This window comes from Syngnathus leptorhynchus, chromosome 5 (genome assembly GCF_054491065.1).
Source record: "Syngnathus leptorhynchus isolate UIUO chromosome 5, UIUO_Slep, whole genome shotgun sequence".
NCBI lineage: Eukaryota > Metazoa > Chordata > Actinopteri > Syngnathiformes > Syngnathidae > Syngnathus > Syngnathus leptorhynchus.
Window position 1 is genome coordinate 10,488,101 of NC_141199.1, and position 243,301 is coordinate 10,731,401.

Here is a 243,301-nt window from a genome sequence, read left to right on the forward strand (position 1 = left end):
GTGAGCGCCCGGCGCGCAGCGGTTGCCGATCGGACGAAATTAAGCTCCCTGCACAATGCGGTCCACTTGAATTTTGGAAAGTCCATTCGAACTTTAAAAAATATTTTCTTAATTATAGCGACCGCTCTGTCACAACAATGCGACCAGTGCGGTGCAGTTGCGCGGTCGGCGGCGCTCTACCGTTGCGCGTTCGGTTGTGCGCTGCAGTTGCGCGATCGGACAAAATGAAGCTCCCTGCGCACTGAGGTCCACCTAAATTATGGAAAGTACATCAGGACTTTTAAAATATCTTCTAAAGTTCAACGATGGCTCTGTCCCAATAATGCGACCAGCGCAGTTGCGCGGTCGGTGACGCGCTACGGTTGCGCGTTCGGACAAAATTAAACTTCTTGCGCACAGAGGTCCACTTGAATTTTGGAATGTACATCAGGACTTTAAAAATATTTTCAAAATTTCAGAAGCCGCTCTGTCACAATAATGCGACCAACGCGGTGCAGTTGCGCGGTCGGCGACGCGCCACGGTTGCGCGGTCGGCGATGCGCTACCGTTGCGCGTTCGGCGGTGCGCTGCAGTTGCGCGATCGGACAAAAATGCGCAAATGAAAAAAAAAATGTTTTTGCTTGGAACGGATTGAATTTTTTTTTCCATTATTTGTATTGGGAAAACATTTCGGAATTCGAATGATTCACTTCTCGAACAGCCTTCTGAAACGGATTGTGTTCGAAAACCGAGGCTCCACTGTATTTTCTAATAGAATCAAAGTTTAAATCTTGTATAAATCTCTATACAAAACCAAGGCAAGAAATTACAAAAATGTGTAGTTGTCTAAAGATTTAGAACACAGTTACTGCGCTCAAGTTTCAGTAGTTGTTCAGTCGTTCAGTCGTCATGATCTCGCAAGCTGTCAGGAAACATTATTCCAATGACTGGAGAACAATACTTAAACACAACAGTGACAGCATGAGACATGCACAAAAGGCAGATGGGATTACTCGCCCAAAAGCCGGTTAGGAGCGTCAGAGTGATGCATATCGGCTAACAGTAGAACGTCAAGTTAGAAAACTTTCTGGTTCGGTTCATATCCGTTACAAACTTGATGATGTGGACAATTTCAAGAGCCTCTTTTCAGTCGCCTTTCTCCTCATTTAGTTCTTTAATATGCAGTGTTGTGTTTTTGTCCTGTGGCACACGTGATAGTTCCTCTCTCTTTGGGGAATTGACTTTATTGGCACGCATTTAAAACTGCAAAGCTGTCTTATCAAAACCCCCAAATTATTTATTTTGGTCAATTTCTGTAAGTTTGAATTGAATTTACATTACAAGCCGTCAAATGGAAATTCAAATTATTTTACTTGTTATCCAGATGTATTCAACAATGGAGGAGGCTCCTCAGTGACTCGTCACTCAATGAGTCAGACTAAGCATTCACCTGTTGCCTGGGTTGCCAGATTGGTGCTATACATAATACAAAATTGATACCTTTGGTAAGTTTTATTTCATAAACAAAATGTGTAACCCTGCCTTTTGCGTGAAGCCAGCTCGGATAGCTGATGAGGATAATCACGATAGAAAGTGGATGGATGTGGAGAACACAAATTTTCATTCATCACCTTGAACATTTTCGTGTTGACAGTGAGAAAGGCCTCGACATAGCTTTCAAAACATCCAAAACTTCCTCCTGTATGATTCCATGATTGCGGTGCTCATTAAACTAATTTGTTCTTTGTAAGAATAAAAGGCGCGCACGCACGCACGCACGCACGCACGCACGCACGCACGCACGCACGCACGCACGCACGCACGCACGCACGCACGCACGCACGCACGCACGCACATAAAATAACATCCTAATTGTGGAATTAAACACGTTGCCTAGCAGGCACGCAGGTATAATTACATGCGACCGACGCCTAGTTAAAACCTCAGTAAAAAACGGAGGAGGAAGGAAAGCTTTGACCGATAGTAGCCTCGGAGATGCAAGTCAAAGCGGAGGAGGGGCGCTTTGACCGATAGTAACCTCGGCAGGCAGTGTAAAACTGAGCGAATTAGGTTGATGAGAAGAAGAGTCGGCTCCTATTGTCATAACTATGTTGCAAAATGTATTTAAAATATTACTCCTTGTTATTTTACACAAAAGAGACACATAGTGTTTTACCGAGCTGTTTTGCACAACCATTTAAACGGCATGTCATTTTTTTCCCCCAAGGGAGTCAAAATTCAAAGTGGCATTTAACAGTGAATTGTTGATAAGAAACATCGCTACGCGAGGATAAAAAACAACCTGGTTAACCAATTGGTAGTCCATCGGTCTATATTCAGAGGCAGCGCATGTGCGACATTTACCTACTGTCGGAATTATTTAATCTGCGTGATTGAAATCATTCCGTTGAATGACTGGGTCTTAAAATATTGTCTTGTCCCTACGGATTTTTTCCAAGCGTAATATGCAACAAGCATCTTTAAAAATTACGGCATTGTGCACCGTCTATTAAGGAGCGCACTTTTTGTTGTTGTTGTTGTTTTCCTTTTAATCATTCTCACAAAAAGAAACAAAACAACCGACGCTCCGAAATGCTTTTTGTACGAGTCCGCTATTTTCGAATTACATTGGAACGGACAATCCGACAATGAGATCTTGGAGATGTGGGAGGGCTCATGCGTCTCGTTTTGACCGCAAGTTACCTCGCACTGCAGCCGAGAGAGAAGTGGGTGAAAGGGGAATGATGTCACTGGCTTCTTGAGAACAACGAATGACTGAAAATGGCTAATGGGCAAACGTGTGAAAGGAGAATTATGATTTTTGTGCATTTATTATATTAAATGCAGTGCTTCTCATTCATGAACAAAGGCATTTTACATGACAGAAATATCTTAGCACACTCTAAAATTGTCACACGAAGTATGATTTCTGAATCAGAGGCGACCTCTCCTCAATTTACTCACAAAGTGACTCACTAAAGTGTATAATTTGGACTTGAATTGAACACAAGTCTAACGTAAGGAGCCATTGTGTGTTCTGTTGTATGAATGGCATCAGTTTATTGTACCACCTGCTATCTAAGGAGGAATATTAAATTGTTCTGCCTGTCATTATACTCTGCTGGCATAGATAGGTGGATAAATATGTTTTTAGTGAATGGTGATTTCTCATACAAATAATGCAATGATGACCTGTGCCGTCTTTAGAAATGGACTATTTATGGAGGGTGGATAAATGAGGCCATTGTTGTGCCAATGAAGTTCATGTTTCTATGTATTGCATGATTTTCTCATAAGATCACAAAGTAACAATTGTTCTGCTGTAGGACACGTTGCACAATAATGTTGACATGTTTATATAAAATGAACAAAGGTTTCTAGTTTCTAGGAGAGAATGGGCACAGCATGAACAGTTCCTATGCTCATTGCTCACATTTTAGTTTTTGTCAAATCTGTGAATAAAAATTTGTAGAATACTGAGTCTACTCATCATCCTGTGATGACATAAGTGAAGAAAATTGTAATCGACTTCTTTTGAAACAGTGCTGTCCTTTCATAGGTTCAAAAATAACTACTTTTTCATTTCCTTTTGACCTGATGACATAATCCAACTAAGGTTAAGGAAAAGTTGCATAAAGGTTAGAATATTGGATTTAGAATCTCTAGGTCCTGGGAATCAATATCTTTTAAAAAGCAAAGGGTATGTAATATGGAAGCAGAATTACCCTCCTGTTAGCCTTCATTGCCATACATCGATTAATATTTCATTTCTTTTTTTTTTAATGCAGTTTTGCACCCTAGTCTCCCCAAAAACAGATGGCCACATTTTTAGTCATAAAACAAATATGCCTGAATTTTATGCCCCCAAAAAATGCAGCGACAGTGGTAAAGTTAGCGCATATATTTGGAATAGAAAACAGAAAATGCAAATGTAAACCTTTTTTGTCAGGGTGTTTATTTATTTAAAAGCGCCAGCGAGGTATGCAGCATGTGTTGCATATGAGGCAGTATTTGGAGTAGGTGTTAAGTTGTTTGTTGCATAATATGTTCATTCAGTGTTGGCGGTGGGCACTGGCTTGGAACTCAGTGCTGACCTCGCCATTATTATTTGTGAGGGTGACACAATGCAACCGTTGCTCTTATGTTCTTTCTGCATTCAAGTATGTACATCTTTTTAAAGGTTGTCAATGTAGCTTCAGTTCAAACAGTGTACGTTATCTTTGTCAATTAGCATCTAATGGCGTTGGTTTCGTGAAGCGTAAAGATGCTTATACGGTATTAATGGATAATCTGAAGTACAGCACAGATTTCTTTTTAACTGCCATCAAACATGTACACACTTAAAATATTGTTCTTTTTCTCAATCCCAACAATGACACATGACATTGCTTCTACACTGTCAGGAAAAAAAAAAAAGTGCTAGATTTGTGTCTCGAGGGGTCGAACAGATTGTCACAGGGGCTACTTGGATTGATCAGAACTTGTGCTAATGATCTGAACTTGTATTTTCTACTGAGCATCCTGTTTATTATTACCAGTCTATCATAGCTGACTGGGACCACATTCACTCATTTTGGGCAATTTAGAATCTTCAGTTAAAATAGCGCATGATTTTTATTATGAGGTAGGCAGCCCAAATACCTATAATAAAATATTCCTAAAAGCACAAGAACAACATTCCACAGTATTTGACCCAAAATTCATACACAGAACACCTGACTCGAGATTATTCATTTATTAATCTTTCGACCCGCTTATCCTGAGGGGTGCTATAGCCTATCCCACCTGAACTGGTCGCCGGCCAATCGCAGGATTCTAAATTACTGCCCTATAAATTGTTCCTCATTAGTTTATTCAAAATGTCTATGATTTCTGTTTGGCCTGTGTATAAACATGAGAATATACCATAGGAATTAATTTCCGAAACATTTGGCTGCTTAAGTGGAAGTGTGTAGAGGACACAGTATATTGTTGAACTGTATTGCAGGAAGATGTCACAATTCTTCTCTTTTTTACCCATGACATCATCACCAACTGTCTGTTGCCTCTCATCTATGAAGTTGCTGACTTTGTGATTATTTTATCTATATAAACATTGTACTATCCTTTTATTGACCTAAACCCACAATTGTAGCACAATTATTAAATCTCCAACCAGGTCTTGGAGCAGATCCCGCAAAAAAAGCAGTCCCTCCAATGTCCAATGCTGTCCACAAATGACCTTGTGTGCGATGGTTTCAAATTACACACACACACGCATGCACACACGGTATTACAGCACAGCTCTGTTGCCATTCCCAAAGGAGAGCTTGTTCCTATTTTAAGCAGTAGGGAGGGTCTAACACTGGAAGAGCGCATCAGGGAGAGAATCACTATTGTAAAATAGAGAGTCAATTGCATAGCCATGCTGACGACGATACTATTGAGCGTGAGGGGAAATGCCAGTAAGAATTATAAATCAATGAACTTTGGAATGTGACACATCCTAAATTTGAAATGAATAAATACATGTTTTCTTGGGAAGGTTAGATCTATTGGTCAACAAATTGAGAGGACACAGCTCAAAGTAAACATACAAAAAAACAAAACATTTACCTGCACTTAAGCTCACACAAAGTATAAACTTAGCATTCGTGTTGACCTATGTGACCTATAATTTTTATGTGTACTAAAAAAATATATAAAAAAATAAAAAATAAAACTGACACACACACCTGTGTGGACATGACCAAAAAAACAACATCTTGAATTGCAGGCAAAAGTGAAAGAATAATTATGGAAACAAACAGAGGATTAAAAGACAAATCTTGATTTGCTCAAACGAAGATACAACAACTTTGTTTCCCAGCATGTTTGCTTTCCTTTGTTTGTGGATTTAATTGCTGAATTATTTCCGAAGGGTGGCCTTCAGGTCTTTGTTGGTGCAAACTCGACGACAATTATCTTGTATAAAATCTGCCTTCATCTGTGCTGTGTGGTAGATGTTTATGATGCTAAGGGCAGTTTAACATTCCTGTGACCTGGTGCATGGGTTTTTATTAACTTAAGCTTTGAAAAAACATGGAGTATATTTTGAGGAAAAATAGAATTTAACTACAACTAATGTCTGTGTTGTCTGTTGAGCTTTTTGCTACGATAAGATATGATATATTATATAGAATAAATGGTGGGAAACAAAGGAAAGACAGAATGAAAGAAAAAGCCAACAAATGAGGTCAATGAAGCACAGAAAAAAACAATAGATGAAGACTCAAAAGGCGAGTTACAGGAGTGCTGCAGTTCTAGTGTTAGCGACCCCCCTCCCCTCTTTTTTGTTCCCCCTCATGCTGCTGGTGCTGCATCCACGTGAGGGAACATGCAAATGCAGAGGGAGAAAGGGAGGAAGCGAAGATGTTGGGGTGAAAAAGAGGATGGCCATCAGCAGAGGATATTTGACAAAAAGATTACTTCTTCAACTCTGTCATAGCTTTGATTATTTAAACATGGATTATAACGGTAATTAGGGTTATATATTATACTAAATTTCAATGTACATGACACAGCTCATGGAGGGTTTTATTCAGAACCAGGATAAGCTGGTTTGATGATCTTCGATTTTATTGAGGTGGGGATAGAACAGTGACAGTTTTGGTAAGAGATAATGGGGAGTCAGTCTAGAATTCCATCATCTCAGTAAAAATGAGGTCTCATAACTCTTTCATGCTCGGAATAATTCAGCTACTACATCAGTATCATTTTAAAAAGGACCTAGAGTGCCCTGAAAAATATTTGCCCTCTTCATAAATACTTAATTTCGTGCATAGTTTCCCTACTAATGATCATCAACAAATGTAAATATCAACTGTAGCTACAGTAATGGCAAACAATTACATATTCAATGATTTCTATGCAAACTATTTCAGAACTTGCCGTAAATATGACAAGTTGTCAAATCTAGGCAGGTAAAAAAAAAAATCTTGTAAAACAGAATAAGACACTTTTTGTAAAGGGAATAAAAAAGTTGCACCTTTTTCTGGTTCCCATCACCCTTAACATCTCTGTAGTTTTTCTCTCTCACATTATATTACTGGAAGTGCTACACAGGCGCTTAAAAATGACTAGAGGATCAGGAATAGAAATATTATACTGCAACGACATCCAGCGGACATTTTGTAGAACTACACGCAGCTGTGACAAAAAGAGATGGTCAATTTGAACATCATTGTATTCTCAAACCGCATATTTTATTGCCTAGGTTATAATTGACGTCATGAAAATCTAGAATTATCATAAAGATGAAATTTAATAAATAGCTGCAGATGTAATGATGCTTGACTAGTTAACTAAAGTGCAAATGCTTTTAAATGCAGGATAAAACTATGCCATCGTTATGATAAAGGTCTTTGAAAGCATTTACTTTTTTTTTAAAATAAAACCTTGTTTTTGCACTGCACTTTTAATAATTCTAGTAAGATACTTCTTATTCCTTTATGTTGGGTTTAAGTGTATTTGACTCCTTTGTTTGTAAAGGCTTTTAAACGTATGTATACGGAGCACATTGTGTAAATTGAATTGAGTAGATGGAAAATCAATTCATTTCAATTTGTTTCAAAAAGTGAAACGTTAGAAGTGAAATGCTATTATATTACTTCACCATTCACCGCACACAAAGTGAAATATTTCAAGCCTTTGTTAAAGTTGGATGATTACGGCAGAAATAAAAATAATAATAATAATAATATTCAACAAAACTAGAACATCATGACAAAGTTCAACATTGAAGGCTCCCTGTGTTCCAATGTTGTCAGCTAATTTAGACCAAATGCCTGCAGAGGTTTTTCTCAGCCTTACATGCTCTTTAAATGGAATTTCCCTCGAGAATTCTAGTTTCTTGGCACCCACCTGCACGTAGATGAAAGTGCCTTGCCTTGTCCAAATAATGTGCATAAGCAGTGACCTCCAATGAGTAAAGGGAGTAATAAAATGCAATGGTTCATGAATGGTGCATGAGACGCTCAAGTGACAGCACAAGCCCTGACTTTGCAACGCTGCACTACTTACTGCATGGTTATATTAAAGTCCTTCGTAAACATAAAAATTATGGTGTTTAAGCTGCTTAAGGTGTTAAATGTTTCCTTTAATTAACAGTTGATAGTGACAACAAATAAAAATAAATTCTATATGACTGAAATCAATAAATATTGAAGAAAAATAACCTAATATTTTCAAAAATAACTTCTTTCCATGGCATCCTATAACTACTGCACACATGTGGACCCCAACTGAGAGAAGAGCAAACAGACTTTGGTGAATTCTCAATAATTCCAAGTTTTTACCAAGTTAATATCAGTGACAAACTATGTAGAAAATAGCAGCTGTTGAAGAAGTAATTAAAGTCCCAGACAACCGAGTTCCTTGGACCACTTGCACACACAAACCACAACATCACAATAAGGTGACGTCTTACCCCATTCACTACATCCTCTCTAATGATGCCAACTGGTTTTGACCCATAGATCATTCGTCACTTATTATGCACACTCAACTCAGAGTGGGAAACCTTTTCTGGCAGTTTGACAGCTGCCAGTCAACAATGTTTGCAGTAAAATGCAACATGAAAATGAAACTTGTGCCTCAAAAAGCAAAGTGCTCAACCATATTCATACTCACTATGGAGCAATGTTACTCACATTTTACTGAGCCAAGGCCTCATTTTACACAAGCAGAATCTCATGGCACGGTTCCATCGATCACAACAAGTCATCCAGGTCCTGAAGTAGAAAAGCATCCCCAGACCATCACACTACCATGGCCATGTTGCACTTTTGGTATGAGGCTCTTTTTAGGAAATGTTTTGTTACATGCACGCCAGATGGTCTGGAGCAAAACCTGAGTTTTTATTTACACGCCCAGCTAACATACACTAATATTCACTTAAATTCTGATCAGGGGATTAAGCACCCATGCCAGGCACAGTATAATTCCGAAGGCTGCTGCTGAGCGCATTTATAGTTCTTGCAACCCACCGAAAACTCCCTGAACAATAAACTAATGTTAGCAAAGCCTGCAATGGATTCTGTTGGACTAAAAAGGAAGCTACTGTGACACCACACACAGACACATGTAAACAAAGAAAAAAGAAAGAAGCTGTGACTATTCAGAGCCTCTCCCGCTGCTTTGTCCTTAATTGGTCGGCCTCTCTTGTTCTTCCCACATATCTCAGTATTTTTCCTGCTGTGTGTCCTGTTTTCATCCATATTTGAACTCCTAGAAGAAACAATTTTCTGGTATGCCGACAGAGACATTTGAGCAAGAGAAAGAAGCTGCGTCTTTTAATTATTTTCATTTTGACAATTTAATTATGGCAAATAAGTATCTTGTCCTTGGAAATACTTAAACTCAAAACTTCTTAATCCTAACTCAGGCTTGTGCTATAATACTGCACTAATGCATACCCTAACAGTCTCTTCTCATTTGCTCATTTTCAATTTTCTAATCAACATTGAAATCCAATTTACTTTCTAACTCAATGTGCTTTTATATCCCTACACCACTTGTGGAAATTTCCAAAATGTAGTTGAGCAATTGGTTTTGTTATCAGTCCTCAAGGTCAGAGGTGATTAAAGATGTCTGGGCCACAAAATGACTGAAAAGCAGAAAATCATGTTCGTTAATTTAACGATAAAGAGTGACTCATTGTTCATTATGCTGAAAAAGTTGGATAATGCTGGGGGAAAAAGTTAGATAATAACAATCAACATTCTGGAAACGTTCTAATTATACAATAAGTCATTTTGAAATACACCAAATCTTTTATTCAGTCAAACGAGAGAGATGAGTGCACATGAAATGAGAACACGTGGAATTTATGATCTGAGGACCATATGATACGCATACTATCCCTAATACCTTCACTATCCTTCTTTCAATTATCCTTTCTAACATCATTAACTTTCAGGCTTGATTTGGAGCGATCTAAAATATTCATAGCATTCCAGGAGGTAATCCCAGTCAAGCAAGTGTACACAGGCGGGTATGGACACACACACACACACACACACACACACACACACACACACACACACACACACACACACACACACACACACACACACACACACAAACGCATATGCATGCGCACACACACAAATACAGGTTAACATCTGCTGTATATTGGGATGTTCAATATTTCAGCAGTACACACATCTCTCCACCAACAGACCTCTGCTGTCAGCAATCAGGGGATGTGTCAAGGCCAAAAAGCACATTCTTGACTTATTAATGCAACAGCATAAGATGCTGCATGATGGATGACAGAAGAAAATAAGATTTTGGTCTTATGATGAAGGTGAAAATGGATGAGGGGTATATTATTCATGTTTGTTCCAATGTGCTAATTATGATAGTTGGTTTAAACTTTTTAGGGAGGATGAACTTTATCTTTTTCACTTTCTTCCAAAGACTCTTGTTGCCCCAGAATGTTCCACTTATGAATGATTTGGAGGAAGCCATCTTGCCACCATAAAAGCAAAATTGTAACATGAGCAGGCAATACATTTTCAATATATTCTCTTCATGCTTTACGAGCAAGAGTCAGACAAGCATTTGTGTTAGATAACGGAAATGGTTTCCAATTTTTTGTTACTATTTAAAAAACAAAGAAATCCAGGATGAGTAAACAACACTTTTCAGATCATATACGTAGAATATGGTACACAGACAGCTGAAATGATGATTCATGTACTAACAATAAAAATAAACAGTACAAAAATGACAAACTAAGTGGGTAAGATAAGATGATGCGGAGGGAATGATAGGTGGGGTTTGAAAGTCGTCAAAACTTTATAATAGCTGATGAGCCCCTGTGAACGTGCAGCCCTGGCACACCATAATTTTTCTTGTTTACTTTTTTACACCACTTTAACACCATTGGCAGCAGGATTTGAAGAATATGCTGAAATGGGAACATTGCTATTCCTGGGTAAGTAAGTAAGGCAAGGTAAGAATATGTTCATTGAGTTTGTGTGAATGTGGGTTGTCCTTTTTCTAGCAATACTCTTTGATGGAACCAATTGACTGGACTGAAGTAAGCATTGAATTGTCAAACTGATATGATGTGCCATTACATTCACTGTGAAGCTGAGGCATGAGCAGATCTTTAATCTTTTTATTGTCTTGACAGAACATCGTTATTTGTTAGACTCAAACAAAGGATTACTGTACAGCTTGCGACAAAAAGAAAAAAACAACTAAAGTCGGTCAGGATAATTACCTTTCAAAGTGTTTTTTTTTTTTAAACACATATATTTACACACAAAATTGTGTGCAACATCAACCAGAAGTAGTTCAGGCATATATTGTTTAAAAAAAGCATCTCAACCCATCCATTTGCTGTAAATAGAACTAATTAGAGGACCGGGTCTCAAGGGAGGGTTTGGTGTGTGAGAAGTTCTTTTTCTTTTTTTTTTTGTTAACAAGATAATTGAATGCTGTTCAATGGTGCAGGAAATATACAAGACTCACATGGGTGTTATCACATGGGAATCTCACTCACTCACTCACTCACTCACTCACTCACTCACTCACTCACTCACTCACTCACTCACTCACTCACTCACTCACTCACTCACTCACTCACTCACTCACTCACTCACTCACTCACTCACTCACTCACTCACTCACTCACTCACTCACATTTCATAACCAAGTCACCAGATGACCCTTGACAATGATTATATTTGTTTGGTGTATGACGTTGCTCAACGCAAATGCAATCTGTGCTTGCACTGCAGCTCTGCTTACCATTTGGCTTTGGCAGCTTTGGCAGTTTATCTGCTCATTCAAACTTCCTGATTACTGACTGATGAACTTGGTAGGGCTTGGCGGTGTGTGGGTGGGTGATTTTCTATTCATTAGTCTCCCTGTTTCATAACAGTGGGGCAAAAGTGCAGAACATCTCGCTCACAAACACATTTTCAAAAATGTTGTTCAATTGCACGCTTGGTGGGCACAACTCACAATTATATGGGTGCAAGCAATACATTAAGTTTCTTTTGAGTTCATCATTATTTACAGTCATGTCTGTGGATGCTATGAGTCTCAAATAGGATTTCAGCCTGTTCTACAAGTCCGAAAAGAATCCAAAGTCGCTTTCCTGATCTAATATTGCCTCTCTCTTGATCTATTCATACACTACAGTGAGTCCATCAATCCCATCACAATATATCATCATCATCATCATGCATCACTGAAAGGAGATGTGAGGCTTGCATATACACCCTCAAAAGGTAGGTAAAGAATAGTGGTAAAACAATTTCAGCTGCTTTTAAAACTTGAGAAACTTTGTGATGAAAAGCGATGAATCAGTCAGGCATTGAAAGGAGATACATTCATTTTAGTGTGTCACTTCAAACGCTGCCAGGAATGCCAAAGGACTGTGGGAAAATAAACAACTGCGTCAAGATAAAATGACTTTCTCAGCAGGAAGAACAAACATGAAAAACAGGGAGGGGAGTGAGGATGGGAGGAAAAGGTAACGCGGAGGAAAATGTGACTCATTCAAAGTGGCAGTGTCACATTTTAATTTGAGGAATAATTTCAACTCAATTTACTTTCCCATTAAAAAAGTATTTGCACTACAAGAAGTGATAGTATTTTAAATCAAAACTTTGAACTCAAAATCAGAAATAATCGGAAATAATGTAACGTGTACCCTAACAGTAAAGTATTAGGGCGTTTATTCCTATTCCTAGGGGTTTATTTTTTGCAGATCATTTCCAGGACTGCTGTTGTACTGACAGATACATTGTCGAAAAGACAAACAAAAGACAAACAAATGTAAAGCACGGCTTGTTAGTAGCATCATTCCTTTTGCTGAACTTGTTAAAAGTTACCGAATTGAACTTTATTTCAAAACTTCAACACAGCTCAGTACAGTAACAAAGATACATATCTTCAATATACAAACCTACCTCAACAAACAAACAAAATGATTTCAGTGCAGGCATTGTGTGTTCAGTTCTCACAGTCACTGTGTAAACGTGAGTGTGAATGGTCGAATGTCTCTACTGTATATGTGCCCTGTGGTTGATGGATGACCAATCCAAGGTCTAGTCTACCTTTCGCCCAAAGTGATCTGTGGTAGACACCAGCTACCCTGACCCTAAGCGCTGTAAGCGGTATATGAAATGGATGGATGGATTGATGGTTTAAATAAAGAGTTTTAAGAAAAAACAGTCAGCATGCTCTCCAAGGTTGGACAGAAAGTGCCATCTAGAAGAGTAATAAAAAATCCACAACTGGTTCATGAAGCTAATGTGAAACTTTATTTTCCCATGACCATTCTGTACTAATGTGCTTGTCCTCATTTGGGTCACAGTAAGCTGTCACAGTAAATATATGCATCTATAAATAAAAATTTATAAATTGAACATTATTTTCATTGATTAGTAGAATTAATTGATGATCAAACTTTTGTGCAAAGCCCCCACCCATCTCCAGCCAGTTGACTATTTTGATAGTTAACACTGCAATATACAAGTTCAGCAAAATGCATCTTAAACGTATAAGATTCTATTATAAAACATGTTAGGACTTAGGGCTATTGTTTCTATTTATTATGGCCATCATTAATACCTACAGCCACCTAAAACCACTTTATGATCTTTACAACACAAGCTGACTTTTCCAATCTGCAGACCATAAACTATGCAGTGTGGCCCACACTGCAATCCACAGGAGCTACAATTCGAATATAGATACTACAAACCAATTGATTTTAAAAACACGAGACAGCTCCTGGTGGAGGAAGGTAACGTAATGTATGCTGATTTACTTCGGAGCAGAGGCTATTAGTTTGAGGAGTGTGCTCATATAAACATTCCGGCGCATCTCGTTCAGAGCAGAAATTGGTATCCAGAAAGCAAGAAGGGATGTTGACGTGCAGTAAACATCCAATCAAGTCAAACCACAAAACATCCCCTTTTGTGTTAATTGAACCACAACGGTCAAGCTCAATTACCATTCTGAAATGAACCTGTTTATTCACGGACATAATTGGCATCCCTTCAAATTTACAACTAGCCCTGAATGTTCAAAGTTAAAAGTATCGTTCAGGTGCATGGATGCATTGTCCTTTGAAATATATCATTCAGAGGAGGTGTGAATGTTTTGTTAAACATCTGTGGTTTCTCATCCCGACCCCCCGTGGCAGGTACATTCCTGTGTGGACCTTATGTGACTAACGATCTGCCTGTAATTGGCGTTCAAACTTTTGACGAGGCCCCGTCTCCTTCATGTCATTCTCTTTTCTCCTTTTTTAAAATCATCTTCATCCTCACATTTTTAAAGCCTTTATTTTTAGATTGGCATTTTATTTGCATTTATGCTGCGTGCTCATTTTTATCTCAAAGGTTGTTCGATTGGAAAGAGTATAAAAGGGATATTCTTGGTGGAGCCAAGAACAACTTTACATTTTGGTCTGGCTGCTATTCCAATTGTTTAGAAATAGTTCACAGTGGCTGTGGAGAAATGGAACCTGCGTTTTTGTACAAGACCTAGAAGTAAATTCGATTAGAAGATCTGAGCGTGACAGAGTGAGAAAAAGAAAGTATGGAAGACAGAGTGAGTTTACCTCTGGAATGAGCTGTCAAAATGACACACCGTGAACAACATTTTGAATACTTTGTTTCAACATAATTTGCTCGTTTTTCTCTGAGAACTTGTAGAAAGAGTAGCTTGAATCCATCCATCTGTATTATATCTTGAGTTTGTGGAAATGAATGGCTGTGATGAAGAGATAAAATATGCCTGTGCTTAATCTATTTGTGCAATTTCTTGCAAAATTCATTTATTTACATGTAGCTTGGAAAACAATTCTCCATACTTTGTAAAGAAAGTGCAGCATCCAATTCACCATTACCCTTAAATCAAATTAAAACGGAGAAATAATCTGAAGGGATAAAACTCTGAAGGGATAAAAAAGCATTTTAAGTTAGACTTTTCAGGCTACTTCTTTTAAGAAGAGAGACACAGGAGAAGGGGCACAGACACACGAACGCGTCCACGGACGTCACGTATTAGGGAGACTCGTTTGACATCAGAATGTGAACAGAATAAAAATATTTGTCTCATCAAAATAGCGGAGTCAGAGAAGTTCTTATCCATCACCATCCAGTCTTGCCCGATAACCACTCTGATGAATAACTCAAAGGTTAGACTAATGTTTGTATGTATAATGTTTGAATTTTTAAGTCGATTAAATTAATGCATTCATACAGGATATTCCATATTGAGTTTTATTCATGTGCTGAAGATAAAGTAGCTTGTTTATGATTGACTTTTGGCTCTATTGTGCAAATTGATGACCTCTAACTTGTCTTAGTCTTTCATATTTGAATGAGTCTGTGGCTAGAGATTCTATTCCATCATTACCTTTAAAAATCAAGATAAATGGGATACTGGGCATTGCTCCAGAAACTGAAAGAGCTACAAGCATCGGCCTACATCAATGAGTAATATCATGGGCAAAGAGTGGGGGGTGAAGATGTCAATGCCATGCCAGGGTCTTTTGGTAAATTAATTTCACTTTTCATCTTTTGTCAGAGTGCAATACGTCATGGGAATCAGAATTTAAATTCGAAGACAAAACCTCCTTTAAAAAATCTTTTTTTTTTTGGTCTGTATTTTCTTCTAACAGAGATGACTGCACTGTGGGCTCCGCTAAATAAACCCTGGACAAGCTGATTTGTTTGCTTTCATGAACTTCATAAGCATGCAGAGGAAACGCCGCTCACAGTCACTGTGAAGCAACACGACGGTAAATCTAACGCAGTCACATTCACTCCATGACAGTGGCTTACTTGGGTATGCAAAGGTGCAGGCTGAATGATCTTGGGGCCAATAAATAAAATAAAGGAGACAGCAACATCATTATTAACGCCATATCTCATATTCAAAACGAATTCATAATGCATCACTCCTTTGTTTTCTTGTCAAGTGGCTCTTCTCATCTGCACTGCCCCAAGTGCTTGTATGTGTTTTATGGTTTGTTCTTTTTTACTTTCCACGGGTGATGTTATCTGAGCTTCTGCTTACTTGTTTGGATGGATATGATAAGAAATATAGTTTTCTCCATGGTGACAGTTTGACCCTACAACAGATTTATTCAAGTTGTCATTCTTTATTTAGAACAATTCTGCAATGACAATGATGAAAAAAATGATGATAAAATGTTTTTCTTTGAAACTACAAGATGCTTTAGGGTGTTGTCTGCCTTTCATCAGATGGTATAAACTCAAGCAAACTTGGCCACCCTGCACGGGATGTTGAAAATGGATGGATGGATGGATGGATGAAAGTACAAAATGAAAAATACAACAGTACCGGTAGGACTTATGGTCAAGACCCACAAAATGGATACACAGTAATTCATTGGTGACTCACCAAATAGACTAAATAGACAACAATCAATAAAATAAAAATGAATTATAGAACAAAGAGGCAAAACTAATCTGCGCTAATCCATCTTAGTCTCGTTATTGTTTTTCCTCCTCCAGCACCACGTCTCCTTGAGACAATTAGAGGACTGCAGCAATGAGGAAACTAGTCAAGCGTGAAGATATGCATGGACACACACACACGCAGGCACACACACACACACACGCACCCACAAACACACAGTGGACATCAGTGCAGTCTGGTGGGGAGGACAATGGGAGAACAAGAACATTAGCTATCTACCAAAGGGCCCACAAGGCACTCTGAACTGTATTACTATTTCAAGATAATCACTGCACAGTATTCACATCTATTGTCCTTTGTCATGACCCCTGCAACCCACTTTCCCTTTCTTCCCAACCTTCTCATAAATCTTTTTACCCTTTCTCTTCCACGTCATCCTTTTGGTCCATCTCTACTCTTAATATTTGGGCACTAATTTCCTTTCATCTCTTCTACCTGGATATTGAAACACGATCCAAGACTGGAATTGTACCCTGAAAATAGTTTGCAGTAATGTATTTTGATGACTTTAGTTAACTCCTTTTTAGAACTTTTCACAGTATGTCGCAGTAGAGTCATACAACATAAAGCAACAATAGGGGGGAAAAAAAAGCCTCTAACAATCAATACAGGACCGTGCAAATATTCAGGTTAAGTGTACAACAGTTGAGGGGGTTATTGACCTCGTAGCGAAGGAAAAATAGCATCACACTATTACTCACTCTGTCTTATGTCTTATTAAGTCCACAACCCAGCAATTCTACAAGAATCAATAATATACAGTACAGTATATAGTGTCTACAAATGAGGTCCCTCATTTCCTTTATTAATAGCATCACATGTCCTCAAAAGTCCCCACTGTATAATAAAGTTGATTGAACATCACCGTTTTCATCAAGGTGACATTTTCAAGATGAGTTGTACGTGGCCCAGGGCCAGTGTTGGAATGGGGCCCCGTGTCCTGGATGTGACGATCTGTGTGAAGACTTAGCACAAGAGCATTTATCTCAATAAAGACACGATGCCTGAGAGGAGAGCCAGGCATATTTTTTATCGAGGGAAATTACAATAAATGATAGATTGGGTAAGTAATTAGCTCTTTTTTAATGGCTCCAGTGATACAAAAGGCGGCACAGTAGAAGAGGACAAGTTTGACACGGGTAAATGGGGGATTTCATCAACATTTTGTGCACTTCTAGACATGTTCTAGGGATCAAAGAATGAAATATGCTAATATCCTAAATACCAACTCTCTCCAACTTTGAAGGACCTGCTTCAACTTTTCACCTGTGCATAGTAAAATGAATACAAGTCACATTGTATAAAGAAGTGACTGAGCATTCACTCCTTGCGGTAAAGCAAGACATACCAAGTGGGAAATTATACAATAGTAAAATATATATTTTTTAATTTCCTGCTTATAAATTAAGGAGTAAGATTTTTCAGTTTTTGAACCTCATGTTTTTTTATGGGGCGGGCGTCTTTTAAGAAATCGCATCAGCATTCACGGATTGGTCTTTTGATGTGAAGTACGTGACGGAACTTCCTTGGTGTAAGAATTAGTAATACGACTTATTTCTCACTTTACCCATAGGCTTTAGACAGTGTTGAAATGTTGCCGTGGGATTGAAGTGTCAGAAGTAACGCCTGAGATAACCTCATGCTGATTTCAGACATCTGAATATAATGTTCAGAAAAAAAAGGCGTCCCCAGCCAACCTTTTCCTCTCATCACAATCAAGCAGAAGAGAAAGTGACTCTCTCTTGGTTTGCTGTTATCTCTGACGGGATGTCTTTGGTGCACACAGAGAACATCTATAAAACGCAGCAGCAGTTACAGAGACATAAAGTTGAGGAGAGCAGGATGGGGAAAAGCATAACTTTAAGGCACTTGAACCAGTTTGGGGAAACTGATACAGTACATGTCGAGCAAAACACATTACAAAAGTATGACATGCAATCCCAGGTCCTTCATCAAACAAGAGTAAAGGCCTTTGCAAAGTCCTAAAGACTTAAAAATCTAAGAGATGTTATACTTTTATAACACTTGAGGTTTAGTAAGCATCTCCAGATGAGTCTCAAAGATAAAGTGGAATATATTATTTTTACATTTTAGAGTGGTTAACATGTTTTTGTAGTTGTGTGGCAATTAACACATGAACACTTGAATATTGAAACATGAGTGACAAATCATGCATTTGTCATTTATCATTAATGTCAAGGCCACATGTATGAATTTTACTTGTGGCGAGACTTGATTAGTAAAATATAAACAAAGATCTTGTGGTTAATTTAATACAATGACAATTTTGTAGTGGTTGTCAGATTTCAATACCATCGATTTTGCTCAACAGATACATCCAACCCCAAAGTTTTATTTTCATTCAAAGTTTGATTTAGGGAATATCATTTTAAAATGCTTTTTGAGCTGTTAGTAACCTCTAACTCATGAAATCGAGTTGAATTCAAGAGTTTAAAGACCATTTTGTAACTTTCAAGTACACTCAAAAGCAGGGGAAACCTTCAAATATACCTGCACTTGGTCAACAATAGTTAATAATCCAAAGTTGCATTTCTAACATCTGAAAGGGCCCAGCAACATAAAAAGAAACACTCCCCTGACTGACCTAAATCCCTCCCTTCATTCTGCCAGAACCCCGAGCAATAATTGCTGTTGCAAAATAGGCCATAACAGTTTGATAAACACCTTAGTGTGATTTAATAACAACAAACCCACTGGTTTCACAGTACCTCTGTTTATCTCTTTCCGACAGTTACTGGGACAAAGTAGCAATGTTCACACTAGAGCGGTTGGTTTTAACTTGAGCTTCAGTGTTGTCCTTGTTTGCTGACACAAACGTTGGACTAATTGTGCTTTTGCATGAGAAGCTGTGTTTGTTGCATACGTGCTCTTTCTTTCTTTCTTTCTTTCTTGCTTTCTTGCTTTCTGTGCTGCAGCTCTTGCATTGAATATCAACCAGCTCTTACACAAGAACAGGTAGATGATTTTAGTTTTTTTTTTTTTTTTTTTTTGTGCTTGTTTCTTCACTGAGCTCTTTTCCTGAGCTAGACTGTCTCCCTAAGCTTTACCTCTGTATGTACTGAGCCCATTATTTCTTCTCCTCATTTCCAAAACAAATGAGCGACAGTTATCTGGATAAGTTGCTACCCATTGCGGCCATCAGGTGGCAACACAAATCCAGATATGAAATCAAACCAGACCCCCCCAACCCAATCTTAAATATGACACCTTCTCCCTGTATTTGGCTCAGTCACTGAATTCCAATTAATTTCTTTTCTCCAGCAAAACTGCTTTTCCACCTATGATAACATCAGTGCAAATAAACAAACAATGTTTCAGTGAGCGATTCAAATGAGATAAAACTAATTCAAAATGAATTTTTTTCCGTGTTGTTTTCATCTATAAATATGTTATCGTCTCTAATACATTTTGCATACAGTGCTGTTGATTTTAAGAGATGTACACTATATGAATAAAGATGTTTCACAAAAAATGCTTTAATAAACATCTTTGACATGACCTTTAGTAGAGGATGCGATAGATTTTGTTTGGCGCTAGTAACTCGTAAATTTTGTACACACGCACACTCTTAGATATTTGTTAGTTTGTGTGTCCGTGCATGTGCTTATGCAATGTCCAATATGGTGAGGTGGCAAAAAATCTCCCACTAAATACAAGGATCATTAGTTATTATATGATACAGTAGATCAAACAATATGAGTCCTTTTAAGGTAATGGAATGTGGTGATGAGGCAGTAGTGTGTATTAAACCATAAAAAGAGCAAAACTATTTACAACATTGAAGTGCTTTTAAAAGGAAGAATTTAATTGTAAAAAGTTAGAGAAATATCAAGTACTACTGTTAGAAAAGGAATGTCATTTTAAAGTTTTTTTTTGGGGTTATGCGGTCATAAAACGAAAACAATGAAAGGGATGGTCTTGAATGGCACATTCAACAGACCAAATTCCACTAGAATTATATACAGGATAAAAAAGTGTGATGACCATCTGGGTACTAATTATGGCTTATTTGTTTAATACTTGAGGATTTCTTCGGTAGACTAACACAGGAACCAACATTCTAGTTCACAATTCATTTTCTCCCTTCATCCTTTCCTTTTTTTTTAATAAACAATTCTTGTCCTCATGAAGCTCTAGGATGAAGTAAAGCCTTTCCCATCTGACTTTGCTCAAGATGTCAATTGCACTGCTCATATAGACAAACAACCATTCACTATGGACAATTTAAAGTCTTCAATACACTTAATCCATGTTGTTCAAATGTAGGAATAATTAAACATAATTGGAGGAACAAGCATGGGGGAAAATATGAAAACTCTACCCAGAAATGCCTGAACCAAAATTTAAATCAAACATTAAATTAAAATTTAAATAAATTAATTGTGATGTAATAACTCTATGTGGCCCAATTCATTTGTTTCTTTGTCTTTTTTCCCACCATAGATTACAGACAATTTCTGAAATAATTTTCAGTAGACTTGATTTGGTACTAATGAACATATCCACAAAGGTGTCTTTTTTTGTGCCACAGGTCCACTTGTGCTTCTCCATTTCCAGCGAGATTTTATTGAGCCTTCTTGTTGAAGCGAGCCTTGCGCTGAATACTGAACATTACTTCTGAGGCTGTCAAATACAATAACAATCTGATGTTAAAAGCAGAAATATGTGCTTTTATTGGACTTTAAACGACGCAAGTGATTGCCCTATGGAATTACTTTGCCGCCATTCTATGGTTGTCATTCTCCTTCCTTACCGGAAAAAACACAATCCGCCCTAGAAACCATACAAAAGGAAAAAAAGGAACCATCCTTCCAAGTCACCACACTTGGATAGTAATTGGCTATATTAAGTCACTACTGTCCCCCCCCCAAAAAAAAAAAAATCACTAGAAGGAGCCAGAAAGAAATTCATTAAATACAAAGTTCTCAGTCTAAGATGCAAAGGATTTGTGCATAATGGTGAAGAGATTGCTATGCTAGCAAATCCGTTAATTTCCCACGAACAGTTAAAGCCTTTGATATTAAAAATCCAGACTTCCAGACGAGAGAAAAATAAGATCATCTCAGCAATGAAAGGGGAGCTAACATGGTATTAGCACCATTATTTAAAAAAAAAAAATCAAGGTCAGGTTGATGAATAGTTCTATCAAACTGGGCCGGACGCTCAGGTTCTGCATGACAATTGGATGAAGTGTATGAGGCCGAGTCCCTCTTTGATCGACAGTGAAGTAAGTAAATCAACAACCTTGTGGAATAATGCTTTACTCATTTTGAAAGTTTATTCTGTGATTTGGAATTTATCCAGAGACTTTACCAAGCGATGTTGGATGTGGGAGGAAACCAGAGTGCCCAGAGAAAACCCACGCGAACACGGGGAGAACATGCAAACGCCACACAGGGAGGGCCGGAGGTGGAATCGAACCCGTACCCTCCTAACTGTGAGGCGAACGAGCTACCCGAGCCGCTATAGTTATCTATATTTAGTTTAATAGAAATAATATCTCTATTTTCCATTGAGGACCACATTAATCTAATCATCACAATAAGAAGTCATAATATTTGATAACAGTGGGCTTCTGTCCTTTACCTGTATAATAAATAAATGTTGTAATCTTATTTTTGTTTGTTGATCAGCACACAGCACATAAGCGGATAAAAGCAAACTGAGAAGGCAAAGCAATTGCATTTTACAAGATACACCCACTCATAACCAATCGGTGTACGTATTTGCAGGCTGACAGAAACCCTAAACATGCATCTAAGCAATAAGGCAATTAACAAGTATTTTTGGTTTCAAAACAGAAACACCACATTTTTTAGACAAACAGGGCAAACATAGATACATTTTAATGAGGAGCAGTAATAATGCTGGCTAAAAGTCTGACATGTTTGGAAACAGTTGCCACTATGGTTTGCAGTGGAATACTGATAATAAAAAATCTTGGTTTATGTAGAATGTTCTTGTTAGTGGGTCACGATCTCCTGGCCAAACACCCGTTCGCGACATAATTAATTGGGAATATGATTTCAACGGTGACCTAAAAAGTGTTAGAAGGAAGGGATATTGTAGCAAGCAGGAAAAGGTGCTCCTGTTAATTTCCCACAACTTTCAGGCGCTGAATGTATAACACACCATCCATCGTGATATGTGCACTGGCAAGCAAAAGAAAATTGATGCACGGTGGGAGTGCAGCCTTATTAAAGCTGGGCCCATCTCGCAGGTTTGAGGCCACTTTATAGCAAGAGGTGGCCAAGTGTCGCTTATGCTGACAGCTAGCCCACCCAATCAAATATTCTGTCAGCACGACATAGTCACCACTGGGAAGACAGGAGAAGAAAAAAAAAAAAAAAAAAAAAGTGTTCATCCAGACACCTACAGCGCATTAGAAGATCAGGGGGCACTGCAGCTCAAGTCACAAGTTGACCACCTTTACATTTTGAACTTGGATCGTTTCAGAATCTGAACAATCATGAAAACTGTTTGTTTTCCTTTGAGAGTAAAACTTATGACAAATTTCCTTTTTGTATGTATGCATGTATGCTATTTGTTTTATTTAAGTGAAAGATGAATGAAATATTTTTAATTTGGATAGTTCACTCCTTACTTTTTCAAAAGCAATGTTTCAGCGTTAACATAAAACTAAGCACCTTATAAAGACTATTGAATCAAAGCCTCCTTTTCTCCATAATTAGGCTCAATGTTGGCCTGCACCATTATGAAAGCTTTTTATGCAGACATGGCATATTAATTTTTTGCTGAGCCTTTCCAACATTAATTTTAATTGGAAGGGAGGATGCCAGTTGTCAGCTTGAGTGCTAATTTGTCTTCTTGTCCACCTCTTGTGTCTCAATATCAGCGGTACAAAGGTCTCGAATGCTCATGTTCTAACACACCTGAATACAAATACATGTAGAAATGGACTTAATCAAAAGAGGATAAGAAATGGTACCGTCAGTACGTGTGCATTTTCTAAATTGAGAATGGAGGTATCATTTTGTTTCATCTCACACGACTCCCCGTCTGTGTGCAATTTCAAGGGCTCAGCTGGATGTATGCGTCCTTGCTTTTGAGGAAGGCACCCTACCTGTTGGGGGAATTTGTCGAAACGCGGACACCATATGGTATAGACCATGATTAATTCTTATCTGTCATGGGCCAAAACATCACACATGCATGTACACACACACGCACTTAGATATAGGCTTGCTGTTTTGCACATGGAATACAATAGTCTTATTCATCTTCAAAATAAAGATACTTGTAGTTAGGTAAGGTATATAAAGTATTATTTTTATTTACAAATATTAAAAAAATATATCTTAACCTTAACTTGTCTGAAACAAGTCAAAATTATTAAAAAATTATGGCTGGGCGATAAGAGCAATCACAAGTATGTATATTGGCTGAACAAAATTCCGTGAAGCAAAAAATTTATTTCACAAACGACATTAAGAATCTCGACTGTATAGTTGTCATAAAAAGATAGAAAAATATACATGTGATAGCTGGATGTGAGTAGAGTGTGAACCAATGGAAAGAGAATAACTATAATTGTTTCCTCTCTAGTAAGTGACTGAACTTTGTTGTCAACTCTAAAATAAAAATAACTAAGTACTGAACAGCCTTATTTTTCTGTCGTGAGTAATGATGACAACTTTCCTGATCCAAAAATTCAGTTTACCACAAGGGCACATTTAAATTATTCATATATAAAATAGATTTTCAAAAATACAAAGTTCCCCTAAATGATATCTTTTACATCCGTTAAACAAATGTGTGTGTGCATGACCTGTCCTCTGTCATACACAAAAAACTACAAGAGCGATGATGCTTGCTTGGAAAGCAGTAGGGGATTTAATTCTCAAGTATTTTTTTAACAAAAGAGCTGTGTGATTGAGTGTGTCTGCCTACTGAAGTCAGTATTTAATTTCCTTGCAGTCCCAAGAGCCATGTCTCTGTTTCCAATTTGTCTTCCTCGTGAGATCAGGATCAGGTACATGATGAAGGATTTTGGCTCCATCTTTGCCCTTTTAAGTCCCTCATTTTATTTCTTTATAAATTTATAGGTGAATTAGGCATAAGTTAAATCAAATACTTTCTTAATGGGTCAGTATAATGATGTATTGTCTTACCTTGATCTGTTGACACATTTCCCTCTTAGCTGTCAAAGTAAAGTAATGGCTGCAAATACGTTAGCAATTAAGTCACTTTTCCATTGCGTTTCTGTTGTCATCCTCTTGAAAGTCACACGTATCGAGTACGATGATTGCTCTACAGTGCATTGTGGCATAAACAACGGTGACCAAATGATAATCTCTTGGTATTTTCAAAAACAAGAAACATTGGAAGTGGTTTTTGTCAAACGCCTGCACCACCTGCCTCCCAACCGGTAACTTTACCTGATGCAAATCATTCTCAGCCCCGCCCCTGCAATCAGCGGCACTACTTTAACCCTGTACTTCCAGCATACTGCCAGTTTGGGGTTTCTTGAGGGTGGCAGGGTTATATGAGAGAATATAGATTTAGGTGTCCCCCCCCACACACACTTTGACTTTATTTTGTGTCCCCTCTCTTAAAATATGTGTGTAATAGCTAGTGGGAGGTAGATTTTTAGATTGTGAGTTTATGCTCTGACCCAGTATCTGGAACAGTAGGTGGCGGTAATGCCCCGTTAGGTAGCCAACAATCTGGACAATCCAAAAGAAGAAGAATCTCTGTCAGTTTGTCCATGATGCCACCCCTGTGCTCACTGTTCTCTGCCCGGCTGACTCCTGTTGCCAACCTTGACCTTATACTGACCTGATTGGCTCGAAACGCCACCCATCCTGACCACTTGATCACGATTCTGCACTGCAACCAGCTACCCCAGCAATCCAGCCTCCCATTTCCCCTTTCCCCGATAATAATCAATAAAATCTGCATTGTGTTGCACATGGTTGTTCAGCAAGTTTGTCAATTTTGGCATTTCATTCTGGACATACAAGATTTGCTAATGGGATTTGAAATTATTGAAGTATTAAGGAAATTTATATATCAAAAACACTTTTACAAACAATCCAGACAGATGCCAATAGTGGAGATACCTAACATGACCCATTTACCATTACATGCACAAGTAATTGGTTCTAAATTTCAAAAGGAGAGTTACAAGCAATTGGGAAAATTATATCTGCATTAAAAAAACATGCAGAGGGCCATAAATCCTGTAGAAAGTGAGTAATTAAATAAGAACAGACTGTTTCACTATCACCTTTATGTCCGTGCTACTTTGATACCCCTGACAACGGGATTAACTCCCACTATAACAGGCCTCCTGAGGGTCGTTTGCTTAAAGAAAATCCCCCCTTTTTCTTTTATAACACCTCCTGTGGAGAAAAATGATAAAAGGAGGTGTGGGTGTTAGTACTGCAATCTATTCTATAGTCCCATTGTGAGAAGCCTAGATTGCGTAGTTATCATGAATGGATGACAGAGTGCTCACCAAATTAATTATCACAATAATATTACATGGTCAACAGTTTTACTGGGATTACTTAGTATAATGTAAAAGAACTATATGACTTTGTCTTTCCAAAAATGTTGTACTGGGATAATTCAATGAATAAATGATCACCCGATGGAATTTACCAAACCTCAAAGAACACGCCAGATGGGACTTGAACCGAGAATCCCTGTCTTGGGAGGCCAGTGTCCTATCTATTAAGTACGGCCATTGGGGCACATAAAACTTGGAAAACGTTATAGGAATTCAATACAAACACCCAAAGGACTACCAATCAAGGAAGAGATGGCACCGAAGGGCCTCATCTGGTCACTAAACAGAGAAAGGATAAAACTCCATACAGGACTTGACCCCAGAGACCCTAGTTTAGGCCACTGAGCAGATTGTACCATTTTAACACCCAACAGAATTAACCAATGAAGAACACCCCAGATGGGACTTGAACCCACAATCCCTGGCTTAGGAGGCCAGTGCCTTGTCCATTAGGCCACTGGGGCACACAAATCACAAAAATGAATATCAATTCAGTAGAAACACCTGATGGAATTAAGAAAATGTTACCTTCAAGTAATACCTTATGTTTTAAGGCAAATCAAAACCTGTACACATTTGAAATAATTATGTTGGATTCATCACATAATATAAAAGAATCTTTTTGAAAACCCCCACTTTTTTATGTAGTAAAGGGAAAAGAAAGCCTCATATTTGCTTCAAGAACCAGTTGGGGTATTTTTCTGACTCCCCTAGATGGCACTGATGGTTTAAAAGGGGTTTGAGAAATGGCGAGTCAGTGTGCTTTCAGTACAATGTTGAAGTGAAGAAAAACAATTGGTCCATGAATCACGTTTGAAATTTCATCTTCCCATCACTACCTTTATGTAAATAGAACAATTAAAATTAAATCTGAATTTGTTTCTAAAATTTAAAATTGCCATTTGAATTTTTCAGAATTGTTACAAATGCATCGGAATGATAGGCAAAGCAATGTTATTCAAACAGCACATAATTGCAAGTAACAAATTAATACTTTGAACTATTTGAAGTAAAAACAAAACATTAAACAGCTGTTATATACTTTTTTCAGTGTAGGGCCCATGAAATCACCACGCATATTGGTTAGTGCTTGATTTGCCAGCAACATGGTCCTGAAAAAGGGACCCTCCCATCTCTTCTCAAGGTTTCTCATTTCCCCTAGTAGGAGTTTTGAATTTTTCCTTGCCCTCCTGGAAGTTTAAGATCAGGGGATGCTTGAGAATATTTGTCATTTTTCATGTCCTGAGTGTTGTTAGTCACATAAATGTTGAACAGAGGCTGTGATGTGCCGAAGTAAAATTCCTTGTTTGGCACGCTCAAACATGGCGAATAAAAACTCTTGAATCTTGAATGACCATCACCTTACCTATTTATTTCATACTAGCAGGATATTTTAAATTGCCTGACAGTTTCCACGAAAACCGGCACTTTGGGCTCCTCGAGCATCTATTATGTGTTATCTTGCTCCACTTGTCATGGTGATTGCCACTTAGAGCTGGAGGGACCCACATTTGGCTTTTGATTGAAAAGTGAAGTATTTCAAACGTTTCAGAATATTGTACTGTATGTGGTACAGTGAGAGATGTCTAATTGCAAAAAAATAAAATAAAAATAAATCTACCATCCAAAAAAGAGACCCCAGCCCACTCACTGTCTTAACATTTGAGAACGTTTGTTAGACTTACTGGACCTTAATGCTAGTTTATGTCGACTGTGTTCCATATATGGCAGTCATGCAGTGAGGAAACAAGAAAATTAAACTCACATGCACAAGACTATTTTTAAAAAGAATATCTTTATTTATTGTGTTATTTTATTGGTATTCTTACGTATATACATGGCATCATTTGTGCTTTTTTTATCAAGAGTAAAATCAAGTCAGAAAACAAACAACTTAAAACCAGGATTGGATAGTTCTCTTTTTTCATTGGATATACTGCAACGACAAACCCGAGTAGGAAAGTTGGTTGGGTGGTGTGTGTTTTCAGGGGGTGGGGGTAAAATAGGAAGTAGGTACGTAGGTAGGTAGGTCGAAAAATAGGTTGACACTTGCAGATGTCCACTAAGCGGAGTGTGAACGTCCAGACTGGGATGTGCTTTTACCAACAGCAGCAAAGGCACCTGTGTATCGCTTTGTAAAAAAACAGAATCAGTCAGCCTTGGGGCCTTAGTCCTACCGAGCACATACTTATTCAGCTCATTGCCCTTCAGGGGTTGGGGGATGACACCTAGATTACTCATCAGTCACATCACACATTTTCATTAAAAATCATTAAATCATTAAAAACAAACCAAAAAAAAAAATCACAAAATATTATTGTGGAATCTTTTTTGTTGTTTTCTTTTAGTTTGCAGAGCTGTTCAAAGGTCAGCGAAGATGAATGTAACATGTTCCAAAAGCCACAATGAAGACATAAATATTGGGACATCTAGCCAACACAACCAAGATGGCAAAAAACATGGAGTTGAAGCTAAAAAAAACTGTCACTCTCTTGGAAAGACTCGAAGGAGCCTCTACACAATTTATCCAAAAGGGGTTTGATGTGTTGAATTCTTCCACATGAAGGTTGCTTGACCACGACGTGCCGCTACAGAAAAGGGTTTTTCTCAAATAGTCCCACAACGTCGGCATAGAACTGCCTAAAATGTGTTGGTAAGATGAAGAATTAAGATTCGGGTATCAAGTCCTACCACCAAGTAAAAGAGTTTTGGAGGAGTCCCAAGACTTTTGTTAATTTAGCGTTGAAGAATATCAGATGAGCAACTGATGAAAATGAAAAAAATGTAACTGAAAAGTGCCGAGTGATGGCAATATAATGATTTCTCACTGGTTGAAGTAGTAAAACACTAAAATGAAGAAAGCTTAGAAATATAACTGAGAATAACTGAACATTGTTAAAAAAAATAAGAGGAAATTAAATTGGTGGAAAAAGGGAATACAGGATGACTCTTAGGTTGTGTTCACACTGTACTTAAGGTTGCTTGGTAACAAGCTGTATTTTTTGTTAAGACACTCAAATTTCCAAAACATTTACATCTTTGTCTTTTATAATTCACAAACATGACTTGATAACTATATTGGGTCAGTATAGTCATCGTCATTTTTTAGGTTTATTCTTGCTGGTGTGAACGTTAAATCAATCAGTATCTTATTATATGTCTTTTTCCACGTTTGTCCAGACCAGAAATCCAAATTACAAGTGTAAACACAACCATTCCATTATGAGACCTGAACTAGTTGTACTGTTGCCCCAGTGTGGCGGTCAAACCAACACCATAACACTATTTGTCTGCTGCTGGTAACCTGAGCCTGGCCATTTAAAAAAAGAAAGATTTGTTTTTTTGAAGACATTTTAGATACAAACCAAAATAATAGATAAGGTATGAAAAGGGTCTAGTTTTGTTGTGACATTATTTTGCGACTGAAAGGGGCGAGTGTGAGGGGGGGGGGGGTGTGGGCTTCAGTCGTACTATAACAATTGGGTGAAAATACCAGCAGGGTAGGAAAGGGAAGGCCTTTCTGGTATAACTTGGTCCAGTCGCTAGCCTCAGCTTCCCACTAGATGAAACCAAAAGTGGGAGTTACCTACAGCTTAAACACATGATCCTCAGCTGAGGTTGACCCACGGTCCTTGTCTGTGTTCCTGCTGGTGAGGTTGCAGTCAATACCGTTAGCTTTTTGATCATTTGATGAGCACTATACTTTCTTTCAACATTTGTTTTTGTCCGATGACCATTTTTGTCAGCCACACGAACATTGTATCACATAGTCCGACATAGTACGGTTTTGACATCCGTGTCCTTAGTGTGACATCTTTAACACACTTTGTCAGTTCCACCAAATACCTTTGTCAGTTCCTCCAAATTCTTCCATTCTTCTGACTAACATGTTGTACTGGCACACTCCAATTTGGTGGGTAACTGAGCTGATAGTCGATTCTCTCTCTCATCCCTGATGCAGTTCTTTAGTTGGGACTGTCTTGACAGAAATCCACAGGCCATGGTGGTTGGTGCTGCCAAGATCTTTTCCATTTTATATGACTTGCCAGAATACAGTCTAAGACAACTGGTCTTTTGGCTTGCAATAGCTTGACCACCACTTATGATCCGTGTTGATTCAGTTTGTTGGCTAGCATTAGCTTCTCTCCTGTGGTCCATTGTTTTTCACTTTCATGTCCGCCTTCTGCTTTCAGCTCCAGAGGCAAAAGTTACTTGTTGTTTGGCAGGTCGAGCCTTTCTCAGCAGGTGATAGGTAGAGTTTGCCGTTGGCGCAGGCACACAGTTCGTACACACCTGTCTGTTTGGTGTAGGTGGTACCTGCTGCAGCACCTTCCAGTGGGTCCACCGCACTGCCAAGGGGAATGTTGCCCAGCCGGATGGTGTTTGCGTCTAGAAAGATCTGGGAACACAAAGGATTTAAGAAGATGGTTTGAGCTCGTAACATTAATTGTCTGGGGGAGCCAACAAAAGAAATAAATTACAAATTAGAACAGATTGACAGTAAGAATGATGAAAAGACCAAAAGTGATCACTAAAACCCATATCCCCCTGAGGAGCAAAGATTTGCGAGTGTTTGTGAACGTAGTGAAGGTTGACAATCGCAAAGATGTTCATCAGATGTTCGTTTTAATGGTTCGCAAACTGTTTTTCTTGTCAGCAAACATTTTTGACATGTCAAAATGTCTTTGTGACAATACATTTTCTTTTGCTAACCTCGAGCTAAATAAATCAGAGTCTATATTTATTAATTACCTACTGGTCAAATTGAAGAGATGAAAAGATTTTAAGTTTGTAAAGTGATTCTCCTGAATTTGAAGCATATTAGAGTCATCGGGTCGACATAAATTAAACAAATTCCCTGGACTATCTTGATATCATATTCAGCCAATGAAAACAAATGCATTTTTTGAAAACAATAATTCATACATTTCAATCATATACTTACAAACCTGCTAGTTCATCTTTTTGAGTGTATGCAGTAGGAGGTGGGAAATACAAAGAGAGGCCGACAACTTGATGGAGAGAGATTGGACAAGTGAGGAATCACATTTGAGAAGCAATTAGTTTAACTAATGATTTCACTCTGGCTGACGGGGCACATCTTGATCTGTTTAAAAAACACACACATCTACGTACATCCGCACTGTCTCACTGTTTCTGCAAGATGAAGTGAAGCAAAATTGCAATTCCAATCGCATTTGAAATATCAGTGTAGTTAAAAGCAGAACATCCATCAGCTATTAACCAGGATCAAGATACGTGGGTAACCAGAACATTTCAAATGGTCTCAAAGGTTTTAAATTATTAACATCATCTTTGAAACAATCCCTGTATGATTACACGGGATTCCGCAAACTGCATACTCCTTAATGTCCAAGGAAAGGCTTGGGCCACAACTAATTATTATTATTATTATTTTTTTTTTTTTGTCAACCGTCCGTCCGTCCGTCCGTCCGTCCGTCCATCCATCCATCCATCCATCCATCCATATGAAATAGGCGACTCTAGGAAAAATGATTCAATCCGTTTAACATTTGTGAAGACTCCACACTAAACAATAGCATTTGCAAGTGTTCACCAGAAATAATTCTGCACACAATGTTCAAACTTTGCCTTTGCAGACCGTCAGGTCAAGTTGCCACAAATTGTCATACCCACAAGCACAAAGCCAACAACACTAACATGTGCGAGGTGGTGACACCATCTGAGTCTATTACACAGACCATTTGGCGAACTGAATGTACAGACAGTGAATTGAAGCTGACAACAAACTAAATGATTGGCACACTAAAGGACAGAAAGAATGACCAGTCTGCTTGACCACATGTGCACACACACTTCACATACACAAAGAACAATGCTATACTGTACGCACGCACGCACGCACGCACGCACGCACGCACGCACGCACGCACGCACGCACGCACGCACGCACGCACGCACGCACGCACGCACACACACACACACACACACACACACACACACACACACACACACACACACACACACACACACACATATATATATATATACATCTATAGTCTATTTGCGCTTTTAATTTGTGTGAGCCAGTTCAGTTTGAACGAGTCATTGCCATTGTGAGCCCCAGTGACTGTGTACAAATCCTTCCAGCATTTTTATTCATTCAACATTCTGCTGCTTTGCTCACAGGTTAATGGACAAACAGAAGCGGAGCAGCCAAAACACAACACCTCAGTCGAGCAAACACCTCCAAGCTAGTCTTGATGAGCCTTGACATTGTTTCACCAAGCCCTACAGTAACATGAATAAAATATTTCCATTATTAACCTCTCAAACAGCACAAGGAGGAAAACACGTCATCATAATGTAGTAATGATATGATGTACCGGTAAAGAATGTCTAATTTCTCTTCTATGATTGTTATGAAATGTTACTTAAATTCCCATACCGTTAAGAAAATATTTTATGATATTAGTTTGAGCCTTGAACAAATTAATTATATTTACAATTTTTCAATGTCAAGACTGTTTTGAAATTAAAACAACCCACATCTCAGAATGGACTATATATTTTTAATACATTGAAACATTGAATAATAATAATAATAATAATAATTATTATTATTATTATTATTATTATTACCACTGTATGATAGAATGGTAATGAATTTATCAAGGAGACAATTGGAATTGGTGAGAGTAAGACATATTAAGCACAAAAAAACAAAAGTGAAGGAAAATAATGAGAGGACCCGCCAACTCTAATTTTAATGGAACCCATTGGCCTCTACCTTTAGCCCATTTGGCCCTAATTCCAGTACTGCGTTTCCAAACTTTCTAAACTTTAATGGCCCCTTCTTAAATGCCAGCTGCTGACAACATTGATTTGGCTTTAAGCCTTGCTGTCCCACACACTTTTATTTTGTCCCACAAAATCGACAGAAACATCTATTTGCTGCCATAGTCCTCCACCTCCCACTCATTCCATCCGCCCCTTACATTCTTTCATCATCAGCTTGCCACTGTTCATTTGACAGGGTTTGCAGTCAGTCCAAATTAATATTGGAACATGTAAAAAGGAATTGTAGATCATGGATAAGATACCCTTTACGGGATCTGTGTGCTGTACGCTTATATGAAAAATGGCTTCGATTAACACACAGTAGTGATTCCATTTTGGGTGAGCTGATTTGAGGATGAGGCAACACATGTAATGGTGTGCTGGTGCCGCTTCCCTTAAACTGTAGCTTGAGATTCGAAGTCATTCAGGTTTCATTAAGCCAAGAAAATAGAACCATTACATTGAAGCTGACTTGATTTTCACCACACTCAATGTCATCATCACAAAGAAACTGTCCGTTTGCCCTTGTTTCTACTTTCTTAGATTACTATTTACGGCCCATTCTCATCACATCATCAGCCACTGACTCACCCCACCACGTTAATTGTTGGTTTCAATGGCTAAAATTAGCCAAATAGTCAAAAGAGAGACTCGGAAGAATTTCCCCCTGGATGTAAAACACTCTTTCAAATCCAATTTTACATGTTTTCAATTGGCAAATGGACATAGAAGTTTTATATGCTCTAATCAGACCTCAATGCGTAAAATCTTTGGAAGTCTCAGCACATCGCTCATGTCATTTTGAGATCCGGAATTATTGCATCAAACTGTGCTCCCATTTTGGCATGTGGTGGTGTTCTAAAAAAATAAAAAATAAATAAATAATCACGTGCCAACGCTTCTTGACTGATTTATATGGCCAACCCCATACACATAACTTGTGTAAAGATTGACAAGTTCAAGAGGCATCATAGAATATGTCCTTCATGCTAGCATTCATCCATTCATTCATTTGTAGAGCCTTGGTGTCAAACTTTGCTCCAATCCTTGCGTAAGCCAGCTTTATCATTCATGTTATTGTTCACTTCCTGGGAGACATCCATTAATGCATGCACGACAGGGAGACGGAAAGAAAGAGAATGAGAGACAGAGATAATGGATGAGAAGGGAACAGAGGACAAAAGAATGCATGAAATGCAAAGACAGAGAGAACTGACACAAAAGAGGCAAAAAAAGTCCCCTCCTTCTTCCTATAAAGTGACAGTCATGCTGATGTACAACCCTGGCAGAGGAAAGTTAATTAGATAGGCTGGGTTACTCAGATATGACAGACTGAGAGGATGGAGGAGGAGAACACGTAAAAGAGGTTTTTCCAAACTGTGGGCTGAGCATCTCCAGCAGTGCATTGTTTCTCCCGCCGCCTAAAAATACATCATCAGTCTGAATTTGTTCAAGTCAGCTGGGATTGGCTCCACTACCGTGACACCCCTCGGGTCAACGATATAAAAAAAGAAAAACCCAATAAATCAATGGGTGCTCTCACCGCATGCTAAATTTAAGTCCAACACTTTTCTGTAGATACAGGGATGAGTTGGTGTATTCGTCCTGATTAAAGGTCAGAGGGTAGAGACAAGAGGTGTGAGAAGCGCATGTGAGGGGATCTGAAAGGATTCCAAGAGGCTGGTGGGAAGGAGGAAACGAAAAATGCGCTTTGAAGAGGATCATCATGCTTGTTCTCTAAGACTTTTGATATTATGCGCATGTGTGCACAGGCGTGTGCTTGTAGGAGAGAGCAAGAAACAAGGAGAAAGTGTATTCCATGTATGATGGAACCTGACAGTGTGTCCAATGGATGAGGCATTCTTCTGTTAATTACAGACCTAATGACACACTGTGCTCTAGTGGACACATGCACACGCTCGCACGCACACACATACACTGACAATGGCGGAGCATGAGCTCTTGCTCCCATGTGGCAGGCTGTTATTCAAAGAGACAGACAGTAAGATAGCAGGCTAATAGAACACACACACACATGACGGCAGCAGATGACAGCCAAGCTCATCAGAGTAGCTTTAATGAAGTCACTTTCCCAAATACAAGAGAGGAGGGGAGAAGAAAAGGACAAGGTCACTAGATTGATGATGCTCATTAGCCCAGCAAGGTACTTTAATGAAGGCGGGTCCTATACTGTCTCGTATATAAAAGCACACAAACCAGACGAGATAAACACAGACATCACACATAAATTTCATGACATAGTAGAAAGGCTGATCGATTGCAGACTGGGTCATGCAAATCCTCTGTATTCCTCTGTGTGGATCAATAAAGGATTATCTCATTTTAAATACTGTATACTACTACTCACCTCTCCTTCTGAGGACTGCAGCAGGAGGTCTTTCCTGCATGATGCCGTTAAGTCTCCAACTCCAGCATTGATCTCCACACCTCGAGGTGCCTCCAGGGTTAGCGTCCGAGTTGGAGACTCAAGCCTGAGAAAAAAAAGAACAAAAAACACTCTTACAAATGGTGGATTTCACCATGGCTGAGTTCACAATGTGAAGGTGCATTAAGCAATGTCAGCCAACTATTACGGTCATTGGTGAGGTCATTCATAGTATACGAAACCCACTGAGAGAGGGAGAGAGAGAGAGAGAGAGAGAGAGAGAGAGAGAGAGAGAGAGAGAGAGAGAGAGAGAGAGAGAGAGAGAGAGAGAGAGAGAGAGAGAGAGAGAGAGAGAGAGAGAGAGAGAGAGAGAGAGAGAGAGAGAGAGAGAGAGAGAGAGAGAGAGAGAGAGAGAGAGAGAGAGAGAGAGAGGCAAATTGATCTTACACTGAAAGCAAAAATAATTAGCAGAACTGAATGATGATCAAAACGAAAAATAGAATTGGCTGATCAAAAATTCACAGGCTTAAAACATGTTGAACTTTAATTAAACTTTTTTTCTGTATTGGTAAAACCTGATGAATTTCCTCAAATACTTTCTCGCAAAAATCATGTGCCACATATTTGCAGAACTTCCCAAAAATGAGCTACATGTCTTACATTTTTGTAAATATTTCTTTTCATTGGACAACTCTGACAGAGAGAGAGCGAGAGAGCGAGAGAGCGAGAGAGCGAGAGAGCGAGAGAGCGAGAAAGAGAGAGAGAGAGAGAGAGAGGCTACCAGAAACCTATGAAATTGTTTGCCCTTCTAATATTTAGAGCAGCAATGGGTAAACAATCCCACATGTATAGATGATTTTAAGTGTGCTTCAAGTAGATCATTTTGATGAACAGCATATCCCCAGTAATTATAGTGCTAAAAAGGCTTTCAAAGGATAACTTCATACAATGAATGCAAAAATAGAAACACAGCATCCTTGTATTGCCCGTGTTTCAAAATACTGTCTGTAACTCGATGTGAACGCAGAATACGAAAAAAAAATTTAACATTCGGAAATGCTCGAAAGAGCAAAGAATGCAGTTGGTGTTGCGCTCCTTGAAGCGTGCAAGGTCAGTAGCGCTTGCCACAAAGTTGAAAACAATATGAGAAGATTAAACAGAGTAGTGGCATTAGATAAGTGCTACTGTTTCGCTCAAGGGTAAGCTGGCAAATGAAATTGAATAAAAGGTCTTTTTGGCAAAGCAGAGGGAATTACAATTGATGACGGGGGAGTATAATAAATTAAACAGTACATTCACAATAAAATCAAATCGGAAAAACGCTTTGCTACCGGGACACTTGTCGAGATACATTTTGCTCTGAGACGCTTTCTCTGGTTCCTTAAACTCTACTCGGTGAGTGAGGCGGGAAATAAAACAAGGCAACAAGCAGATTAACCTAATGCATTGTGTCCAATCCGTGGCCATAAGGGGGATTGCTGGCATTATCATCCTAATGTTCATCAATAGTTAAGGTCCCCGGAGTCGACAAATTGTTTATCCTCAGGCTCAGTCGGAAAGATGGGGTTTCCACTTTATCTGGACAATTTGCACCATAAGCAGAGAAGCAAGAAGATTCCCTAGGAGATGTTTTCATTTTGTTTTCCAACGCAAGTACAAAACAAAAATTGGAAATGGGTCTTTCTTGGTCATCAGGTTTGAGAGGTTATTATTATGAAAGCATTCTTCTTTTGATTAGCTGGTGGAAAAAAACACTTGTCTTAGTGTTTCGTTCCTCTCTCCAACATCAATAATCTGACATAACTATGAGTTGTATAATCATAATCATGTGATGAACAACTTCTGACACAGTGGGCGGTTAAAAAGACAGCAGCGGCAAGTGTAGGCAAGAATAAAAAATGCACAGTAAAAATGAAACAAGCATACAAACTATGACAACTGTAGACACATATACTCAAGTTAATAAGCCTGGTGAGATGACCGGCAAAACACAAGGGAAGGCTCAAAAGCAATTGCCTGGCACATGAAGAGAAACGCAGAAGAGGCCCGTAGCTCACGAGACAAGGAGAAATCCCCGAAGTCAAACAAAAAGGAGCATAATGCAGTCAATAGAAAACTGTTCATTGAAAGGACCTAAAAATAACTTTAAAGAGGGACAAAGGAGGTAAATGTTCCACACATCAAAACAGATGTCTTATTAAAATGTCTGTGACCCGTGCTTTGTTAAAAATCCCAGAAGAATACAAAATTATATCGTGCGGTGTCTGAAAGAGCATTGGGTTCTTGTAGGCATTTCTGTCTCATGCAAATGAGCCGGTGCTCACCATGCGCTGTTCTGCGGCAAAGTGTGTGCACAGTATGTCTACCGGGTAACATGATGACTACCTGGTGCGAATCAGAAGAAAAACATCACAGATATGTTTGAACCGGTGTTGAACCCAGAGCAAGACGAACGAGACTTCTGAGCAAGTTCGATAGTTACAGTACAACACAATGGAGGCTGTATTTGACATAATAGTGGTTCCAGAGCTGGCAAAAAAAAACCTCTAACAAATCAAATACATTGACCGCAAAAGTTTGTCGAGATGAAGTTTTTGCCCTGAGGCTTCACCGGCACCATGTAAGCCATCCGCACAGCGTTTCTACATAAAACTCCATTCCACTAGTCTATCAGCACATTGTGTTGGTGGAATGTTGCCATGACGACTCTTCTTCAGCTTTCATTTGTTCTTATACTGTCTTTTGGCAGGTGGCAAGTACATTTGGTGCAATGCTGCCACTTTTTTTTTTTTTTTAAAGCATGCTGTAAAGAGGTTGCCACCGGCAGTAATGCATAACTACTTCTACTGCCTTTAGGCGGATAGATAAAATAATTAAAATACAGGACTGGCTAAACTATGAAAAAAAAAAAAAAAAACCTGGGACTTACAGTCCAAAAAAAAGGTAAATGTATTATAATTAAATGAATACAGCCTTTATTCCGACTTCTATGTCAACACAAATATGAAGTAAAATTCAATTTATTTAGTTTGGAAGCAGGTGAGAGCAGTGGAGGCGTAGATGAGTCATGAAAAGGTTTATTGGCGGGACATGGTTCAACTGCTTTGCAGCGAGGTGCTTCAGAGTGTTATAAAAAGTTTTGGAAGTAAGCACTCCACATTGAGTTTGACTTATTGATCGGTGAAAGATAATGGGGGAAAAAGCAGTCAGGTTATGAAGAAGAGAAACAAAAATACATACAGATCGAATATGTTAACAGAGAAGAGAGAGCCTGTAGACTAACAATTAAAGCTAGGTAACCACTCTATTTTTCACACTGGCATGACTTTTAAAACATTGTCATGGCAACAGTTTGACCTAGAACAATTGGTTTCTATTTCTATAGTTCTTGGTAGGAAAATGGTTGTGTCATCAAACTAATTACAGATCGAGCAGATTTTAGGAAAGTGTATCTACTGTGATGTATTGAGAAGGGGTTATAACCCCAACTTAATTTATTTCTTCGACAGCTATAGGCTCAGAGATAAAAAACGTGCCAGCAGGCACACTCAGGGAAGAGAATTTTTGAGTATCAAACAATTGCATTCGGTTTTCATCCTGTACTCATGCATTGATGGACAAAGAAGGTGTAGATCATAGCTGATTTGATAACTAAGCCGAGTACAGAGAGGCTCTGATGAGCGTATGCATTTTTACGGATGAACTTTCAAGTGTCACATGCCTCGGGTGTCACTTTGACACCCTCACCTCCCGTTCTTAAATACCAATACATTATCATGCTCGGTGTTATATTGGGCATGTTGTGAAAATTGACAAATCTCTATTTTTTTAGCACTTCAATCCCACGAGTAAAGTATTCAGACTACTTTGATGCATAGGTCTTTTGATCAACGAAGAAAAAAGTATTGGTTTGGAGTTTGCAGTATGACGAACAGGTTTAAATATATCCTTGAGCTACTTTTGCATTAAAAAAAAAAAACTCGCGGAATAACACAAGAGCACTGAAAACCCCCCCCCCAAAAAAAACCTTAAATATAAGCACATGCGAGTCTGATTGTGCTCACTGTGGACGTTGACCAGAAGAGAGACGAGTTGTTTCAATAAACCGCTTAATTTTGATTGTCGTTATCAGAGAATATAACATTAGTATGGTGTTTGTTAATGTACTTGCTGTTTCTAGTAGTGCACCATTTTGAGAAAAACTAATGGCACCATTTGGAATACAACTAATGCAGGTGTCCATTACGTTGTGACTGGTGAGTGTATAAAAGAGGTTCCTCCTAATGCCATTTTATTGCTTTTTAATGGCTTTCAGTGATCAAGGTCTCAGTTCATTAATGTACACTACTAAGGCAGCATGTGAACTTATAGTGTGGATGTTCTACTTTTAAATGCAAGTAACAAAAAAGATTAGTTTGCTCTTTCGATTCATGACTCACCATGAATTGAAATGAGATATTCATGTAAATGAAAACGGTTCCTCTCCATGACTCATGATCTTCACCATTTAAAATATGTCTGAACAATACTAGCCAAGGCAGCGGTTGTTTATATTGGGTCTTGGTACAGTCTGTCGTCATACTGTACATACTCTTATGGATAACTGCTTATCCTAAAGGCTTTTCAGATGTAAAGGGTTCCCAGAAAAGAAAACTTAAAGCACCCTTATACTTGGCAATGATTACTGTGCTTGACACCCAAAAGCTGCATTATCGTTCTTGAATATAAGATGAATTTCTTTTGTCTTCATTGTGGTTTGTTTCTATGTAACGTTTAAGAGGATGGAGCAGTACAGGGCACAAAGTAATCAAACCCGGCATATGCACTGCAAAGTCTGCAGCAGCACATCCACAAGGTCTCCTGGAGGGGCAGTCATAGGAGAAGAAGAGCAACAGAAAGAATTCCAGCAGGTTTTAGACTGACTACTGTGCGTATGTGAAACATTTTATCGTTGCTTATATTCAGCAGAGGAAATATAAACAAAAGGACACTACACTTATTAGGTTTAAATTTAATAGGACAAGACCTACCAGAGTGTAGGATACACAAACAATTCATATTTTATTGATAAACCCAAGCAAAACAGGACATTTGTCCAGTCTGCAGTCTCTGCACCCTGAGCTCTGCCTACTTCTTTGTGTGTTTGTGTGTGTTTTGACACAAGTGTGCTGGAGCCACTTGGCAGCTTTCAAAGCTGGCTTTCGTCTCCACCATGCCGTCAGAACATCTTCACTCGATATAGAGTAAGTTTTGTTCAGCGATTCTTGAGAAACTTTTGGAGCTCTTGATTGTAACACTTCCTGTCTGTTTCCAGCTCCAGATAACTGCCAGCCTTTGTTTGATGCACAGTAGACTTTAGCACTAAATATGAACCTCTAAACCCAGGGATCATTTCATCCTGCTAAGGAACCTGCTACGTGTTCCAAGGGCTGTGACTACAGTGTGACTGCAAAACAGAGGGCCACCAACACATTTGGGTCAAAGAACCATTTTGGAACTTAATGTAAAATATTCAGGTGATAATTGTGGTGTGAAGGCATAAACGTAAGCATAGTCATGAACCTTATGGGGCTAAGTGCTGTAAAAAAAATGGACAAAGCAATAGACGGACGGATGGACTTTATGTTCAGCTCATTAAATCAAGAGAGGCTTTGTTTTTTAGCGCATTTTTTAAAGGAACTAAATTATTGCTACTTTCATTATGTTCAAATCTAAAAATATCCAAGATTCATGTGTCCCTGACACTCTTATACACAGCTTTTCTTTTTCTTTTTTTCTTTTTTTTTTAAATTGTAGCCATCGGTTGTGAGTGGATCTAACAGCAGTGGAATGTTGTGTATTGTTCAAAAATGTTCCATAAAAGACTTTTGTGATTTATATTTCCCACGAGACTTGGGTAACATCCTTTTTGCCCTTTCGTCTTCAGATCCATTGAAGGCCTCACCACCTTGCCATTTGGGACACAAACCTTATAACCTTTTCATGCTAAATGCACTGTCATCTGCCTCAGTGCCTCTGCCACATCCAATCGCATCCACAAAGGCTGTAAAACATATTCAATTTTTTCAAAAAGCTCTGAATGAGAGCGAGAAAGGCCTGGAATGTGAAGGAGATAGACATTGAGATAGCTTGAGATAGATCAAAACCAAATGAAGAAATATGGCATTCCAAAAGCCTCATGATTTGCTCTTGTCACCTGCAAAAAGGAAAGGTTGATGTGCTGCCCCATGAATCTTTCAAGTATACAAAAAAAAGAGAGAAGAGAAAGCCTCCAGTTGTTTTAAAAGGTTATACAATCCCTTTCTTGCTTAGTGAAGTGACTCGCGAATGAGTCAAGCCACATTAGGGAGAAAACGTGTATTTGTGTTTGCATGTCTGCCTTGAAAGAGGCAGAGGTGATAATGAAAGTGAGAGCCATCCACTTGAATCATTTCATCAACTGTTGGCAATTACATTTATTGTAATTGGTAATGTGTTAAGCGGATGTCTTAATCCGCGGCCACAAATTCTTTTTATATTATGCTGAATCCGTCGCTGAAAGAGTGGTGTTTTCTCTGCTTTTACACAACAAACCTCAACTTTGAAAATGTTTTCTAAATGTAAAATGAATAACAGTAAAGTCTGCAAGAAAACAAAAAAAAAAAGGCAATTTCATGCTTTTGCCTCTGATGGGGCACCAAGCTGATAATTTAATCAGTAGTGAAAGACTAGCCACACTCCTCTGCAGGTTCAAGCAATCTAACCGTGGTTCATTTAGTTCACATATTCATTTATTGGTAAAACAGTTTGCAGCTGAACTCTTGTTAATCAACTGCAACAAAAGTGAAAGGAAGTAGAAAGACAATAAATTAGATCCTGTGATGCATCCATGAAAATAGGAGCAATGAGTACGCCTTGGAGTGGAGTGAAGACATGAATACGTTTTTTTCGTTTTCACAAAATGATCAACTTACATTGCATATCACTGAAGGACCTGTACAATATGTGAGTTATGTGATGTAGGGGGACGTTCGGACTGAGGTAATAATTACCAATCCATGTATATGCTTAAAATTGAGTTTTTATGTCATTTGTAATTTTCCATGATTAGATGTCCACATGCTGGAGATGAAATGAAATGAAAACTCCACCCATGAGCACATTACACTGCCATGACCCGCTGGGAACAAAAAAAGGCCCCTTTAACGTAGTTTCAAATAATACCAAATAATAATACCACTGAAGTTGGGAGTTGTGTAAAATATATATAAATATATATATAAATATATATAAACATTATTGACCTACACTACTACTTTTATTTTCATATAACAGCATATTGCCTTAGACAAAACTCTTGAGAATATTTCCCCAAGGACAGAGTTCAAAGGGAAAGTGGCGTATTGTAAAATTTAATGATATCTAATTACTTTGACATGAACCCCACTTTTTAATAATAAAAAAAAAATAATACAGCCAGTGGCAGCCTTATTCACTGAGTTTTTAAGAGCTAATTAGGTGATGCTCTTTGCCATCCTACACTACATTCCTTCATCAAGTTCTTCATTGAAAAACCTGCTTAAATTAACGCTTCAACAATCGTGTGGAAAATACTTTCCCTCAGATCCTACTATTTAAATAAAAGAAAGGCGAGGGCTCAGACACATTTTAGACACATAATTTGTTAGACCTATGAGTTTGGCCCATTTGAATGTTCCAAGTCACTTGCCGAGAATCTCATTATACGCTACTCATCTCACGAGTTCCCACTGTTCGAAGCTATAAAATGTTTATTAATTGAATATATCTTCCAACCTTGAAATAAGCTTTTGTTGTTTTTCAATCCAGAGGTTGAGAGAGTGGAGGTAGACTGAGTTTCAGTGATGACTCATCTCCCTCCTTCCTCTTTTGAAATGATACATTTCTTAATTGGGCTGATTTGGAAGTAGGCCGCCAGGATGCAGGGCCATTAAGTCAAATCGCTTCTGTCCTTAAGAGACCTACCGCAGAAAAACAACTTAAAACATCAAAGAAGAATATTCATTTGGTAATGCGGAGGTCCCGCCGTCCAAGGGACCTACTACCTACCATATGTGGGATGGAGAGATAGATGGAGGGCAAAAATGAGGTCAATGCTAGGTGTCTCCAATTTGGTTTTAACAGTATCTCTTGCCATTTGCTAAGGACGTGGAGCCTTACTGAAGGCTCAACACTTAATAAGTTAATGCAGCACAAGTGGGACACTCGGTGACAGCAATTAGCAGTAATTATGCATCTACCAGCACCACTCCAGGACTGTGAATGAAAAGGCTGAGGGATAAAACAAGATCACTTGCTAGTTTAGCCCTTTCAAGAGACATATCAAAAAGACAGTAACTCAGAATATAGAAAAAAGGCCCCAAGGGTTTTGTCTACCCATGCAAATGCGCTTCACCAAGGACTGTATGCTTATTCTGGATAAATCACATAAAAAATAAAAAAAATCTATTCAATCTATGAACTAAGAATATGTAGTCAATGTCTTATGTTTCCATGTGGGAAAATTGCATACTTTTTGTACCAAGTCTCTCCTGGTTCATGTTAGCACAGATCATTTAATTCAAATGAAAACAATATATATTGTGCAGTCATCTAAGATTTCCCATGAGCATAGGCTGAATGGCTTTAGAAATTAAAAAAAAGAGGGAGTGAGCATGACAATTTACATGGCATTATATCATGCTATACATTGGAACCTCAAAAAGGGAATGAAGTCTAGAAGCTTATGCAATATCGTTTTCTTTTTTTCAATTCAGCCTTTTGCATCAAATACCTCAAAGGATAAATTTGTTGATAAACTTACAGATGCTTTGCTGATCTTAAAAGGAGCTCTCTCACTTGAGATTTCTATCAAGATGAAGCACTGCATTATAAACTTGCCCAAGACTGGATTAATCAACTAAATGTGTTTTTTCACTACCATCACATTTTTAATGAACGGCCTCAACTAGTAGGGAATCTGCTACTACAGTATAGGGCGATCAATATGTTTCACTGTGATGTTGGAAAATGTGAGCTGCGTCAAATCATAACTAAATCATGTTCAAACTGACTGTAAATAATCCCGAACGACAAAGAAAGAACACATGGATAATATTTTATGTCATCCGAAAGCCTCGATTTGAAAGCGAGCACGGAATGTTTTTAGTCAACAAACATGAAGCTGCACTTAGTTTTAAACTTTTAGTTTTTTCTTTTGAAAGTATGTTAACTCTGTTGAATTTGAGTCGCACTACAGTATTTTTTTTGTGTTGACAGACTGAATTCTCTCCGATGCCCTTGAGAAACACGAGAGATTTAAAATAGAAGAACTGCAAATGGAAGGTTACAGTCTTGGGGATAAGGGCAAAATGGCAAAGAGCTCACTCAAATCAGCGCCTTTGCTTACATAAGAGTTAAATCTCCCTCAAGGGCCTTCTCAGATGCCATCAAGGGTTTAAATGAGAGGAGGAGGAGAAGAAGCAGGACAAGAATGAGGATGGAAGTGTGGATCGCGCTGGGGAGAGACTGACTCAGCAACAGCTTGCTTCTCTCTGATGTGGATCCAAGCATTAGACAGTCACAGACCTGTCTCGCATGTCTCCGAGCATGGCGATGCAGCGGCGTGAGAGTTCTCAGCTATTGATTTCACTCTCCCCGCTCGGGCAAAGTATTGCTTTCCCCATGCAGTTGCTTATTTAATGTCCGTACCCTCGAGACCCAGGGCTTTTCCTTTCCAATGAAAACTCTGGTGTCACTTAATGATTTTAATATGATCATTGCTTTAGCAAAATGATGACTGCTTTATTTATGCTTGTTTGTGCTCCTCTGAGATACCGGCCTTCAAAATCAACAAGCTGGAAGAAAATGATCCTTTAGTCCGTGGTGCAAACCACAGTTGATGAATTCGGCAGACGATCGAGTCAGAGGTTTTCAATCAATGAGACATCTAAGAGTAATGCTTCATGGGTTAGTTGAATAACAATTTTACTGTCTGTGTTATGTGGAAATGAGAAGATTCATATTTCATTGCTGCTCAGTGAATACCGTACAGTGCATCCTTGCTTCAGAATAGATCTTATTTGTAACTAACTTGTTTATCTGGGGGAAATCGTGCTGTAGTGTGGAAATTTGTTGTGGCTTTTCACAGCATACTTGTTGACTATAATGATGAGCCACAGTTGCTGAGGCCCTTTATATAAAACACAAGCATTTTTTTCCTCCATCTATAAAGAGGAGATTGATTCAGCACAGACTAGCAACAAAACAATTTCTCATTAGTTTTTTTTTTTAGTTTTTTTTATTTTCAATACTTTATCAATCCATATCAAGATTATTTCTTTTGAAGATCTTAAACCATCACACATAATGCACTTTAGTCTCCCTCCCCATATACTTTTGAGCGAGCGGAATATTATGACCACAACTTACAGTGGTTATTATCACAACAGAAACTGTGACAATCTTGTAATAGTGTGCTATTTGGAAAAGAGCATTTGGTTGCCACGAGCAGCAACTAAGCTCAAGCACTCTGTGCTTCACTTTTAAGTGTCTGAAATGTCCATCACAGCTGCTATCCTTGGGAGAACTCGTTTAACGTTTCAAGTGACAAAGTGATCAGAGCTGCCTCCAGCTCCCTGGTCACTGTGATGGGCAGTCAACACAGTGGAAAGCAGCTAAAAGTCACACGGAGGAAGCATGGAAATAAAAAAACTCCTTTTACTTGAGTTTGTGTCCAATAATAGCTTAAATACAGGAGTGGTGGTAGAATTTTGTTTGTATTTTTTGAATATCAATTGACATAATAGTAATAAAGTGATAAATGTAATAGAACAATAAGTCCTCCTCCCAATGTTTAACATAGTTGAGCAATGTTCATAATAGCTTCCCTTTCCCATTCTTTGCGTTCACCTTTTCAGCTTGTTTAAAAAAAAAAGAACATTAGTCCTGATACACCTCTTTTTCTCCCTACATATTTTTTGAATATGCACAAGGTCATATTTCCTCTGAAATGCATTTGTTTGCTCATTGTCAGTGGAGGAACATGAACATTTTTAAATGGGATTGTGCAAGTTAAAAATCAATGACAGAAGATGAGGTATACATTGGAGAGCTGCAGGATAGTGACCCACGTATTATCTATATTCCTTATTTATAGCAGAGCACTTACTTTAAATCCTGGAATGGCTCTGCCCTCACGTGTGATGTCTGTACGGAATGGCTAAACACAACTCCTTCTGACCCTATGAAACAATACAAGAGACATATTTAGGTTGAAAGAAAAGAACAATAATTTCCTTCTATCTGCATAAGACACACTGACTCCGTTTTCAAGGATTACAATATGGATGAAAATATAATTTGTATATGAATGGATTGATATGTATGCATGTTGAGTATTTTTGACCCAATAATAAAAAGAACAATGCCAAGAAGAACAATTCCAGCTTGAATGGATAAAATCACCTGTCACTCTGAGTTTCTCAGTGCCGATACTGATCTCCTCTTCATCTGCAGAGAACAGAACTCTCTCTCCATCAGGACTCTTCACCTCAAACCTCTGACACTGGACCTCCACCATCTCTGAGCCTGATCAGGCGGAAAAGAAAATGGGATCTGAGTCAAAGATTTGGAGCACAGGAACATTCAAAGCATAAATAATGTACCATGCGGATGATTCCAGGTAAAGTGTCCAAGAGAACCACAAAGGGTTAGCTTAAATGACCCTAGAAGAATGTGAACTCTGAACTGCAAAGTGCTAAAAAATGTTAAGATGCTCATGCCTTGCGTGCTATTGGTGGGTGTATAGTACATCTGCTAAGATTGTAATATTTTACTAATATCTTACGGAAAGGGTGCTAAATGGTGTGTTCATACATCATAACAGATTGCACGTGCTTTTGGCACTCACTCACCCATCCCCATGAGCCAAGTTACTTCTACTCCCACACTTAAGGCACACATCTCTAAAAGCTAACCATCATTAAAAATGTAGAAAGAAAAAAAAATACTCAAGATCTTATCTCATTTCATCCTAGTGCCTATTTTTCTGGTTAGAAAGTTGTGTTGAGTTCTTTATCACTTAGATATGAAAGTTTTAAAGAAGAAAAATGGTCTGATTTTGTTTGATTGATGCTAGAATATTATTTTCCACCACTTCGGTTTTTGTACATTGAGCAACATTTTAAATTGTGAGAGGTCTCTGAAGCCAGACATAATTGATAAGATGGTGTTTCGCTCAAATAATCTGTAAATGTTGGAGAATTGCATTTGAGCTATGGTCGAGAGTGTGCTATGGATATCACACCCACCCACCACCACGACGCACAAATACACTTGCTTTTTGTTGTTGTTGCAAGACTATACTTGCGCTGGCACGCTCATTTTTTCACGCTTGGGTACCATCCTACCGAAATAGGGCCCCAAGAGTGTCTCAGTCAAACATTATTGGCCACATCAAAGGGAGAGTATCCCCCCTCACCCCTTGCTATCCTTTTTAAATCATCGACCAAAAACAAGCAGACAAGGTTTTGAAAACCTGACTCATCCTAAAGTGAAGTGTGCCAGTGTTACAAATGTATGCAAAGATTTGGAGGGGCATTGGCAGACACCATGACAGAGGAATGAAAGCAAGGGAAGAAAGGACTTTCAAGTTAGATGGAGAAAGAGAGGCTGCTTCAAATTGGAGATGTGCTGTCTCAGACATCCAGCCAGTAGTGTTTCACTGCTCAGCTCTGTCACATAATATAGCTTCCAGAGCAGCTTTCCTTGCATTGGAATGGGTCAGCACATTTTGAAGGATGTGTTTTATTCACATCACTTATTTCTTGAGGGTGGATAAAAGATTTTAAGAAAAGCTAGGAAATCCATGAGAGTGGAAAATGGATAAATATATTATGGTTGGAGATGAATGGGGTGAAAGTTTGCAAACAATACACAATGGGGACACATTCTCTCCAGCCTCATTACCAAACCATTTTTTTCTGCGGCCTCTAATTTGCTGATGTTTAAAAGGAAACAAAAACAGAGGAAATAATCGGAATAGAAATAATATTTTTCAAGCCAATCCCAGCTGACTTTGGACGAGAGGCAGGACACACATTGAACTGGTTACCAGCCAATCGCAGGGCACAGATAGACGGATAAACGGCCATTCACACTCATGCCAGTGCCCGGATTTCAACATACAAACTCTGAGCAGTGAAGGGGATTTGTCTTCGTGCCACCACTGCGACACATCTATGTGGAGGAAAAATGATGCTGCTGGTTTGTGGTGATAAGTTGATAATTGTTTACACTTATGATGAGAGCATAGAGTAGACATAAACAAAAAGGTGTGTGTGTGTTGACTGAAACACAATTGATGTTTGCTCATTTTGGAGTCACCTAATGTTAACTCTGAATTATAATCAAATCAAAGTGTGACTCGTCATTTTTTTTTTTACTTCCCCTCAGCTCCACTAATAGATGTACTAAAGAATGTAATCACTGAAAGAATAGTCCAATTTCAATTTATGATGCACAGTATCTGAATAATTCTGTTGACCAATTTCGATTTTGTAATTAAATCAAAGGGGGCATTAAAATGGTCGCCAAGTAACTTTTCTTTTACTACTGTACATTAAAGCATTAAGACCATAATAAAGTTATACAGCTTGGCTATGCTCGATTTTTAATTCCAGGCGTTAAATTAGTGTTTGTAGCCATAAAGGCATATTATGTGAGAAAAACTTCAGAAGATTCAAAAATTCAAAACACAAATAAATGCCTGAAGTATTAATCATACAAATAAACACAAATGTTATCGTACCAAACAGGCACTAATCAACTCTAATTAAAATTGTCTTTACAGTGCTTCATTATGGAATCATCTTACATTTTCCTTGATTTCTTAATAATTGCCTCTGTCATTGCGTGCCACTCAAGTAAATAAAGAGCCAAATAGCTCTCACCATGTCGAACGCAACACTAAGCGTGTTTATTAAACTTCAGCTGCCTGTCACCGGCTTATAGCATCTTCTATTCAGATCTATGGCTGCTGGATTCCTGCTACAAGTTTGAAGAGTTGGCAGCAAACAAAACTCGATGAAATTACTCTCAATTAGTGAGTCAATGTTTGAGAAATTTACAAATTGACTCGTAAAGTGGCTTGTTCTGGAGTGTTTTTAAAAATATATACTATATTAAACACAACTTGACAGATTTTGTATAAAAAAAATAAAATAAATAACCCGCCACTATTTTTAATTATTTTAGATTTATTTTTTTTCAAAACTGCATTGAAAATATTGTAAATTGTGAGAGGTCCTGTCTTGAAATCAGATATGATTAATAAACTAGTCATTCCCTCAAATAATCTGCAGACGCTGCGCTGAGCCAAAAACTGTTATTTTGAAGGTAATAATAATAATTGGCCTTCTTTCCATGCATTACAAATGCCACCCTAAAGGCTGAGTTCTGGGGACGGATCTGTTGTGAATATTTACACTATATTAAGTCATAAATAGCAGTGAAAACACCTTGAAGAGTCAAACAGATGAGACTCAGTAGCTTGTCAAAATGCTTTAAGCTACGAGTGGATTTGAAAACTAACCATCCTGATGACTTATTCAAATGTGTCTGATCTTATCTGTGGATTCATTTAATCATTTATAGAGTAAGTCGAGATGATATGCTTGCCATTTTCTTTGCTGTCAAAATGTATTACATTTCATGAATATTCAATGACCCTGTTGGCTGTGTTTGCAAGGTAAAATGTTAAGAATTAGTGGTGTGATGAGCATGGCGGTTTGCATATGACGCGCAGCGATGATTTGTGTTTTGTACTGACAATGGCAGATTGCATTTATGCGAGTTGTTCACACTAGGCAGCAATGCTGCATGTATTGGACAGTTTAAAATCTTTTGGAATCATCTGCTTATGACAATCTTAAAAGAATTATTTTATCCATTCTGTGAGAGAGCTTTATATATTCAGATATTCTGCATTTGGTGAAAAGTCAGACCTGGTATTTTCTTTGTGGCTGTATTCAAACACTGCACATAAACCTATATAAAATGGTTTATGTGCAGTGTTTGAAAACATTACTGCTTGAATTCCAGTAAAACTACACTTGAATCAAAAGTTTTTGTTTTTTAACTGTCAGTAAAAATGATATCAATGCCTAGCAGGACTTTTGAAGCATAAAAGAAATCATATTTCATAAGGCGAAAAGTATAACAATTTAATGGTTTAACATAGAGATGCTGAGTTAGTTTTTTCTTCACCTCCTTTTAATTTGTATATGCATATTATGTGCAATCCAATATGCAACACAACCTCCATTTTCAACCACTATTCATGGTTATATGGAAGTTGTTTGGGCAAAATGCAAACTTTCATATAAAAAACAAATAATGCCAGTGTGGGCTACTACGCAATCAGTGACCCCAAAAACACAGTATCAACAACTACAGAAAATGTTCGCTAGTGGTGTGAGCAAACACAACTCCTAACTATTCAAGTTAAGTGAGACCAGCCACTGAGTGGATATCTGAAATTGGAGTGATGAAAGGCAAAACCAATTGCATTATTTTGCCACATCTATGAGGCAACAACATGAAACCATAGGGTCACCACCAGCACCAGCGCTTTAATGGAACATTTTTTACTTGTCAAAAAAGCAGGGCCAGACCTTTAATCTTTCTGAGTGTTTCTTCAACAAGCCTTAGGACAGAAACATTCAGATTTTGACCAATTGCAGAGTGTGTGTGGTGGTGGTGGTGGTGGTGGTGGTGGGGGGGGGTGTCATTTAAAATGATCATAATGTTCAATAAAATATCAAAACACATAAAAGGGGAAGACAAATTAGTGTTGTTACTGGCTTCATTTGTCAAACTGAACTTGAGTCTGCAATGATACAATATGATTTGTTTTTTTTAACAACCTAGGGGCTCACAGCATAATCAATGTACTTAATACGTATACAACACATAACATTTGACTTTCTTTTGCTATTGTTATTTGTGTTGTTAAACCAACAGCCAACAATGAGTTGTAGTTTTACTGCACTAATCATGCTGGGTTTTTTTTGGGAGTCTTGTTTTAGAATCTTTAATTTCTGCATTTGCAAAAAACAGTCAATATCAGTGAGCTTCTTTTGTCTGTAAAGAATATAAAAAAATATCATATGGAAAGTTAGGGTGCTGTGCAGTATGGTGTTTCCTGGATTTGACATAGAGTAAGTTCAGTTGTAAACTAATTAAGCCTCCTATCTGTCAAGAGGTTGCTTTGTTTTGCAGGAGGTTTGTACAGCAAAAACATTGCATAACCTACACATTTATTCAAACTACCTACCACATGTGGGCAGTTTTTTCAACAGAGCCAGCACAAGTGTAATGAAGGGGAATTGCAATAAACAGCAGGATTCATTTGGTATTTGCACACGACTTACTGAAGTCTTGTAATAATAGGTAATGACAGCTTACATGTACTTCATTAATTCTGATAGATCATTTTAATATCTGACGTATTGCCTCCATGGAGGTTGTTTGCACTTTCACATTTTTATTTTTTTTGCAGTTTGCTCTGTGCAATATTATTCCAAGGTTCATAACAGCATACGAAATGTGAAACTAAAATATTTTATTTACCATCAAACAGACAATGCACACACATTAGAATAATACTCTGAATGTGACCACTAAAGAGGTCTGATCATTTGGAAATTGAACACCTTTTTCCAACAACCTCCTTTGACTGTCATACGGATTAAGTGTAAAGTTGAATCTTGAAAAAAACAGTGTCAGTACAATATGCTGTAACTTTATGGCAGTCAATAAAATATTCATTTTCAGACACATTCCAAGCTCATAAAAAAAAAAAAAAAGATGTCTCCTTTTCCCCTTTGTCCTTTAGCTTGATTGATATTGAACAAAGGGAAGCCTTAATATCGAGCTATCTTTAAAATGATGAGGTGGCTCTCGACTTTTTCACATAACTATAAAATATGGTATATTTCCATAGGCAGGTCTGGCGGTATAAGTCAGTGGCATTTCATCAATGGTGTATGTGGAGAGAGTGGGCATGTTGTTCCTCAAAAAAAAAAAAAAAAAAAAAAGAATAGTTTAGTGTTTTTTTACAGAAAGGACATTCTATGAAAAACACTCAAGAATTCAATATTCAATATTATCTATAAACAAATAGTTAGGAATGTTTAGGTAAACACCATAACCATTTGTCTTTATTTATTTAAAATAATAATAATTATTTAATGGTTTCTGTTGAAGGACATATCAAACTAAAAATAAAAACAAGCTTACTGCACAGTGTATAACAACTGATGTAAGGATAAGCAAGGTCACGCCTCGAGGGTTATACAGTCGATCGTCCAAACGAGGTTGCAATGTCAGGTCTGCAACTCACTATCAAGCTGAAGGATGTCTCCATATAGCTGTAGCAGTTACATCCTTTCCCACACTTATGGACAACTAATGAAAATATAGTATGACGTACAGCAAGGTAGTGTTAGTCAATTGACCTTTGGATAATATAAACAGAATTAAAGCTATAGGATCAACAACAGCAGTACATCCACGTCTTTATCGAGTCCTTGGCAGCCTCTTAAAATGTATTTCAGTTCATTAATGCTCCAAGCTATGTATTATTAAATGGCTCATTAAAATTATTGACTTGATCAAGGGCCGGCTTAATAAAATGGGCAAGTTGGGCTGTTTGATCTATTGATTAGATGAGGCAGTGACACAGTATCATACTAATTTCAGCATTATCTTTTTTTCTGCCACCAATTAAAGGCAGAAAGACCTCACTCTTGCTGAAAATGAGATCGCTGTGAAACATGATTGTTATGTACACCATTTGTTTCTCAGAGGGGGATTTGCAAAGATGCAGATTCATAATTAGAATGTGTGTAATGGAACAATTGAATTTTATGCAAGGCTTTGCAAGTGTTCACTCTCCGCACACTAATCAGAAACCAATTTTCGCCGACATTCAGCTGCTTAACTGCGACGGCAACCTCATGTTTCAAAAACACGATTGCATTCATTAGGTTCGCCGAATTCTTTATTTTGCACTTACAAATCTACAAATCTTAACTACAATGGTACATTAAAGCTTTTGCCTTGGGGTCATCAACATACTTTTACCACATAGTAGCGCCCATTAACCTTTTGCCTTTCAGTCCCTTAATTTCAACAATTTTATAATCCTAATTTCCAAGTAACAGCATCGGAGAAATGATCTGAGTAATTCCACCCTGATAAAAGAGAATGTAATTAGTGTGGGAAGTTAAAGATGATGATAGCGATAAAATGGAGTTTAGAAGGCAGTAACAAAGTCGATGGGGAATTAATGCATTGCATGAAGAGATGAGATCCACACGTGATTAAAAACCTTGCGTGAACGATACAAATGACAATCAAGGGAGGGAGCGCTTAGACCTTAAAAAGATGGAAATCAAAAACCTGCGCTCATTATCAAGAATTATACTTCTTTTTCATACACACAATTTGAAATGGGGGAAAAAAAGTACAGAATGATATATGCACCTTGAATCATAGTATAGACCTCCACCAAGGTCGATTTCTTTTTCTGCAGTCAGCAGAACGGACTCAGAAAAGAACAAGGCAGTAGATGGCAATGAATGGCCTTTGTTGCAAACTCTCATACAAACACAAAATGGTCAATTTCCACCCTGGTAATAGCAGGCTGACTTCTGGTGGAACACAAACATCATTATGAATGATAATGTGAGATGAGAAAATGAACACTCCTTCACAAAACTGCAGGAAAATCACGTGTAGCTTCTTGCAGTCGTGCTAAGTGTCAAACAAAAAAACAGCATTTGATTGCTTCTTCATGGCGCTCAGATGTAATCAAGTCCGTTCATGGACATGGTAGTGGGGACATTACATTAATGTGTATGCTCTTCAGAGTCGACAGCAAAAGAAAAGAAAAGCAGGCCAGCGGTACTTGTTTTATGAGTCACCAGGTGGGGATGGCATGATGGTAGCGGCTGTTATTTTGTTTTTTCTAGTGTGCAACAGGACAACACAGAGCTGGGGTGGCCAGACGTGTTCTGCCTCTTCTGACTGCAAGTTACACGTGTTTCTTTCTTCCATGCTTCATGTAAAAGTATCATTTTGAAAACTGTGGATGGATCTCAGGTCTCTTGATTGCACCGCTTCACGATAATCTCATGCTGTCATATTAAGGAGCTCTCATCTGTTTTGAATGTACATCAAAGTGCAGGCATTGAAGACTGAAGAGCTTTCTTTGAAGAGAATAAATCAGAGGATCACTTATGTTTTCTTTGACAGCAGTGTATTCAAAGTAGCCATGTACGCCTTATCAATTTTACTTCATGTATGTATATTTGTAAATTGTGTTTTATGTTGAACAGTATTTAATGCTTGAATATTTTAATTACACTGGCTATAGTTTCTGTGCAAAAAAAGTCTCTAGAATGTCTTTATGTCAAATGTACATACTGTAATAAATAAGCAACATATATAATAGATCAATAAAAATAATTTATTGATGGTCAACAAGTCATCATTGCCAGTATGACATTCTGGTAGAACTTCCTCACTAGCAAACGGAAAACAAAAACTATCACACATCACAGAGCAAGCCGGCAAAATAATTGGTTCACCACAATCGACACTGTCCCATCTGTATGAGCGCCCTGTTATCAGGAAAACCACCTTGATCGCAGAGGTGCCCACTCATCCCCTCCATCATCCACTCAGCCCCCCCTGCCATAAAAATACCAAGTTCCACTGACCAGAAAAATATTCCCTGGAAAAAAAGAGAATCTGCAAATTTAAAAAGAAATAACTATCACGTCACATCTCAACCATATGAGAGGTTTTGGTCCTGCTGTGAGTGGGCACTGGCAAGTTTGCATTCAGTTGAAGGGTCACTTGTTTGGAGCAAAAAAAAAAAAAAAAAAAATACTCTCTACTTCTCCTTACTTTCCCAGATATTGACGTTGCACAGTTCACTCTCATGAGTGGACTATAATGAAGTATGGATGGTGTGCTCACTAAGGTGGCGTTCACTGAATGCCTTAAGTCTGTTTGCTTAAACAAGTCTGTAAGTCTTCATGACACAAAGCATTTTATGTAACTTGTTTTGATGTATTTTATTAAACCTAATTCACACACTTTGTATACATGCACTATAGGAGACATTGCATAACGTCCATTTAAACGAAACAAATCCAACAGTGTTGGACCCTAATGAGTTTAGGGGCTTTGCTCCAGGGCACGTCAATAGTGCTACCCCATTACTGCTTACAACTTGCACTTTTTTTCAGATGCAAAGTAAAATTGCATAATTTGTGGAGGAAACGTGGAGATGCACGGCCTTGTCCCAACTAAACTCATGTGGCCTGTCTAGCCAAAGAAAAATTTGCCACTCTACATGTTTAAGCCCTTCCAGTATTTCTCCTACTTCAAGAACGTGGGCATTCATTAGCGGTGCATGCACTTAAGCAAATGAAAATTCAATAAGACCGGCATGGCATAACACTTAGACACTCACATACATTTTGCTGTTATGATTAACAACCTTGGCAAGATAACAGCACACAAAAAGCAGAATAAACCTGAGGAATAACTGCTCCAGTCAAATAAAAAAATACTAATGCGGTTTCACTTTACAGGTGAACAACTTTACACATGCTAAGAATATTAATAAGCAACAGACTAATCAATCAGTGTCCCCCGAAATTAATCATAACAAGACATTTTGGACAACTCTTTGCTTTTCCATTGCAAAATGACTTTTTTTTTTTTTCCAAGAACTTGAGAATCCAAACCTGGAGGCCATCAAAAAGTTTGGGATGACCTTGAACAGAGATGGTGTGCATGTCCATCAGTGATATTAATAGAAACTTAAAGACAATGTACTACAACTGCAAAGCTGTTTTAAATTGAGACATCATGGGGAAGGGTCACAGAATAAGCGGAACTTAAACTTGTAATGCTTAGTGGTCCACGGTAGTTCATGTCAGTGTTTTAAAGTCTCCAACTGTACTCAACTCAATGGGATCTGACCAGGAATACATTTGTCTATTCCTTTTTGATGGCCAGGATTCAACTGCTCATGCTGTAACATCACTACCTCGGTGGGTGAAAGGGTAGGGCTTCAAAAACTCAAAAGTCCACACATCATCTTTATGGTTGCCTATTAAGAACACAAAAATGAAAGGTTCTCACTCACATAAATGAGCTGACAGAGAGGACGGAGGGAAAGATGAGAAAGGGGGATGAAAGGAAGTGAGTGAGTGAGTGCAATAAAAAATGAGATAAAGTGCCCAAGGCCAACAAGCGTACTCAGAATCTCTTCTGCAGCAGATGCATGCTCAAGGGAGCTCACTTGTTAAGTGTGTTTGACTTAAGTTAAGGCACTTACAAAGTAAACAGTTTCTTTCATCACAAGGACAACACATCAAATCCATAAAAGGTTCAACAAGACAGCTTCAGTTGTGTTGACAGTACATACTGGATGTACTCTGTGCATACATGAATTGGTTTGCTGGCATAGTTTGCAACATTTTACATGACTTATGTTTGATATTTGAAAAAATAAGGTATGGCCCCACACACCAGGTGACCGATGTTGCCGGGAGGTTAGAAGTGAAAACATTTTACATGTTGTATGTGCGCTAAACGTTGCTTTGATCACTATAGGTCAAAGGTTAAGGAAAAAAAAACAAATATCACAAATTCCTCTGTAATTTCCCCGTGTGGGACATAAGGAAAGGAATGTCTAATGTAATCTACATGTTTAAAATAATTTGCCCATTTTGGCAGCAGATGTCATTTTGTAATTGTTATTTTATGTAGAATTAGTCAAAGTAAAGAAAAAAGTTTGATTAAAAAAGGAAATTCACAGGCCTTTTTTTTTTTGTGTGAAGATTTACTACTGTTATGGTACAGTTCATCATTTTCCATTTGTGTTCGACTTAATCCATCCATATAGTGATGGACTTCACATTTATTTAATCTTTTCTTTCTAGTGAAATACGATTTTGTACAAACAGTAGTTCTTCTTCTTGTGATGGAATACAGATCGGGGTTTTACCAAGGTGAAACATTTCTACTTCAAATGTGGTAAGCGTTTTTGTGAAGAGGGAAAAATGCTGTTTTTGGCTGGGTAATTCCTAAGAGGAAGCACTCTCAATATGTTTTTGTTTTTCCGTGTGTGAGGGACAGAAACATAAACGTGTTGGCGAGTCAGCACAAAGGAAACGAGAAGCAGTGGCAGGCCAAGACCAAGGGGTTTTCAGATAATCCTCCGAAGAATTCATTCTTTTTCATTCTGTCTTATCAAGGAGCCACTTAGACATTTAAAGTAATCATGTGCGTGTGTTTGTGTCTGAACTCAGAGTATCTGTGTGAAGACAGTTGTCACGAGGCATGTGCAATGCATTTTAATATGTATCCAGTCATTGGTATTCAGGAGAAATTCCGAGCCTGTGCTTGGCTTTGTTCAAAGTGTGTGTGTGTGTGTGTGTGTGTGTGTGTGTGTGTGTGTGTGTGTGTGTGTGTGCACGTGTGTACGTGTATGTGTGTACGTGTATGTGTGTGTGTGTGTGTAAGGTAGGTCATGCAACACAGTTCATGTCATCCTCTGGCGACCTGACTAAATTGACTGCAGACTGTCGCGCCAACCAATTTTACAGAGTGATTCTGCCTACTCCAAGATAGGCATGCAGACACACTCACATACATCAGCATTAAAGTGGGTTTCTTGGTGAGGAAAGCTGCTTTGGGGAGCTTTAACAGTAGGAAGGGAGCTGTCAGGGATTTCCTACCTTCAAAGTCTAAGAGAAGGAAAGGCTGTACATGTGTGGATGTGGGAGTGCGTGGTCAGCGTATGAAAAGAGCTGACTTATAAATATACCCCAGTAGCTTTGCACAAGATAAGGGGAATGAAAAAAACCCCCAGAAAAACACCTGAATTGGACTTTAAATATGATGTGATTTGGTTTGCAAAACTCATCACCAAAATACCACATGTGATAGGGATGGCATCATTCTTCGTGTTATTAAAAAACAACAATAAAACTTGTCTTCGAACATGAAGAATGCGCCTAGTTCATTATCAATTGTACACATTGCTGACAAATAGACTGATGGATGGACCGATCGATGGACCGATCGATGGACGGACCGATGGACGGACCGATGGGCGGGCGCGCGGTCGGACGGACAGACAGACAGATAGATTGATAGATAGATAAAAGTGACATCATTTTTCATCTTTGCCAATATTATTGGCACAAGATCTATAGATTATTCCTGACAATTGAGTACTTGCAAATTTATTTTGAATGTTTCAATTTCTCACAGGTGTCAAATCCAGGTCCAGAAAGTAAAAACCCAGCCACAGTTTGTGTCCCGGAGCTCCAGCCGGTAGAGAAGAAGCACCTGTAGACTTAGTCAAACTCTTTCCAGGGCTTTTACTTTCTTGGCTGGGATTTGACACTTCTGTCATTGTTTCATCTTCATTTCAGTCTCAAGCAGAATAAACTCAATGCCTTGTTAAGGCACTACAAACAAAATCGTTGGTCTGTATCTTAACTAGCATTGTGAACAAATTATTTTTAGTTATTTTTCGTGAAGCTTCAAATTTGCTTGATGAATCAGTTGCATTTTTTTTACTGCTCTAGATGGATGGCACTGTTGGTATAAGTAAAGGAGTTTAAGAAATGGTACGTTATTGTGCTTTAAACTCAACGTTGAACAGAGAGTACAATCTGAGAAGGTCTTGCTTGAAATTGAAAGGTTAAGACTTGAAACTGAGAGATATCACTGTACAAATGTGACTTACTGCACTCTGGCATGTTGGTGTGAAATAAAACAAAATAGCAAATAGTCATCTTTGGAGATCCATACTCAAGGGCTGGCCCCCAAGGTGCAAATTCAAGTGTCAAGAGTACAAAAGCAACAGCTCTGAGGCTACTAACACACTGACAACTCATTCTAACCCTTCAGACTTTCTTTAATGTTTTTTGTGTGTTAGACAGACCTCATATTGCTCTGACTTGTAACCTGTTCTCACTGTGTAACTGAAACTGAACGATAAGCGCAGCAGGGAAGGTGTGGGAGGCAAAATCCACAGCTGCTCGTCAGTAGCTAAGAATCCAAAGACACTATAAGACGTTCTTAAAATAACTGTACACTGCACACTATATCTATTTAATGTCCCATAATGTTAAAACTAATCTACATTATAAAAGTTAACCTTAGTTTCAGCCTCAATAAAACAAATCCTATGATTCAATATTTAAATTGATATGTTAAAACTAATCTATACATTATAAAAGTTATCCTTTTCTTCAAGCCTCCAAAAAACAAATACTGAGATTCAAATATTTATGTGCCAAATGATCGATGAACTGAATAGTTATTTTCTCATTGCGCATTTTCACTCACACAAACATGCACTCACGCACTCACACACACGGCTTGATAGTCATAAACAACACAAATGGCGGCACATCAATCATAACTCTACTGTTGTTGCAGTCTCATAATTAGCTCATCTCTGTGTACCTTGTTCGCACGACATTAGGAGGCTAACCTTTCCAAGTCATTAAATTCTAATACTACTGGTTACTTTAATTTACTTCTTACCAATCTATCAACCAGAAAAATGTGCAGACATTAGCTGGCAAATTCCCATCGAGAAGTGAGACATTTGAACATATCACACTGATCTCTCCCTACAGCTGGATGAATGAAAATGAGTCATACATTAGGCAGACACATTTGTCATTCAACGCATTACAGCATACAACTTTCATAACTGATTTGTTCAAAGTCTTTGCATGCTTGCCTAAGTTATTAAATTCTATAGGAAGACGTCATACACGCCACACAAGCGCAGAATTATATCTTCTGAAGAACAATAGGCTTTCACTAATCCAATTAGAGCTGATAAAAATGATTCGGTCAGAGAAAAAAAATTGCTTTCAAGGCTCAGTGAGAAAGCCTAATGGAAACAGATAGTATTTAGTTTAGTAAACAGAGGGGGGTAAATGCATTTAGGAAGTCAAGCAAAAACAAAGCAATATAACTTAATGTCCTTTGAGAAATGATCTATTTTCTTTTATGTGTTTTTGTTCACTCTTCGCAGTGTGTGTGTGTGTGTGTGTGTGTGTGTGTGTGTGTGTGTTTGCGCGCCTTACCCACTGTGAGTTGACCAGTCAGTTGTCCGTCATCAGTCCTAGCATTGATAGTCACATTTCTATCCGACTGCATGATCAATGGACTGTCCTGCAAAAAGACACAGAGGGGTGTCATTAAAATAATTGCTCCACTAATGTTAATTATCGACCTGGATACACATACCACAACACAGATGACCAAATGTATCAGCTCCACCATTTCTTATGCTTCCATCAAGAGCATGAGTGACAAGAACTGCTTTTGTTTGTACTGTGAGGCCCAGGTGGAAGCGGTGACCCGCGTGACCTTTTTTTCGATCCCACAGCTGGATTGAGACACTCAAATTCACACTTCATCACTCTCTCACTTTTCTTCCATTTGCTCCCTAAAGTTACACGATTTCCTGTGCCATCTCTTTCGTTTGTTTTCTTTTTATGCCTTGAAATGGCATTCTTGTTTGGCACCATTAGTTGAATGGCTCACAGGTGGCTGAATTTCTGTGAGGGTTTCCCCAAATGAATCATTTATTGCATGGTTCTAATTGGATGTTTTGGCTTAGTGATATAGATCTTCCATAAATGATCCCTTCAGGTTTAAGAAATAAAATACTGGGTACCAGCTATTAGATTACATGTCAGTCACATGTCACATCAATTAAATACACTTTGTATGTTATTTTCTATATACCAGTGAATTAAACATCACGGAAAATGATTTTGGTGAATGCAGATGTTTATTCAAAGCATTTTTACATTGGGTGGCAAATTAAATGTGGTAATCTCTGAACATCATCTTTCTCTGTATTCAATGTATGTACTGTATTTACCTTTTTACTTTATTTCTAATGATACTCAGATGGCTCCTGAAACTCAATTACAGCACATACTTACATCTAAATGGATGAGCCTGTTTGTGCTCCTGACACCACATGAAGCAAAGACACACAAGCATGCAAAGAAAGGATGCCACATATGACTCACACACACACACACACACACACACACACGCGTGGGCACCCACGCACGCACTAATTAGAGAGGTTTTAATTAAGGTCATGTACATGGTCAAACTGATCATTGTAAACGCACACAACAGCCACTCAGGTAGACAATAAAATGGTTTGATGCACATGGCACTTATATGCTCCCAAAAAAGCATGCATACTGGATTAATTATTTTCAGGAAGGCTTGGGATAAGCTTCACTATATTATCTTTCCACTCTGTTTAAAGCGTATGGCTGCTTTGTGCAGCTTGACAGATGTAATGTTCTCAACATCATTCCAGCTCAACGGGCAGTGCATATGAGCGGCCCTGATGCCATTCACTAAGTGCATTGCTCAGTCATCTAAAAACATGACTGTATATGGAAAGTCTTATTTCATTAAGCAACCATATGCAAATGAATGGAAATTGTAGTTGTAAATAATGAATATTAAGCAGACGATAATTGCTATTTGTGCAACACCTGGTTGACACCGAACAATGTGACTAGTACGAGGATATAGTCACCATAATTAAATCTACTGTATTGGAAAATGAGGTAGCTCTAATTAATGCCTTTAAAATGTCAGGTATCAGATAGGATTTCTATAGTCCTATAGTCTATCATTACAGGAACATGTTTAACAATATATCATCACTACAAATCAGGGACGCAATGACCATGGCCTGTGCTTGTTTTGTTTACTTCCACTGGGTTAAGGTTAAGGTTAAGGTTAGTTTGGAGTCAATCAGACCTTCATCAAGTATCATCAGTTGGTCCAAAGTGCTGCAGCACACCTCATGGCACTCGCAAGAGGAGGTTCATAACGACTACGCTGATGTCCCTTTCATTGGCTCCATGTACATTTTAGAGTTCTCTCAGCACGAGACTTGTTTTTTTTTCAACTTGTTCTTATTGTTTTACCTGTGTTTGTTGTTGTATGACTTAATTTTGTTATACATACAGCGCTTTGCTTTAAAGTGCTCTAGATATACAGACAGTTGAGTTGAGTGTGAGCTCCTCACTTCCTCTTCTTTTCTTAGTTTTGCCCCAGGAACAGTAATTTTTTTATGTAACCCCAAGTAAGTAAGCATAACATTGGATTACGGTCTAGGCATTGGTCTGGGCATTCCATCTTAATCATAATGAAGCTGATCTGATTGCTTTTTATTTATTTATTTGGAATCCTTGTTGGGGCATCCATTCCAAGGGCGTTTTCTCTTTGACATAAGTCAACATGACTTTCTGATCCATGGTCCCTGCAATGTAACAAAAAGTCCTGACACCATAATATGGGAAGCGTCACTTGTATCATGTTTGTGCCATCATGCGTCACTATCTTTAGGGGGGGGGTGTAAAAAAGACCCGAAAAGAGCAATCATGCTTTCATCAGTCCATAAAATGTAGCCTCATTTCTCTTCAGGCTGATGTTTTTGACAAATTGTCACCTCTTCAGCACATTTCATTCTTTTTCCAGCAATGGAACTCGGGGTGGTTTTACATACACGTCTTGAAGGAATGCAAAGGAATTGTCCAATCCTGTCTTTTTGCTTTAATCAGTTCTTTTCACACTGCTATTATCGTGAACACAAATGTAAGACCATACCAACCTTTGAAACGAGGAAAAAAAAAAATCTAAAAAAATAAAAAATAAATCCCACATTTTCTTGTCATTGACAGTAGAAGCAATGCAAGGAATCACAAACACTATTCTAATCTGACTGTCAACAGATCTGGGGCACTTTTAGCTGAGCTTCACAATGAATATAGATGAGTCTACCTCAGATAAACCTCGACACAATCCAATGCCACGTTCACAAACAATCCTTTCGAGTAAAAGAGCACTGATTAAAAAACACAAGTATAAACTACTAGACCAGCCTGCAGCATTTCTTCATAAAACATGTAGTGATAGGAGGTTAGGTTTTACATTATGATTCAAGACAGAAATATCCTAATATAAAACCAAACGCACGCATGTACGCACATGCACAAATTCACGCACAAACTCTCCCATTGCGTTTTTTGGCAAACATTTTTGAAAATATATTGCAAACCCTTAAATCTGTATAACTGAATTTTGCAATTCTATCAGATCTCCATCCAATATTTCACCTCCAGTGTTATCACTAGTAGTACATATTTTTTTTGAAACATTTTTTAATGCCGGTACTATTAAGCAAAAGTACTCACCAGATATACAGTACAATAAAATACAACTTTATTTATAGAGCGCATTTGACAACAACTGGAGCTCGTTTTACATACAACAATGGACCAACCAAAAAGATGTCAATGAAATATTTGATTTTGAGACATGCAGTAAAATATGGCAGAAGCAAGTACTATAATATAAACATAAGCACATTACCTGACATGCAGTAACTAACACATATGGAGTGGAATATAAAACTAACATGTTAAACACCTGAAGTTAATGGCGTTTTCAAAGTCATTATTTTGGAATTGGTCCACCTCTTTGCAGCCATAATTGCTTTCACTCTTCTGGGAAGACTTTCTACCAAATGTTGTTGGCATGTGTTTCTGTGGGAATTTCATAGCACATTTGTGAGGTCAGAGGTCATTGATATTGTTGGTCCTGAGAGAGGACCTGGATCACAATCTGTACTCTGGTTTGTCCCAAAGGTGTTTGATGAGGTTGTTCAGTCAAGTTCTTCCAAATGAAAGTCATCCAAGCATGCTTTTATAGCTCTTGCTTTGTGCACTGGGGCACATGCTGTCTTGCTGGAACATAAAAGGCCATCGCTAAACTGTTCCTACAAAGTTGGAAGCATTCCATTATAAAATTGACCAGCCCCTTTCCTGACCCCCGCTTGCCTGCGCATTGTTCAGGTGTGTGTCATTACTGTATTTAGCCTACTGCAAGTTTTCCTCATTTTATGAATTGTTACTCGTCGTATTGAATTTTTAGTAGTCGTACTACTCTATTATACAATCGTCATGAATAATTGTGAAGAAACGATAACATCACAGTACCAATCTATATTGCACTTACATGCATCGTTGTGTTTTTGCAAGATTTCCATTCATAACTTGCATAATTTAACATTATTTAAATGTATTTTATTCAAACTGCTAAATGGTGCTGTAATTCATGCATTTTGCATGTTTAGAGGTTTTGCTCCAATACACCTGACGCAAATGATCAGAATCATGATCAGAGCTTTGTTGTTTGTGGAGGACAGTTGAAAATATTTGCCTGTTTGGATAGTGAATACTTCACAAATATACAATCATTGGTGAATACAATATCATTTAACAAAAATATTTTTGCATGGGAATAATTTACTGCTATGAAAGATTTATTATCAGCTCTCTTTGCATAATCATTGTGGCTTCTCGTCAGTTGTCCATTTTGTTTGAGCTCAGAACTCGCACCGTATGTTCCGAATTGGATACGTTCTTCCACCGTCATTCTTGAATACAGCATTGTGGAAAATGTCAGGAAGAAGCAATTTCACAGACTCGCTTCCAAGGTGGCATTCTCACACTTACACATTATAACCCATTCTTTCACGTGTTTATAAATACATTGCCAAGTGTGGAAATGGGAGAGAATGAATTACAATAAAAATATATTTCTTTCCATGCTTACTTCACTTTTGATTGTATTCTTTTCACTCACCTCTCCCTCATTATCCTTCCTTGTTGTTTACACAAAAGAAGAAAAGCAGTATTAACATAAAAATGTTACAAGCACTTGTGAGCTACCATAACATCAGCTCAGTTAATAATTTGATTTGACATTGATTATAGTTGCAGGCACAAGGCTAGGGGCCTCAGGCACTTAGTGTAATTAGCGCATGAACAGTGAGATGTGGAGTGTTGGTTCATCATCATAGCCTCAGGGCACGAGTACAGATGGGCCTAATAACAGCATTCAGCTTGTCCGTCACACTCACTGCTAGAGTGCTTCTCGGTTCGAAGCAGACATACTTGGTTGTGTTGTGTGTAAGCCACGTGTTTATCCACATGCTTATTTGTAGTCAAGCCTTGACTAGTTTTGCCATTGTGGTGAATGATTGTTGTGATTATTGGGAAAACTGAGACTGTTTTTCTTCAATGTCCCATCTTGGGGTCGTGACAGACAAGGACATCTTTGTGTTATAATATCTGTCCAGTCTACTCTGTACTTTAGTTCACGAAGAGATTGGATATGGAAGCAAGGTATTATGTGTTTTTTTTGGGGGGAAATTTGGAAGGCTTCATTGTCTCATTTCCCAAACGTTGGCACCACATATTACAATAGGATGTCATGGAAAAAAAAGGGGGGGATTCTTATTTCCATAAGCATGAAAAAAAAAAAACTCCACAAAGGAACTAAGATTCCTGCTTACTCCTTGTCCACTGTGCTTCTCTAGAAAACGTGCTTGACAAGTATTGCAATTAATGCCATTCTAAGTTGAGATTCTACCACAACTTGCAGTGATCCCTTTAATTGCATAATTTATCTTTAAAATAATCGTTGTACCCAATGTTTTTCAAAGCCCATCTCTCCCTCTCCAATCGCATCTGCTTGTGTTCTAAATAATGTAACAACAAGTAATAAATGAGTTGGGTGAATCGAGACAGGCAGGGAGCCTGGTTTGAATTGATCTGTTTGGACTTGTAGCTACATAGTTCTCGCTAGAGTCAGACTTAAAAAACAGAACACCAATCAAACGGTGAGTGATTAAACAGCCTGCGGTGTCCCTCAATTCCTCTTTTATTTATTCTGCTAAATTTGCAAGCACTATTAAATAAGTAATGGGCTTGTTGTCTGGTAGCACTAATGTCTTATTTTGCTACCCAATGGCCATATAACTGCAGAAGTAGAGAAACATTCCCACATGCTTAATACCCAATGGAAAAAAAAGTATTTACAATTCTGAAGTTCAGATGCCCTGTCAAATTAATTTCCCAATCTCTGTCTGTCACGTCATAAAAATATTTTAAACTGTACAAAGTTTTCAAAACAATTTTAACGTTGCTTATCATCATACATGTGCAGATTTGTATTCTTGTCAGCTAGTTTGTCTCACTTGAATAACAATGTGACATTTTTAAGAACATTTAAACAGTGTATTCTCAGGATTTATTTGATAATTAAGGTCCTAATTTGGGAAAGTTTAAATTGACGACAATGGTTAACAGTTCATCTGTTCTCATAAGATCTACACAGAGGTGAAAGACACCAGTTGGTAGAGGGAGGGGATGAGGTTCAAAGAGACTTTACTGTAGATTGCAGTAAACGGAAAGTCGAGGGAGGAAGAAGCAACGAGAAGCAGGGACCATTTGAACTACAGATAAAGATGCATAAGGATAAAAGACCAACAAGTCCACAATGCAGGTAAAAACAGGAGATAAACAACAGGGTGTTTGTCTCAGAAAGGAAAAAAAAAAGTGGAAATTTCTATGGAAAAAGAAGCATCACCACAGTGCATCTCACGGAATATGAATTGAAATAGATAGACAATGTATATGGAATGCTCATCAGAAATTTGGAGGATGAATTAAAATAAATCAAGGGGCTAGCTAGGGAGTCAAACCAAATACTTTTGGTCTGCAGCAAAAATATTCCTATATATATATATATATATATATATATATATATATGATGTGGACTGTACATCTTTATGTCGCTATTCCTTTAAGATTTTTCCATGTGAAAAGTTGAACCTCGGCAATAGTATTAGCAGAGACAGTGATATAAAATAGGGCTGACAGCCATCTGATGAATCACTGACAAAATCAACTCTTAGGTTGTGTTATGACAGCAGGCGTGTGTTAAATGGTCTGTATCTATACTTAAAAATCAATGCTCATGGAGAAAATTTGAGCTTACATTTAAGCTGTCAAAGCTCAAAGCGCTTGCTCCACTGAAAGCATTATGCCTTTCTTTGTGTCATTGTGTTGGATCTCACATTACCTTTTTAATATCAGGCAATCCAGGACATAATACCTCCTTATAATAAATACTATAAAATAATAATATAATAAAAAAATGTGAAACTCTTGGAGACGAGTTTCAGTTTCTCAGATTCTTTGTTTTGAATTCATATATTAATTGCTGAAGTCTAAACAATTTAGTGACAAACCTATGGGACAAAGTCAGCAAAAGGTTAGGTGCATGTGGAGTCCTGTTCACACAGTGAATACAAAAGAGGATCGACAATATGTAAGAAGTGCTGTGGGCAATTATCAGAACATTCCATCAGGGTCATCTCTTCCCTCAAAACATCACAGATCAACCAACTAGCATTACTATTTCAGTACAGCATGTATTTCTTCAAACAGTGCCGGGGGGAAGAGAGTACTAGGTGTTAATTTGAAGGTGATGCTTGGGTACGGGTGCTGGCTGACACACACACACACACACACACACACACACACACACACACACACACACACACACACACACACACACACACACACACACACACACACACACACACGCACTACTGCTCATTGATTGGTTGATATTTCATTGCTATACATGTTCAATATTGTTATTCCATTGGCATGGCTGTGATTTCTTTGCTTCAGCGATATAAGCCAGAATGGATAGAAATGTATACCCACCCAAAGTGGCTTTGCTTTTATTTACAATATATATATTTCATATACCTGCACCTAAGCTGAATAGAGTATCAGTAATATGTACAATTGTGTACTTGGTATAGAAGTCATGAATGAAACAACTCAGTGGCAATGTACCATCATGTAAATAAGTTATTATCGATGTGGAAAAAAAACAAAAAACCTTTTGACCTAAATTTGTATCCTGCTGCTGGTCCTGTAATAAATATCTATCCAACAACCAGTAAAAACTCATTTTATATTGCTTATCTCCATGTGCTATTCGTGCTGTCATTCAACAGTATTTCTACGTTAGGCGATTCCTCCATTTAGTTTGTTTTGGACCAGTAAACATAATAGGCACATAAAGCCAGCCACATTGGATTATGAAAAATATGCTAGGAGCAGATCATTTACAATAAAGGCAATCACGTTATTTAATTTGCTTGCAAGTCATAATCATGTTGTTAAATTAATAATTGAACTACGTATATGTTGAATGTATCTTTGTGGAAACAGCTCACATCAAATCTAGGCAGGAAGCAGATACTATCTTTCTGCTGGTCTTCAAAAGAGAACCAGCCTAAGAACCTGGTCTACAGTATGGCATTGACTAGAATGTGCAGTTTATGAGATTTATTTTAATCTCACATTCTTTTCATCAGAATCTTTAAGTAGTTAATTCTAAAACAAGTCACATTTAGTAGGTACACCAGTTGGTTCAACTAGTATTGCATTGCACACAACTAATCAATGAGACACTTTTTAACTTGTTTTGTTTTTAAAATTGTATCCCAACAACATTTGGTGCAGCAGTTGCTTCATTTGTATTTAATCACCCATCTCAGGTTGTCAATAAACATCAGCCTGGGCATTTTACATCTCCACATCTTCAATATTCTTAGGCTGATTCATGTGCTCAGTTAGATTTCTTGACATTGGCATCCCTGCAGATAAAATCCCAGAGTCGTTACCACCGTAATTGTTGGAGGATGGTTTACAAGTATGAGACAACAACAAAAGTGAATCTGTGATGGCCACCGTTTGCATGAAAACAGACATGAGCAAATTTCAATGCATTAATCCGTATGAACATGCTAGAAATGAAAATTTACATTTGGTTTATACAAAAATATAGGATTTAGCTGCAGTTCTGTAAATAAAGTATACAGATTGAACATTCGGTCAAAGTATAAAAGTATTAGGCTACAGTAGTTAACAAATCACTATGGATAATGAGAGATGGTGTAAAAATAATATAATCATAAAGAAATGAATAAAATCTGCATCAACATAAGGGAAGGTCATAAAAATAATTTAATTTAAATTAATTTAATTTAAAAAAATAATAATTTTATGGTGGATCTGTCCAGAGTTGAATATTATGTTAGTAGTATTACAGCTACTGTACATTACTGCTTTTTTCCCGCAGTAGAACAGCAGGCCACAAAGCCATTATAGTTTGGTTAGGAGTTTAATACTTAGTTTGCAATACAAGAAATCAAGGGTATTAGAAACTGCACAGAAGTCAACAGAGGACAGAGTACAACCTTTTAAACTGGGGACAGACAGCATCCTTAGAGTGAGCCATTCTTTTCAATCAACTTCTCTCAAGCCTCAGTGAACATTTTTTTTTACATAATTAAACACAACAATTAGCTAAATACAAGTTGATGAAATGAATGTAACCTTGAAAGATACATATTCCACAGAAGACTGCACAGATAAATATAAATTAAAAGGAATGGACCAGTGAGGATGGCCCATTTTTTCACTCATTATCTCTTTATGCCTATTCTTTGATCAGAAACATTTTATTAGCTTGCATTTTTAATTATATCAATTTGTTTGGAGAAATCAGTAAATAACTACTCTTGTAATGCCTCTTTCTGGGTAGTAATATGACCCCGTCCCCTTCACAATTCATCAAAGAAGGTACCTTTGAGTGGTTTTAGTTTTGTTTTCACTTTAATTTGTAATTTCCACCTTCTTTGTCATTTAATGTTTTCTGTATGTCATGTGGATCCATTGTTGCGTGTTTTTAGCATACTTGGCCATGACATTCATTAAAGGATAATAACGGTGCTTGATGGTTCTACCATTTCGGCAGCACATGCTTGCATTATTACCATTTTCATTGAGAGAAATGTCGGCACTATTCGGCCGTTACCACGGGGATCTTGTTTTTTGCACCTAAATGCGCAGCGTTTTTGTAAGAGACCCATGTGTTTCAACTGACATGATTGTGCTCTTGGACTGTCTGCGATGGTACGGCTGGATGGATGACTGGAGGAGGTGAGGATGCGAAGTGAAGAGCGTCATCAACATAGGGGCCCGGAGGAGATGTGGAGTTTGAAAACTAAAGTAAAGAGAATCAAATTGGAACAGGATACCTGAACCATTCTTTCCGTATGTGTCTACGGTATGTTACTCACCAACAGATACTACAGTTTCTTGTTTACAGTGTTTTCCAATCGATCACCATGTCAAATAAAGCGTATATAGAAATGGAGAAAATTGCGTGTTTGTTATAGTTGTAGTATTGTTCATGTTTTATCTCACATGTTCTATAAATTATTTTGTTATAACTTCAGCATATAAATTCCAGACACATACCTGGTAAATTAATTGAACACTCTAATTTCCAATGGCTAATGTAATTGTGAAGCAAGACTTAAAAGCCCAGACATCGCTACTTCAGGTACAATAGGATTGAAGAAAGGAGAAAAGACAAGTACAATTTTTATATTTTGTCAATTCATTGATATAATTTGTATCCCTTTTTATGATAAATATCCTTTTGCCTTTCCACAATCTGATTTCCCAGAATCTTTCATGTGGAAGATTTCTGGAAAGCCACTTATTTCACGAACAACCTCATATTAATCACAATTCTTGGAATTAACAAGGTCAAAGCATTTTCTCCGGACAAGATTTAAGATTACAGTATTTTTTTTATGGTGATTGAAGGATGTGAGTGACCTCTAAGACTGTGGCTGGCAGGAGCACACCATAAATATTCTTCTTCACTTGATCTCTTCCTCTCCTCTCTGAAAGGCTAATATTAGTTCCATTCTGGTGACATTCCCAAAAATCTTGTCAAAAGCTAATGAAGGTCATTTTATTTATGTATTTACGTATTTATTTAAAACTATATTTAATATATTTTATACAAGGCGTATTTAATCAAACCTGGAGTCGGAATAAAAATTTTATAACTATATTTAATTGATCAAGAGTGGAAGAGTCACCGTCTTGTTTGATAAATTCTTAATGTTGTGGGGGATGTGGAAACCCTAGGACATTTGTCAAGCTATCCACAGATATCTGCGTGGAGTAGCCCTCTTGACGTTTGACAACACGTCACTTATTATCACAGTGTATTGTAGTACCGTATTTTCCAGACTATAAGATGCACCTGATTAAAAGTGGCACCAGATAAAATTGGGAGAAAAGTGTGTGTGTGTGTGTGTGTGTGTGTGTGTGTGTGTGTGTGTGTGTGTGTGTGTGTGTGTGTGTCAAACAGGCAGGTAAATAAATCAAGCATGAGATTTTCCACGGGACAAATTGTATTGATTTGAAATTAAGAAATAATATTCTGAGAGAACGCTTATTGGCAGCGCACACTACACAGGGAGGAATAGGTTTTAAAATTTTGCCATAACAAATTACACACCCCATGTAATGTGAAAGTCAGAGCTGCTTGACTTGTGGTCTTTGAAATTCTTGTTCCTCTCCTGTATCAAAAAAAGACAACTAAAATAACTTTAAAACAAATAGTCAGCCTGCTGCAATTCCTCTGAGAGAAAGTTAGTGCGCATAATGGACAATTAAAGCCAAACAAACTCACAATAACAGCCACACGGTCACAGTGTAACAACTTTAACAGCTCTAAAATTTCCTTCTAAACTGAGGTCTGCATCTGTCGGCTCACATCTACCTAAAATTGTTGACAATATTTCTTAGTCAAAATCAATAGAGACTGCCAAGATGGGAGCCACCTAATTTTTCTATTAGAAACCTCCAGCATTCAATTACAGCGCCAGAGTTGGAGAAGTTTCAGCAAGTTCATGTCCCTAGGGAAGAACACTGAAAAGTATACAGTGGAAAAAGAGTGAATAATAAATCCATTCTTGACAAGGAGAAATGAAGTCACCTCGCCACTATCATCCAACAGCAATCTGTTCCAGGACACTGCATGGGATGAGATTCTTTTAATTACAGTTTGAAACATTTTCAAATCTTACCTATCTTTTGTATGTTTGCCATATTGTGTTACACCCCTAGAGAGACGCACACTTTTATAAATTACCTCCTTCCATAGCATACTAACATCTATTCTATCGGATCTGTCTGTGACAGCGATTTCCCCCAAGGAAGCAAAGCTCTTATCCAGGCAGTCGACTCCACGTAAATAGGACAACCTCTCGGGAGGCTGTATGACTACACGAGTGAGAAAGGACCCTGAAACTCAAACCAAAAGACATAAAACAGGTGGAGTTTGTGTAGGGGGAAAAAATAGTCGTAGATCATTGATAGAAGAAAAGTCTAATAAAAAGCAACAAACAAAGAAAAGCATTGAAGTTGTGTCTTGTGGCAGTTAAGGTTGTTATGTGGTCCCTTTGGGGACAATTACAGACCTGGCGACATGAGTCTGTGTTAGTGAATGTATAGTGATAGTCACTGAGGATGAGTTTGGGTAGAGCAATTACTACAGGATCGCTCTACACGTCCACGTCAAGTATTGGGAGAGTCAAGGATTTCGGGACGTCTTATGGTGCTTCGTGCTAGAGCACTAAAGTCTTATTTAACCTGTAAGGGATCATTTTTGATTTTGTACTTAGATTTAGAACACTTTCTTAGTACTTTCCATCAATCAGTTTTCAATCACTCAATTATATTTTTATCAAATCTCTACATTTGTCCCTCCACCAAGATCTTTGTCTCGGTTGAGGGATGTCTTTTTTGTAAGATCTAATGAGGGCAAAGACAAGGTAATAGAGTTACTACAGGACTCAAATCTAGATAGAGAATGCATACAAATTTAAAATTGGTGTTATTATCTGACTGAATCGCCCAGTTTAGCAATTTCTCCTTTTCTTACCTTGAAAGTGGTCAAGGACTGTAGCTTTAAACATCCTGCCAGCTGTTTCCCTCCTCCCGAACCCTTATTGTCACCGAGCACATGCCTTGTGTGAGAGGCTCCAAGAGCTGGTTCGAGATGAGTTTCCCAGAGATGGCAGACATTTTGGCAACTGAACAGCTTCATCCTCTGTCCACCTCATCCTTGCTTCAGGACTTACAAAGCTTCACCAGTGCTTTTAAAACCCTATCCAACAGTCTGCTGATTCGAGTTTCCGGCCAAAGCACCATTGTTCTTGGTTCAAAGTTCTGCCTACCTCTCCATTCATGCAACATAAATACACAGTTCAGTGCCAAAGGTATCACTGCATTTGTCACAGGAGCAGGTATATAATGACAGAATATAACAAGTATGTCATTCAGAAGAGCGCAGACCTCTGCCAAGGCTCATTTCTTAAAAAAATGTGGTGTTGTACGTCTTCCCTGTGTTTGTTGATCTGTTCATTGACAGAAGTTGATGAACATATGGGCATTGCCACTACTATAATGGAGGATAGACAGTCCCATTGGTGCCTTCCTCAAATAATGGTAAATGGGCTATTATAGCGCTTTTCCACCTGGTACTCTGACCACTTCACACCCCATTCACCTACTGATGACATGCCATCAGGAACAACTGGGGGTTCTGTGTCTTTGGCATGGTTACAGTGGTTGGGGGTTTAATCCTCAACCACTGTAACCATCTTGACATCTAACACATCTTGATTGTGAGGCAGCTGCTCTACCACTGAGCCACATCCCCCAAATAATAATATAAAAAAGAATACTCACACTCAAATATAATTATTCGTGGAAAAAGACCAATTTCAGTCCTTTTAACAGTCTTGATTAGAAAAAAAATCATTTAGGCTATATCAACATTATTTTCCAACTTGCAATAGAATGAAATTGAAATCAATTAAAATGGATCTTCTTCACTACTGGACTCATTCGAGCCATCTCGCCCAACTCCAGCGCTCTGCACAAGAGGTATGGCAGGCTCCTGCCTGTGCCAGTGTTACAATGATTGATAGAATTATATAAAAACATATATTCTACTCTATAACCTTATACGTAGTTTTTATAGCCTGTTTTTATTTTGATATGTGGGTTTGGTATTGATGTAAGGATGGTGACCCCTGTGCAGTCTGAGCTACACTAACCAAATCAGTGCCCAGCACTCTCTTGGGAAGGTTCGGAGGACGGAGTTTTTACGAACATATACTCTTCATAGTCACTGACGGAGAAGTGGTACTCTAAATTCACCTTTGGTGCAGGCAGCATGGATTCAGTTCCCACTCAGTGAAGGTGTGAATGAATGTGTATCTCTGTGCTGGACAGTATATGTGCCCTGCAACTGATTGGCAACCAGTTGAGGTTGCCGTCCGCCTTTCGCCTGAAGTCAGCTGGGATAGATAAAAAGTCAATTAAATCTACATGGACAGTGGTGGCGTAGAACATTTGCACAGTATTGTAAATTCAGTATATCATCTCTTCTTTTACAGAAGCCATCTGTTCCAATTCCACTCATGCTGATGTGTTTCACCTTACATATATCTGTCGTCATCTCCCTGCATACTGGGTGGCTAAAGATAATCTAATTGAAAAATGTCCCTCCTAGCAGAATTGGAAATTAGGTGCACTGTGTAGAACACAAGCAAGACATAATAATATACAGACATGGATGAAATGGTTGCTACCCTTCTGTTAATAATAATAAAAATAAACAATAGTAATAAAAATAAATAGAGTTTTAATGAACATTAGCCAGTAAAAATCAGATATTGCTTTTGAGTTGCAGTTCAGCACAATTACTTTAAAAAAACAAAACAATTAAAAAGGCATGGACAAACATGATGGTACCTTTAATATTTTGTTATTATCGATTTGTCATCATTTTTCCTCCTGTGGCCAGATCCATGGATCCTGTGGATCTCACCTTTTGGAATTATATGTGCAATTGTGTAACAGGCAATAAACATGATTCCTATTGGCACCACCATTTACCGGTATTCATTCATTTCATTCTTCCCATTTGGAATGGTTGCTTCACTCTGAGTATTTTACTGCAAAAAGACCATCTTCTTTATGTTTTTATATTCAAGCCTCTTTTATTATCCTGTCTTTCATCACCACTCAGGAATCACATTCCTCCATGTGTCGCTCTGAGAAATATGCCGTTCTCTGAGTTGAGTTGTTACTCGTAGCCATTGTGTGATTGTGTGCACGCGTACTCATGTGTGAATGACTGTGTAAGTATTTGAACAGTATGTCGAGTTTCAACTTATTATGGGTTATGAAAAGATTTCCTTCCTTTTAAGGCACCATTATTAATGTATGGTCGTTAGTAAAAGGGATGCATGAATGCTCAATGAAAGTGAATCCCATTTGACATCTCTGGGTTGTTAAGTTGACATGTACAAGACAAGTATAGCATATCAACACGAGGCTTTCCCTAAGTGTTCATTGTTATATAACTTTGCATTATAAAGGACGATAAAAATAATTTACCAGATGATTCTTATTTACACATTAATGGATCTGTTAAAGGGCCTTTTATCATTTTAGGCTGAGGCATAGTTAGGGTACGTGTACAGGAAATTTCAGGAATGAGTAGTTATTGGTTTGATTGAAAAAATTAATTTGAAAGCTGAAGAAAGGAAGAGAAAAAAACTTGCTGATGCTGAAAAAGGTGCATACAGGTTTTGGACCAATATACAGTACAATATGTTGCTCTCGTTGCAATGTCGTTTACAGGGTTGTCTGCATTGTGTTAAAATAGTGTGACTTTGTAGTAAAAAGTGCTAGTACAAGACTGGCCTACCTGTCTCCCATTGAAGATGAAAGCAGAAAATACCACTACAGAGGCTGTGGACTGTTGAGAAATTTAAGTTATGCAGATATTGGAAATAATTCCACTAACAAAGTTTCAACAATAATTAACCTCAGTTTCCAAATAATTGTTGAGTTTTGTTAAAAGGAGAGGTCATGTATACTACAAAAGGTCAACATGAAACTGTCCCAGCTTTTTTAGAATGTGTTGAATGCATTAAGTTCAAATAGAGTGAACATTTGCAAAAAGAAAATCTATTTCAGATAGATTTGTGGCATAAACCCATTGTACAGTCATTGATTTGTGGTCACTCATTTGTCTGCAGCTATCTCTTCCCAGCTTGTCATCTTCATTTCACCCCTTCTTTTTGCCTTTTAAGTGCCTATCTCTCAGTATATCTTCTCGTAAAGAAGATTATTGGGCCCTCCAGGAGTTTCATATACTTCCGATTCAGCAAGTTTCCCCTTACCCAGTGCAACCACTGCATCCTTTATGGTCAATTGTGATAGTTGTTAATGTCGAAATAGAAGACAGTCCATCTACTGAAAATAAGATCACTATCATACTGCAGGTCAATTCTGGTTTCTTTTTTACCTACATATGACATGTATCTGATTATTTTTTTTATGCCAATGTGAACATATAATTCAGATTTTGTCAAAACTGACCTCGGCCTCTTTTGTGTAAGAAAATTGCACAAACATCTGATGAGACTGGATGTCATGCTAACAATCTAAAAGTTTAATATTAATGATCCATCAGTTTATCTACTGTACTGTACATCACGATTCCTCTTCTGATAAATCCCAAGAATGATATACACACCAATTTTTTTTAGGCATGTCAAGCAAGTAGCAAAACATTGAATTCACATTGTCGTACCGAGTGCAGTAGTCGGCCAAGTTTTGCCACGTCTTTTACTCCCAATGTCTGGGTTCTTTGAAAGGACATCGAATTCAATTACATTCTCCAAACCCTCCAATTGATGTTTCGCAGCTCCATCTTTTTCTGAAGCCACTCGCACTGATAAACGGCGCAATGGATAAATGGTGTAATGATATCCTAGAGCTGCAATGATCTCATGGCTAGAGCAATGGGAAGAAGTTTGGATTGAAAGACTTTTTTTTTTTCCTCTTTACTTTTCCCTCTATTTTCCCCTCCCATCGCACTATAAATGTACAAAACCTGTCATTCGTGTAGTTGCCCTAATAACACAAACACACACTTTTACACACACATAGCCATTTCAAGCATGCTCCAAGTGTGCAACCATTGTCTATGTAGCCTTCACGAACAGAATCAATGACAATTCTGGGTGGGTTTGATGGATGAAGGTATTTGAATCAAATGTCAGAACATGTAGTGAGATACAAAAACTCGCAGACACATGCACGCTTGCATCCACAGATGCACACTTTTGATAGATACCTTCTTGGGTAAGTCTGAATATTTCGTTAAGAGTGTATGGACGTGTAGTATGGACGTCAGCTTCAGAACACAGTCTGAATTCCGTTGTAGACAAACAAAGTTGTAACTTCTTGTAATTACTAGGATTGTACAATTAGGAAACCCCACATAAAGAAAACTATTAAAACCATGCCACAGATGCACTTTACACTTCTAGGCAAAACCTTACATTTACACACTTACCCTTCGGGACTGGATCTCTTTGACGTATAAAGGCAAAAGGAATTCAGACACCCCCTCCAGTCTCACCCCTTCTTTGGTCACTCGTAGATTGCCCATTCCTTCCTACAACCAGAAAGAGGGTGATGGTGGTCAGTGCTTGCTTGAGAGAACAGCCACAGCATATTAATAATAACAGAAAAAGAGTATGTTTTTCAAGGACATGAAGGGTCACATTTGAGTCAAACGTTTACATGAGGATATGACAATGCATGCAGTCACATCAAGTCAAAATACGACTTAAAATTTTTAGGATTGTACGACAGTTTGACTTTGTAACAAACTCAATGGAATAAATTTCTGGGATATTTGAGTGTAACAGTGATGAGTCTAATTTTCTTTCGGTCAAGGGAAAGCACCTGGTACAAAAACAGTCTTGTTTACTCTCATTTGACATTAGAAAAATCTCTAAAAATGTCTTCAACAAGGACAAAAGCATTGACATCAGTACAGAGAATGACTTTGCTGTCAATATTTGAGCTCACTCTTGTCTCAATTACACGATGAGGCGATAAATGGCAGACCTGCCACTGTGGCTACAATGAATACAAATGAGTTTGACTTGCTGGGCACTTGACTTTTTTTCCCCTTCATAATCACATTTATTGATGGAAATGACTGATCTTTTTTAAAGGAACTGAATGTTGAAAGGTGCTATTGTTAATTATCCTTAATTGCCGGTGCAACAGACCAAAACATCTTTTCATATTGGAAACTTTAGGCATGAGAAATATTGAATGGGAGAATTAAGGGTGAGGGGCTACAGAAAGTTTTAAAGAGAGACTGGCTCAAGAGATGCTTCTATCAAAACAAAATCCTAAGAAAAAAGTTATTGATAGATGGGTTGCATAGTGGAAAAACCTCTCATACATGAGGGCAAAAATTATATTCTTGTGCTCTTTTCTTCAATGCATATTACGTATTTAAGTTCCGTTTTAGAAAAAAAAAGTTAAGCATTATTAAAGTCCCTACCAGAAATGGTAGCGCATGAGTGATGCATTGAATTTTAGTAATAGTGCAATTTAATGCACACCTAGATCTAGAACAAATCCCAGAATATCAGGCTTGGCAGTCTGTTAAGATTTAAAAGAAAAAAATCAATAGCAAAAACCAGCCAGATGTTTCCTGTGATCTGCGGCCATTAAATTAAATGAACAGTGGCGCATGACGCTTATTCAATAAAAAATAACACAACAGTGAAAAGTCCAAAACACAGGCATAATGAAAAACACACATCCGCATTAGAACACAGGAGAAGCATCTACAGAATCAAATATTGAACAAAAAGTACAAGCAGCACATGCATGTACACACTCCGGTTAAGTAAAAGGGAACTGTTTCTTATGAATATTACAGCAACATGCAAAGTTAAAAAAAAAAAACAACAACATTGCGACATACATGACTTGCAGATATTTTGGCTCCTTTCAGAAAGTCATCCTAAATGTACCAAATTGAACTGACCTGTACAACCCGGTGCAAATTGGTCTAAACTGTTTCATTATACATATTAACGGTGTCAAAATATTTTCTCCCCCAAAATGTGGCATTTTGTCACCTTGAAGGGCATTTGTGCGTTGATGAAGAGGACAAAACAACAGAGGTGAGCTGTCACGGCCAATAATAGACTTGCCTGATGGCCTAAACATTATCAGAAGCACTGACCTACATTTACACTCCAAATTGTAATACTTGACCCATGAAATTATATTAATATACACATTTCTCAACAGTCTATTCTTATTATCATTTACAATATCCCTAGGCTGTTGGTTCCAGTACTGTATGTGGATACATGATATTATTTGTCCAGTAAGATTTCCGCCATATTATGTTGCCATTACATGGCGACTGGGGCTTAATGTCACACATTTTACACTTTAGTGTATCTCTTAGAATAAAAAAATAATATATAAACAATGTGCCAGATGAAAGACCAAAGTCTTGGCTGTATATTTTGTATTCATGTCATGTTCATATTCTTTTGTCTGTGCAGAGTTATAAGCAATCAAATAGAGAGTGTGAATATTTGGCATGTTGCTCCATCCTCAAGTAAGTTATATACATGGGGTGAGATGTCACATTGGATTTTCAAGCTAATGAAAAAAGGGCAAAATTATGTTTTTCTCCTTTTTTTTTTTTTTTTTTTACTCGAAGGTGAACATTGAGTCGAGAAAAGAAAACGAAAAATATTTTGACATAGGCTTAGAAGTAATTTTCAAAAGAAAATCCAACAGTCAATAGATTACAGTATGACACTACATTACTTTGAAGTTGGTATTCTGAAAAATGTGGTATCAAACATCCTTATTTCATATGAATACCAGCGGTCAGACATAAACAAACAATAAAATATCACTGCCATCATTTTAACACCACACTGGCTACAGTATTGATTTCAAACTTTTACAGGTTGCTCTAACTATCTTCATGACCTTGCTCTTAGATTTGGAATGAGCAGCTGCTTCAGTGGTCAAATACCCTCCAAATCTTCCAGCACACATCTTTATCTGAAAGAAAATGGCTTGGTAAACCGCTGGTTAAAGTTATGTTTCTTTCTAGACTGTGTCTGTCTACAGTGGTTGTGTTGACGACTTTAATTTGCATCAATTAGTTGTTCCAAGAGATGATATGTAACTAGATCCAGTTTCATGCAAAGCTATATTTTTGGAATCTCAAAACACTTGAGAGGTAACAGTAAACCATATTCAATCACTTTCATTTTATTATTTACCACAGTGGTGTGGTATAATAGTGCTTGAATGCAACTCCACACAATGCAAGCTGCTTCTGAAAGTCTTGTGAATCGATAGTGTGAGTTCAGGGTGTACCTCAATTTCCTCTCCCCAAGTCCACTAGAATAGTCTCCATCTTATCCACAACTTTAATAATGGATGATTGGATTACTTTATTGTAGATTGAGTAATATGAAATATTTTCACCAATATCTTTGAAAAGGTTAAATACATTCATCAAACATGACAAAATGAAAAATATTGGACCTGAGAAGTTCAATGTATGATTTACACATGTACAGAGTGCTATATAATGCATTATACAATACACCCATGAGCTTCCATGTCCCACATAAATTTAAGGGTTAAGTTAAGAATAAACCTGCTTCGTTACAGTGAATGCTAAACAGCCAAAATAAAATATGACAAGGAAATTATTGGGTGACAGAAGATACCTTATGGGGTTTAAATTCCATGCACAGCAAGAACCCGGTCACTTCTCTGACTAGGACTGGTATGACCGGAATACCAAGCACTGTATAAAATATATGACTGGCTATGTTGTTGATGGATGTGGTGGAGCTAATGTTAGGTGATGTGTGCTGGTCCGTGTTAATATGAAGCTGCACAGTGTGTCTGTGCAGGATGCACTCTGTGTTCTTGACTAGAGTGCATAAGACTAACCACGCTGGCTTTGTGGAAATGAAGTCATAACCAGCACAGCAGACACAGTAGACAGTAGTCAGTGCCTGCCTGTGGAAGGCATTAAATTAGATGTTTGACCTGCTGTACCTTGTGGATTGTGTCACGATGTGGCATGACATGAGTATCATTTTGGAATGGGCAATTTTCAACAAATGGGCTCCAAAACAAATAAACTTCTGTGGCCTTATAGGTCAGGCTAGATAACTCAATTAGACATGAAATGTGAAACAAGTTTTGTTCATAGAGGGACGGCAGGTAAAATAAAACATTTTGGGAGTTTGTGTGTTCTTAGATTGTGTGTGTGTGTGTGTGTGTGTGTGTGCGTGCGTGTGTGTGTGCGTGTGCGTGCGTGTGCGTGTGCGTGTCCTTGAACTTAACATTACTGAACAGATAGCATTACTCTAGTAAATGACAAAAATGCAAATGTCAATGCAATATGGCTACATTGAAACTAACTAACTCAGCATTGCCCCCCTCCCCATAGCAAATTAAACAATGGGAGGTAAATGATTCCCAATGGGAAATGAATCACCAATTTTATGACAGTGATTCCAATCCTATTAGAATATATTCTTTTTTTTTTTTTTTTTTTTTTTTTAAACTGTAAAACCAAAGAAATCATTGCATTCCAGAATAAACTGTGGTTCCATTTTACTTAGGATCAAACTAGCAGAGGAGTTTACAAAACCAAGAGTCAAGACTGTGCTGCGTTGAAAGAGGAACGCAATACGTCAAAGAAGTGCCTCCACTGTTAGAGTAACAGTAACAGTGTGAATATATGCGAGTTAGTAAACATAGTCATCCTCAAAAAAATATGTTCAAGAGACCTTTCGACACACCGCGAGGTAGCACTATGTGCAAATAGGAATAGCGTGGGTTTGTGTTTCAGCTTGTCTGCACACAAAACTGCATGTGATTTATGCATGGAACCCTTTCAGTTTGTGGGTGTGTTTGTTTATGTGACAGTGTGTGTATGCCTCTAGCCAATCCATCAGTGCAGTGTACACATGGCAGCATGTAGACAGATGGTGAAGTGTGTGTGTGCTGAGAGTTTTTGTTTGTGTAAAGAGCTGACAAGGCTGTGGTATTGACATGCATATTTGAAAGTGATTGCCTGCATGTGCTCAAGTTTCCTATATGATTTTTTTTTATCTTCACCCACGAGATTAAATGAGTTGATATCAGCCAAGGGTCTTTCATGTGCTGTCAGTCACTGCAGACATATTGGCTAAACATACTGGCTGGGAGAGATGGAGAGTGAAATGTTGAAGTGAAGGGATGAAAGAAAGTGGTGAAATGAACATTTGAGGGGAGCAAACAAACACAACAGTGAGAGATCTAAGACACAATAGGAGAGGCACTGACAGATTGAAAATATGAAGGATAGGGCATGATTACCAAAACAAAATGACTTACAGTACAAACCTTTCCCAAAGGAAGTGAGCTTCACTGTAATAAGGTCAAGGTAGCTTTTACATCTCAATATAGCAACCTGTTATTCTAAAACGATTTCAGTGACTTCAGTTTGGCTTTTTGGCCTTACATTACTCCTTTTGATTTAAAAGAAGTTACAAATGCACGCCCAGCTTGGTGGAAAACTGTCGGGTAAATTGCTATTTCCGCTGGCCAAAAAAAAAAAAAAGAATATGCCTGGCATTTGGCAAAGTTGAGACCTATAGTATGAAGTACGATATGCGTTTCAGCTTTGCCACAACAATGACAGAAATGTTTTTCCCATCAAAACTAGCTCAATGTCAAACAATACATTATTTAACGTTTAAGTAAAAAGGTCATGCCCTCCTCAAAGAGTGCAATTGGTTTATAATGTTTATGGTCCAATGCTCTTGTATTTAAATAGATAATGGCAAATGAGAGATTTTCCCATCCGTATAATCTAGTATTCTAAGGGCTTTCTTGTGGGTCTTCAAAACTGTTCATTCCCTTTTTTTCAAACTTGAATGACGTTGGGTTTGTCTAACTGATATTGGGAGGTATCAAGGGCATCTCAATTCCTTTCACTGCATCTTGAAAGACATTTGATGGAATATGTTGCTCCCTGTTGGGAGTCAAGGAAGGTATCTACTTCATCATCCATAAAATGAAAATAACTGTTCCCTATGGTTAGAAGGAAGATAAACATTCCGTTACCCTGTTGAGTATTTTTGTTTTGAATCATTTTCAAAGAATCATTTTCAAATCCCAGTTCAGGGTGTACACAACTGGGATAGGCTCCAGCACCCCCGCAACCCTCACGAAAATGAGCAGTTCAGAAAACAGAATGATGGATATTTTCAATCAAGTTTTTTTTAGATTATTAAGAACTGGTCAGGTAAACACTTCACTAAAAAGTTAACCCAAATAAATTGTCTTTCCATTACAGGCCGTGAGTAGCATACAATGGCTGCAAGTAACAGATGAACATAATCATTTCTCATTGGCCATCTGGCCTTCATTATATTGATTGGGACTGGCCATTTAAGTGTCTATTTTTTTTCCCCAACATTGTTTGGAACAACAACAGAATTGGTTTTGAAATTTAACAGCCAAGCTCTATATGTCAATAAAAAATAAAGATAAATTACTGCAGTGAATGAACACTGTCAATGTATTCTTCTAAATTGAACCAATTGCACCTTTGCGGTCTAATGTGGAACGATGATAAACCAAAAATGAGGACGAGACAAACAAGAGTGACTATTTTGCAATACAAAACTCTGCACGAACATAATTTAATTTGGAAGAATGAACTTACAAATACAGTATCTATTTAGTAACCCAATGATTCGAATGTCACCACAAACTAATTCATGACGTCAACCTAGACAACTATGGAGACCTCATCAATCGTAAAAACTTTAGTTCTGTGAATATCGATGTCAACGTTAATTCAGCAATAATAACGTAAGAACTAAATCCATGTCAATATGACTTTAAGAGAACACTTGCAAGATTGCAATTGATATATCATCACAATTTGATTAGAAGTCTTTTTTCTTACTTGAAGAAATGGCAGAGTTGTTATGTAAATTTAAAACGAGTAGCCGAAGAAGCCAATGATTTGCAATTGCATTACTGTATGCGTCACACAAAATTTGGTGCTGTATAAAAGAAATAGTTGAGGGGAATCTGCCACAGAATGGAAGCGTGTCACAGATGCAGGAGTTTTGCACCTCAGATGATAATTTACATCAATTCCCTTTTGTGTTTTTAAAGTAAAACATCACATACTGCATGCTTCTAGCTTCACCAACGGTCATTATCACACTGATGGGCGCAGCTTCCATTGCAGCAGTGTCTAAGCAGTCATCTATTTGCACAGTTAAATTGTGTACTGTATATGCTGTGTTAGACAAATACATCAATTCAATTCCTTGTTTCTAATCATGTGATGTCAACAAAGATGCATTTGTTGTTTTCCTAAGTGTGACTCTGAAACATACAAGTCTAGAGCCTTGATTGGGTGAGTGCATTGCTGAAATAAGGCGGCGTCATTAGATATTCATGGTGTAGACGTTTGAGGAACACAAATAAATTCACAGCCAAAATCCTCCGGTCATAATCCAGACGCGCATCTGCGGAATGTGTTGGATAAACAAGTTTGATCCACGGTGCCATCACCATCATATAGTATACAGGACGAAAAATGATTTGCCAGATATTACAACGCACCATCTGAGGGCTTGTGCGGTCCACGTCTTGATGGGTCAACAACAGGTGGTCTTACACCATACGAGGCAGGTGGCTAAGTGTTATGATGTTGTTTTGACAGTGTGGCAAATCCCTGAAGTTGCTGTCCAAAGTGACTGATCCCTCCCAGAACGCTCAGAGCTATCATCTGTGGATGACGGAGATCAATGTGGCGCACATGCCAGTAGGCTGTCAACACTTTAGCTGACACGCCAGGTAGCACAACCCGGATGGTGGGCCTCGTATGTATGTATATAGAAAAGAACGCAGTCAGATTTTCTATACCAGAAAACTTTTCTTGTAACAAGGATCTAATTAATTAATTAATTGAACTGTGAATTATTGATGAATAAACAATAGGGTCACAGTTCCAGTCCTGTTGCGTATAAACGTAAATATGGAAACTAAAATAATCAAATACGCATGCTATTCTATAATAATATCTTCTAATGAAGAATGGCTGTATCCATCCTTGTTCTTGTTGTATTAGTTTGTAACAGTGAATACTAAGATAAGTGACACATTCAACAAAGGTCATGGCATCAAATCATTGCAGTGACATTTCCCATTGAAATCTGTTTAATTCATTATTTTGGTCAACAGAATTTGACCTTTACAGCAAATTATCTTACTTCAAAATGTTCATTATTGAACAAAAAGTAATAAGTGAAATGAGTTGACAGTGGAGGTGCATGTTAAATGGACACTTCTGGAATCACTCAATTAAAAAAGGCCATACATGGTTTTTCCTGGTGTTAATGGAGGACAATCACTTAATATGAAAATGTTCAATATATCACATGCTCTCATGGACAAGATACAGAGTGTGCTCACCAAGACACAAATTAGTGCCTTGTGCTCACACACAAATATCCCAGAGCAGTAGTGTGTGAAGAAACACAACTTCAGATCATCAGGCCTGAGATTGGACTGGACTCGCAGATGGACAGGTCATCAGTCAAGAGACTACTGCTGTGTGTGAAACCATGGTTTTCTCGGGTAGTACATTAGTTAACTCTATTAGCAGGCAGAGTTTCTTTTGTAGGCTATGTTTTTTTTCCTTATCTTACAATTCAGTGTTAAAGACATACATACTGTATGACATTGCTTCCAAGTTGCTCCGAGATCATCACTTTTCAGGCGACCCCAAAACAGAATGTTTGTTCCTCAATAATTTGTAAGAATGGCACATTGCGTGTCCAAACACATTTACATGTGTACAAACTTGTGGACAGATAGAAACTGTGACTAGCATTTACCCAATTTTGACTAAGGATGGTGGAATAATTACTTTACTTATGTTTTGAATTGCTGAATATTTTACGTTATACAAGAGTAGGTTACTGCTTCTCTTTGAAAGCAACATGAATTGATAAGAAACATTTTTAGGTTGCTTATAGTTTTCCTATGCATAACATTTGGATTAGCATTAAAAGTACATTCTCAGTATGATTTGTGAAGTAAAACGCTCATACCTGCATCCCATTTGGATTACCATATAGAGGGTATGGTCTTCTCCTCAGCCTGCAGTTGGACAATTTCAGATTTGACATCACCAATTACTTCCATAAGTTACATTTAGGATTGAAAGAATTACATTCCTCTTGGATAATAGACCAAGCATCAGCATTTCTGTGGTAATAACATTTATTACAGTACTACAGGCATGGTTACTTGAGCAAGTGGAGGATGTCCCATAACATCTAAATTGGGCTGTACAACCAAGCTTATGCTGAGGTTTTTTTTTTTCCTACAGCTATGCAAGCCATATTACGAATTACGGTGCACTCCTACCAGAATATTTACTTAAATGTGCATTTACTCATAATTTCTTCTGGATGCCAATAACCCATGGTCCAGGAAAAGCCATTAGATAGTGTAGAGAGGGGAAATGATCTCCGAGCAGATGTACATTCAGCACATCAGCCAGACAGCAGCCATCCTCTTCGGTAACATGAGAACATCCCTTAAGTCCACAAATTCACTTGTATCCATCTAAAATTTCTCCAGCTACTGAAGCGGAGCTTGGCCATGACAGGACCAAAGCCGATCTGCAGCTGATCCCCTCTGCGTCACTGCTCTGTACTTGGTGTAGATGGGATTCTCCTCCAGTGACTACATGGCCAACTAAGCTGTAATAGCACACCGTGCGTGGAAGCCATCTATCCAAGCGGTGAAACGGTAATTATGGAGCTAAAAAGCTTTACTAGCAGACAGTTCAAGCTTGGTTACGCTTTCTACGTTTCATAGTGCCTGGACCGCTTTTTACAATCTTTCTTCTAGAAATAAGATGATTTAAAAATGTATATTGTTTGTGGTCATATGTATTACATGTGGGATGTGACCATGATGACATGAGCAGAAAACGCCACTGGCGATCAAATTCTCTGAAGCCTCTGATGAGCCAAACAGGAGGGACATTGCTGAGAAGCAGAGTGTGGCTAGGCCGAAGACACCCCAAGCCACAAATATAGTCGCCTAACCTGTGATAGCTTTGAATTGTTCAAATACAAAGCACGTGAGAACGTGCATGTCACCTGTTGAGTGCGATGAACCAGCTCTGAACCAAAACGGCCCCTAGAAGAACTAAAAATCTAACCAACAACAGAAATCAGAATTAGACCTCACTGGGTCCAGACTGATGAGATCTAGGTAGGTCCCAATAAGTACAGAACAGGGATGTAGAGGGGATCAGCTGCGGATTGGCTTTGGTCCTGTCATGCATGCCTTGGGGTGCAAGACGAACTCACTATGTTGACCATGATACAATTAAGTCACAGGTCAGTAGCACTAAGGGAACAGAACGTGATGTGGACTAAAGCAGTAAATTTGACAAGACATAACCACTCTTTCCTAAAGTGCAATTAGAAAAATGGGACCAGTGACACGTGCTTGTATATGCCGAGGGGCTGCTTTGGATTTTGGTCATCTCTATTTGAGACAAAGATGGGCCCTTACGGAAACATGGCTGTTCACGTTGTTTTATCTTTAGCCACTGCAGTGACTACATATAGGATTTTGGACATTGGATTCTGCTTTTTAAAAAAAGATTTTCTTGGGTTTGTGTGGTTTAACGATTAAACAGCATAAAATACATCTTCCAAAAAAACTTTTCAATCCAGATTATTTTTATTTCCAAACTGAGCTTCTGAATCGCTTATAATTTATAAAAATATGATGTTTAACCTGAAATAATAAAATCCATCCATCCATTTTCTGAACCGCTTAGTCCCCACGGGGGTCGCGGGCGTGCTGGAGCCTATCCCAGCCGTCATCGGGCAGTAGGCGGGGGACATAAAATAATAAAATATAAAAATAATAAAAATAATAAAATATTGAACTAAATTCACGAATACATAAGATGTCTTCATCTCTTTCAAAATCATGTGTATCCTTGTTTTTTTTTTTTTTTTTTGCTCCGTCATTGTGCCACCTCCAGTGGTGTGACAAAGAGTTTGCTAAATAAAAGCCTCAGCCACACAGTGAGAGATGATACTATTAAAGAAAAATTGTTTAAATTGAACCACACTGTGACATAAGCAGTTAGCCAAATTGCATTGAGTCATGAGCTTGGCTGAGACAGTCTCATTTCTTTATTGTCACACCCCATATACAGTTTACTTGATAAAGAGGTAGGCAGCCTTTCAAATTAGAACAGTGACTTGCTCTGTCGCCTGATTCCTACTTAATAACAAGCACCATTAAATGATTCAGTTTAAGACATCTGAGTATCTCTTGAAATGCTATAAAACACCATCACTGAAAGTTTTCATTCTGGAATATCCCATTAGAAAATCAGTGAGGGAAATTAGGCAGGACAATGGTTTTAATGAGATGATATGCGGATGAATGCTTGCTCACCACAGTACATCCTTCCTAGTGATTTAACATTGTTTAAAACCTCGGGATAACAACATTTAAATGGCCCTGTTATGCCACTAATTTGACTTAGCACTCTATACTTGGGTCAGGAGCTCTGAGAGCGCCCTGCCACCTTGGTATCATGTCGCATGAAACAAACACACAGGAAATAACATGCAAACAAGAATGTCAGCGTAAAAGTAAGTAAAATCAACTTGATCCCTTAAGACACGGCGAGACAAACACTTAAAGTAGCATACTTGTTCCTATTAGTACACAAACGCACACACTCACTCTGGGGCCCTGAAAAATGAGTGTGTGTTCATTATTTATCATTGTTAATATCTATGATCGAGTGCCAGCTGAGATAACAAGTAGAAAACTGCTGACTGATGGCTATTTCACATCCCCACACATACATTAAAGACACACTAAATGTAAAATCCTCTTCTTAACACACACACACATGCACACACACACACACACACATACATGCGTTAGATCTTATAGATCTGTACACACTGCAGGGAACCGTGTGTGTTTTTTGTGTCATTTTTTGACATATTGCGACTGAAGATAATAAGACTATAGTGCTGACTAAATCAAATTTAGCTGTCACGGGCGGTTGCGTTTATGCATAAAAGCACAAATCAGGTTTTTATGTTCTTTTCTAACATCAAACTGAAAATGTTGCTGACACTATAAAAATATCTTTGCTTTTACAGAGGTGGTTATCTCTAGCTTTGTTTTTTTTTTGTTTTTTTCCTCTGTGGACTCAAAGACATTTATAACCTCTTTGTTTTGTAACTCATTTCAAGAATGTAAATATAAAGAGACAATAAAGTCCTATTCTATTAATTGTGACATACTGTATGTACTAGAGACTTAACGTTAATATGACAAATACACTAACCTGTCCCGACAAGCAGGTCATACGAGGCATTCACCAAGTTGCTTCTGCCCCCTAAAAATTAACAATGTTTTTTTTGCTCTTTAACTTATCTAGACAGATGCATTCAAGATATTAATATATCAAATTCAATGATATAGATTTTCCCTATTGTGTGTGTGTGTGTGTGTGTATGTACTTGTGCACCAAGCATCATATGAATTGACTATCCAAACAATTGAAGTGTGTCAGCACTCAATTGTTCTATAGCATTAACCTCTCTTTGTGTATTTGTGAGTGTGTGCATGAGTGTATATGCATGTTTGTTTGCATGGTAAACGTGTGCGTGTCAAAGGAGGACAGTACATTTTACGCCGGACTCTCCCATTACCTGAGGTCAGCATCGCTACTGACAAAATGAGATAAATGTGTGCCCGCGTGTGTATGTATGCAATAAACTCCAGTGTGCAGGTGTGAGCAGCCATAATGATGCTGAGAAGCAGAGGAGCTGAGTGAAGCAGCTTTCAGTGCTAATACTGCCTTCAACAGCACACACGGAGCACAGCAAAGTGCAGAGAAAATGACCCAAAACTTTTAACATTTTCAGGAAAAAATATACAGTAACAAACACGTGACAAGCAAATCTTGTGTGATGCAAAAAATCAAAATATGGTATGTGGTGGGTTTCAGTCATGGAACACATCTTTGTACAGGGTTGCTATTCTTTTACAGGACACTGATAAGGATTAAGATGCTGATCTTCTCCTGTACTGAAGTGTTAGCGTTACCTGATCTGCAACAATAACAAAAAGCAATCAGCAAATTGTGTGGCCCACATCCACCGCAGAACATTGTTTTTTTATGTTCTTCTCGAGGAAGTGAGCAAACCATGGGTGCGACCACTGACACTCAGTCACTTTTAAAATGCTGCTTTCCTGTCTTTACAGATCACCCACTCATTTCCACTTCATCAGGGAGCAAAACAGATCAGCTCATCATGTCCCTGAGGTGCCTGAAGGCAGAGGGCGAATGGGAGAAGCTGAGCCTACACAATGGGACATTCTTTTTTTCTTAACAAGCACTAATAAACACATGCAAATCAACACACGTACACACTTACTCTGCACATATTATGGATACACTTTCTCCCTTTTCTACAGAGAGCTCATCTTATATTCGCTTAAGGACTTAAGATACTCTCGGCAAGTGTGAAAATGTACACAATTCTGGTAAGCATGAATGACTATGGCAGCCATGACAGCAAAGTGCAGCCTGGTCACTAATTGAGATCGTGTACCTATTGCCCTTTTCAACTGAAGAAAATGATAAATTCAAATGATCCGGCTAAAAATCTTTGAGACAATGCTCCGCATATGATTCGGAAAGCTTTGGCCTTTCTATCCTGCAGTAATCTGCCTTCATATGCCATTTATATTTACAGTTTGTTTAATGTGAGAAAATCTAATTAATTTCTCCAGTGACAGTGTAAGATGGTGACATCTTATTAATTTGTCAGGAACTTGTTAACCATTGCATCCTTGTGCATTAATATCATATACAGCGAAATGTAAATGCATGCACAATTATCAAGTACCAATTATAGATCTCTAGTCTATTGCTTCCGGTACATCGTTAGGGCTGCAAAGAACGGTGCTGATGAGACAAGTAAGCCAAATTGGAAATGGTCCCGTTTCTATTGCAGATAAAAATGAAGATGTATATACACAGTTTTATAGCTCTTGAAAGAAAGATATAAATTGCTATGCAAAGTACATTGAAGGATTTGAGTGGCATGACATTTTTTATGTAAAAAACAAGAAGTCCACCAATGCTATAATAATAATAATAATAATAATAATAGTTTTTTGTATGCTGTGGCTCTAACCTTATCATCTCTCGCCATGTTGTTTTGCAAACAACCACATTTAAAAATAATGAAAAAATACTTCACAGACTGATCGTAAAAGTCATACCTCCTTCATACTCTGAGACAATTTACCCGCTCACACACACTTTTCTACGCTATCTGTTTGGTGACGAGGGATTAAAACTGCAAAGTTGTGGCACAACCTTGAGGAGGAAAGCAGGATAAATGGAATGTCAGCTGAAAATTAATATTTCTGCAGCAAATGCTCAGATATTTGAAAGAGGAAGGCACACATGAATGCATGAATAGGCAGGCTTCCACTGACACACATCAGCAGGAGCAGGTGCTGAATAAATGCTGGCACAATGTGCATACATGAATATCCTTGCTGACTCACTCAGCCTTTCAAACACAGGTTGAGCCAATGCCTTCCACCATCATTTACTGCCAAAACTGTCTCTTCAAAAACAAATCTCTTTCTGGTCTACCTTTGCAGTCAGAACTAAATACGGCAAAGTCTCAACTCTCTCCTCAACTTTATTTATGGAGCAATTTAAAAATAACCATGGGTGCATGCAGTGTTGTACAAAAAGTTAAAATCAAACTAAAAATCCATCCATTTTTTTGAACCGCTTTATCGTCAAAGACAGTTAAAGCAATTAATTCATAAAATAAAATCAGTAAATGCAATAAAATACTGCCGATTCTCATGCTGAGTCAAAAGCCAAAGAATAAAAATGTGTTTTAGGACGAGTTCTAAAGACTGACAATAAGGGGGCTTGCCAAATATTTAACGAGATATCATTCCAAAGGGAGGGACTGGCAACGGAAAAAGCTTGGTCCCCTCTGAATCTCCTCCACTTCCTCAGTACCTCCAGTAGCCTCCGGTCTACTGGTCTGAGGCCCCGGGCGTTCTGCATTAGTGGAGGAGCTCAGAGAGTAAAGGTTGGAATTCAGAGAAAGAATCTTAAAATAAATTCAAAAATGTACAGTAAAACAAATGAACCAACACGATATTGTGGTTCACCAAATCAAATGCTGCAGTCAGGTCCAACCAAATAAGACACACAGTCTCCAGTGTCATTACCAGGAGGGTGTCATTAAAAAATCATAACAGGGCTAACTCTAATCTATGCAGCATCTTAAAACCTCCATGACGTTATGTTTATCCAAAAACTATCTCAACTGAATGTGCACCCGTTTTCCCCAGAATTTTTAAAATTAAAGGCAGCTTGGGATGGCTCTAGAATTCAACGCAGCTTGATCAAGGTCAAGTTTTTTTTAATTTTTGAGTAGTGCTGTTGACAACAGCCCAAAACTGACTGACCACTCGAGAGGCTCTCCTCTAAGAAATGAAGAGGAACAGCATCATAAGGGAAACTGGACAGTTTAAATATGGCAAACCACATTCTCTAAAAGCCTCAGGGAAACAGCTTCAAAAGAATTCAGCACCACCTAAAAATGGGACATGGACAGAGGGGTCAAATGTGGACTTTGAAATGAGAGCCTTTGCTGTCGCAAACTTGTCAATAAAAAAGTGCAAGATTGTATTAAACATTTCAGCGGAACATTGTCTACATAGGCTGAGGGGCTTAAGAACAGAGTCAATAGTGAATATTGCATGTGGATTGTGATGCTTAGCCTTAATAAAGGTAGACAAATGTTCTCTTTTGGCCTCGTTAATGGTGCTCTGGTAGCAGTGTCAGCAGTCTTAGAATTCCATAAGGTCCCTGCAGCTATTTCTTCCACCTATGTTTAATTTTGTAGCATTCCTTTTTAGCTGCACGAGTTGTTTCATTAAACCAGGGCTCTCGACACACAATTTATAAAGGCGCTACCGAATCCAGTATAGTTTCTGTAATTGAAGAAGAGCTCAATGAAAGCCTTGGCGAAGCAACCAGCAGTCGGAGGGTTAACGGCTCAGGTGAGGCAGATTTAACTGCAGCACAGGAAAAGAGCACGGCTGTATTATCAGAAATCACATTGTCCAAGACTTTCTAATTTGACCCCAGTCAACCGTAAGAGTAAGGTCAAAAGCAGGGGTCACCAAATGCCGTCTTCCAAGACAGTCTTTTAAATGTGAAATAATCAAGATAGTTTTGCTTGTACAAGGATTGCTGGTGAGCTGATCATTTTGAATCAGGTGTGGTGAACATCGAAAACAATGTGTTTAGTAGCCCTTGAGGAGCGGAGTTGGTGACCCTTGCTCAATAGTATGTATTTGTCACCACAAACAAAACAAAGACATTCATCAAATCCCTGCAGCCAGTTACAAATCAGATGATTTGGGAAAAATTCCATCTGTGATTCCATTTAGTTGTGCAGTACTATGAGTCCAACTGAAAGGTGTTCTGATGTTCCAACACCTGCCTGCCAACTCATCATCCATTTACTTTTACTTGGCAAGCAATCAAATCGATCAGTGGGTCTCTATGAAGCAAGAAAGCAGATGCTTGAAGGGAGATGCTGAGCATGCATGCCATACTGTACAGCCTTAATTAATTTTGAAACATTTTATATACCCCATTTCCACCCCAAAACAGTTCTCTTTAGCATAATGGGCTCGGCTTTTCAATTTTAAAACATCTAAATCACGATAAGGGTCCTTAAATTGTAAGCTTTGGCTATATTGTCATAAATCTGCTAATGATGATGAAAACTGTTTATTATATGGCTAGCACTTTAATGTATTCATATCATACTTTATTTATTTCACTTTGACTTGTTTTTATTGATGTTGCTTCCCCTTTTCTCGCCTCTTGCCTTTATGACTCCAGTCTTGTGGTTTTCCATATTGTTTTTCACACCGTTAGCCAATGAAATATCCTCTGCTCTTTTTTATACCTTGCGCTGGCTGCCATCCTGCAGGCATACATATTTTTTTAACTGCATCCCTCCTTCCTTTGATTTTTTTTTTTTACTGCTGCTCTTATATTCTCGTATATATTGAAACACAAGCTATGTGAAATGCTGCACCATTTGCATACCCTCTATCAGAGTTTTAGCTTTTGGTTCCTTGAGGGGATATGGGATATTGGTTGCTTGGGAGCTGTGACCCTTGGATGAGTCTAGCTTGAAAGGAGATGAACCCAGACTGATTGGTGATCAGAGTTTTATGTGTTAAAGAAATGTTGCTCTACGTAGAATGGGATTCTTTTGATAGAGCACTGGAATATGCCACAGCAAATCCAGATGATATACATATATAGTTGGATCCAGAATGACTTTAGTCTTTTTCAATTGATGTCCGTGTGGAAATGTGATCTAGAACTAAACAAGTGGGCAACTGGGACTGAAAGTGATCCATACCACTGGACAAATACAGAAGCTGAGTAAGGTACCATTTTTTAGTTTCTTGACCCTCATTTTCTTAAACATTTTAGAGTAATTCACAAATAGTACAACCTTTCTTTTTCCTGACAGCAAACCTTTTAAACCACCCCTAAAAGCGTTCCTCACATAAACTCCCTCATGAGCACTGACCCATATAACATTTTGTCATTTTAATGACACACAGACAGCTCGCCTCTTACCGGAGTGAAATTCATGACTTTGAGGATCCAGATGGTCAGCGCCAGGTTGACAATCATAGTGACGACAAGGAGGAGAATGAAGAAGTACAAGCATCTTTTCCTCCAGCCGTAGATTCCCACCGCAGGGTACATTTGGGCTCCGCACACTGATGACCCCCTCTGGTGCAGGGAGTTTGGCTGCGCTGCCAGAATGTACTGCTCTTGAGTCATCTGAAAGAACAAATGTGTCATAATTATTGAATAGGGTTGTGAAATATTACACACATACACTGCATTGAACACTTTTGTTGCAATAGCCTAGGACATTGCATAGAGCAGATGAACAGAATGCAACCGACAAGGTCTTCTGGAAGTTGCTGTCAAACTTGCTAAACATGACCGACCTTGCGACCAGTAACAATGAGGTCATAAGGTTTACAGATTCTTGGAACACAGCGTAGAAAAATAATCTTGGACAGTACCCATGTGCTGCTTTACCAAGTCTAAAGACAAAGACAATATTTTATGATCACATGCAGAAGCCCCCTTTGCTAAATTCTTATTTCACATTTCTATTGCATCCTTTTATTTCACAGTGATAACCTTGTCAGATTGTGAAATGGGTTTCGAAAAACCATTTTACCAACACATTTAGATAATGAAGATTGATTTTAGATGAAGAGGTATCATTGGACAATTATTTTGACAATTGCCATTTTACTAGGTGTCTTATTTATAAGTGAGACTGCGGGTAAGCAAAGAAAAATGAAAATTCAATAGGAGTAGTAGAAACAGAGACAGGAAGGGTGAATATGATGGATAGAGGGAGAACAGTATTACTGTATTTCCACAAACAGTGGCATTGTCCATATATGTAAATAAATGGCCATGGTGGAGGCGTCTAGTCAGGGGAGCCCTGTCTAAAACGGTATTTCACAACGAAATAGAAATGACTGAACACACACATGGACATGCAGAACATTGCAGAGCGAACATCTGCTACTCAATAGGGATTTCTAACTGCTGGAAATAATCTACAAATAACATAAGATTGATTGTTCATTGTGCAATGTATAACATTTAGCAAGACTCCACACTTTAATTCTGTCGATAGACTGATTAGGTGCCTCAGGGCTGTTGCTTTGGTTAGCAATATGATCCAAATGGGATCAGCAGTTAACTCTTTAATATCCATGTGTGAGCAATATCAAGGATCGACTGAAGTAATCAAAGTTACAAGCCATTCCCTGTTCTGGGAGGAGAAAATAAGGCGTCTTTTAGAGACATTTATTTGTCTTGAGAGGATGACCAATTGCTGAACTGAATTACCAGTACAATAGAGGCAAAGTTTACATGTGACACCTACAAATATAAATGTTCTGTTCTAGACTCAAGTTTGAGTTTTACTAGATGCATAGTAGTGATGTGCTGTCTTCACCGCTCACATTCTTTCTCTCCCGGAACTGCAGCTTCCTCCCACAAAAGGAAAATTGCATTTTAATTGAATTGAAGACTATAAATTGCCAATGGGTGTAAATGCGAGTGTAATTAGTTGTCTGTTTTTATTTGTCAGCCCGTTGATTGACGGATGATCAGACCCAGGCCTTGCTTCTCTTCTTATGCCAACTGGGATAGACTCCAACAGTTGAGTTTCCTACACGAGATAAGCGCATTCTGTTATTTACATTGCCTGCCAAAAGACCCTGGACACGGTAAGTGTGAGATGGAAGTTTTGACATGCTGCCTTGACTTTCTGTTCTATTTATTGTTCATCTTCTTTGTGTGGAGTGCAGAGCCTAAGCAGAGAACCAAGGACACTTAAGAGGAGTGGACCTTTTCTAATTATTTACCTTGATGAACACAGGGCAATTTGGTGACACAATGTGTAGTCTAGACTTAAGATCAAGTACTGGTAAGAGTAGGTCTAAGTTGTGGTACAGATGGCACAATGGCATTTCAGATTCTGCACTTCGCTGATATGTATGGTACATATATTTGACCTCATTTTACATCATATGACAAATATTTATGTTTGCATGAGGGTGGGTGATGGTAAAAAAATGGCCTTGATCCATAATTGACCTCAACTCTATTTTAATATTGATCTGCATGCTTTTCTGACAGCTCTGTTATTCTTGGATTGGACATGTTAAATTGTTTGAAGGCCATTGAACTCCTTATCCAATTTTATTTTGAGGGTCTTCACAGGTTCCCTTTGTCTTAAGTATTTGTTTTACTAAGACTGTGGAAGCGAGGAAGCAGGGGTGAGTGTTGAGCCGAGGGCTGGATAAGAATGAGTAAAAAGTAGAAAGAGGGAGGCGGAGGATAAAGCAGATACAGAGGCGAGTGCAAAAAGGCAGACAGAAGTGGATGGCGAGTGTGGAAGAGAGCGAATGAGAGAGTGGGAAGATAAGACACCAGAGGAGGGTTGAGTCCATTAGTTGTCGTGCAGCAGGATTCATCGGTGGCAGGAGATATGGACACTGGCTACAAGGCACCACTATCAGCCTATCTGTGTCCGTCTCCACAACTCTCTTTACCGTGTACTTTTGAGAGACACTTTCTCTATCTTCCTATTCACCACTTAATTTCTTGAGCACCTCTTCAACACTGTCTGTCACACACATACGTATTTGCTTAGTCTGCATGACTGTAATAAATTTGTAGTTTTGCTCTCCCGGTGAAAGGCTGTTTTTGCGATGATTATAACAATAGTTGGGAATCCAAAAATGCTGACGCTTGACTAGTCTCCTGTAAAAACAAAAGAAAAAGCACTGACTTTCCGATTTGTTTTATTGGTCTCAAACACATTATTAAACCTGTTATCTTCCTCTCTACAGGGGCCCTGTTTGTCTTAAAAGGCAGGCCCAAGGTCTTATGTCCCGGCTATGACCCCCTTCTCAAAATAGGGTAAAGATAAACTTTTGTAAGGTCGTTGAAGATTAACAGGAGAGTCTGGATTTGTGACAGCAGACACCTGCTGTTCTTATGATCCTCATTATCTCCCCAGATGCTTCCGACTCCTCTCAGGGAAGCAAGTTAGGTTAATTGGTTAACTAAACTGAATTTCAACGGTACTCTGGGGCTATATTGTATTGGCAAAGTTTCCATCCTTGCACTTTTCTGTTTATCAAAGCAGTTAACACAAAGAAACACTTGGCCTGAATAAACATGCAAGTTTCATGTAGAAGTAATCACACTGTGTATGTGTGCACACATGCATGTGTTGTCAATACAGTAAATCCATACTTTATAAATGTATTACCTCCATTTAGACAAATCTAATAGAGTACAGTATAATCCGACAGTTGTGAAGTAAATCATCTTTATAATGATCCAGTTTATTGAAGGAGAGAGTTGACGATTTATTCTAATGGTCCTCTTAGCAGGAGCAATTTGTGTTGGTGCATACAAGTGCATCATCTAACCATAGTAAAAGATTTGCATCACCACCAGTCTGACCACTTCTGTCACAAGATGCTTTGCTTTCTAGTGTGTCTGTCTTGACACCGCAGGGGCTTTATTCCACTTCACTGAACACATATACACGGTGACTGAACTATCATAAGATATCAAGGAATGGACCCGTGATACCATGTGGCAATAAACCAAAACACGTCCAATGGTGCATTGTCATCCTGTATGTTCCACAACATCATGTGTAAATGTCTCTGTGCATCGTGATGGGAATATTACAAGACAAGAGACACATACTGCAGTTTCAAAACCTCACTGGATGAAACTTAAATCTCTATTGAACTAATAAACAATAAGTGGGACTAAATCTATATGCACTTTTGTGAACTAATGTAATTATTAAGACAGAACAGAACAAAATAAAAATGTCGTTGATGAAATGAAAACTGGGCTAAAGTCTAAGGACATTTTAATTCACAGCAAAGAGGAGACAAAAATTACTGTACGTTTTGCTCCCTCAAACATGTTCTTGCGGAATTCACAGCAGAATGATGGTGAGTTCATTTGTCAAAATAACACCAGGTCAGTAGGTGGCAAGTTGCCAGTCACAGCAAAATGATCACTGCATAATATATTCCATCTGTTGCCCATTGTCAAACAAACCAAAACGATTTGGCTGTCTGTTGATTCAGAGTGTACGTAGTACCAGAAAAGTGTGTGTGTGCCAGATTTGTGTCGTGATCTGTGCTGAAAAATCAAAAGAAAGCGATTTTGGCACATCACTTAACATATTTCACGTTTGTTTCACCATGTGCGGAAATGTCTCACTTTGGAAAATTTAAATGTAACTACTTAAATTGTGTGAGATATTTGTCCCAACTAACCGCTTCATGTCTGCCTGAACCACTGCACAATCAACAACGTCAGACAAAGAAATGAAACTGGCCGGGATTAAAAAATGAATCTGACAAGTCATATTTGGCTTAATGTGCACAGTGTATGCCTGGTTTTTGGCAACAGATGTTGTAATGAAGAATATTATAAATTAATGAATGAATAATAAGCAATGTAGAGGCTTGGGAGAGGCTTTAAATATGTTCAGACATAATCGCAGCCTTGCTCTTGTGACTACGTACTCTGCAATATATGACATTGAATTGTATTTTATAATTATTTATGGTATGATGCACTATTATGAACAAAAATTTTGCTTTCCATCAGATATGAAGAATAAAACCAACAGCATTCACTTAACAAAAACAAATACAGACAAGAGATAAGAATACAGGGAAACTACTATTTTCTTAAGTCATCTTTGTTTCAGATGCATTAACTGTAAAAAAACATTTCAAAATCCATTAAGAGAAACGTCAAATCACACTAGCAGCAACCGACGAGGGGTTCTTCACCGCATTTGTCACATCACACCATCTCATCCCTACTAGCAATGAGGCTCAGGACATCACCATGTTGAAAAGTTTCATTTTTATGCAAAAGGCTACAGTCTGGCCTGAATTGGACACCGGTGCATAGTCATGCTGTCTCATTATGTAACCACAAGAATATTAATGCATTTGGGGTGTGAGGTAAATGTCAAGTCAGACACTGCTGTGCTGAATTCTGCAAAATAGTGGGTAAAAATATATATACAGTGCACAGTCTAGCACTGTATGTAAATTTCGTATACAGTCAGACAGTGGGATAGAGGTGGAGTTGATGGATGAAGAAGAACAAGGCATGCATGAGCAGCCCCCCCCCCCACACACACACACACACACACACACACACGCGCGCGCGCGCGCGCACACACACATAAATCACCCGATTTAAGATTCCTCGCTGAAATGTGTGTAAAGGTGTAATTAGTATGCATGTCTGTTCTTCCTGGCATATGTGAAGTGCTTGAGGAAATCCAATGTGCCTGACAATCAGCATAAAACAGCGATAGTCTCCTCTCATCTTCTTATATCCAATCAATTGTTGGCCTTCAAATGTCTGACATTCTGTTTATCTTCTATTAGCCTCTTCAGTGTCAGGAACAGCAAATACAGCATTAGTAGTGGAGATGGCCACTCAAAAAAAAAAGTCCCTCTTCCCTTGGATTACATTGACAGGGTAAAGTTGTAATTTGTAAATTTGTATTTGACAAAATATCTTCTTGGACACACCTTGTACGTAAGACCTAAACTCCTTCACATTCAAATGGATAAGCTGAACTGAAGGAACACAAGCCCAATATCGTATATATACATATATATATTTTTCATCCTAGGTTTGCATGTTCTCTCCATGTCTGTATGGGTGATCTGGGGTCACAACTAAAACCATCTAGGGTCAGTTTCTTGCCACACTTTGAATAGACAGAGCAAGATGAATAAGTACACTTTGATTACCTATGAATAAAGGTAATATTGTCTAAAATTCTTTAGAATTTCTTTCAAGTTAAAGCACTGTACCAATCACAGCACATTCTGTCAACTGATGAGTGGAAGTACAAGATGTGAGCATGTGCACTAGCTCTTCCAAAATTGTGTCGATGAGGACTCAGGTGTTTAGTAAGCTGTCATTCTCAAACATGCTGACACCTACATAGCACAACTAAAGATGCACACAAGTAAGTAACACAGCACAACTGTCTAAAAATACGGACAATTACAATATGAGACTGTCTCTCCGGGCGCCATCAAAAACAGGAAAACACAAACAGTGTGTGGAAATCAGAACACATGCAAACAAGCCTCCTGTGCGGTGAGGCGTTAACTATTTGAGCTGATTTACAAGATTGCTCTGTAGGCATATTGTGAAGAGAACTTAAAAGCATAATATTTTGCTGCCCAAAACAAAACAGCTGTTCCCATTTAAACAAACAATGCCAAATATAAAAAAAGCACTGAGGTATAGGAGGAATAAATCACACAAAGAATGTTTTTTCAAATTATGATGATGAATCCATCCATTTTCTAAAACTTTTTCTCTCCACTCTGCTTCTCCAAAAAATCAAAAGGCAATTTTAGAAAGTCTCAGCCCTTATTCGTTGACAGTCAAGCAAGACAAGGGCAATAACATAGCCAATCATTAGCTTCAATAAAGACACAATAACAATGCACAATTGTTAGTGAGCCGTTTAATATAAAATGCCTTGAAAATGGCCTTTAGAAAAAAAAAAAAGGAATCGGTTCCCACAGATCAAAAATAAAGAAGAAAGGCTGTTGCAGAGAAGGCTTTTTTTCCCTTGTTTTTAATTACACACGTGTTTCGCTTCATCATTTCAATTCCTTTATCAGTGAAATTTTATGCTGGTCCAACACTGATACGACGATACTATCCTATTTATAGAAGCTCCTGAGTGAAGAGTTGTTCTCATTTGTCTCTGTCTAGATTTATCTGTGTCTATTGATGTCTTTTTTTTCCCCCAGGACCCATGAGACTAATTAGCAGATGGTGTGAATGGACAGGAAATTTGGGAGCCATGACCAGAGAAAACTAGCATTCATTTTAAACTGCTTTTTCTTTTCAAACTGCTTAGATGCATAACATTAGCTGTAGATTGATGACTCAAAAATGTCATTTTGCCCAGTTATTCTTGGCAGCTTAAATTCTCGGAAGGGAGAAGTTTAGAAGATTATTTTACAAGTGATATCATTAGGTTATAAAACAATAGCTCAGTCTGGATTTGTTTGGGTATTCGGTCATTTTTCTCCCTCTAGAATCAGGGGGTTAAAAACTCATTTTTGTCGCAGGCCGCATCGTAGTCATAGTTTCCTTCGGAGGGCCATTATGACCCATATAAATGTGTGAATGTCTCATTATATACAGTATAGGCTACACAACAAACGGATGACTAACTAGTTTTGAAATAAGAGACCAGTAAAAACTGTTCTAATATTTAAAAAGATGATAATAATGTTAATAAAAAAACTAGCAATATCTGTTTTTAAAAGTGAAGACAATTTGCATTTGTAGGAATGACACAAAGTCGATGCACAATTTGTCTTCATGGGCCAAATATAATTACACTGTGGGCCAAATTAGGCCCGCGGGGCTAATGTTTGACACCATTGCTCTAGATCCAAAAACCTATATTAATAAGAGTATAAGAGTTATAAGAGTTGAAGCAATTAGATTAAATGTCGGACAGACAGGGGACTCTGTTATCATGAAGCACTTGGCTATTTTCCATCATTTCTGTGTGCTCTTTGAATTATGTATCATTCCAAAAGTTAAGGCAACCTCTGAGTCCCTTAAGAAAAATCACTAAAATGTGAGCACCAGCATAAAGTTTATGGAAACCTCAGTCGTGTCACCAACTGTGAATGCAGAGACAGTTGATGAACCGGATGTGCTTCACAGGCCTTACTTTGCCCAGGACAGAATCATAAGGGTCCATTTTGTCGATTTAATCACTCAAATTATCATGCATTAGAAAGGGCTATGAAGGCTTGTTATCACTTCAGTCATGGCTTATTGTGAAACAAACAAACCCAGTGGGACCCGCTCAATAATAACGATTCTCATGAAAATAGTTTGCTCGTCAACATTTTTTTCGTATAAAAATAGCAGGGCAATTTGTGCTTTTCTTAAGTATGTTCTAAGTGTCTCTGAGTGATTGCAGCCATTATTTTGCAATTCCTGTGCCAGGCAGAAGAGACGCCAAGAGGTTTCCTCGAGAAGTCCTCAAAATACAGTGACTTATGCAACTGTCTTTCCACTACAAACGTGACACCAGTAGTGACACTTCAGCTGCCACTCACAGTCAGCCAGTATCCTGACAGCATATTAAAAACATTTGGCAAATTGGAGCCTTCACTGCTAAATTGCTTGGATTAAAAATTGCGTGTAAATTGTGATTCAAACAAAGAAGCTGTGACTTTGAAGGAAGGGCAAAGAAAAACATTCTTTTCTGCTCTTATCTAAAACAACAATAAATGTGGTCTTCTCGAAAGTGTGTGAGTACAAGATACAGACACAAAGGGGAATACACCAAGAGATTGCATGAAGATGGCAAGAACAAGATTCTCCAAGGGCACGCTGTGAGAAGTGTAATGGACGCCTGCTGAAAGTGTATGTCACTGTGTGTGAGCATGTGAGTGTATGCGTGAGTGTGTGAGTGTGCGAGCGTGTGTGTGTGTGTGTGAGTGTGTGTTTAAATCTTTGCCAGTGACAGAATCAGCACATAGGCTTTATGACCCTGCTCTGAGCTGGCCTACTCCATCATTGTGCTGTCTCCATGCTTCCTCTTTTTTGTACAGCATTTTTTTCACCTCATACAAATACACAACAAATTCTGTTGTATGAGACAGCTCATGGGCTATATAATAATAAAATGACCATGTTTGTCTTTGGGAAATTTCAATAATTATGGTTGCTAAGAGATATAAGAGAGTCATTTTAAATCAATCAATCAGTCAATCAATCAACCAACCAACCAATCAAACATCAAACCCAGAGGCTCTTAACTATGACCACTTTCTACCATGCTACTCAGCTTCATACAGCGTAAAATGGAACAACAACAATAACCCCAAAAAAAAAGAAAAAAAAAAAGAGTCCAAATTAAGATTATGAAGGCATCCTTTGCTCTTACTGGCAGCTCAACACAGCAGTCCCTAAACACCAGTCCGCCATTTTGGTAACAGGCCATATAGAGAGCCAGAATTTGTATTTTTTTCTTTTACAGACCAACACAGCCGCTGCACAGCAAGACTGAGATTCCAGCGAAGCCTTTGATATCAGAAGAAACACCGGTCCCTTTTTTTTTTTTTTTAATTAGAAAAATAGCAATTAATAATATCGTACTCCATTTAAAACCTGTGATGCCATAATTAAATATTTTCAACACTTTGTGTCACACTTTGCAATTCAATGGTCTTTGTGCTGCTTTTCTGTGTACTGCCACCTGGCGGGCCACCCTAAGACAGACAGATGGATATACGGTGGAGTGAGTCTCAGGAGAGGTTACCTCTATTTTATAAAGCGACCTCCTGTTTTCAGCACCCTACAGTATCTAGGTTAATAGACTTGATTTCAAATTCAATCATAATTTATATTACCTGGACGTTAAAGGCAACCTGAATTCGAGAACAAATCACTTCTTTCACTCGCCTTGCCCATAACCTTGTACAAGTTTTTAGGTCATCACAGAATTGTTTCTTCCCTCCATTAAATCACTCAAATGTCTAAAATGATACTGTGAAATAAAATGTGTTTGCATAAACATGACAATTTAGAAGCAACTCTAAATGGATCACTTGTTCATTCTTTACAATGGATCAGTCATTCTACTGCATTATTAAGTGTGTTATTACGCAAAAGCACAAACCACCAATGGCTCCGCTATCTCTTTCTATCAGAGTGTTTGGCATCGCCCACACCTCCTCAGTGTAGTTTATTATTACCCCTGCACCATTCACATTTTTACTTCTGCGGCCATCATTCACTCCACTTGCATTTCTTTCTGACATCCTAATTGAGTCTTATGTTGTCAGCCCCGCAGCTCTGCTCAAAGCTCCCTTTCACAGCCTGGACCAAAGAGTGTGAGTGAGTATGTGGTGCGAATGATGTGTGTGATGTATGTCCGGCAGTCACTCATGTCCAAATTTCTCTGTGGACTGCTCGTATGTCAACCGGTGAGCACTGCACAATAAATGAATGGAATGAGTGGAATAAACAGGCTGGCAAAGTTGGCATGTAATAGAAAAGTAGTTTGAGATAAGAAAATGAATATATTCATCCTAGACTCATGCTAGTATTTTATTCTCTTCAAAATGTTTTTTTTAATTACATCCCTTTATCAATCCAATTATTTTGCCCCTTTGAGAAATGAACTCATTGGGAAATGTGTGCCGTTTGATTACTTTTTGTTAACCTTGGCCCTCATCTGTAGATACAAATACTGCACCCTCTCAGTTGTGCTGTACTGCACTAAATTGGTTTCTTCGTATTTGACAAACTTGAGCATTTACTCTCAAAACAGTAGAAAATAAAATAATATAACAAGGGTAACAATGTTTAATATTGTCACTATGGTAACTCTTTGTCATGCTAAAGACACCACAGAAGAAAATGAAGTGAGTGAATGATACAGGCAACACCAAACTTGGAGATATACGTAACAATCAACGTGAACCCGTGCCAACATAAGGCACCACAAAAGAAATATAAAGTTCATGAAAATACATAACTCATGATAACAACTTTATGAGTGGTCTGTTCTTTACTCTTTTTTTTAGCCTATGGGTTTGATATTAAAGTAACCTTGCATCTTCACATGCATCAAGAGTCCATCACCGATGGCTGTAACAGAAAGGATCCTGTTACTTTACAAAAAAAAAAAAAATGTCTTCGTGATAAATAGACTGAAATTACTGTAAGGTTTTTTATTTTTCCACCTGCATGGCCCGGTCCAAAGTGTAAGTTATTGTAAAATTGAGCCCTGTGGATCGTTGTGGAGATGGATTTATTGAATGCATTATTATCATCTTTATTATATTTTTTGTACGCCTCTCATGCATTGGTTTTAAAGCCGCTTGGATTGGCGGTGAATCAAGTCGGTTGCATTCATGCCCACAATGGCACAAACGCCCCTTTTAAACTGTGCCAAGTGTGCGTGTCTGTGAAAATATCAAAAGCCAGTTTAGCCTCCCAGTCAGCAGATTGGACTGAAGTTTAAAGAAACATGACATATTGGCAATACAACTATTTATTCAGTAATCAGGAGCCTATGCAGCATATGGAAGAACTATAGAGAGATACAACAGGCTGGCATCTCCTCAGTTACAAATTGAATGTACCAGAAGCTCAATAAAGACACTTTGTGCTCTTAAAATAACACACTATGTACACACTATTGTTCCAACAGTTTTGGTTCCGCCTTTCTTATTGTCAAGAGTCTAGGTCAAGTGTTCTTGAGATCACTTTTATGACCAAGACCACCATTAATTCATATCCACAAATAATATATGTCCAAACTGTCATATCAAAACCTTCTCGGAGTAAAATAAATGTTTTTTTAAATAGCTATGCACAGATTTAACCACGTATATGAGCCGCACCTTTGGTGAGCACTTCATTGTCTAACTCAAGGACAATGTAGACTTTGTGATCTTGACTTCTTGACAGTTTGACTCAAGGCATTCATCTGGATCTCACTCAATGACAATAAATAAGAAGAAAAGTCTGAGGTAGAAGTGCAAACACATTGTTTCAAGCAGCCATGCTGATGAATGGCACTTCTGAAGTTTTTTTTTTTCTTCTCTCAGTTGGGTGTATAATGTGAATCTGCATTGCGCACAAACTGGCAGAAGGTTGGTCTACATTATTTTGAACACCAGCGAGGATTGATTGATCAATTGATTGATTTTATTTGAGTATCATGTTTCAAACAGAATACACAAATTACAAAATAAGGCTATTTGACGATTGATCGATTGATTGACTGATATGTCTTTATTTCAAACATATTTAAAACATGAAAAGAGGAAACTTGTTGCTATATTTAGTTAAATCTGTTCAGTTTAGTATCTTAAAACGCTCACTAATTCTGTTCCCGCACGCACATATATTCGGGTTCTCAGCAACAACAAACAGATGCCTTATTCCCAGCATGCAGCATTGACCTGTGCCTGCTGTTACTGCACAGCAATGACGCATTAATTAGTCTGCTGTTTCAATGGCTTGTTAAGGGACAAATTAGATGAGATACTCGAATAAGGTTGAGGCTGAGGCTGATTTATCACATTATTACACATTGGGAGTGTCCTCAGACATGCACACAAAAATTCAAAGTTCACATAAGCCACGCTGATTAAACATATCCAGTCCAGCGCAGTTGACGTTCAACATAGCTGATGTGTACTTTTTTTCAGTCCCAGAGCAGGCGCCCCAGGTGTGTATGTAATAATCTGACCCAGATAGGTAGATAGTGATATGTTAGCAGTTAGTGTCAACAATACGCTGAACTGCGCCAAGGCATCCACAGTGGAAGACCCCCCCCCCCCACAAAGTACTTATTTTGTTACAAGAATTAAAAAAATCATGTTTATGGCAACAATGATAAGTTTTGTGGTTGTCATTGATTTGAAAGTCAAAGTTTGGAACGTAAACATGACTTTGAAGTCAATCATAATTTTCACATTTGCAACCAATGAGACAAAACTTAAAATACAACTTAATTGCCTTTTGCTAATGGAGCCATGCAATGTAATTTAACGTCACAGCTGAGTATTAAAAATTAAGATTCGTAATAAAAAACTAAATTGAAAACACACTGAACAACAAATGACATCACTACAAATGCCAAAATAGAAAAGAAGGTGGATTTGAGTTTTTTTTTTTTTTTTGTCAGGCAGATGTTGGTTGTTGAATTGCTCCAAAAAATATTGCAAATATTATAAACAAATAATAATTGTATCCATCCCAATTATGCAGAATGCCCTGCTTACCCTGTAATGCTAATGCATACTTATATTGCGTTTTGTGTGTATTATTTCAGAAAATTTTGACATTACCATCAATGTATTAAGGGTGGATGAAGTCACTGAGGTCCCCAATATATACATTATTGACATTCTCAGCGTGGTAGTATCAAAGCGAGGAAGCATATTTGTGTAAAATGTGAATAAGTCATATCTGAATGGGTTTAATTAAAACGGGGACCAAATGTGAGAGAACTGGAAAAGTCAAGAAGGCCAGAAGAAAAGAATTGATACAAGGACAGGAAGTGGAGAAAAATAGATGCAGGAAATTAAAAGGAAAATCATAAAAAACCAAAAAGGTGTCAGTTGAACTACAAGGACAAAGAGGATAGAACGTCAACATGACAGGGGATGGTACAAGAGAATTAGAAGGGGAAAACAAAAGGGAGACATTTGGGATAGATAGGATCCATTCCAGTACTGTCACAACAGAGAACATGAGTATGTGTATGTGACAGCCATGTGATCTAAGGTCTTATGTGTCACTGTCCTGCCTCTGCTGCCAGAGTGAACCATTCATCACCTCAACATCTGGTGCCCTTACAGCTCTCTCATGCGCGCACACACACACACACTCACACACATTCACATACACACTTGCATCTTTGTGCCATGTCCTCTATCATCTAGCATTCTCTTGTTTATCTTGATCGTTTCTCACCCACTTGCGAATCATCCTGAATTCCTCTTAACTTTGTTTGTATTGCCATCCATTCGTCCATCCATCCATTGTACCGACATCTCATGACACCACAAGACAAATACACAGAAGCAATTCCAAGATACTACAACTTCAAATCAGATTGAAAATATTTACTCTGCATGAAGCCGATGTATTTTTTTTTTTTTTGAATTTGAGATGCTTGTGTTTTGTCACACCTCTATATGTTGGTAATGCCAAGGAAGAGCGGAAGATGTACTGACAATCATTCAACCAGAAATTGGAATTACTGAAACAAAGGAGGACACAGTTCGGCGGTTTAGTATGATATTAGGAAAAAAATGAAGGTATTACAATGCTGGAGTCAGCCTGAAATCTCATGTCCAAATTTGTCGAATTTTCTTTCTTTCCCACTTTTTTTTTTTTTTTGCACAAATCTGTACTGTTGGTCAGTCCCCATGTGGTATTTTAAAAAAAATCGCTGACCAATCTCAAGTGTTGTCAAACGTGACATTTTTCTTGAAAAGTGATGATTTTGGAAAAGTTGCCACACGCGCTGGAAAAAGCAAAAATCAACCAAGGGCTCTTGTGGAAAGTTACATGCAGCGAAACTAAAACTGAACCCTAACATTAAGCACACAGTGTGATTCCCCAAGGAGAATGTAAAAAAGAATGATAATCTTTAGCTGTTGTGTACTGGGAAGAACTGTTGGAATCCCAGAGTCAATGGTAATTGAGCTAATTAAAGAGGGCATGCTGCAGAGAGCGGTTTACCTCTTATAGCTTAACCAAAGAAAAGAGAGGAAAACAAAGAATAGAAATGATGTTAAATGCAGTATATTATTCATATTTGGTATTTTTTGTAGAGGGAATATATATTAACAGGATCATGTGAGACACCTCTGTTTTATTTTGCACTAAATAATGGTTAGTATAATGCTTAACATTATAATAGTCGTTTGTTCATAACAATCATAGTTTTTACACTGAGAATGGAGTTTTGACAAGACTCGTTTATAGAAGCAGCCATACTAATGGCTTTCTTTGGAGTGGACATTGTGTGGAGTCACTTTTTGCTTTTGTCACACAAAAACCTTGCCGTTAGCGGATGCCTTTATCAACATTTTTTCGTCAATCACTGAAAGCATACAAATTTGAGGCAAAACATTGTTTTTTCCATTTAGGAGATTACATGGCTGGATTCGCCGAAGCCCAACTGCCCCACAAGGTTATCATCTGCCAAAGCGGGATTAAAAACAGAGGTTTGCACTGAAACAACATTTTCTCTATATTTAAATCACCACAGCACAGACTACAGTCATATCAAATTTGAAACACAATTATTCTAGAATTATATATTCTGATCCTTGTTTTTTGTATTTTTCCTGGCTTAACTATTTGACTCAGTGCTTACTATTTAGTTTTTTCAATTTATTTCCTGGTATCACAGTCATTATCATCCAAGGTGGATTTTTAATTGCAAAGCTGTCATCTGTAATTATTTAGTCATTTTGAAGTACATGTTATTTTTGGAATGTATTATAAAATCACCCGGAATGTATCATACTGTAGTTTAAAGATGTTTTTAAAGACGGCTGAAATTAGGGAGATATTGTGATCATAAAAAAAAAAGTAAGAACGGAACATACGTATAGACAAGCATACGCCCGTACATGGAATGATAGAGTGCTGAGAAGGCTTTTGGCAGGATGCCCGTAACAGGGGAAGAGCAGCAAAGAAACCAATCGGGGAGGAGTAAGCTGCTGTCCTTGGAGTGGACATTTATCACACAGCCTAAAACACACGCACATGAACAGGGAATTAAACACACCACCAGATGTTATGGGTAACATAATACTAGTAGGAACATTGAGACAGAGAACATGCACACACATGAAAAAAAAAAAGTCATTGATTTATGTAGATTGCAACCTGTATTTACTATGGTCAGCAAATACAAAATGGCACGCGCCATATGAGACATACTCCGAGGACTCATGCCTAGCTGAGTGCAGCAAAAATGGCTTTATCCATCAAAGTTTAAACAAACAAACAAACAAACAAATAAATAAACAAAACAAACAAATAAAAATAAATAAATAAATAAATAGATAAATAAATACATAAATAAATACATAAATACATATGCAATGACTGAGCAATATTATTTCTGCAAGTCCCTAAAAGGAACATTTTTTTTTTTTTTTATATAGAAAAAAAGGGTTAGTTTGGTGTTAGGGTTTTTATATTTGAAATATGTGCCTTGGCTCAATAATGGTTGAGAAATACTGCTCGCCGGGTCCACTTGTGAGACTTGTTAGCATCATGCATGAGGGCAATTGAACATTTAGGTATGATTAGTTTCTCTGAACATTGTGGTTCTGCAATAAGTGTCAGAAAACACAGGAAATGGTTTCGAAAGAATGGCACAGGTTTTTTTTTTCGAAACATACCCCTGCACCCAATGTTTCATCTCATTTCAGCGAAACATTATCCGATGCCTCACAAGTGTCTGGTCTCACACTGGTTGCACCGCCACGGGAAACCAAATCAAAAAGCCAATTTACTTGCAGCTCAGGCCACCAAAACACAAACTTTTCTCTGAAGAGACGGTAAGGATTAATCATGACTTTGGGCAACGTAGGAGAATGTTTCCTCATAATGCTCTTACATTATATACACACACATTTATTGTCGTTACATCATATTTACGTATCGACGTGCCTCTTCTACACACTGTACAATCATTATGAGAATAGATTGTATTATTTCTTGCAAACTGGAGCTGGATAGGCCCTGGCATAACTGTAATTGTAACTGAATGTATTATCAACCTGTTGGTCCTTTATAGTGTAAATTATGTTTCCGTTTGTGTCACTAAAATAAATAAATGAGAGGATAGCACGTACAATATCTGAGTTGAGATTTAGCAAAGACTTGTAACTGAAATCAGAGAAATGCCAAAAGCACAGAATATGAGTCAAGATTGTATATATGACTCAAATAAGGCTGTCTAACGTCTTACGTATGCGATGGCTAGTTGTCAATAACATTGAGAATTCCAAGAGTGCCTGATTTAGCCAAATTGAAATGCGATCTTTGATTCAACTGCTTTCTCTTTTCATTTTAGCTATCTCCCCTCTCTCCATGAATAATTAGAGAAAAAGGCCCTGAGCTTGGCACAGAGGAAATGAGGGATGGCTGTAGGGGTTGCAGCTGGTACTAAGAACGAGGGCAGGGAATTGAAGGGATCCAGACAGGACAAACACAGGAGATGGACAGATGAAGGCCAAAGTGAAATAGTGCATGGTCCAGATAGAGCCAGAGGACGGGATAATGATGAGACTTCAACTGGGCAGAAAACTGTCAGTGGATGGGGAGAAGTGAAACTGATTGGATAGAGAAAGACTTATGCAGGGTGGAAAGAGCGAGAGAGCGAGAGAGCGAGAGAGCGAGCGAGCGAGCGAGCGAGCGAGAGAGAGAGAGAGAGAGAGAGAGAGAGAGAGAGAGAGAGAGAGAGAAGGAGAGAGCTGCTTGGGGGGTTGCAGATGTATGCTGTTGAACACGTGTACTCCATCAGAGATACATTCTTCTGAGACATACAAGTGAGGAACAAAGACCAGGAAGGATTGAGAATACATCTCTTCCTCTGTCCTTTCTCATTTTTACGTCAGCTTCCGCTGGTCTCTTAAGGGGAACATGTAAATACAAGTCAGTAAGCCTTTATGTAATATGACTGCTTCCCACAAGCATAAAATGCAGATGCTTGCATAAGTCGAATGAAACCTTCAGCTATGGAATACGATTGTCAGTGATGTGATGGCGCGTCACGTCTGCCTTCTCAAGCAATTGCTTCTTGTAATTGAAGAGAGTTGCATAGTACATTTCCTGCTATAGTGAAGTTTCAGCCTCAGGCTCTTGTATTGCTTTAAATTTGGGTAAAGGCATGCAATCAACAAATTTAACATGAAGTCAACCAGAAGAAATTTTAATTTGCTCGAACGTTTCCCTCACTGAGGTTATTTTGTGTATTATGCTTTTTTTACCCAGGCAACATATCGGCGATTTGGATTTTTGGGTAATATACCTAATTTTATAATCTCAGGTTTTGGTACTGTGCGAATGATGTTGCTCAAAATCCAAAGAAGGCTCAAGGAGTTTACGTGAAAAACTTTATACTCTGCTCGATATCTTCCATCACGGTTTCACAATTGGGATATCTATCAATAGTTAGTAGTAGTTGTTTTGTTTTTTTTCCAACTTTTAGGAAACTTTTACCCCCATTTTAAGGACCAGGCTATAAAGAAGAGAAAGGACCTGGTTGGATTTTATGTGTGGAGGTCTTTATTTGCACACTTGATAATGTTGACAGCATACACGCGCGCACTCTCACACATACACCTACACTCTCACACACACACAGCTATTGCTACACAAACCCTGAACTCAGACAACGACAAGTCAAAGCAAATGATTGAACCGCTAACACTCTCAGGACTGACACAACTTGAACGGTCACGCTGTATGTTTACTGTTGAAGTCATGTTGGTGTTTGTGAAATGTTGACTATCAAAACAAGTTTAGATGAAAAAGTCTTGATGAAAGTTCTGGGCTCGACATGTTGATACTACATTTCTCACTCTATGCTGCAGTCATGGAACCCCGCGGCAGCCTTGATAACTCCATTTTGTGCATACCGTTTTTACAGGTGTAGTAAAGGAAAAAGTCAATCGTAACTCTGCTTTAAATGTGCAAGAGAAGACATGTCCAACATGATGGAAATTCATTATTGATTTCCGTACGACATACTAGGAGGGGGCAATCATTCTTTGTCCCCCCCTTAGACTGCTTGACTTATGACTTCCAAAGTGTCCTCAACAAAGTGAGCTCCAAAAACTCCTTGAACAGACTTATTCCACATAGTGCATGCCTATATTAAATGAGAAACATTCTCATTTGCCGTAAAGCAGCTTTAAAAGATGGTTAAATAATTCATGGTTAGATATTCTCATGCTATTCGTGAAAATGCCTAACTCTATTTTTTTTTTAGAAACCTTTCTTAACTCTCCTTCAAATCTAGCACCTGTGATGCTGAACTGTTTCCATGCAGGTTGTTTTAGATACAAGCATCTGCTAAATGATAATGATAATATCGCACCAAATGAGACAATGCATTTATTCTTTAACTAAAAATGAGGAACTCATGACACATAATAGGCCATCTCAAACAAGAGCAAATCTCCGTTTGCAGCTCACCAGCTCAAACATGAACATGCAGCACACATGTTCACCTCCCAGATGTGCTTGGCTTTCATTCCAGACATCTGGCTTTTCAGGGCTGGAATCATTCCAGACTGTCTTCCACTAGCCAAGGGTCAGCATATGACATACGCAACACTGTTCAGCTCTGTCTCTATGAGCACCATCGCTTTTTAATCCTGACTCTTCTTCCATCTGTGTATCCCAGCTGCTGCCTCCTGCTTTTTCTGGTTCCCAAAACCAATGCATGTTTTATTTTGGGTCACCTACATTGATTCCATTTGTCCGTGATCTCTGTCACAATGTAGTATTTCTACAGCCTAATTTTTGTCTTGCCTCCTCCTGTACCTCTATTGGTTGCTTCTCCCTCTTGTGGCTCTGCTTCTGTTCTGTCTACTCAATAACAGAGCTTGAGGGTTCAAATCTGCAGGAAGATGAGAGTCTCCCAGGTGTGTGTGTGTGCGTTTGCGTGTGTGTGTGTGTGTGTGTGTGTGTGTGTGTGTGTGTGTGTGTGTGTGTGTGATGATGAGCTTCATTACACAGACATCTGTCAAGTGTATGTGCAATGTCTGCCTATTTCATATAAATGTCACACAACAAAGCAGATGCGAGTTAAGCACCTGTTTGAATGAATACAAATACAATTGTGTTTTGTTTGTTGCAATATGGATACAAACATATATTTTTCATAAATATTGCGAGATAAATTAAAATTACTCTGTAACCATTAAGGATTACAAATGTGCAACTTATATTGTACACTTATTATTATTAGTAATTATTTCAGTTGAACCCATGAATTATTAATATTTGTTAATGTGTTATTTGATCAAGTGGTATGCAAATCAGTGTCGTGTTAATGTGCTAAATTTACAAATGTACATGTTTCATCATACAATAATGTAATTATATCTTTGTTTTGACAGAAATGTATTTTATAATATATTAATCAATGTTCAGTCTAGCAATAGGCGGCCCATCCCCATGATGATCCCCCATTTCAAACATATGACCAACTTACTCATGCATTGAGATGCGTTTTCTAATATCTTGCCATAAAAATTCTAAGATACTGCAACATATTTTTGTTTCATAAGAGGGCTCTGCTCCTTATAGCTCATATTATTGCCGCTCAATATGTTCTACAATGTCAGTCATCTTGCCGATTTTTCCAAGAGTGCAGTTCCCCTCTTTATGTTCAGCCACTGTTACCATTTTTAATGGGTCCAACTGAAATGCCAATGCAAAAGCAACAATGGCATAATAGTTTCCTGTGCTTATTTATTCCCTTGCATGTGTTACGAGCCCCCTTGCCTCCTTTTATTACTTGCTTCCTTAGTCCCTGCAACTTGAGCTATTGTCGCCAACCAGGTACATTCTTGCTGTTAAGGTGGCAGTAAACATGAACCTGCCCATTGGAAAAGGCATAAACGATACAACACTGTTCAAATTGACAGTTCGCCTGCTGATTTATCATGTTGAATAGTCTTTTTTCTTTTTTTTTTTCAAAAAGGAAAAATATATAACTTTGTGCAGTCAAACAAGTACCTAATTAAAACTCCAGGTCTAACCAAGGTATGGAAACATGCATTATTTTCTTGCTCGCAGGCACACACCATCTTTATTGCGACGCATCAACACGCGTAAACACACACACGCACGCATGCACACACAAACACACACGCACACAACGTGATTAAAGAGCAAGGCCATCTGCTACTGTGAGGAGGCTGAAGGGAAAACACAATCTCAGTCGATGCAAGCCTTGAGACATGTCATTTTCATCCTCCTCTACCAAAACCTCCGGTTTGCCACCTTTCAATCTGCACTTTCCTTTTCTCAAGCTAATGCCACATCAAACTGAAAAATCCATACCCTACCATGATATTTATAGATAACCCCGGCTGTCCCTGATGAAATGGATTAAAATGTGTCAAGCTCAACGTGCACTTGAAATGCAATGTCAAGGAAAAGTGAATTCCATCTTCAAAAAAAAGGGGCTGCTTCTGAACATAAGCTTGAGATATTGAAAAAAAACATTTGTTTTTTCATCAGCAACATATTCAATTTGGTAACATATTTTCAGCGCATGAGCTTTCTTAATGAAAGCAAGAAAAGGTGTTTTCTTAAAAATGTAATTCAAAATATTCCGATGTTTTTCTCCCAGACTTGCAGATTCACCTGCAGATGAGAATGTTTGGGTATTCCAATGAATGTATTTAATAGCCTTGACTTAATAATATAACATTACCGTGAAAATATAGAGGGGCTGTGCTATGTATCACTTTCGAACTGGCGACATATGGGCTGGTTCAATACCTGTAATATGACAACAGCTTCCACATGAGACCTGTGTGGGTAAGTGCACGTTTGCGTGTGTGTTTGTGTAGTTGGCCTGAACCTCAATGCCAGTGTTGTCATTAGGTTGCAATCAAAGACTAACAAGCTCCAGATAGCAACCACCACCACACGCCCCGTGGAGAGAGCGCATCCTTGTCCACGTCCATCCACATCTATAAACAGACAAACTCGAGTCAATTTCAGGACCTGTGAAATGAGGCTTTGACATTATCCAACACAATACATGAAGAACCAGATAACATATACCAAAGTGAAGTCAGTGGAAAAACAGTGATGTATTTCTATTAAATATGTAAAATACGTAGTGCAACTACATTGACAGATCTTCTAACAAACAAGTCCATATCTGCAAGTAGGAAACGAGTACTGTATATAAAAACATTATTTTCCTACAGCAGTAAACTGCTCCTTCTTATAAGGAAAATAAAAGCACCAGTCAATGTTCAATCATGAAGTTGTTCAAAAAATAACCTCAATACAGTAACAAAAATATGTTTGTGTTGTAGTTTGCTGTTGACTACAAAATGAAACATTACAGACAGACCTTTTGCTTGGCTATAGCTCACTCTTATGGTAAGTAGGAGAGATAGTATACAGTTGCACTTCAACTAATTCAAAGACATTTGGAGTATCACCAACGTAACGAGAGAAAATATGTCCTGTCATGAAAATCCAATCATTAACTCGTGACCTCATAATCAATCCTCACGAGACCTCAATTCAGTCAGCATCAAATTATTTATATGGACGCCTAAGCTGAGTAAGGAAGCTGAGGGTCCATTGGGCGGGATAAAGCCCAGCTTTTATTCAATGTTTAAAACTGAAATGCCAGGAATGCCTAAAGCAAGCTTGAAACCCAGAATTGACTAGGGGAGATGAGCTAACCAATATGTGCTGTCGCAAAGAGGATTTAAAAGTAAAGATTGTTTTATTCTTTCAGGTATTAGAAACAGGATTATACACTGTTCAGATTTGACAGACTCCAAGTAATTGAACAGACAAAAGATGACAAAGTATTGAATACAAATAATGTTTTGATACAAATAATGTGCCTGATATCTTTTCTGATACTTCATTAACATTAACTATTTAGTTGCACAGTGATGGTTCCATAATAAGGTTTGCACTGTTTGGACATTCTTCAGTTAAAATGATAAATACCGGTTATTGCCAATAATAAATGTCGCTTGTGTCTCATGTGCAGTAATTTAGCAATCAGACCTTTTTGTGCTACTCTGAGTATATTGGCCAATGCACATCAATAAATGCCCAGTTTAAAGGCTTACTTAAAGGTAAATGCAGCATTTCAGACACTGTGACTGGTAATGACTCATTGAGTGTGTGCACGATATATATATTCGTTCTTTACAAAGCCCGGGCTGGGTTTGGCTTGGGTTTCTAAAGTCCTGCCAACTGTTAAGTCTTGTCTTTGTGCCAGTACCTGCTGTCAGCACCACCTGTGCCATGAAAAGGAAAACCAACCTTTCCTCAGTCCTTTGTTGGGCAGGACATGTTGTGACATTTTAACAGCAAGTTAAAAATGCAGCTGAAAAATCCATAAAGTGGATTTTCTCAAAAGCTAGTATCAAAATTGGGCAGTTGAAAGATCTCAAGGGATTTTTTTTGGGGGGGGGGGGGTGGACATTTGAAGTTGAAAGAAGTTCAAAGAAAAATAGTTCAAAGAAAAACAATACTGTACCCGGTATTTATTTTATTACTATAACAGTGCGGTGCAGATTTGCAGATAACTGCAAGTCTAAGAATAATAGGCTCGCCATTTTTTATTCCTGTTTTTGCACACTTTCTTATCCCTCCTGTCTTCAGTGCTCATGTTCCCATAACAATACTTCACCCATATATGCACGACGCAAAGACGTGACCTTATAAAGTTCATAAATCTTCTTCTACTTTTGTCACCATCTGGTTTCTTTGTCTTGGTCTCTTTAGAAGTATGACAATATCCATGTATGAGTGGAGGACTAATTTTCCCCGAGAGAGCTTCAGACAATATGACTGACTGAAGCTGACCTTTCTCGGGTTTACCAATGTTCACCTGAGAGAGGACCAAGGACTACTAAAAACAAGACCTACAAATAAAGACCGGTTGATAAGCAGGAACAATCAAACAGGTTGCTGTTCCTCAAAATCCACACCTGGAAGGCCAAACAATATCCAAAGACACGCAAATGCCACTTATTCAGTTCATCTATTCACTTAAACTTAGCTTTACTGTTTGGTTAGGGTTCAATTTAAAATATTTTGCTATCGTATGGCATTAATTAAAACAAAACAAAACAAAAAGATGTCATCAGCTAGGATCTGTTGAGTCTCACATTTGAATGTGAACCCGTCCTTGTCTAAAAGCCTATTCCCATTTGTGTTCGAAAATTCTTCCTCTGCTCTCCAAAGTACTGATTACAGTCACTCTTCATGGGACAAATCATCTTCCACAAATGGCGATTCTATTTTTAGGCTAATTTCTTGCTGTTCCTTTCATCCCTTTTTGCACAGGCTGCTAGCAGTGTGCCATGTTAGAGGTTGCAAAGGACACATTACACCATTTAGAATATCTTGATTTAGACAGCAGCGAATGTGAGTCAGAAAAGCACCTGGGAAACAAACTAGTATTCATATTTATGGATTGAGAATACTTGGTTCTTTAGATACAAAGATTAAGACACAGACATATTGCAAGCCGGGGATTGTTTGGGGAGGTGGGATCAGTGTAAATTACAGTATGAATACGCCTGTAATGCAATCAAGTGCAAAAAAAAGTAATCATCACAAACCTCTGTAGATATGTATGTACCCATGTAACTTCCTTTATTGGTTTAGGCTTATACAAGAGAGTGATAACACAAATCCTTACCCTTTAGAGATCAATAGAAATGCATACAGAGATTTCCTCTAGTCCAAAAGAGTAAGTAAGACACAACGGAAACAAGCCGGAGGCTTTTGATGGCTTAACTCCCTTGGAAATTTGCTCTTTTGCTCCTTCCGTTGCAGAGAGTAAAGCAGACACAATGCATGCTTTGTACATCTAACACGTTCACCCATAGATCCCCACCACAACAGCAACAACACACACACATGTCAAGGTAAACCAATGATAGCAGGTAGCCCAAGTGCTGCCAAAAGGGTTTCCCTTTGTTTACAAATTGCAATATCCTTATTTCACAGTGGCCATTGTGAGGAATTGTTTCATTGACAAAGAGGTCACAAGGTCAGTCAGTGTAAAGTGTTCACCATGGATCACAGCTCATGGCACACACTTGGATGGTATCATCACTGTTATGCGTTTAGATACCTGTGGTTTTGATAAAATAATTGTTGTGAAAAGATTCATAGGAATCTGAAATATTGGCCCAAAAATGGCGCGTAGGAACTCCCGGCGGATGCGTTATCCGATACTTGAAGTTATTTTTCAATGAACTTTTGTCAACACAAATGTGCATACTGAAAACATAAAACTTGTGATGTTCCTTGAGTCACCCCAGTCTATACTGTGGTGGAGTAAAACCCGAGATGACTACTGTGTGCTTGTTCTTAAACACACAACATGGCAATTTCCCTTTGTTATCTCGCCTGTCCTGCTTCACAGTAATGAACCAAGGTAATAGATCCTAAAAATGAACTAAAGTGATGGTGTCAGAAAAGTGTCGGGACTAATACAGCATCCAACCTAACTCTGTCATATCTTCATGCATTCCTGGAAGAATTCTCAAGAGATGGCCTTTGAATGTCTTCATACATGTCTCATCACCAATGAAACTCATTTGTGTGAAACTTTTGTTTGTGTTTAAAAGTGTCTTTTGGACACCAGACTTGGAACTTTCTGACACGCATCATATTTGGTGTAGGAAAACTGTAATATTGGTATAAAAAATACATATGCAGTTGGCTGCAACTAGAATTCTCATCCCTCACCATGATTCACTAGCACAGGCTGCTTTTCTAAATTTCAGGTGCAGTGAGAAAAGCAAAACCCATACACAGAAAAAGTCGACTGCATGACAGGAGGACTACTTATGCACCAGAACGTATTACTAATGCATTCAAACAAGCTAGAAGTAGCCCATAGGGCTGTGGAACAGTGACAAAGATATAAACTATGTACAAATACATTTTTAAAAAAGTGACACAAGAAGTCAAGATAAAACTACTCAACAAGCTGATGTGACATCAACATCAAGATGTGAACCTGTATTTGAAGAAAGAAAACTGCCAGGATGAGCATGTCAAGGGAACTCATTAAAAGAGTGTCTGACATTGATTTCAGGGCAAGGTGTGTGTGTATGTGTGTGTGTGTGTGTGTGTGTGTGTGTGTGTGTGTGTGTGTGTGTGTGTGTGTGCGCATGCGTGTGAGTGTGTGTGTGTGTGTGTGTGTGGGGGGGGGGGGGGGGGGTTATTGTACATGCAAATGATTCATCGATATTCACATACTTTACAACATTGTATTTTACATTGTTGTTCTGTAATGTGCAACTACTAGACACTTCATTTTGCATAGAATTTGTTCAGCATTTGGGCTTGTTGATATGGGAAGCTTAAGACTGCCACTAATTGCCTGATGACTCTTTTATACATCCTACCTTACATCAATCTGACACATTAGGAACTGCACACAGTCACTCATGCATTCACATAGATGACAGCAACAGAATAGCTTATGGATTTAGACCAGAAAGAGACAAAGTACATTTTAGTGAGTCACCCAGAGTGAGATGTTCATTTTATTTCTATTATATTGATTTTTACTCATTTCTGTATTTTCAAATGACTACTGTACATTGAATTACTGAATCACAGTTTTGTTTTTCTGCGTATTTTCTCATGTTCGGTACTTTGGTTAGTGGTTGCCGCCTTGAAAAGTGCTACACAAATAAAGTTTGAATGGTAAGCTGTGCTGTAAATTAACAGTCCTTTTGTTTGTTCGCATGAGGATGAAAAAGAGGGCCAAAGTGAACCTTAGGTTGACTGTACTGTGGAAAATTATTTAATGCATTACATTGCAATACAGAAATCAAATTACGCATTTACCCAAGGCCTGAGCCAAGTGCTGCTATTCATCTATTCACTTGTCCACCTTTCCACTCAAGACAAAGTTCTAATTTCCTCTGTCTTTCACTGCCCATGTGTTTCTCAAAGAAAGACAGTTAGTTAGCTTCCTGATAGCCTGCTGGCCTTCAACGGAAACAGTTTGAATTCTACAGCGAAGAGGAGGAGGAGGAGGAGGAGAGCAAGCAACCGAGCTGAGTGCAGCAGAGAGGAAGATATTGAGAGCTGGAGATCATTAAGTGCATGTTAATTAGCCATTAGATTCACATCGAGGAATGACTGCCACTCAGACTGAGGCTGCTGCACCAGCTGCATGTTTTTGGATGTGTGAAGGCCCAATAGGAATCACCATCAATCGCTCAGTCACATTCTGTACATCACGGTTGCACACCACCACTGAGCCTGCAGTCTCTCGCCCACACACCGCAGGCTGTCCATCATCACCTGAAAATAGGCAGTGGATGCTGTAGATGCGTGCAGTTCATGTGCAAATACTGAACACATTTATTTCCTTAAACACTAGAGCTGGATATTTGTGCATTTGTTATTATTATTATTATTATTATTATTATTATTATTAGGGTGGGATAAGCAAATAATGATGGTTTCTCTCAGAGGTGCATTTGGAAGTTTGGTGCAAACCAATAATGGCCCAACCCAAAGACTTAATGAACAAAAGTAATCAGGGGAGTATTATGTCTTTAAAACAGTGGTAGATTGTCGTAACATCTTTTTTTACAGGCTACTCTAGTCTAAATTTGTGATTAATGCAGACTTAATACAGTACAACAATTCAATAATGAATTATAATAGAATATTTCTGAAAGATGTTCTTTTTTGTTATTTCATTTTGTATTTTTAAACATTGAAACTACCTTGTAGCATGCGGTAAGGCTACTGATCCTATGCATCCTTCTACTGATGTGACAAATCTCAACAAGCTGCGGTAGCTGAAATATTTTCTAATCCTTGTTGATACAACCAACACATATTATACGCTAACAAACACATTTGTCCTCACGTGTCACATTTTACATCCATCAATGCTCTTTACTTCGAACCCTGTTCCAGTTTGCAAAAGGTGGACTTCACACTAGACTTGGCTGATTGCCAGCCAGTCACAGGGAAGGTGTTGAGGGACCACAACACTTCTAATGGCTGTCTCGAATTATCTCTTCAATGAAATAATGAGCATGTTGATTTAGCGAATGTCAGTAATGATGCGTAATAGGGGATTTCATAATTTTTACATGTCTCTGAGTGAGTGTGACTGATTCTGTTTGTTATGTTTCCTTCATCGGTGCGCGAGAGCCGTCAGATTCCCTCATTCCTAAAGTCCCAACAGTTGTGTACAAGTCCAAAAATGCAAGCTTGAATAAGCAACACGCGCCAGTCAGACTTTTGTTTTGTATATTTAATGTATGAGTAACTTTCGAAGTGAGCCACATTCACGTGTTGGCCGAGAAAAGTGGGCTTCAAACAACTCATTGGATCCCTCGATTGCTAGACTCTTAAAATCATGTGAGCTGTAATTAATAATTCACTTGAGTAAAAGTGAATGATGTTAAAATATTAATCCCACTTAAACCGCCGTATGCACCTGCATAGTACATTTATGCAGACTTTGATGTCTACGATGAGGAAATGACCGATGAGATGTGACTGTCAGACTAGTTCTGTGGGGGAGCTGCATCGATATTCTTGTGTTCCTCCCAGGTGGCTGAGCTCTTTCCCCCATTTATACATTAGAGACAAATTTGTGTTGCCTTATTTGAGTGAGTCACAGCAATGAAATGCATATGCTTGTTTTTACAATGACCACCATTTTTAAATAACTGAATGCAACTCCCCGGAGACAAACATTATCTATCACAGACTATGTCTATCATGACTATCATTTTTCTCTCTCGCTCTGTCTATCTCTTACCCTCCCTCTCTCATTTGGATTGAACAGAATTGCCTATTTCACGTTCTGAACAAATTAATTTTCAGTATCTGCTCTTTTTTCCCCAGCAATCAGACTTTAATACAAACCTCAGCATGCTCCCAACTTCTCTCACAACTAGTCTTGTTAATAATGCATGCTCTTTCTTTGGCAGCCACTGCTGGAGCTTTTGTACATGAATTGATTTTGAATGTAATTGTAGCACAATGATCTACCACCTCATATCCTTGCTGGCTTTGCCAACGTTGGCTAAGAAGCCCTTTTGTTTTATGTTTTCAGTGTTTGTGTCTTCGTGATAAAGTCATTCATTTAGAAAAAAACAAATATTGTACATCACTCTGACTAAAACATTTTATTTTAATTGTATTTCAAATGTTTTAGGGAGGGATTTTACATATTACATGTGTCCAGTCTGACCTTGTTTTTTTCTTTTTTGGGGGGGCGGTTTCGTTGCATTTGGACCTTCTTAGTATTAAAGTTCAAAGTCCAGTTTCACATCCATATTAGTCATAGTTTAAGAATATTCCAAAGAATATTCATTCTTTTTATTTTTAGGCCTCCCCCAAATACTTCACTTTTTTAGCTTTTGTGGAAATGTGTTAAATTTGTAGAAGCAGCTGAAAATCATTCTTCATGACATTTCACTGTGTGACTATGTCACTTTACATCACTGTCCTGTCATGAAGAGTAGTCCCTCTCTGGATATGACAATCCCTTGGTGTGCACATCTGCATGATATCTGTTCTTTTTCCGCTACAAAACCAGACAACCCATCAAGAGCCGCTTCCATTTTTCATGAAGTCATCATCTTCTCAAGAAACATTCGTTCTGTGAAACGCCACGCAAAAGTCAACAGCTGCCCATTTTTGTCATCCCTCATGAAAAATGGATGTTAACATTTGTTAGTGATGTCTGCATTGTAAATGGTATCGTGCCAGAAGAATGCCGACGGAATATAAATGAATCATTTGTCGTTACTAATGGGACACCATTCATACAATCGTTTGATTTACTGGCTTGTGAGGCAGGAAAAAGATTGACATCTCATTCATACTTGCATAGCCACTGTATTTTCATATATATTTAAAACAACGCTAGAGACAATAATCGGCAAGGCATGCAAAACATTTTTCCATGATTGTATTTAAAAGTTTACAAACCACCACACATATGTAATGTATCAAATATAAATCTGCCACCTTGTTGGTGAATGGGTTATCAGGCCCTCAGAGTGTACGACATACAGGATATATTACATTAGTGTTTCTGCTATCTGCCAATGAATTCAATACTCCTGTTCTTGTTTTAAATTGCATTGTGCAGCATTTAGCGGGTGGTCTGCACGCACACACCCGTTACAACATATATAAGATGACATGTGCCTTGGGATGGGAATCTGATTACAGTACTCATCTTGGAGCGATATTGCCCAATAGAATTACTGAGAAGGAACACATTGAATGTGTTGAACTCCCTTTTTTGCCAACCTACGGTTGTAATGGGTAAAAACATTTTGCCCAAAAAGGTTTTGGCAGATGCCTACTTGGATGGAGGCCTTAACTGTGTCTCAAATCAAGGCCTAGATTCAAAGGGTGGCAACAAATTGTGCCCCACAAAGCTTTGACTCACCAACTATGATTACGGACGGATAGAGGTTACATATTCACTCTCTCACTCATGCTACACAGTAAAATCTGGATCGTTAATTAGACAAAATCAAAACGTACCTTTTTAGCTGGTAACTAACCTGACAGAGTGAAAAATGTTCTTCGGTTCATCGATACAAGGTTCTCCCAGATCCACTCAGACCTCATTTGCACAAAGCATTCTATCTTCAATTATGTTTCAATAAGTGTATTTCAGCCAAACTGTGACAGAAAGAAAAAAAATGTACATTGTTCGCACCGTGTTTATAAAATTATAAGTGAACGGATCCTGCACATCCAGATGCACTCTGACACACACTGCAACGCAAACTCACAACGAGAGTCAGTGCCAGCTGTTTAAGTGACCCATTGCACGATGCATAATGAGCCATGCACAACCTACACAACAATGCGCAAAAAAGCATCCACCCAACCGTTTTCTGTGCCACTTGTCTTGCCTGGGGTCACAGGGAAGCTGTAGGGTGTGATGGAGGTTGGGGAACATTCTGGATAGATCACTTATCGATCACACGGTTGACATACCCTGAGACAACATTCTGCTTGTTGCACTGGATGGAAGCCAAAGACTACCACGGATTCCCCCAGCAGTCAATCGAACTAATACAGTGGAACATCTAGAGTTAAACACAGATCTTGCAAAAATCACTGGCATTTTTCTCAACTTGCTTTGCATACAAATGTAAATCCCACTCCCCTTTTTCTTTTTCTTTTTCAATTGCTATGCCGACACACTTACTCTCCCTACTGTCCAATGCAAAGACCCCCCCCCTACTTTGGCATCATTGTCCAATCACATTCAGACACTTGCTCATTTAATCCCATCAAAAAAAAAAAAGTCCAGAGTTTATACTACTCACAGACTCACACCAACACACCAGGTTTGATGTAAATCCCACTCCCCCTTTTTTTTTTTTTTCTCAATTGCTATGCCAACACATTTACTCTCCCTACTGTCCAATGCAAAGACCCACCCTACTTTGGCGTCATTGTCCAATCACATTCAGACACTTGCTCATTTAATCCCATCAAAAAAAAAATAAAAAAAATCCAGAGTTTATACTCCTCACAAACTCACACCAATCCCGTAGCTCAACTACGAGTTCTCTTCTTGTTAGAGACTACAATAGAATAGTAAATATTTTAAGAAAAACAAAAGAGGGTTTTCAATCATGTATTTTATCTAACCTTCAGTTGTGTTACGTGAACTGCTGCAAGAGTTTTGTAAGATCCAACTGTCTTTGAGACCCCGAAGGTTTCTGTGCATGTCTCAGCTATTGCACAAAATGTAAAATGGGAGAGCAGTTGGATGTTGTTTTTTTTGACACATCAACTCTTCATTTTTCAATAAAGAAGGTACTGATTAATCATGGGTTGTTACAAACAGACACAAGAGGTTTGATTGAAAAAAAATGATGCAAATGATGTATCAAAATTGACTAACTAAATAACACTCAGCTATGATTATTTAATCGATCGTTATTTTTATTAAATTATTTTAGTTTGAAAATTGGTCATCGCGTAACACATTTTTAGCCTACATGGCCACCAGATGCTATTGTGATAATATTTTATTTTTGGTAAACACATTCTGTGCAATCAACCAATAAGTGGCAGTTAAATTTTAATTCAAAGCCTATAATTTCAAGTCATTGTATCCTGTGTCTATTTAGCTAGAGGGAAGCAAACCAGAGAAAGAGTTAATACTGCATTAATAACAACCCTATTGTGTTAAGATCATAATGGCACCTCAGAAGCCTTTGCTGGCCTGTAAGCCAAAATTGTAAACTACTTAGTTCTGGGACATGGGGAACGGCCATTACTGAATCCCCTGAGTTGAATACAAACATGAGGCAGCACAGCAGAAGCTCATAAGGAGCCTCTAAAGCTCGAGTTATTGTCTCAAATACATGCAAGGAGTGGTCAAAAATAAGCTGAGGCTTAGGAAATAGCCCAGTGGAACAGACTGAATTAGAATGTCCATCTATTTAAGAACGTACCTGGTGGCTTTGGATTAAACAGTTTATGCAAGTGTAAAATTGGATTGCAGTGATTTCTGGATCACAGCTGCAAAGGCTGCCAGGGCCAAAGTTTAAGTGCACCAACAAAAAGTAGCAGTGGTGCTGTCACTTCATTACTTCTTTGCTGCAAATCTATCCCAAAAAACCTACTCTCTACACACTCTTTGGACTCACATCAGACAGATTGCTGATGTCACTGCGATAGAGTTTTCTTTTTTGTTAACACTTTACAGAAACATATTTCAACATAGAAAATAGACATGGCGAAGCAAATGTTCTCTGCGCGAAGTGGGCACACAAACTCTTGGTGAGAAACAAACAGGATGAGCAGAATGATTCCAAATATGTTTATTTATGACAAAGAGCCCAGTGATTTAAAAAAAAGTTGATCGCTCTCAAAATTTTCAACGTCAGGTGGCTTGTTTGTACGTGGCGAATGCACTTATGTAGTCACATACTACCAGTAGACTTTCCGAATTAGCTGGTGGAGATGTTGTGAATGACTGACACATTCAACAGCGTTCCATTAAATGCTATGTTCCATTTGTACTCTAATCAAAATCTAAATAAATGATGGAAAAAATGTGAATTCAAATTTAAAATGTCATTCATAGATTAAAGGCATTAATAAATCACTGTGGAATTGGAAACAAGTGACCCATTAAAGAAGAGGCAAACTGTGTTTGTCACAACTATATTGTCAAAGAGATCTTCACAGAATTTGGATGGATGGATGGATGGATGGATGGATGGATGGATGGATGGATGGATGGATGGATGGATGGATGGATGGATGGATGGATGGATGGATGGATGGATGGATGGATGGATGGATGGATGGATGGATGGATGGATGGATGGATGGATGGACAGATGTCATTCCCCTTAAAATGTTTTTTATAAACTCAATACCATTCCAAGGTTCAGATAAGGAGAATGTTTTTCCCCACACAGTGTATTTCAGAGGAGTCAAAGCCTTACCTTGAACCCAGTTTGTGTGTGTACTGAAGACCAACACATCAAAAAAAATATGCTTGAAAAGAAATAACCATGGTATTAACCACACTGCCCTGCTGGCAATGTTGGCATCTTTAAAGTCTCTTTGCTTCTTCGTGCTTTCTTTCTCTTGACTTGAGCTATTTTTCCCCCCATTCCATACCCCACCCCTGTTGCCGTGCTCAGAGCAGCTTTCTAACATTTGGGCTCTACCTGTTTTGCAAAAAGCCGATGCTTGAAAAACTGAACAAACAGCTGCTGAAGTCAATGTGATGTTCCATCTTGCTACAAGACTTACAGTGGTTTCTCTTTGATTTTGCAAAGGTTAGAAGGCCAAGTAGTATTTTGCAACAACACACGATGACAAATGCAACATGCGACAGAGGTTTACTTTTATTTACTGTAATTAGGCCTATCAAAAGCAGTTACTTATTCAAGTGTTTTCACTCTCATATGAGCACCATTTCTCCCAGTAACGTACTGTAATGCGTTAGTACGTAACATGAGAAGCTCTCTGAAGTTCTGAACTCCTATTTCAATGCCAGTTTTGTAACAAGCGTAAAAATATTGCAAGGAAGAACTGTTTCTCACTAGGTGGATGTAGCTCAACTCCCCATAGGTTCCCTCTTAGAGCACAAAAGGAGCTGCGATGAGAAAAAAAAAAAAAAAAACATCATATCCACTGGTTACAGCCAAGTTTGTGATCCTTTAAGTTTATGGATATTGAACTAATCTTATAAAAGCAGGTACTGCAGTAGGTCATTGTAATTAGTTGTAACAAAAATGTAGCCATTCCTCCAGTGTGTGTCCTATAAGATCACAGGAAGTGGTGGCACAATAATGGTTCCCTTTTTTTAAAGGTGAAAAGACTTTAGTATCCTTGAGCAAGGTACTGAAAGGTCTATTTACATTTTTGCCGAAAGATGAACAGCAATACAATAGTACAAATTGTCAATGTAAATGCACAAAGTTAAATGTCACAAAAGACTGTTTGGATAAAATATGTTCCCTTCAACTGTAATTGTAACAGTAATAAAAAAAAATAGACAGGAGCCTATTTTAAGATCCCAAAGTTTATACCACATATTAGGCTGTTTGGAGTGATTTTTGCTGAAGTATGCAGGGCAAGTTTGTTCAAAAGAGAACAAAACAAAGACATTTTATTAGATGCCATTTATTTTAATATGCCATCATTTAGTTTAGACAAGTTCAATTCTATTGTCATGAATCACAATGGAGTTTTTATAGCAAGCAAAGTATCAGGCAGATATTCATTACAATTCTAAACTGCAGTATCTCTCTATGCTGTATGAATGTAGCTTTGGATATAGTATAGAAATTCTGCTTTCTTTGAATAAAGGGCAGCAGCTCAAGCAGAGGCTGAATAGGAATCACCTCACGCTACATACAAAGTAGTATAGTTGCCAAGCCGGCCTCTGCAATTAGAAACTCACTGATCGAGAGGGCATCAAGAGAAGTGTGTGGAAGTACAACCATGTATGTCATTTATGTTAATTTGAGCCTTTTAGTGAATTTTTGATGATGGGCCGTGTTAGAAGTCACGTTAGCTGCCAATGTGCTGCTGCAAGTGGAAGATCAAGTGAGCACAGCGAGAAGGACTAATCACTCTGAACGCAGCTCACATCCACAGCGATCATGATGACATGCCAAGCATTAATGATTCAGAGGCCGAGGCGCTGAAAAGAGCGAAAGAGGGAGATGAGGGAGGAGAGATGCCAGGTGGGAAAGTGTAGGAGGCTGTAGAAAGCCAAAGTTGAATAAGCAGACAGAAAGTGGCAGAGGAGGACGATGCCACAGAGACTTCATTGCTCCCAGCCATTTTGGTTGCTCTGCTCTTTGTGCCTTATTTTTGGAAAGTGTGACCAAACAGAATTGCTATTGCCCACTCCAGAAGTTAGGACATTTAGAATTTAATACAACAGTAACAACTAATGGTAGGGTCAGACTAACCTTTTTATGGCTATCAAAATTCATACGGTTGAAAAAAAAACACACTGGTCTACTTTGTATTTGTGTACTGATGGAAGATAACAGCGATCGACTAAGTGCTTGATATTGATCGAAAGTGTTGCCAGGACAGAGATGTGTGTACTACTTTTGACGGCATAACCAATGGCGGCTCTAGGAGCGCCAGGCCGACCCTGCCGACCTTTTTGTGTGTCCTATGGACCAAACAAATGTCAGCGCTGCTTGTGTGTGTGCATGTGCGTGTTTAAATGTGTGCCCCTCTTAAAAAGCCAAACTGGCAAATCCAGTATTATTTGTGGAATGAGATGGTTCAGGTGGTAGAGTGGTTGTCTCCGACCCAAAAGTTTCTATAATCATTGTGATCACGTCTAAGTATTTTTTTAGCAAGCTACTGAAAGCCCAGCTGCTCCTGATGCTGAATCATCTGTAGTTGAATGAGGAGACAGTGTTAAAGTGCTTTGAGTACCTTGAAGGTTAAAATAAAAGCCCGTAGAACCATCACTGTTGACAATTTAAATTTTGTCATCCAATTGCCTCTATTTTCCATCAGTGCTGCCGTTTTTTTTTTTGAGGAGTCACGTAATCAAAACAAAAAAAGCACAGAAACCCAAAGGGAAAAATATTGTAATGATTGCTGAAATATAATGAAGTATTACAATTGATGCAGTCTGACACTTGTCTAATACAATGTTTTTTGGTACCCAATACTCTTGCTGACAACATATTTTCACTGGCAAGTTGATAAAATGTGCAATTTACCGCCATGAAGTGCCATCTAAGAGACGACTGAGCCCTGCTGGCGTACAGACAAGGTGGCGAGGACCTGCAGCCAACCCTGTCAATGTGATTACATGCACGCACACGCACACACACACAGCTCTGATATTTGGTTGTGCCAAAGGAAACAGACCACACACGACACATGCAAAACACACACAAGTGCAGCATCAAAGTAGCAATGACACTCTTGGTGGCCTTAACCTCCCATTAGAAGTGCAGCGTTAGGATCACGTTTGACAATTTTGGACACCTTTTATGAAGAACTATGATTAGATTTTTCCTTTGCTTTTTTTCCATGTAATAAGGACATGAATAGTCGTTAAGTTTCCATAAAGTAAGCAACCTTGGTATCTGGTGTAAGTGCTACAGTGTTATAGAGTGTTTCTGGTCATTACAAACTGAGAAACTGCCAGTAAATACGTATATGATTGAGCATAGGTGGGTGACTCAGCTAATCAATGTTTAGAGCTGTTTTCCAGTCTGTGCTTTTACACTGATTTGGCCAAATAGGAATCTTATTCACTCCCTGTATTGAGCAACGTCTGGTAAATAAATGACTTTGACTGCAATCTTCTGGGGCATTTTATGAATTTGAATATTTGAAAATAGCAATCTGACTATTTGCAAGGCAACACATTTCTGTTGAAAATGTCAAGTGGCCTAACAGTTAATATTTTCCAAGCTATTGGGAAACCATTTGATGGAAAAATTACCTCCTTAGATAAATATGTGATGTTTTTTTTCAAGATTAAAATGGTATAAGAGGTTTTCACATTTTTAAGACCAGGTCATAGCTCCTCAGGCCAACACGGGTATGTCGTTCGCTATGCTTGGCGATTCAACTCAGCTTTGAGTTTTAAATCATTTCCCAATGATCCGAAACTACAAATGAGACGTAAAGTAATATTTGCCAAGGCCAATTCCCGATCAAATCTAATACTACAGTTGACAGCGGTTGAAGGTCTGTCTTCTCCGCTCAGCGCTGCAGAGCTACGGCCGGGATTGAGAAACTCTCAAGCTGTGAGCACATTCTTTGTGTATGCTTGTTATTATTATTTTATCATGTCTTGTATTGTGTGCTTTTATGACCCAATTGTTTTGTATATGCACGATACAATAACTATCTATTAAACTGGGTTCACTGAATCAGATATTGTAAATGGACTGCACTTACGTATAGCATTTCTTTTATAGCACTGCCAGGTCCACACTGGGAGCAAATTGGGATTCAGCGTCTTGCTCAAGGACACTTCGACATGGTCACCAGGGTTGAGGATCAATTCCACTACTTTAGCGTTGAAAGGTGAACACTACCATTGAGCCTGAACTTTGAAGAGTGACAGTGTCATTGGTCACTAAGTGTTTCTCAACCAACCAGGGGTCAACTTGTCCACCTTCCTCCAAACATGAAAGAGCTGCCGGCATAAAGTCCATCAGCATCATGACTGTGTTTGACCTTACCATTAATACTGAGATAGCAATGGACAGCTTTCCAGTGCCTGGGGCATGTTGAGCAGTTGGGAAGCTCATTCTTTATGCTAAGCCGCATCTGCCTCCACCGATTGAGGACACTGATGAGCCCCCCCCCCTCCCCCCACACACAAAAAAAGAAAACATGGTGATTCTTGTTTGTCTGAATAATCGCTACAAGTGTCATCAGTGAAAGTTATCGTTTCGAAGTGAAATGATGGCAGTTAGTGGTGGTAGACTTATTGATACTTACCAATGGTCATAAGCAATCGACCACACTCTTACACAAACAACCACAAAGTGGGCAGTGTTTCTTTTTAATACAAATTGAATACAAATATGCAAATGTCTCAATGGAATCCTTGTAGAGACACAATAAGATCTTTAAGTACCATGAGCATTAATGCCATGCACAAGACCTTTGAACCATTAGATTGCTCAGTAAGCTCCATTGATCAGACTTTATTGGCTATTGATTCCTAGGTGCTGTGCTCACACGAGTGCATTGGTGAAGAAACTATAACGGTTAACAAAGACTGATGACCTGAAAACACAGCCAAGAGAAGAACCCAAGGCGTGACACGATAAACAAGAAATACTCAAAGCAGTGCTCATACAATGCACTACCTCTTTTGTATTCGCAAAATAAATGTTTTATTACGCTGCTACATTACATTCGCTACTGTACCTACAGTGTTATGAAGACAAATTTAAATGAGAGCTGTTTTTTGTCTGATGGGTACATAGTTGAAAAGGGTATTTGCATCAGGTATTAGAGTGTGGGTGTCAGGTAGAGGGTAAACATATAGAATTTAATCCCCCAGTCAAAAAGAGAAACATTTGATGTAACAGTTCAAATGAAGGATGAGGTGAAATTCCCTCAGACGTTACATTTCGGGGATATGACACAGCTAATTCCAGTTTTCAACTTAGGATAAAAAAACAACAACACAGTACTCAACATTTTTTACCGTATGGCTCCTAAAAATGTGCATTTACAAAGTTTTCCAAATCAGGTAGTCTATGATTTTTATGAAACAAATTAAGGTTTGCTTTTCACATTGCTGGCACAAGTGTATAGAAGCTTCATTTCCAGAAACTATTTCAATAATGACCCACGTGATTAATTAAATTCAATGGAAAGTGGCTTTTTCAGAGGCTTCCTGTCAAGTCACATTGCATTTGCTTGACCGATACATTTCGGTCGAGTGCCTTATAAAACACAAGAAGTCATGATTTCAATTATAATGATTATATACAGACAGATAACATCTAGTGCTCATGCATTTCTTTACAGTCATTAATTGTAATTGCCAAATGATTGCAGGTCATTAAACCTTCTCGCCATTTGAGTTTACGTAATCATTTTACAGATTCTAAGCAGCATCTAAATTGCCATCGCAGAACATGTATTCCATCCTAAAATGTACACAACCAACGCCTTTTGTCTCAATCCTCTCTGATCAACAGGACCAACAAAAATATTTGTACAGCACGTTCGATGGTCTACCTCAGGGTGTATGGCTTCACAATCAAATATTTCATGTTTTTTTTTTTTTTTAATTTGGCATTGTTATCACACTCATGTCCATTTTGCTGACGTTGGGGCAGACTCGCCAATATCATACTTTGATATATATATAATTAATTATGTGATTATTTTTTTCATAATTGTTTAATGTTAGTAAAGACATCTTGAGTACGACTGTGGTTTTGTCAAATATGTACTGCTCAAATCAACATTCTGGCTTGTTAAAAAGAAACACTAAATGTTTTCAGCATACTACAAATATGATGAAAATTTGTTTTTATTTCTATTTATTGGCTATTATCCTTGCATGCAACAGTATAATAAGTTTGACCTTTACCAAACTAAATTTGGAGTTCTGTGGTTAACGGCCATCTCTGCTACCCTACTGTTTCAGCATCACTAAAATTGGGAAGTCTCGTAAGACTGTAAGACAGATGTACTGCAGATTATTTGAACAGCAAGTTGTTTTAAGGCAAATGTTCCATTGAAAAGAATAAGAAAGGCAAAGAAGTCTCATTTCAGTGGAAAGAAAAAAACACTCAATATATCCTGATAAGGAAAAATATTTTGATACTCGAATGATAGAAAAAAAAAAAATCATTGAGGAGGGATGCACAAAAGCAATTTTTGTTTTTATTCATCTTCACCCACAGCTGTCTTTTTAGTGCCGCGCCACCCCTTGCATATGTAACAAGATATCATCTTTACACTTGCACTGCTCAAATGCACAAACATATAAAAGACCTTCTGCTTCTTGTACATAGACAAAATATCAATGGACAATTTGAAAGCACTGTGATTTTCATGTCAGTTCAGTAGGCTCATAAACAGGTTTTATAAAGTCAATAAAGTTGTGTGCCCGCTAACTCGTGTCCTCTATTTATACTGGCACAAAACGCGAGTGTTTAATTAAAATGTGTAGGTGCTCTAAATGGATTACAACACAAATTGGACATAGCAAAGTCATCCATGGTGGTAAACTCACAACAGTAATGATTGAATGAAATGATTAGGCGCAATGCATTATATCATTCAAAGATAAAATGCACTTTTGACATTCTCATACAATTAAAATTATATACGGGATTGCCGGTCTGATTATGCACAGATATATATTGTACATTGCAGATGGTAATGCAAATGTAAGAGATGATTTTTAAATGTTTAGTTCATCTTCAAACTGTGTCTTCCAGTAAGCTTGGTTAAGGATATTTTATCATCCGCACTTGGATATCTATAGTCAACCACACACTTGCCAAAACCAAGTGAACAAGCCACACAAAGTGCCTAAAGTAATACACGATATGGGTGTTGAACATTGCGATATATCAATACTGCTGCCATATTTAACATGTACCTCAAGAAATTACTATTTTTTTATTAACTAATAAGAGAAAAACTTTTTTTTTCCATGTGCGAAAAATAAAGTAAATGTATTTGTAATAACTTACAGTTTCCCAATTGAATGGCGGTGCCCATTTGAGGTTTTATCAGATTGATCAAAGTTAGATAAAGTTCATTTCAATACGATTTTATTGCATATATGCATATTGCATATGGCTCGACTGTGATGACGGTATTTTTGGGCATAGTCAGTAATTGTCCATATCCAGACAAAAAACTACTAACAAAGAAACAAATAAAAACACAGAGACCCTATCTCTACACATACATACTTCAATGTTGCTTACTGTGAAGTTCTTCAAGGTAATCCCTGATTGTTAGGTAATTGAATTTTGTGCTTCACAATGACACTCAAAACACCATTACTGTCAAGTTCTTCAAAAAATATCATGTTTGCCATGCCCTGAAATGTTCTTTGTCTTTGTCAAGAAATTGCCTTGACAGTACAAAATGAAACAGGCCATCCGCTCTGTCCCCGTGGCCTTGGCCCAGGTGTCCCACTAAAATAAAAAAAGGGTAAATCTTGGTCGCTTTTGCAGTGTGTATGCTGAGTTGCACAATTTCAAACCACAAAAACACACAGACATCAATAAAATGGCCATGATAAAATGTCAGCACACGCACGCAGGTAGACAGGCGTGCAAGTAAGCGCGCGCGTGCACGCACACACACACAGACACACACACACACACACAAATGATATGGCCAATTCCTCAGTCTTCTGCTACAGCAGGCAAAAGACACCAGTCTCAACTAAATATGGCATCCAGTTTCTTGCATCCCATATGGGGGCCAGTTACTATGGCAACCATTGCATGCTTATCCATGTAGCCCAATATCTGCTCAGCAGACAGTTTCCTGTTTGCCTCCGGGCTGGGTAATGACATTGGCCCACCTGCTATATTCTTTACAACAGACAAGATCTATTATAAATGAAGTAAACACTGGTCTTGACACAATCCAGGTCATGTGGCTTGGTTGGCTTCCATGTCTTAACATTTGGCATGGTGCCAGAAATCAAGCAAGATAACTATCAATCACCCCTTTATAATATGCTCAGTAATACCGATCCTATAAATAGGGTTAAGGTTGACTGCTGGCAGGTCATTCCTCCCTCTTAACTCCTAAATTCTGGAAGTCGTTCCTGATAACCCCCTCTCAGCGGGGTTGGTTGTTCTTGTGTTAGAGGGCAGAATTCGATTGCCACTGGTTGCACAATCTCATCTGGATATCTCTCTGCATTGAAATTGCCTCACGGGAAGAAAAGCCATGTTTTTCCAGTGAGAGAGAACCCCCCCCCCCCTTACCTATCACACCTCCTCCACCAAAAGGTGCTACCCTAATAGAGTAACAATCAGTTGAGTGTTGTCTGTCTTCTCCACACTTGGACCCTGTGTTCCAAATGCTGTGGACAGAATCTGGATTCATCAGTGAACATAACGTGCAGTTTGTGTTGCCAATTTAGCAGAAGTTCAACTCAAGAGGCAATGGCAAGAGCAAAATAGGCTGTTTAATGTTGGCAAAGAAAAATGTGATTTTTTTTTTCATTATGATTACTTTTAGCGCCAACAGTGACTCATGGCATTAGAAAAATGACTTAGATTGAACTAAATAACTTTTTCTTGTTAGTAGAATAATGAATTATAATGTCAGTGTAATTTCCGAAGAAATGTCATCTTAACAGTTTTACAATTACTTTAATTGAAGCCACTGTTTATAAGATGGGCGCATAACGCGACACCCATAATTATGGTGTAGGCAGAAGTGATTATTTTTGCATCGTGGAGTACCTCATCAAATGAATGTGCAGACGAAGATCCAATAAATTGCACTAAATTTGCTTTTTTGCCTAATTACGTTTTTTATGCAATTCACAGAGACACAGAAGCGATACAACTGTAACAATAATGCTAGTTTGCTAAAGTAAAAGGTGAGTTCTGAGTTACTATAGCAATGACCTTCAATCCAATGCAATCACATTGATGCAACAATTGGGAAACACTGTAATGCCTTTTGCTGGGAATCAATATGAACAAAAACATACTGGCCATTCTTTATGAATATTTTAATTAAGTGTGAAATTTTACAGTCACTCCATGCATGTGTCTGGCTATCTGGAGGGGCCAGTCTGTGATCCATTTTGGGAAATCCAGATTAAAAGACAGATACTGCACTGTGCAAGGAAGAGATTGGGTGAAGGGAAGAAGGTCAAAAAGGATAGAAGTGGAGAGACTAATAGATGCAGACAAAGAGCAAGTGGAGGAAGATTAAGTCATTAAGCAGCACCTATACCAAGAAGACTGGGGTCTATAGGTCAACTCTTAGTCGCAAGTGTCAAGTATTAGGCCACCACCAACTGCACCTTTGCGGGTAATTGCTCTTTGCATGCATGTGTGTGTGTGTGTGTGTTAAATGAGTCAATTTGGCTGCATCTGTCCCTCATCCATACAGACATGGAGGCAATTGAAGCTATTTAGCAGGTGACAGAGATAGACACTGCAATGATGGATGAAGAGACTTGCAGGTGAAAAGTGAGCCTAATTTTAGAGAGGGGCTATAAAAATGCATTGAGTACTCCACGGAAGACCTCCAATGTTTTCATATTTCTTCAGTAAAATTCTCACTGTCATTGTATTACATCACACAGGTTTGTAAGCAGCTTTTCAGTCAGAATTTCAGCGGGAATGTACGTTTGACATACTGTAGTTAAATTTTAATTTTGGAGGTAGGGCTTGTACAAGCATGAGGCACGGGAGAAGGGGAAAAGAAAAAAGAGCAAGACAAAGCAAACGGATGCTTTCAAAGCTTAGATTTAAAACAGTCTGTATGGCAACTATTGATTTTACATTCTCTCTAATGGACATTATGGGCCCTGTATATCCATCTAGAACAATTTAACTATTACTGGGTCACAAGCATCACAGCAGCCATCCAAGGTTAACTCACTAAAAATAAAAAATTACCTCAACTTTATGGAAGTGTAGAAATGTGACTTGTTTATTGACACACCGATTTTGTCCCGTGGTTTAGTTAGCTTGAGTTTGTGTTGAGAACATGATCAGAGAAAACAAATACTCATGCAGATATGCTGACACATCGCATAAACGCTACCGTGCTTATACACGCGAGCACACTTTCATCTTGTCAAATGTAATAGAAGACATGGTAAGAAAGACAACAGGATAATAGGATTATTATTCTCTTCTAATCTGTATGAGTCAGCAGCACCCAGTTTGTGTGTGCACATGTCTGTTGCACTTAATTATATTAAACAAATAGCCAATAAGAGATGGCAAAAACTGGCAGCACCGAGCAGTGGGTAATTGCTTATACAATATGCATAACATACATCGTGCATTGTTAGTCACATCTTTTCAAGTAGGTTAGAGACAGCATTAATGTGTGCCGTTTCCAACAGAGTCAACATTCTGCACATTACTAGAATATGATAAAACTAACTCTTTCCAACAGAGTCAACATTCAGCACATTACCAGAATATGATAGAACTAATGGCCAGTGAATGATCATTGTTTCACTAAAACAGTTGGATTGTTATTAATGTGGCGCTTTGTTCCAAGTGAAAGAAAATAGGTCCCAGCTTTTTTCAAGGGAACACTCATTTATTCACTAACAAATTAGTCCTTTTTTCCATTTAAGAAACTCAGTACATTAGTTTATCGAAGTCCTAATGGACCGGGCTACTTTATCAATGTGAGAAGCAAAGACTGATTGGACCAATGAGCCTCGAAATAGAACCATTCTTGGAAAGCCTAAATTGACATTAGCCAAAAAGTCAATTTGACGTTCTAAGGACCGATTCCAATCCACCTCTGTGGATATTGTAAAAGGTCAAATGCAAAGATAGCCAACATTTGATGAGCATTTAGTCTAAGTGGAGTATGCAAATGAGTCAGCATGTGTTGATATTCACGTGACGTATTTGTGCACATTTGGTTCAGGACACACATCAGTCATTGCCATTTGAAGACCTGTCTACCCGATACGTACATCGGACCATTTTATATAATTGGTTACGTCTAAAAATGTACTGCAATATACAGACAAGCACAGCTGAGCTGCAGAGGCCAGCATGACCTACTTCAACATTACATAAAAAAGGAGAGACATAAGAGAGCACATTTACCATACTCTGAAATAAAATGCAAGCAACAGGAAAGAAGTTATAAAACCTAAAAATCATCACAGATTTTGTCTTTGCCAGGGCAAACGATAGCATTTAAAAAAAAAAAACATCTATATTGTCCATCTTGTAGTGATAAACAGAGTCAAAGGTAACCAGCCAAGAGATTCCACTGCTATTACATGCTTAAGGACAGAACATAGGAAAGGACATAAGCCAGAAAAGAAAGGTTCTTGAAGCAACTACCAAGCCCAAAGTCAAAGGGACATGTCAAAGGTCCAAACGAGGGAATGGTGTATTGCACTGCAAAACAGCGGCATTTTAGACATTGCACCTCAATAAATCACTGGGTGTGTCATCCATTTTACAAAATAAATCACCGTCCCTCCGCATGTACACTATTACCTGTTCAAATAACTACAACAAACATTTTTAAATTCTGTCCTTGTAAATACACTGTTTTTCAAAGAGGAGTTGTTTTTTTTCATTTGTTTATGTCCTCAGGAAACACACAAAGATTTAACTCAATCAGTAAAATACACTGGTAACGTTGCTTACGAGTGATTTGGGACGAAGTACGTGACAAGTGACGAGCATGCACAACAGCAACGTGCTGCTCTGGTTGGGTAGCTGTGGCTCAGTAGGTGGAGTAGGTTATTTGGTGAGGGGTTCTTTTTGTTTTTTTGCGCTGCTGGGGGCACCAGCATGAAAGCGCAACACAACCAGCATGCTGGTCTATGCCGTACTTTTCTCCTTTGTTTTTTGTTGTTGCTGTTTTGCAGGGAACTCTAATAACTCACAAGTTGGGGCACTTGTATGTCAAGGTACCACTGTTGTATGGCTGCTGGTCAGGCAAGTTTATCATACACTATGTGATGATGCAGAAACTTAAATAGGAAACAATTACTTATTCCTCCAGCTCCACTAAATTATTGATTGGATTTAAAAACAGAATAGCAACTGTTAATATGTAAAAGGAAGCACATGTTCCATCAATGGACACCAAAGAGTCTAAGACACAAGAAATACATGAATTGCTTTACTTTTGATTAGCTTTAGCTTTTGCTCTCAACTAATCTTTGAGGAAATACATTATCCATCATTTTCCCCATGACAAGCGTTGCAGCTGCTGTATGAGAATATATGTAACTATTGTGAATGTGTTGATTGAAGGATGCCAGTAAGTATTCTTTCCTGTACACGTTGATTTTATGATGTTACGTTTTTGGGGATAACACACAAGTTTGTCAAATTTAGCAAATTGACAAATGTAGGACAATACTCACAATCACATTCGCCATGCCAAGCCTCGCTATCTATTATTTGGGTGAGGTATGTATTATTCAGAGCCTTCGCATTTTTTGCTTGCCTAGCCGTCTTACAGCTACAACTTCTCTTCCCATTTCTCACATTTCACATCTCGTCATCGTCTTCTCTATCACTCTCCCCATTCTTTCTCACTCTTGTGTGCTTCAAGTTATCTTCTGTAAAGTACAGTAGATAAGCATCAGTATTTCAGCAGCAGGAGGAGAGGGAGAATAATACACAACATGCTGGAGTGAAGGTCGAGCTGCCTATGTTATCTGAGTGTTTGTCTGACTGTGTGAGTATGTTGGTTTGTGTGTGTGTGTATGTGATTTATAACCACATCTCCTCTGTCTTTATCTGTATTCTTATCCAAAGCTTGGCAACCTTTCCACAGAGCATATAGACAGTATTAGTGTCCAAGTCTGAAGAAGAGAGTCAGAACAGAGTGGCTATAAGAACTGACATCACGGTTGCTCTTTGAATCCATTTGATGAATAATAATAATAATAATAATAATAACGGTATTTATATGGCTCTTTTGTGGACACTCAAGGACAATTTACAGTGGATCAATTATTCATGCACTCACACATTCACACTTTACATAAGTAGTCACAGTTGCCCTGGAGCAGGTTGACAGGAATGTGACCACCAGTGTACGCGTAGGGCCCCTCCAACCACCACCAAACATTTGCACGTGGTTATAAACCAGTGTAAGTGGAACTTACTCTACTCTCTTTTATTGTTGCCACTCCATTTGTTAACCTTTCGTCAAGTCTAACATGAGATGTGAATGTGTGTGGGGTCAACATTTCTTGTGGCGTTTTCATGAGACATGAGAATTCCTTAGCAATCCAATTTAAAAATAAGTCATGAGAAATTAATTTGTATTGTGAATTCAGAAGTGAGGACTGGTGATGTGTGTGTGGATCATCCAAGGGTTACTATCAAGGTGTGTGTGTTTTTGCATTCACTTTTTAATAAATCCAATACAAGCAATTTAATCAGAATACTCAACGCTCATAACGGAATGCTTCAAAGGGGAGTGCACACTAGAAGTCGACCAGGTTGCCCAGCAACAAACTGTGCAAGTGGCTCGTCAAATACCCCAACAATTTTGTAACTTACAGCCCATTATTATGATGAATGTATTGTTTGTGATTGGGGCTTCAACTCCAAGTTTTATCGGCATGTGGAAAAGCGCCTTACAAGTGAAAAATAAAGTTAGACGGCGCCTTTTTTTCCCACTAATTTAATGTCGACATTTGACCGCCATTGTAATGTTGGGACATTATCAATGAGCATATATGGGACGAGTAGGTTTTGAACATTCATTTAGCATGAAGATGATGTCACTGGTGAACTAGAATTGTGGTTTTTGCCAGATTTGTGATTGGTTGGTTGATAAATGCATGTGTGTGAATGTGTATGCATACATGCAGGATTGTGTGCACATGTGGGTCTGCATGACAAATGGCATATGCATGTGCACCTCACCAAATGTCGCCATAAACATGACTGTGTTGTCATTCATGGCTGACTGCTTTTCTGTATACTCACTATGTAAGAATATATGTTTTTACGACTTCTGATGCAACCACATGAATTTGCCTGCATAGCCACACACACACACACACACACACACACACACACACACATGCACTAACACAGTATTGGGGCACTTCTTATTTAGTGATAAAAGGCAAGCCAGAGGGAGCCCAGTAATTGAAGTTCAGCGCACGAGGCTTAGAAGCGCCATGCATATCAAGGGTAATAAGAAAAAAGTTATTATTCACCTCAAAGATGCATGAATGCACACTCAAACTGGAGCAGATATATTGATTCACACAACAAAACTCCCAAATCCACAATCTCGAGCTTTGGACTTTTCCAGCCGAACCAAATTGGAAAGATGATGACAATCAGCACATGGTGCAATTGCATAAGCAAATAATGCTTGAAATTGTTGACTTTCACACTCTGTATCCTGCTGTTCCACTGAATAGATCAGAGCCTTCTGCCTGCCTTGCTCTTTGGCTGCATTAAATGTGTTGGCATGAAAGAAATCATAATTCCACTTTGGAACACAAGCAAGAACTGGCGCTCACTCAGAGCCTCATGTTATTCATAAATGTTCTCAACTACATAATGGTGCAGCTGGAGCACAGAGATGCAGATCTTAAATTTTAACTGTGGATTTTTGCAAAACTTTCATGATTCACAACGATTGAGGTCTATATTGTGATTTGAGGTGAAAACACAGACGAGATTAACCTAACATAAGACAACACAGCACACATGATGTCCCTTCATGGTCTTTAATGTCATACAACTGGTCTTGTTGAAGCATAGCTAATGGTGAACGATATGTTGTTTTTGTTTCGAGAAAGACAATGTCAATCATTCTCCCTCTGACAATAGAATGTAGTAATGTCAGACACACATCTGTATACAACTTCAAGTTATGTCACCATTTTATCGTACAAGCTTAATTCATTTGCAAGTTGAGCTTTACAAAGGCCTCTCGGTAATGGATGGCTGCCAGAACAGCAGGATCTTACGTATGTTTCCCATTCATCCCATCCTGTTTTGTTCTGTTCTATTGAAAACATTGTAACTTTCCAACATCTGTTAAACCCTGATGCTAGCACTATTATTGCATATAGAATTATCTATTTTCAGGATTCCAGATGTTTTTTTTAAAAATCCAAAGAGTTGTGGCAATATGTCGCTTTACTTGGTTCCATATAGAATGTGAAGTCGACTTGATATGTTATTTTTTGTTGAGAAAGCATTTGAATCCGTATGCAAAGCCTAATTAACATTAAGTCATCATCTCAGACATGACCATTTATTGACCTGAACTCTATTTAAATATAGTATAAATATGAGAGGTCATTCAAGGTCAACCCAACCTGCTGCAAATGCAAAAATCCTTATTGTATTGCATATTATATATGTGTGCATATTGTCATCATGAATCAGATTCAGATGCGGATTGGTAATTTATCAATATGGACTCCTCAGAGACCATCTAGTAATCATATTACATTTTCACTGATGCGCTTGTATGATTTTGCACTCTCAACATCCATTAATTCAAGTCAGGAAGGACACAGACATCTATCATTACGACTTAAAGACTATATAATTGTATATGTGCAAGTATGGGTGAGAGAGCATGACAAATATTGAGTGGCTCCTTAGTTGGGATTTATTCAATTTACTGGTATCGCTAATGAAGGTATGGGCACATGTAAAGTAACAATATGGCAGAGTGTTTGTTTAAAATGACAGCTTCAAAATGATGTTGAAGGTCCACTGGCTTGTAATGAGCAATTATTGGTTCATTTGTTGCTATACTTAATATATGACATTAGTGATAGGTGTATCGATTCCAAGTTATTGATACACTGATAGTCATTCAATTATAGATTGGGTAAAGGGTACTATTCTCATAAATTATTAATACTAAGGATGATTTTGGAAATGTACTCTGAGTGCTACAACACTGACCATATGGAAACTCACAATGTGCTGTTCAGTTATTCAAAGTTCCAAACTGAATGGAAGGTATTCAAGCAAGATGCGGGAGTTGGGGGCTGATAGGGATTTTTTTTAAAAATAACAAAATGTGAATTCACGGAAAGGAAACTCATTCTGCCTTTCAGAACACTTGCACATTCTCTCTAGCAGAACATTAGCAGTGTTACTGCTCTGCCCTTAAAAATACTGGGTTAAAAATAACCTAATTTTGAAAATTTGAGTTGGGTCAACTTGCCCAAAACAACCCATTTTTATTGAACATTTTTAAACTCCAGGTGTTGCATATTAGGGGCATCCTTCCATACAAGGAAATATATTACCACGTTGGTATACTGAAATAGAGCTTCACATTCCCACCCTGAGATCATGACGGGTGCAAAGAATGTGGCTGCTAAGATAGCGAGCAATTACGTGTGTCCTGAAATGATTGCATATAATGACGGGGGGGGGGGGATATGAAGGAAAAATGAATGATTTGGAAATGGAATCAGTCGTTTGAATTTTGGAGGGTTGACTGGATGATTAGATGAAGTCTCATGTGTGGAGATAAAAAGGGAGGAAGAGCGTCATGTATCTGGAAAACTGAAAGGCTGGATAGAAATGTAAATAACTGCAGATGTGAGAATAGTGACTTGGAAGTAGCTGTTGTTTTCCAAGATTTGCAGTGTTGACTTCATTAGTCCGAGTTTAAGCTCAACATTTGTTGTCATGCATGTCTGTGAGAACGCCCCGATTTATGAGTCAAGAGTGGGGCTAAAAGTAAAGCCATGAAACCACATTCTAATGCTTTTTGGGAATTTGGATGGATTCATTTTTTTATATCTCACATTACACATAAATGAGGTTAATGTAGCCTGGTAATTTCCCAATTTGTGTTTATTCGTACAGTACAAGAATGGGGTCAACATTTTGTGTTTTACAAACATAATTACAAATGTACAGCCATAAACCACCCCACTGCACATCATCTCCATTTATGAAATAACACCGTTGTTCACAAGGCAATAACACAGGAAGTGGAGCAAATCAAAACAATATTGTTAGAAGTTCAAGATCCAGCTTTCAAGAGTGAAAGTCATTTAAATGAGTCTTCTTGCAGCAAGTCGAGATTTGGAAGCTGGGTCAGAAAATTAAGAAGGTCAAAGCAAATTGAATGGTGTGCTAAAATGTAAGGTCACCTTTGAACATACCTTTTAAGGATGTAAAGCGGCATAATGGGAAAAGCACTGTGTGTGTGTGCATGTGTGTGTGACTTGACATTGCTCACAGTGTCAGGGGCCTCTGCTCTGATCCTCCTCTTCACCCTTTTAGGGATTGAGAGGTTCACTCTTCCTTCACGTTCTCTCTTTCATCTCGACCCCATCACACCATCCTCCAGGGGAGGGCAAAAAGAAGGGGGGAAGGGGCAGCTAGGACTGACTTTTTATTCATCCATCGCCTCACTTGTCCTTCTCCACCTTCTCATCGCCTCTGTTCCTTTGCATTTTTCAAGGCCTTATCAGCCCTCCCTAACCTCCAAACCTTGCTTCACTTTTCTCTAACTTATTCTCATTCTTTCCCATCCAGTTCAGACCCATGGAAAAATGATGACGCGGCATGCTGTCTTGAATGCTGTTTGCATGTCCTTCTGATGCATGCATGAGTTACACGAACACTCCAATAGCATGAAAACGTTCCGTGGACTCTCTAAGAACATAATTTGACCTTAATACATTATGGAAATGGAAAAAAAAATGTTTTATATATATATATATATATATATATATATATATCATGTTGGTGAAAAGAAAGTAAGACACGCAAGTCATCAAATGTGTGATTTCTATCTCTTCCTTGGCCATAGACTTAAGAAGTGTGGGCGTCTGGCTATTTCTTGTTCAATTTGTAGTTGAGCTGTAATGTGAAGAAGAGCAACACTCTTCCCCTTTCTCTCACCATCCATCGTTTGGAACGGAACTAAATTTGACAGCTTTCCGTTCCCATGAGTTTATGAAATTTCCATCATTGCGACCTCAGGGATGATTAATACGCAAGAGTGGGATTGATCTTTTTTCTCTGCTACACCCCACATGTACACCCATGTATTTGACTTAAGGTTTATGTGCGACGAGTGCTTTTTTTGTCCCTTTTCTACTTTAGTTAGCACTCAAGGAGGGTGTTTCATTACCTCAAAGTTGCCTTTCATCCCTTAGATATCTCATCTAAAGCTTTCATTGACCCCCATGCAATATGTGGGTATATGCTATTCTTCCTTAGACAATGTGACAGCAACACTTTTTTTTCACCCATAGATCTCACTCAACCTATTATCACAGTCTCTAACCATTAACACAACATTCTTAAGTTATCTGAAAAAAGCAAATATTATTATACTCTATTTTTTCATTTTATGGGTATGCTTTTATGGGTGTTTTTTTTTTTTTAATTGGTGACTCAATTAAAAGTAAAGCCATCCTACTTTGTCGCACTCCCTTGACAATATGCAATTAACTCCCACAGTATTTTTGACTAGCGTGGAGGAAAGTATTGAATCAGGTGAACTCAATCTGTTGTAACCTGTTCCAAGTCAGGAGGACCAAAAATAATATGCATGTAAATAAATGCTAGTCAGAGGACATCTCACATTATTATTTTTAATTTTGTGATTTCAATATGTGAATATAAAAGGAGAGTACCATTGCTCTACTTAGCGGATAAGATGGTATATTACTTTTTCTCTCCCCAATCAGGTCAAGTACTATAACACATCAGTAAAGACCATTAACAGTCCTTAGTTCAGACAGTTAATTTACTGTTTTAGGCAAAAACTATATGAGTGAAATTATTGGCACTGAGTCAGTCCCGTTTGAGCAAAGAAAACAGTATCGCAGTAAAACACAGCACTAGCAAACTGAACTCGTTTTATTAATTTCAATCCCTTTTCCGTTAGTCATTATCTCTTATTTTGCACTAAAGACAGATTTATTGTTTTCTCTAGATTTATATTTTTTGCTGAGATTCTGCCTTGTCAAAGCTGCCAGAGTTAAGCAAAATTCATTCTCGACTGCCAACCATGTTGATGCACTGTATTTGTGCACATTGCAGCTGTAGCTGACAGCTCACATATAAAATGCGAGACCAAATCAGGCAAAATCCTGGAATGCCACTGGAAAGCGTCAAAACGCCAACACGTGCTAGAGGATGGCGACGTCAACATGATATTGCCTTCGCTAACTAAGCTGTCATTTGACACATTATGACTTTGATGAATGATGAAGAAGCCAATCCCAGTCAGCCCTTAAGTATAAAATGACTGCCTTCATCCTGCTGTGACGTCTCACCAAGGTACAAAGCATCTGTCTGCATAAATGCAGTCTGGAATGGTGCTTCCCGCGGCTATGCCAAAGCCAAAGGCCGTGATGTAAATTCATTATCATGTGTCTTAAAGATGAGAAGCCAATCTGTCTGAGAGGTGTCTGGAAGGCTTCGTAATGCCGCCATGACAGAATGAGCAGGAGTGAAATGCCAACACAGTCCCTGGAGTGTGTGTGTGGTCTGACTTTTGTGTGAATGAAGTACACGAAGAGTGTCTATTGTGTTTTAATACACTCATTATGGCACTTGAAAAACAATGGCATTAGTAAATATTGAGTAAGTAATCACCAGGGTACTGTTACTGTACTTCATATTAATTCATGTATGGTTTTATTGTTTACCTATGGGAAAACGTTTGCAAGTGTACTCATCTGTAACCCTGGGGGAGTACTTGGAGAACTCGTGAGGTCCATTTTTGACCCAACTGGAGCAGCAATTACATAGTAAGCAGCCACAAGATATTTGTACAAGCACAGTAAGTGTTTGCCTGACTAAACGGATGGTGACAAGGTGAAACACAGGAGAATTAAAAGTGGGGAAAAAATGCCAAAATATATCTACAGGAATACAATAAAGGAGTGTTAGTATAAATAGACTGCAAATCTATCTCATTGTGTCTACCCTGCATTTGACTGGGGATATCCATGTTGAGCATCAGCCGACAAAGCTCAGAGGAAATCAGACTCTCAAGATGACTTTTTTGCATGCTGCTAGAGCTGAAACGATTGTTTTTAACTCGGGCTCAGACATACTAAGGAGGAAGCAGGGTTCACTATGAAGGGATAAACCTATGATTTGTGTACTACTGTAGTTCAAATAGTATTCATGTAGCTACAAGTTTTCAAGTACCTTCAAAGGATGTGCAGCCAGTGTTGGGTACATCAATCTATAAAATTTGGTATAGTTACTTATTTCTTGCTCAATGTAACTAAGTCATTAAATTAGTCTATCATTAAAAAAGAAAAAGCCTAGTTGTCATGTATGCTTTGCTCTAAAAAAACATGCAATTCTTTAACAATCCTGATTGGGTTACAATTAATTTTGATTGTACCTCATCCAGTCATCATAAAAAGAAAACAAAAACAGCCTCTTGGCTAAAGGAGCTTGCTGGTCGATGGAAATATATTCCATTCTGTAATAATAAAAATAACGCATGCAGAGTATAGTTTGGCATTAACAGTAATTGTCTTAATGTGATGGAAAATGTAATTAATTAGATTGAGAATATATAGTATATTTTAGGATATTAGTGATGCCCTTACTCCCATCATTATTACTTCGTAGTGCTGACCGTAGCTGAGGCTGATCTGCAGAGAAAGTGAGTTTGGCAACTGCTGATGGATAAATTATGGTCAATATTGTTGATGAAAACATATTTAGAGAGCCTAAAAAAAAAAGGAAGCAATGAATCAATCGGTTTACGCAAAGCTATTCCGGGGTATGTTCCGGGGAATTTGATTATTTGGATTTTATGGGCCTAATTTGGAATGAAGAGAAAGAATTGTGATTATATAAGCGTGAAAGATCAAAACAAATACTGTTTCTGATGCATATACAGTATTATTATTAAAATGGTAGTTTTCCAGAGTATGATTTTATCCTCCAGGCATAGAGAATATCCCCCTTTATCTACCCATAAGTGTGTTTTCAAGCACCGCTTAAGCCATTTGTTTGCATCAATTCCATCCCTCTGCTGAGCTTGTTTGCTTGAATGACAACTTTCCAAGTAACTCATTAGTTTTTAAAACGCCCAGCAAAAAGAAAAGGAGGGTGAGTGAGTGGCTGCAGGAAAGATGACAACTGGCTGACAAAATGACATTCACTAGGGACAAAGGAGGGAGAGACATGCAGGGAGACTGAGGCGAGTAAATAATGATGGGCACGATGTAATGGAGGATTGACACGGTACTGAAGGAGGAGAGGAATATAGACCATGACAGTGATGGGTAGGGTGAAAAAGAAAGTGAAAAATGGAGGAACAGCTTTGTCACTTAAGTAGTTTATATTTTTCTGGGTATGCCATAGCTCCCTGACAAGTCACAGAGTGATGGCTATGTGTCTTTCAAATGTGAGGGAAAGGTCTCTTTGTACACACCATTTAGTCACTGTCGATGCGTGTGTCCTGGTCACCACACACAAACAGTTCAACTATTATATTTTAAGAAGAGTGACTAGTCACCAGGTTTTCTGCCAATTTCTAAGTCATTGCAATATTGTTGTATGAATGTGCTGTTTTTTTGACAAGAGTACATTAAGTCATAAGGTTACACAGCAAGAGGATTTGGAGTTCACCTGTGGCCTGTCCGCATGTTTTTTTTTTCTCTCCTTGCCTTAGATACAGCTATGGAATTCAAAGTGTGACATTGTTGTTAAGTCTTGTTCTGTTATGATTAATGCAAAGACGCAAGTTGGGGTTTTTTCTGTATATTTTGACCAGTGTAATTTACATGCTTGGCAGTTTTTAAAGAAGACGTATAAGGGATCTTTGATGCAATTTCAAATGGTGTGTCAATTAAATGTCTGTAACATGATGCCCTGATCAAAATATCCCATGGATCAAGAATCGCAGCACACTTTTTACTGTCTTTTTGCAATCAGCAACCAGTTTTGCAGGAGCAATGAGAGAACCACTTTGCTGTACTATGATGAACATAAATAAATCAATCAATAATACATATCAGCCACTTTTGAAAGTTTGTACACCCTGGTGTTACTGTATATGTAACAATCCATTCACACCTATGAATAATTTGGACTCTTCAATGCATGCATGATTTCGGGATGTGGGAGAAAACGAGACTTGGAGAAAAAACACCCATAAGGATGGGATGAACATGCAAGTTCCACCAAGTAAAGAATACAACTAAAAAGCCCACAAGGTTACTGTGATGCTTCCTGACATGATATTCTATTTAATTGGGAGAAAGGCCTTCTGGAACTGCACTGCAGAACATTAAGTGGTGGATGCTCTCGAGACACAGGCTATCTTTGAATCCTTGCTGCGAGGAATAAAAAGCTTGATGAGATTTGATATAATCAGCATTTTATCTGTAAACTGAAGTAAATTTGCAGGCCATTCAAAGTGTGGCTGCAAATAGCCCCCTCCAGCATAATATATTTTAGCTTTCCAGCTCATGTTAAATGGCCATTGTACTTCACTTGATTAAAGTAATGAGGCGTAATTTAAAACTATCACTTTCACGTTCAGGTTTTCACATTATTATTATTAAGGTTGCTATTTCATATTGCTTCTGCTTTTTCGCAGTAACTCCCAAGGTTAGGAGCGATCTCTGTGAATCACATAGATTTTCCCTGAATTTCAATAACTCGTGTTTGTCTCGAAGTTACAACAATCAGAGAAAATAAGTACTGGCAACATTTACTGTAGGTGCTGATAACACACCTACAGTACACTGGGAGAATGTCAATACACACACATTATTACACACTGCCGAATCCCCTCGACCTTCTCTAATGCAAGGTGTGTTTGGAAGGAGGGAATGCACGCCCTGGATTCTTTCACCTTAAGGCGAAGAGGACACACTTATTTATCACTGAGCTTAGCTCTGTCGCAGGTCGACCTACACACATAAACGCTGGCACGCACGCACACACATAGGTCGACTCAAGACACAAAATGTAGGAAGAAGAGAGCAGAAACAGAGAGAGACCCAGCAATGTTGGCTTTCTTTGCAGGGAAGATGAAAGTGAAGATCAAACACGTTGCTACATGATCCAGGAAATGTCATCCCTCCCCTCACTCAGACACACACAAACATAGAAAGCAACCCCCGTCATACTTTTAAATTCTGCATGCTTAAAAGCAAAGATGTCTATACATATATCGTCCATGCACTTTATAATGACATCCATGTTATCCTCGGAGTAATTAATCATAAAGCAACTCAGAATAACTTAAAAGCACATGCATCGTTCTTTTCCCTTTAATGTACCTATAGGGACACAAACAGGGACCAAAAACAAGGTCACAGCAATATTTAAACGAGTTCTTCAATTACACTTGGCCTTATCACACCAAAATAAACATGGCTTACTGCAACCTTTGGGGGGGATAAACATCAGCTGTTGATGTCCATTGATGATAAGCTCTTTACTGTCACTCCATCACGTTACACAAACATGGAGGACAAAGCAACAATTCTTTTTTTGGGTCACAAAAATGATATATGTTTGTAATAAGGTAAGGCTAGATCATATTTTAGGGTAGGGCTAGAATTTGTGAATGCATTTTTCGTTTGTTTTTTTTGTTTTGTTTTGTTTGTATTTGTCTGCAACAGTTGAAAGTCCACAAAGAAGTTTTAAAAATAAAATAGGATGTAGATTTCAAAAAACATCTCTGATGCACTATGAAGGTAATAAACCTTTGAGTGTGTGTGCCTTTAAGAGCGCTATTGAAGACATGTTGATTCGCTCTCTTCAAAATGATAATAAAATGGTATATTTTCATTTGCATGTTATTTGTATAGGATCTATAGCGAAGGGCTACAACCGGCTTAGAGCATTTACCAAAATTCACTTTTTGCCATTTTTTATTACCTGTCTTGCTATAGCATCATTACATCACAGCTGGCTTGAACTCCCACCAGCCATCAATCACTTCAATTTGAGAGCAGTGGGGGTTGGGTGGTGGGCTAGCAAATGGTTTATAGCTCCCAATTATTAATTCTTGAGGCTGGTAGATAAAAGGATTGCATTGGTTGAAAAAAATACAGCAAAAAGAGAAGTCTGCATAATAATACATCACATTTTTTGGGGGGCCTGGTGGTAAAGATGTGCAGAGGAAAGCAAAAGAAGGATATTGGAGGATGGCTGGAGTTGTGCAAATGGACATACGTGAGTGTGATGTTGGAGAGTGAGAGGATCTGGCATTGAGGGAATAAAGAAATCAATGAATGAAAGGCAGAGTGACGATTGGAAGGTTACAGAGGACAAAAAGAAAGTCAGACAACATAGCTGCCTGGCATTGGAAATGTACTGACAGCGGATAATTGGATAAAAAAGACTGGTGTTTTGGACTATAAAGGACCAAAAATGGTGTTTATGTGGAGGACAGAAGCAAGCACTTTAGGAAGGAGTGAAGCAATAAGCTGTAAAGCCTCACCTGTCAAAAATAATGGGGGGAGGGGGCTGCGAGCAAGCAACGAAAGTGCGGAAAGAGCGATAGGGGTCACAAAGTGAGGTTAAGAGTGAAGCTGAGCCGAGGAGGCATCATGGAAGAAAAATGTCAGCCTGGGAGGAGAAAACAATGGCAAAACAAAGAACCAGAACACAAACAAAAATATACTTTTTAGCAAAGTAAGATTGTCAGCAAAGTGATGTGTGGATGGAACTTCCTATAATTGATGTCATGTTTACTTTTTTAGACAATAAACTCGTTAGGACTGAATCAACAGTATGTCTGCTGTTTATAGACAATTAGTGGATCTCGTTTTACCTTGATTACTTCCAGACGTCATTTATCAGCAATCTACTCCACACAATCAACATGCCTCTTAACAATCAATGATTATGTTCATCCTTTATGTAGATAAGTATATTAGACATCACTTTACCTCTGACAGTCTGAAACCCGCCTGGTACCCTCACACATGAATACCCATTCTACCTGAAAGGCGGATTATCATGATGATCATCATTAATAAGTAAAATGCTAGCAACCCTAAGCCTGCCTGCATCTAATAAATCCTCCCTGATCCACACTGGAGTGTAATTAATACAGATGGTGGAGGGTGGGGTGGTGCTAGAAGGTTAGCTTCCACTGGGCATGAGTTAATAAGGAAGGAGCGAAGGAGTTGTGAAAACAGACTTGCACCCAAGTCTCATCTCTCTCATTTTAAAAAGTTATAAAAACGCTGAGTAAATGGTTTAATAGCGAACAATTTAAGGATTACGGTACACCAACATGTACTCTATTGGGTCTCGGGGAGATTGCTCATTTGTGCATTGAGAAGAATTTTGCTATGAAATGATTTACTTCAGATTAATTGAGAAAAAATAATGAGACTGTTAGGCTCAAGGTGTTGGGTTTTCACAACAAAGTGTTCCTTGAAAAGCGCACATCATATTTGATATTCAAATATTTATTATACACATCAATTTAGACCTGGTTTGAGCAATCCCAAATGTATCTGCTTTTTACTTAAGTGATTTTTTTTTTTTGCAAGCCAATGCATGGGACTGCTTACACAAACCATTTTTAACTAAAAACGATTTTAAAACATTTGGAGAGTGATTTGTTGATGTCTGAAACTGCAGACATTTCCAAACATATCTCTATAGGAAACTCACAGTTATCAATTCCCTATGAACCTTAAAAAAAGGACCTCCGTGAAACTGGACAGAGGGTTTTATTCTAGGCAGGTGTGTGACACATCAACGGTAATGGCAGAACGAATGTGGACCATCAACAACTTCTGGGCCCATATGAAAATGTGTGAGCATTTTTGACAATACTGATGCCTGTATTTGAAATTTAAAAAAGAAACATGTTCTCGTATTGCAAGACTCTTTACACAATACACACCACGACCATCATTAATGATATTAACAACTTTAAAGAGGATCTCTTGAACAATCATGAGCCTCACTGCAGCCATAGTCACTTGTGGCGCTTCAATCGACAGCATCCCCACAGCTCAGCATCTCAATGATTCATGTACGGCTCATAATGCTCCCAGGCAGCGTGGCTTCCCTCATTTTTCAGTATGGCCGCCAGAATCGCGAGCAACAAGTTGAGCGACACACACAGTCCATAAACTCTGGCAGCATGGACTGTAACTTTTCTCCCCAACATCTGAGTGGGAGGAGTCACACTGTTGAAATTGGCGACCGAAAAATGTTACTTTCTCCAAAGCCAAGGCGTGGAAAACAAAGCAACACAGCTTGGAAATTCTTCCTCTTGGCAGTCATAAGATTTAATTCAGTTTGGCGTATTCATTGGGCATATGTTTAGGGAGTTTGGTTTAAGCGTTATTCTGCATTAGAATAAAAACATAATTTGTATTAGTTCCATGTTTTTGAAAGTGTAGAGCAGTTCTTCCCTCTGGCCAAAGGTGGAAATTGGCAGTAAGTGGAACAGATTAGGAAATGAACTGGAAACATAACATTGAAACCTCAATCGGCACATAAAATAAAATGAGCATATCCGACTGCTCATAAAACTGATATTTGTAATTTGTAAGGCCATGTATTGTTTTTGTTGAACAAGCAGGTGCCATACAAGGACCCAATACTGTTAACGTTGCTGAAACGATTGGACAATATTGATGACACTACGAAGTAAATATGTGAGGGGCCTTTAGTAAATGCACTGTTTGACTTTCCCATGGAAAGAGAGATTAAAAGGATTGGAATATATCTGAAGAATAGGAATTCAATACAGGAGAATGGATCTTGACTTTGACTTGAAGGATGTTCACTTAACTGAGCCTCAAACAATGAAACATGGTTGTGTATATTATACATACATACAAATGTGCATTAAAGCCAAATTGCAAAACCATCTCCTGGAATAACTAGTCGCATTAAAAGATGCCAATTGTACTATTTTGTTCATGAATTAAAAAAGAAGTAGTCGAGCGGCAATCAACTGTGTGCTCACTGACAAGAATGAGGCAGGACAGGGCACTCACAAGCGCATAATACAGGATCTTTCCCAAAATGCAGTAGATAATTGGCTTGGTACAATATGTAAGCTCTCCACAGTTTGATTACACTTCAATCTACAAACACATCTACCACCCTCTACCCAAAAAAACAAAAAAGCCCAAACTCTTGCCCTTTGTCACAGGAGGCAATACCACCATTAATAGAAAGGTACAATTGAAGCGAGAGAAGGTGGATTCTGTAATCTAACATGGCAGAGGTCCCCAGTCATACTTCCATCTTGTTACGTTTAGTATTAAACATGTCAGCCTGTGGATCCAATTCTTTTTTTTTTTCCTATGAGGAGTCACTTCGGGGTCACATAAGACTATTTGCTTCTTTATCACTAGTGAGAGTAGTCTTGGTCCCTTTACTCCCTACACAATTTCTAATATACCTGCAGCCATCTGTGTGCCTGTTCGCACACGCGTACATTTGCTCATGCACATAATTCAGTCAATCCACCAGGCTGACTGGGAACCATGATTAAATTTTTTTTCATGTTCAACTTTGGCCGTGGTTAATGTTCGGTGGGGTCTCTCTCACTGCTACCCCCCCCCCCCCCCCACACACACACACACACACGCACCTGTCAAAAATGTTCAGGTGTGTCAAATTCTTCGTCTGCATGAAAAATGGAAAACCGCCTCCCGCAAAAAAAGTCATCCTTCTTGTCCACTGAGCTGTGCGTAGATGCTGGAAATCAGCTTTTGTTCCTTCCAGACCAGTGAAAGATTCAAAAAGAAGCCAACTTGCCCAATGTGTATGCATGCAATGATAAAGCCGTCTCACTTAGCACAATTTGGAAATAAAAGTGAATATCTTGGTGAGAACTTAGTGGCTTTTGTATTGTACAAAAAGATGCCATCAATCCACCAGTCCATCCGTCCATCCGTCCATCCGTCCATCCATCCATCCATCCATCCATCCATCCACAGATAAAAATCTGTTCCCGCTTCAATCTTTCATGAGATTCCTCCAGTTTTTCCATCAGATGAAATTCCTAAAATGCAAGCTGCCTATAAATATATGATAGCTAGTCACAATATAACCCACTGGATTGGATTGTCCACTAAGTGCTAGTTCCACAAAATGTAGGTTGTTGTCCCCCAAAGAGATTGTGTAATTATGACACAAAAATATGACCATGTCAAAATAAAACAGTGAACTCCTATGCATAAAATCTTCATTGTGTACATCTCCAAATCATCGAGTTCTTATTGGTTGTTGCCAAACTAAGTTAAATTGATTATGGTTATTTCTATGAATTATGTACGCCGGGAACACGACAGGCGGACATAATTTTGTAGTGTGCATCACCAAACAGTTCGAGAAACACTTCTGTAATTGTACAATATTGTAATGGTCTCATGTTATGACATGATAATCACATTGTTCATTTACAGTCCCCATCATTGCCGTTTGTTTTGGTTTTTTTTTTATTTTCCAATGAGCATTATACTCACATCATGAAACACCACTTTAATTGGCCAAATTAGAAATTGTCAGATATATTGAAGTAGGAGTCATTTGGCAAATGGGAACCACTCTGTCTCTGAAGTCATTAGATAGCATTTCCATTAACTGATTTCTATCTCCTCTCATTCGGAGCTTCTTCTTACCATCTTCACTCCATAACCCCTCCGTCCCCATCACGCGACATTTTAACAATGCATGAGTCATGCCACAAAGCCTCTGAATGCCTCTGATCTAACATTGCGTTCTTGCCACCCTTGCAGGCATTATTGTATCGCTGCTCCTCTTTGTTTGAGTCATAGCCTTAATTCTATCAGCTTTAGTTTTCGGTTTGAACTTTAATCATATCTGTTTTTGGAAAGTTCACCAAAGAGGTGGAATAATGCTTTTAGAGAGATTCCATTGAAAATAAAGGGTGGTTTGTTCAGTGGGTGAATCATAATTTCTTGGCCTTTTCTTAGTCATCACACATCAACAGTGGCTCATATAGAACCTCCAGAAACGCATCTGAAGACAAAAACTAAAACAGCAATAACACACACTCACACGATATGCATGCACACACACACACACACACACACACACACACACACACACACACACACACACACACAAGATATGCATGCACATTCCATGGCCCTAGTTAGAAGTTAGAAGTGTTTACCTAGCTGTAATCTGCCACTTCATGATATGCATGACCACACGGACACTATGAATCATGGATTAATGCCTTAGTGGGGCGTCTAAGAACACATATCCTTGCTCCTACTACCCTGGTTGTCGTGCTGTTACACACAAGTGGCAAAGATGTCAAATCCACACAAACACTGCAAGGTGCCTCACAGCATGTCAATGTGCTTTTCCTATTTTCCACTGTTTGCACAACACACATTGGCGCTGATCTGTGTGCGCTTCCAGCATTTAAGTCGTACGATTGATTTCAATGTTTGAGCACCACATGGTGGAAAAATTAAATTGCCGTTTCAATTATAGAAAAATTATAGGTGCTGTTCTGCTGTTGATCTTGGCTTGACGTGTGATGTGTTTTTCAAGTGTACTCAGCCTAATTCTCATTTGTGTTTATTTTATCCAAGATTATTCCAACACATGCCGTTTTTGTTAAATTATTTTATTGATGAAATACAATATATTTTAAATGGACGTGAGACGAGAACATATTTGTATCAGGCAACCATATTTCTGTTTTATGTTAGTTGTAACAAGAATATGCAAAATAAGTTTGTGTGATAAATAAATTATAATGTAAAAGTAAAATTGTTTGATAGCCATAATGTTTCTACAATTCTATGATTATTGGCCACATTCAGAGCGGAAAGACAAATAAGTCACTAAATTTGGACATAGTTATTATGGAACAAAGTGTTACAGTATATTGATTGAGAAAAACAAAATTAAGTCCATAAAGTATGTCCTATGAAATAAAATGTGATCACGATGACAGCCAAGGAAGAGCAAGAGACAGTGGAAATGTTTGGAGGGATCATTTGGCAACTGCCATCCAGTGTGAATTATTCCTGTCATCAATTGGAATAGAATGGGGTACTTTGGAATGGAGGGTACTTTTGGAGCAATTAAGTTGTGGCTTTTGATTTGCCTATTTAAAAACATTTATTTCTGGCATTGGTTCTACGTCGCATTAACGTTAATTGTTTGGTGCGTGGGCATTTGGAAACTCTCAGTGTGCCCTGAGCTTTTATTAGTCATTGACAACTAGGGCTTGTTGGCAAAAGATCCAACTGTGACAGTTTTTGAATATTCCCGCTTGCTGTACTCAAGGTTTAACTTTCTCCGAGCTTCCGTGTTGCAGATGATTTGTGAAGGCTATGCTTGTAATGAGCTGTATTCGTTGGTTATTATGAACGGCAGCATATTAAGACATCTGGAAGTAGGTCACTGGGGCGAACATGGCAGCGCTGCTAAAATGGCCTTGATTACATACTGCACTAGTTCTGTTTGAAAATGAAATAAATGTTAAGATGTTGCCCTTTACTCTTTCCATCATCACTGTCAACACCCTTAACATCTGAGCGTAAGGTGGATGCCATGCTCATTAGAATGTTGATATTAACATAACACCAGTTCAGCGTATTGAACTGCCACGTACAGGTCATGCAATTCTATAAGTTTGATTTAGATGGATGGACAAATAGAGCAGTTTAGGAAGACAGTACAGTGTCAAATACATTTTGGGTCTGATTTATAACCCAACGTTGATTGCTCATGCAAATAGATATGGTAACTAACCAGGCGCATCCAGGATTTTGTGCAATTTAAAGCGTTATGTTGCTGGTGTCAGGTGAAATCCTGGTTCCTTTGCAATCATCTCATTTCAGGAAATTCCCAAACCAGTTTATTCATCCATTAACATTGCATCCTCTGAGTGGGCCATTTTTCAACACTTTAGTATACATATATATGTACACACACACACACACACACACACACACACACACAAACACACACACACACACACACACACACACACACACACACACAGACAACAGGGAAAGTATGAATCAGCAGGGAGGGCTTTTACAACAACTAAATGTAAATTGTTTTGAAATGTCAGACAGATTGATCATGAATTATTGTAGTTGTACTAAGATTGTATTTAACGGCCTTGTGACAATTGGTGCTGATACAGTTGCTGATGCAAAGTACATCCTGTTCCCACACACCTTGGGTTCAATCACACATGGCTTTTATGCAGTCACTAGCTTCCCAAACCTATAGGAGCTTCTTTTGATGTTAGCATGTTTTTTTATTATGCTTGGCTTTCCCAAATTTCCCATGGAAAAAAAACATCATTTCTTCTTGGCCAGAAAAATTCCAGATTCCTAAATCAAACATCCCAGAATGCTTCTGGGAAGGTATAGGACTCTGGCAGAAAATTCTGGAGGAGAGTCAAATAATTTTACACAACGTCCATTACAGGAAGGATATACACAGTGTGCAATACATAAAAGATGCTGAAGTGCCCTTTGCAGCGTGTCCAATGGATGCTCACAAGCTTCGATGTAGCCAACTCTGAATTCCCTCTAGTTGACACAGGTGCACTTCTCTGTGTAGCCTATTTAATTAGTTTGAAATTATAGTCGAACAGCCATCCATGCAGGTGTGAAATCCTCACCTTTTTTTTCGGGGGCTCTGGAAAATCTGAGCTTGTCACGGGGCAATGACTCACCAGATCATCACCACCCACAGGATCATAGATTCATTTTGTTCAGATTTTGTGACTTTTTAAATTGACTCAATTTCTCTGAACAATTTGGTTAAATTAGGATTTTTTTTTGTGTCACTGCAGTCCGTTAGGTCCCCTAATGTCTTGTCCTGTAACATAAGTGGCAGTTGTTTGCAGTTGTATGCCTTTAAAAGCTTTTTTTCGATCTAGAACCCACAATTGTACAACCACAGTTGTTCAACTTTAAAAGTTCCACTTGTACTTGACAGTTTGATTTTTTAGCCATGTGCGATGTCCATAAATGGTGACAATTAGACATAAAAATAGCCACTGAGAACTTCACATCACCCGCTCAGCAAGGGCATACCAAATAATTTGCATTCGACATCCGCAGGTCATAGAAGGAGAAGATAGCGAGGACTTGAGGGAGGAGATTGAGGTGGACCAAGAGGAGGAGATGAAATGAGACCAAAGAGAAGAGGTGGATTAAAGAGCTTAGAGGTCTTACGACTGGAGTTTGAGGAGGTGAGGTCACGGCAAGAAACGTGGGGTTGAACGAAAGAAAAGTAGCGAGGAGAGAGAGAGAGAGAGAGAGAGAGAGAGAGCGAGAGAGAGAGAGAGAGAGAAAGAGAGGGGGGGGGGGCAGAGTCAGGGGGAAGGAGTGTGTTGTAGAATCCATTATGGCATCCCGTAAGCTTACTCTTCTCTATCCTGCCTCCTGGACTCAATACTATGTCCCCCGACACACACGCACACATACACACAAAGCAAGTCGCAGCACATATTGTAACCTTCCCTGGGGAACCACCAGACCAATTCTCTCTATTGATTTTGATGGAGACCCTAGAAGCTGATGCGAAAGACTCACTTTAGACTAAGTGCACCTAAGCTTCAACACAGAGCAATGCTGAGCTATGCTGACTGTCTGTGCGGCACATTAGAGTGTGTGCACTTTTGCCTCCCACCAATACAGTATGAAAGTAGAAGAGGAACCTCACCAGGGCTGTGTTAAGTGAAGTCAGTGCTATTTATAAAGGTAGATGTGACATTTAATGACATTTAAGGTGGAGGTGAGACATGAGTGGGGAAACAGATGCCACTTGTCCACTGCCACTTTCTGTACACAAAACTATTTGCACAAATGTCTCAAATGTTACATTTAGGAGCAATGTGACAATTTAATGTAAATGCTTGTAAGCTGGTCTGCAAATTTTTTTCTTTCAAACTGCGCCAAATAACTCTTGAAACTGATGGCGTTATTCATAGAGATATGTCTGTTTTTCAAAAGAGATACAAGTGCATTTTATTGATTTTAAACTGTAGCAAATGCCTTCAGAACATCATTTTAATCAGATGTGATGTGCTTGGACTTGAAGTGTTGTTGATTTAGATGGGCTGGTTAATAATGCAAATTGTGTCTTTGCAGTAGTGCCAAGGATCTTTTGTGTATGACAATTAAAGCATTTCCTCATCACTTTGAGGTGCTACATATATCAAGGAAGATTTCACTATTATATTTTGTAGAGGATCTGGAGAATCCACAATTTTCCCACTTGATATTCTACTTTAAGTCTGCTTGAGACTATTGTGCTTTATAGAATGGCAACAATTTTCCCACCAAGAGTGCCAGTCTTATTTTGTTTTTATTTTTGTTCAGGCTGTTGTGAACAGTGGCTCAACTTGGAATGTGCGCACCTGTCCTTCTCACTATTCTCCTATGGGGATTTTGTGTCATGCGGCACTAACCCTGAGATCTCAACAAATTTGCTGCTTGAGGAAACACCATCGTTTTATCATCTCTCCCAGGGCCAGCCTGTCTTTTTACCTCATACCCCAACAGGATACTGTGTCAAAATGGCTTCAAATATGCTTAAATGCATGTCTTCTCACATTCGGTGGATGACCTTTGCTCTTCTTTTACAACTTGAAGAATTGGTGTCGGCAGTCACCTGTATTGCCAGACAAACCTTTATGGATAGGAAACCTGTATGATATTCAATACATTAATGTAAAATTTCCGCTAAGCTATATACTATTGCTCTAATGTTAATTTTCTTAAACACCTTAGTAGGATGTGATAGCAAAACAGGTGAATAGTCTAGACTCCAAGCAATGCTTTGGATGGGCAAGTATTTGACCTTTGACCTTGGAGCAGTAGACAGATTGTTACCAAATTGGCATGGATTATATTCCAGATCAACGACCCTACCACAGTCATGATTGACAGGCGATATGTCCAAGTGTGTTGAATCCCTCACTCTGAATTTCTTTTCTAAAAATGTACAATCAGTGCCAAATCCAAAATATGAGAAAGATGGGGCTCCCATGCAGTTCCCGTGAGCAGTGGATGCCTCAATGTGCAAAATTTTGACAAATGAATTGATACACCTTCTTTCGTGTCACGAGACATCATCAATACTCTTTCGACAATTTTCCGTCATCTCACATCAATCACAGAAGCCAAGTGGATGTCCACCTTCACCTGGGGGACAACCAATCATATCATTTCCAACTCAGTTGCATAGGGCAGGTGGGGGATGGACTCTTAAAGAGCCTTCACTAAAGTCATGTGAGAAGCTTTGGGTGTATGAGTTTCGGTGGTGATTTATCAGGCGGTCACTTACTATGACACTGGGACAAGACTGATATAGCCAATGGCAGAGTGGAATGTTGGTTCAACAAGGGTGGGGAGGTTAGCAAGCACCAGCAGTCTAATGGAGAGCACAACAAAATCCTAATGGAGAAAAATTAAAACAAGTATCCTAATTCAAACATAAAATGTGAATGTTTACGTGGAATGTAATTGATGACTGAACTATGTCAGAAATTACATTGACCCTACTCAGACTTGTGATGCTTAGATGAACTCAGTCGAGTAGAATGGCTTGCTTGGGCGATTTGATACAAAGCTGCTCTAGAAATAGCAGCCAAGTTTAAGGTTTGTGGATATAGACATTTTTCAGCTGGGCCAATGACCTGACACGCTCAATACTTGACTCAAACAGCAACTCCACTTGAGAAGATAAGAATGAGCTGGTAGAGAAATAATGGTGCACAATTGGATCACGTCACCAATACATTGCAGAACATGTCGACTGTGGTGTTCAGCAGTTGTACGGCATATTCCTTACATACAGCAGAGGGATCATATATCATAGTCAGGCCCCCTTTTCCAAGGTCATATTCAAACACCTTTCAAGCACATTACAGCTGTGTTAAATTACTCTGCAGGGAACTGATCACTACATCGACACCTACATTTACTATATATACCCACCAGGGTGTGTGTGTGTTTACATATACATTGTTTTGGACTTTAAGTTAAAAAAAAATGGGGTACTAGAACCAAGGGGACTATTAGACTTCATATCGAATATTTCAAACACCTTATGTGAAATTCAATCACATAAATTGCCAATGTAAGGCTTTTTTAGTAAATCAAGTACATTTCCTGTACAAGATTAAAATGGTGAGTGCTACTCCATGTTATATATGTGAGACTGGAGTGTGTATGTCTGAGGTCCTGTAACTGGCTGTAGTGTTTTATTCCATTTGAAGCTGTTTATGCCGCCTGGTTAAAGTTTGATGAGACCTCTGGTAGTAAACGAAGAAAGGAAGGATGGTTGCAGAGAGAGACGCATTGCGGAAAACATCTTGGATTGTGTGGGCATGCTTTGACCAAATTGACCCCACTTTGACATTTGTGCATGCATGCATGAGCCTGCATGAGGTTGATCCCCAAAGCTTACTGACAAAATTGTGTTTGTACCTCTTTGTGTGTGTCAATGTGGGGCAGGTGAGAGTCTGCGTGATTGGCATACAATTATCAGCGTGTCAGTACACTTGTGCTCTCCTGGGTCGCTCCAATACCCACTAGGACTCCGCTATGCTGAGAGTTGTTTGAGTGCATGTGGGTGTCAAGGCTAGAGGCCTCCACTCTAAACTTTGGGAAATATTTACTGAAATCCATCCATCCATTCCCTGTACTGCTCATCCTCACTCGGGTGAGCTAGAGCCTATCCCAGCTGGCTTTGAGTGGCGGAAAACAACCTGAACTGCTATCCAGCCACTCAAAATGCACATATTTAGACAAGCAACCATTCACAGTCACACCTACAAACAATTTAGAGTTTTCAATAAAAGGGGAGGAAAGATGGGAGCCAAGATTTGAACCCAAAACCTCTGAAATGTGTACTGAATGTGTTGACATGTTACCGTGCCGAAAACCGAGACCATAAAATGCAAGTTAAAGTATGTTAGATTTTCTTCAATGCAAAGAGCCTGCCCCTGATGCTCCAAAGCAAACATTGTTTTAAATTATTATTATTATCTTTTTACTTATTGTCTAAATAGTATCATCATACAAGCCTAACTCAAAAACACCAAATATTGGAGGCTCTTATGTATTTAGTCTTGGAAAATGTGCAGTACAAACTTTTTGATTTGACAAAAAGCATTAATCCCACAAGTTTGACAAGTGACAAAAGTTTGAGAATTCTGTCGTGACTAGACACACTGTTGATGAAATTCTAAGTTGGTCCATCCAAAGGCAACACTGTCCTTGAGTCAAGTTTGTCATTGTCAAGAAAAGGTTTTGGTTTGTAGTTGTCGGGCTTCAAAATTATAGTGCTTGAGGACACCCCCATAAATTGTCAACGTAAAGTGGATGAAACTGGATGTAACCCAAAGCTGCAACATTTTAGACAAATGAAACCCAAAAAGGCTGCCAAAATGAATACAACTGTGTTTGTACTTTGAAGTATTACTTCCTCTTGCTGGCTGATTCATTATTCTCTCTCCATCCCTGGAAGAAAATATTACTGCTTTAATTGGGTCATGTCATCTAATTCAATTATATTCTGTTAGAGTTGTGGGTTTTCCTCATAATGACTTGCTCTCATTTATACACGTGTTGTTTTTTCTACCCTGGACAAATGTATGCTATGCAAGGGATAACAAAACAAAACATAAAACTTTTGGTTTATGAGAGTAATGCCTTTGTTAAAGCATCTAATTGTGTGTGAGTCTATACGACACAGAATAGTCAGCAAACGTATTTGTAAAGAATAAATAATGCATCTTCTAATTCCCTAGTACTTTTCTAGCCTGCAGATATTCTGAGCATAACAACCTGTGCATTAGTTGTTTGGTGCCCTTAAGTGGAACAAACTCTCACAGCGCTCATTGCCAACACTCTGCATACTGTAACATATTTTAAATCCATAGTAACTATTAAAACTTATCAGACATTAAATTTAACACACTTTTGGAAGATGCAATAAAAAGAGTGTAGCCGATTTGGCTTCAGGTTTTTTATTATTATTATTATTATTTTTAGCACATTTGCTCTGGCTAAGATTTGTGAACCATGAACAAATAAGTACAGTACTTCCTCAGGTAGAATCCCTCACAGAGTAAACCAAAATATGTTTAATGCTGAGTCAGCAAATCTCATGAGATCATTTTTATCCCTCGGAGGGAACATTGTAATGGAGCGGAAAATGATCATTGATAAAACACCACTAAATATAACACCTCTTGATGGTGGCATTGTAGAGTCCCATCCATTCTTTTTCCATACCATTTGTCCTCATAAGGCTTATGTGTGAGTTGAAGCACATCTTAAGCTTAGGCAAGCGGTGAGGTGCAGATTGGACTGGTTGTAGGCAAGTCCCATCAACCTAAAAAAATAAGCTAAAGATAATGTCTAACTGGTTTCCTGTTGATATAAAGTCTCACATTAAAGATTCATGCAGACTTACCCCTCAGAGATAACAAGTGTTTAAGACGCTGTGGTCCAAAATAGAAAATTTAGGTTGAGAAAGGGCAATGACTCCTTAAAACACACAACTTGCTCCATACAACTCCAGTTTTGTTGTTTATTGATTTTTTTTTAACCATACCTGTACAAATAACCGCTTCAGTGGTTCAATTAAGAATATGACATAAGGGAGGTGTGCATGTAATAGTGTCTTTTCTTTACTACAGCCAGTTTATGATTTGAATGTTAATAACAAATGTTGTATAGAGCATTTCATATGAATTTCAAACTCAATGATAGCTACTTCCTCTCAATATAATTACCTGGTGCACATCTGTCAAACCCAGACTTTCATTGCTTAATATATGTTAAATAATAAGGACTGTTGTTTTGGTTCTCCCTAAAAAGTATCGAAAGTTTTTGAAGCCATCCGACTTGCTCCATAGCAGACCAATATACAGAATTACCTGCGGGGGTAGCACCATGCCCAAACAAAATTAACACAAGTCTTTCTCCCCGAAATTAATTTCACGCTATATTTTCCTTCGACATCATTACCGTGTGAATGCGGGCGCTTAAGTGTTGCTTGCAGCTACAATTTGCCTTATCGCAATACAGTGTCACTTCTTTTATTTCACAATGTTCCCCATCTAGGGACGAGATCAAGCGAATCCCATCTTGTGTGCGGATGAACATGCGTGTATGCTTGCCTGCAAGAGTACTTTGAACGCAAACATGATAGGGATCAATATGAGGCAAAGGAAGTGAGCGATGGAACGCAAACACAAACATGAAGGGCACAGAGGGGCGATGTAGAAGAGAACATGCGTTGCATTTCAGGACACATTCACAGATTCCAAAGAGGCTACAAACTAAAATGAGGAAAACGAGCTCTCCTTCTTCCATGTTTAATGCCAACCATCCTTTCTCTTATTGATGCCTGCAACAATTGCAGCTTATTTTCTTTAACCTTCCTATTCTGCATGCCCTTTTCATCTCCTCGCACCTTCGCCTCCCCCCTCCTCACAGGTCGTCTCATCTAATCTCCTCTCATGGTGTCGTTCCCTCAAACCCTCCTGCGCTCACCTCCGTCTAAAATCAATGACTTACTTGGAACAGGGCTTACTTTGTTTTTGAATTGATCACCTTTACTGCGGGAAATCTTTTGTCAAGATGACTTTCTGAGCTGGTTTTGCTAATTGTACTAATTAATCACACTGCATGTGTCAAGGGGGGTATGAGCCATTGGCAGCACACAAAATTAACCTGATCTAATGGAGAGCTTGCTAAGTGACATCATTTAACACAATTATATTTAGCACGGTAGCTCCCAGAAACCCAGGCGTCAGAATTTGGTTTTCTGTTTAAGGTATGCAGTTATTTACTCAAGTAGACGGTACTGGTGATTAATTGGGGCATGCCGTCTATTCAATCTGAAGACCAAGCAATTAGAATGGAAGAAATCAAGGGATGTCCAGCATTTTTTGTTATGATGACAAAGTAAAAGGCCATTGTAAAACGTGCATTTGATCGAAATATCCAAGTATGTATTCTGTTGTTGAAACCAAATGAGTGATTTTTAAACTGAAAGAACAAAAGTGGTCAACAAACATTAACTAGAAATTTGTTGCATCATATGAAGTATAGGCTCTGCTTAACACTTTTGTTTGAGGTTCATCTGTGAAGAGTTTCCGTTCTCCATGCAGTCTATGAGAGTTCACCTCAGGTGTTCAGGTTTCTCTCCATGACTAAAAATGTATAAGGTTAGGGGTCAGGGATAGGGGGCTGATACAAGAGCTCATGAGGGATTGATTGCAAGGAATACATTTTGCTCTGCATTTTACTTGTGACAAAAGCTCGGTTCATACTACAGGTATCAATCCCCAATTTGTAGAATAAGATTTTTGTATTTATGTATGAGCATTCACATCACATATTAGTCCATCTGGCATGTGAGCTAAATGTGTCCACAAAGTGACTGATGGGCAAATGAAGAGGACATAACTCACGTGTTAACAGATGCCGGATATATGTGAGGTGTCCGTTCAGACTGCATTTAAAAAATATATAATACGTATCAAATTTAGGACCACTTACAGAGTGACCCAAGTCCGATTTAAAAAAACTAAAAATTAAGCCATTCAGACTGTTGTAAACAAAATCAGATACAAGTCACACATCCGATCGGGTCACATTTGCCTTCAGTGTGAACCTAGCCAAATATAGTACAAGAATGAACTTTAAATGTGCTTACAGTGACGTAAATTACCTCTGGCTCTACTTCCTGGTCATTTCACATTGTTGCGACGCATAACATTGTGCTCAATGATAATAGCGCCATTGGCTAATAATAAAATTGACATATTCCAGTTTTGTCCACTAGGTTGTTTGAATGACAGACTATAATAGCGCTTCGCTGTGTCCTTGGAAGACTGGCAGAAGCGGAAAGTCATACAGAACACTAAAGACGTTACGAAAAAAAAAAAAACTGAAGATAATAAGACACTTTCATTGTGGATTTATTTCTTCGCATTTTTATGGACACTACACTGCTGTGGGTCCTGCATGGAATAAATCCATTCTAAAAGCTTTCTGTCCAACTGCAGTGAGGGCCACTATCTTCTTGTCAGGAGGTGTCATCTTTGCTTTATTAATTTTTCCATTTCCTAATTATTTTGTGACAATGATATGAAAGTGTGTCCGATTTTGGTGAGGCATATCTTGTATTCCATAAAGCACTTTAATGCCACATGTATTGCGGTTTTGTGGCATTGACAAAGGGATTTCTCAGTGAAATGACAAAAAGCGAAATTAAAAAAATAAACGAATAAAGAGAGAAACTCAAAGTCATCCACATTGGGTGCTTTTTTCTGCTCCATTGTTGGGGTTGTCATACACCCTTAAATTTGATTTCATCGCCCCTAAAATTCCCTCCGACCTCACTCCAAGCGGGCATTGAGCACAATGTCTGCGTAATAGAAGCTGACTTCTAGTAATATACAGTTGTGGTTTAAGTACTTGGCTTAAATCAAGATTTGTTTAACTAGTATTAAATTATGGCTCTTAATACCCACATTTGCAAACTACACTCAATTATTATTACAATACCTCATTTTGCTGCATCTAGGCAATTTTATTCATATGGCACATTTTATCCAGATTATAATTACAAAATTTAAAAAATGTACAACATTTAAAAACATAAACAAAGGAAAAACATTGAAACCATTCAAAAGCAAAGTAAAGAAATAAAAGAAAGCATTCCGTGAAATCCAGTGAATAAAACACCGCAGTACAATACATGCCCTCACAAAAGCACCCTTAAAAAGATTTTTTGGTTTGACAAGATTTTGAATATGCATCGTGATTTTCTGCTTCGTACTTTTACCGGTCATTGTAGTACTTTAGTCCTCCCATCAATAGTTGACCTTGTCCGCTCAGGCCTTTGCCAATCTCCTCATATACTTCAATGACTAGTCAACAAAAGAGTAAAGCCTTTGAAGGCCTTTGCTCTATGAAGACCATATTGATCATACCACTCAAATTATAAAGGATAAAGGTAGTTTCACTTGTACAGACAAAAGCCAAGCTCAGAGCCTCAGTAGCCCCTTCCCCGTGCTTCTTTATTCTTATGTATTCCTCTTCACACTAGTCTTCCTTTTCATCTTATTTGAACTGTAAAATCAATAGAACACTTCTTTGTGAAGAAGCTGTTGAAAAACTGAGGCTGACCACCAGTTGAGGCAATGATGACTTGGGAGAAAGGCCATGCTGATGAAAAGTGCTCTTCTTATATTTTAAAACCATAACACAGAATGTGTTTGCACAATTCCATTTACCTGATTAATTGGCCATGCTTGTTAGCCACATGGGGAAAACACACATGCACGTACAATGGTAAGGCATCACTAATTAAATGCCAGACAATAAAACCATTAACAGATGTTAAAAAACAAAACAAAAAAAAGCTATCCAGACAGAAGACAAAAAGCGAAATTGAAGGGTTAGTTCCTGTAGACAGGATTCCGTCTGATCAACACGGACACTGATTGATTGCAATTATTGTAGCTTCTCTACTGCCATCATCAAGTTAGTCACTGCCCTCAGCAGGGACACGCAAACTGACGAACAATTCAGAGTGAGAGTATGAATTTATTATGGATACTGGAATGTGACATTTTGTAGAAACAAACATCATGACTTACAGAGGTGTGCAACCTCTGAATGTACCATGACAAACAAGTTCAGAATAAAAAAAAGTTGTATTTTCATATTCCCTAAGGCTTTGTTAGTATGATGTGCAAGACAACTAAATTCAGTGTGAGATGTTAAATATCAATGATCACTTTGCCGTGGTTTAATTTGTGAGTGTCCTGTCATCATGACTCACTCTGCTCTTTCCACTCCAAATGTCATAGGTTGTGCCTCACAGATAATCACACAAACCACGGAAAAGAAGAAGAGAATGCTGAAAAGGCATGAGGAGGGAAATAGGAGAAAAAATAGCAGAGCAGAATACGGTACAGTATGTCCCTGCACTAGTTGGTGGTGCAGTGTTTTGCAATTTTCATGACCTGTCAATCACATCCCACTTATTAGGTTTATACTGAGACTAATCCACTTGCTTCTAGCCATGGACGATAGCAGACGATTTTGATTTGATACAATACTTAGGTCTTTTTTTTCAATCCCAATACTTGTAGTGCTATCTATTTACTTTGTTGTAATAAAACATGACAATAGATAACCATTCAACAATTATTTTGTTTATAGTGAAGAAAAGTGGCTTAGAAAATGTCACCATTTTCTGACACCAAAATGAAATTTTTAGTTGAAACAATATTCAGTCAAACGAAGGGATTCTTACAAATGTTTCTATTTTATTTTTGTGGGAATCATGCCAATATAATGGTGAAGATATTTATGATGCTATTTAAAATCATATAGAATAGTACCATACAATTTAAGATCATGTCACAAAATAGTTATATTTAAACTGAAGAGTTGAATACCATTTTAAAAAGTATACAAGTGCGACTTAGTCTAACTTACTGTAACCATCCTCAAAGATGAGTTTGACAAGGCAGACCAAGGCTTGCAGTCCTTGCCTGGCTTCCACTTGATCTTGAAAACCAAGCAAGCAGAAAGATGACACGCATGCTAATGAAAAAGATGATAAATGTGCTCACCTCCTTGTGAACTAGTGCTGCAGGAGCCTCAATTAATACAGCTCCTCATAGCCAAAAGCCCTACTCAGCATCTGCCTCCTGTCCTCTCTTACGCCACTCATCAACTGTCTTGATACAGTGAAGGTGTCAACATTTTCCCTCCATTTAATGCAAGGCTGATGAAACTTTTTCAAACAACCCTAAATTAACCTTTTGTTTGCTTTTACACCTGCACGATAGGTGGGATAAAATCCTCTTACAGACCGGAGATTCATAGCACCTGATTTAACATCAACATGAATTTCATGAAACATGAAAATAATTTCTCATCCTTGGAATGTGACATTCCTGCACGTCCACATCGTCATAGCATCAAACCACGCCTTGCAGAAATGAAACTTGAATGAATGCAGTGTGTGAGCTTCAGAGCTGTGAAAACTGATTGTAGCCTTACCTTAAAATGTTCTTGCCCAATCTTTAGCGACAATAACTTCAACATTTTCTCTAACTCTGTATGAAAATTGTGCACCTGTTCACCACTCCTTATGCGCAAACTACTCCAGCTGTCTCAGATTTGAAGAGTGCTTTCTCCTGACTGAACACCACGGCTTTACATCCACAGATGTTTAATAGGATTTGGATCATCGTTAAGAAAATGCCACTTCAGAATAGTGCTTTGTTTTGAGCTGAGTGTTTTGGGACTTCTGTTAAAGGACATATAGCTTGCAGCTTTGGCCTAGCTTTTTTGAAGCTCCCCAGTATATTTGTGTTCCAGAATGCCTTGAAGTTGTTAGGATTTCCATGTACCCACCACAAGTCCAAGTTCAACATAACAGAAACTCCTCCATTTTCACTCCGAAGTAGAAACGATGTTATTTTCTTTGTACATGTGTTTCATTTTTCTGCCGGTAGACAAAAAGTTGACAAGACTCGGGGAAAAAAAAGAATGTCTGCTTGTATTTCATCCGTCCAAAGGACGTCCTCATAGAAGCTTTATTTCAGTTACCCTTGCGGGTTAAGACTGTTCATATGACCTGACTGTAGAGTTTTATTCAAATGATCTGTTGTACCAGCCATGTTGCATGCACATTCATACAAGCACAGCAAGATGAAGGCAGGAGAGAAGAGAGGCTGCATTCCAGTCTTGCTAGTAGTTATAAAAGTACATATTCCACCTTAAGTGGGGTAATAACAATTTGCAAATGTTAATACTTTCGTATGATAAATGAAATGGTGAAAATAAGGCAATTTAGAGAGGTTTCTGTTGATGACTTGAAATGTGACTTTAATAAAGACTAGAACAAAAGCATGATAGTTTGGATTTAATTGAAAAAAATAAAAGTTAGTTTTAACTTGACAGGATTTGATGTCATATGAAAATAAAAGATAATCATTCTATATGACGTACATTTATCTATTTCAGGGATTGTCTTCATGCACGTCACAAGAATTACAAATTTTAGACAACATTACTGGAGGCCTATTGGAAATAAAAAGCATAATTAAAGAAATGAGAGGTAGAAGCGGCATCCCAGAGGAACAGATGCAGAGGCGAGAGGAAGAGCAGAGGAGGGAGATGAAAGCTAAAATGTACGAGTGTCAAGCCCCAGAGATGACAGAATGCAGGCTGGCTAAGCGCAAGTCTCTTATGATAAAACTTGTGCGCGTACACACATCATAGCTGCGTGTGTGTATACACGTATCAGCACATGGTCTAATAATCTTGATCTCAATCCCCAACAGCGGTAAGAGAAGGTGAACGAATGCACTTTAATGTACTTGTCCATGCACGTGCACAATTGCCTAAGCCAACGTGCATGCGCAAAAAAAGCACGTGTGTGTCAGTCATGGAAATTTAAACTGCCATGTCTCATTCGAATCGTTCCTTTGATCAAACGTCTTTGTTTTCCCCTACTTTCCTCAAAAGCGAATGAAGTGGGAGAGTGATGAGTGAGGGAGAGATGGAGGGAGCATGTGAGGTGAACCAATTGAGAGAAGAGAAATGATTGAGGGTTTTTTTATTTGAACAGTCATTAAAAAAAAAAAGAGTAAACACAAAAACACAATGTGAGACAAATGTACAGGCATGTATATGTACAGTATAATTATTGTATATGTATGATTTAATCTAAAAGTATGACCACGTCTTCTAAGAGGATTTTTTTGGTGTACTTGTCAATCATTTTTCCAAAATTGAGTGGGCCTGTACAACCACAAAGTGGGCACACACTTAAAGAGGCATGACTCAACGGCCCCAAATTCAAATCAGAGCATTTTGAAAGTCTTTTGACTTTTATCGGTTACTTCATTCAATCCACAACTCGCATCGAGGTCACAATTACAGCCACCTTCTTTTGATAGATATTATGCATGACTCTGCGATTGTGATTTGCTTTCCTGAATATGAACTAAAAGTTGTATTGAATGTCATCAAGTACTCATTTTGCCCAAAAATATTTTGCAGAAAAAATTCAAGAGATGGATGGAACCTTATTAACTCTCAGTTTAGCCTCTTAGCCCAAACCAGCACCCGCATGCTGCTTTCACACAATGAGTAACTTATCAAGATTTTGTTTGAGTCCCACGCACTCCATTTTGTTCTGTTTACAGATTTAAAAACGTTTTGGTATAAAATTACGATGCAGTGACGCCTTACAAAAATGCATTGGAGCACAAGTAAAACGAGATCCGGAGGAGGAAGTGGAAGAGTGAATGCTGATGAAGACAGTGATGGAGTGAATGAAAAACAGACTGACAGAATGGCAAGTAGCCTTGAGGGTAGAAAACTAGAAAGCAAGAGGAAAGATAAGTGAGCGTGCGCAGGAGGAATGATTTTAAGACTTGAACATTTGGAAGATTTGAAAAATGAATGGCGAGAAATGAGGAGAAAAATATTGAGGAGTTTAGTGAGTGAATTGGATTAGAGATGGTCAAGAAAATATAAGCCTATACTAAAGGTGGGCAGTGGGTGTGATTGTGGTAAGCTTTATTGATCCAGGTAGTGACACCCAACCTCCTAACATGGATTGCTGAAAGACGGCAGGGTCCCGAGTACTCAAACAGACCGGAGGTACACGACAGAAACACACATACGCAAATATGATGACAATTTTGTAGTACTGCAGTGTTGACAGAAAATATGTTTGACTGTATATCCTTGTTTGGGGATTTCAGTCTGAACCGGATGACATTTACAAACACACACACAAACACACACAATCTCTCTCTTTCTCTTTCTCTCTCTCTCTCTCACTCACACACACACACATATGGGACACCCTTCTTTGTTCTGTGTTCATTGATCCAGAGCTGGGAAAAGTCAGACCACTCATGCTGTGACACAATCTTGGCTCCCACACACACTTATACTTAAACACGTATATAATATACAGCCATTCACACACTGGGTCTGTGGGAAGGAAGGAAGGAAGGAAGGAAGGAAGGAAGGAAGGAAGGAAGGAAGGAAGGAAGGAAGGAAGGAAGGAAGGAAGGAAGGAAGGAAGGAAGGAAGGAAGGAAGGAAGGAAGGAAGGAAGGAAGGAAGGAAGGAAGGAAGGAAGGAAGGAAGGAAGGAAGGAAGGAAGGAAGGAAGGAAGGAAGGAAGGAACGAAGAATGGAAGAAAGGCAGAATGGAAGAAAGGCAGAATGGAAGAAAGGCAGAATGGAAGAAAGGAAGTGGTGGATAAGAAGGTGAAAAAGGATGCATATCACAAAATCACACAGGACAAGAAAAGGCAAAGAATAAATTAGCTAATATATAAAAGAAAATGCTGAATTATCAAACAAATTCTCACTAATCTGAGTTATCTGTGTTTGCTGGAACTGTATGGGCCATATGTACGTGAGTGAGTGAGTGAGTGAGTGAGTGAGTGAGTGAGTGAGTGAGTGAGTGAGTGAGTGAGTGAGTGAGTGAGTGAGTGAGTGAGTGAGTGAGTGAGTGAGTGAGTGAGTGAGTGAGTGAGTGAGTGAGTGAGTGAGTGAGTGAGTGAGTGAGTGAGTGAGTGAGTGAGTGAGTGAGTGAGTGAGTGAGTGAGTGAGTGAGTGAGTGAGTGAGTGAGTGAGTGAGTGAGTGAGTGAGTGAGTGAGTGAGTGAGTGAGTGAGTGAGTGAGTGAGTGAGAGAGTGAGTGAGTGAGTGAGTGTGAGTGTGAGTGTGAGTGTGAGTGTGAGAGTGAGAGTGAGAGTGAGTGTGAGTGTGAGAGTGAGAGAGAGAGAGAGAGAGAGAGAGAGAGAGAGAGAGAGAGAGAGAGAGAGAGAGAGAGGCGAAGCAGACACCAATAGCTGTACAAGGCCAAGCCTCCAGTATATAGATCATATCCCAATCACCATATTATTGCCTTCAACTCGGGATGGAAGAGAGATGAACACAACAGTTTTACAGCCGGTTCTCATTCAAAGGCGCATGCACACATACTCCCTCTCTCTCTCTCCGCCTCGCTCTCTTTTTTTCCATGCCTTTTTCATTCCACATAACTACTGGTGAATAATAGTTCAAAACTAGTACACTGTAAGAGAAAAGAAAATAGTCAGAATTGCAAATATGAATGAAAATCATCTGATATGTAACAGATTTTTCATCACTATGTGTAACCGAGGAAAAAAAAATAGCAAAATACATAAACACTTGTAGGGTAGAAATATGCAGCCACTCTGTAATTAGGTGGATTCGAACAAAAAACTTTATTTTGGATAAAGGGTAATGAAATGTAAAACAAACTTATTAGGGCAAACACAACATCTGCAATAAAGTATTTTAAGATGCATTTTAAAAGTTGTCATGTCTACATTTTAAAGACAACTTTTGTAAGTTCATCCCAAGGTAATTTTTAGGCTGATTTAGTCTTTATTACTTGAAATATACTTGGAAAAAAAAAAGTCTCTGAACTTACATTTGCATCACCTCCACTTGACTGCATTAGTTCTCGTTTTAAAAAAGTTTGTTGAGGGTTTGAACTCAGTTTCAACCCATTCACAGAAGAATTTGCGAGCACTAAAAACAATGTGCCAATGGGGCTTGATGGAAGCAGGAGACACACTTGGATGGCGGATGGTGCATGGCTCAGGAGAACGGGAATCATTACTGTTATTTGTTTATTGGCTTGTTGGCTACCAAACCTTACAAGCGTTCAGGCGAGGCAGACAATAGCGAGTTCGACATTTGGACGGAATTGAATATTGATCAGGGATCTGTTTAGTTTATCAGATGGGCAAATGCTATGTCTTAATCAAAAGGCAATGTTGAATGTGCTTGAAGTTATGCAATTTTTTTGTGATTTTGACAAACATCTCACGGAAAAACTATAATTCGGAAGTCACACAAAAATCTGTTTCATGTTAGACTTCTGCAAACGAGTCAAGTAAAGACTCAAGTATTTTTTGGAATTGAATTTTTCATACGTGAAACCAGATCTTGTAACGGTGTTTACATTTACTATTCGACAATATAACTATCTTTCCAATACACTCCAAAAATGATGAAGCTGGCAAACGAACATCTATCAATAGCTGTGACTGTCTTCGTCACTCTCACTATTCTTTCTCTCGCTCACCACCTCTGGTGTAACTACCGGCTACGTTATCTCCTAGCAACAGCATCACGCATTGTGATGACAGTTTCAAGTTATGACCATTTCTTGGGTAAAAAAAAAAAAAAAAAGCATGAATATTTGACATGTTCGAGTTCATGTCTATTGTTTGAGGTGTGAGTTGTGGCATTGTCAATTCTAATTTCACACTTTAGCTATTGCTCAAGATTTTTTTTCCCCCTCTCAGGTTTGACTTCATTTGTGGTTGCTCACATTACTTTTCAAATATTAACGCGGTCATACTTGAGTGAGAATGAACTTCTGCCCCAATGGACAAACAGAAGATGTCTGCTCTGAAATCATTACTTTGAAGCAGCATTAAACACACCAGTCATTTCAAGACACTAACTAGCAAAAATAATGGAATGGAAAAATCGTCAGGGACGATAGAGGAGAATATGCAAAGAGGTGTCCGATGTTACTTCAGTCCAGAGTTCTTTTTAAAACGGTTATTCTATTCAAACATGTTTGCATGTAGTCAATAAAGAATATCAGATTACCTTCAAGGTTATCCCCACCTCATTTTTTCCAAACTCCTGTTTGGTGTGATGAAGAGAGAAATTGAATGTGGCAGGAATAAAATGTGTTAAATGTGGCAACAGTCAAGGTAGGAGTCAGGGAGACACATGGCGGGACACTTACTGTGATGGATCTTTCCTTTGCTCTTGTAAATCTTCATTAGACGGAACGGAACACTTCTTCTCTTGCGAGAGAACACAGTCGATTCAAATGTCACCTTACCTCCGGCTTTTTTGATGAACCGAATTATGTACTATGTAAGAGAAATTTACCAGAACGGACGAGTACATGTTGTCTAATAATGGCATTGTGTTTAGTAAGATGTAGCCCATCACACAAGGTCATTCCTGTACACAACCTTTTATGTAACTGGGAGAAAAAAGAAAATGTTCAACACCTAGTGTGTTACTTTAAAAGCTGCTCTGCACAACCTTTCCACTCCTATGCCTGTAATAAAATTACAAAAGGAATCCCCCTTGGTCTTACCCAGGATTTATGTCAATCATCTAAAAGATTACTACCACAACACACTATAAAAATTTAATTGCAAAAAAACTGCAGATTTGCAGTAGTTTTTGCAAGGTAATGTTTGTATAATGCATTTCATACACAATGTGCTTAACCCAATTAACAGAAAATGATTAAAATTGCAACAATTTGCTCATCCGTCTTCCACAATTTGTGGTTACCACTCCGTAAAAGTGAGTGGCCACTCAGTTTTTTCCTTCGTCTTTAAATATTTTACAATTACCAATAAAAACATCATAACACTATTATTGAATGTGCTTTGAACAAATTTGGAATTTTGTTGGTGGTTATATAACTTAATCTGTAACCAAAAAGCAGTGGTCGTTTTCAAAAATGTTACTGAGCACCTATCTAAAGGTACTAAGCCGCAGGGGGATACAGGGGGCAACCCTATTCACTGCATTTCCACCAGAAGACGAAACGTCAAGGATTGGGGGTCCCGGGGTGATGACCGTGTAGCTAACATTCTTGGTGTGAGGTCAGATCAAGGCAGTGGCTGTCCAAGCAATGTACAGCCCTCAAAGGGCACCGGAGGTGCAACAAGCCAGTAGGAACACCATCTTGGTTTTATTGCAGTACTGAGTGGAGGAATCAATTTAAACTCTGCTCCTTTCATTTCCCATTTCTTTTGTAATTACAGTGCTCAAAATAAATGAGTACGCCCTTTTGAATTATTTTTTTTTAATCTTGTACCGAACGCAATAACAATTTTAGAATGTTAATGATGATTAGTTTTTTATCCATTTATCAGGGTTCGGCAGGAAGCTTTCCATGGTTGGGGTCGAGGGGTAAAATCAAGAAACAAGTGAGAAACAGACACAGGTCAGGTGTAAAAAAACAGAGATAAATTGGAAAAATGATCAAACCTATTGTATTTTAGGATATTGCAACTGTGTTTAGGAAGCAAACTGATATCTCTGCACTATTCAAATTTGAAGCAGATTGTGAACCTGATACCGTCCAGATATACCGTATTTTCCTGACTAGAAGTCGTTTTAGTTTTTTTTCATAGATTGGCTGGGGTTGCGACTTATACTCAGGAGCGACTGATACCCCATCTCGACGTGTCTTTCTTCTTTATTGTGCATTTTATGGCTGGTGCGACTTATAGTTCAGAAAATACGGTAAATTGAATTCTTATTGACTGATTTTCTGCAGTACTAACCAAATGTTGCTATAGTCTACAGACAGACAGACAGACAGACAGACAGATAGATGGATACTAGATTGACATTCAAACAGGCACAGTCGAGACAAATGAAGCAACAACAGGGTTAAGGGCAAGATCAAGAGACTTTTTCAATGAAAAAGAAACCGCATCATGAGTTCCATATCAAAACAAGTCTCTTTCATGTCAAAAAGAAAAGGGAATACGTTATTTTCCCTTAGTGTATTTTCAATTTTGGAAATGAAAGTTGCATGGGCTGCCTGTCGTCCTTTGTGGCATTGAGGCAAAGGTGCAGAAACAAAGATATGAGGAGTTGATTTGCTTCCAGGTTAAGATGAATGCTCCCAAACATCAAGATTTCTTTGCAGTCAATACCTGCACTGATGTCACACCTGAAAGAACCTTTTATTTACACGGCGGTAGCTGTGATTTGGGAAGCTAGGGACAAGTGGTGCTCCTGTGACATTGATTGACAAAATGCTTGTCTTTTATTACTTTATTTATTCATTATTTTCTTTTCTGGAGAGCAAAGTTGAAAATTCTGTATTGCAGTTCATTTCGCATGGTGGGGTTTTATTACAGAGCATGACATTACATGCAATGTTTTATATTAAATTACATTTTTTACGTTACATTGCGTCAAAGCTGACGTTTTCACTGTGAAAACTGCTAGCAAGATTTGAATGGAACGTCACTTCACTATTCGCTTGATTATAGTTATACAATCAAAAGTCAGACGAACTATTGACTACCGTCAATAACTACTGTTAAAGTAATGACTCAAAAATTGATGTTTTTTTTTTTGATGCAGCTCTAGTGTGGAATAAGATTGTGTAGGTGTACCTGATGTTTCTGCCAGGGAATATATACTTAGTGGTGAAATGGATTAGTCATAGCTTAGGCTTTTTGAATCTACTCTATCATTAGGTTTTATTTTTCTATTCCGCATGTATGACTGATTTGGGATGCTTAATATTAATTTCATGGAAATTCAATCAATTTGCAATGCTACAGTCCGTTTATCAAAGACCATGTGTCTCTGTTATCTTTAGTCATAAAGGGCGACTGACTCGGTGTGAGATGAGGTGTAATGCAATATCAATCCTGATTCAGTTCAATTCTAATGGTTTGTCCCTACTTCATGCGTTATTTTCACACAATATTCACAATTTAAAGTGTTTAAAATAGTTTGAAGACAAATACATTACTGCTCTTGAATGCAACTTAAAGTATGTCTGCGAAATGCTGCAAAATCGGTGTGGTGTAATTCTCGATGGTATTAAACGCCTGGATAGGTTTTTATTTTCTTGGACACAGAAGATTTTAAGATTAGATACATTTAAGTTGGCTTGTTCTGTTAAAATTGATTGCTGCAATGCCTTGTTGCACAAAGGTGCCGTACCTGTGCACCACGGAGATAATTTTGCTTTTATGACCTATTCAAAGGCTTGCCATTATTAAACCCAAGTTTAACATTTTCATGTTTTATTTGACGTATTCTTAACTCTCATACAAGTGAACCATTAGTTTCCAGTAATCATGGTCATCATCAAAGCACTAAATAAAAACATTAAATGATACATAGCAGAAATGTAATGCACTTTATTTGTCGTCTGCTAGTTATTGAGTTGGTTTTACTGTTCTAAATGCGAGTGCGCTCTTCTCTTACTAAGCTTTTGAGCTTTTGTTTGGAATGAATGACCACAACAAAAGTCAAAGATAAATGCCTGCAGTCGATACTTTGAACTCACTTGAACTAAGCTGTATGTTTATTTCTGTTCAGTCGTAAGAGATTAGGTTGAAATCGGTTGTTTTTATGTAAGCTCTTGCTGTATTAGATTGAGAATCTATTGAGATTCCAAATTGCATCTCTTGTGCTTTGTTTTATACCATGGGCTCTCTTCTCTCCTCTTAAGGCTTTCTGCAGGTATTAGTGCTATTAATATCATTAAATGAGTAAACACTCTCCTCTTCCCCGACCTGATTTCTCTCCTTAACTAATCTCCATCAGTCGAGACAGCACATTTAAGTCAATTTAGTAACATGGCCAAAGCAATAATGCAAGTATGCTCTAGTTTTATAGTACCGTTTTTACCGCTAAAAATGCGACCACCTCATGTTCTTACTAGGAAACAATGTTTAGAAGCTTCACATATACTGTACTGTATTCTTTTTTTTTATTGAACCACAAACATGGTGCGATTGTCAAGAAGGAAGCACATTGCCCTGTCCACTGTACTTATATTATAATGATATAAAAGAGGAAATAGGCAAAAAATAAAGGAGTGCAAGTTAGAGGGTTACTGTATATGTTGGATCTTGCTCTGTGCCAATTTATGTGAATGTGATACAATGTGGCATTTTCGATTGGTCATGACATCTGTGTTGTGATGCTTACCAGCTACTTTTGTGACACCTACTTTTTCGACATCATGTCCACTCTTCACCGTTTGGTTCATTTCACTGTTTGCCCTGCCTCAAAAATGCGGTTACTAACTAGACAACCCTAACCTGGTAACCTGGGAAGCTGGTACAACGATGAGTCGGGATTTCCAGGCGAAAATGAACATTACATGTCAAGTAATACAAATGCTTTGTGTCGCAACAAAAAATGATGTTTGTTTCGTGACTAATTTGATTTGGATTTGGATGATTTGGATATGTTCTGTGGCAGCGTAGGCAGAAAAATAAAGGCATGTTATTGGATTCCCTCAAATCTGAAGTAGGCCTTGATCATTTGCCTATATGAATCACATACAGTATTTGCCAATATAACAGCAGTGTGGCACACTGACGGGCTATACTCAGAGACAGAGCTGAATATCATTCAAAAATATACCAATCAATTGCTTGTACGCACTCATTCTAAATGTGAATGCTAAATTACAGAATCATAGATTATTAAATATGGAAAACAACTGGAAAATTGTAATCTGCTAAGTAATGCAGTGCATTCAAACCAATGGGGGCGCAGTCACCATACAAGCACTACACAAGTGATAGATTCCATCTACCAGAGAAATGCTTTGTAAAAATACTCCTTCACTGTTATCCAACCAGACAATATCTTTCAGGAAACACTTTTATTCAGACAGGCACCGAAGGTAATGTTTACTATTATGCTCCATCTGTTAAAGACTCTAGTTTGTTTATGATCCTGCTAACAAGCAAATGGGTAACGAGTTGAAACAAACCCTACAATTTAAGATCATATCCCCCTATAATGTGCATCCAAGCACCCAATAAAAACAGTCCAATTTATTCTTGTCTTGATTTGCACCAAAGAATGATAAATTGGTTAAGGTGCAAAATGAATTAGGAAAAACAGAATTAGGGTTTTGCAAAGAGTCTGGAGGTTAATAATGTGTTGGCTGATTACTTGCCTGCTATCTCCTCTTGCCTGCTAGATATCTGGGACGAGGAGACAAAGCTTTAAGTAGAACTTTGGGGGGTGCAACTAAGCACCAAATTTAGAGCAAGAACTTGTATCAAAACGGATCTTAATATTGTCAAACTCCCAAAACATCTTTATATAGAAAACCCTGCCATGTCACTCAGTCACCTTCAATGCAATGCTTTTAATCTCTCCTTTGGAATTTTTGAAGATCTAGTTCTAGGTTTTTCTATTTCCTAGCCCTCAAAAAAAAAGATACACGCCACCAAGCTTGCTGTGCTCAAATTGCTCTTCCACCTCCCCTTGACACACTGTGGCTCATTTGGCTGATGATGAGCTCTGTTTTGTTCTTGAGAGAGGAAAAAAAAAAATCTCCTGACAAAAAAGTGTATCGGCACACATTTGTGTGAGTGATATGAATGTGTCATTTGCTTTTAATGCACATGCAGCCTGGCCTGGCCTATAAAAGTGGCTGGCATGAGTTTTGCGCCGTCACAGCTGGAGAAGCGATAAGTGACTTGTCAGGAGAGCGAACGGCAAGACGATAGATGCATGTAGATGCAATATGCTGCTGGTAACTTCATGTAAACATGCTGGGCCATTCCGGTGGCACATATGGCACACCTTTGGGGGAAGCACTCGTGTACAGCGAGTTAAAGAGCAAAAACCAATCGACTGTTGCAGAAATATTTCTGTTTGAAATATGGACATGTACATGGGGTTAACTTTTTAGAAAAATGAAGCAATGTGTAGTCATAAATTTATAGTTAGAGATAAACAGGTTATACTGATGAAGAAAATAATTCATCCCCTCCCCAACTCTACCCTCACTAGAAATATAAATCAAATAAATGTTGATAATTGTCAACTGTAGAAGTGTGATTGCATTTTGTGCGCAGAAGCTTTAACTATCTAAAACTTTTCTCATCTTTGTAAACATTGTTAATTGTTTGCAACGATTCCAACCTCTGTGTTGAGTTTTCAGTCAGAGAACATCAAATATGTGGAATCAGGCACGAAAATTAACTACAAAATGTTATTTAATGTTTTTTAGGGTTTTATTGCTCCTACTTTTCTCTCTTCAATGTTCAGCACTTTTATATGGTTTACTTCTTTTATAGTTTACTTCTAAACACACATTTATATCTTTAGCCAGGACAGTTTTAATTGACCTACTACCACTTCTGTAAATGGTGATTTGTGATTGTTTAGGAAAACTGTGTGTAATTGTTTTTATAAGGACATACACGTATTCCAGTGAGTCCATGCTTGCTTCATTTAGTGGTTTGATGCTCAACTGAAGGAGCCCATTAAATAATGCTAATTAAACGAAAATAGCATTGACACAATAATCAGCTGGACTATCCTGGCCTCATTTCTAATCAACAGGACTAAATTGCATATAGTAAAGTCAATGTAATTAACAAAAATAAAATGAAACCTCATAATCAAGTGGCCAATAGGAGAACACTGAATCATGAAATGACGTGAACACTTTTTCCCCTGGCTATTTATCAGCCGATTTCACACTGCCCATTTAAGTTTTGTTTTTTTCCTGACTTTTACCCGGTTTGCTTGAGTAAGGTACAGATGCAGGAAGTGGCGGTTAAATTTGTTGGCGGAGCATTGGCGGTGTGAATGCATAAAGATCTGCCTGAAATGGAAAAAAATCTCATGTATGCCTTTGATACGCCACTTTATTGGATATGCAGTGTGAATATAACTCAGTATTTGATATTATCAATTATCAGCCTACAGTAGCTGTGGTAAGAGTAGAGTAGGAGTTTTGGTGAAAGACCGTCTTGAACAAAGATTATTTACTGCTTGAATGTCATTTCAACAGACAGTACGATAACTCCCTTGCTGCATGGGAATGACAAATTAAACAGTATCAGGGGAATAATTGTCTTAAGGTAATAAAGGGCGCCACCTGCTTGTGCTCACAACTGAGAGGGAAGGTAGAGAAAATGATACGATAAGCCCTTTAATTGCTCTTAAATTTAACATGCACATGATAACATGACAAAAGTATGTATGGCTTATTAAAATAGTGTATACCTTTTTATACAGTAATTGAATAATCCTCCAGACAAGATAAATGAGTCAATCTTGTTTGCATATTTCAAACCGCCTAACGGCGGGAAAAAAAAAAAAGGATGAAACTGTTGTGGTTGAAAGATCAAATAGTGTGTAGCCAGGCTTCACATATAAGCTACTCACACAGTGTTGAAGTGTTAATGATTGTTGGGTTGATTTATTCAGCGTGTCAATGCTGGATTGCACTGCCATTATATCAGAGTCATGCAAGTGACTCATACACTGTAGCATCAAGGCTTAATCACTGAGATGAGGGAGAGCTACTTTGCCACACGCATCAATAAAATCAACTGGATCATGTCCAAAATCCATTTCAACAGGTTTGGGAAATGATGACAATTGCTGCCCCACCCATCAATGACAAAAGACATCAACGTGATCAACGACGGCTTTACATCATGGCCAAATGGAGTTGTGGAGTTGTTAAACATTGTGTATTCTTTCAACAGCTACAATTATATGGGTCTGACCAATGTTGTTTACAAGAGCCCATGTGCATTTCTTGGGCCCTAAAATATGTTTTCTTGCATTGTATACTATAGTAGGTTATTGGCTAACTGGAAACTGCTATTGTTGTCAAAGAAAGTCATAAACAACTACAATAATAATAATAATAATAATAATAATAAGTATAGATTATTAAGAGTATTATCGTCACTTTCACTACTCTATTCATTGCGGTGGAAAGCACTCTACTGGGTTTCAATAGCAACCAGTGGTGGCATTAATTTGGGAGAAAATCTGCAGGCTACTGTGGTGCCTCATAAAAACAATTTAGTAAAAATCCACGCATGATTGACGTCCAACGAAATGCTTGAATTTGTGTTTTTTATAAACCCAAAACATAAGTATGCACAAGTAAGTCCAATGTGGTAGAGGAAAAATTCATGATTCCATCCTAAAATAAAAAAAAAATTCTATTTTTGTTTTTTATTAATCAAAGGACCCAGTCCGAGTCAGTTGAAGGCCAAATGCGACCCATGGGGCCTCCTGTTGCCCAACACTGGCATAGGTGGTGTCCAGGAGGACAGGATGTGTAATGGTGAGTTTAATGTGTAATTATTGTATCTGAAGCAGGATGTGGACCCTGGAGATCCCCTCTTGGGCCATGTTCCCCACCATCATGTCTGCTCTCTGAAGCCTCTTCGGCTTCACAGCTCCAACTACACTTGTGTCTCTACAAACAAAATCATTTGTACAGAATTGTACAGTATGTACTGTAAAGATAATGTTTTTATTGATCAAATATCCCAGAGGACCGTTCTTTTTAATCCGCTCACTACTTCTCGTGATAAGTCAGTCGGATAGAATACCTAAGCGCTGAGCTTGATTTAAAATAAATAAATAAATAAATCGAAATTGAATAATTTATTTAGTGGTGCACCACTAAATTTTCAGTGACCACTTTTATCACATAGGTTTAGTCCAACACTATTTTCTGAGAAACTTTTTATCCGTACTGTGGGTACATAAAAAAAAGTAATTACATTTGCCCTTATCGGCCCATAGCTCATTACCCTTTGCTTTGACCTTCAATGTGTATCGGATGTGATATTAATAATGGTAATAGATGGCATGTAGGTTCGTGGCCTCTACAAGCTATTCTTTAAGTACAACTCTGCACCTGTTCCCCAGAGATACTTCTGCTTCCAGTATTCATGACTTCATGTATTTTCCTGATTCATCATCAAAATCATGCCTAAATAAAGCGTTGTTTGTGTAAAATGAATCTAAATAGTTTTGATTAGTCTATCCGTTATCGGATGTTACTAGCCCATCCAAGTAATACTTACAAAAGAAGTTGAACACCATCATTTTATACATTTAACACAATTTATAAGCCATCGTCACTAGATTTAAAAACAAAATTGAAGCGTTTCTTCAATTCCCAACTGTATTGAAACTGCTAAAAAAAAAAAAAAAAAAGAAATCACCATCATATTTGCTCTGTGGTTGGAAAGCAGGTCATTCCAGCCAATTTGGTTTCAGATCGGCTAAAGCCCTTCACTTTGGAATACTATTGTGACTGAAATCTGTTTAATTTGCCATTTTAGATCCATGTGACATTTTAAAGAAAGAAACTAATTGCTAGTGCCCATATAATAATACTGTATATGCATACTCGGTCAAAGTTTTATTAGTATACCAGTCATTTAACTTATTTATGTGCATCATAAATGCCCCTTAAATATTAATCACAATGTAAAAAGAAAAATAGCTGTGGCTCATTATCAGTACCATAACATCTGAAACAGTGTAGATGGTATGCATTAGTTTTGTTAGGTGCTTTACATCAACCTCACTATGTGAGGAGAATGCAGCCCTTTACAATTTATGCAACTTTCATATTGTAAGATTTCATTTGTGCATCAAATTTAGACCTGATACCAGATTTCGTTTTAGAGTTTTATTCAATATCATTTTTGTGCAACACGTTCAGAAGTGCCCTTGGAAAGGAGAGAGGCGAAAACAAAAAAGGAGAAAAAAAACACAAAAACAAAAAAAAAAGAAATCACTGAACCACTAATTGCGCCGTTTTGGATGCTCAGCGCCCATAAACGCATGAATGAACTAGCCTCGGGTGGCTACTGAATATAAGGGGGCTAAATCTCAGTGGGTAAACAGCCACCATGTGAATGTTGATTCACACTGGCTATGGTTTAAAAGGCAATGGATAGCTTTTTGCAGACAAATTAATGGGCAACTCCCCACCATTTAGATGTTCTGAAACTTTACTTGGCGATATTCTGACACACATCCGCTGAGGGATACTATATAAAACTGAAAATAGATTTGAAAAATAAAGCATACTTTGTTTAAAATGTATTTAGTTTGACTTTTAATCTTAAAAAAAAAAAAAATCAACAGGCTTATATGTCAAACGTGTGCCGGGTGTGCATGTGCAAGTGCGTGCTTCAGAAGTATGGATGGGAGATGTAAAAAATAAATAAATAATTGTAAACAAATGCCTGAGGTGTGAACGGGAGAATGTAGCCTCACGGACCTGTGCGATGTCTTACGTTACTCCTGATCTTTTCCTTCTTGTGATCCAGGTACTGGCAGAAGTTGGCTGTTAATCACACCTTTACTTAAAACGTTTACCAGCCCTTGTCTCAAACACATTATCATTATGCACCACCTGCAAAAGCGCTTTGTGAGAGGTAAGCATGGCGGCACCACTTTTCACAGTGTATGGAGATGAGCCATGTGAAAGGAAATAAAGAGTTGAAAGAAGTTTTGTAACATGTAACATCAGGACTTCCTGTAACAGGCTGCATGTTAGCATTGGTCATTTAGAAACTCCAAACCTGCTTTGCTGAATAGATGGTAACTTTTGTTGATATTTCAAAAATATGATGCTGGTTTGAGCATTTGAGCCTTTCAATCACGCTATTTAAGATGCAAAATCAGCCGAGACAATCTATCTTAGCGTTTGTATGTTCAATCAAGTCTATATGTGCAAAGCTTCTGTGAAATCAATTTTCTGCGATGACGAGATGAAAGAATGATGTCTCACTCGAGCTATTAAAGAGCTCTTCAAAGACTAGACTTGAGCTTACAAGTGCAAATTTAAATTATTTGTTTCTCCATAGATACAACTTGATCTTAATCTTCAATTGGACAAAAATTCATTACGCCTTGATTGATTCTAATGAATGTAATTCACGGCCCAGCTATTTCTGACAATCAATAGCACTTAAACTTCCCAAATTGATATTGAAACCTGAAGTGATTTACAAGCAGTGACACTTTAATCACATTCACACACACACACACACACACCAAAGAAGCCCTTAATATTGTATATTGGGTCTAAAGTGGTATAATCCCAATGTCCCCAAAGTTGTCCTTGTTCATATCCTCTGATTGCATTTATGGAGAACACACACATACACAGGCACACACACACAAACACACACACACACACACACACACGAACTTGCACAAAGAAACAGGATATTTATTTGACAGGAAGGCTGTGTTCCAAATTCTTAAAGCCATATTTGGTAGCAAACCAAATCCTTAATATACCATACTATAATTTACATGTGAATGCACATTTAATTAGGATTATTTATTCTATGAGAAATTATGGACTTTTCAACGACGATAAACTTCTCTCTCCTCTCTAAAAATTGCTCAGCAGAGGTGAAAGCAGCTGCATTCAACAGAGCCAAGGATCTTATACCAGTTCAAGAAACAAGCAGAAGAATAAAATTATTTTTATTCAGCAGACCGGTTGATGTACTCACACTCCGATTGGTTGAAATTTCACTGGCGGACACCCAAAAATGTTCTTTGTGCTTGAAATATTTTCATTAGGCCACAGCAATTGTGCACTAGCCATGTCGACAACTTACTAATGACACCTGACAAGAGGTTTGGCAGTTTCACTTGAATTAGTTTCCTTTTTGTTACTCAGCGTAGACTATCTGATTTTGGTTGAGGGAATCACATGGACAAAGTCTCTTAAACAATAAAAAAAAAAAAAACTATTCTTAATGGGTGCCTTTTTGAAGTATTCCACTAAACTTCATTCGCAATAAACCTTTCAGCACCACCGCATCTATAAAAAGCCTTTAAGAACACCTTATGGGACAATAGGTTGAAAGAAAAATTTAAATCTAGTGCGAGTCATAGTTGTTCAGATATACTGTAGCTTTTCCACTGCATGCTACATACTCACAGCTCCATACTTAAAATTGACACTTGGTAGGGCTTACTCTGCGTGTGACAATACAAATACACCAATTATGAATTTCCATAAAATGTCATGCACAATGGTTGACATTTTATGATAGGAGTATGTTACCATGTCCTCTTAAAATCAAGTAAATGTCACAAACTTGCACAAATTATGGCATCAGGACAAACAAAGACAATCAATATACATTATAGGTTACTCAATACAATATGCCCAACTGTTCTTTAGGTTAAGTAGACTGACTAACATTTAAGGTTTTTATTTTTTTTAAATCAGAATGTCAATTTTTATCTTTCGATTGAGCAACCAGCATACCAAAGTAAAGTCAATTTCTTTTCAGAAGCGTGATCACATAAAAAGCAGCTTGAAATGTCAAACCCCAGGCGAATGGCATCGATTCGATTTGCTGATTTATCCAATTGTTGGTTACCAGTAACAGCAGGCAGTATAGAGAAAATTAACATTTCTACATAAAAAATTATCATCTGCATTACATTCCCATATTTGCCTTTAAATTACTTTAAGCATACATGAAACTTTTAACAAAGGAGCCAAACATTTCTTACCAACTGCCCATGTGGCCTGTGTCTTTGATTGAACAAACATTTCCAAAAAGGTTCCACCCCTTTAAATTGCTTACCTGTGCGTCCATGAATGAGTCCCAGAACTACAAGAAGAAAGGTTCCCCAGTAAAAAGGAAACCTAACCCCAATCTGAATTTAACCAAATCTTCCGACACTGTAACATCAGATCAAAATCTTGTTTGATCAGAATTTGTTTATATTATGTGACTCAAATTTCCCAGTCACTTTAGATGCCTGTGTGAAAAACAACATGGAATGGTTGTTTGGGTATTTTGAGATTTATTCAATTAAAGCAAGTTTGGATTCTAGTGAATAATATTTATCCCAACATACACACTCACTGATATAGGGCTACAGTAGCCCTACATTATTCTTACTTCCTTGTGTACACATTGAAAATCTAAAGACATCCAACAAAAGAGACATGTATTAAAATTAAATTAAGCCTTTACAAAAGTTGAAATTGTAGTTTTGATTGTGCCGTTTACCCTTCCATATTTTCATAGTTGGTGCATTCATTAGGGTCACGAATGAGCTGAACTGGAGTCGATCCCAGATGATTTTAAGCAAGGAGTGGGGTACGCTTACCAGCCAATTATAGGACCCACATATATAGACAAACAACAATCACATTGACAACATGGTCTTCACTTTACCCCCCATGCGTGTTTTTGGAATGTTGGATGAAGCCCGTGCATACATATGGAGAAAACTCATACAAGCACAGGAAAACAAGCATTAATTTAACAAAATGTTTTTTTTTTTATTAAATTCACAACAACCCTAATATTAGACTGTATCAAGCAATTCATATGCCTTACCCCAGACTATTATTTTTTTAGTATGAACCGATATTTTGATACAGCTTTTGGGTTGGCTCTTATTAAATTGTGCCCTGTGCAGATATGCCCAATGTTCTCCCCAAAACTTCTTCATCGTCTTTATAGCGTGGATAAAAATAATGTATATAGCGTGGTTCTGGTCAGGAGTACCAACACATCACACCCACTCCAGCAGCAAGTAATATCTTTCAAGTGGGTGTTGTGCACTGCACTTGAAAATGATCACGAACTGCTGCTATCACTACACATGAGTGGAGATTGAAAGAGAAAAACAGCAATGGGGTGGATTATTCCTCCCTATCCACTTCTCCAAAATTCTTGCACATAGCCTCGGTGAATCCACCCCATTGGACCTTTCCGTCCCGTTATTCAAGCTAAGTATCCCACCGACGCACACAGCAACTCTGTGCAAGCCCAGCATTATTGAAATTCGCCCCACGCACTGAATTGACATACCACGACTGCAATCCGTTTAGTGCCCTAAGCAGAGCGTGATGAGCGTGTTTGGAGAATCCCACCAGCATACACCTTTTTGATATATTTTGGACTAAAACAATCTAGAAGTCAAACGTGGATCTAATATCAGCATACCGGTGACCTAATTCCCCACTTGCAGGTGCAGGTCAAAAAAAAAAAAAAAAAAAAACAGGGTGGGGAGGAGGGGGGGCGCAGTCATCGTCCAACTGGCCACCCGTACATCCATTTACCCAGCATCGCACGCGCGGTGAATCCTAACTCTGCCCCCGGGGGCGAGCGCATAACAGTCGGCTGAGCGTCTTACCTTGAGCGCTTCTATATCCAAAGATGCTGATCGTTCCATGAGGAGGGCGGTTCGGGCTATGAGCCTACTCTGGAACCAGCATAGAAGTCCTGTGCGATGACCAAAACAAGGAAACTGTACATAGGCTTATAAATAGAATTGGAAAAAAGTTCGGATGCTCTTTAGATGGCCAAACTCTGCTACAACATCATCCTGATCGCTATCATTACATCGCAGCAATGGAGTCTGAGGAGAGTTGCGTTTCCTGGGTTGGACGTGTTGCTAAAATCTGGACTCCGTCATCCAGCCAAAGTGGTTCAATCTTCACATGCAGAGGATGCGCACTTATCGCCCTTCTTGGTCTCAGTTACATCTGAGTAAGAAAAGCCTCTGCCAGAATGAAGTCTTGATCTCCAGTGACCCGTTGCGGTGCGGTCCGGTGAATGCTGTTACATCCGTGTGGCATGTGCCCGTGCAGCAGTGTTGAAGAGTCCGGGAAGCAGATGATGTTGAGTCTTTAGCGACCATGCGGCAAACCGCCAGAGATAGCAGCTCTTCCACAAATAAGAGGAAGAGAACAGAATGTGAGGGTGCAAGAGAGAGGGAGAAAGAGGGTTGTTGAGGAGACGATGAGAGTAGAACGGCAGAGTTGGTAGACAGAGGAGAGATGGACACAGGTTTAGGCTGTGTTCACTCTAATTTATTCATATAGTGTATGCGTGTGTCCGTGCGTTTTTTCGTGCGCGCGTATGCGCGTGTTTGTGCGTTACCGTAAGAGAAAAACAATCAATTGGCTTTGCATTACTTTTGAAGCTTTCACATTTTTTCTTTTTTTATCGGGTTGGTCTTTTGCAACATTTAAAAGCAATTTACTTCAGAACTTTATCCATCCTATTCCTGAGGGCTCTGACGTAGAAACAATTATAGGAGCGAAATCCGGAGGTAGCTGTGAGCTATTTGTTACAGCTTTCGCTTCCCGCAATGATTTATTCGAACAAATTTGTTTTAAATAATAATAAATAATAATAATTTATTATTATTATTATTATTATTATTATTATTATTATTATTATTATTACAAGTATGAGAAGAAGACGACGAAGAAGTTGAGTCTGTGGCTACATGAGCAATGTCTTGAACATGCACTCCAAACAATGAGAGAACGTTGTCATCGTCCTTAGTTTCAAGCGCCCACCTGGGGATTAGGAACACAGAAGGATTAGTAATGTTTTCAGACAATTATAAGGAGCACTTTGATTTTACAGAGTCGGGCTAATGTATTTAATACTTATGCATTACACATTCAGGTTTTGCTGATCGCATAAAACCAGAGATATAGCGTGAGGTGAGGCAAATAATATATTGCCTCTAATCTGCAGCAGCCATCCTCCCTTAGTGTGGCCGTAAAACAGCCTAAACGTCCGTTTCCAACTGCCCACCTATGCAAAAATACCAAAAGAAAGAACCCATGAATATGATTGTGCTAGACTTAAGGTGGGCACCAAAACAATATATCTAATATCTCTCGTTGTTAGTCCCTGCCAATTCTGGTCTCTTGATTCATTTGTCTGTCTTTCATGTTGTTCAGTTTTCACTCTGTAATGGTGTAAATGTGACTGTGAATAGTTGTCTGTTTTCTGTGATTGACTGACAAGTTCAGGATGTCATCTGCGTTTAGCCTGTCAGTCAATGAGATAGGCTCCATCTCATGCAATTCCCAACAGGGTAAGTGCATAGAAAATGGAGAGATGGATGCTAATTCTGTCACAGATGATATGTTGTCTATAATGATCATTCAAGTTCATCTTTTCCAATGGAGTGCTGTGATAAACACAGTCTGCCCCCTCAAAGGTTCTTGCATCCTGACACATGGATTGCAGCAATTGCAAACAAAGCATCTGTAGCAAACAAGGAACAAAATGATGAACGTGGCAACGTGTACATCTGCACTCTAGTTCTTTAAATCAAAAACAATATCAGTTACAAGCAGTACACACAAAAATGTGTTCCACCTTTTGATATCGGAGGATATAATACAAGAACATGTCCGGTATTTCTAATTTTACCGATTTTTTTGTGATTTTGCCAGGTGTTAAGATAATATCTTTATTCATCCCACACGGGAAATCGATGTATTTCATTCAGTATACCCTTTAAAACATTTTTTTTAATTAGTTTAGATTTTCTTTTCATTTGTTTTGAGGACAATAAGCAATTCAGTGTCTCGATTAAAGAAAGAAAAACACATCAATTCATAAACGTACCAATAAGTTGGATTTGCTGAGCTAATGCCATAGGACTGAACTTGTCATGTAACTCAATTAGACTGGCTCCTTTTACAGTACTGTTCATCTTATTCTCATTTTCCTAATGCTTTGTAAGAATGTCGCCGCCTGCCGGCCATATATTATCATTTGACACACTGTGGAAGAATAGGGCGAGCTGCAGGAGGGAGGAGGCACACTGTGGAAGAATAGGGCGAGCTGCAGGAGGGAGGAGGAGAGGGAAAGAGAGACCTCGTTGATTTACAAATAGAAATACCATAAGCTACACAGAAGAAGAGCTTGTTTTTCATTTTTATCATTCCACGTATTCAATGAGTATAGCACTTGATAAATCACACAATTGTACAACAGTGGGATTAAAGTAGGGGAAAAAAAATGTGTCGTGCCGGCTTTGTGTTTCTACAAGAAAAAGATGGCCCTTCCGCTGAAGCCACACCGAAACACAAAAGACAAATACCTCTTCCCTGCTACTACAACTAGTTACATCAATTTTATGAGACCACGCACACATGCTTTGTTTGATTCAACTAAGCAAGGTCCAAAATTGTAGTGCTGAAAAGACGTTTTGTCGTGATTTCTGTAGCCTTTTCAAAAATTTTGCATGAGTGGAAAAGTGGTACGACCTCGATTGCCTGCATTATGCTGGTCTGCTTTCCGTGCTGGTTTTGACCTGGCTGCTGAAATACATAAAATGTTAAATTCCTCTATTTGTATATACTGTTTTAGAAACGTTGAATACCACTTCATTTATTCAGACCGATCTCAGTAGAACTCAAACTAGCCCTACTTTTTGATTGCATGTTAAACTGCTTCACAATCAGTGTTACCGATGTTGGTGTGCGGAAATATTCCCATGTATTCCTGGTAAAAACATAAAACAAAACCAGATCACAGCAATACCTCCATGATACATTTTAGTGCTTGGAAGAGGCTACACATCACCATTAATTCTTCATGCTCTCTTTGCTTTTATCCCTCTTGCCAGTCACGTAACTTGGCTGATGTGTCAGATGTATTAAATGATACATTCATGCGACATACATATGTAAATGGCATACTTGACAAACATGCACAACGATGGGCCAACACAGAGGAGCATTTGTTGTGGGAGTCACTGGAAGATAACGAACATTGTATTAATGACTATCTCGCTCGTTCTCTGCATGGCTTCTTTTGTTTTTACGACTCTGCTTTTTTTCTTTCTTTTACACTCGCTTCTCACACTGTCTCTCTTCAGGCTTGTCGACCTTTCTTGCTTCACGCTTTCCCTGCAATCCCACCATTTCCCAATATCTTCCTCCCTCCCTCCCTGCTCCCTCCTTTTTGATGTTGTACTCGCTCAACCGCTTTCGCTTACTCACACTCATATACACCACACACAAACATCAGCTTGCTTTCAATAAACGCCGTGCTGTCTTTCGGGAGACATTTTTCTAAAGGCTTTGTCATATTTATTCAGAAGGGAGTGACTGACCTCAAATTCAGCCACCTGGTCCTGTGCCAGCAACATGACATCACCAACCCTACCGCCTTCCTCTTGTCTCCATGTCCCTAGGCTTCCTTCCTCTTGCATGTTAAAATGCCATAAACAGTTTATTTTCCTTAATTTACTTGGAATGTTACCTCAAGCTGCTTGCTCACATATGCAAATGTTACAAAATCATCACTTCAGTGCCAAAACTCATCAAAAACAGATTTCTAATTTAGTTACTTACTTGTGTTATGGAAATGGGGAAAATCATACGTAAAGGAAAGAATAAATGAGACAAGGGTTACAACAAGAAGACCTGTCTTCGTTTACCCCCCAATGGGTACATACAGTATAGCCCACTGAGAAGAGTTGGTAGCACCTTTGCATAATATGTCGGTGAGACTTTAACCCGATTACTTAAATGTAATAATATGGAGTGGTTGTTTTTTTTTTTTTCTTTCTAAGTACTTTAAGACTTCGGGGGTAAATGCCATTGAATTAGTTTAGTGGTACCGGGGCCATCAATTCAGTGCTGATTTGTACGGAGAAATTGTGTTCCTTTCAGGGATTTTTTTCCAAATACTTTATTTAACACGGAAATTACTTTGAAATACTCTGTTTAATGCATGGCACCTTATAATTAAGTGGTTGTGTGTTCAAATTTGGGCTCAGGCCTTCCTGTGTGGAGTTTGCATGTACCTTCTGTGCCCGTCCGGGTTTTCCTTGAGTGCTTGGGTTTCCTCCCACATTCCAAAATGTTGCAGGATAGGTTAACTGATGACCCCAAATTGTCTGTCAGTGTGAATGTTAGTATGAATGGTTGTTTCTTTATACATATGTGTCCTGCTATTGGTTTGCAACCAGTTTAGGATTTTCCACGCACCTCTCGGCTAAAGTCAGTGTGAGGAAAAGTACTGTAAGTGGTACAGAGAATGGATGGACACTTAATACGCTGCAGCAATTCGGATCAATGTGTCAATATCATGAAACTACATCTTGCCTCTTCAGGGCTGTGGGAAGAATATGTGGTGTAAAATACAATCTAATTGGATTCTTATGAAGTACAATATTGCACCGTAGTTTTCAATTCTTTATCATTGGTTTTCTACTATACATTTTATTCTTGCCAATATATTTTCATTCATTGAATAATAATAATAATAATAATAATAATAATAATAATAATAATAATCTTTCATTAAAAAGAACATTTAAAAAATGACAGGGATAAAAGAAAACGTAAATGGAGAATAGCTTTTCATTTGGTAAAGTAAAAATTGATTCATGGATCGATTGATATTGATAACAAAAACCAAAAAACAAAAAAGAACTTCAGTACCCAGAAACGTTAGCGAGTAAATCTCCTTGCGCCAATTGGTCAAAGCAGCGCCCAATCACTTGGCTTAGACGTGTCCTCGGGACCAGAGCATCTTTCCGTCATGGCGTTTGTTTGGATGAAATCCTTTGCTAACCTCCCGATCCTTTATGTTTTCTTTCTTATGATGCTGTATTTGCCGTCTGGAGGAGGACAGAAGAAAAAGGAGGTAAGGTTTTACCTCCGGAATGTATTTCATTAAGAGAATATTGTCTTGTCTCTCGATCATGTAGGTTGAATCTGCTGGTGGTCCGTCAAGCAGACGTTGACAGCAAGGAGCAATGATCCTGAATTATTGATTGACTATTTTAGTGCGTCTTGTTTGAATAATCTCATCTCTACTTGAAAATTACTTGTTACAGTGTTGCATAGAAAGGTTTCTGTAGCGCTCCCCACATGATTTCCATTCAATCGTGGGCCACTGCGAGCAAGATGCTTTGATCAATAATGTGCATGTATGCTTCTCATATTGCAGAAAAGCACTGCTCAAGAAGCATATTCCCACGGGCACAGTAAATTGAGATTTATTGACAATGGCTTTAATGAAACATTTATAAAACTGATAAAACAGAACATTTGTGTACACTGGCTTCTTTGTGCTGACTTGTGGGGATTGATTATTTCAAAGATTAGTTGATGTATGTGAAACCAGCATGAACAGATGGCTTGTTCTAATACAATTCCAGCAATAGAAGTATTGCGACAATTATACATCAACATTTATTTGAAGGTTAATACCAGGGATCTGAGATAGTGGTATTAAAACATATACAGTAGACCATATGGAAATACTTTGTAGGCAGCTCCTCATGGTTTATATACACTGTATCTTAACATAATTAATTTCTGGGTTTTGTGCATATCTATCCATTGATTCACTATACCGCTTGTCTCCACGCCACGAGGGTCGTGGGCGTGCTGGAGCCTATCCCAGCAGTCATTGGGCAGTCGGCGGGGGACACCCTGAACCGGTTGCCAGCCAATCACAGGGCACACAGAGATGAACAACCATCCACACTCGCACTCTCACCTAGGGGCAATTTGGAATGCTCAATCGGCCTACCAAGCATGTTTTTGGGATGTGGGACGGAACCGCAGTGCCCGAGAAAACCCACGCGGGTTACTCGAAGAAAATGCGAACTCCACACAGGGAGAGCCGGAGGTGGAATCAAACCCGCACCCTCTTAACGGACGTGCTAACCAGTGCGGTTTCGGACACAGCATAGTGTGTAATTTTTTTTCCATACACCCATTAAACTGCTTGCTATTTGCAGGTAACTAATGTTGTGATGTATGTATGGGTCAAATGGGTACTTGAGTGATTCAGCTACCTTGTAAGAATCGGGGCGCACTTTATGCGCACACCATCTCCACATTTGGGGTTCGGCAGCATGTCTACTTCCGGTTAACTACATACCAATCTGTAAAAGTCTGCTGGAATGACATCAAGTTATCGTTTTACCTTTCTAATTGATCCAGTTAAACAAGTGTCTGCAAAGTAATCAACTCACCAAACCAAATTGGAATTGGATTGTGAGGATAAAGTGGTCCGGATGATGGACATAATGGATGGAAGTACCAGTTTTTGGAAATGATGGTATCACGTTATTTTTGCCACTAAAATTCACAATACGGTGCTGATACCAGTACTTGGTGCGAAACTAGTTGTTTATTAATTTATTTATTTTTTTCCTACTACCAAGTTTGAGCAAGTGTTTTCCAACATGTCCTGCTCACCTTCTCCTAGATCATTTATTGCCATTCAATGAAATTGGCAGTCAAACAGAAAGGCAGTCCGGGGACTTTTCCCCAGGAGCACACGATTTAGTGCATTGAAAGTTCATCATATTTCATCAGAAAAAGTGCCGAGAAACACGATGGGCTGCCCACTTCTCTCTCTATTTCTCCCATAAGAACCCCTTCTTAACTTACAGTTATTGCCGTTAAGATGTTTGCACTATTCAGCGAAAAAACTATTCTCTGGAAACTATTACCCTTATCCCTTGTAATGACCACGCGTCACTAACGAAATGTAAATATTTTCGGCATTATAAAACAATTTCATAACTGTGGAGCCTCGGTTTTCGAACACAATCCGTTCCAGAAGGCTGTTCGAGAAGTGAATCGTTCGAATTCTGAATCATGTTTTCCCATTACAAATAATGGAAAAACTTTTTAATCCGTTCCAAGCAAAAAGAAGAAAAAAAGTCATTTTTTCATTTGCGCATTTTTGTCTGATGGCGCAACTGTACCGCGCTGGTCGCATTATTGTGACAGAGCCGTCGCTGAAATTTAGAAAATATTTTTATAAAGTCCTGATGTACTTTCCAAAATTTAAGTGGACCCCAGTGCGCAGGAAGTTTAATTTTGTCCGATCTCGCAACTGCAGCGCATCGCCGAACGCGCAACCTTAGCGCGTCACCGAGCGCGCAACTGCACCGCGCTGGTCGCATTATTGTGACAGAGCCGTCGCTGAAATTTTGAAAATATTTCTGAAGTCCTGATGTACTTTCCAAAATTTATGTGGACCTCAGTGCTCAGAGAGCTTCATTTGGTCCGATCGCGCAACTGCAGCGCGCCGCGCGCTCACTGTCGCATTGCTTAAGGAGCATCTTTGTGTTTTAGGATGGCTTTTACTGCTCCCACTTGATTAGAGTCGATGCAATCCTAAGAGTAACGAGAATGTAATAACGAACGGAGTCAGTTGACATGAGGGTCCTCTCAGCTCATTTTGCAAGGTTCGACAACCAAATTTCTTCCGACATCCGAAGCAAAAAAATCTCGAATTTTTTGTTCGAATATCGAATTGTTCGAGAACCGGGACGTTCGAAAACCGAGGCTCCACTGTATTTTCGAACGTTTGTGTTCCAACGGTAAGTCCATCATGGGCATTATTGTACTGCTCCATTCATCAAACTGTAATTGTTTCGACAACATTGCATTCAACGTCACTGCAGCATTGTGTCAGCACCTTTCTTCTGAATTAACTTTGCATATAAATAGAAAACTGTTGAAGTTTCCAAATAGAATGGAGTACATAAGCTCGGTATTGACAGAACACTTTGTGTACATGCATAATTGAATGGACAAATTAACAAAGTCAACAACATTTAAGATGGGGAACCTTGAACAAACAAATATGCAATGATTAGGTTCTGTTAAAAAAGCATTCTTTTAAGAGATTGAGTCATTAACCACAGAGGCAGGTTTATTTATTCCATAGCATTTCTAAATATTTCTGTCTGTCTGTTTGTCTGTCTATACGTGACCCCCCCCCCCCCACACACACACACACACAATAATGTACATACAAAAAAGTTTCCAATTATCGTATTGGTTTGTAGAAGCAGAAACTTATCGGTATCTGTGGTTAAAAGAAAAAAAAGGCGGTTATTGTGCATCCTTAGTATTTATGGGTAATAGCTGAAGTAACAATTGAGTCCGAAGGTTTGAGGCGAGGGTTCGGCATTGAGATTCTGGCAGACAGTCGAAAAGAAATGAAACCAATTTTTGCAAAGGAACTTAGGGCAGCAGCGGTAGACCCTTGCCATCTCTAAATCCTGTTATATACCCCTCAGGAAAGGGAGGAAATAGTCATGGAGAGCAAAGAATATTTATAGCCCTTCAACACTTGCTCGTTCATCACTTCAGCTTTGCTAGATATAATATCTGGCTTGTGTTGTGCTTCTGTCTTAAGGCTGACTACTGCACAAATAAAGAACCAATGTAAGCACTTCCTATATTGAGGCATCTGGAGTCAGCAAGGGGCAAAGAGAGGACAAAATGTCCAAGGCAGATGCAAGTGGAATTATAGTGGATATCTTGAGACTTGTATATTTATTTATAAAGCGACAGTTTGCAAAGTACTGTTCCTGATTTTGCTTCCAGGGACCAATACAATCGTTAAAATAAAGCCGTAATTAACTACAGAGTAAGGTTTTTCTTTTCAGGTCATAGGCCGAGTTACCTGCTGAGTTTAGATTGTGGCTGAGAAATCTATGACACTGTGCAAGCACTATTGACTTTTGGTTTCATCTCAGACCTGGACATAATCAAGTGTTTTATTTGCCTGTTATGTTGGTAGCATGTAGGTTTTTTGTTATAGCATTCATAGTTTGTGATATTAACAGAAAATAATAATTGTTTCTTGTTGCTCTGAGAAAACCCTGAAACATCCAAAATTAATTCTATGTTGAATATGCTTTTATTGACAGACTGACAAAGGTGAAAACCAATAATCAAAACAACAGTACTCTAAGTTGCGACACAAATGTCTTCAATAGAGGGAGCTTAATAATATATATAAAGTGCATATAATATATATTTAATGGAGACACTTTTTGGGGTATATAATTGATGTTACCATTGTCTGAATTCTGAAGTTCAAATCACATAGTGTAGCCATAATACATGTTCCTAGTAGGATAAATTGAATAATGATGAATGCACTGCTTTTACATGTGACATAAAACAGAATTTCGATATTAAGGCACATCCCTGTGGCTGAATCACGCTTCTTTTTGGTGCTGATTATTTAATGGGGATAGAATGAGTCTTTGAGTGTAGTACCCACCTATAAATGATGTGAAATTGTGCATTTCCCAAAATGTCAAACATATCTAGCAAATATATTCAAAAGTATCCTGAAATGATAACTCATTATATCAGATCTGATTTGTTGGAATTGTTCTAATAGACTTTTGGCAGTAGAAGGGTCCTCGAGTCTGTGTGGTTGTGTTATCCCACCGTTCTTAACAAAGAAGAGGCGCAATCAGTTGGTTCTTGGGTCGTGTATTGTTGAGAATTAGCGACCTAGTGGTAATTAAATTTACTGTGCCAGTAGATTCTGCCCAAACTGTATTGTTGGTCTGGTAATAGTAATTTTCCTTTCTTTTTTTAGACTTACAGCATAGTTGCATGCAGTTGAGCTTTTAGTCTTTGAGTTTTAACATCGTCTTCTAGATATTCCTCACGTCAACATCCCTCGGTTATGTCCCTGATCTACTTATGCTTCCGCCGTCAGTCATGCTTTATATTTTAATGTATTTTCCTTTTGGTGAATTTTACCTCTCCATGTGATAAGAGTAGCTCGATGATTTCTTTTCTAATTAAATATTGTCCATCAAAAACTTTTTTTTTTCAGTTCATTGTTAGAAAACGAATGTGTGTGAATGCTAAAAGACAATAATTAATTGAAATCCCAAGGTGTATGTATAAAATACAATTGTTTTTTTCCTGTTTGCCTGTCTGAGCATCGCTCAGTGGATTTAAACCCAATCAAAGAGGAACATGGGAGCAGTTTGGGGGTACTTTGTCAGCTCAACAATGTTAGCAGCCTCGCACCTCTCCTATTCCCCGTTTCCTTGTTTTCGGCTAAAAGTCTTTGCAAGCTGAGCTTCTGCCGCCCCCGCTTTAAAATTCATTTTAGAGACAAGGCAGAGACTGTGATTTTGCTGGGTAGGAAACTTGAATCGTGGTTCCGTGGATTTGCGGGTGCTGTTGTGAATGTTCACTTATCACCTGCACTTCAGCAGCAGTTGCTTATTGCACAAAGAGGGAGGACAGAATATCCTTTCGTGACTTTCCTCTCTTTCTTCTTCTGCCTCAGTTTCTGTTTGCCTGTTGTGAAATGGGTCTCTCAATATTTTGCTCTCCCAGTCCTCTCTTATGCATGCAGTTCTCAGTCAGTCGGTTGATTCTCTCCATCCCTATCTGCTCATGAAAATAAATGTGTACGTTTCAAGTGTTCAACAGATAAATATTGCATCTTCTCCCTTCATTACGTCACTTTAGTGGCAATCCAAGCCAAACGATAGTTAAAAAGTGCTTCTGATTCAGCCATGATTTGTTTGGATGATCGCACTCATTAGGTGTAGTTTTGTGAATTATTGATGCAGTAGTAGTTGTTCTCTAGTGACGGATGGCCTTCAAGTCACTTTACTCCTATGTTCTTCCTCTTTCTCCTCCCATGACATCATTTGCCCAGTTTGAGTTGTTAGTCTAAACTAGTCTAGTCTAAATACTCTGATTCACGTTGCCTTTGTAAACAGAAACATTCAGCCCCGAGAGAATCAACCTCTCCGTGTTATATGAGCCCTAAGCAACTGTGATGTCATTTTCAGTCAACAGAAAGTGACAATATGGCCGGCTGAGATGGATAAAATCTGATGGATTTGCGGTTTAGTTTATACTCCACAAACTCAGTATTATTCAGAATACCACGTTAAACATCAAGTAGATCAACTTTCAAATACTGTATAAGACGATTATTATTTATTAGTGAGTATAGTAATTGGCTACTGATCATTGTAGGTTAATTTCCAAGTTCTTGATCAGCATATGTTGGTCATGAACCCTCATTCTGAGCAGCCTGCAGTCAATTAGAGACCATCTTGTGTGTATCGGTAATGTCTCAGATCGGGACTCTGTATCGGCTGATACTCAAGTGACTCCGACTCGGATGCACACAAATGTCTTGCGATGACCTAACCTCATACTGTTGTTACAAATGCTAAGAACTGACTGATATTTCAATTGCCACTACTAATAAAGACAAGGTTGTTTTAAAAATTCGAGCCGAATTTAAAATAAAGTTTGTACTTGTCATGATAAGTATATAGCATAGTCATAAAGCAATAGAAAAACACAGATAATACGAGTGATAAAAAGGGTATGAATAAACTATGACGAGCCCAGCAGCTGTGACATCCTCAGCATCCCTTTACTCACTTTTATGGGCTGCTCGTGGCTTCTCTCCTGCATGAGCAACTGCTGCCCTCTCCTCTTTCTTTTTCTGAGGGAAACATAAAAAATACACCCGAGCAGTCAGTCCTCCTGGTGGGTTTGTACCAAATAGATGCAAACGGCTTTTTGTCGGCCACCTGTGGTGCGGCAGCCTCTGCTATACAAGTAAACTCCAATTTGTGTCATGCTGCCAAGAAAAGAAAAAAATTATATTGGCACCATTTTAATTTAAAAAAAAATGATGTTTTTATGTTGTACAAACTTCTATTTAAAGTTCTGTGATAATGTTAAAAACGACTCGGGTTGCAGATTTCTATTTTTTTATTTTGTATGAAAAATAATGCTTTATTTGCAAGTCAACTGGTATCCCCTAAAGGTTATTGTATTCTTTAGTTGTATATATCAGCTCTGATGTCTTTTCTGCCCAGTTCCTCATGCGAGTTTGCCAAGATAAACATCTTGAAGGCCATTCACTAGTTTGACCAAACTCACACTGTTAGCCATTCCACTTTGTGATCAGTCATGAAACTTGTGAATTATTCTTGACCTACAAAAGAATAACACAGTTCTTTCAGACACTTTATCTTTTGCTATCACTTCTGCTGGCCTCAACACTTTTGCATTCTCATTCTTCACCCCTCACTTTGCAGCCTTGTCCCCCAGGCTTTTGCTCCCCCTCCTTTTTCCCCTCCCGCTTGTTGTCCCCACCTCCCAACCCCTTCTTCCAAAGGGAGACAAGTGTCAAGCGTTTCTATATCGCCGATATGAGCGGGTGTGATTTCCTATTGTGCACTATATGTCGCGCGTGCATGCGTGCGTTCGTGCGTGTATGTGTGTTAATGAAAACAGGAGAGTGTGTGTGTGTGTGTGTGTGTGTGTGTGTGTGTGTGTGTGTGTGTGTGTGTGTGTGTGTGTGTGTGTGTGTGTGTCTGGCTTTTGGCTGATAAGGCGTCACATTCTTATCCTCCCAGACAGCCTTGCGTTGCTGTGACACTTCAAACTGAACACATCTTCCAAAACTTTCACTCAGCTTCACATGATCAAAATACATAACTACACATTTACACGCACTGCTCGTATATGACAGTCACACACAGTGCTGACTATGTTTCATTCAAAGGTTTAAATGGTTCCCTTACTGTAATTCTGCGTCAATAAAGTTTTGCCGGGTATCCATGTTGCCTGTCACCATAATCTGGACAGCGATATTTATTTAGGGAATGTCATGAAATTATGTCCTGATTTTAAACTTAATTTGATGCAGTCATTGTCACCATGGTAACCCTGATACATATACAATACAATCTAGACTCTAAATTACACCATATAACACACACAGCAATGCAATAATCGTTTCCCTTTGTTTGTTGCAGCTCTCTAATAAACTGCCATTTCTGACATTCCTCCCAACTATAAAAAAGTATTGAAATAAAATTGAGGGGAAAAAATATATGAATCTGTAGGTACCGAACTGCAAGCATGCATGTTCACTGTATTTTAAACTTGTGAAGATCAGGCTTTTCACTTTGAATCATTCAGAAATAACATTTTCTTGACACTATACAAATTCTTCAAATAATATCAGAAAAGACTTTAATGTCTGAACTGCAGACATCACTGAAATAAACAAGAAGCAAGAAGAAAGACTCTTTCAACCATGCTTGACAGATCATGTCTCTAATGAGGAGTTTGATTGCGGATGATCATTGCACTCCTCATTTCAACGGAGCAACTGGTGGCCACACCCACTCCCAGCTGTTCCCATTGCTGACCAGCCAATTAGTCTTGGCGCAGCACGACGGAGAATCTGATCAAGCTCTCTCGCTCGCTCTCTATCACTAAAGTACTTAACCAAGGCAAACTTGGCTTTCACCATTGTTGCAAGTTACCATAGCCTCTTAAACTGTCTTTTAGAGTATTCCTAAGGGGAGGTTTTTATCCCCCCCCACACAGATAATAAAAAGGGACGTTCTCGCCAGCAGCTTTTCTTGAGTGACGTTATTGCCGGCTCATTCTAAAAGAGCTTTCGCTCTTTAGTCGGTGTGGTGGCCCATTCATGTCTAACTGCCTCATCAAGCTAAGGTCGCAATAAAACATTGGCTGATGTGGCTTCAAGTCATTATATCAGACCTTTTATCGCTTGTCTTTGTTTTAACATGTTCCAAATGCCAAATCCATAGAGGTAGATTTAACCCAGCAATGGATGTCTTAATTCCCTCATTTACGGTCATTTTTGCACTTTACCGACCATGAAAAAGTACTTAAATTTGCATTTCGGCTCTAGTTTTTCCATCACAAATTGCTTGCCATTAACAGATTTGACACGTCACTCACTGTTGGTTTAAGTACAGTTCATGCGATTCAGTGAAAGGTTTAGGTTTTGTAAAAGGTTTTACTGACCACATGTACAGTGAAAGTCACAGCACAAAGTGAGAAAAGATGTCAATCTTTGGATTTAATAAATTGAGCTATCATTGGCAGCAGTAAACCCAACCAATTGTTTTCTGTAGTTGTAAATCAAACCTCTTCAAGGGTCAAGAAGACTCAAAGACAAATCCACTTTACAGAACTGTTTTCGTATAGCAATACTCTTGGGGTGTACGATGTGAATCATTCTCTTGAGGTCACGTCACAACATCTCACTCAGGTTTAGATCAAGACCCTGACTGGGCCATTCCAGGACCATTTTTTTCTGTTGAAGCTATTCAGTTGTTGATTTAGTGCACACACTCACACTCACAGTTTTAAGATAGTGATCGCTTGATAGTTGAAGACCCAACCGGCCCGTGCGTACAGTATTGTTTCACAACAGTAATAAACTGTACTTATAATTCCTGTCGCTGAAATGTATAAGCTACCACTCCATTGCCAAAATGCACTGAGCGGGTTCGTACGGCATAGCGTCACTGAATAGAGGCTGAATAAGGAAACCGTCTCACATGTGCACACGCCGTCCTTTTTAAAATACCAGTAGAAGTATTAAGACACTGATATTTATTTATTTATTTATCTATTTACATGAGAAGGATTTAACCGGATGACGTGTGTCACAGGCTTACGCATTAGTGCGGTGGACTGTTCTGAACTGGAGCGCTTTGGCTGATTATTATTTTATATTTATCTGCAGTACCAGTATTTAGACCTTATCATATTAGTTTTGCCAACCAAAATGATATGAGTACTGGTACTTGGTGCAAGACTACTTTACATTGAGATTTGATAGATTGAAAACATCCCATTTTCTCACGTGTAGTATTAGATGATCATATGCAAATGGAATATTTTAATCAGTCTAAAATTTAAGCCATTTAAACAGCTTAAAGTTTGTTAATTAAACACTCTTCTTTCTTTAATTTGATATTGGGTAGATTTAGATGGATGTGCTTCTTTTGCTGCTGTTGTAGTGTGGCTTAATGAAATCATCAGACCACCCATAGTTGACCCATGCTGCTTGAATTATTAAATAGAATGCAAAATATGTTTATATTGTTTGTGTTATGCCATTGAATGCCTACTATGTAGAAGATATCATGGTAAACATACAAAAATAACACATCATTAATTGCTATATTCTTATATGTAAATTTTATTACTGCCTGGAAATGTTCAAAATATTCCTTGTTAACTATAACTTTAAGAAACTTATAATCAGATCTGTGAAAATCCTTGAAGGAATTTGTTTATATAGACGTGGCTACCTTCTATTATACAGAATAATTACATTTTTACATGTGGACAATTTTTTATGAGTTTGATTTGTGGCTTTTGTTGACATATGCAATAATAAAAATGCTAATAGAAAACAGCAATCCATAGTCTGGCTTGTCAAATCAGCTGGCCTTGCAAACTGAACCTTGTTTTTGTGGATTTATTTTAAAACCATCTGTTTTGATTTCTTTTTATAAACCAAACCTTAAATGTATTTCTTTATTTTATTCTGCTTTTTTGTTGGGTTTATAATTAGGTTTTCTTCCTTTGTTGATGTCTGCCTATACATAGTTTTTTTTTATGATCTTCCTTTTTCATCCACTCATATCTCTTCCTAAATAGTCTTCAAACCATGCAATGAAAGCTAAGTCTATTTGACTGAGCACACATCCGATAGTGAAAGAGTACCGCTGACAGAAACCCAGCTGCATTAATATGTGGCTGCAAAATGGAAAAAAAAGAAAAGAAAATAGACAAAATCATCCCACCCGAGGTTGATGGGCAGAATGGCGTATGGACAAAGGCAGTAGAAAAATGCTTTGATTCGAAATATTTGTTATTTACCAGCTAGGATGACAAATCTCCTCCCATCACTGACAGCTCGTGTTATTTCTGGAAATGACAGCTTGTGGGAAGGCAAACTTGAAGCTAAAAAGATGAAGTTTTGTAAGTAATTCAATAGAGTTGAAAAATGGAAACAATAACACACAGAGACAAACTGACAAGAAAATGGAATTGGCGTAATATCTCCATATCGGGACCCAAATTAAGGCAAATGACCTTTGTTGGCATGAATGTACAATACAATGTAATGTTAAATAAACACCTATTAGAAGATAATATAAAGGATCTGAAAATCACGTGAAAAATCATGAATGTATTTATAGATTTAAAAAACATGGGAAAAATCACACATTATATGAGGATTTAAGAAACATCGCGGATTGTGTAAAGAGTTTTGAACAAACCTTTATAACCACTATAACTACTACCAAGTCGGTATCATCCTGTCCTGCATTTAACTCACTCACCATTCTCTTCACTCCTAAGTTCTTTTTTTCTTTGTAAATATTTTTTTCACGTGAGAAAGGCAGAATACACGATACTTGATATTTGTAGTCTTTCTTGTTGTAATTCTGAATGTGTTTGTGTGCGCACACTTGCAAGTGTGTAAGGGGGGTGGGGGGGAGATAAGTATTTTGTCTGGTGTTACACTGAGCCAATTTTGAGTAATCCCTCTTTTGAATGGGAAAATTGGTGGAAACCATATTGGAACCCAATGGCCAAAGCTGAGATGCATTCACTTACAATAAAAGCAGTTTCAGAGCACAGCGAGCCAAGGAATGAACAAATGCTGTTGGGTTTTCATTCGGGAGGTGCACAGAACAAGCTTATGATTTTTAGAAAAATCAAATGGTGCCCCTGTTCAGTGATTCAGCTATCACAGAACGATATCTTAAACCATCCCAAATAGAGTAATGAACAGAAAGTAGGAATTTAAAAAAGCTAAAACCGGTGACAGCATGAACCACAACAGAACTTCACTTGACCTGGTATCTTTTAATGTGTAGGCTTACCACTGTCAATAATTGATTAATTGTAGATCAGAATAGCGATACCATCCCAACATTGTATTGGATGAATTAAAAAAGTTAAAAAAAGGCTATGTTGTCAAAATGTAAAGAAAATAGTCTAATTTTTCAGAGTCTTTCTCTGAGCTTTTTTTTGTTTTGCCTGTGATGCAAATGTTCCTGACAAAACATCCAGAATGTTCCTGAGAAATGATGTAAAGGGCATCTCTGCGCATCCAATGTCCAGTGTAACAATCTACAATCATTTTTCATTTCTAATCTTAGCCACAAACCTAATGTTTCGTTTCTTCCCCTTTATTTCCAGAACCTCCTGTCTGAAAAGGTGGACCAGATGATGGAGTGGTCCTCTCGTCGCTCTGTTGTACGAATGAACGGTGACAAGTTCCGTCGTTTTGTCAAAGCCCCGCCCAGGAACTACTCTGTCATCGTCATGTTTACGGCATTGCAGCCTCAAAGGCAGTGTTCTGTCTGTCGGTACGTGTACCTACACACAAAGCTCAAGCTGGCATCAGAGGCACATGCTTGCGTTCTGGCACTACTTACAGTCGGCACCATTCATCCATCTTTCTGTCAGTTGAATGACTTGCGTCAGTCAACCCTGAAGGACTCGGGATATTAGACAGGAGATGCTTTGCTGAAGCGTGGCACAATATTAGACAATAATAATAGGGAATGCTTTCACTGGTGTTTGTCTGTTTAGAAGATTCGCCCAAAAGTTACATTCAGATTAGCCTGGGAATGTATCTCATTCAAAAGTATTATGAGCCATAATTGTGGAAATCTTTGGAATTACCCGATTTTTAAGTAGCAAAGAGAGGGCGGTACTTAATTGTTGTTGATTGCATGAATTCATTCCGTGATAAATGCTTTGAGACGGTGAGAAATATAGTAAGCTCAATATTTGATGTCTTGTAGATAGTTTAGACACTCTGAATGAACCAGTGGACAATTCCCTTACTGAAATAGACTGCCAGCGAGCGAGATGTATGCGGAAGACGGACTAAATGATAAAATCTTGGCCTCTAGTACAGATTTAGACTTTACCGACCAATCACGATAATGATGGTTGATAATGTCATCGTCTAGCTCAATGTGACAGTGGCTTCAAGCACCGATAGCATAGACTAGTGGGAGATGGTTAAGAAAAATTGCCAGATCAATGATTTGAACTTGGTTTGACTTCATACTTGGAAAGTGAGCAAAAATGTTATTTGCAAGCTGGGGCGCATGACAGTGCCTGCAAAGGAAATAGTAGGTGATCGTTGCATCTTTTATCACACTTGACATTCAAGAACATTGTAACTAGAGGAATTTGTGCAGTAACGGTATCTTCAATCTACAGTAATATGCGAGCTAGTAAAGAGGATACTTAGTTTTCCAACTATGTCTGCAGTTTATGTATATATTTGCTTGTGTCTGGGTTTGTCCTCATTATGGTTGTTTGTCACACCTAAATGTTCTAGACAAGCAAATGAGGAGTACCAGGTCCTAGCAAACTCATGGCGCTACTCATCTGCTTTCTCAAACAAGCTTTTCTTCACCGTAGTGGACTATGATGAAGGAGCAGATGTTTTCCAACAGGTTTGTATTGTACATGTCCTTGCATTCTACAATTGCTACGTATATTGTTTGGCAAAATGCATACAGTACACTCCACACATTGAATTTGTCCTTGTGTTCAAACCATCCAAGGCTCTTGACACATTAAATGTATTATTATTATTATTTTGTTACTGATGACTTACCAAGATCAGGAAAACCAATTACCCTGCTTGGGTGCAACCCCGACTGCAAACAAACCCAACTTACTGCCAGCGACGTGGATCAATTTGGTTGTACAAGTACCAACGGGCTTGCATCAGGGACTCTCGTAACTCATATTTCCGGAGCGCACCCAGAGGACACCCTGAGGGACATGAACACCTTCCCCATGTCTTCAAATGCAGTTTTTGTTTTGTTTTGTAATGGCTTGGTCCATGCTCACAGTCATTAAAAATGACCGACACAGTTTTTAGGACATCATTTAAAATATAATCATGAATTAATGCAAATGAGGCCATTTTGCCTAGATTAATTATAGATACATTATCAGCAAAGCAATAAGTGAAGAAATGAAGACAAAGTGAAGCTTTTGGAGCTTCTCATGTTATGCGGCAGACTGTTTGTCATGCTGAAGACCTGCTTTGGTGCAACAGGTCCTGGAGGCATTGAAGGCATCAAAGCGATGATCAAATCAGAAGATTATTGCCGCATCTTGGAGCAAAATGTGTGAGCCAGTGTCTTATAAACAGATCTTAGGATGAATAGAAAACCACCCAGCAGCATAAAAACATAGAAAAAAGAAGCAATGAGTAACTAAGTATTGAAATCCTTTGGAGAGGTAACACTTTCTATTGGAAAAAAAAAAGACTTCTGAACACTTTAATTAGCTTCAACAGAGTAATTGTTTGATGTAGCTAGCAGACATGCAGAAAGATTCTAGACTTTTTCCTTTGCTTTGTAGTTCTTTCTATTTTGTTTAATCAATATATAAATTTGATGTAATTATGTCTGCAGTTAAATGGTTATAATGATGATGCTGCAGCAATAAATAAATAGAATCAGTTAATTACATGTTTTGTTCACTATGCTTGATTTTAATATTTGCAGGAATTGTGGAGATGCAATCACACACAATTTGCATAATGTAAATCTTAATACTTTGATTATTGATTTTCTGTTTTCATTTCTAGCTGAACATGAACAGCGCGCCAACATTTATGCATTTTCCAGCAAAGGGAAAGCCGAAAAGAGCAGACACATTTGACCTACAGAGGATTGGCTTTGCTTCAGAGCAGCTGGCCAAGTGGATTGCAGACCGCACAGATGTCCAGGTATGTTACACACATGAGGAGTGCTTAGGAGCGCAGCGAAGGAACTCATTTCACTGCTAAATAGATGTTTTGAGGAGTTGATAAGACATAACCAAAGTGTCCTCATATAGTAGTTTTGCTTTTTGTACAGCTGGAGTAAAACAATTGCTTTATGTCCTTCTCTCTAGATCCGTGTCTTCCGTCCTCCTAATTATTCAGGGACCATTGCTTTGGCTCTGTTAGTCTCTCTTGTTGGAGGTCTACTATACCTGAGAAGAAACAACTTGGAATTCATCTACAACAAAACCGGATGGGCCATGGCAGCACTGGTATGGACAACAGCTCTCACTACTTAAAATTGATCAAATGTTGTTTTTTTAATAGTGTTTCTTTTCTCTCCCATTTTGACTCTCAGTGTGTTGTTTTTGCAATGACTTCTGGTCAGATGTGGAATCACATCAGAGGTCCTCCCTATGCTCACAAAAACCCACAGAATGGACAAGTGGTAAGTGTTCCATATTGCTCGCAGACATCCACTTGCACAAAAATACACACAAAAAATGATACACTCCTATCAGTACCTTTTCTTTCCTGTGATCCTATCTGGCAGCCCTCTTGAGTAAAACTGCACTTGGTAGTGTTACCACCTGCTAGCAGGTCAGCACTGAGCCAGCATGCTCATGTGAGTCTGTTCTTCTGCTAGTATGAGCAGTTACTTTGACTTTAGAGACAGGTCAGAGTCATCTTGTACAAAGCCTGTGAGTCATGTCTTTTTGCCACAGGAGCTCTTTTTTGCTGCATGTTATTTTTCCTTTCAGTTTTCTGTCTTTTACTGGACAGGTCGCGTGAAGGTTATTTTCAAATATTTGAAGAAAAAAAAATCTAAATGGTGTCATTAAGACTGTCATCAAAAAATCAGATAGAGGCCATGCCGCATACGAGCAATACAAATCTTTTCTGGGTAGCTGAAAAAGATGTTGCTTGAATAGCATCCTTTGTAACTCCAAAGTCTTTATGTACTTTTCAGCATTAGTAGTCCCTTCACTGATGTGCGAAAGTTAAGGACAGAGTTTGACTGACAAAAGCGAAAACTTGCAAATTGCAGGGGTCACTCAAAAACGGATTAAAATTGCCTATTATAATAGTTTAAACCATAAATACAGTATACGACATAACTATGATCTCAAAATACTTGGAGGTAGTACCAGGAGAGGTTCCACCAATAGAGACAAATAGGTGAGTACACAAATACTGAACAGCAAATATACAAGAGTCTGCTGAAGTGAAATGATAACTATGCATACAATCAATTCTTCTGCAATTCCAGTCACATAGAGTACAAGCTAAGCTTCAACGATTCACTTTCTCGGGAGCGTCCAAGACGAAAATGCCTCACCCAAACATTCAGCCAAAATAGCAACAGATATTGCTTTTGTAGCTCTTGTGCAAATGGCCTTCATAATTTTATTTATGATCATTTTCCACCTTTCTTCTAAGCTATCCTGATATCTCACTTTCTCTTCATTCTCGCAGTCACCGGTTCGCACCTGCCAGACAATATTAAAAAGATATCTCTCTTCTCACTCCTATTTTTGTGTTACTTCCTTTTACATTCCTGTCTAATCTTCCACTTCCCTCCCCATTTGCATCAGCTTCCTCAGCCAGTGTAATCAGGGGTGTCAAACTCATTTTCGTCGCGGGCCACTTTGTAGTCACAGCTTCCCTCAGAGGGCCGTCATGGCAGTGAAACCAAATAAATCTTTAATCGTGTCAGCATATTATAGCATAGATTACAAATAGATGGATTACTAGTTCTGAAACCAAGGGTAATAGTTTGTTTAGATCTTGTCCAAGTTACTGTTTAAAGGGTAACAAAAAATATGGCAAAATCTCAACAAAATTAGTTATTACACGAAACAATTCATGTCATGAAAGACACAATTTACTTTTGCGGGTCAAATAAAATGATTGGGCCAGATCAGGCACCCGGCCTTGAGTTTGACACCTGTTGTGTAATTTTTAGGTATCCTTTATTGAAAGGATTGTTGAAGTCATAAATAGTAATTGTGGGCAGATATAGTGTAATTTGCCTGACGTTCAACACTGTGCAGGCAGAAAGATGCTGCCTAGTTTCTCTCACATGCACACAAACACACAGGCAGGATGAGACATGAAACATAATTGTAGATAGAGTGGCACACCTACAAACAAATAAGCTGTGCGTGATCCAATGGAATGAATGAAAAGGCGAGAAGCAAAATCAGTCACATTTGCAAGAATGCATGGAGCATGGGTTTTCTAATTAAGCAGTACCAAATAGACAATATAGATGCATCCTTTTAAATATTCAAGTCCGCCTTTCTGGCTTCCTATCATCAACCACTTCTTTGTTTACACACTATTAGCTGAGGACATTATTACCATATTTCCAACTGATTTCACATGATGGGGTAAACCATTTCTGCAATTGTTAATGTGTCACAGAAAAGCAGTTTTTTTCATTCCAAACAAACATCAAAACACTTTTATTGCCTTCTGAATAGTAGACTTCTAGCTTGTGGAAGGACACCACTGTGTTTTTATGTTAGCCAGCATGGGCAGTAAGCTATTTGTGTGCGTGCGGGCATTATTACTGTTTGTATTAATAACTTCTATGAAGAATGATTGTTTAGCATTTCTCACTTCTTGGTTGTAGATGTGATGTGTCTTTGTATATGTCGTAATGAATGTGGACTTTGGTTTTGCATCACTGCACTCTTTTTGCCCACGTTCTTGCTCTCTTCTTCTTCTTCTTTTTTTTTAAGCTTTAACCAGCGGGGTATTAGAATATTAGTCCAAGGTGACTTTTTCCTGACTGCCAAAACTTTGTTCTTAATTGGGATGATGGAATCCATTACAGTTAGAAATTCAGAACTCAGGTCACTAAGGTCATCAACAGAAGCTGCAGGCTTGGTGACAGTGGAAAAGCCCAAGTGAATAATGTACAGGTGTTTTTATCGATAACGCTTTTCTAATTACCTCGACTCCACTTTTGTTCAAATTAGCATCGGCTGATGTTTTGAATAAAACACAGTAGTGATCAGATAGGGAAATATCAGGCACCACTACCTTCGAAATATGAAAACCTTTGGAAATAATTGTATCCAATATATGCCCCTGTTTATGCATTGAATCTGTGACATCTTGAGAAAGCTCAAAATTGTCCGGGAGATTCAAGAGTTGTATCTCTAGTATTTTCCATCTTTCAGATTGTCAGTATGAAAGTTAAAAATGACCCACTAACACTGCACACCCTCCTCCAGGTTCAGCTCTGCCGACGTTTTATTTTCCCCTTTTGCTGTCTGAGTGCCTTCTGACCTTTTGCAAACGAAACAGACTCACACACACATCCACATTCACCAAACACACGATCGTCTCGAAAGGGAGGAATGTGGCTATTTGAAAAGGTTACATGGCCTCCGGCTATTAACGGCCAACACTGTTGTGGTTTGGATTAAGAGGAAAGCAGTAAACATAAACACACAGCACACTTAATGCCCACTATGTACCGTTTCTTGGTATTTATCTTGCTGCCTGTGACATGAGATACAGCAAATATAAATTACAACTTACTACAATGCACCTGTTCTTAGCCTTTAAAAGTATAGCCTTTAAAATGGGGTGTACATCTCGCTGCATGTGTTGATAAATTTTGTACATATTACACGCTTGCTTTGCACAGACCCCTAATTTGCTTCACTGTCTGACAAATGGGCTGTTCAGTTCTCATAAAAGCACGGTATCTTTATGTCCATGTATTCAAATGAATGAGTAATGCTAGGCAATCACATTGTAGTAGATGATGGTTTTTTTTCCTTGCGTTAGAGACAACAACAAAAAAACATATTGCATCAAGTACATGCCAAGGAGAGAACAAACATCTTAGTGAATTAGTATACTGAAACAAGTTTCAAAAGGTTGTAGCCTCTATCAACTTACATGGTTAGTTTTTCACTAAATATATAATTGTGCAAAATTAACGAGTTATTGAGACAAAGTTTTCTATGATTTCATTAAACTGCAGGTGAATTTTTGACTGTTGTATACAGCTATGCTAGGCTTTCATTGTCATGTACTCAATTTTACAATATTGATTGTAATATATAAAAGTCTTTTCCATTGCATTTTTGTCTGTGATATTGCAAAATCCCATTTATGTCGTTCACATTTTTGGGGACGATGTCAAGGCTTTTTTAAGAGTGTTCATATTTTATTCTTATTAACAACAACAAAAAAACTAATCCATCACAATAATTGGGTCTGTAGAAGGTTAACAATTTACGAGATGTCACCGGTTTTACAGTTGATATTGAAAGGAATTACTTCACATTATGCCTTTACATCAACACGTCAGATGAGATGCGTTTTAAATACATAGATACATACATCATTTGTTAAACCGACCAAGTTATGGAATGTACCACAAGCCCAACACACACACACACACACACACACACACACACACACACACACTCCAGTCTGCTAATGTTATGCGTTTCTGTTTTTCCACTTCAAGTGCAATTTTCTTTTTTGTTTTACAGTTCAAAGCTTTCTTTTACAGTGACAAGTTTTCTCTAAACAGTCCTATTCAGAAGCACATGCATTTATCTACTAGTTTTTATTATACAGTGGACACGTATGAATACAAAGGCTGAAACACACATTCAGCATTGCACACTAATGAATAGAATTCCCGCATTCTAATCCATCAGATTAATTGGAAGTGCCTGGCCATGGATTGAGGAATTTTTCATTCCAAGCACCGCTCTTCCTTTAAGGCTCTATATGCACTTGTTTACTTGTTTGTATGAAACATCGGTAGCAAAGATTCATAATAAAATCATCATATGTAAATCTTCCCCGACTCCCAACTCAAGGTATTTCTTAGCTTGTTTTTTGTTTTTCATATCTACTTGATTTTATTTATTCAAGTCACGTAAATGCATTTCATTGAATTACGGTTGGCATGGTAAAGAATGAATTGACGCGTTAACTAGTGTTTATCCCTCATGGTTTAAAATGTAATTCTAGCATATTTTTTATTTTATTCATCAATTCTTGATAGCGGTTAAATTTAGGGTGATGCAAGTGTGTCGCAGTGCACCAAAAAGTCAAATATGTCTATGCGATGCTGTCTTGTCATGCAATTCACAGGAATTCCCTCCCACTCCCAGTAAATTTAAGAGATAAGGTATTTTTGTGTATTTGAAGTGACTGCACTATATAAGGCCTGTCTGGTTGCACATACTGGAGAAGCCTAATAATGGCTGTGAGAATTGTAAACTGCAGTTTTCATTTGACATTTTGTGACAAGAGACTTGCATTGTTTAGTTGAACTCATGTTTATTTGAGGAGTAAAAGTTCTTTAACGTTACAAATGATTGAAAATGACATTGTTTGGGTCAGGATACATTTAGATTTGTGGCTCAGCAGTTGGCTTTTTTTTTTCCTAGAAACTTTGCTGTTACTGCCAAAGAAGTTTCTTCTCAGCACTCTCATTATATTAAGAAAACTAATTATCTTTACCCATTACAGAACATATCATTCCATTAAAACAATTTAATCGCAACACCGCGCCTTATTAATAGAAGAATCAAACAGCATCTTCCAAACCTCTTGTCGTGCTACCAGAAACAACCTTTTGTTCTTGTGCAAATAAGAATTGCTTTGTTGGCTGCAGAGTAAGAAAAGCATTTTGATAACAATTCAAAAGCCCCGTTTTGTACAAGACAACACTGTCTGCAGGAAAGACAATAGTATCAGCTTTAGGCCTGAGCCTTTGTCGTTTTTATGTCCGCTTTCAAGTGAAAACATTCTTAATTTCCCTCCAGTGAAGCAAGAAATATCTGACTACCCTTCTACTCCTTTTTGTCATCTCTCCATTCTCACCCATGTCTGATAGGAAAAGAAATAAACACCAAGGCAGTCAAGTGGAGAAACGGACGTTAGATGTGCTGTAAACCAGGGTGCTAATAATCTGTAGAGGCTTAAAGGACTATCAGACCTCCATTCAACCGTTTTCTCATTTCCAAGGACTACTCCTTGGTCCGTCTTTCTGCTTTTCCCTCATCACGTATGAATTGACAGCAATGAAGTTAGGATGAATCCTCATATGTGTTTTGTAGCTCTTTATGAAGCAAGTAACAAATAACATGGCCTTGGATGTACGCCAATGTTATTTTTTTAGTCAGGGGTCGCCCCGGTGAGTTCCTCGCATGGTACGCTTAGCACAGTATTTATGGCAGATTTTGCGGTGTCACCCAGCTTTTTCTCATTTGATCAAAGTTTTTACAACATGAAGGTCAGTCAGTGCATTGGCAATATAACAACGATTGCAGATTTGAATTTACAGAACAGATTGGAATACATGTGAGGTTCTTATGAGGGCACTTCAGCAGCACACAACAGTCAGTAGGTGGCAAGGTCTTGAATGTGATACATATTTAAGTGTTCCTGTAGGTCTCCATTCAACTCTGCCCACTCAGAAAAATAAATTCACCTTTTTACACCTACGCAGTACAAGCATGAAATCTTTATGATTCACAAACATACCCAATGCTTGCACTCCCTGTGTTGAATATATACATTACTGTATATTATATACACTTTCCACTGTGTTTAATTTCATTTGATTATTGTGATAGAAGTCACGAGGTGGCATAAAACTGGAACATTTGAGGTTTTTATGTTTATTTAGTCCTGCTATGAATCAAGAATCTAGCCTTTAACAAATGTGAGTTCATGTGTATTTTTTTAACCTTGCTATCACTTTAACTGTCTTTGAATTTCAGAGTTACATTCATGGCAGCAGTCAGGCTCAGTTTGTGGCAGAGTCTCACATCATCCTTCTCCTGAGTATCCTTTCGCCAATATGTTTGTCTGTATACATCTAGAATGCAGCAAATTGCAAATCAATTAAACAACCTGTGCGGTCTACGAGAGCTCATTTACTCAGCAAATGTATTTGATTCTCCACGCTGTGTTTCTTTCTTAATTTGCTAGCACACAGCCCATCGTTTTATTTCAGAAACAACAGCCAAATACTGTCAGTTATATTTGTTTACTCCGAATGAAAGCTTAGCCATCAGATTGTTCACTCCTTAGGGGGGCCACCTCCTCTGCCACTGTGCACGAAGACAGCCTCTAACCTCTGTGTTTCATTTGTTCTAAATTCTCTATGAAAAAATGTGGTTGTTTTCTTGTTTGAAGTAAAACCTCTGTTGGCGTTTGACTACTCGCTTCTGTTTTTGCACTGTTGTATACTTGCACTTTGCGCCACTGCATGTGTGTGGCCATTGTGGTTGTCTTCATAGCAAATAACCAGCTCAAGGTCGCACCTGCTGCAGCGCTACATTTGCTTGCCTCTGCTCATCTGCCTTATTTTGTCTCTGTTTATTGCCTTACCAACTCAATTGAAATGATCACAAAGGCCAAACACACACAGGCGTCTTCTTATCAGAAGGATTTGGCATGTGTGTGTGTGTGTGTTTTTTTGTATATAGAGCATTATCTTTTTTTTCAAAGGTTTCTGCATGCTCGAAATTGCACTCACGCCGGTGTTGCTGCACTGTATGTCCAATTTAATAGTTACTAAATTTGTGATCCACTACTATATTTTCACGAGAGCACTTTTCATGTACTGTATGAAGAATTTGGAATATTAGAATATATATTTTTTAAATTCCACTAACCATTATATACTTTCAGGTTCGGGCTTTTGTACTGGATTATCTGTCAGTGTTATTGTGTGTTTATTGAGCAGGACCTGTTTCTGTTCTGCTAAGCATTACTCTGTAGGGTTTCACCAGTTTTTCTTGGGGTAGTATACAAGACTTGAGTGTATGGTTTCCTTGACAACCATTCACTAGATGCTGCCATCACCATGGGGATGGTGCTGCTCAATGAAGCTGCTACTTCCAAGGGAGATGTCGGCAAAAGGAGAAGTAAGTAAAGCCTACCGTTACTGATTTTTTTTTTTTTTTTTTGTGTCCTTGACAAGTAATGTGTGGCAAGGCTAAGGAAAAGTGGAAACAGGATAAGCAATAAGTTGTTAACCTCACAAGCAATTTTTCCTTCATAAAATATTGGAGATGTTCAAACTCTCTTAAAAGGGGGAAAATCTGCAGACTATGACATTCTTTTGTCTGTTACTTGTTAGGGTACTTGTTTTGTCACACCAGGTTGATGAGCAGATGAAAATGCTTCATCAACCACTCTAAACTAAACTAAATCCAACAACTGTCCTCTGAGATCCCTCTTAGTTTTCTGCTCACTAGCTTATGTGTTCCTACTTATTATCATATAGTTATGTATTATGATGTGCCCTGAAATGTACATCTTTTCCATGTCAGATATATTGCTTCCATGCAACTGCAAGTGTAATGTCTTATTTTGTGGAGCCAATCAATGACATGATTCATCAGTCTGCAAATTAAAGACATTACAGTCGATCTCAAGATTTGTATAAAATCCAAAATATTGGCAACACCAATCCAGCCAATCAGATTGCTATAAAGTCTAGTGACGAATTGTCCAACCTTGTACATGAAAGCCATCAATTTAAGCATTCCACTAAGCCATTTTTGATTAAAGACCACATGAAAGCCTGCTTGAATCTTTTTTTTTTTTCTCAAAAAGGCACCAAAGCTATTCTCCAATCCAGAGAAGCAAGATGAAAGAAAAATCTAAATTATTTGACTTCAATTCTGATGCTATTTAATGAGAGGCACTCAGAGTAATCTCATTATAATTATTTGTGAAAGTTGCAGCACACAACAAGGATACTTTAAAGATAGAAGAAAAATATAAATCCTGAAAGAAACATTTTACTGTGATATTCAGAGTCACAGGCTTTACACAAAACTAGAAAGGTTTGAAGGCATAGGAAAACAGATATAAACTGCCAAGAAGAATGAACGAGTCTTCCAAAATAAATAAAGTTTATAAAATATTATCTAAATGGACTTGGAGTTGCTTGCATTTCTACCAACTATGCTAAAAACAAAAAAAAATGAAGTAAAATCTTGCAAATACCACCTGCTGATAATGCTGATCAACTGTAGATTACATTAGATATTTCTAAATTTAGAAATAATTTCACATTTCTTTAAATTATATTTTAGTTTTGTAGTGGTTCACATTTTATATGAGATCAATCCAATACAAGACCCAATCAATTAACAAAATTGCAGGTCTAGCTATACAAAGATACTCCACATAGATGACAAGTGAAATTATTTGACACAATTTACGCATGCATAATATGCACCAAAGAAAAACATTCACACTCATTCCATTTTCATTGTAATTTCTATCCTTCTCAAACTCCCATTTGCCCTGTAATGTAGGAAAACTCATCTGGTCGAGAAAATATTGTACACGTCAATCGAAAATACTTTCTTCCATTGACCTTGGCTTTATTGAGCTCTATTGTGTGGTTAAAAACCAAAATGTGCTGTTTGTTACAAAGATGAATCATGTAGACAGCATTAACACATCTTGCACATCATTTTAAAGTAACAATGCAATGACAAACATCATCCCGCTGAGGCATCTTGTGTCTCTATTGTAGAAGAGTTCATTATATTTATCTTCTTAATAAGATGACTTTGTTTGTATTCGCTGGCCCATGCTTCGGAAATAAATTACATTTGTCTGTGCCCTTATATTCTGATTTTAATTAACATATGTAAGTAATGAGTCACTGTTGGGATTGCTGAAAGATGACCAGCAGTATCCCTCCAGGTTTCCATGTTGGTGCTTAATCCAAATGTAATTGTTTTCACCCCTATAGTTATTTTCTTTGCTTGACGCAGCAGCTAACCCACAATTATGGATCAGAACTCAAAGAACCACACACTTTGTAGTTGTTTAACAAACCGGAAACATGTAATTATTCATGAAAATAGTACAGCAAATATTTGATAGATACTGTACAAGAACTTGCAAACTAGCAAATAATTCAGGGTTTTTCTCTCTGAATTTGAACAATTTATGTTGTTGGTGATAAAGAAAATGCAAGTGTTGCTTTCAGGATTACTGGATTAAAAAGAATGTATTTCCTTGCCTAAATATGTTGGACAAGCTAATGCTTGTGCTTTTTTGCATAATAATGACCACCAAGGACATGAGAAGGTAAACAAGAAGATGATGGGCAAGAGGTCAGGACATGAAGATTGAGAAATTCTATCGTTATGTATGAAACTTGGACATTTTATTAAACAATGTCCTGATGTCTAGTTCAGCTATATCTTGGTGTCAGAGTCCTCTCAAATTATAGCAATCTTTGAATGTCTGCTTCTTATCTGTTGCAGTTATCTGCTTGGTTGGACTCGGACTGGTGGTGTTTTTCTTCAGCTTCCTGCTTTCCATTTTCAGGTCCAAGTATCACGGATACCCTTACAGGTAACTGCAGTCACCAATCTGTTTTATGGATCTGTCATTTTATCAAGCTTGGGGTAGTGTGCCGTTAGCCCAAATTAAAATAGCATGCATAAATCAATGACATTGCGACTACTACATTGTTCAATTTGATTAAAAACCTTGCCAAAGCAGGGTCCTCAACTACACATTTTAAAGCCAAGGCCTTTTCTCTAGAGACCAGCTTTAACTCTGTTTGTGACATTTTGTTGTACACATAAAGTTCCCTTCTGAACATAAGTGCATGCATTAAAAAATAAGAATGGCACTTTGCTGTACTAGAGGTCAACACTGTATGACAAACCAAATACAGGCCACTGAAAGCATACAAAGGCAAACACTAAAACTCATTCCAGGACAGATGAATAACATTCAAGTGCACTTGAATCCTCTTGATACATGTAGCTTTAAAAACTACCACAAGTCTTTCTTCCAGCTCCCCTTTTAGTCTAATGACTGTTACCAGGTGGAATAAATGCACTGAGGGAAGCTTAGCTATGGCTTGTAAGAGAGATGTTTTGAGCCAATAAGTCTTAAATTATTGTGCTGTTAGGAAAAGTGCTACCAGTTAGAGTGCTTTTCTGTTGCCGAGTATCATCAGATTTGTTCATGATCAGATGTGCATTTGCTACTCTTCGCCTTTGTGTTGTGACAGATTCAACTAGTTTTCATTGAAGAATACGAATCATAACAATACAAAAAAATCACTATATTCTGCGATACATTTTCAACCAATATTAAGCCTGACATACTAAAGTTTTTTTATTTTAAGGGGGAAAAAACAGGGGAGGCTTATTAATTTGTCTATATTTCCTGAATTTAATTATTTCAATGCCATTTGACAGTTAAGTATTCACTATTCAGTTTATTTTTGTCAGTAATATGCACTTATTTCTCCTTCTCGCTCTCTGTTTATGCCCGTCTTATGGAACAAACCCTCCCCCTTGTTTTTCAGTTTCCTCATTAAGTGAAAGAAGGAGCTGTAAGTCAGTGAATGACCAAAAGGGTAGGTGAGAGAAGTCGACAAGATACTTGAAGAGGCGGGCACAGCCTAGCTATTGAATCTTCAGTTTGTGTTATGCTTTTAAGTTATTTAAATCATAATATCTGTAACCTAATAAATAGTAGTCACATTGTTTTTGTTGTTGTCATAGTGGTTGTTGTTGTTGTTATCATCTCTACTAGCTGAATAGATAAAGCCCTTCCTTACAATGGGAAATAAAGGCATTTGTCACAACTCTATCTTTGTCATTTCTTATCATTTCTGCCAGCAATCAACTGATGCATTCAACTTGTCATATACTCCGATGCAGCAATATTTCACTTTTGTCTCCACATCATATCTAAACTTTTAATATCGGCCCTTACTTTTCTGTCGGAGTCAAAACACAACCCATTTTAAGAAGCTGTTTTGCAAGTTTTTCTCAACCTGCAGTTGTCCTGAAATCTTCATGCTTTGTTCATGTTGTGATTACAAAAAAAAAGAACAATGAACAGCCACTTTTAATTTAATCTCTGAATTATTCCTACAGCCACTCAGAAATCTACATTGATTTGCATTGCACATAAATGTGTTCATAACTTTTCTGCAAGTGGATTTATTTTACTTTTAACTGACTAAAACCCTTGAGGCATACAGAAAAACACGCATGAACTGAAACATTGAGTGGGTTGTGTGGAGCATTGAAACCATTTATGTAACTTGTTGTGAGTGGGCAAGAATAACAGTGGCGTGACGAATAGACTATTTTTGTCAATTGTAATAAAAATATCCACGATTGTTCCATTTAGGCCCCAAATCATTTGGACCTTTACAACATGTAAATTGAGTGTTAAGAATTCATTTGATGTGAGAACTCTGGGGCGGTTATCATTGTTCCATTTTTTTTTTTTTTTTGTCCTTTCTAATGACAAGAAAATAAATGAAGTGAAATGGCATCTACAATGGTGACTATCAGTTGGAGCAAAATCAGTGTATTAGTCAACAGTTATATACCAAAAAGGTCATTCATTTATACCTACTGCGTACCAAAAGTCTGTAATTAGCGTTCTCTTAATCGTCGGAAGTAGTGTATGTTTGGCAAGCTTAAAACTTCAATATTTTACATACAGTATGAGTTACTAATGTTGATGATTAAGTATTAAATCTAAAACTATCTCTAATGCTCAAAACCAATAAGTGATCTTGTTTTCTTTTAATGACGACAGCTAAAAAAACATTTGTGTGTTCTGCTCAACTCCGTGAAAGGGCATCCGGGTACAGACTTGTGTGGTTGTATAAATGCAAAAGAAAACTTTTGAGAGAAGTCAAGACTGCCAGAGCAATCAATGCAAAGATGGAGTGCTGGATTTAGGGAATAATGTGAAGCAGAGCAACTGCTGCAAATTAACAGAAAATGTCTTCTAGTCATATTTTGTATTGACCGTGGGGGTAAAGGGTAACCAAGAGAAATATTATGAGACGCAATTCCTGAAGAACTTACCCAGAAAATAAAAATAATATGTTAAGAAAACTGATATAAAATTGCTTTGGGAAAAATATGTTAAACCCAGAGGAGATAGTGTTTATTGATGACTAGTGGAAAGGCCTTGCATAAATCTATCTGAACTGGTCCTTGCTCTGTCTAAAGAGAGTAGAAATAGAAGTAATAGGTTTGGTTAAGGCCATCACAAAACAAATCTTTTTGGAATCGATTATGAAGAAATTGACAATAAAGCAGACTGTGACTTTGATCCTCACTTTAATGGCATCTGCTCGTTACAGAAGTAAAAATTGGACGAACACTAAAATTGTACCTTGAGTGACCACTAATCAGTAAAATAACTATAATTTGAAGTTAACGGCGGTAACACTGGCTCAAACAGACAACCATAATAAATGGGGGTTCACTGTAGCTACACCACCAGATTCCAAAGTCCAAGTCTTTACACACAAGCTACTGCCACTCTCTTTTGTACTTTTTTTTTTTCCCTTGGATTGCTTGACAATACTAAGGTGGTGCTGCAGGCTGCCATCTGCTGCCTTTCAGCGTCTTCTCTGCAGTGACCTCTGTGTCAGCATCCTATCGAGCCTGACAAACTTTGACAAAAGTCCTGCTGTTTATCTGTTTAAGGTTTGATGCTACCTCGCTGTGGCGCCTCTTTTCATCTCATCAGTCCATGTACACTTTCTTCAGGCTGCTGAAATAATTATCATCTGGGTGCTGCTTCAGTTGTTGCTGTTAGGTTGCATCACTGTTTGTGTGGGTGGCTGGGTGTGCAATCACATGTGCATCCGTAGCATTTGGGCACGATTCTTTACAAATAGATCATCTCACATTCCAGAACTAAATCAAAAACTATATAACATGAAACACCTGTGATTTCTGTTTTCTCCCAAAATGTGCCTGCATAAATATGATAATTCTGCTAATTCACATTTTTCCTCTGTTTTTTGAGACATCCACATACTGTAAGATTTTTTTTAATTATAATCATAGCTCTACTTTGTATATGTGAATGAACTCTGGCTTTCTTATTTTGAAATGTGACTGGATCGTGTTATATGTGCAGAACAAAATTGTAACATTTTGCCATTTACTGACCTTCTGCGTGCACAAAATTTGTCTAATTAGTTTGAAATGATTCACCAGTATGGGCCACAGAGGCTGAGACCTGAAGTAGTGCCAGTCATACAGTTAGCCAAGTAAGAATGTTTAGATCTGTGCACACTGCCCCCCCCCCCCCCCCCCAACAGAAGCACCATCAAAGCACAAACCCATGCATGCTGGGTCTAAGTCCAGCAGCTTAAATGCTTCAAGAATCTTTGAAATCCCCTCTCTTCACATGGCAGCTATTCCCAACTACCGAAAACTGTCCTAATCACCCATTATTTATCTGGTAAACAACAACCTGCTGGACTTTTAGACTTAAACATTTATCTAATGTGTGGAAAGTTTGTTCTTAGGTTCTCTTATTCCGTTTTTCATTCGTTTCACTTTCTATTACTGATGCAGAAGATTTCAGTCAGATCTCACCCACGCCTTGAGTAGGCTTAATGATAATGTAATGGTTGCTAATTGATAGGAATAATATGTAGCAGGAATCCAATGTATTCCACCCATCGGTTCCCACAGGACCGCCGCACGCTTCTATCCATCCCTGCAAACAATTGCTACGTATCCCCTTCTGACTTCAAAGCGCAAAATTTGCAAAAAGTTAGTAGCCATCCTCAGAGCTAATTTTCTTCCACAAACAAACTGTCAAAACACACATTCCATACAACAACCAGAGGGCTCTGAGATCATCATCACCGACATAGCAACTTTAAAGAGAAGTGCTTATTTAGGAAAGAGACCTTCAAAGAGCTGCCTTCAAAGTGGTTTTAATTATTACTGGGAGACTCTCTCATTCTGCGAGCTTGGTATTCCTGCTTTTTCTTGTTTCTTCATTTTTGCCTCCTCGCAACAACCTGTCAGATTTTTATGAATTCAGCTGCGGAAGCAAGATCCACATTGGATTGTATTTACACTTAATGATTATTACCACACTAGCTAATGAGGTGGAACCTACACTTGTGCATCAATAGTACCTCAATAGGCAACCAGACAATGGTAGCATTTGCAAACAAGAGTACGACACACTGTTTTGGGAGCAGCAGCTTACACACTGCAGCATTACATGGCACATCAATTCACATGATTGCTTTAGTGTATGCTGTCTCAAATTCACTGATTGGCAAATTTTATTTTATATCTTTTCTACGAACCAAATCATTCTTAAGGGTTCTCAGTCTACACTGACGTGCATTGTTATTTTTATAATGCCCCACGGAAAAATCAGACACTCTCCCTATATTTTTGATACACATTTAAAGAGAAGCAGGATCACGCTTTCATGCAAATAGCATGCACAAGGGCACCCCGAGAGGAGACAGAATGCAGACTAGTAGCTCTCCAACCAAGAGTTGCAATTTGTTTAGCCCACGGCACAATCCTAACTAAGTTTGGCACTGATCCACCACCCTATATTTCCAACTCCAAAGTCCTTACGGATTAGCCACCTCTGCACAAATTGCTTCTACAGCCACTTTGTTTGTTATTTTCCTGCTGCGAATAAACTGTTTTTCCCAAGACACTTTTTTGTGTAAAAACAATCTAAAGTAATATCCACACTGTCATTCCCTACGGCCGCACCGTCCACTAAAAATAACTGACATCAGACTCACTTTGATAGTGACAGCATTGTTGTTTTTAAAATCATTGAGAACGATAAAAGTTACACGGCTGCTTACGCTGCAGATATCAACGTTCAAAACCATGGCCTGACTAGCGCTATCTGAAAATGAATAACAGCAAAGATTCAGAGTGCACACTTTATAAAGTCATTTTCAATAAATACAAAAGCAAAGTTGTCAAAGTTCTGCTTCAACATTTCTTGCTGGGTTGTAGCAAACTAACGTCCACAGCTCTGCAGTTATTCTCTGACACATTTGACATGTGAATTGTGATTTTTCTTTTTTTTTTTTTTTGTAATCAGAAGGGTGTCACTCAATACACCTAACACAATCTTCCCTCCTCTGTCTAATGCTTTTAAAAGACCTTTTGCCACTTGGACACGTCCCCTTTTAAACAACCTAAACACTCTCCAAAGTGCGAGGACCCGTGCCATACAAATGTGGTGATGAAAAACTATAAGTAGTGGCGTTTCATTAAATTTGCAGAGATGTTTTGGATCACATTTTCCCACGCTATTTAAACATGCAAAATCAGCCATTAAAATCCGTCTCATATGAAAAAAGTGAAAGCTGACCAGCACTATTTAATCTTAACTAGAGCTACACTTCATCATCCAATGTTCTATATTCCACTCCTGCAAAACCAAACAATTATGTTGAACTGTGGAGGGGGAAAAAAACATTTATTGCAGGAATGAACAAATGCCATACACATTTTATCACAATTAACCTCATCACCATTGAAGCCAATCACGACCCCATGCATCTTCACATCCTTATACATGTCCGCTCCCATTATTTCTCAGGCCACTGCTATTAGAGCTTCAATTGTGCTTGAAAGTGGGCATAAAATATGATTGCATGTCACAGGCCCAGAGAGAGACTGTCTCACGAGAGGAATGGTGTCAGCTACCAACAATCGTGTCACAAACACAAAATGTAAGCCAATTTATTATTGAGCTTTTTTTCCACTCATCATTATTCTGTTTCACAACAAACCTGCCTTTCACCATTTGCATACGCTTTGCCCATTATTGCAGTCAGAGAAGAAAAGACAAGAAATGGAACCTGCTGTTAATGACCATGTGAGTGTGTCTAGTGCAACTTTTGCTGCTTAGGTATGACAGCCTTTGGAGGATTGGATATTTTTTGTGACACTTGAGGATGGTAATTAATATAGAAAGATAAATAATGCAAAATTGACAGCATATTTTTTTATTAGGAATTAATTTTCCCGTACAAATAATTTGGTGATAAATTAGTTGAAGCAACAAAAAGAATGAAATTGAATTGATTAAAATTTTTGCAAGAGAATGTAGTTTCAAATAATACTTTATTCAAATTCAAATGTATTCAAATATAAAAGAATAAACAAGAATGACTGCTTTTGTGTTTAGATTCTCCTTATTCTTCTCCCTAAATGTGCAAACCAAACTCAGAGACAGTTTTGTGCATTTGTAAGACGGAATCTTGAGTGTGCCTAGTTAGTAGCACATCTCTGTTTGGGTGATGAATCGAGTTGGAGGAGCCTTTTGTAAGTCAAGCCCTAAGAGAAGAAAAGTGGACCAAAATGGCCTTTCCTTCAACTGCTGGATTTTGCTTCCACTTCTCTGTGGGACATTCACATAATTGCTCACATAATTCACGGTGTTCAGCGCCATAATTGTGGCCGAGCACTCAGGAGACATTTACATTCGCTTGAGTCGAAACCCCTTGCTGAACATTTCTTTGAATACATTATTATCAGATTAGAGATCTAACCATTGACTCGCATATGCACTGTGAAAACTAAACTTGAATTTTTTCTCTTCTTTTCACTTTCTGATTTACCCTACAGCTATTTTACCATCATTAAAGCTAGAATTATAAATGTAAATGTTTTTTATTTTGATTACCTATAATGAGTAGGTTCTTATTTTGATGGCATTTCCTTTGGTGTGTGCTTTACACATTAAAATGGGGTGGCGATATAAATAAAGGTTGTTTATGCTGAACATATTTTCATCATTTTTATTTGGACTAGCTGAGGCGTGTGAGGGAGAGGGAATGTTCAGTGGTAAAAAGAAAAAGTAAAACTGCCATTGCCAATTTCTAAGCATAAACAGCATGAAGCATTCATTTATTTATTTATTTTTATTATTTATGTTTGCCTGTGCGGCTATTGTTTTGTTTAATAACAGATTTCAAATGGGCAAAGCAGTTATTTTTTTAAGATGTCCATGTGCAAATCACTAGGGTGACCTGTATCCTGCAGCAAAAAAGGAGTCGTTTAAGACATGACACACACCTAAGAAAGGAAAGGGCTTATAGATTATATTATATTGTTGGCGGAATTTGGTGTCAAGGATTCAATCCAAGAGGCAGTAGAGCCAAATTCCAAAGATATTACGAGAGCTATCACAACACATTCCTAGAGACCAAGGACGTGACTCTAATTCAACTCTTTCTCTGAATGGAAGAAGAACAGGAGGTTTAACAATCTGGCCTCAACAGTGCTTGCTAATAGGGAGCTACCAATACCAAATGAAACATTTCAGTTTTTTACAAGTTCACTCTTTGCCTTTACAGACCTCTCTGATGGACAAATAGATGTTCACATATGTTGTGGCAGCCTCGCCCTTTGCATGTTCTCCCAGTACCTGTGTGGATTTCCTTCAAGTGCCCCGGTTTCCTCAAACATACCAAAGACGTGTACGGTAGGCCGACTGACCACCCCTAAATAGTCTGCAGGTCTGATTGTGAATGGTTGTCTGTGCGTGTGTGCCTTGTGATTTGTTGGTGACCAGTTGCAACTCAGTATACTACGTCGCCATGCCCATCTTGACAATGAGCTGTCTGCCAATTTGGCAAACACGTACAGCGAACCTTGGGCTCGCACAATAATCAGGCTCGACTAGCGTTTGCGCCTTGCCTTGAGTGTGCTGCCTAGAAGAATCTCTATTCTTCTCACCTTGTTTCATTCAACATATTAGATTTTTTTTTAAATTGTTGAAACAGAAGAAAAATGCATCTATAAAGAGAGTGGCTATAAAAGGCAGGCTTGGGTCAACTCTGAACATCCGTCACCAAAAAAAGATGTCAGTGTATGTGGTTGTATAGATAGGTACCCTGAAGGTCCGACCCGTTTATTTACGCTGTGATACCGGCTGGAGTCGACCAGTGACAGTTTGACAAACACAGCTTATTACAGAAATGGTTTTATCAATGCTTTTATAGTGCCTTCCCTGTCAAGGATCATGTGTTGTCTTCTAAGTGTGTATTTCTGCCTGTGTATAAGTGAAGGAAAAAAACGATACATTCGAGTGGGACTGCGTAGCACAGTGCTCTAAGAGTAAGCCAGATAATAAACACTTAATGTGATTTTATACTTCTATTTTCTCTTCTCTAGTGGGACACGAGAGGGGAAGAAAATCGACAGCGTAATCAATGGAAATGCGAGGGCTGAACACACTGGTGGGTTTGTAAATAAATAAAATAAAATAAAACTTTTTCCACTCAGACATATCTCATTATGTTTAAATTGCTGTTTGGAGTTTTGTAATCCAAACTAATGTGTCAGGCAATGATCTTGCCACTTTGTGACACAAGCTCCCACATGTATGTGGCCTAACTAAGGGAGCATCATTAACCACTGGCCCCGGGAACATTTTGTAGTGTAGGTTTTTACATAGCTGACCTTCATGCAGCTGGGGCAAGCTCAATTTCGAGCCAATAGTCTATCCTCAATCACCCTATGATTGACTGCTGACCAGTCAACGATGTGGTCTACTTGTCACCAGCTGGCATAGGCTCCAGCCCCCACAAACATAATAATCATTATGTTGGAATTATACACACATCATAAAGATGTACCGCAGTGCCGGGTCAAGGAGTTTCATGTTTATGCACGTATATGAACGTGCCACACAAATGAAGAGCCCATCTCTGAGCGTTGGTTGATGGTGTCAAGTGTTGTGCCTGTCAAAGACGTCCCCAATGGCGTGTCCAAATACTTCAGGTGTTTGGGTTCTACCAGATAACTGGCTATGGTGTTTGTTTTTTGGGGGTTTTTTTCTCTGTAACTTTATTTTTTCTCCTTTTCCATCTGCATCTGAGTCGGTTCAATTGGTCCCTGTACGTGATTTTGGCACTGCAATCCACCAAGGCTGCACTTTGCCAGAAATTCTGTTCAGTACATTTACTGACAAATTTTCCTTAAACTTGTAGATAATGTGATTCTCTTGACTAGATCAGGTCTTTATCTTTAATACTCACTGGAGTCAATTTTGAAGGGACTTGAAAATTACCAGTTCCAAATCTAGTGCCATGGTCTTGTGTGGACTGCCCTATCTGAGTCAGGAATGAGATCGTGCCCCAAGTGAAGGACTTTAAGTTACTCTCTTATTTATAAGCTCTTCATCTTCAGAATGTTCCCCGCCTAACTTGCCATGAAATGTGGGTCGTGACAAGATCTAGGATATAAGCAGCCCAAATGACTTTGATCCACAGTGTTTCTGGGCTGTCCCTTCGAGATCAGCTAAGAAGCTCACTCATCCGGGCGGGGCTCAGAAAAGAGGAGCCATCTCGAGGAGCCAGATAAGGTGTCTGGGACTTCTGGTGCAAATGCCTCTTGGAGGTCTTCTTGATACAATGTCTTAGGGAGAAGGCCTAAGGCAGAACGACTTGCTGAAGAGTACCACGGGATCTTCCCGGGACAGCAGGACAAAGTGCCTGTGGACTGGGAAGTCTGGGCATCTCCACTTGGGTTGCTGGCCCTGTGACACGACCCCAGATAAGTCGAAGAAAATAGATGGAAGTTTGGGTTATGCTTGATGGATCATGATCCTCGGTAAAATATTGTGCTTTGGACCGTGGGTTACTGATGCATCATCTGCAGAGTGTATTTTAAGTGACTCATCTCTTTTTCAGACATTGCCATTTAAGTGGGGAACAACAAAGACGCAACCTTGTACTACCAAGAGCACCTGGCGGAAGTCAAAAGCAGCCCCATAAGCACGGGTCAGCAAACACGTGACCTGGCATGCTTGTGCTTTAATAACGGCACTACACAATAACGACTCTCTGAAGGGCATCTCAAACAACAAGGCTCACTAGGCCTTACAGATAATTGGATGCAGCAGAAGAGTAGATACAGGTGAGCTCGCCTTTTCCACTCCGCTTCTGAACCGGACTTTATAGACCCATCACTTTTATTGGCACACAAAAGCACTTTTATCAAGAGAGAATTATAAAACGTGTATAACTGGTGCATTACTTTGTAGCTGCACTTTGTTGTGCCGATTGTCTATTGTGTACTATGAAGCAAAGGCAGTTTTGACAACTTATTTTGATAAAAGCAGTTATTGATATTAGGTTCACTTTCCAATTCAGTGTCCTTGTAGTAACCTTTTCCAGACGCAAGAAAAGACTGGATTTTGACCAAATGCAAATGGTAATGATTGAACATCATTTGACCCAATAGAAATAGGTAATGATTGAACATTTTGACAACAATTGTGATTCATTCCGTCCATTTGGCTCTATCACTCAGTGAGTCCCAACCGGGGAGCTGGCGTGCACTAACGTGCCATGAAAGCTCATCAGGGGTGCCACTGGAATTTATTCTATTTCACTGAATTAGTGTTTATCAATAAATAATAACAAATGATACACTAGAAACGAGTCTGAGTAAAATTAAGAAAGTACCAGTACATTTCTACCAGGTTTGTTTAATGTGTCAAATAGGGAGACTCAACCAGTATATATTTCTGGGGCAAATGTAATATTTCTTCTAAGTTGGGTTAACAATATAGTTTCACATTTCTTGAGCAAAACTATACATTGTTAAGGCAACTTCTGTTGAATGGTGGTCGTTTTTTTTTCTGTTTTTGCTATCTTTTGAACACATGGAACATCTTCCCACTTGATACTTAATTAGCTGTCAGTTGTCTGACCATAAACTTACCACGAATGTTCTATTTTCCCTGCAGAAATCTTCCTGACAGCATTTCTGACATATTTTTTAGCACCTAATCAACACACTGTGTCCCCCTGAGGGTTTTGCCAGATGCTACAGGTGCATTCAAATCCCAGCTTTAATAAACAATGGGAGATGTCACCTTTGTTGTTTCCCACTCATTCAAATATGATGCATGTCTTTGTACTTTGCGCGATTGGACTTTCATAAAGACATTAAGTGCCCAGTCCAGCATGTACCCTTCTTCCCTCACAAAGTTTGTAGTGATTGATAGGCTCCAACTCACTTGTGACTCTAATGAGGGCAAGCAGTATCGAGTAGGGAGGTTCACTTGGTTTTCGAGATGAGGGGGGTGCAAGCCTCCAGGAGAATCGCAGGATGTAAGCGAATCATGTTCACAAGCACTAAATTTCACAAAGAGCTAAAAAAAGACATTGTGCTTTTCATTGTGTTTGGACAGATTTACCAAAGGCACCGATGATGGTTAGGGTATAAGGGTTATAAAAAGAAATGGATGGATGGTTAGACAATACGGTGTAAATATATTGAAACTAATTCTAAATTGTGGGACAAGAGGTACACACGTAAATGAAAATGCAGCAAGATAAGCAACAGTAAAATGACAAAAGTAATCTAAACCAAACCTCATGGAAAACAGTTTTGAAATGAGCAGGTTCTGATTTTGTTACACTATACATGCATTGCCTATGTTTAAAAGAAAATGTTGAAAAGAATTATGTGTAGTGTGGTTAGTTACACACAATGGTTAAAATGCCAGCCATGTTATTGCACAGAAAATATGGATCAGCCATGAATGAAGTAACTTTAGCCCTCACAATGAGATGATCCAAGGCAAAATAGCAAAATAGCTAGAAAGCCCAGAGAGCTCTCTATAATAATCTGGCTGGATAGAAATATGATGACAGCATCCAAGACTCTAAGCCACCATTGTAGTTTTTAACAAAAGCTTTTGTTGGCTAAAACTATGACAAAGAGGGTTTTTTTGTAATTGGGGGTTCACTCAAGCGCCCTTTCAATTTTCAATTGGCATTAATTTCTACTTTCTCTCCTTGCTATTCGCCAGTCCACTAGTGTTGGGAAAGTGAATTTACTACGTGAAAGAATTTATAGTTCAATTCCCCTCGTTTCCTCCTCGTTCATTCACATACAGGACATTATTTTGACTCATTTTCATTCCTCTCCTTGGCAGTCCATAGTACCTCCAGTCCTCCAAAACGTCACTCTATGTATTCCCTGCTTTCGCAGCAGATCATAATGTCATCTGCGAACATCGTGGTCCGCATCGGTCTATTACTATTGCAAAGAGGAAGGGGCTCAAGGTTTATCTGTGTCTCCTGATGTCACCAGTCACTCATTTCAATTGTATTTTAGACATCAAATCCTGGTTGGAAGAGATGTTTTTCCATCATAAACATAATAAAACTGAAGTTTTAGTTATCAGTCCTAAGGCAACTCAAAAGTAATGTGCGAGCTCTATCAACATCCCTCACCAAGTGAAAAACCTTTGTGTTATTTTAAACGGAGTTCACGTATATATCTCTCACTCTAAACCATTAACAAAAACAGTTTTTTATAACTTGAAGGATATAGCAAGACACCCTTACTTTCTTTCTCTCTGTCCAGCACAGAGATGCTTATGCATGTTTTTATCAGTAATCAGATTGATAACTATAATTTCCCTGCTTAATGATTTCCTAAAAAACAGCAGTGTAAGTGTGTGCAGTATGAGTATACTGGGAATTCACATAGCACACAGTAGCTACTTTTGTTCTACTTTGCATTGAACATCATTCAAACAACTGGCTGAATCAATTGATCAATCAATTGTGCTACTCTTCAATTATTCAGGTAGGTCAAACTAAAAAAAAAAAAAAAAAAGAAGAAGAAGAATTCTGCCTCTAGTAACCGTTAGTGTACATGGATTGTCATTTGGACATGTCAAGGAAACAGGCTTACTTGGGGAAAAAAAACGTATCAGAACCACACTGCAGACTGGCTGACAGACATAATTTGAAAACAGTTTTGAAAATAATCGTTCACTAGTTTCATTTCATTCAAAATTTTACTCATGTTGATATGAAAGACAGAAAAAATGAATTGTGACCACAAAGACTTGTCGTAGAATGTCAGCCTTTTATCGTTACAGCGTAGTGATAAAGTCACATTTATTCAAGGAGATATTTTCATCCAAGCATTTAATGGTTTACAAATGAACAAAGTCTACATTTACAAAGTATTTCTTTGTCGTTGTCAACCAATCACACAGTATCATGGAACATGTTGACTTTGGAGCTATGCTTTCAGCTGGATTTGCATTGATGATGACAGCCACAGCAAATACAAATTCATTTTGGATTCAATGTAAGAAGGTTCACTGAGATAAACTATCTGAATGATGCCTCTCATTGGGTGCACGTTTCTTTTTCAGTCAGACTCATTTTATCTACTATAAATGATCACATTAATGCCATAGGAGGGCTCGGGATTAGAAAATGTGTTCTTTTACTCAAGTAACGTAACTCCACTGGAAATAGTTTTTCTCCCTGAATCCCACAAATAGGTAGAAACAAAGAGCAAACAAGATGGACAGAAAGACTGTTTTGCTTCACGGGTGACTGCAATTTTGCTTTGGTTTCCTCCTCAGTGCCTGGTGGATGGGAAATACATTTCCACCTCATCTCTAAAGGCTCTGACACAGGAGCATACCCACGAAGACACACACACACACACACACACACACACACACACACACACACACACACACGCACACAAACAATACATTTATCACTCTGCCTTGCTCAAATGCTCTCACTGTCTTTCACAAGCTGGCAGAGGTAAACAGACATTTAAATTGCATGCCGACCCAATAATCAACCACTAATCAAGGACTAATACGCTCTTTAGGGCTCTTTAATTACTGATAATACACTGTATAAATGGTAGCCAGCCGCTGCCCCATATTCATGAGGACATAAAGAGATGGACATTGAGATTTTCATTGATGTGATCCGATCTAATGTACTACTCTCACATCATCCAGCGCCTTAGCACCTTCATTAGTTCTCTGGGTGCGCCTCTCTTTTTCATGCAAAACCGTGTGTGGAATAGTAATCTTATTGTGTTCTGTTATATGCAAATAGCCATAATCAGGCGTGTAGATGTGAAGCTAATCACAGGCATACACAAACACAACACCACTTTTATTAAGGTAGAATTGCCTACGGGTGGTTGAGGGCCATCTCCACTTACCTTCCTTTTGTGCAAGATCACACACATGCTCGTGATTCTTCTTTTTCTTCACTGTCTTTGTGGGTTTGTTTGAAGTGCATAGCTAATATGGGACTGCTTTCATTAGTGGAAATTGCAGATGAGAGTGGGTGGCGCATCAGGAAAAACAGGTCCTGGAAAGCAAGAATCTAAATTAATCGCTACAGCCATTCACTTTACCAGCACCACTCAAGCTCATGACCTAAAGCAATGGTGTCATGATTGCTTGCATAAAAATTCGACCTAGTGAGTGCATTTTTCTGCTCATCACCTTTAAAGTCAATTAATGAAGAGTATGTTTACTTCCAAATGTACATTATATTTAACATTATAATAATAGTAATTATAGTAGAAGTGTTAGTGTAGTGTGTGAATTTAGGTAATGTATGATTGCTAAATTCACTGAAATAACAATTAGCGCCCCCCCCCCCGAATAAAAAATCATTTTCTAGCTATAATTTCCTGAATTTTTAATAAAATCTGTGAAAATTTGTTCAGCCTCATTTCTTAATGGCTGCGACATAACATTCTTTGGCTGCTACATCACGTTTAGGTTCTGGAGGAATTCTTCACCCGATTATTTTAGCTTCAATGCTCACTACCAGAAGATTACATATTCTCGGTTGAACTACTTAATGCAGGAGGTATCCAAACTTTTTTGCAAAGGGGGCCAGATTTGGTTAGATGAAAATGTATAGGGGCCGACCATTCGGACTGATATTCCTCGAACCATTGCCATTGTAAATAAACGTGTAAATATGTAACTATATCCTTTTCTGTCTCCATTGTTTTATTATTGATATAGTTGTATTGATGAGAGGGGTGATATTGGTGTTTCGACTGCAGTTAACAGGCCAAGTTGTATCATGTCAGATTTATAATCCAAATTAAATCATTCTCCGTTTGATCAATTTTATTTCAACTTCTACATAACAAAAATACTTTATAATCACAAAAAGTATTTTTGCTGTTTGCAATCACTGAGTGCACGGCGCGGACGCACAATAGTGTTTGCAGAGTTAATAGTACTAATTAGTCAGAGCTCTCACCAGTAGTCCGTGTGTTATTTTGCCTTTTCCTTATGCAACGTCTCTGAGTGTAGCGTCCCCTTAGTCGTTGGTGTGCGGACATTGAAATGAGGAAATGTTCATGTCACTGATAATCTTGCAAATGGACACCTGTGTGCGCGTGAACTGAGAAGGGACGCACCCGATCGTGAGCGCTCGCACCCAATCATGAGCGCGCGTTCCTGTGCGTGCGCGTTTCTTTTCTGTGTCTCGCTCTGGGGCGCGCAAGTCCCCGTGACGGTGCCAGCGGGCCACATATTATTGATTTTGTGACACGATGCTTCGGGCCGGTCATAATTTAAACACTGTCCGGATTTGAGTAAGGCGATGCAAGCCATCAAGAAAGGCCACAGTGACACAATGGCCTACCTCAACTCACTTATCTAATTATTAAGAGACCTAATCTAACATCATCAAAGTCAGTTTATCCGGTGTACATAAGATAAACACATTAAAACACACAATCAGGTTTTGTATAAAGAACAAATTCATTCACCAAATCAAATACTATGTGTCCCATAAGAGTGAATGAGTGATTGACAAATATACAACTTTTTATTGTGTGCAGAGGTGTCAAATGCAGGTTCAGAAAAAAGAAACCCTCACACAGTTTGGCTTCAGCCACTGATATTTCTAATTAGCCGGCAGGAAAATGAACTACAGATCTCATATAACTTGGTTGAAAAATTAATAGAAATAAATGTATTATTGACAAAAAAAAGAGTGAAGAGAATGATAATGACGATTCAAATTACGTATTACGGTTACTTACCATTCCCGAGGTCCCACTATAAACTCTTGGAATAGGAGTGCAATAAAAGGAAACAGGTATACAGTATATTGGTTGGCTTGGCATGAAAGATTGCTGTCAAGACAAAATCTCCCCAGCAGAGCTTATCAGCAGTGTGCTAACAAAACAGTGTTGACGGGAACGCTATGATACTCATAAAGTGATAAGTAAACAGTAGAGTGCAGCAGTTATGTAAATGGAGTTCACCCGAAATGACCACAGAAATATACAAAATTGTTGTTTTATACCTATACATAAGCACATATACGCACCAGCTTCTAAGACTAAAAGTATCAGGTCAAACATGGCAAAGCTTCCTAAATAAGAACATATCCTTCATTCAGGTAAATGTCATCCCTAGGTTGAAATATTTCTCTGCACTTTTTATTGCCACTTAAGTTTGAGCAAACAAACCACTAATTGCAGATCTCTGTTATGGATAGCACGCAGACTGTTTACATTCACCTTGTTGCCTACTGTAAAGGACACATAACATGCCACTGAAGCATGAGATTAGATGCACATCTCGAGGTACAGCCACATCTAATATAATGGCATAGTAATAAATACAGACACACACACACTCACACACACGTTTTTAAATAGCCCTATGCTGCCGAATAATCCTCTTTACCTTTTTTTTTTTACATTGATAAATTCTGATAACATCTCACCATCTGCGGGCCTAAACCATTTGTTTAACATTTGCATATCAGACACACAACCACACAAAATTTGGGGGAATGCACACAGTTGTGCTCCAGCAGAAGTATCTGAACCAAAGCCGGGAGCGACGGCTTAAGCCGTATATCAAATACAGATGGATTTATCGCAAAAGTAGAAAATATGAGGTTTTTTTCCCCCACTGCACAATACAGTAAGCCACAAACAGAAAATCATGCTGCATACTATCACAATCAATCACTGTATGACGGCGGGTTGCACTCCAAACTATCGAAAGAGTTCACACCTTGAAAAAAAAAACAGGTATATAATGTCAGGGCGACAGGAGGGGTATTTACCCGTCAAAGTACAATACCACCTTATCTTTGTCTACTGTAGGCCTTATTTCACTGCTAGGCAGTCTCTGGATGTTTTTCAAGGGATTTCCTTCCACATTACAAAAGCACTGATTGGGTAATTGACTCTAATGGCCCTATTTTGGTGCTCAGTGGAAGTCTAGCGCAAAGAGCAGTTCAACTGAGCGCATGAGTGAAGTTTTCTTTCTCTTGTTTTTTTTTTCCTACTCACATGCAGATAGAGAGGGCATTTGCGCTGTCATGGAATGGAACGCAGACGAGTCTGACCAATTGAAACAGCCCCCCTTCGTTCCCATTATAATCAGGGCGGGGAAGCAATATGCAACGCAGCTCTAGATAGACAGCAAATATCGAAAAGAATTCTTAGCCACTTTTTATCAGTTATCAGAAGAAAAGAAAGCATTCTATCATAACCAAAAGGCCTGTCTTTTTTCAGTCTTTTTTTTATAACCATACAAGATTGCTTTCGATACTCACACAAGATTGAAGCTCTCATAGCTTTATTTTTTTGGAATAAATTTATAAAGCTGTCATTGGATTTTTCTTCCCCATGTGGGCCAATGGTGATGTCTTACTTCACAGAGTTGTTTTTAATGCAGCTGATGAAGGATCAATTTTCCCTCAACGTATGGTTCACAGTCACCCTGTGATTGACTGGTGCTCGATCTATGTTTCAGTTCTTAGTCAGCTGGGATGGATTCCAGCTGTGCCCCTGCACAAGCTAAAAAGCATAGATCAATAACTTTGTTGCACTTTTCACATTTTGATCCCTGGCAAAATCTGTTTATTTACCTAACTTTGTTGGACTTTACTGCATCGTAGCAGTTGCTAAGAATATGACGGCCTTATGAAGTATTCAAAAGTAAGCCTTGACACAAGCTCATGCTTGCAAAAAAAAATCCCTTTTTACACAACAGAAATGAAAATCCTGGTTTAATTCATTTTGCAGCAAAGCCTCAGTGGACACACAACGTGTGCATCTGCGCAAACTACAACACCTAAATGTCATTGATACATTTTCTTGAAGCATACGCCAAGCAGTATTACCAATAAAGTGTAGAACCTCAAGCTTCAGACCAAGTGAAGAGTATCAGGTGAGCAACACTAATTATGTTGATAACAAGTGGCTAATGCTTTCTTTGTAATGCGACACATCTGATCCCTCATTATACCACCGTTGTGGCTTTGCGGGTGTTGCTGTTTGCCGCCTCACGCTGCGGCGACTGATTATCATGATGTCACTGCCATCTTCTCCTACATTCTTATTAATCACACTTGATCGCATCGCTTGCCTTGTGAAGCATCATCTTTCTTCACTTGTTTCTCTCCAGTGTCTTCTGTGTTTTTGTCATCAGACCCCCGTGGGTTTTCTGCGGCGCTCCCCGCTGAATCACGTTCCGCATTTTGGAGGCCTTTGTGCAGTATGCCAAACACAACTGTCTAATCATTTGTTGATGGAAGTGGGACATTTCATTTACAGCTCAGCCAGACTTAATGATCAAAAGAGTCTCTCTGGAGTTGCAGGACTATTAAATTGTAGGGTATGAAGGACAGTGAGTTATAGTGTAAAAGAATTATTCACTTAGTAGTTAAGAATAGGTGACTCACCAGCATTCACAATTTTGTACTTTCTGTATTATCACACGTGAATCCTCACACCCTCCCAATGGAAGTGTATCTCTTCAAACATTTATCATTTCGAAAGCTTATGTAATACAAGATGTACCAATGTGCTACATGAGGCGGCACGGTTCAGTGGTCGAGTGGAGGTCGGGGGTTTGATTCCCAGCCAATGTGAAAAAAGTGTCCTGTAGCAAGATACTGATTTTGTGTCTTCACTATTTCCTGCACATACATACAAGTGCACAAATGATCCTTACGATCTACTTATTAAACCAATTCCACGCTTATTTTTATACAATCATAAAAGCATGCGGGTCCTATTTATTATTTTGTAATTCGCAGTATTTTCTTTAGCTGATTAAATAAAACCAATTTTGAAAACCATCTACACAAAAATTAGATGCACAGCTTTGTTGTCATTGTTTGCATCTGGTTGTAAAATTATTTTAAAGTTAGCAATAGAAAAGATGCAAGAATGTTTTATTAGTAAGGTAATAAACATTTAGTCTTATTTGGTGGCTTTTGAGCGAGCACCCTTAATCCTGGTCTTATCATTAGCAGGATATTCCAGCCTTAAACACAACAATTTAAAGCAAAAATTATGCAGAGGGTGAATGGGGATTTGTTTTGTTTTTTGCCTTTAACAGCGCATCATGAGATGACAGACAGCAGTAATCCATATTGGTGTACGTGCATGAGTGTGTGGATTGTACATAAGGAATAATGCAAAGTCGACTAGCGGGAGAGCAACAGAACGCGATTATGAGAGGAAACAAATGCAGCTGGGAAAAACATTCATCAGAGCAGATGAGCCGCACCGTAGGTGTCGTGTGTCTCAGTGTGCATCCATTTTAATGTGCAAGACAGCGCAGCTAGATTACACACACACACGTGCACACACACACACACACACATAGGCTGTAGAGCCCAACACATTTCATTCATATGTAAAGCAATGTGTGTGACTGTCAAGTGGATAAATATTGTAATGTCCCATTCCTTCTCATACATACTTGAAGCAGATAATAATCAGTTATCGCATCACAATTCATGTCCATGCACAAACTCACAAATACTGCTTTGCTTTCATATTTGATTGGAACAAAAGGCTGGTTTTCACCACAGCATTTGTACCTTCTTCAATCTTTTGTTTTTTATTCAGTCATGCTGCAGTATAATAGCTTTCTCTTCCAAACAACTATATATTTTTTATCAGGATTCTTCAAGCACTGGTCAAAATACTTAATGATGGTGTACACACATACCAAAATAGAATTATGCCCTAATACTTCATGATTATATCAGTTTGTACCTTTGCACCAGAGCTGAGATGATGAATCGCTGCTTAGGGAAATGCTGTGGGGAAACTGTTCCTCAGAGAGTTAAGTGAAGTGTCCTTTTAGTGAGGCAAAGTATCCTCTTGTGTCATTTTTTTAATTGACTCCATCTCTAAGATCAGTGTTAAGGCTCAGTTGTTATTAATTTAGTTTTCTTTCCAAGGACAAGAATGAACATAAATATTCCCATCTCCTTTGTGTCGTTTCCTAGGATCAAATTCAGATTTATCTGAATTTGAATGGCTCATCTTATCCTTGAATTGTTCAACTGCTTCCTTTTTTTTTGTGCCAGATAAATTGTGAGCCTCTTTTATGAATAATGTAAAGCCGAGGTCTTTTGAGAACAAGTACGATATAGCCATAGCTTAAATAGAAAACCCATCGGTCTTTCACATACTTTACAGGGATCCATATCATGAGTGCAGGTATTTAAATGTTTATAAGAGCAGGCATGAAATGGTGACGAGAACCGGTGGTGCAAGGACATTTGCAGGCGGTGATTGCATAAACCGTGTGTGTGTGCGCGTGTGTGTTTGTGCCTCGCAATTGATGCTCTGCATCCCCATAATCATCACTCATGCTTCTGCGGCTTTCAACACTGAGTGGCACAGCCATATCAGAGACTATTAGCGAGGGAGCGAGCCTCTACATGACTTTGTTTATGCCGTGTGTTATTGTGTCTGTGGATGCTCTTGGATGCGTAAAGGGTATTTTTGTGACCTGCATTCGCAGACTGACGCTGACATCAGGCCTCTGGGCTAACTTTTGCCAGTAAACTTGTCCATACAGAAGTTCATTCAGGACACGTTGAAACCGAGTTTTTAACAAAAGCTTTTTCAACCTCTCGGACCACTTTTCAAAGAATGTACTGCTACAATGTATGTCTCAAGTAATGCCATACCCTACAGCACTTGGAGTTCAATATTCACAACAATTTATATTCAAATTGCCACATTAAACACATTACAAAGTCAGTCGTTGGCCTCTTCATCACGATGCTTGGCACTGGTGACACATTTCAGCATGCTTTGTCTGTTTTGATGACATTGAAGCCTCTTGTTGGCATGCGGTGTCCACGACGTGTCATGTCCCACATGATGGGTGGTTTGAATACTGTGGCCTGGAGCATCCTTGCTATCCTTGCTCTTGTCATGGATTGCATTCAGCACATTTGGCTGAACATCAGCTCCCTTCAGGATTCAGTGACACGCAGAAAATGTTCCCTTCCCTTTCCTTGCCTGCCAAATCTCAGCACTCAACAGCAGCAAAGCCAAGCCTGTCAACATTTGCAAACTATCTGAGGGAGGAGTGTGTTTGTGGAGGTTGCGCACAATGATATGTAAGGGAAGCATCAGTGTAACTTGTGTATTTATATATGAGGAGCTATTTTCTGAAAGGCCATGACTGTATTGTTATTCTCTTAAAACTAATTATTCATTTATTATAAGTGGGTAATTTTCTGCGGATGCACAATGTGAAACAGATTTATGCTTATTCACAATTAATTTTGACATTTCCACCAGCACATTATCATGAAATTGTTGCTGCTGTCTTGAATATTGATTAACCAGCAGCATGTGTGCAATCATTTCCTTAATAATTTTCTTTTGCTTGTGTATCTACAAAAAGGCAGCATCGTGTTAGTGGTGTACACCCATAGCAGTTGTACACGTTCTTGATTTTTTTTTAATCAATATTATAGTGAGCACCGTTACAATTGATATTGCAGAGTTGTTATCCCAATATATACTGATATTAAATGATTGCCCAACCCTAATAATGGTACA

General features: G+C 38.4%; 2 protein-coding genes, 1 long non-coding RNA gene and 1 other non-coding gene across 6 annotated transcripts; 1 reads left to right on the forward strand and 3 right to left on the reverse strand.

The window, feature by feature from the left end:
* Window positions 1–26,426: 26,426 nt before the first annotated feature.
* Window positions 26,427–26,499, reverse strand: trnar-ccu (transfer RNA arginine (anticodon CCU)). The gene has a single exon. It is a non-coding gene; the product is annotated as a tRNA-Arg (tRNA).
* Window positions 26,500–27,848: 1,349 nt separating this feature from the next.
* On the reverse strand, window positions 27,849–189,208 carry sgcz (sarcoglycan zeta). Of its 3 annotated transcripts, XM_085913016.1 has the most exons (9): window positions 189,094–189,121; window positions 110,108–110,228; window positions 94,905–95,114; window positions 77,592–77,693; window positions 60,446–60,533; window positions 46,707–46,829; window positions 46,411–46,483; window positions 35,226–35,349; window positions 27,849–30,434 (listed from the first exon to the last, which is right to left on the reverse strand). In XM_085913016.1, the coding sequence occupies exons 1-9, from the start codon at window positions 189,102–189,104 to the stop codon at window positions 30,225–30,227; spliced, it is 1,062 nt and encodes a 353-aa protein (XP_085769142.1). In that variant the 5' UTR covers window positions 189,105–189,121; the 3' UTR covers window positions 27,849–30,224. The 3 variants fall into 3 exon arrangements, with proteins under 3 accessions (XP_085769142.1, XP_085769143.1, XP_085769144.1); XM_085913017.1 differs by lacking the exons at window positions 110,108–110,228; window positions 189,094–189,121 and adding an exon at window positions 189,168–189,208; XM_085913018.1 differs by lacking the exon at window positions 110,108–110,228 and having other exon boundaries at window positions 189,094–189,156.
* Window positions 189,209–195,881: 6,673 nt separating this feature from the next.
* On the forward strand, window positions 195,882–222,427 carry tusc3 (tumor suppressor candidate 3). The gene is made up of 10 exons (XM_085912002.1): window positions 195,882–196,013; window positions 208,193–208,362; window positions 209,352–209,469; window positions 210,621–210,761; window positions 210,929–211,069; window positions 211,156–211,245; window positions 217,571–217,634; window positions 218,648–218,722; window positions 221,093–221,183; window positions 222,154–222,427. Exons 1-10 carry the CDS (start codon window positions 195,909–195,911, stop codon window positions 222,167–222,169), a joined length of 1,011 nt encoding a protein of 336 aa, XP_085768128.1. The 5' UTR covers window positions 195,882–195,908; the 3' UTR covers window positions 222,170–222,427.
* Window positions 222,428–234,498: 12,071 nt separating this feature from the next.
* On the reverse strand, window positions 234,499–236,867 carry LOC147056865 (uncharacterized). The gene is made up of 3 exons (XR_015066042.1): window positions 236,707–236,867; window positions 235,640–235,791; window positions 234,499–235,079 (listed from the first exon to the last, which is right to left on the reverse strand). It is a non-coding gene; the product is annotated as an uncharacterized LOC147056865 (long non-coding RNA).
* Window positions 236,868–243,301: the final 6,434 nt, after the last annotated feature.

Bases quoted from the DNA above. Each gene is read 5' to 3' on its own strand.
- sgcz (XM_085913016.1), bottom strand. The intron at 35,350-46,410 runs GTAAGTGCTCTG...TTTTTTTCTCAG, and splicing joins GAGCCATTCCAGGATTTAAA to GCTTGAGTCTCCAACTCGGA. The intron at 30,435-35,225 runs GTGAGTAGTAGT...TTGTGTTCCCAG, and splicing joins TGCAGTCCTCAGAAGGAGAG to ATCTTTCTAGACGCAAACAC.
- tusc3 (XM_085912002.1), top strand. From the start codon at position 195,909: ATGGCGTTTGTTTGGATGAAATCCTTTGCTAACCTCCCGATCCTTTAT. The intron at 208,363-209,351 runs GTACGTGTACCT...TAAATGTTCTAG, and splicing joins AGGCAGTGTTCTGTCTGTCG to ACAAGCAAATGAGGAGTACC. The intron at 210,762-210,928 runs GTATGTTACACA...CCTTCTCTCTAG, and splicing joins CAGACCGCACAGATGTCCAG to ATCCGTGTCTTCCGTCCTCC.